The sequence below is a fragment of the Poecile atricapillus genome, chromosome 4, assembly GCF_030490865.1.
Source record: "Poecile atricapillus isolate bPoeAtr1 chromosome 4, bPoeAtr1.hap1, whole genome shotgun sequence".
Taxonomy (NCBI): domain Eukaryota; kingdom Metazoa; phylum Chordata; class Aves; order Passeriformes; family Paridae; genus Poecile; species Poecile atricapillus.
Genome location: NC_081252.1, coordinates 35,601,624 through 35,825,684, shown reverse-complemented (window position 1 = coordinate 35,825,684; position 224,061 = coordinate 35,601,624). Strand labels below are relative to the sequence as shown.

Here is a 224,061-nt window from a genome sequence, read left to right as displayed (position 1 = left end):
TGATTCCTGAAATAATTTAAATGTATATATGTGGATATGACATACACCACATTTTTCCTCACAGATATGCATGCAAATTCACATGTGGTGATTTGGCTGTATTTAACATTGTTGTGTTTATAGCATAGTAGTTTTAGAAACCCAGAATAGGCTAGGATTTTGATTTATTTAGGGCTGTATGAAAAAATACTAGCATTTCTTTTTCTTAAACAAGCTTTTTCAACAAGGTATAAAGGTTAAGGTGCTCTTACAAAATGTTGCAGCGTGTCTACATTGAACACCATATATTCATCCAGGTATACCCTTCTTAAAACACCAAAAATAGTAGAAGTATATAAGTTATTCATGGGTTTTTCCTGTTATACACCATGTTGAAAACAGATATAATTCATTAAGTGGACACAGTGAGGGGAAGTGAAATTTGCTCTCTTGGGAGCAAATGAGCCTGCTTGGCAGGGAGGAGGCTTCCCAAGGACAGAGCTGGAAGACTGCTAGGAAAAGAAAGCAGAAATAAGAAATCTAGGGAGCTGGAAAACTGTGGTATAATTGGATTAGAAAAATGCATGGAACAGAAGATGCACAGGTTCCTGAAGTAAAGGAAAGAAAAATAATTTTGGGGAGCTAAAGGACATTGTATAACATTTGCTGTAACCCAGGAAGTTGGTGAAACAGCAGGAGCGAAATTTGGAAGTGAGGACCCATGCCCCATGGATCAAGTAAGCACATTAAGTGTGTGTACAAACCTGTCAGAGTCTGGATTCAGCCTCAGTTTTCTGCAGTTACAAAATTTGCCTTGACTTATATCAGCTCATAGAAAACTCAGTTTTTGAGCTTAACTGGTCTTTCATGCCTCCTGAAGCCTTTGAAGGGAAGTTGTAGGGGTAAATTGACTTTGTAACTGACCAGGAGTCCCCTCAAGTAGAAAAGCCACGGGATTTTCACAGCCACAGGGTGATCAGCTCTAAACAGCTGCTCTTTTTTGGTCCTCATGGGCATCTGGTGTTCTCTTCCCAAACACACAAGAGATTATCTCCTCCCCCTATCCTTCCCAGGGGGAAGAAGAGCAAGACAGAGGGGTAGACTTCCTTATTTGATCCTTCTACTGCATGAAGAGAAGAGAGAGAAGAGAAGAGAAGAGAAGAGAAGAGAAGAGAAGAGAAGAGAAGAGAAGAGAAGAGAAGAGAAGAGAAGAGAAGAGAAGAGAAGAGAAGAGAAGAGAAGAGAAGAGAAGAGAAGAGAAGAGAAGAGAAGAGAAGAGAAGAGAAGAGAAGAGAAGAGAAGAGAAGAGAAGAGAAGAGAAGAGAAGAGAAGAGAAGAGAAGAGAAGAGAAGAGAAGAGAAGAGAAGAGAAGAGAAGAGAAGAGAGAGAAGAGAAGAGAAGAGAAGAGAGAGAAGAGAAAGAGAAGAAACTCACCCTGTTTGTTTTCCTCCTACTCACAACTACTCACAAGCAAAGGAATATATTTGGTAACAGGATAAGAAAGAGCTGCAGGTAGAAGTGTAATAAGCTGATGGAGTTAATTGACTGAGCTAACTACCACTGAAAATAAGAATCCTAACTGCAGCAGACCTCTTTGAAAGGAACTGATATCTGGTACAAAACTGATGAATGTTTAATTTCTAGGGGCTGGTCCTTTGTGACTTAATGTTATGCAGGGAGACAAAAGTCAGCAGCATTCAGACCCTCTGAAGCCTCCTTTGATCCCTCAGTATATCCATTTTGCATTCCTGCTGTATACCACCTTTGTAGGTGAAACTCTGACTCTTCATTGATAATTTCCCTGCAAAGTCTGTACAGGGAAGATGTACACCGTGCATCCTGTATTGACCAACATCTCCTGCCACTCAAGAAACATTTCCTGCTGAAATTAATCCAGTGCGAGTCCAAGTTAGGAAAACACAGATAAGGGTTCACACATATGTCTTGCACGTGTGAATAACCTCCATGAGGAAGCATATGTGTGTGCTATACCTGTACACTGTACACTGTATTTGTGATATTGCTCTTCTGAATGTAACAAAGTGCACCCAAATACTTCTTGTTCCTACCAAAACAGCAGCAGTGCAGAGTATTAAGGGGAAATTTGTACCTTGTGCAGAGCTGTGTGTAGTTAGGAAGCGGCAATCTTTCGGGAAAGAGTAGTCCAGTGTGAGTAGGTGCATCCTGAGGCACCACCATGTGCCAACACGCAGTCTGGATTTCAGCAGCAGAGGAGGGAGATGTAAGATGTCTCTCAATCAGAGGAGAAGCTGCTGCATAAAATGTATTGCCACAGCCTGACATCCTGCAGCTCTGGCCATGAGAGAGGCCAGCAACAGCTGAGCTCTGCAGAGGCGACCAGAAGCCCTCCTGCCTTGCCCCCTGCCCTCCATGCGGCAAAGGAAAGTTAAATTTAGCATACTGGTACAGGGGTTTTTCCATTATCAGCTATCTATTCATAAATAAACCCTCAGTATTCAATGGGGTTTCTTTTTACAGTCTATAGATTTTATGGCCTACTTTATACTTCCAAGTGGGCTTTTTCTAGTACTAAAATGGATCTGAACCATTTTCTTCATGTAAAATCAATAGCAGACATAGATTCCAGGTCTCTCTCTTAAATATCTAAGCATCAAGAAATTTCACTACTCTCATTTTAGATCTGCAGCTATTGCTCTCACCAGAGATTAAAATAAAAACAATTTAAGCTGCTTAGTGAAGTTAAATAGCTTTTAGAACAATTTATTAGGAAAATAAAGCTTCTAGCTCATGATTTATCATATGATCTTTAACGAATTTTAAGATAAAACACAGTGCTTATATTTACTCTACGAAATGGATATACTGTTGAGATAGTCTAACCAAGTGTGTTTAAGACACCCAGACTTAGTAGAATAATGCTTTCAAACATATTGTACAAAGTGGTAATTCTTGGCTCACAGGGCTTCTGCCAGTGTTAACACCCCCAAATTTTTGAAAGTGAAAGCAGACTGCATGCTGAACAAGGGCCTTAATGCTGTCACCATAGAGATGACACTTTGCAACCCTTATTTGTCTCCTTGATTGCACCAAACAAGTGCACTCTCTCTGCAGACAAATGCTTTTGGTTTCTTGAGTATCATTTCTCTAGATGATGCTTTAAATAATGTCTTTGTAGAGACATAAATATTATTTTGTAGTGCGGTGAAATTTACATAATAAAGAATACAGTGGCTCTTCTCATAGAAGACAGACAAGAATCAGTTTGAATAAATGCAGAGAAAATTCATTTGTTAAAACAGAGCCAGGACAGTCTCTTTGTCTGCACAATCAAGGATGAAAGAACCTGTTATTTGTGTTTGGCCAGTCGATTTGAAAACACAGGAGAGAAAATATTTTTCATAAACTAAACCAAAAATATTTTTCTAGCATCAGAAAACCAAAACCACCCGTGTTTCCTTCAAAACAGAAAAAAAAAAAGAAAAAAGACATTTTGAAATGTTTTTTTACAACACCTTTCTTTTTTCCCATCTGAAAGTTCTGCAAAATTCAACTCAAATTCATAAATAGCAGGAGCTGTTTTTCAGTAAATTTAAAAAAATACAAAAAATAATCACCCAGCATCACCCAGCCCTATTCCAAAATATCCAGAATGAAAATCAATGCAGTGCAAAAGGGCCATGCATTCCCACCTCCAAGGCTTCCATTCTATGCAATCCCACCACAAGAAGCCCTTGCCCTCACTCTCCACCATCCCCACACTGAGCAATTGTTGCAGGGAAGCAATTTCCCTGGTCAGTGAAGTGCCATCCACATTTGTGGGTCTGCCCAAGTGCTTTGCTACTGAGAGCAAAGAAAATGACAGCTGGTAGCAAAAGTCACTCTTCATTTTAATTTTAAAACAATAACAGGCATCAACACAAAGTTTGTGTGTCTGGGCTGAGTGTATTTAGGCCTGAGCAGGTTGCACAGTGAGGTCTGCTGCTCAGCAATGCCTGTGGAGTTCATCTGCTCTGTGCAACTGCAGCTGTCTTCCCCAGCCTTGCTCCTGGCAAACCCAACACTGGACCCAAGGAGGTCCTTAAGCTGCTGATTAAAAGGGATATTTTGCCTCTTTTTCTGGCTTTTACTCTGGTTTCTTCTGTCTTGAGCTTGTTTCCATGACAGCCAGGGCCATAAAACCAAAACCCCTTAAAATGCCAACTTGATTAAGCTTTTATCAAATTATAACAATCTAAATGCATTCACAGAGATAAGCCCTGTCCTGAGACAGAAAGCTCTGCACTGTGACCCATGGTTCAAATCCAACCCAGAGGACAGCCTGCCTGCCCTGCCACACCTAATGGCCACGATGAGGAGCTGAAGGCAGATAATCTGCTCTTCCCAAATACTGCCTGCCTTTGGAGGAAAGAGCTGCTGGTTCAGCTAATAGACCCTCAGCCTCAACACTGCTGCATGCCACTCAGCACTCTGTCTGGGGTGCAGGTGTTTAATAGCCACTGATTTCAGAAGCTGATTATCTAATTGCTCTGTCATGTCAGCTTTGACCTCGTGCTCGGCCCAAATCCCCCAGCCTTTGGGGTTGATGGCATTTTCTAGAAATAGTCAGGCTGCCTGTCCAGACAAGGAAAGGCAAGCATGAAGTAGGTGGTGTCAGGGACTTGAGCTTTTGACCCTGAAGGCAATATGGATTCAGCTGATTTGGAGCACTTGACTCTGTGAACTTGAGCCTGAACACACACAGCTGGTCCAGAGGGGGTAGATAAGATCACTGGAGCTGTATTTTGAGCTGCATAGGCAGAAGTGACCTGGGAGCTTAACACCCCACCCTGATCAGGAATCATCTCTCTTTACTGCAAATGGCACAGTGGAATCAAACCAAATCAAATTTTTGTCGGTATTTTGCTGTTGTTCCTTTTACTAGAGTTTGTGCAGCGAATTGCTTATGTCTGACAAATACAGAAAAACTTTGGTTTATTTCTTCTGACATGTCTGAGAAACAGAGTTGCTATAAGCTCCCCTTCTCTCAAAATGCTTTATAAAGGAAAAAAAAAAAAAAATCAGCCCACAAAAATCCACTCACCAAAAAACATAACCCCTACTGATGGCTGTGATGGACACCCCAGTGCAGGCTGCCTTGCTGTCCCCAGCTTTGTCAGCTGAGCCAGCTCAGGGGCAGCTGTGGGGAAGCCAGTCTTCAGTGCTCAGCGCAGGAAAAAGGGTCTGGGTCCCCTTCTGTGCTGTGGGTTGCTGTGACAGCCACAGAAGTTCTGGCAAGTCCTTCTCTATCTGAATGAGCATCTCCATCTGCGTTCATGAATCCAAGCACCAATGTCAACCCAGCTGTCTCCTCATGATGTTTCTAATTGGGCTATGACACCTGCAGGAGAGAAATCCAATTTTCTCTTGCAGCAGAAGGATCCCTGATGCTCAGACTTGCTAGCCCTGCACTGATCCCCAAACGGACCTTTTTCAGATTTTAACTGGGAACAGGGATGTTTATTTTTGTAATTGCATGTCTAAATACTTCAGCAGTTGAAATAGGCCACCAGACACACACAATTGTTTTAGTACCATCCTAAGGAAAATGTAGAGAAAGAGAAGTAGCAGGGATGAAGGGAAGGACAGCTGTGAATGGGCTGACAAACTGGAGGGCATGGGTCAGCTTGGAGGGTGATATTGCTTTTCTGAATGTATAAAGCTATACTTTAAGTAAATCAAAAAAAATCAGAAATTACTTGAGTTCTGTGGGACAAGGAAAAAGAAATTGCCTGAACAATTGTCAGTGTTTAATCTATGTCTGATGTGCTGTTTGATTGCACAGGACCTGAACAATTACACTGAGCAAGTAAGATGAAAAGCTGAGAACTCAGGGAGAACAATCAAGCCACCCTGTTCTGTTGAGTCTCTGATTCAGCTATTTGTAGCAATTCTTTTACCAACATATGGTCCAAGTCCTGCCTGCAGATAAGCATGACAGGAATTCAAATAAAGACTACTCAAAGTGTTGCTGACAAACACATATATTGCACTGCTGCTTCTCTCCCCAAGATAAATGTAATACATGTGGTTATCTCACTCAAGAAAGTTAAGTTTAAAATACAGTTTATTACTGAAAACTGAACCTTGACATATTTACAGTGATATTTGCTATCCTGGCTGTATTTGTATCCCATGACCTCAGCGGTACAGTCTGTCATGAACTTTGGATCTTATCCTGCTTCTGTTTTCCATTTGTGACCTTTATGCATTTCAAATAATCCCTTACTTTTTCAGCTACTCTTCCTCTGCTTAAAAACTCTGTAGGGAGGCATTTCTCTAACTGCCACTTTACTACCTCTTTAGATTTTTTTTTTTTTTTAATTTTAAAGGAGTAATCCACTGCCAAGCCCACTGCCTCTGCAACATTTGCACGATGTGGAAGCAGCTAGTGATTGTCATTTTTCACCTTCTCTAGTTTCATAGTCACAACTCTGTCTGAATCACCCAGGTGGAAATGGACCTAGTCTTCTTTCCCAGTACTATTGGAGGGTGTCACCTATTTGTTAAGGCTAACATTGTACCACATTTCTTTTTCTCTTTGGCAGAGCATGATGATCTGACAGGCTGCTGAAGATGAAGCAACACATTGGTACCAAAGTCCGTGGAAACCACTCATTAATTTTGCAATATTTGCTCTGATTAATGCCCTACAAGGAGCTACTCCGAAAATCCCTGAATAGGCAAATTATTGGCATACTTGACTTTGAAGTTCAACAGATCTAATGAAATCCTACCACTGGCACCCACTGCTACAGAAAACCATTGAGAATAAAGTATTTAGCTGATATTTTGTCATAAATCCATAGAAGTATTCCAGAGTTAAACGACAATACATTTTAAGCAGCTAGAAGAGCTCTCTAGAGAATATTTCATCCCTTTTGAAGAGAGAGCAGTCTTTTACAGAACCCCATTTCCTTTCTCAATGAGAATTAATTTTGCCAGTTATTTTGATTAATACATCTTGAAAGAAATCTCATGTTTATAAGCTAATAATCATCTGCAGCTAGGAATGTATTCCAGAAATTGGAGAGGGGCAGTAGAAAAAGGCCTTATGAGAGTGTCAGAGCTCTTCCACCAAGAGCATCCACATCTTTTGCATGTGCAAAGAACTTACACCATGCCAACAAAATATGAGTGTAAGAGTTTACCACAACCAGAAGCCTTTACTGCTGAGGCATTCATAATGTAGGTAAAACACAGAGCTGTGAAATGAACTAGGGGCATTTATAAAGAAGGACTGCCCAAGGAGTTTCACTGTATCTCCTCACCTTCCCCCAAAAATAACCACTAGGAAATACAGTGTGTTAATGTATGCAGGGCAGTGGCCTCCACTGGAAAATGAGAAATGCCCACATTTCCTAGAACTTGCCTGGGAAGCAGCAGGTGATGACTGAAGTGCCTTCACAGTCACAGCAGGTCTCCAAACATGCCCAGCTGCTCCCAGGGCTGTGGAAAGGTGTCCAGCTCTTGCTCAGCAGATGTGACCACATCTCTGCGCTGCCTCAGATGTGCTGCAGGAGAGGGCAATGCAGAGAGACACACAGCCACAGCTCTGTTAACCTCTGTATGCTGCCAGCAGGAGCTGCTGCCCTCAGGACTCTGCTTCCCTTCACAGTGATCCACAGCATCAGGAGCTCTCACAGCATATTAAGTAGTTTCATTTTTCCCCCACTGCCTGTTTGCACACCCTGGAACAGCAGAGGTGGTGCCAGAAACTCAACTGGGCACGAGAGACAGGCCCAAGAAAAAGCCTGAGCAGCTCCTCCAAGCTGAACTCCACCTTGCTGGTAGTAGCAGCAGCACCAGGAACAGATGGGCCAGCTGGCCTCCAAAAGCTATAATTGCTCTCTAAGCTGTGCCACGGGTATGCTTCCTCATGTGCTGGGAGTAGGGAGCCATTGTCAACTTACTGCTTATTTTGGTTATTATGGTAGTGTGTTGCTGAGACTCTTGCAGCCTGGTGACAAGCTACAGCATAAAAATCCCTTCCATAAAATCTGTGATCCCATTGTGTCTTCGGTCCATCGCTGGAAGGCAGCCAGCACCAACAGGCAGTGTTGCAGCTCTGTCATTTTTATAAAGCACTCATAAGACATGCACCTTATTAAGTGCTTGGAAAGTAATCCTAGTTTAAATTGATGGATGAACAAAGGAACAGCAATCTTCTGTTGGGGAATATTATATTTGCTTTTCACCACAGGAAGGTGGATAGGAAAACAAAGTCACCCAAGTTGGAAACAAATAAATGAAATGCATTCAATTAGCTAATGGAGTGTCTCACAAAAGGTTGCACTATTAGAAAATTAAATTAGGCCTTCCCAATATGCTGAGAGTCATTAACACTTTTTTTTTTTTTTTTCTTTTTAGAAAGAAACTGCCTGAAATATTCAGGGGATTATTTTTCACCATTGGCTTTTTGCTTTCCCTGACATACCTTTCAGTCCTGATTCTCTTCAGATTCTCTTCAGTGTTGGAAAGAGTGCTAATTTGTGAAAAGCCTTTTTAAGTTAAATAACTTTGGTGTAATTCATGAGTACATGGAACATATTTCAGATTTTTCTGAAGGAACATGATGTCCTCAGAGATCAGCTTCACAAGCTCTTATATGATTTAGTACCACTGGTTAGAAAAGGACTCAGCTCAAGCATGTTTACTCGTGGTTTCCTATGCCTTTTTACAGCAAAACAACTGAAAATAGAGGATAGAAGCATCTTAAATTTGCAGTCCTGCCCTTGCAATGTCATTCCAAGTGAACTACATCCATCTTATGTTAGGTTAATTAACCCCAGCATGGCATTTCTGGGACAGCACCAGAGTGGCCAGACACACTTCCCTGGTGCAGCACACCAGTGCTCTGTGTGGTGTGGTGGCAGAGACTTCTCATTCCCTTCATGCCATTCCAGCTGGAATGCTGCAGGGTCTGTGGTTAGGAAATGCAGAGCATGATTGGTCACCTCTCTGTAACTCCAGCTAGACCCTGCTGGAGAGAGGGGAAGAAGGGATGAGGACATTTCCTGGGAGTACCTACCTAACAAGCACACCTATTTTCAGAGTGTGCTCCTTCCTCTTCGTCAGTGTATCTGATCTCACCCAAAGCATGAGGTAGAGGGTCCTGAGTACCCCCAGCCAAGCTAGAGGGGAGTCTGCAGGAAGCAGCAGTGCTCAGAGCTGCCTCTTGTCCTTGGAGAAATGGAACTGATCTGTCCCATGGGAAAATCCAAAGTCTGCATTAAAGTTAGCACAGCAGCAGAAAGAGCAGGCAAAGTTCCTGGTCAAGGGGATCAAGGTTGAAAAAGAGCCAACTAGGGACATAAAGGCACTTTTCTTTTTCACAGCAAGAGTGTTTCTTTACCAGGCAAATAAAAGATTCAGGTACATATGGAGGTACATGTGCTTAAAATTGACCTCTGCATGAGATCTGGCATGCCCTTATGTAAGCAAATTATTTTTATCTGCTTCTAGTCTAATACAGACTTGACTATTTTGAGAACTCATAGGTTTCATTGCTATGGCAACTAACTCTGTATCTTTAGGTCAGTCTTGCTATCTCTGATTTGCAGAGTCCACTTCTAAGCTTTTTTTTAATTAAAAAAAAAAGCATAATTGTATTTGTTTTTCCATTCCACTGCCCATTACCCTTTGTCTCACTCCTGAGTCCAACATCCTTTACAGGAAAGAGAAATTGGGGTATTAGCAATGCAATGCCAGGTTACTGGTTTCCATGTTGATAAGAAGTGAGGGGATTTACATTGATAGTACAATCAGCATAGGACCATCAGCAAAGAAGTCAACCTCGTCCAGGGGTAAAAATCCCCATAAAGAGAACCAGCCTCACACAGCTGTCCTCTCCTTGTTTCTCTCTTGCTTGGGTGAGCGAGTTAAAACATCCACTGATGATCTGAAATGCTAAACAACTCTTTTCCAGTCCTTAGACCAATAGTGGGAGGATTTACCACTTGCATGGACCAGGAGAACTTCTGCCACAGGGACTGAGCTGCCAAAAACTCAGTAAAACAGGCTGGACTCATCTTATGTTGGAACTTCCACCTTATTATGAAATTAGGGAGTCTTTCTCACCCTCACAACTTTTCATCTACAAACTTCAGCTACTCTCATCTGACAGTATATCCAAACCTGGACCAGAGACATTGCTGGGATCATACAGGAGGTGTAAACATCCCTATAGGAAAACTGGGATTTGACACGCTGCAGTTTCTTTGTAGAACTGACAGAGCTATAAGGTGCTTACTTTTCTTGGGTTTGCTCTTTCTTGGGAGTGAAAATTTTTAGTTTTTCAGGGGTAGCACAAGGAACAATATATGTTGGTATTGCATGGCCTCAAAAAACTCTTCTGTATAATTCAACTTCACAGAGAATTCACACCCAGAATTTTTTAAAACTACTGGAATTCTCGTATGCTAGTAACAGCAGAGGTTTCTCTTTGCTTTTCTTCTAAAAAACAGTTGTCTCTTCAATGACAGAAAGGAATTACTTCAGTTGTGATGAAGTATACCGGCACTTCGGCTCAGAATTGTGACGCATTGTCAATTCTACTGTAAAAGAGTTAGTCTTTTGGCAAATCTACAAGAAGGCAATGTCTGTCAGTAAATATGAAATATTTTCCTCCAAAATACCAACACATATACCTGCTTAATATATTACACCTTATTATAGCGCATATAATCTATATATCCTAGTACAGGACAAACGTGCCTTGTCTCACTGGCCTCATCTATAGGGGGAGTTCTGTCCACATTCTTCTTTGCTGTTGTTTGTCCTCTTCAGTTTTAAGTCATTTATTGATTTTTTTTTTCTCCTTTGGAGTATGAGGCCAATATCGTCTACTGGCTCAAAGACGGATGGTTGGGTTTTCTTGTTTGTTTGTATTTGGTTTTATTTTTTTATCCCCAGAAAATTAAGGTTGTATTCCTGTTAAATTGATGCAGGTGGTTTTTTTCCTGCATTGTCCCCACCATTATGAGTGCAATCATTATCTCACTGTGCCCCCTTTTTATCCAAGCCAAGTATTAAGTGTATATGATCATAGGCAAGCACTGAAATTTTTGGACAATCAGGATTATGCAATGGCTAAAAATGAGAAGAAAGCATTTTCTAAAGGATGAAGGGCATTCAGCTTCAATAAGCAGGAAAATCCCACAAGTTTAATTCCTATAATGGATGGCAGTGACATTCTCTCTGCTTTATGGGATATTATTCCATAAAGGAATGCAACATAAACCAGTAGTTAAACTAGGACAGATGTTGCTGGAAATATTTAGATGTTTACTTTATATGATTAGTGATCAAATATGCAGTGCTCTTGGGTATGTCATCCTCATGACTTCCCACAAGACATAATATTTTCCTTGTTGGAAAAAGAAAATAACTAAGTTGTAGGCAGCTTTTAGGAACTGAGATATTTTGGACTGGTGATGCAGCTGCTTAAGCATCCATCAGCAAGACCACCCCCCAGCCCAACCATTTCCCTGGGCTTGCTCTACTTATTCCCTGCATACCTTAAGAATGCTTCCCCTGTCTCCCAGTCACCATCTCCCAGCCCAGCACTGGTACTTTTCTTGGTAGCTTTCCAATGAGGAACTTCCAATCTCAACTCCCTGGAGCAAGCTGTCTGTTCCCCCCCAGGAGTAACCTGTATCTTACTGTAGTTTACTGGGCTTGACTTAAGAAGTAAAAAAGGGATTTTTCTGATGAGAGTGTGAAATCAGCAGATGGAGGTTTCCTTCACAAAGCTCACGAAAGTTTCAGCTGTTTCAGTAAAACTGTTGCAACCTTCTCCAAGGACATGCTTGTAGTCATTTAAAGAAAAAAAGAATTAAAAAGTGCTACAGTTAATATGTTTCTGTAAAATTAAAGCTGATTTAAGACTTCCTACACTCAAAGTTGCATTAATATAATCCCCTTTAGCTAATCAGGTGAGTTGTACGTAGAACGCACCCAAATCCTCTATTGTAGACGAAAAAGGACCGAGCAGCTGCAAAGAGCTCTGCCTTCCTTTCTCTTTCAAGCTTCCCCCACCTTCAGACCCAAAGCAGATCCTATTGCTCTGAAGCAGGGACAGAACTGAAGAATCATAGAATTTTTTAAGGGAAAGACATTTAAGATCACCAAGTACAACCATAAACCTGGCACTGCCCAGTCCACCAGTAAAACATGTGCCACATCTACATGTCTTTTAAATACCTCAGTTTTGGTGACTCCATCATTTCCCTGGGCAGCCTGTTCCAGTGCTCAAGAATCCTTACTGTGAAGAAATGTTTCCTAATATCCAATCTAAACCTCACCTGGTGCAGGTTGAGGCCACTTGTTACCTGGGAGTAGAGACCAGCCCCCACCTTGCATCTCCTTCCATTGCCCCTCTCTGGACATGCTCCAGCACCTCCATGTCCTTCCTGCAGTGAGGGGCCCAGAACAGGATTTGAGGTGTGGCCTCACCAGTGCTGAGTACAGAGGGACAATCACTGCCTGCTCCTACTGGCCACAATATTGCTGATACAGGCTGTTGGTCTTCTTGGCCACCTGGGCACACTCCTGTGTCACGTTCAGCCGCTGTCAATCAGCACCCCCAGGTCCATTTCTTGCTGTGCAGCTTTCCAGCTGCTCTTTCCCCAGTCTGTAGCACTGTGCAGGGTTGTTGTGACCCAAGGGCAAGACCCAACCCTTCACCTTGCTGAGCCTCATACAATTGGCCTTGGCCCATCAATCCAGCCTGTCCAGATCCCTTTACAGAGCCTTCTCACCTTCCAGCAGATGAACACTCCGACCCAGCTTGGTGTCATCTGTGCACTGACAGAGGGTGCACTCAGTCCCCTTGTCCGGGTCATCGATGAAGACCTTACACAGGGCTGGCCCCAATACTGAGCCCTGGGGAACACCACTGGTGATCAGCTGCCAGCTGAATGGAACTCTGTTCACCACCACTCTCTGGGGCTGGCCACCCAGATGGACATCCAATTTTTTACCTAAGGAAGAGTCCACCCATCCAAGCTGTGAGCAGCCAGTTTCTCCAGTAAAATGCTGTGGAAACTGTGTCAAAGACCAGGTAGACTACATTCACAGCCCTCCTCTCACCCACCAGCGGGGTTACCTTGCCACCGAAGATCAGGCTGGTCAATTAGGACCTGTTTTTCATGGATCCATGCTGTCTGGGCCTGATGCCCTGGTTTATCCTGCACCTGCCATGTACAGCTCTTCATGATCTCCTTACTGGTCTCTGTTCCTCTGCCCTCCCTGTCCTTCACCACCAACACCAGCATCGTTCTGGCTGCCCCTACCTTCCCTGAATAAAGGCCCTGACATTGTCCCAAGGCCAGATTAATTGCCTGTTTCCTTTTTTAAGGAGTAACAGTTGATATCACTTTCTTGAAGCCAAAAAGCAACACTCTTTTCCCCATTTCATTCTTAATATATACTCTTATGTTGCTGAACTGCTGTTTGGCCTCTTACCTCCCATCTACCCTCCTTTTTTGGTTCCCTACCCACTGCTCAACAACCTCCAGCCTCTGGGATGCCAGAGCCAGCATCAGAGGGAGGATGCACAGTGGGATGTCACCACACAGGGCTGTGGCTGCAGGGAAGGGAATGTCACAGGCCAAGGCTGGACCTCGTGCTTGGAGTTTGCCATACAAAGGTGTTACCCTCTGCTACAGCAACAGGTGTGTCCCTTCAATTCCTCAGCCTCCTTCATCTTTCTCCTCTGTCTTTTGTTCTGCTTTCCAACACTAAGCATGAAGCTGGAGCAGCCAGAAAGACAACGGCTGCCTTTTTCCAAATAACTCTCCTATGCATCTATCTTTTATGGGGATTGAACATTTTTGCTTTATTATGAACCTTTTTGGCCAGTAGACGACAGCCGGTGAGGGAAGCTTGATTCTAGAAGAGCTGAAGCTCTGTGCTGTGGTGGAAAGGCAAAATATTGGGGAGACCTCTGTAAAACCAGCCAAACAGCAAGATTTCCTCAGGCTCTTACTTCTTAAATGCTCATCTGCTAAATACATTGCTTTTATTTCATTTTCAGAATCTTACCCTGCTCTGTGGCCTTTTCTGTATGTATTTGCTATGGTATGGTCATAAATAATTTTTGTCATCAGCCTGAGGGCAGAGAAATTCATACAGCTCTTACACCACTGCAATCCCATTGACTTCAGGAGAATTACTTCCCATTACAGCAAGAGAAATCAGAATGAGTAAATATGCCATTTCTTTGCTGTTCACCATTAACACTGTAATGCTCACTGGAGTAGTCAGAGAAAGCTGAAGACTGACTCTTGTTTGACTCTGCATATCTTGTGTGATGTGTGGGGCATCCTCTTTCCACTGAGAACCAGAACTTCCCTGACAAAGTAGGGAAGAGCCAATGGCAGAATAATTAGGGGCTATCTATTTTTACTATCAATTTGGAAATACTTTTTAAAATTTTGTCTATCTCTTTCTGTTGGGAATCAAATAATTCAGGTCATTCAGTAACCAAGAGAAGCCTTTCATCCTGATCTTATAGTTGGGAAAACTCTGAGACACAGACATCTTAAATAATTTGTCCTTGGCCATGGATGTGGTGGAGACAGAAAAAGTTCTGTGTTCTTTATTGACACTTGAATACATTTAACCACCAAGCTACCCTTCCCCATCACTCCATAAGTGTTTAATTTAGGCACGAACATAAGAAGGCAACAAGTGGAGTGCAGTTTCAGATCCACCTTGGATCAGACACACAAAGCTGCCAAACTGCATCCAGCCATCACATGGCTGTAGGAAAGCTTGGCAGTAATCTCCCTGTGCAGAGGGCATTTGCAATTGCATACCATGGAGATACCGCCTGACGGACTGTCAGTTATTCTGGAAGAGAAAAGATCTGTGGAAGCCAGACATGTTATGAAGGCACATCCTCATAAACAGACCCAAGAACCAGAAACCCAAGCACGTGCAAAGTGGATCTCAAGGTCACAAATGCCTTGGGGAGTACCTGCTGGATCTATCTGGCTGCCTATTTCCCTCCATGTGTAGTAAAGAATAGCCTGTCCCAAATTTTTAATCCAGAAGTCACTAATGACAGTCTTTCCCTTTCCAATTTTAATGTTTGGGGTTTTTTCCTGGCATTTTCCTTTAAGACAAAAAGGAATAATGAATTTCTCAATAATTAATCTCACTGTTCTTTGTAATTACGGGGTCATGTACTTTCTCAGCAGCTTTTCTCTCCACAGATGTAAGCAAGGCTAGTGATAAGGTCAACGGGGTATTCTTCTGGGCTCAGCTATATCTACTCAAGAGAGAAGCGGCAAAATAGCTCGGGACAAGGACACCTTCAGACATGAAGGTGGCAGCTCCAGCTCACAGCAGTCATGTCTCACTGTACACAGTGCTGTTGTCCAAATAAGTTAGTTTTCCCACCTCCACACTCTCAGCTGCACACTTGTTCAAAGCCTCAAGGTTTGCTGTTCAGGACCTGGAATGCATTTGTGTTTTAAGCAATGAACTACAAGAACGATTTTCTTGCCTATGCCCTCTGCTGATACCTTCTCAGCAATGAACATACCTTCCATTTTTGTCTAAAGTATGCAATGTCATCAACCCTTCTCAATCCTCTCCTCCAAGTTAGAAATGTCAGGAATTACAATTGCTGACACTGTGCTTGCTGCAGGACTACCAAGAACTGGGGCTTTGGTAAAAGCAGAAATTTGACCTGTTGTTTTCTCTGCCTTCAGCTGAGGTAAAGAGGATGTTGTCTCTCTCATGAAGGAGTTTCACAAGGAACCCACATAACCTGTTCTCAGCCACTGCTGGTTTGTCATTTGAGTTAAAATTGCAGCTAAATGAGTAGGGATTTACTTGGCTTAACTAAATTCTTCTACTTAAAAAAAAAAAAGAAATCATTAAAACATTGCAGCTCAAGTTTCTCGCATTTCTCCCGTCACTAGCTCATGACTTACAGGCTGCCCCGTAGCAAAACCGCAGAAGTTGAGATTTAATATTTGCAGCAACTGATTTGCACAGGCTACAAGAAATGCATTTGCAGATTTGTAGAAGAGAATAAGGAGTCAAAACCAGGTCAGTCCCTTTGTTCCTACTGCAGTTTTCGCTGTTGCAAAAGGCAGTTCAATTTTGTATAATCACAACAGCAAGCAGCTATAACAGAATACATTAAAAACACATTTGTTCAATAAAAGAATGCCATTTCACAAAAGGTCATGCTTTCAGTTTTGAGGAGACTGCTAGTCATTTGCTTAAATGCCAATATATCATATCACAAACCTTTGACTTCTCTATTCCCTAGCTGCCTTAGCTACAAAATGAGGCAAACAGTATTTACCTACATTCTCAGTAGGTAATATTTCAGATGCTGAAATATTTTGCTATAAATAAAAAAAACATAGTACTGAATATTTAAAATGAGGCACATATGAAATAAGACATACAGTCCCATGAAGAGGATAACATATGGGAAATGCACTCTTAGGAGTCTCCTTGGGAAAAACAAAAATCTTTGTAATTATGAGTTTTAGCAGTTTACCTAACTGTGCACAACATTCCATGGGATTTAGCTGCAAGCCAGCTAGTTCATACTAAACTTCAAGTATTTAAAGACAACCTGGCATTTTAGGGAGCTTCTCCTCTTCGCCTGAATGACTGCAGCCCCTGCAGCCTGTTTCCAGTGACAGAGTGAAAAACATCACCACTTCTGCATGATATTACCCATAGCTCTTAGGAGCTACTCCCCATCATTTTATCCTATGCCCTGTAAAGATTACAACGTATTCCAATGTAAAAGGTGACTTTTATGCTAGAAGAAAATTTGCTTCTAGCCCAGGGGTAAATTTATTGCATCATTTAATCTGCAACCTCCCCTTGAATACAGGAACCTACCTTTTTGTCCATTTGTCTCTTGGGCACTTAGTTAATGAAGGAGAGGATTTTGCTGATTGTATTGGCTGAATTTTTTGTCTTTTTAAAATGTTGTCCAAGCGAAAAAATGAATTCTCATCAGTCCAGGTAGATGGGAAGAAATATACCACTGCCTGTAATAATAATTCTTCTTGTTTTGTCCTGCATGGTATTTAAAATAAGCCAGGTTTTTGTATGTCAATATTACTACTAAGAAGCACCTGTAATTATGATTACTTTTTAAGGAACTATTCTTTAAAAATTTATATCTTTTCCAAAGAAATAATTACATTTGATGGTGCATGGGTAGATTTGTTTTTAAAAGAATCCCTCTAATGGATCACTTTTATATCAGAAATTTGTAGAAGTACTTTTCCTTCCCTATATTACAAAAAACAAGTAGAAGGAATGGGATTTGCTAGCTGTCACACCTAGTAACTCCATAAAGGACACCTGAAATGCCTCGAGTATGCCGTCATGAGGAGGTTGTGCTTCTGGAGTTTCCACCTGACCAAGCCCTTCAGCTTGGGACAAGTGGTCCATCATTCTCAGAAACAATCTGTAAGAATTTGTCACCTAAGTTCAGTGAATATGCCCAGTTCTGCATCTGCTCCTTTGAACAGGCAAAGGACAGAACAGGTCTAAGGATGAGAAGGTGTGAAAACAATACTAAAGTGAGAGAAGGTGACCTCATAGAAAAAGATGAGAGTAGAAGAGCCTAAAACCAAAAGCAGGAGAAGAGCATGGAGAAAAAGGCTGCAAGGCAGAAGCTGGAGAGGTAGAGGTGAGAACTGAAGAGGTTTTTAATCAGTCCTCTCTCACACTTGTTTCAGAATTCGGCAGTGAAGAGACCTCTCTTGAGCCTCAACATGCCTCTGCTGTCTAGTTAACAGCTTACAAAGCCCAATAGGGAAAAATATTTTTTCTCCTTCCCCTCATATTCTGCCTTTAAACACTGCTTTCTGAAAACTTAATTTGAATTTAATTTTGTTTTTCAATGTAATAAAAAATCCCTACTGTAGCAGGATTTAAAGACAATCAGATTTGAGTGCTGAGCAAAGTACAGAGGAGGGCAAATAATCAACAGAGTTGACAACCTAGAAGTTCTGGGCCCCTTACAGAGTAACTGCTGTGTGGATATAAAATTTTCATCCTATCAGTTACACACAAGCTTTTTTTGCTTTTTTTTTCTTCTTATGAACATCTTAAACATCAATTATTCATGGAACTTGGGGAAAAAAATCATAATAGATGCTCTCTTTTTCAGGGCAAATTTTGAGAGAAAGGAAGTACTCTAAGAGGCAAAATATTCAAACAAAAGCACTGATTTTATCTCTGTTATTGATATGAGCTTTTAAATGGCATATGATACAACCAGATTGGTTCAGTAAGAAAACAGGTTTAGAGTTGGATGGTAGCTGAGATTTTTCTGTTGTTTTTTATGGCTAAGGATAGCCAGATGGATAAGGATTTTATTATAGGTATTGGCAACTTAATGCTGCTGAAAGCCTGACACATGACGCATTGACTCAAAGTTGGAACATTAGATTTTCATCAACATTAAATTCAAGCGAATTTTTCTGAAACTGCAGCCTGAATGTGCCACCATGGTTTGCATATTACCTACCTCAAATGAAGAAAACCCACAAACATTGGTAATTATTCCTTCTGAAGTGAAAAAGGCAAGCGAAGAGCATTCTCCCCAGGGGAAGAGCCAGAATTCTTGAAAACTCGTGCATGCAAACACGCATGCTGAGCTCAGCTCCCCTGCACACCCTGTTGCAGCCAGGTCACAAAGCACACTGCTCTCCTCACATCAAGCAGCCTGAAAAACAAGGTTTCACCATCAGCCTTCTGCTGCCTTCCAGTCCAGTCCCCAGACCAGGAAGAAGCACTCCAGTAATCCCCAAACCTTGCACTGCAGATGAACCTCTAACACACATATGATTTGTTGACAGTACATGCATGTATTCATCAGTTAAATCCTTCATTTCCTAATTCAGGTATGAAAACATTGTTGGCTTGCAATGCATGAACCAAAGTGACAGTGCTGGACATGAAAAGTCTCCAAAGGAGCCTCCCATGGGTGACATTTATCTATGTATCTTCATTTGTAGCATAGACAAAGGAGTCATTTACATTCCTGAACAGTCTTGTCTCAGCAGTTTCCCTTCTGAGCTGGTAAATGGAAATAGGTAGCTGATCCGTGGCCTTCCAAAAACTTCACAAGCATGGCCAGGTACCTGCCTGGGAAAGCTGGCTGCATAATATCGGATATACCAAAATGAACGTGAGGAAAAAAATACCATAAACAGAGTAGGGTTAGCAAAGAAAGAATTCTGGCCACTAAGAGGACAGAGTAACTTGATCAGCGCACTTTGCACATTATGACATATCACTGTTAACACAAAGGATAAAAAACTTTACCGTTCACATCACTCAAGCTGCAGTGATTAAACATCTCCCTGGGGTTTCTCCTCTCATCAGAACAAGAATACTTCCTAAATTTGGTCCCCATCTCTTAGCCAGAGTCACATCAGACCTTCTCCAGTAACTTCAACTGCACAATAGTGAGCACCAACTATTATCTGAGTCCCTAAAGAAAGTCTACCCGAGCTGAGCCAACTGCAGCAGTCAGCTCAGAAAAATGACCAGGAGGCTGCTGTGCTTGAGGTACAGCAGACAAGGTCGACATTTTCCTGACTAATAATGGATTTGGGACAGGAGGCATTAGAAATGAGGTAGGTTTTGGACGCCGCTTCCACCAAACCCAGGACCTGCCTGGCTTGTGGTATTCCCAGCACTCAGCAGCCCAGCTGGAAGCCATAAGCACCACTGGCTCAGACTTGTGACATCACTGTGGCACCAAGCACATTTGTCACAGAGTAAGACAGCACAAATACAGCCTGTTAGCCAAGGGAGCTTATGGAACAGCCAAAGTGCTGGCTGCAGGTTCAGCTTTTCTGCAGGTTAAGCTTTTCTGCAGGTTAAGCTTTCTTGTTTTGTTGGAGTGGTCACATTTTTCAGCCACAAAGAGTTTATTTGAAAAGAAGAGTCACTGTCATTATCATTGGTTACACTTGCATGTCAGAACACCTAAAAATTAATTTTTGAAACACATGTAATTTCTTACTGCTCTTCTTTGGTTTTCTAAATGGCCTGAGGTTTCTGGCTGTAAATTTTACTCACCAGTAACTCAACCCTCTTGTGAAACGCGCAGAAATTGCAGAAAGCAGTTTGGTAAAGGAAGGCACGTATTTAACCTCAGCGAGACCAGCCCCAGGGAATAACACAGTTTTGTACCACAGCACGGGCAGTCTTGTGAAAGAGAAATGAATCAGGCACGTACTCTGCCCCGTAGCCTCATGGAAGCTGTACTGAACCAGTGGCTGAGGGGCCAGCTTTTCACCTTATTATACCTTTGGGGAAGAGAAATTACTATAGTTGAGGCATTTTGCAGTGTGCTAAGAGGTTTCACAATCCCTGGGCAGACAGAGATGGTGAAAGAGCCTAGACCTGTCAAGTTAAAGGAGTAAATCATTCTCTGCTCACGTGTCCCTGGCAGCCACCACCCGCTGGCCTGCCCTTGGGCTGCCTTTCCCTGTGCCAAGAGAGAGCAGTGCTGCCCATGCAAGAAAGGGGGATTTATCTGGGGGGAAGGGAAAAATGCTGTAGCACAGGTATTAGATCTGAGGCAGAAAGCCCAAACCTAAGCCTAGAGCTCTGCTTCAGCCCTGCAGACACCAACACAACTCATGGGAGAAAACCGTACCCTACCTGACACACAGGCTGTGGCTGGCTCCGCAGATGAGCTGGTTTAAAAGACACCCATCTCTGGATTTCAGAGCCTGAGGACTCATATTCTGCTCATGACCTCAAATGAGAAATGCACAAAGAATTAGTCTTAAAGCTCTACTTAAGTCTACTTTATGTTGACCAGATAGAAGTCAGCTGCTCAGCAAAACAGACTTCTGCCAAGTTCTTTAAGCCGTATCTGAGATGGCATAGTGTCAGACCTATGCTAAAAATTGTTTTTAATTCAAAGTCATAGTGTTTCAAAGTTCATCAGTGGAGCTGGTCTACAGGTAATTTAAATTTAATTCTTATTGCACCAGAAAGCATTGGGTGCCAGCAGAAATGAAAGGCAGAAGGCAACTCCATTCCTTCTGCTGGTTAAAAGGCACAGTTTTAATAGATTCCAGTTCCCTTGGGTGAGGGAAGCTAGCTGCAAAGTAAATCACAGAAACTAAAGGTTTGCTACATATCATGTGTAACTGAAGTAACACACTGCAAAAGGTATAAACAGTCACAAGCCCTCAACTGCAGAAACATGTGACCAAAATAACAGAGAACAAGTCACACTGAAGTAGAAGTTTGAAAAACAAATTTGGGGTTGATATCATTACTGTAATTTTTTTCTAAATCAACAAGATGACCAAGTACCAGTGGCACTTCAATGTGCCAAATACAACACAGCTCAAGTGGTTACTACTACTTCAGTGTTCCCTACTGACTTATTGTTTTATAGGATAACTAGTGTGAAATCTCAATCTCATGAGAGCAGAAAAAAGCTTTGAAGGAAGAAGACAGCATTTTCTTGCTCTCTGTTGGTGGCACACAGCCACATTTCCATGCACAAGACAGCAGTTTAAAAAGACATGTGGACTCTTGTCTTCTACCCAGTCATGATCATTAGGGTCTGATTTAAGACGTCTGAACTCCTGGTGTACTCAGCTATTAAGGCACAATTTGACCTTGATTTCCAAGCAGTCATTGCTCTAAGCCTCTGCATTCTTCTTTGAATTGTTCCACCTCTTTATAGATTTTTCCAACTGACCCTTTTGATCCTATTTGAGGAAGCTGTGTGGGGGCAGTTCGTTGCATGAAGGAATATTAGGCCTGAAGAACAACAGCTGTAGCTGCAGCAGAAGTTAGAAAAACTTCTATATGGCAGTGTTTTCCTTTTAATTCCTATGGAATTGCCTTCTGAGTGCAAAATATGCTTAGCAGTTCATCTTAATTCTCTGATGACTTTGCCTTTCCCCAGCCAGCAGGACAGCGATTTTGCAGCTGCTGCTACTGCACCCCATTTATCAGCAGCTTCCCTCGCTGGTGCTGGGAGCACTGACAATTGTGCTCATAATTCACACAGAACAGGGACTCCACTCTGGAAGGAAACAGGAGCTACACAATGCCCTTCTGCAGCTTTCACAGCTGTGGGAGATACTTGGATGAAGTGGTTCCTGCTGGTGCCCACTGCCAGCCCCACATCCCTGACGATACTCTGTAATGGCCAGGGAGCAGAGTGAAAATAATGGAAACAGAATGAATATATTCTGCAATTTTCCAGGACTTACTCCTCTTCTTAGCATGGTATTAAGGTCAGAAATAATGACAGCTACCCTCACAGGATGCTTCTGTTGTGAGGAAGAGAGAAATTAGGATATTTTTCTATAGGTTACCTTAGACAATCTGGCAGAATAACAAGCAGATCTGATAAAAACATCATGAATAGCAAATAGAGTTTGCAAAACTGAGCTATTTGATGCCAACCTAGAGCTAGGCAAGCAATCTGAAACCAGCTTTTACACTAACTGCAGCTGGGGAAATGGAGCAGGATTGGCACCGGTCCCACAAAACACGTTTTGGTATTATAGCCAGCTGTAGCTCTGGTACTTCACCAGCCCTTCAGGGGGCAGTTTTCCTGTTACAGCTACACTGGAGTAATGGGGAGCCAATGCTGGAAGGGGCAGTCGTGCTTCTTCTCATCCTGGCAATGAATCCTCAAGGTGACACAGCAGCAACTCTCATCTGACCCTTACTGCAAGCAGGTGGGTAAGGGTGTATTTCCACCAGGAAACACAAGGGATCAGCGGCACACAGGCATAGCTAAGGTGAAATTCACTGGCCCAGATTCTGGTTTCATCACTGCTTTAAGCAGACTTCAGTGAAAGGGGCACACCTGTTGTCCTCTTCCCTGCTGCAGTCCCTTCCCTTGTGCTGGCAGGAGCACCTGCACTGGGTGAGAGCTGAGTGACCCAACCTCATCCTCATCATGAGCACAAAGATCAAATACTGTTTATACTCTGAGCAATCTGATCTAGCTGAAGATATCTCTGCCCATTGCAGGGAGGCGTTGAACTAAAAGACCTTTTACAGGCCCTTCCAACCCAAACTACTCTTGGTTCTATATATAAATACTATTCCTATAGCAGGCACTCAGCCTTCTCTTTCTCTTGCTGTCAAACATTGCATTTCTTCCCCTTGACATGGGGGAAAAATTCAGGCTCCAACTGGGCTTGGCATTTACTATCCTTCAGAAACTGCTGGTGCCTCTCAGGCATTCACTTTTACAAATGACATTACTTAATCTCAAGCAGCAGGAAGAAATCATTTAATGGCCTTTGTTTTGAGACAGTTTGCACGCTTGTCTAATTATCCAAAAGGCACCTTATCCCCAAGGGGAGTCACCATCTCCAGCTACCCAGCAGCTGGCCAAAATCAGCCATCTCCCCAACAGCAACGGCCAGGATTGCCATGGCAATTTATCCCCTTAGAGAATGACAGTCACATCTTGTCCGGTCATGGTTGCTTTTCATCTTTGGTTTCCCACCACATGGATTAAAACAAGCAGCACCAAGACTGAATCAGGAACTCAGACAGTGGTACAGAGTCAAATGGCATTTATAACCCATATTTTTACTTTTTTGCTCATTTTTATATTGCCTCCTATCCTTTCACATAGTTTAACGCCATAACACTGGCTGCAATATTTAAGCCCATATGCCTAATGCCAAGAAAAAAATACATAATAACACTGTTCTCATTATTAAAATGGAGATATATTAACCTGTTGCATTGCCACAGCACAGCATCATCACAGATACCTGCAGGCCCATGTGTAAAAACTAGCTGTTTCTGTGAAGCACTAAGTTAACATCTTGTATGATCCACATGCTTGCCTGTAACACCTTCCCACTGCCTCAAACAAGAAACTCACTCAGAGACTTTGATCTCTTGCTTCTGCCTTTATTTTTCTGAAAACTAGCACTTCCCTTTGGTGATTACTGACTCCTGTTACGTCTCCTTAAGTGTTGCTCAGCTGCTTGTCATGAGTTCCTTTTTCCCACATAAGTCATACATCTACAGCAAAAAAAAAAGATGCATAACAGCAAAGAAGCAGGTGCTCACAAAAGCAAAATACATTTATTTGGCAGCATCCATGTGGCAGATACTTTAGCTAAACCAGCCTTATAGGCAAAATTGTAATTGTCCACAGTATATAAGAATGAGCACATATTTTCTCTTTTTAAATTTCACAAAAGATATGTCTGAATGCCAGATATGATGTCTCTGACTCTTTAAAGCAATTGCCAGGAAGGGAAAAGGGAGGTGTATGCATCCCCCCAAGCCAAGCTTGGCCAGTAGGCCTGTTTGATGATGAAGTCATTATTTGAGGACTCAGAAGATGAGGCATTAACCTTTGACACAGTATCCCTGTGTACCTTTGGCCAATCTCCCCATCTTTCTGTAATGAACAGGGGTAATTACCAGAACGCTGAGAAAACAAGCAGGAGCTGATTTTACAATGAGCCACAGACACAGGGTGAAAATTCCCAACTTGCCACCAGTCAAGCTTAGTCAAGAATTAGGAATGGTTAATCAGTGTGGTTAACCCAGCATGGCACCGAGATGAAGCTGTGTTACAGAGTGAGTGGAAACAGGTTTAGCGAATCCAGAGATGATCTCACTACTGCTGCAAAGCACTGCGCTATGCTGACAAGCTGTGCTATCAGGATGCTCTGTGCTACACATCACCACAGAGTATGTGAAACTGCATTCAACTTGAGCAACTCCAGCACACTGTAAAGTTCCCATTTTAACCTCGGCTACAATGCGACCCAGCTCTGCGTCACGGCTCGAAGAAGGGCAGCACTTTGTGTGCACTTTGGCAGCCAACCATCATCAAACTATTGGAACTGTCACACGGCAAAGGGCAGACTGGTGCTGCAGTGACTTCACCCCAGACCATTAACATCTTTGTTCTTTTCAGCACAGTCCCCAATTGTTAAGAAAATAATGGCACTTAGCAACACTCAGCAAGATGAACTGCAGGTGCAGGTTGCTGCCTGGATTCAGTGGGACAACAATTCTGAGGGAGATCTCCTTCAAGAGCTTTGCCTCCTGGGTGGGACCATTCAGCTCTTAGCCCTCCAACCAGATCAAGATCTAAAATCTCAGCACTAATCGCTAAGCCCATACCAACTTTTTTTAGGTCTGGCAGAGCAGTTGCTGGCCACAAAAATAGACAAGCCAAAAAAGCTTTGTATATTTAGAAGAAAAGAGAGAATACTAATTTGAAGTGAAGCAAGGCAGGGTGGAGGAAAGCCAGCTTCCCTTTAAAGTTTAGCATGATCCCAGGGATGAACTAGTTATATTAGGTCTTTTGCAGCAATATACTCTAAACATCACAAGGCTCAGGACAGGAAGCCTTGTGAAGACAAGAACAGCATTCTTTAATTATCAGCATGCCCATATATCAAGAGCATCAGCACTTGCACTTGGGAAGCCACCAGAGCTTATTTAATTCAAACATATAATAACGCACTGCTACTCCTGCAGCCACTCCCAGCAGCCAACAAATTACCTGCGAGACTCAGAATTTATTTAGCAACATTACAAATGGGCTTTGCATCTTTTCCTTGTGGTGTTTACCCACTCCTGAGCAACAGGAGAGACTGCTGCATTCTTGTGGGAAGAAAATAGCACACGGCAAACCAGAGGCAGCTGTCTATCTTTGGGGTGCAGCCATGGCTCGGTGTAACACAAATGGTTTAAATACCAGAGGCCTGACAAACTCACCTGGAATACTGGTGGTTATGTCCCAGCTGTACTGGCACTGCTCAGTCCATGGCTTTGGCAACAGCAGTAGGTCGGCATCCAGAGGACCCTGCTCAACAAGCCTTGGGATTCAGCCACCCTTTCCACGTTAGGGACATCAGACTGTGACAGGAGACTGCCAGAAGTGTAATTGCAGTAGCAAAAGGGCAAAGGAAAAAAGTTAGGTTTCTCTCAGTGCTAATTCCATTTTTATTTCCCCCCCAGCAACTGCACTATGACTGCAGTGTCCTTATATGAGTCAGTCCCTTAAAGAGGGCAGGAGATGGTATGGTTTGGAAATGTGATTTTTAATTTCACATTGCTTTCAGAGCAATTGTGTTTCAAGGTTAAAAAAGTTCCATTTGTACACAAGGACATAACTAGTTCAACAAACTATATTCCCCTATATTTTTCAAAGCTGAAGTGAACAGTTTTAGATTTGACCATTTTGAGGTTTACAGGGCTTGTGCAGACCTTAAAACGAAAAAAAAAAAGTGATTAATACTGTAGAAAATGAAAAATTAAAACATTTATCTGACACACAGAAAAGAAAACTTCTCAGGCTCATTTTGCCTGGGGAAAAAGAGATGAGGTAGCAAAAGAGAGCTAAAATGGTAACATTACAAACATATTTGAAACAGTTTTGTTATATGCAGGGTTGGAATTCAATCCAAGAGAAGGCAAAACATTTTTGTGAGCAAAAATACCCCAGCACCTGACACTATGGAACTTTTATCAGAACACACCAACCCATCCTGGGAAGATCTCAAGCAAACCTAAGTATCACTTCATATTTCCACATCCACGACCATTTCTCTTTCCATGGGAGAGGGAGCTTTATTCCTTGGTGAGAAACTCATTCCTCTGGGAAGTCTGCTCTCTCTCAAACACCATTTTGTCAGATCACAGTGGAATCTCTTTTGTAGCTCCAAATGAAATAAAATCCAGTTTATGAGATTATATTTGAGTACTTGACTGTCACTCCTAAGCTCTTCAGACATGTGTTGACCTTTAGGATTTTGAGACAAAGTGCTACTCGTACTGCTTAAACTGTTTTAGCTTTGGGATTGTGCCAGACAGACAACTGACTGCAACTATTATAAGAGTAATTTTCCAGCATGTGGATTACAAGCATGTGTCCACTTAAGCTAATTTTATATGGGATCAGAAGCCTTACAGGTCACAGTCTCATGGTTTGTCACTTGGCTTTGCGTCCTTTATATTCAAAATCCTGTTTTGTATGTTTAGTCCTGGTTGATCTCTTCAAAGATGTAAGTACAGAAAACCAAAGGCTATGGTGCACAGATGATCAGCACAAAGCTTTGCTATATAACTTTTTCAAATAGAGAGAAAAGTAGGAAAAAAGACTGGCAGAATTTCAGTACAAGACTTAGTTACTTTGGAATATAGTTCATGTTTACTGTTTTAGCCTTGAAAACAATTTTTACATATGAGAAGAACTCCTGCATCAGATCTGTTATCCTCCACTTACATAAGCAGGAAAACAGTTCAGTTGTTTGTTCACTATTAACACTTGTATTATTTCTATTCACATCTTCTGAACAAATCACAGAATCCGACTATAGTTTGAAGATTTTTCAAATCTAGGTATTATTTTTTTCTTTGCAGCTCTCAGTTTTAAAAGCTTTTTGGCCACCCTCTCAGCCACACCATGTAAGTATCCATTAACGCAGGCCTCCACCCTTTCCCAGTGCTTGGCTACTTTATGTCTGCTAGCCTCCACATCTCCCTCCTCCTAACCTGCCACCATCCCGAAGATTTGGATTCTGAGAGACCGGCTAAGTGCCCTTTAAAAAGAAATTCAACCAGCTGATACGATCAACAGCTTAACTACAATTTTTTTAAAGTAGTGAAATCAGAGCAGAGGAGTTTCACGGAGTCTTACAAGGCCTGGATGGAAAAACAGTTCACCTGGATGGTGAACTGCACAAATCACCAAGACAGTCCAACAGTTCACAAGTATCAAAAAGGTCAGGGACTAGAGCAGTCTCACTACGTTTCTGTTCCTAGCTGAGGTGTCCCATCTCTTCACTAGCCCCTTTGAGCCAAAGTAAGCATATTAACCCAGCAGCATTTTGGTTTTTTAGCCAACACACTTCATCTGCCTGTAAGGGACTCAATGAGCAAGGCAGAGAATAAGCAGCTTGCAGATGCAGCTGGTATGACAGGAGGAAAAAACAGACAGGTAATTGGGTTTTCTCCTCGCTATCATGTCCTCAAAGCCAAAGTTTCTGGGCTTTTTGTCTTACTTCCAATCCTTGGTAGCCTGAACAACAAGCATTTTAGTCTATGAGTAAAAATGCTTAGACCCTACAAATCAGACTAACTCAGACCTGCTCAAAGAAGCGCAAATACACTTGATCATCTCATTTTATTTCTCTTTTTATTTCTAAATAAGGATTTTCCAATAAGCTTCAGAATACTAAATGGAAAGTCAGGTCATGGAAGATCTGAGAAAAATCAAAGACCACTTTATTTGAAACTAAATCAGATCAAATGCACTAACCATTTCATAATCTAGGAGACATGAGGGGTCACTCACTCCGGTTCAGTTGAGCAATTTTAAAAACTGTATTTATTATCTAACAGCAACATGTTTTTCAGGTAGCTCAAATGCTTGTGGCAAGAACTAAGTACAAGCAACACAAGCATGTAGAACCTCTGCATCACCTATTCCAGCAGTCAGTCTTCATTTTCCATTATTTTTTGTCCATATTTTTCACACTGTAAGAGCTCTTGTTTACATGTAAATGGGGTAAAACTTCCAAGGATGACAACACTGTTCAACAAAGTTCCAAATTTTGTGCAGCCTTCCTGTTAGACACTTCTTGTCAATTACTTTGCTAGTGGGTTATCTAATAATCTGTGCCCTGTGAGACCTCAGCTACAACAAAAACAGCAATTTCAGAAGCTTTAAAAATGAAGATACCAAATACCACTTCTGTTGATTTCAGAAAGTTTATTGCACCAAATGCCGCAAAGAAATTGACCAAAATGATAGCGTACATAAACAACTATAAGAAAAAACCATGTAGTTTGACATTGGTATTCAGTCATTCCTAAAAAAGCCTATGTTCTCCAAACATGCAATAGCAACACACATTTTTCTACTATGAAAAACTTGCCATGTATGTCAAATTACCTCATTTGACCTCAACACCCCCTCCCCCTCCCAAAAAAAAAATTAAAAAAAAAAAAAGAAAAAATAAAGGAAAATGTCTAGACTATATTCAGTAGTTCAGACCTAATTTTTATTTGGGTCCTTTTAACTGAAATAGATGTTATAGTTGAAGGGTAAGTGATCATTTTGTGTAAACCTTATATACAGGAGTTTGATGCATCTGAAAAGAGGTTTTGAATTTACAAGTAAAGATGCTTATAATACAGAGTGGGGAAAATCCATCTATAATTCTGGAGGATGCCATCAGAAATGTGAATTACAGGATCAGTGTCTGTTAGTTTTTTGGGGGCAAAAGTAAGTTCTGTAAATTAGTTCAGAGCGTACCAACTTAAATTAAAATGTTTAAATCTTGGTATTGTTTGGGATTAAAGAAGTAATTTCGATTAGATTTTAAAATTTAGCAGTTCATTCCTCCCCTATGTTTAGTCTTGCCTGAAAATAGCATACATTCTTTAAATTTCAGTGTGTAAACTGCATTTATGTGGGATTTTGGACAGACTGTGCACTCCCACCTAACCAAGAAAGTATGTATTTAAGTTTACAAAAAACCTACATAATACTGATAAAAACAACTTTGGAATATTTGAAAATTAAGCTACATTATCAATTTTCAACACAGCTGTACATTCATATCACTTTTCATCCTATTAAAATAAAACAAGAAACATGCCCTAAAAGTGTCTAAAAAACACATCTGTAAATACTTACTGCCCTGTCATGCCACACCAATTTACATAAACATCAAGATGCTACTGAAAACAAGTTAAAGACTTAGAGTCAAAAAAAAAAAAAAAGCCCTAGAAAGTGGAATCCTGTCAACTGAGGTAGTACATTTGGTGTAGGAGGAAATATGTAATTAGCTTTCATTAGTCTAAAGCCTTTTAAAGGTAATAAAGGGCTTTCATTTTGAATTTTCTTTCCCCCAAAACTAAAACTGTGAGAATAAAATAGTTCAATGTGTAATTTCTGAAGAGCAGCAAAATGTTAGAGAAAGCAGCAAGAACTATAAAGTTTTAGCCTGGGCTGAAGAAAATACAAGTGCTTTTGACCATCAGCTCACATGCCACCATGAAGTTAACTTATGCCTTGCCCAAAGGCAGATTTTTTTTTTTTTTTCAAACAGTTGATGTGGTAAAATCAGGTCTATTATCGATTATGGTATTAATCTTGAAATCACTGAATGTCTGCAGATCTCTGTCCTCTTTAGTAAACTCTGTGATAACAAAAGCACATCTTTATGTTAGCATATATTTCTTTGAATAACTTTCAGAGTCTGTTCAGATAAAAACCCCACTTTAAAAGAACTGGACTGACTTTTAATGATCTCAGCTACTATTTAAGAGTGACATGAAATAGAGAAAGTACATGAGGATTTCTATATACACTCAGAGAAGCAGTTTCATAGTCTTACACATGCACACACACATTCTCCATCAAGAGGGTAGTTTAGGAATATGTGACTTGCTCTATGGTTCTTACTTTGTTTTAACCTTGTGAAATAGAAAGTGGTATCTGCTAAAAGCCATATGCAGAGGTAACTTTACTTTCCAGCAGATAGGATTCACAGACCAGAGATATGAAAAGTTTGCTTTGCTATAAAGCAGGAGGAAAAAACCTGAACCATAGAAAGATTTTATCCTTTTTAGGCAGAATAGTAAGGAGAAGTATGAAAATGCAATAAAAGAAACATTTGGAATGTCAGGTCAGAAAACCAGCATAGAAGGAACAGCTTTAGAAGTGTTGTATCAGAATATTAAGTGGAAACAACCTCTTTTCACAGTAGGCCAGTCTACCTATTTCCCTCAAAAAGCAACACAAGGTTAATCAAGACCCCCATCACATTTAAACAATTCACAATAAGCACATTTCATTATTTCAAATCATTGAAAGTTTACTGTAGAAAAGTCCAAACATCAAGGTAGTAGGAAATAAAAACACTTCCAATAAAAGTGTGTCCCTTCAGTGTTAAAAATCTGTAACCACCAACAAGGAGAACTCACAACTGGTGACCAGGAGTTTCTTATTAGAATTCACTATTTTCAAGCAATTGTGTTGCCAAGAATTTGCTTGCAAGATGACAATTTCAGACACCATATTCAAGGTGGCTCACAACAGAACAGTCCAACATTGAGTTTTCCATTTAAGAATGTTTTGATCCTTTGTTCTCTCCTCAGTCTGGTCCATAGTTTCATATCCAGCTTAACAGTGCTTTATGCAAAAAAAAGTATTTTTTACATTCATTTTAATCAACCACATGAAAACGGTGAAGTACAAAATTTTATTTTGCTTTCTAGAAACACCAAAGGCCAGTATCAGCTTGTGGAGAAGTAGTTTCTGGTGTCAGAGTAGTTAACCTAGTAAGGAAAGGCACCTGGATGATAGTTCAAGATTTCTGTAGAATCAAAAAAGGGTAATTGCAAACATTCAGAATAATATCAAATATTGGGGTTTGCCCCCTACATTTCATTTTCCTTCAAACAACGTTCTTCTTTTATTCCTACTCAGAGTGACAACTTGTAGCTGGAAAAAAGCAATACTTTTGACTAAAGGTTTGGTAGGGGTTATTTGTTGTCTTGTATTTCCCCAATATGATTGTCTTCAGTTTGTGCCAATTGTTTGGTGTATGTGCACATGGACACGTGCTCACAGCACTGGCATCGTTCAGAAGTTTTTCAAATTCATACTCCTTGGAAGATAGCAATACTTGATGACACCAAACAAGTTTAGTTCCCAGGACCACAGTCATACAGCAAATCAACAGTTACTCAAGTTGCATCAGCAACAAATGTAAACTTGTAGCAGAAGTTCCATAAGGCTTTCCCACAAAATCCCTCCCTTGGATGTCCATTCCATTCCACTTGTAGCCATAGGCCCATTTGAATGCCTTCTCATTAAAACAAAAGCAGCCACAGCTCTCAACCTCTTGTCCTTAAAAGGAAAAGTCACATCAACCTCACGCACACCTCCATTCCCATGACATTTGGCTGCTGAATTCAGGTTTCCTTGTTCTGAGCCCATCACTTCTACTATACAAAATCATGTAAGCTCTGCAAGAAAATCATGTCCCACCTAATACACTTTTGTATAGGAATGCTATATACAGAGTTTACAGCTCCTCCTCCTCCTCCCCAGCAAAGAAACATACACCACACCACACTCACAAGCATAGTTTTATAAAATCCATTCTAACCCACTTGTTCTTTTAACTGGTACTTCATGGTTTTGAGCAGCGTTTTGGATGGCAGCACCTGGTCTGCCACATAGTGTTAACTTTTGTCCTTTGAATAAAAATAAAATGCAAGGATGCAGTCTCTTGATTTATGTCAGAAGTGACTTTGTAAGAAAAACCTGAATGCCTTTTTTGTTATGTAAACTGAAGTCCTCCGATAAAACATCCGGCTGAAATCAGAATCGGAAGGTGGTAGAATGTACAGTCATCACCTGCTTTCATCAGTGCTCCCCTTTACCAGTGTTTGGCACCTCTGTTCTTCCTTCAACATTCCCATTTTCATAACTGTACTTTAAGGGAATGACTATCCTGAGAATTTAGTTTATAAGAGTATTTGAGCAACATATGGGGAATGAGTACTTGCTATAGCAGCCAACAAAGGCAAGTCATTGGATTCAATCCTAGAAATTAAAAAAAAAGAGACAGACTTTAAAATAATATACAGTCACTTTTTGCAAGAGAAATACAAGATGATACTTTTCATCCATTTTAAAGAAACTTAAAGTGTCTTGCTATTACCAAGTTCATTGTTTAATTATTATTTGCTGTCAATAATCATATAATACCAGTAAAGGTAGGTAAATAATGCTTAAAACCTGTAAGTATGCTAGCAGTTAAATCAAAAGATAGCAGTATTACATTCTGTGCTATATAATCTTTTGTAGTTTAAATAAAAGATTTTATTTATTTGCTAAACCATAAGCCTTAGCTTATAGTCTTACCAGTGAGTAGGCACCAATAAGCCCAGTTTAACGAAGTACTAAATATCAGCTTATGGAAGATTACGCATTTCAAGTTTTGAATACAACTCGGTTCACTACATAGGAGCACTTTCTTACCAAAAATGACCAAAAGCTGAAATTATTGTTATGCAATAACTGTTCAAGGAATGTCTCTCAAGTGCAATGGTCAGTTTCCAACTATTTCTAAATGTGAAGCTGCTCAGAGGCCAGGATGTATGCCATATTTATACATATTTAACATGAACACACAGAGAAAAGTGCTTATTTTAGGGTTTCACTATTTACAGCTACATTTCTGAATATGAAATCTTGAACAGTCTGGAAAAAGATAAATCAGATTTAATCTACAGTGCTAAAAAACATTTTGAGAAAGTGTATCTTCCTCCTTTTGTGCTGTCAGCAGGCAGATCCCTAAAGGTTATATGCCAATCAATACTATTATTAGAAGACAGCTGCTGAACAGGACACCTGTTTATTTTTGAGACCATCTCATCCCTCAAGACACAAATGCACCCTTTTCATTCCAAAAATTCTGAAGTATTTGTTGGGATGAAGTTTCCATTAAGGACATCACAACAGAAAAGAGTATATATGAATGCATGGAAAACTTCCTAATGACCAAAATCCAAACTTTCTTAATTCTGAAGACATAAAAATGACAAGTATTTTGTTGTTGCTGTATAAATGTCTCCTCCTGATTTTGAGATAGCTCAGTAGAACCCTAGTAAGTTTTTGCAACTTATTAGGCACATGAAAGAGGAGTGTTAAATATGAAGCAAATCCTCATGGAGAGCAAGACGTCAGATGAAAAGGAAAAATAACTGCCCCAGCTTTTGCCATTGCTTAAGACTGATACCTGCAATACTCACCCCAATACAATTCCTAGTTCTTTTACATGTACTCTTGTATGTCCTCGCAGATATTCTGAAAGCATTTTGCTTTTGAGATACATCTCTTGCAGTCTATCCTCAAGATGCATTATGCACTGAAAATACAGACCAAAAACCTCAGAACAACTTTTGCAATTGCATGCAAATATTATAGAAATGTAAGCACATCACTTTACCTGCTATCTTAGAAGATAAACTAAGTCTCCACTCCAAAATCTAGAAGAGGCAGTTGGATTTATTACAATTGTGCTATAAATATTAAAAGGTTACACTACCCCACAAAGAGGAAACCCCTCAGAGAACTGGGGCATTCCAGCTCTCTTGGGCAGCAAGTTTGTTGCACAAACTGCACCCCTATTTCCACTCAAGTCACTGCATTTCTGCTGACTTAAAGTTTTAATGACATTCAAAATGACTCAAGATATCTTAGTAAGAGTTAAGGCAGAATTCTTGGATCAAGATGTCTTTGTTATAAGTCAGTCCTATTTTTCTGAAAGACTTGGTTTAGACAACAGTTTCTAAAATTATCATTCTAGCTCTAAGGTTCTAGTGCTGTTCAAGAAACTAAGACTCAAGATGTGGAAGACACCAGTACCTTATTCATCACAGAATTCTAACTCCTTTGCTGACTGCTTTCCTGTAGCAGCTAAGTTCCAAATCCACTTTAGGCATTTGTTGTCGTAATTCCTAAATACTTCTAGTTTAAAATTGCTTAAACACTTGATGCTGATTGCCAAAATGCAATAGTTCAAGTCGAAAGCTCAATCATTCCACTTTTCTTCCAGTAGTGGAATGCTAGAAATGCATATTATTTTTAAGTACAGCCATGTGATTCATGGCAATTTCTCATATACCAGCTACAAGAGAGCAGATGAACCTTGGCTTCAAGGAGAGAGAGAGGCTAGCTATTCTGGCAAGACAAGGTCAGCAGGCAGCATGTCTTCACATTCTGAGTAGATAGGAAGTCTTATAAGGTATTTTGTTCTAGGACAAAGGTACATTCAATTTGATATATTCCTTCTTTTCACAGGGATGACCACTTCAAAAAATTTAAATTAGTTCAGCTCTCTGAAATCAGGAAGCACATGCAGAACCTCATATTATCAAACATATAATCATCCAGCAGGCACAGACAGCAATTTGAAACAGTAGCAGCAAATATCTTCAGGCCAACATTCCATGTACTGGAGTTAAATGAAAGCCCTAAGCATTAGAAGTCAGACCAGGTTTAATTAAAAAGCTAATGAGAAACAAAAGACTCAGGCTTGTAGGTAGCCTAATATGTATTTTTCTGATCATCTGGAGCAAGATGAAGATGTTTAATTATTCTTTCAATGAGCTAATATTGAGTCTTAACAATGGAAAATAAAGAAGCATTTTAAAAAACGTGCTACATGGTAGTAGAGGAAAGTCATTGCCACCAGTAGAGGAAAGGCAGAAGGTTTTTGACAATAGTTTGATCAATTTGCTTCAAGCAAATTTTCACTCAACTAATTATGATCATAACACTTATGATTCTGGCCAAAAGGGAAGCAAGCGCTCCAATCTTTTCCATAACAGGTAACCCTCATGCAAAAAGCCTATGAGCACGTTCTCAGCTGTTCAGGAGGGCATGCAGCTGATTGACAAAGCAGCAGTTCAATTCAATTCCAGTATTTGTGTTAAAGACTATGGATTTTTTTTTTTTAAGTTATGAGGGAAGAAGTAAGAAAGAATCCCACATTATTTTAAAAGAAGGGTTGTTTACATCATATGATCTATTCCTTCTGAATACCAGCAAAGAATCAAAAGACATTTCTCTCCACAGCTTGCTACATTAACCCATCTTGTTCAGTGTTTGCAAGTCTTTTTTATATATTAGCTTCCCCTGCAGTTTCTCATTGACCAAGTGGAAAGAAAGTAAAGTAACTTCCAAAAATAGAAGAGTAGCTTAAACTAAGTTTAAAGGTGCAGGTAAAACTTTTGACATTTTGCTGAAATGCAGCAGTTGCAATCAGCACTTTCCTCTCACCAGGACATACTGCAAAGCTCTCTGCAGCACAACTACCAGTCTGAAGTGGTACAACCAAGATATCACCACTTGCCTTTCATCTGGACTCAAATTGGGTTCTTTTTTGTTAGTACCACAAAACCCCAAAAATACTTATTCATCTGAACAGTAACTGCATGTAAAGAGACATGCACTCCTAAAGGAGACTTCAAACATATGGCACTGTGGTCCCCTGGGATTGATATGAGTACATCAATAAATATGTTTCTATTCAAATTTAAATCAATAGAAATACTACTGTGAAAAAGTCACACATCTCCTAGAGTTTAGGAACACTTTGCTTCCATGCACTGACATTGTTTCAGCAGAGTTGCAAAATTCCCTGACAGAGGGATCAAAAGGTCTCTAACACAAATTATGAAAAATTTACAAACTACTAGCACTATCATTTTTGTAAGAAAAAGGAAATAAAAACCCATGAAAATCATTCTGCCTCCAGACACCTCCCAAACCACACAAACCATATAGAAACAGCATATACAAATCTGAAGGTAACAATGGAAAAAACACTTCAGTTGCAAAATCAACTACTCAGTTTAAAAATGCCAGGATTTAAGGTGTGTTTGTGCTAGTGTTAGGATACAATTTCAACCAAAGTTGCATATTTTTCAGTGCCTAGAAGAATCCAGAGAAAACACTCAAAAATGTACCCACATATTTTGCCTAGCACTTGACTTGAAGAACTTAGTGCAATCAATACCACCAATTTAAACCAAAGCAGTGCCAACCAATACTATTTAGAGCTGTTGGTGTTTAGCTCTATCTTCCTCTTCCATCTGCTGGTGCAGTCATTACACGGGATTCCTAGAGAATTTCTCAAGGCATCTGCTGAAGGACAAATCAATTCTGTTTATTAGAAAAGGGGCAACTACTGAAAAAACACTCCATCTCCCCTCACCAACAATCATGTGCTAAAAATGGAATTACAGTTATTGCAGTCAGACTTGTGGGTAATTTTGTTGTAATCAGCAAAACCAGCATTACTGATTTGCTCTGATGAACTCCACTACAAATGAGGACAGGAAAGGATGCTGTGGGATAGGGAGTATGCAATGTGACAAAGTAACATTCCCTGCTGCAACCCACCCATTTCCAGGTGTCTCATCCCATCAATCCTGTGGAGCCATCAGCAAAGCTACCCAATACTGCACATGCTAACAAATATATAAAACAGAAGGGTCAAGTAAATAAACAGAGGCACAGTTAGCTGGGAGAGAGAAGAGGCATCCACTGCATGGGGTTGAACAGGAACTCCAAGAATAGCAAGTTATTTGCCAGAACCAGGATTTGGTAGATAGACACTTCAACAACTTTCAGAGTAGAGCAGTGTGGAACTTACACAAAAAATATAAAAAACAAATGTAAGAGTCTTAAACACATGAGGACCATGCTAAAATTGCCTAAACAACTTAAGTTCTGGCACATGTATTTTGGAGTTGTTAACTTTAATCTGATCTATTTAATGTAAATTACAGTCAAACCAGTATCCATTACTAGACTGTAGCATGGATTCTTTTCAATATGTTGTAACAGCTCTGCATTTTATCAGGCATTAGTTCATTGATATTGCAACACAGTGTACAGAATTCTGTTTGCTATTTGAGCTAAAACGATTTCCATTAGCTTCAGCCTTCAATAAAGTAATACTTACGAAGTCAGCTGGGACGTTGAGTTTGTAAAGCTGCAAAATAGACTGCAACAGACTGGATACTTGACTCGAAACCAGAACATCCTTGCCTAACTTCACACTGTCCATCATCTTTCTCTGGCTTGTAGCTACTTGTACATTCCATTTATCTGTGTCTGCAATAATGCAGACAGCTTCTGCTATGGGCTCATCTAGCACTGGATGCTGCAACAGAAACAAGATACAGTTATGTCATACTTTCATATACATTTCCACAGTTCAGTTTGAGGTTCTACTTTTATTCACACTGATGTGGCAAATAAAGTGATTCAATGCATGTTTTTGTCCATTAGAGAACGAAATGACAAGGAAAATGACAAGGAATACCAACTTCAGTGACAAGATTTACATTCAGCAGCACTGGATCTGCCAATTTGATCAAGACATTTAATTTTCATTAGTGCCTGAAAGTCACTACTCCATTTTATTTTTCTTCATGTATTCCCCCTACCCTGAAGAGATTAATTTCTTTCAAAATGAAAAGTGTAATAATTACACTGATCCAGTGATAGTGAAAGTACATTCAATGTTTCAGAGATACGTGAGGGAATTTACTCTGTACAGTCAGGCAGGGTATAACAGAATAACTAGGGTTGGAAGGGACCTCTGGGGATCCTCTAATCCGACCCCTTGCCAAGGCAGTGTCCCCTAGAGCAGGTGACAGAGGAACTAGTCCAGGCAGATTTTGAATGTCTCTAGAGAGGGAGACTCCACAACCTCCCTGGGCAGCTGGTTCCAGTGCTCTGTCACCCTCAACATAAACAAGTTCTTCCTCAGATGCTGAGGTGGAACTTCTTGTGTTTTAGTGTATGGCCATTGCTCCTTGTCCTGTTGCTGAGCACCACTCTCTTTACACCTGCCTTTAGAATATTTATATGCATGAATGAGATCCCATCTCATTCTAGTCTCCTCTGAGAAGAGAGATGTTCCGAATCCCTAATGATCTTTGGGGCTCTCCACTGGACTCTCTCCAGTAGCTCCTCATCCTTCTTGACCTTCTTGACCTGTAGAGCTCAGGACTGGACACAGCACTCCAGATGTGGCCTCACCAGGGCTGAGGTGCGGGTTCACCTCCCTTGACCTGCTCTTGCTATGCACCCCAGGAGAGTATTGGCCTTCCTGGTAGCAAGAGCTTTGCAGGCTCATGGTCCACTTCTCATCCATCAAAGAAGAGCCAGCATCACATTAAACCAATCTGCTGTTGCTTAAAGAATATACAAACACACACATCACTTTCTGGATAGCACATGCAGTCATGCCAGCAGGATGACTCTTAATTGCTACAGAAAGAAGCTGCTGACAATTACTAGATAAGCATTTTAAATTGCATACTGAGGTCACACAGTTATTCCAGTGAAAGGTTAGTTATAAATTTTATAATTTAGGAGTACTTACAGTAGAGAAAGAACAGAGCAAAGTTCTCAGCTATATACAAGTACCTTCTGTAGTCAGTCATTTCTGCTACAGACTAGTACCACACAGGCCTCAACAAGACTTTACCTCACCTGCAACACATGCCACTAAGTGGCAAAATTAGATGTTTCAACTTGCATATAATTTTTCTGAAATACAGGTAATTCTATCTGCTATTGTGATGGAAAAGAGAAGCAGCTCAAGGGGTTTTTTCCTTGTTTGTAACTTGAAGTTGCAAACAATCTTCCTTGTGTTAATCTTTGAAGAGAAACCTTAAAAGTAATAAAGGAAAGCACATGATTCTTGCATGAACAGGTTTGCATATAGTGAATTAAGAGGCTACACCTTTCAAAAAGGAAGACAAGACAGGTGTGGCTGTTCAGAACAGGTAAGTAAAGAAAGTAACCTTCTGAAATAAACTGCTTCTGCAGATTTCAGTAACATCACAACTCCTACTCTGACTCGGTACTTTAACTCACATGCATTGCATGAAGTAGATCCGCTAGTAGACACTGCTTGAGTTTTTCATCATTATTTATTCCATGCAGTACTAGATCAGGTATATACGTATGACAGTAACCACCCAGAAGTGATCTTCCAAAGTTTTTCACACATTGACTGCTGATGGTATTTGACCTGAAATACAGAAACACAAAGCAGGTAAGACTCTTGCTTGACAAAATGCATGCAGATATTACATGAATGCAAAGTCATGCTTGCTTCTACTGCAAATATTAATCAATAGTTGTCCTCCAAGTACACATAAATGTTAACACTGGTAAACATCTACTGGTGCTCTTTGAAACAAGAATTTTAAAAGCTGAAATTTAACAATTTATTGATTCCTTCAAACTTGTAAATAAGAAAATTTATACGCACTAGACTTTGTGGGATGTATAAGCTCCATATTCAGCAGCTTACAATTCTGCTAAATTTGAGTTTTCCTCAATTCTCATGCTTAATGTAAGTCTAGAAACTGACCTTAAGCACCATCAAACTCCATGTGCACCTGTAATGCTCAGTTTTCAAATAGCATGCCCATGTTTATTCCAAATCTGTATTTGAAATAACAATTATGTTCAATCTAAACAGCTATCCTTTTAAGCAAAGTTTTGCTTGTCCTCAGATGTTTTATCTACATGTCTACATTAAATGTTTGTCAGTTTACATAAAAAGTTTGATCACCCTTTGTTAAGCATTTGAAGTATACTTTTGTCATAAAACTTTATTAAACCTGCTCTGTCTCTACTTTCTTTTTGCAAAATCTGCTTACAGGAATTCTAACCACATCACTGTCTGCTACCAATTTGTTTGCAAGGAACTTAGTCAAGGTCCCAGAAGATTTCAGATTTGGAACTTTAAACAGCTCCAAAGTAGCTACAGCTTTTGACTCTGTTTAGTTCTAAATTAATCAGATTTCTTTACCTTGGCAAAGGAAGTTCCACTTCTGCAAATTCTTCAAGTCGTTTGTTGATGTTATCATGATGTACTTCATCAGGGATACAACAATCACCTTCTTCATCACTAGCCCCAAGAGCACTGTCTGAACTCTCATTCCTTGGAATGTCCCCTTCAACTCTGAAGGAGGTTTTCCTTCTAGAATCCCCATAGGGGACATCTTTAGCACCTACTTTAGGGGAATCCTGTTTGACAGCAGAATCTGCTTCTACACAGTCAGAAGAATAGTTCTCCAGATTGCCAGAGCATAAAGTTCTATTTTCTTTAATGTTTGGCAATTTTACAGTCTCTGTGTTATCCATGGGCAAAAGCAGTTCACTAGATATTGAGTTAATTAGATTCACTTCAGTTCCTTTACTTTCCATATGTTGGTTAAGTATATTTTCCTTCTCCTCACACGGTGGGATTTGTGCATAACAAACATTATGTTTACTGATGGGTATAAAGGCAGCTTCACAACTGTCTTCTTGATTCTGAGCAGCATCCACAGTCAGATTTGTGGAACTTGAGGCACAATGTATCACCTCTGGATTTTTAATTAATGCCTTCAGATTTTCTTCCATTTCTCTTCTATGAGTTTCTAAGTCTGACTCTGGTGATGCTGAACTTCCAATCTGAAAAGTGACCTTTTCTAACTGTGAACTCCTGTGGCCAGACCTTTCAGGACAAGGCAGGGCAGATGACCTACTAGAAAACTGCTTTTCCACTTTTCTCTCATTCTGGTTCTTTTTCTTCTTTACATCCATTACATCCTCTAATTTAGATGATTCTTCAGAGTGGTAGGTTACGATTCCTGTATCAGTGACAGCTCTTTTCCTACCATCAGCAACTCCTTTACAGAAACTGCTAGTTAGACAGTCAACAGATGTTTCAGAGGTCTGACTGGCCTTTCCTACTGCTTCCCTCTTTTCTTTTGAGGTGACTGGGACAGCCTGAGTGCTTTCTGGTTCATGCACCCACTCTGCAGTACTGTTGTTCTTACTTCCATCATTCTTTGGAGGTAGGACTGGAGGCACAAGAGCAGGTTCATTTTTAACAGTGACAACCACATAATCAGATTCCTCTACCTCTCCCTTTTCTAGTGCAGTTGTGATCTTGCTTCCATTTAGCACCTGCTCTCCTTCCCCAGCCTTCTCACTCCATGTCAGCTGATTTTCCTGCAGCTCAGAGCACCGGATGAAGTAAGTTAGAACATAGAGCAAGCGCTGCACCAACTCCTTGCGCTTCCCAACAATAACAGTTCGAGTCAACCTAACTGGAGAGCCTATGGCACCATAGAGATCACCTACACAGGAAAGGAAAAATTTCACAGGTTTATGTTGCATTGTAATATAACCTATACTGTTCAAATTAAACACATTTTGAAACAGCATTTACTATGGACACAATTAGACAGTTAATTTCTTTCACAGTAAATTCATAAAAGTCTTAAAAAAAATAACAAAGGAAGTCCCCTAATGCTTCTTCTTACACCTGGCTTTTGTCCAGAAAGGTTTTTGTGAGGAATGAGTTGTTATTACTCATTTTTCTTTCTGTTAACAGACACTAAGATTTAATTTACACAATGCTTACAAGACATTATCACCTAGAAACTGACACAAGAGCGGACAAAGAAGAATGTAGATCAAACAAAACTCTGAAGCCAGCTATACTATTTTCTGTTTTTCTACTAATTTTGTTTCACACCAAAGTCTTTCTGTTTCAGTGCAGTGACCTTTCTGTTAAACACAGGTATTTTTACATAGATAAAATCTTAATTACATTTTTCAGGACTAAGATATCCAAAAAAGAAAAAAAGGAATAAATATTAGCTTCATAAACGAGGTTCAGAAAAAAGAGTCATGTAACTACCTTATTTAGCAAGGCACGTACTGTGTCTGTGGGAGCCAACCTCACTCATGTGAGCATTTAACTTTGGCAAGGGGCAGTGGAGAAGTAGGAAATCAAAATACAACTGCAATATGAAAGGTAGGCACTACTATATCATCATCTGAGTCCACCCAAGAATGACTTATTTGCTATTTAAACTGAAGAACTGCTTTTTGAACAGAACTAAGGTCTTACGTATCCTACTTTCCACATATTTCTTTGGGACAGTGGCAATTATCTTCCATTATAATCATCTATCAGCTAAAGGGCTCCTACTCCAGAGTTCTGGGAGAAGTAAACATAGCTAGCCAGTAAGGGAATGTTCACATGTCCTATTGGTCAAAGATCAGCTAGCTCAAGAAATAGGTATTCCTAGGATGAGTTAACCCAGTTGTCTTCATATGACACCCATCAGAGAACACTCACTAAATTGTCTTTGCTTAACCAAACTATGGCTGATTTCACCAGCACATGGGAGACAGCCAGCCAGCAAAAGCTCAATTTTCTTCAGCTACTTTCTCTACCTTGAGGCTTGATCAACTACCTGCTAATCTACCAGACTACTTTCAAGTGCTAAATCCTCCTTCTGAGCTGCTCAAATTCTGTTCTGGACAGAGCCTGCCATCAGGATTTTGAACTAGACTTCAAGAAGCAACACTATATTAAGAGTTATAAACAGAGCTTCTGAAAGGTTTCTTCTGAGGGCAAGGGGGCCTCTGGCTTCAACACTAAGACAGCAAAAAAAAAAAAACAACCCAAAAACCCACAAACCCACATTTACAAACAACCTCCTCCTTATTATACAGAACATAAAAGGAATAAGGATCCCAACTCCACTACTACAAGGATCTACTACAACTCCATTAAAACAAGGATCAGTGTGACAGTAATTCCATGGTTCTCTTACTGTCTCCACTGCTAAGATCTGCCATTTCACATGATGCCAGTGATGCACTGGAGGGGCTCCTGGGTGGTGGCATCAATGATGCCAGCTTCCCTCAGTTAGGGCCACCCTTGCAACCAACCCCAGAGCCTAACAAGCCAGCAAATTCATTCCTCAGGATCCAAAAATGGGCTTTAGACTCCTCAGTAATTCTCAAAGGCTGGTAGGCCACAAGGACAAGCAATTTGGAAATGAAATTAGAATATATTGCTTTACTTCTAAGTTGAGCACAGTTGCTATGGAAATCAGATTCAGGAGTCGTGTTCATTTGCACAATTGGCTTTTATATAAATACTAATACGACAGTACAACAAGTCAAAGTTGTGATCTTTAAAACATACTTGTTAATACCAATAGATTGAAGCTGATGTTTAAGAGACAGTATGTCCTCATGACAAAGTGACTTAAAATTGTATCAGTATGTAATTGCAATTGATATGTAATATGTAATGAAAACACAGGTCTGAAGGTGGAAAGACAGGTATAACAAAATCCTGTTTTCCCAACTTTTGTTTTTAAAGCACCAAGACTTGATTTTTTTTTTCCTCCCGTTTCCTAAAGAAGATGACCAGCAGAGGGCAACATCTCACTTTCATGATCAGTTTTTGCAACCACAACAGTAACAGCTTTTTGGGCTTTATAAGAATGAAACAAAATGAGGGAACATTATGAGTTCGGGCACTGAGAACTTGGCAATACAAAAAGAGAAACAGACTCCTGACTAGTCACCAGTGGTGACTCCTGAGAGCGACCACAAGAGCTACTACCGAGCTTATGCCTCCAGTCCAGCTGGTTTTTGTAACTCCAGGCCTGGCTCTGTCCTCAACACCACGAACACACTCCTAATTTCCGTTTCAGTCTAACTTCTGCTATGTTTAAAAGACATCTTTAACCAGGAAACAATTCAGCTACATGGCCAAAGTAGTGAATAGTTTGTAGAGGTTACTGAGAATAAGAAGCCTGAGACAATTAGGAAGAAACAGCACCAGCATCACAGAGTAAGTCACATCATTGCCTCAGTGTGCAGAATGTCATTTTACATGGCAAGATAGTATATCAGCTAAAGTGAAGGGCAGTCTGATGTCAGATTTTCATCTGCTGCCAAGAAGAGGAGGAATTTTCAAATATTTACTACTGACAGAATTACTTCCTTAGCTTTCATTCACCTACTCATTTGACATCAGCTATCTAGTCCCTTCTATCAAGGTAATTTACAAGCTATAAAATATTTGTCAGAGACCAGCCTGAGGCACAGAGCATAGAAAAAAAGTCTTGCCCCAAGCCCATTCCTGTAACAATAAGTGAATGGAGGTACTGCCAGCTGCCAGACTTTAATCTATTGCTCTGCTCTCTATCCTAGCTATGTGAAAAAGAGACAAAGGGAGGTAGCTAATTTCAATTACAAAGGGCCTCCAAGGCCCAGGTAACTCCTTTCAATCCAGTCAATTACGTCTTCTTTCCCAAACTGCTCAGATCATTCACAGCACTTGCACTGTCTTAATACTTCTATAACAAGTTAGCCAGACAGTGTAACAGAGGAAGTCAAGAACTAGAATAAAAAGCTGGATATGCAAAGAGGCCTCCAAATGCTCTGATTAATCATGCAAAAGACAGCTATTGGTAGCAGGAAATGTGACCTGGATCACAAATAGCCCTTATCTAAAAGGAGTAGATACACAAAGGTGCTTGTTATAGAAAAATCTGAAGCTTTCCAAATCATACTGACCCAGCTGTGCCCAGAGAGGGTTATAGGGATGGGATTTTGCCAGCATGTTCACAGACTGGGATGTGCGCTTCTCAGAGAAGGCCTTGATGGGAGGATGGTCAACTGGCATCACTGTTGGGACCCAAGCCAGGTGATATGTCAGTACTGCAGTCAACAAAGCAGCAAAGAACCTAGGAAAAAAAAAGTAAAGAAAGCATGTCGAAAGTAACAGCAGCAAAAGAACACCCCATTAAGTGCTTTAACGTATTCACATGCACTGGGAAGCACACAAGGTTTTTCTTAAGAAAAAGGGAGTGGGGGAAACTTACTGATTTTTGTTGATCTGTTCTATCAGAAATGTAAATTCTTTAAGAAAACGCTGGCATAGCTGATTCTTTTCTAGGGTGCTGGACATCATATTAAGCCACACAGGCTCTGCAATCCTTGGAACAGAATACAGATTCCAGATGGTAACTCTGCTCAAAGAAATTTCCAAGAAGTAAGTGTTAAAATGCATGTTTCAATTCTGCCAATAAATATATAAGTAGTCCCTTTCCACTTCTGTTGTCCAGATTTTAATTTGTTTTTGTAAGATCTAGAAGACTAAACAAACTGGAAGGGTTTTATTACTGGAAGAGTTACTCTTCCAGTAATTACTAGTGTCCAGAACACTAGTCTGTTTAATTCACATCATCAGTAATTCAGTGTCTTCATATGAGTTACACATTTGGCTTCCCTTTTTTGCATTCCAATGTGAAATTTATTCAGAGAAACCATTAACAAATAAGTTTGAGGGGAAGAAGAACCCATACTATTCATTGCACAGATTTGATTCTACATTCCAGATATTAGAGACTCCATTCCATTAAAGCTTTCTCTCTCTCCTGGGCTGACTTTCTTAGCCTTTGACCATTCCTTCCTTTCTCAAGTACAGAAGAGAGCTTTTGACTGCAACTTCCTTGTCAGTTACATTGTTCAGCATCTCTGGCTAGGAGTAGACACATCTATCTGCCTGAGTACATCAATCCACCTGACTGTACAGGCATCAGCAGAAGCCAGCTCTTGATGAGATGTTTAGACTTTAGCTGACAACCCCAGGAACACGTGAGTGCAACAGAACTTTCATTCTCATTTGGTAAATGGCTGAGCTGGTTTTGCTGAAGTTTTCTGAAAACAGTTACGCAATAACCAATGCAGAAAACTCATTCACACCGACTTCGAGACTATCTAAAATACAAGACCTTACATTCAGTTGCTTATAACTGAAAGTGACAAATATCTTTCATGGGGCATGAAAAGTGCTCTCCTTGTAATTCAGAATTCCATCAACTCACCTGAATTCTCCCAGGGCATCCATGACACGGCTGATATAAACCTGCACTCTCTGGCTGGATTCTGCTATTTTTCTACATGAGATCATGGCCTTGATTAAGAGTTAAAGACACAAAACAGCTGCTTAAAGGATTCACATTCTTCATCTTTTTCAACTTCATTAACATGTCAAAATAACTAAGATCTAGCCCCAGTCCTATACAGCCACTCAGGACAGCAACAAATGCCAACCTCCCTCCACCTCATAGGAGACCAATCCCTAATACTGGACAAGGGGAGAGAACATTTCTGAGAGTGAGGAAGACAGAAACAAATATTTTGTGTCTCTCTTTTAGGCACTGCATGAAAGGACAGAGTACCATCATTTCCACACTCTCTAGGGAGTCAAGAAAACCTCAGAGTGAAATATTGTAAGAAGGAAAGAAAAACCACCCATAGCATAAAACTCTCCATTCTAATTCTGTCTAGAAAAGCAACTGCACCTCTTTCAGCAAATGCTGAGTTCCTACACTGGGCTCAAGCTCAAGACTGCATGTGTAAGGAGGGAGGCAAGCTTGAAACCACGCACCTTCTCCCACTCTTCATCTATCAGATTCTAGAATACTTCATTCTGATTGACACTTTTCTAAATTATGCCAAATTAGTATTCTGTACCTTTTCTATTGCATATTTCAGCTTGTTCATGTGAGACTCAAAAAGAGGAAAGTGAGAGAAAAAGAAATCCTGGAAGTTTCTCTGTGCTTCTTCTTTTTCAGGCAGAGAAAAGATTATGCTGATTGCAATTTTTTTCCTCCGAACCATTGCAGGATTGGAACTGCAGCTTTCATCAGCCATACTAAACATTTCTTCAGTGGACCTGTAAGACAGATTTGTTAGGACAGTTACCTGTGTACTGAGAGATAATCTGGCTTCTATCCATAGCTCTCTATATAGTGGAAGGTAATTTGTAGGACTCCCTTCACTGACTTCTGACATAAGGCTTTGCTGTCACATGCTTCTGAACAAAGGATACCTGACATTTTGATGGATAAGTCCTATGCTAGTTCAAATAGGAAGAAGACAATCCCCAGAGAGGACTGGTGTGAACACTTTCCTCTGAAACAGGACTATTAGATTCCCTCCTGGATTTATCTTTGAGGAAGATGAAGAAAAGGGGACAGAGATAAATCACACAAAATCATAACCAAAAATGGTTAAAGGTAACTTTGGAGCTGTGAACTGCATCTAGCACTCGAGCTCCTCACTGGGTGCTCAGGAGCATATCTATGATGCTCTTGGGTCTGAGCGCATGAGGGAAGTTGGGAAACATAACCTATATTACCTATATTCTTCTGCTATCTTAGGATGGATGTTTGCATTAACCATACAAAATAAAACTTTCTACTTTAACTGAAAACAAAATGTCACCACTTAGTAATTACTGTGCAAACACAAACTTAGTGCCTACAAGTACATGTTTGCCCAACTCAAAGTTGTGTAAACTTCAGCTTAGAAAGATCTGTTTTCTTCTTAAAACTATTAAAAAAATATGAGAAAGAAAAAAACTGCCCACCCAGTGGCTATTTTACAACCATTATTATTTGCACAAGTTCTATTTATTCCCTTGATAGTTCTGCCACATTTCTTTCAACAGTTGTTTCTTCTCAGTATTACACATGGGCTGCTACTACGATCAATACTGCTCAATGTTTTGATTATCAGCCTAGCCTGTAGATCAAATCACACCTTCAGTGAGTTTGCAGATAATGTCAAATGAGGAAAAAGTAGTCAGTCAAGGGGATAGTAGTGTCCAAAGAGGCTGCGGAATCTCCATCCTTGGAGATTTTCAAGATTCAATCAAGAGTCAAGTTCTACAGCCACCTGATGTAAATTCCAAGCTACTGCTTTGCACAGGCAACTGATTTGGATGAGATCCATCAGTCTCAGCCCAGCCTAAGTTTTACTGTGATTAAAGAAAAGGGTGGCAATTCCCTCACCCTGCTCTTCTATAACTACTAGCCTTGCAGCGCTAGATATTGATACTGCTGGATTTACAAAATTATTTTTTTTTCTTGCTTAAAGAGTCTTGATCAATTTCACCAAAAAAACTCCTTTTATATATATAATATATACATTATATACTACTCCTTTTAGATATATATATAATGTATACACATGTATATATATACACATATGTATATACACATATATATGAATATACATATGTGTATGCATTATAATGTATAAGTAAAACAGTATGGACAAGATGTCTGTTGGAAGGAACTTCAACTGAATAATGGGTTTTAATCCACTGAGAAACTATAGGAGAAGATGCTAAAATAGACAAAAAAGCCATGGAGACATTCTGAGCTGCAGCTCATCTGGAAATAGCTCGGTTTTACAAGTTTCTTTTAAGTTAAGACTCCAATACCAGTGAGTGGAAATGAAAAGTTTGAAGTCTTTTCATATCAGAATTATCCTGAAATGGAGTCTGTAGTATTTATAGAACACTATGAAGAAATTAACAAAAGGAAAAACTCAGGGCTAAGCTTAAGTGGTTTACAGTTTAATTGGTCTGACAAAGTTAAATATACAAAAAATTCTCATCACAGAGGTATGAGTCCATGAACACAGGATAAAACACACAATTAAACCCCAGCAAAAAACAGCTTGTGGGAAAACAGAGCTCAAGACAAAAACATAACCTCATCTGAACTTCAGGAACTTGCATACAGAGACAAAAATTCCCAAGGAAGTCAGGAAAGGATGGTCAGTCAGCATCTAAGAAACATTACAAGCTTTTGTACTGCTTCCCAGGAACAGAAATTGAGGAATTTAGGTCTGAGAGAGAAGCCTTTTCAGCAAAACTGCTAATCTAGCTTGCTTGCCAATCGACTATATGGAGTTCCAACTAGACATTCCAATTTCTTTGAGCTATTGGCCTAAAACATCAGTCACAGGGACTGTAGAATCTTGGCTGTAACAGCCTAGGCTGCAAACTCTGTGGCAGAGAAGTATTCAGCCAGAAGCCTATTGTTTCTCTAGCAAGTAACCAGAAAACAAGTATCTGAAGAGGCTTTTTGGCTTAGAAAGAAACCCAGTTCAAGAATAGTTCTAGACAGTGAACATAATAATGCGCTGTTTCCAGTATCTTCCCCCAGCACAGGTTCTCCAGCATGGAAAAAAAAAAAAAAAAACCAAAACCCTGCTCCTGACAGCAAATAAGCAGCCCAAAGAGGCTACTTTCCTCTAAACAATATGTAACTTTCAGAACACTTCAGAGAAATTTATGTATGTGAAAATTTGGCTACTTAAACTGGGCTGAAATGATCTTATTTGTCCTAGATGTTTTAACCTTTTTTAAATAGACTGCCCTCAATCTTATTTCTTTAGGAAACTGAACTAAAAAGTACTTCAGTTTACTCAAAGCAACCAGTTTATTCTCAGCTACAAGTGTGATTTAGAAACCATGACTGCTACATTAGTACCATGGCACAATTCTTCATGTTAAAAATTATTTATTAAGAATATCTAAAAAAAGCTGGAAGTGTTGGTTGACAGTAGGGAAAGAAGTCTTTTCAAATTAGGTTTAATTTTTATTTTTTACTGACTACATATTTTAACTGGCAGTTTTTATGCTTCTCTTAACTGAAAAGGGAGAGAAGTCAAATACCATGAATTTCTTGTAGGTCTCCACTAATTCCATTCTGTTTCTGGGTACAGGTGAATGAGTAGAGAGGATAATCAAGAGCCATTTGCTATTTTGCAAATGACAAGGGAAGAATTTGCTTATTAGCTATGAAAAGTCTGCTGCATTCCATGCTTTGTTATGCCACTGAGCTACAAAAGCTAATAAAATTCCAAAACAGAAGCCAAGCTTTTTGATCACAGCTTTTCTTTCTTCCTGTTTTGGCAGAAGTCACATCAGGAACATCCTGTACCAGCCAAGAGAGTTGTTATGGGCTATTACTCCAAAATTTCACTAACTGCTCACTAGTCAGACTTCATCATAGTATAAAGTTATTATGGCAGCAGTGCTGTTACAGTCCCTTTCATCTCAACAGGATGCTCTGCTCCTTCAGAAACAGATTAATTTATTTTTCAGCATATGGCTTCATACACAGCCTATACATTCACACCATATCAATACATAGCCTGTGTATTCAATAATAGTAATTACATACCAAACCAGGCTTCGAAGTTCACAATCAGCCAAAACTTAATTTTTTTATATTGGCAATCTTATGTAACACACACAGAAGATAGACTGAGTTGAGAACATTTAATAAAAGGATCTGTACTTTTAGAGAGAAGAGGCTTATGCTCTGTTTAGCTTAAATTATTGCCAGACAGTTGTTGTATGAAGAAAGGTGCTACACTCACCACCTTGGAATAATTCCATTCTCTAAACTGGTTGTCTGACTTCGGAGCCAGCGACGTTGGTAGCTGCTAGAAGATGATGATGAAGAGCTTGGAGATGGAAAAGGAGTAACCAGAAGACTGCTCAGAGATGCTATGAAGAAAGAAAGAAACCCCACACATAATGAATCACAAAGAGTGCTGGTTAAATATTTTTCTTCATACCCTAACAATAATTTCTCACAAATATTACTCTTGCTTGCTGATCTTTTTCACACAACTCACTTTGCAACAGGAGAGACAATTTTAAATAAATCTTGCTGCTTGAGGACATTCATTCCTTATAAAGTAGGAGATTGTCCCTACTAATATACACTAAAATGTATTCTCATTAAAAGTGTTCTCTCCCAAGAGTTGTTGCACTCCCTTTACAGAAGACAGGATGACTTCTGGTCTTCATTTTCCTATTCAATGTAAAAAACAATTTCTCTTCATTTGTTCTACTAAAGGCTCCAACCAGTTCTTCCTCCAAATTATAAATTGGTTAAGAACCCAGAACATGGTGTCTGTAAACAAAGAATATATTTACAAATATTTTTGCATGAAGGCTTGGGGCAAATACAGAAAGCAAACCACCTAGCAGATAAAAACAATTGTGGATTTACAGGTCATGAGGTGTCTATATTTCAGGTGAATCACTGCAGCAAAGAACTGTAACAATTACAAAAGCAGGGAAACAAGACAGACAGCAGATACCTGACCGAGCAATGCCACTGTCTCTGTCCTCATTTTGTCCTCTGCTAGGCATATCAACAGGTGTGCTGTGTGCTAAAACAAACAAAGAAGATCAATAGAAAATATTACATAATTCATCACACTATCTGTCAGCATTTAAAAAAATGTTTAAGTTTAAAGGTCATACACCTAAAAAAATCACATCCCATACTGTTGCCCAAGATCAGTATGGAGTGAAGAGAGGTGGCAGCAAACAGTAGCCTATGCTGAATATCATGTTACAAGAGGAAGGTTATTTGCCCCAGTGTAAATGTAAAAATATCTTTAAGGAGCTTAAGAATATGAATACAGTCTGCATTATCAGAAATCAGATATACTTTGAAAGTGAGGGCTGGTGGTACCCTCATCTGTCACTCTTGAAAAACTCTGAGAGTGCAAGATTGTCCTTTAACACAGGTTAAGATCATTATGAAATAGTCTAGCACAAAGTCCACTAAAAGCTGCTATTTCACTTCCTGATTTACTGCCCATAAAGTCTCACAGTAAGAAACATTGAGCCTATGTGACATTACATCAAAGTGTTAGTAGTGCAGAGTTACTCAAATTGTAGAGCATGCAAGATTTGCAAAGGCTATGAAGAAACTGCATTGGTATTTCGGTTCACATTTTTGCAATTAACAGAAGTAATTAGGCCTGAGATGTACCCACCTGCATGGATCATCATTCTGCCTGTAAAAGGAGACTTTATGCAGCTAAAAGTTCTGAGAATTAAATAAATTTATATTGCTTAAGGAAAAAAAAAAACTTAAAGCCTCCCAAACTTAGCTCAAGAATTTTGAATGTCTGCAATCAAATTTAAAAAGTACTAAGAGGTAAGAGAAGAAAAAGCTGTACACCAGCAAGACACCTGCATGTTAGCAAGAAACCAGCAATAAGCCAGGAAACATAAGTTCTCTAAGAAACATAAGGGCTATTTCATCTTTTAAAACACTGCATAAAAATATCTTTAAAATTGAACACAGTAATTTAGCTATTTTTTCAAAGACATATTTCTAAGCATATGCCAGATACACCTGTTGTCACTATTTTAGCCCTCTGTTTCTAGAGACTAATTATGCATGTCCTGCAAAGATTCAGAAGGAGCTGGATTTGTGTGTGCATATGGGTGGGTCACACTGTGGCTGGCATTCCACACAAACCTGCAAAGAAAGAAGCACTGCGGATGAGCCGGAGGGGACCTCCTTCAGACACACCCTGCAGCAGTTTGCTGCTACACAGCTGTAACACACCTAGGAAACAAAAGCAACGTAGAGAAAATGGAAAAAAAATGAAAAAAAAAAAAAAACAGTGGGGAAAAAAAAACCAAACCAACACAAAAAACCCAAGGTGGTGATGTACTGGGAAAAAAAGCCAAAACTGAATGAACAGATGGCCTTGTGTTGTCAGAAAGACATAGAACCTGGAAATATTTACCTAAATTACTTCCACTGCGACAGGTTCCCAAACCATTCTGATTGGAGCTCAGCTTTCCCAGGCTGGGATCTTGGTTGATGTATTCAAAGCTATCTTGCAAGCTAAAATAGGGGGAAAAGCCAGTGCTCCTTGAGAATGTGATCAATAGTCACTGATATTAGCTTAAGAATTAGGTTCATTTTTTAAAAAAGAAAACTGAACATTAACTTTGCAACCAAATTCAAAGACAAGTAGGTTTCTGAAACTGGGAAGGAAACAGGCATTTATTTTTCATATTTTAATTATTGGAAGCTTCTTTGTATGACATTTGGGATTCAGTTTATTTATTTTTGCCCATTTTGGGGAGGAGGTACAACAGAACAGTATTTTGGTTGAAGGAAACAGAAGTGGGATGCGGGGACAGAGCATTCTCAACGTATCCCTTCCTCACCCTTCTGACAGGAGGAAGAGATGAAGGTTTTGATTGCCCAAAGCACCTAACCTCTGAACTTTATTGCACGTCCTGGACAAATTAAGAATTAGAAACTTGTATTATTTTTTTGTCCTACTTAAAAACTTGGCTGGATTAACTAGTATCTATTAAGAGAATTCTTCTCCACAGCTGCCTTCCCAATTTTCTACCAGAACTACAAAAAGAAAAAGACAGACAGACAACTGTACCAGCTGGGAAAGGAAAAAAAATATATATTAAAAAAAGATGTTCTTACTTATTGTTGCTTCCACTGAAGCTTCCTACCCTGGCTGAGAAGACTTTACTTATCATCAGCTGTGGGGGAGAGCTGAAAGGATAAACAGTCATTTCAGTGAGTCATCAATTCCAAGTGCCTGACAAGACAGTGCATCACAAAAAAGGACACTCACCGTATGTAGTGGATTTTCAAGGTGGAGCCTTTGTAACTCATTGCCACTGAGCCAAACATCATTTCTCCCAGCATATTGACATCAGAGGCTGGTCTGGTGTACTACACAGACAAGATGGAAACAGCAAAGTCAAAAATAACTTGGCATACTATTTCAACTTAACACAGTGCCACAGCGATGCACTCGGAATGGAGAACACAAAGAAGTTCATCCTTTCCACGCAGAGTAAGATCAGTGTACACTCAGTGTGCGTTTAATGTTGTGGGTTTAGTGAGTACAGCAGGAAGAAATCCTGCATTTTGCTCACTAGATGAGCAGGGGGACCTCCAAAGACAAGAAAGAAAAAAAGCTCTACTACATTTCCAAAGAAATAGCTGTGTCTAGCAACATTCCTATATAACCAAGTGTTTGATAAAAACTGTAAATGTTAAGAGGACTTGGATTCTGTGGTCTGGATCCCCAAAAAATAAACTGCCTTCCTTATTCAAATGAGTAAATTCACATTCCCTGTCCTTGTAGAAAGCTTCTTGGAAATGTTTTTTAGTGGAAAATTATTTGTGATTATACTTAGAAATGCAGTCTTCAGATCAGTAGTTTATTTTATTTCAAAGGCTGATCATCAACAGTAAATATGAAGCTTGTTAATTCTGAAAAAAATCACCTTCCAGCTAAATAGAATTATTTTCTTTTCCCACCTTAACCTATACGTGCTTCAAATTTAATTTTTCTATGTGAAATGCTAACACTTTTACAAGAGCCAGAGCACCTAAAATTTAATGTTACAGTAAGACAGACTAAAGGGACTCCTAATATACCATGTTCAACAGCTTCTTCAGATCTGACCTGAACCATAGGCAGATATGAACAGAAAACAGTATGGTGCTTCTTACAATCTTCTTACAACAAAATGCTATTAGATATATTTCTCAACCCCTTGAAAGATAAGACCAAGATAGACCAAAAGGATAAGATGCACCCATACACATTTTTATTCTACAACAGTTTAAGGACAGAGTAGATACCTCAAGGTTCAGATTAAGCTGTAATGTAATAGAAGCCAAAGTCATTCAATGCATCTAAGTGAAGGCTTTAATAAACTCACGTCTTCAGTAATGGAAAAGCAAAAGCAACAAAATAACAAATATTACCTGATACTTCGGTATCTGTTCTTTGATACTTTGCATGCAGCTTATAGAGGGACTATGGGAAGAAACATTGTTGTTCCCATTGCTTGCTTGGCAGTTCTTAGCAGAAGCCCTTACAGAAGCCTCGTCTGCCATTTTCTATGTCAAAACAGAACAATGCGATAAAAACTATTAAAGTAAATCTAAGAACTCCCATCTCTAAACATATTATGGCAAGAATCTTCTTACAACTACAGAAAAGCAACAGGAATAAAGAATACTCTTATTTGGTTAAAAAAATATGTATCAGTTTTGAAAGTTTTTTTTTTAAATGCCAGCATCACAGCAAGTGGAGAACTGCTCTCACATTCACACTGTCAGACAGGTTTTCACAGTATCACATATAATTGGAGTAATCAGTCAGTTTCATGGGAAGATTGTTCCCAATTGTTATGAATTACTCTTCGTAATATTTGCTGAAAATTATGTAAACAAAATCTCAGTTTATAGGTTTCTTACAAACAAATTCCTATAATAATTTGAACAACTAAACACTCAAATTGCATGTAACTTTTGCACCCCAAATTATTAATGGGTTTCTAAAATAGAAGAACAGCCAGGAAAACCAAGGTATGAATAATCCATCATTTGGTAGAATTAACAGGTTAAAGACAAACAATGTATTTAAATATTGTATGTGAAAAAGCCTTACTGTATTCCAGAAAAACACACAGTATATACACATATGCTTCCTTTAATTTAAACAGGACTGAGTTTGAAAATAATTTTGCCTTAATTTTAAATTAATCAAGTTTTAATTTTGCTGTTTGATAACAACCAAACATTCAAAATAATTTTTAACATCCATGTGTTTGCATGGCATTCAAAGGACTTTGGCTGTTTTGAAAGGATACCTAGATTACTGTCTGGCTAGAAAACAGATTATAGCCTCTATCATGTGTTATGAGGGAGGTTATAATCTGTTTAAGTCAGTGTTGCGTAGAGAGTTTCTGATAGGACATTTTGTAGTTACCTTTTAGCTAGAGTATTCAAGCAAGTGGAATAATTTAAGTATTTAAATGAAGCCAGAAATGTATTTTTTGCTAAGATGCTGTTTGTTTTAAAACAACTTTAAGATATAAAGTAACAACCTTGATTTTGGGAGGGGGATGGGGGAAGAGGGGAAGCAAGATTAACAACCAGTCTGACCCATTTACTCTCTTAAGTAGATGATCAGACATCAGCTGATGATGCTCATCAGTCTTACTGATTCAGCACAATGGCATTATTTACAGTGTGACTGAAATAGAGACTGTTGCCTTTTAAGCAAGTTCTTTAAGTAAGTTCTACAAGTTGTGACTGTTATATGGCTTATACAGGTGTATATATGTGTGTAAATATATATATAAAAATATATATATATATAGCTCTGCAATAAACCATGCTAGTCTAATAAGCTGAAGCTGCTGGTTCAAAAAAGAGCTTCAAAACAAACAAAAAATTGAAATAATTCAATGTAGAAGAGAAACATAGAGGCAATAGAAAAAAACCAAGCAAAACTACCACAAACCACTATTGTTTTACTGATCTTAAAATTACCTAAGTTTGCTGAATGCTTTACTTCACAATTTGTGCGCTCAGAGAGAAGCAAAAAGAACTTGCATCTTGACAGCATCTGCTCTTGCTTCTATGTGTCACCAAAACTTGCATGTTACACAAACCATGTGTCATGCTTACACAATACAATGTGGTTAGCCAGTGAAGTTGTTTTAATTCACATAAGGACAACGGCTTTACTAATCCAAACACCAAAGGAAAAAAAGCACCTTTAGACACATGGTGGGCATCACTGAAATGGATTGCACAGCCAGGGCTAACAACAAAAAGCAAACCCAGTCAACATTAGAAAGGCTGAAAAAATACTCAGTTTAAAGGGAAATATATTTCTTTGCCTGAAAACAAATCTGGATTAAGTTGTTACGTTTGAATACCATATTTATACTACAATATCAAAGATGTTCATAGGTTTGTTGTAATCTAACACATACTTGTTGCAGCTATCACAGTGAAAGATCACAAGATTAAGAAGTTGACACTGTCCTATTAAAATAACTGCTTTTGGAAAGGAAAACAAAAGAGCAGTAGGACAACAGCAAAATTAACATTTCATACCTGAACCACACCTTCATCAATTTTGCGGATTGCTTTGGAATCAAATAAGACCTGTCTGCCTCTCCTCTCACAGTCTTGGTAAACTATCAGGCGGATTTCATTCAAGTCAAACTCCGATGAGGACCAGCTATAGATTAGAAACAGGAGATATTAAAAAACCACACATGTTTACTTTGCAGGTTCATTTAAGTGAAGAAACAGGTATTAGGCATATTTTACTTAGCATTTACAGAATCCAGGGTGTAAATCACATAGCTCCAAGCAAAAAGGATCTCCAAAGGAGTGTCTAAGCTCAGTGTCACTGACAATGGCAGGCACAACCAGACCAATTTTCATCCCATCTTTTTTCTGAAATTTTCCAGAAAGAGAACATAAAACTCAGTCTCAGCAATCAGCTCCAGGCCTTAACTATTATTATTCTCTTCTCTGTACACAGCCTGGATCATCCTTATTTTAAGGTAAGCATGCTCTTTTATGCAATGCTCCCAGTGGCAATAAAACACAATTGATTGCTATCCTTCTCTACTGCAGCCTTTCAAAAGCGCATGGCTTACACCCTCTCTCTTCCTTCTCTAAACAACACAAACCTAATTCCTTTTTGACCTATTCCTGACAATGTAAATTAAGATTTTCCCAAAGTTTAAGTCTTGCAACTAATAGGCAAGGTTTATGTTGTTCCATTCTTTTTCTTCATTTTCTGAGACATTTCAGGGGTTACAAAGCAGTCATCGGTCACTGAGACTTGATCCCCAGCTACAATGAAAATAATTTAGTATATGAAACCAAGATACCTGAACTTCAACCTGAAGCAAAACAATTCTCTCAAGCCAGAATCTGCCCCTTCTCCAGATACAGCATGGCACACAGCCTGCCTCACTGCACTACCACAGGGGCTGAGGAGCCAAACTGATCATTGTGGCAATGACAAGAAACCTCAATTCCTAGTTCCAAAAGGAGTCAGTCTGCACATCAGAGCATGAAGATTTGCTTGGCCGCAGCTTCAGCTACAGAAAACATTTCTTAGATTATGTATCTGACAAGCTGAAATCAAGAGGATTTTCAAGCAGTGCCACAGAGCACTGATGCTCAGTCACAGTGTGCCAGCCCTGACCTGGATGGACTGCACCTGGGGAGTGAGAGTACAACTTATTAATAGTTGTTGGTTTAACAAACTGCATAAACAGACTTCAGTCAAGGCCACACTGATCTTCCACCCAGAAGGAGGTTTCATTTAGGAATTTCTCCAAATTGTGCTTTACAGAAATGGAAGGTAAATAATTGAGAGAAGAGCATAAAGACCCATACAGATGAAAGACTAGAATTTATGAAGCTGTTTCTTTTATTCCATGCTCTGTCAACATCCATAAATCAATACTGAGGCAAACACTATCAATTCATGCTAGAGTCAGGATAACTGCTTTAGAAGTATACTTGCAGACTTGTGATTTAAAAATAATTTTAAGTAAAGCCAGTCTAATTTCTTCTTTGTGCTTTCTATGTAGCTAAAAAAAAAAAATAAGCCGAAATAGGCATCTTTTTCAAACCTGAAAGATCTCAATCTGGAGGTCTATTTTTAAATATCTTGGGACAGAGTAAGCCAGATACCCATCTCCACTGTAAGGTACTCTGATACAAGTATGCTGTATGTACATAATATGCAAGGTTTCCCATCCTGGAACAATGCTAAAGGCTACTTTGCCATCCACAGTGAGGAAGCTTCTTGATGTGTATGTAACATGTTGCCTCTAGAACTGCCCAGAGTGCCAGGCAGATTTCTTTTCAAGCCTTTCCTTTCAAAGGCAGTCACAGCATTACGTTAACCTGCATGAGGACCAGACCTGATACCACTGTTGATAGTTGCCCAACAAAGATCCTACACACCTAGCTTACACAGAGAGCTGCAACTACACCATCTGTTTAAGAAGTCTGTTACTAGTTTCTCAGCCCACAGCCTGTGCAATACCATTACAAAATCCAGTTATACTGAATGCATGAGAAGTCAGAGTCATCAATCCACTCCATCCTAGTCTGCCACATGAATCTGATACTCTTCAGTATCAGATACCCCAATATCTCTTCAGTTACATCGCTATCTATTTACTTGCTTGCTGCAACAGACAACCTGAAGTAACTACATTGTTTTCTCAAAAAGGCTGCAGGTCTTTCCTTCCTTTAACAAAAAAGAAGAGGCACATCTCTATGGCTTTAGCTTAAATTCTATGCAAGAGCAAAGCCTTATTTATCTCCATGACTGGCAAAGCAGCATACATACTTCAGACCAGACTTGCAAGTCTAAACTGAGAAAGCTGCATTTCAGACACAGATTGAGCCAATCTGGCCCTGCATCTGCCCACTGATGCAGGGTCGCATGCAGGCTGGGTTGCATGAATTCAGGTTTCCTTATGAACAAAATTATCTCCTTCATTATGCACTAAAGCAAACATCATGTTGTTCATGCAGTTCTGACTTCTGTATAAGACATGAACTGGATTTTATGTTAAAGTAGAAGCCAATTTAACAGCCTTTTACACAAAGCATGCTAGAACTAAAGATTGCTGCAATCTGTCAGAACTACAAACACATTCTCTAGTACCAGATAGCAATGAGCTAAGAAATTACATCAAACCTATCATACAAAGCTTTATTTGAGTAGCAAACCAAATCTAGGGAAGTAATTTCAGGTAATGGTTCTCTTATAGTTCTAACCAAATATCAAACTTATGTTTTAATGACGCTATTGCTTACAGATGTAGTTCCTGCAGCAGACCTACCCATTACAGAAGAGATCCTCATTTGATAACATCAAGCATATCTATAGGCAATTTACACAGGCATACAAGTCCATGTAGTCTCATTACTTCCACCCGGAATCCAGCAGCAGGCCCAAGACTAGTCAGATGACTGGGATGTTTATGCCCATCACAAAAGCTGATGAGCACTGCTTACAGTACTTCCACCCTTTATTGTTTAAGCGAGGTTATGTAACACAGATCCCCCAAAAACAGGGACAGTGGGAGTAATCAATCATCTCCTAAAAGCAGAGTATTGTAGAATACAGACAGTATGCAGACTCATTGGTCAGCTCTGTTTTCACAGGTCTTTTGTTTAAAAAACAAAACTCTAAAATGTTAAGTCCTTATCTCTATATCAGCTTCTTGTTTACTTAGCAATGTCAGCTACTGCATATTCTTAAAAATCAGATTAATTAACTAAACTAATATGATCTTGCGAATATGTTCACATTTCAGGTTAAATGTAGCTATTCTGACTGAACTTGTTTTCTTATTTGACCACAAAAGTAAAAGCCCCACATACCCTTTCACACCCTTTTGCAACTATGTGACCCTTCCTGTTACTTGTGTCTCATCTGGCAATTGTTGGGCCCTTCAGTAAACTGAATTCTCTGCAGTAACAGAAGTCTGTCCAAGCACATGAAAGTGGATCAGAAACATGGTTGGAGAAAGGAAGAAGTAGAAGGCAGTGGAAGCTGCACCTCTTGGTGGCAGCATGACTTACACTAACTCACTTCGTCCATGGAACTGTATACCTTTAGGAAAGGGCACAAAGAAAACACTCCCTGTACACTCCAAGTAAGTATTGAGGCCAGTTGGGATGTTAATTGAGTTTTCTTGTTCCCAAGTCAGTTCTCTGTCTCTGCTTAGTGAGCTAACTCCCTAAGGGGAGCCAGTTACAAAAGGACACGAAATGCCAAGGCCAGAACAAGGGGAAAAAGGTTAAGAGCATGATGCCAAAAATCACAGGAAGAAGTGGCTCCTTCAACACCATCAGTCTGTTTCAGCAGGTCAGCTTACCTAGCCTCACCTTCAGACTGTGTCTTTACTATCTGTGAACGATGCTAGAACTAAGAAAATATCTTCAAGTCAGAATAAATAAACCAAATCAACCTGTGTTCACATGACAGTAGAACCAGGTCTACTAAAGATACTAAAATGCTATGGATTTTTTTTTTAATTATTTTTTGAAAGAAAGCCATAAGTTTGGAACAGCTTACAGATATCCTGAAAAGTTTTGTCCCCAGAGAAGCTTAAGCTTGCTTTATTTTCTCCTACACATGCATATAAGCTTCTTTCCTTTGGGTTGTTCAACATTTCTTCAATTACAGTTATGAGACGTGGAGGCAAGATCTCTCTTAGGGGAAAGCAGACTTGTTTGTTTCTGGAAAAAAGTCACAAATAATGTGCCTCATTCTTCCCCCTAAATACTTTCAGTTAATATAGATATCCAAACTCTGATCCTCACAAAGAAAGCTTGTGCTTCACCTTTATAATTATCAGCATGCATGCAATAACTGAAGAGTGACCTATTAATTTATATTTAAAAAACTACTTCAGTTGACCTTAAACTGTTTTTGAAAGTGACTAACACCTCACTCCTTCAACATCTACAGGCTAGAGAACCAAACAGCATGAAACATCTCTGTATATTTATCTACATTTTTCAGTTTCTTAGACCAGCAATCCTGAATGTAGAATACTAATTCTAACACCCTTGGGTGCTAGAATTTGGAAAAAGCCACCCTGAACTGTATTTTCAACACAGCTACATAGCTATAGAGTCAGACATTGGAGACATGCTGGCACATGTCTGAAAAGGACAACACAAAAGTTAAATAAACACTATTCCCACTTCGGATTACCCTAATGTAATGCTCGAATTAGAGGTAATTTACAAGTAAAGCAGAGGGTTCCCCTCTCTCTTCTTCCCCCACTTCACAGCCTTCTCTCCTGTCAGCTCCACACACTGTTAGAATTTGACCCACTAACACAGGAGGTGGCAAAAAAAGTAAAAGAGGGGAAACTAATTAGGAAACTAGAAAGAGAAGGTAAGATTATTTAACCTTAATTGAAAAGAAAGGCAATTACCCTTTATGCCTCAGTTTGCATATACATAAATCTTACACATCAGAGTCAAGAATGTCAGTTCAGTTTCAAACAGGAAAGGCTTTCTGGAGTTTCAGTCAGTATCATCATCAAAAATAACCTTCTAACAGAACTTTTTCAATTATTTACAAAACAGCCTTTCAGGCACATGATTATAAATCTATTGTTACATAAAAATGTCCTTTATCAAAAATCACATCCATCAAAAAAGTTACATGCATACCTGTTTTGCAGTAGTCTAGTCACTTTGTTCGCACAGCTGACACTTTCATCTCTCAAAGACTTCCTAATTCTTTCATCCAATTTGGTACAAGAGAGATTATTTCCAAGTGGCACTTCGTTGTTTCTTGCTCTTTCTATTTGTCCCCAGGTGCCATTTGCAGTTTTTGGTGTACCTCCACACATTTTCTTAGCTACAAATCCTCTTGTAAAGCTCCCTCAAAGAAACTAAATACCTGCTGAAGAGAAACAGCCTCAAGCAGGTTTCTTCACTATCGATCAACCATTAACAATGGTAATTTACCATCAGCTTTCTTCCCTATAAGGGAATTCAATCTGCTGAATTTCCTACTGGGGGAAAAAAAGGCAAAGTGATCTTCATATATTCTATAAGCCATTAATACAAAAAGACAGCTGTAGCTAATGTACTCCTGCAATTATTCCAGGCAGAACAGATATGCCTTTCAGGTTTCAGAAGCCATCCTGGACTTGCTCTTGCTGCTGTCAGAGGTTTTCCTACTAAGCCTGGTGCAAAGTTGTAGCAGATACAACAGCTAATATTGACTTTAGCTATGTTTGTTTCCTGGTATGTGATTTAGGTAGCTGGCAATTATGTAGTCACAAGACTGAACCATATGGCCTCTTTAAAAAAAAAAAAAAAAAAAAGCATAGTTGCTTTTGCAGTGACTCGCCCTTAGTTGCAAGGTTGTTCTAACACTGGCTACAACACCCTGTTAATGGCTCTCATGTGAGCAAGTGTCATCTGACAACCCTTAGCAACCTCATATAGCTTAGGAGCAAGTAAGAATCTGTCATCATTGCCATATGGTGATCAGTTTAAAAACCCCAACTACCAGCACCAAGAAACAGTCTAGATATTCTGCACTGTAATGCTTTTATTTCTAAGGACAAATACTAATTATACTTGGACAAGAACTTGGCACTAGTACTTTGAAAAGCTTTTTTAAAAAAGCATGAAGGAGAACAATGAGAAAAGGTTTGTTGCAGACTTCAAGTTGATGAGAATTTATAGTCATGTGCCTCTTAAAATAATTCAATGGCAATGCTGATGACAAAAATATCAAGTAAAATACTCCTTCTGACCAGGTAAATTTAAGTTTTTGAACAGAACAAAGGAATCAATCACAGAAGACAGAATATCATCATGTCCAACTCCTGGGCCTGCACAGGAACACTCCTAAGAGTCACATTTGTGCCCCAATGTGTTGTCCAAACACTTCTTGAACTCTGTCAGGATTGCTGCTGTGACCACTTCCCTGAGGAGCCTGTTGAAGTGTCCAAACACCCTCTAGGTGAGTAACTTTTTTCTGATATGCCAGCTATACCTCCCTGGCACATCTTCAGGCCCTTCCCTTGGGTCTTGTCTCTGGTCACCACAGGGAAGAGATCAGTGTCTGCCCCTCCTCTTCCCCTCACACAGAACTTGTAACTGCAGTGAGGTCTGCTCTCAGTGTCCTCTTCTCCAGGCTCTCCAAACTGAGTGGCCCCAGCCATTCTTCATTCGGCTCCTCCCCAAGGCCCGTCACCATCTTTGCTGTCCTCCTTTGGGCACTCTGATAGCTTAAATATCTTTCTTGTATTGCAGTGACCAAAGCTGCACACAGGATGTTCTGCTAGGCTCTGGCAATTCTACTGCAGAACAAAGTACTCTTCCCCATCTTCACTTTAAAAAAAGTTATCCAGATATATCTGCTCATAATTCACATCTCTAATTATGATGGGCTTTCTCCCCATCAGTAAAATTTTAGACATTTTATAAAATAACAGCCCTACTGTGATTTCCCTTCCAGGTTAAAAAGGGAAAACAACTTTGTTAATGGTCAACCAGGCCAGCAGTAGAATTAGAAGCAAGATTTCAAAACCCAGTGCTACGTGCTACCTGCTAAATAGCACAGCACCCTTAAAATGATTTTGTAATCACAGTTAACCCCAACGTCTAAAAACTGGACAGAAGTGAAGCAAAAAACTAGAGCAAAGTTAGGTTGAACATCTTGCTCTGTTGCTGAGGGAAACCTATAGCAATAAAAAAAAGCCAACTCCACTTCAACCCCCAGAGAAGCAACAAATACCGGATCACAATCACTCCTCCCCTCAAGTGTGGCAAACAAGTTAAATTTTTGGCCTGTTCTCAAGTGATTTAAATGATCTAGGAGAGGACAATTCTAGCCCTCACTTCATTGAGGAAGACTACTTTCAACACTAGTGTTACCAGTCATCTTTGAAGTGCAAATAAAATAAATGAAATAATACACTTCAAGTAAGATCAGGAAATCATAGCCTACACTTCTGTACTACCTTTTTCCCAAACCAACCAAAATTCTGGAACATCCATCAATCTATCAAATTCACATAAGACATTACAACAAGGAACTCTTGTAAGCTCACTAAATAGATGTGCTTTACAACACTACCTCATCTGTAAATGCAATCATCTGTAGAATAATGTAAATCCTAATGTACCTGGGGAATTAACACTGCAAATCCACGGAACAGTTTCTAAACAACAACAAAATACATAAATCCACACATGGAAAACACACAGAGTCCATAAAGTAGATAACACCGAAAATGGGATAAAGTGTCCCGCTCTGCAGATGTAATCCACTGCAAAGCAGAGTTTAATCACTCTCTTTCTAGGCTATGTGACAGCATGTCACCTGCTCTGTTTGTAGGTCATTTCCTGTCCTTCATCTTCACTGCGAGACAATTGCCTAAATGATTTCATCTCAAGGTAACACTTTAGCAAGAAAATTCAGGGTGGGGGAAGAAGAAATAAATACATGTGATGTAGTTAAGAATAATTTTCTATATAAGTTACAGCTGTCCACTAAAATTTAAGCACTGTTTTCATATCTAAGAGAATATTTTCAGAGACCCCTGCAAGGTTTTATTTTCCAAACAGCTTTTAGAAGGTGGCTAGAGGAGCTTAGGGAAAAAAGTTTGAATCATACCTGCTGTTTCAGTGAACATTAGTTTATGCAGAACATACGCTTAGGACAATTGACACACAAAAAAATGCCAAGACCCAGACATTCAGGATTAGTGCTAAAACACGTTTAAAGATGAAGTGGAATCTCTTTTGGATTGCTTAATGATGATTTTCCCTCTTTTAGTCTGTTGAATAGCTTATGTAGAAGACACAGGTTCCCATCCTCCCTCCTAATTTGAATCATTTACCCTGCATTGTTTCTTCTCTTTCTAAAACCTCAGATATGGAAGAGCTGCGCTGATGCCACACCACATTCCTTTTCCACAATGACTTAAAGTAGTCCTAATATGGCAAAGCTCTACTAACCTCAGATGAACTACCTTGTTCAAGCATGATACATAGTTACCAGTTTCACACAAGTCAGGCGGGATACATTGCAGATTAGTCACGCAACAAGTGAAGGAAGGTATTATTTGGAGCACTGCTCGCTCTCAGGACAGATTTTCCTGAAGAGTTCAGGTAGAGAAAAATAAAGTTCTCAGTATCAAATCACTGTACAGAAGGGTCACTTTCATTTTTAGGATCATTCTACATGTTCCTCTGTGAAGTCCAAAACAATATAGGATATATTTGTTCATTGAAAACCTAGAATTCCACAGACTCCCTGCTTAGGAAAGGACAACATACTGGATTTTTGTAAGGCTGGAAGCATTTTTTCATCATCTTTGTTGCTACAAAGCAATATCATCACAGGCATGCACAGAAAAGACACACATGGTGCTGACAGAGGTTAACAAACAGATCTACGCAAGTTGGAGTCACCATAAAGTGCACACATCAGCCTTCCAGAAACATAAAGAGCAGCCCATTAAACCAGTGTGTCACAACTCAGCTTCTCTAAGTTATCAGGAATCGCTGTTCATTACCTTATCTACAAGTCTGAAGTTTGGGAGCTAGCTTTCATAGAGCATCTCAGTCATAATGTAGAAATAAAAAATAAAACCCACAATAAAACAAAACCCTAATCAAAGAAAACACCCAGCAAGTACATTGTTTGAAGTAGGACCACAAATAGCACAGACAGTGCTCTCAGCTCCAGAAGTGGAATTCCTCATTAGCAGAGAAAAGAGCTAAAGGCTTGTAATTGCATGGAAAAGGGCATGCATTTAATTGTGTTTCACCATTAAGAAAAGTGTGGTTTTTGTTAAACTGGGTCTTTAAACAAAGAAAGGTAAAGTTTGCAGTAAGGTTAGCACTCTAGGTCCACCACCTAGCTCTCTCCTCCACACAGAAAGCCATGCTTAGTTTTAAACACCTTTCCCCTTTCTATCCCACTTTCTGCCATCATCTCCATAGCTTCTAACAGGCAGGAGAGCCCAGCAGACCCGAAGTCAGTTTTCTTGCAGAAGCTGTTTCATAGTGATGATCATCATTTCAAAGAACTGAAAATTTGCTTGTAATTTAACACTCCCTAGGATTTAACTCCGCTTCTTTCCCTGTTTATTTTTTCAAGGCACCTGCAATAACCAGCTCCCAGCTACAGCCGGAGCCAAACAGCAGCGGCCATCCGGGAGCAAGCAGTGCTGTGTCCAGCGTCTCTGCCGCACGGCCAGGCCACCCCACCTTCTCCGGCACGCAGCGTTGGGTCTCAGCTAATGCATCATTCCCGTGTCACTTGTTCCAGCGGCACCATGTGACTGGGCCAGCGGCCAGGAACACAGCTACTAAATACAGACACTGCCAAGGCACGTCTGGGAACTGCTTCTGCCAGAAAATGCGATTAAGAGAAATCTTTTATCTTGCCTCTGCCTTTCCCCACCTTCTCTTGAACACAAGGAAGAACTACACGTTGTACATCTGAAGGAGAATTTTGAGCAACAATGCAAAGCAGAATCTGGTATTTATAACACTGTGCTAGCTCATACTCTGTTGCAATGCTGTATAAAAGTACTGACAGATCTCAGACCTTAGTATCTCCTACATAAGTGAGCAGGCCAAGACAGACATCACCACACCTTAGGGCTGGTATCCTAAGGCATGGGTTTGGTTGCCTGCTCTTTGCTGTTTCTTCTCCCTCCTCTATAAAGCCCTATATTCTATATTTTATTATTTTTATTTAAGAAAGAGTCTGTATACAGCTTTCAAACCTCTTTTCAAAGGATTCATTTTAGAATATGAAGAAAATAATTACTAACAAAAAATGTTATTTATTGGACATAAGAAAATACACAAATACAGAGAGATGAACAATGCCTGGTCTTTAACATTCCTGCCCATTTTTTTCTAGCTAAATGAAAAATATCTTTTCTGCTATAACACACACAAACACCTTCACTTAAAGTAGCTAAAAACACCTGCATGTTAACAGCAACCATTTCTTCACAAATTTCCTCCACTTCTACTATGAAAAGGCTACATTCACAAGAGGGCTTTGTGAACTGCAGAGGATGTGGCACTTCCTCAAGCTTTACAGACAGAAGTTTAGGGTGCTCTCTCCAGAGGTGCAGAAAGATTGCAAATCCCCATTTGTCATCATTGTTCTGAATACACACTCCCACTGTGCAAAAGAACACTCTCCATGAGGTCTAGAGGCAAGTGCTATCCAGGGACCTTCTGTCCCTCTTCCAAGGGAAACTGCTTTAGGAGGGGTCAGCTTCATCTAACCCAAAAGCACAAACTCAGCAGTATCACTTCACTTAAAAAAACCCTAAAATTTACCTCCTAAATTCCTTTTCTACGAAAAGATATCAGATGTGGCCCTCTAACAATGCTGGGAGCTGAGGCAGCCCAGATTTTTTGACCAGCTAACATAATATTGGTAAGACCTCTGTAAATGGTTATGTTAAGCTATTGTAAGAACAAGATGTGTTTTGATCCTTCTAAAACAGAGACTGCAACTGAAAAGTTAGTCTGCAAAAACCAGGAAGGGAAGGAAGAAAAACTACGCTGAATATTTATGAGAAAGTACTGATTTACCAAACTGGCAAGAATATGGGAAAGAACACATACACAAGAAGCCATACTTGATCACCCAAAAGTTGCTATAGCATGAACAGCAAGTCCATTGCCTCAGTCTAGATGAATGCCAGGAAATCCTGACTTAAATTGAATGAAGTGATAACATGGACGGATGTAACGTCAGCTCCGGCATTTTTCACTAGCTATAGCCAAAAACACATTTTGCTCCTCTTGTTGTTGTTATGATAATTTGTCTATTCCATCCAAAACACTTTCTTTAACTCTCTCTTGTAGACAGCACAGAAAGTAGCTTTCTAACAACTACAACTTAATCTTGAAGGCTTAGACAGATTTATTTTCAAGTTTCACTGGAAAGGGAAGGAGGAAACATGTCTTGGGACTGTGTGTAGAAGATCAGGGTAATTAAATCACTCATACCATAATACCTTCTCAATGAAAAAGACTACACACAAAACCAACTAAACAAACCACAGTCCTGCAGCTGACTGGCATGGGCAAACCTACCCTTGCTGCAAGCCACTATGCTAAAGACTTACATTCTGTTTACCGCCAATTGCGTAGGACTTTGAGCGCATAAATAGTCATTAAGTTATGAAACAGTCTCCCCTCCTTAAAGCAGGCCAATCACTCTAAACTACTCACATAGGATCCCAAACATTTTCTCAAAAACACTGGTATTTATAGTAGACTCAGAAGTTTATCCAGTCAGGTTTGTACATAATTACAGCTGACCACACCCAGTAGCATGCTAACAATTGCCTGCCAAGTATCAGTCCATCAATCCAGAAATACTTGAGCAAAAAAATAAAAATCACACAGAAAATCCAGTTGCATCCTTGTTGTGCAAAAAGAATGATTTGCACATTGATGGATGCAAACAAATTTCAGTCAGCAAGCTTATGTCGCAATTATTTAGACAAATTTAGAAACCTTTTTTCTCATGACAAAGTAAAAAATTTGTAAAGCTCCTTTAACATTCCCCAGAAAAACATTGTACAAGAAAACCCTTTATAACAGACCTGATTTACTCATGAGATAAAGTCTACCAGAGCAGACTCACTAGAAGCCATCCTAACAACTACAGACTCAGGATAACTTCATTTAAATACAAACAAAACTCTCTTCACTTTCTGTCAAAACAGGGACTGAGGCTACAACTCTAATGAAGACTACAGTCAACTTTTAGTGCTTCAGTAAGGCAAGCAAAAGGCCAAAATCAAATTAAATTTCAAACAAATTTCTAGTTCATATGTTAACACATTTCAATAAAAATACAGAATTATTTCTTCAAGCAGTAAACAAAGTTTAATTCAGAGGTTCAAGTCCACACAGACGTGTTTTGCTTAAAAACAATCGATGTGCACATGGGTTCACTGAGTTGATGGACTGTTTTAAAAAACCCACATTCACGGCAAAACACATTGTTCTGTTTGCATTTTTGTCTTCTCTGCATACCTATCCCTGCACCTATTATCCCATCCAGTTATACATATGCATTTTACAGCATTTCCACCAAATGACACCATAAAGCGACAAACGGAAACAACTGTTTTCAAATACACATTATTTCCCTAGTTCCATTCAAAAGCATTCCCAAATACATCCCTGTCTGTAAGACTGCTTACAGGAACTTCTGAATATGAGAAATTTTGTACCTGAACTTTTTGGAACTCAACTGTACTGTGATCTAGTCTACAGGAGATGACTGACATATGTCCTCAAGTCTCCTAAGTACCAAAGTCATTAGGTAACCATGATTTATTTACATGCACAGGCAAATCTCATAAATACCTTTATAAAGAGAGAGGGTTAATTTTTCCAGGTCTTTAACTTGATGTGATCTAGAAACACTTTTAACAGTGGGGAGGACAGAAGTTGCATTCCTGAAGCTATTTCAAGTGGCCAACACAGGAGAGCAACCTTCCTCCAGGCTAAAAGCCAAGACCAAGTAGGAGCTAAGATGCATGTCACTATGGCTGACTGCTAAGTGAACTGAAGTGGCCACCAAATCCCTGCTCTTTATTCCAGCCTTCTGAACACAGCTGAGGATTAGCCCTCTGTAACCATTCCTCCAGGGTGTCACAGCTTAACACAGACTACTGTAAGAAGAGCTAGTTCCATCACTGACCTTTACACAGGCACCACTGAGAGGGCTTCAACACTCTAATGTGGAAGTGACAAATGTCCAGCCAATACCCAATTCCAGCACAGAAGAGGAAAATGCAGTAGCATCTTGTAACATAGGAGCCACTCACCAAGACCAAGCCTTCACAAGCATGGACTAACCCTGCTGCTCCACAGCTGAGCTAAATGGTTTCTGCACCAAATTTCTTCTTCCTTGCAACTGCACCTTCTTTTGCAGCAACCTCATAGGTCTCCCACCCACCTTGTTCAACCCAAGCTGTTAAACAAGACAGGACACTTCAGAAACAAAAGGCTCATGACCTTTCCTATTGGACAATTTGTCCCAAAAAAGTACAACCCATTTTAGAGTGCAAGTTAGAGAGCAAAGTGTTAAATGCCAAGATTTTAAAAGGTTATTTCGGGGAAATTTGAAAGGAATGGCAAGTAAATGTGACAGACACAAGCACTCAACTGTTCAGCAATAGTTGGACAAGCTCATGTGCCCCCGCCCTCACAGAAAAAAGAAGATAAAGCAAAAATTTGTCTGAAGATAAACTAATTTCTGTGAATTGCAGATTTCAAAAAGTTCCAATAACTGTCTTTTCCAGACCACAGAGGGTTTTAACATTACAACATTATGACATTCTGTATAATTATCCACATTCAGTGAAATAATAATAATAGTTTAAGAATAACTTGCTCAGAACTATGTATTCAACAGTTTGTACAGCCTTCTCTCTGGGGTTTCCTTCAAAAACTTTATCTAATGTACTCTGCCCAGATTTTCTGTACTCCTGGAACTGTGCATTAACAAACCCAACCCCAAGAGTTGAGCAATTTCAGGTGTTGGATAACATCCAGACTCAGAATTCAGTACAAATACTCCGCACAGAAATTCAGAGCACCGAGTTCATTCAAGCCTCTGTTTTCTTTCATAGAAGTCATTCAACCCAGTGAAAACAAAAGCTGAGTTGTTATTGTAAGAAACTTCCCAATTCCATTATAAAAAATTAATTACTATTGTGTTCAGATTTCTAATTTGAAAGTGCTAATACCAAATTCAGACTGCTAGCACCTCTATTAGAAAAATAAATAAATATTGTCAATTGTTTACTTAATACAGCTGATTTCATTAGCGCATCTAGAATTTCACTGAGCACCTTGGAGGAGAAAAGTTGAGCTGTATTGCACTGAAGTGAGAGCATCCTGCAGAGAAAGCTCCATACTGATTCAATAATTACATCACACACAGCTCAAGTTTCACTTCAGCACAGCCCATGGAAGCAGAATCATGACTCAGTTTTAACAGCAGCAAGTGTGATGTAAAGCCCTCATGCCCGTTTATCAGTACAACTCTAAGAATCCCACCAATATCCAGAAGTGCTGACTGACCAAAGACATTTCAGCTGTGGTCAGGTAAATGCACCTGCACTTGCCCTAGTTGATGTGGGGAAGACACAAGCACTGTTGCCAGAACTCCTAAGCTCATCCTCTCAGTGCCTCAGAACACTTTGCCTTGTAGCCTGCACAGGAGCTTGTCTTGTGACCTCAGCCCTGCACATTAAAACATGACATTACTAAGGTACTCAAGTGACAAACCCAGACAAACAGGGAAAATGGAGTGACTTGAGAAAGGCATTGTTAAGGTGGGGAGAAAGCAGAACAGAGAAAAACCTGAGCATGAAGATTAAGAAGCAGCACAGGCAGAGCATACACAGAGGAGCTGTTCATGACAGGCAAAGGTGAACTGCTGTGTCCATACCTGTTAATGAGATCAGCAGTAATCTGACACTATCACAGGAAGCACAGGGGAAAAGCACAGACAGACATTTGCTGCCTTCACGTGAGAACCCCATTCAAAGTCCTCCTGTTCTTGCTTATTCTCTCTAGCAAGCCTGTTAACCACCACTCTATGGAATTGCATTCCTCATCTTTTGCCTAAGAAGTGTACCCATGGAAACCTTCACACAGCAAATACTGGTAATTATGACAGCCTAAGAACATTCTTCTTACAACACTTCATCTAAGCTGCATACAAGACAACAGTGTGCTCTTAATCAAGAGTGCGCTTAGAAATAACTCTTGACAAATATATAACACAACACATGACTCCAAATCTGAATTTACTCTTCATAAGCTATATATGAACATCACTAAGGTGCAAAGTACATGACTGTTAGTGTCAGAAAGAATTCTTAAAGGAACAGGTACATCACCAAGGTTTGTAGCACATACAGTGAGTATTAATCCAAAGAATTTTCTTTGCAAAGGAAGTCCTCAGCAGCTTCAATAATACTGAAATATCAGAACAAGGAATTGTCTATATGAGAAAAATTACTCCATTTTCTGTTCTCCCTGACCCCAGCTACTTTGTCACATCTACTCTCTTAGGGCATTTCGTCTGCTGTTACTCACTGTTCAGACCACAGCAACAGCTGAAGGCCACTAACATGCACTGGAAACACCTACACCCCACAGCGTCAAAGTGGGATGACATGATGACTAATGACTAAAACATTTTTGTCAAAACTCTTCCATTTTCTTTTCCCCTAAATTTAACAAAGCTATTTTGCAACTTTAACTTAGTTTACATAAGAAAAGTTACAAAGTTTATATAAGTTTACATGAAGCCAGCCTCTACTGGCAACAAAGCTCTGCATCAGCTTTTAAAATGTTTCTCCACAAATTCAGCTTTTATGAATGCTTGTCCACATTTTTCAGCTCCACGCAGCTTTATTTTCTCATTCACATCAAGCCATTTATGTAAACAGGTATTTCCTTACAGCATTAGCATCACTGTGCTAAATTGCAGTGTTTCCTGCTTTAAGTTGTGCCATTAACAAGGAAATGTACCTCCAAGGCTTTCTGCTGTTATTATTCCCCAAATCCCTTTCCACTGAGCATAGTATGTGGCACAGCACTCACCCAATTTTGGACATGTCAACTGCAAAAGTGGCCTAAGAATAAGGAATCAAGCGCCTACTATCCAACTGCACGCCAATTTAAGAATTAGTGCATGGAACCCCATGGATAAGTTACTTGTAAATCAGAAACAAGATAACCTACAGGAAAAACCCATTTGACTGCTAGGCAATAATGCATCTTTTCATGGAATTAAATAACCAAGGTACATCCATCCCTCTCCGAATGTCAGTAGCTTGTGCATTTCCACATATTTTTTTGTCATTTGTGGCAAAGGAAAAAACCAAAACAAAACATAGGGTGTCTTCTTGCAACTTTAAGAGATGGAGCTAGACTCAAAGCAAAGCTAGAGGAAGCCAAGAGGTCATTCAGTGACAGCAGTGTTTAGGGGAGGGGAAATCCAAACAACTGAAGAAGAAGAATGGCCTTACTTCCTGCAAAGCTGGAAACCAGAGGACTTGGGGCTTGTTTTCCTTAAAAAGAGCCCCAGGCTGGAAGTGTGGTTTCCATGTCAAAAGACCATACTTTCAATTACTTCCTCTCTAAGCTGTTTTTTTGAGTGAGACTGTAATAAATCTCTTTCCGCAGAAATTATTCTTCAGCTCACTTTACTGATGAAAGACTAACACTGGTGCAAAGGTATAATACTGTAGCCTAAGGCTCACTTTCAGCTGTCTGTGAAACAGTGTACGGTTTAGATCTGCTCTTTGACCTTTCCTGGCCCCATGCTCAGACCTGGCCCTGGGCTGAATTGCCCTTTTACAGCATAAAAAACTGATTTTCTTTCAAATACATTTTGAAGGGTTTACAGCCAGATGTTTACGGCTATTTCCATGTATGAGGATGTACATGTGTGCTCAGTAGGGTTATTGCTGTGTGGATCTCTACAAAACTGCAGGAAGCTCAAGAAAAAAACCAAATAGGTCACAAGAGCATTCCGAGGAGTGTTTCATTCGAACAAACTGACATCCAAGCAGACTCCAAGCTCGCTACTGCTTTCTTTCCTTTTTCAGAAGATGGAACATTGCCAGGCTGGTAATAAATGCTGTGAAATAATGCTTAGCAAGTAGGATCTCACCAAGCATTTCAGCACTATGACCAAAGGAATCACTAGTACCAGCTGCCAAACAAATGATCTCATATACCAAAGCTAACAAACTGTTACCAGATAGATATCGTGCAGCTACAACATGACATCCGTTCCATTATAGACACCAGAAGGAGCAGCTGATACTTAAAGCTGAAGAAACAGACTGCATGGAAGTTCAGACACAGCTGAAATAATACAACCTTTTTAAATAAAGAACACATAAAATGAAGATATTCCCTACTTTACAACAGTCCTTCACTACAAATACCAGTATGAAAGAAATTTAATCATGGGTTGCAATGCAGAAAATATAGAGTCAGCAGTGAAAGCAGTCTTCCAAAAACTCCAAGACATTTATTTTCATTAAAAAAAAAACAAAACCACACCAAAGACTGAAATTAAGGTGAACACTGAACCCACAGCTTAAGGATAACCTCAGACTTTATGTTGTAAAGTACAGAAAAGCACTGATGTGAAATTTCTTCTAGAATCAGGTAAACACAATTACAGAAAAACCACTATCGATTTAAGTAAAATCAAACTATCTGCAACCCATACCAATTTCCTTAAGGCCACCCCCCAATATCTTACTCAAATATATGCTTAGCACTTGAGATATTCTAGTCCTGAGATACTACGTGCTTACACTCTATGTAATCCATAAAACTTAATGGACTGTTCAGTGGGTAAGGACTTCGTTGGATGGCCACATTCAGAGGGCAGTAGTTAATGGCTCAGAGTCCTGATAGACATCAGCGACAAGTGGTGTCACTCAGGGAATACTGATGATGGAACTGTGTGCGCCCTCAGCAAATCTGCACATGACACCAAGCTGTGCTTGTCTGCTCACCTGATGGATGAGATGCCAGCCCAAGGAACCTGGACAAGCTCAAGAAGTGGGCCCATGGGAATCTCATGGGTTTTAACAAGACCAGGTGCAAGGTGCTGCAGCTGGGTCAGGGAAAGCCCTGGTATCAGCACAGGCTGGGGATGAACAGATTCAGAGCAGTCCTGCCCAGAAGGACTTGGGGATCCTAGTGGGCTGGACATGACCCAATAATGTGCACTTGCTGCCCAGGAAGCCAAAAGTGTCCTGGGCTGCATTAAAAGCAGCGTGGCCAGCAGGGTCAGGGAGACTATTCTGCCCTTCTACTCTGCCCTCATGAGACCCCAGCTGCAGTGCTGCATCCAGCTCTGGTGTCCCCAGCACAGGAAGGACATTGATGTGTTGGAGCGAGTCCAGAGGAGGGACACATGATTAGAGGGATGGAGCATCTCTCCTATGAGGAAAGGCTAAAAGAATTGAGGCTGTTCAGTCTGGAAAAGGAAAGACTTTGGGATGACCTAATTGCTGCTTTCCACTACCTGAAGGGAGTCTACAAAAAATGTGGAGAGAGAATATTTTAAAATGCATGTAGTGACAGGACAAGGGGGAATGGCTTCAAACAAGGAGAATAGGTTTAGACTAGATATTGAGAAAAATTCTTTACTGTGAAGGTGGTGAGACACTGGAAGAGTTTGCCCAGGAAAGTGGCGAATCCCTGAAAATGTTGAAGGCCAGGCTGGATGGAGCTCTGATCAGTCTGGTCTAGTGGAAGGTGTCCCTGTCTAAAGCAGCAGTGGTTGGAACTAGAGGATCTCTAAGGTCTCTTCCAATACGAGCCAATCTATGATGCTGCTGAGTACATGACCCTGGTAGCTCTCAACAAAATTTGTACAAACTATGCTAAACCAATCTTGTAAGGGAAGTAACATTTGATAAGGAAATAAGTTTTAGGGGAATTTATCCACATAAATACGCATTGCTTGCATTGTAGTTAGGGTTTTTCCAGAGCCTCAGAGGCTAAGAAGAAATATATTCAATTACAGCCACTCAAGTACCTCTGTTGAAAGGGGTGTGTGTATACACACACATACATCTTTACACATATATTATACACAAAGATATATTTTCAAGTAAAGGGAAGCAAGAATCAGCAGTAAAAAAAGCAGCTCAAGTCTGCCTACAAAACTGTTTAGAACAAATGTAATATCCCACTAATACACATCTGTTCTCCAGCTGATTTATAATTTCTCTTTTTATAAAAAAAACAATTAAGCTATTCTATAATTCTAACTACTACCCTTCTACTACTTCATACTTCCATTATCTTGAAGGGAGGCCTGGGCTAGTAGAAAGTCCTACTATCCCAATAGCTCTATATTAGCATCTACACCTCACGTTTACATTCTCCTCACCCAGCAGGTAAGGGTTGTGCTCATGGGAACATGTAGTGCAGCCCAGACTAGCTCCACAGAGTGCATTAATTGGTGCTAAGGACCTGACACCCACACTATGTGTTCTGGAGTTTTACTATTGACCTGCTGTAGTATGGTTCCAGAGACTGAATACCCATTAGTGGTTGGAACATACTTCCTAATTTCATTAACTCCAACAGGAATCCAGTTTATGTACCAAAGCCACTTAGCTTCGTGAGCCAAAGTGCAGTTAGTGGAGACAATTTAGAGGTTTTCTTTAAAAGAGCACTCTTGACCCAAATTAATATGTTAATGTTCATGCACCCAGGAAATCATTTCCTGTGTCTCCACGTTCATCTATAGGCACCACATCTCTTGCTCTTTGAGGCTGTGCCAGCTCATCCTGGTAAGCAGCATGGACCTTGAAGCCTGATGTCTCCTTCAGAGCCAGAGCAGCATGGACCTCTGGCCAAGATTTAACTCCCATTAAAGGAGAAAGTGCAACAGACTGAGCACATGCAGTAATTGTTACAGGCAAACTGCAAGCCCGGTTAATAGCCCTTTGCAACAGAACTTTTCCTGGTGTTCCTGGGAAGACTAGAAAATCACAAAGCTTCCCAACAACGTAGTTGAAAAAAGTTGTCAAATTGCATTAATTTGAGGAGGCATTATCTACTAAAGAGATTTTTGGTGATTCCTCTGCTGTTCACAGTAAGGAGGGTATGTGAATACACTTAAGCTTTCAAGACTTTCGTAACAATTGAAAGTCCAAGGATACAGATTGTTATTGGTCTCACGGGACTCCTTAACAGAGTTAAACACTGCAAGACGTATTGAGTGTGGAGGGACCTCAGTATCTAAAACTTGGAAGGAATAAAGCAAACTAAAAACCCTTAAAAAGACAGTCTTATCATTAGAAAATTATTCTGCCACTTTGCATCTAACATTGACCAGCAGTCTATACTTAACACAGAAGCTACCTAAGGATTATGTCTCCTACTTTACTTAGATCAAATCACATCTCTCCACTCAAACAGAGATTACTGTTGAACAGCACAGCTGTTAAAAGCATTGCAGCAAAGCTTCTAAGACCCTGTAAGCACGCTCTTGCAGACCATGAGCAGATCACTGGAAAGAAAGAAAAAGCACTGCAGCATACTTAAAAGTCAAAAGGAAGAAGCTGAATATTAACAAGAAAAAAACCACCTCCATTCACATGTAAAATACTTCAAATAATTGTATTAACCTGAGGTGTGTCAAAAAAAGTCAGAAAGGGAATGAGGAAAAATAGGGGATAAAAAGAGTGAAGGGTACCTACAGTAGTATTTTCATTATAATAGCTTTTTTGTGAAGTGTCATATCATTTAAGCGTTACTCAAACTGAAAACCAGGTGTGAAATATTTCACCCAAAAACCAGGAAGTACAATCCCTAACTTCACTAAATACTCCAGATAGAATATTACTGATTTTAAGGGGAAATACACAGTGCAAGGAATCTGCCTTTGTGGAGATATTTGATAATCCAATAACAATCCAATAACTCAGAACTAACAGCACTGGGCTCTGAAACAGAATATTTTTAAGTACAATACAAAATAATAGAGTTAGTCTGGAACTAACAGTTTCAATGTGGAAAATAGTTTTCTTCCATATTAAAGGAGATATTTAACTCATAAGGTAAATAAGTGCTAAAAGAAGTAAGTAGCAGTTACAAGTACAGCATATACACTCTGTAGCTCCATAAAATTCAGATTTGCTCTCTAATACAAATGCAGCTCCAATAGTGTCCAATCACTTTCAAAGGAATCACCTTGTAACACAAATATATTGTCATTTTCATCTTACACAATTGTTCTCCATGATCTTGCAACTTTAGCCACACAAATGGCTATGTCCCTCACAGACCATCTTTGAAATGATAATGGTTCCACGACTGTGATCTTTCATACTTGGCACTGTAGCACTTTGTGGCTCAAAATATTGCCCACTGCTCTCCCTCAGCATCCTTAGTAGTTTCAGCAGTGAAAGCCCAGATTCCAATCCGACCCTGTGCACTATCTGATCACAAGACCAGCCAACTCATGCCGCACAGAAAAACAGGCACAGAGGTTACCGGGCACGCATGTGATTGTCACTGCGCTCACCGGGCCGCTCGGTCTTGTGAGCAGCACAGATGTCACACGAACAAAGCTCCAAAGCACCAGCCTGAGGAAAACGCTGTCCCCGAAGGTTCAGAAAACGCTAATAGCTCAATATTACACAGAGAACCAATATTATATAAAGGTTATACACATAAACCCTGAAGCAGCGATAGGTACTGAACCTCACCTTTCAGCATGCGCGGTATCAAAAGCAGGGGGCAGTGAAAGGTGCCTAACGCTTAGCGGGTCACCAGACTGCGCACGTGTATTTAGGTCACAACAATTAAGCCGTTTCTTAATTTTCCTGTGCTGATGAGACTCGGGCACGAGTTATCGCATCAACCGCACACAAACGCCAGACAGGGGCCCCCGCGCCTCTCCCCCACCGCTGCCGAGGGGCGAGCGCCCCAGGCTCCCGGGCGTGCCACGGCCAACTCGCGCAGAAAATGGCTGAGAGATCCAACGCGAGGGGAAGGCGCCAGAAGGGCCACCCCGGCGCGGCCGTGCCTCCCGCCGCACCCCCTTTCCTCCCGGCCGCTCCCCCGGAAACTCTGCGGCGGGGGACCCCGCGGGGGCTGCGGCACACCTGCGCCCCACGCCGGCCTCTCTGCCGCCTGGCCCGCGGGGGGAGCCCCCGGGGCCCGCCGTCGCCGCCCGCCCCGGCTCACCTGAAGGCGGGCCCCTCCCCCGGAGCCCGGCCGTGGGGGGCCGCCGCGCCGCCGCCCCTTTTGTTGAACAGCTTCTGGAGCAGGGTGGGGGCCATGCCGCCGCCCCGCCCGGCGGCGGCCCCGCCGCGCCCCTCGCAGCGGCTCAGCGGGCGGCGAGCGGCGGCGGCCGCGGCAGCATCCCCGGAGCCGCTGCGGAGCCGCCCAGCATTCCGCGGAGGCGAGGAGAGGCGAGGGGAGGCGAAAGGAGCGCCGGCCCGCTCAGCCGCGCCGCTCCCGGCGGCCAGCCGTCACCTGACCGAGGGGCCGAGCGCTCCCAGCCGGCGGCGCCGACACCGGGCAGGCAAGCGGGCAGGGCAGGGCAAGCAGCGCTCCCCGCGCCGCCGGCAGACAGAGATGGGGACGGGGCCGCGGTGGCGCCGCGCCCCTCGGGCGGTCCCCATTGGCTGCGCGGGGCCCCGCCCCGCCCCCAGCACGTGGTAAGGCGCGGAGGCGGCCTTAAAGGGACAGGGCCCGGCCGGGCCGTGCCGCGTGCGCGGCGTGCGTCAAACCGGAGAATCCGAGTGCAGGGGCTGGAAAGGGTCTTAAAGGTCATCTACAAACTGCACTCCCGTGGAGAGACACATCTCCCGCCAGACCAGATTTCTCAAGGTCTTATCCAACCTGGCTTTGAATACCTCCAGGGTTGGGGCATCCACAACCTCCCTGAACAACCTGTTCCTGCTCCTCACCACCCTCACAGTAAAGGATTTCCTTCTACTATCTAACCTAATTTTCCCCTGTTTCAGTTTGAACCCATTATTTCTTGTCCCATCACTACAGTTCCTGACAGGGAGTCCCTCTCCAGCTTCCATGTGGGCTCCTTCAGATAGCGTAAGGTTGCAATGAGGTCTCCACACAATCTTCTCCAGGCCAAGCAGCCCCAACTCTCTCAGCCTGTCGCTGTATGGGAGGTAGGCATCCAGTCCTCTTAACCTTGTGGTGCTCCTCTGGACTTGCTCCAACAGTGCCAGCTCCTTATGTTGGGGACACCAGAACTGCACGTAGTTCTCCAAGTATGGCCTCACAAGAGCAGAGCAGAGGGGGAAAATCACCTCCCTCGACCTGCTGGCCACTCTGCTTTTGATGTAGGATTTGGATGGCTTTCTTGGCTGCAAGCACACATTGCCAGCGTATGTTGAATTTTTCATCCATGGTCACACGTGGATAACATGTCCTTTACAATATGTTTCTCTACAGATAGAACAGTGTTTGCATAGATGTGTGTGCACACATGAAAATTGTGTGTGATTTACAACACTATATTTGTGCAGTGAAGCAAGAGCAAACAAGCACTGCCTGCATCTGAAGGGGCTGTTTCCCTGCCTGGGTAGACAGCGGAATGTGGTGTCCAAGTGCCCTCTCATCCTTCTCACACCAGCCAAACCCAAAGATTGACAAAAAACCATTTGGTTTCAGGAGGCTCACATCCCATGTTTATCTCCATGCACCAATATGTCACTGGTCCAGGAAAATTTTCATCTGATTTTTCTCCCTAGTCAGGACTAGAATATCTGTAATGGAGAGATCTCTGGCATAAAATTGTAGAAGTACTGTGATTCCCTTGGAGAATCTGAACTTTTACCTTAGTTTGACCAGGCAAGCAGCAATATTTTTGCAGGAAGGTAGGTCTGCTGTAATGGTGCCTATTTTCACACAGATCTGTTCTATTCACAAATAATTAGATGTGGCTACAGTATTTAGGGTATCACTTGGGGCTTTATGTTTGTTTAATTTGAGGGAAAGGATTGTTGGTGTGGTTTTGCCCGGCAGCAGGATGACACCTCAGTGCACCTACCAAGAGAACATGACTATAAATGCTCCTTTTCAGCCAGCTAAGTCACCACATATTGTGGTGGAATAAGAAACAAACAAACAAATTCCCCCCAAAACCCCGAGAAAAGCAGGATCATAGTAACTTCCTGCTCATTTTAGGAAACCGGAAGATGAGACATGGAGAATAGTGGTTATTATAATAGTTGTAAAGAATCATTACCACAGTGGTCTGCAAACTCAGCATCCAGTAGCAGTAGACAAGGTGGTGAATGTATTTCAGAGTCAGGCTTTCACTGTCTGGAGAAGCTGATTTCTCTTTAAAATACGAGGTGACTGTCAACTGGCCTGATAATCTGATCAGCTGCACCCTTGATAGCACCAGACTAAATCTTGTAATGCTCAACTGATCCTGTATGGAGGTCTGTTCTCAGAAGGGCTTTAATCACTTCTTCTGTGAAAGGAAAACCCAATGTAAATCTTTCAGCCTGGATGTTGTTCCTGCTCCCAGTCATTAGAGTCAATCCACTCGAACAGAGCTGAAGGACAGAAGAGAGAGGGTACAATGATGACGGCACACAGAAAGGTGAATAGCAGGGTGTGGCTGAACAAGATGAAAGACGTAATTGACACAGTAATTAACACAAATGAGAATCTGGGCATCCAGCTCCAAAAGTAATCATTGGACTGCATTTCTCAAGGAACAGTCCTGAGAAACTTATAAGTTGCAAACACTGTGGCTGCCCCTCCAACGTCCATCAGTGTTAGCAAGGAGTGCTGACCTGTGGGAGCAGAATCAGAGGCTAACAACCAGCCATCTCCCAGTGTCCACACCACAAACATTTTACATTCTACACAAGTGTTTTACCAGTCCATTTCTTTTGGACTGGTTGCCGTCTGATCCTGTCAGCAGAATGCACGTCAGTGCAAGAACACTGAATGTATTTCTGAAAAATATGTGGTTTAATTTCATCTGAAAATGATCCACTTGTATGCCCAGATGCCACTCCAAAACATGAAGCAAGACAAAGTCAGTGAAGACAATTGGGATACTCTCTTCGCAAATAGCAGTGTAAATGCACCCTACATGTTGGCTGATGCTCAGTGCAAAATTCTCAATGTGTTCTGTTAATATGTGTGTTTCAGGATCACTGCTGAAATTGATAACCACACATTAAGACACTAGTGTTCTGAAGACTATTTCTGGAATGAAAAAAAAAAAAAAAAGAAAGGAGAACAGCAGAATCAAGAAAAGACTACAAAATAATTTTCACAATCACAATCAGAATGCACTGTCATGCCCCAAGCAGAGTTGGGCTATAAAGAACCTCTGGCAAAGCCAATGCAGTGATTGCATTGCATTGCACCCAAGAGTGCAAAATAAGAGCAGATGTAAAGTAAAAAACCATACCAGCTGTCAAGCAAAGATAATTTATAGCAAGATAGTGTGTCTACAGCCCTCAATTTTCTAGGAAATACAGGAAATAAAAAATAAAAATGGCATTTAAAAATCAAAAACTGATATTCTGCCTGAGAGTCAGACTCTTTATGTGCAGAGAAAGAGATTTTAGTTGTTTAAACTTCAGTCAGAAAAGGAGACAGATTCTCAATGCAGAAATAGATGGGACTTTGTTAGGAAACTGACAATACTTAAAAAGGATCATTCAAATCCTGGCATAGCTGAATGCTTGGAAAAGCATATCAATGTTTCATGGTGCATAAATCGCTCTAAATATTCTCCCCTGAAAATGTTGCCAGGTTTAATAGCCAGGACAGGCAGGATTAAAAGCCAAGTCTCCTAAGTCACACTTTGCCTCCCCATCACTTACACCTGGACAAAATGTTGAGTTCCTTTATGGATACTTTCATTCCACTCTGCTCAGTCCTGAAAGCTCAAATCCAAATTGCTCCTAAACCTCTGTTGTCAGAACTAGGCTTTGGAGGTACTGCAAAGAGAAGCCAGAGGCCAGAACAGGTAAACTCTGAAGATTTAACAGAAAGTTTGGTAATCCAAGGTGTTTGGTAATGATTTAACACTGCTTAGTGTGGTAATTCATGCTGCTTAGGTTACAAGAACACAGGTAAGTCTTGCTAAACTGTGCAATGCATCAGCAACATTTTTGATTCTGTAAAATAAATAAAATCCAGTATTTAATGCCAATCCAAACATGCCAGGTAAAATGTGGTATTAATAAATACCCAGAATTATTCTCTCTCCATATTATTATTAGTACTATTTAGCACATTAAATCTAAATTACTCTCCACAGAGGATTTGAAAACCTGTTGTAAAATGTATTTCACTTCCCAAGCAGAGACAGAAACTGACAGAAGAGAAAAGCTTGGGATTGCAGCCCCCTGCAAGCCAGCTTACTCATCCTTCAGTGAAGCATTACATAACTTGAGCTGTTGCTGCAGCAACTTTCCCTAGTCCCTGAACAGAGCCACAATGGTGCTGCCATAATACAGATAAGCAGTTTCACTGTCTTTTTACATGGAGCACACATTCAAAACCAAAGACAGTTTGAAATGAAGTATTAATTTAATTGAGTCAAAATTACTAGGAAATAGTGATGTATGCTGTGAAACATTTAATTTTCAGTAGACTTTGGTGTTAAAAGCAAAGAGAATGGCCAGATAAGGAATGTCTTCTTTTAGTCACCAAAATATAATTATCAAGTAATATGGAGAGAATTGAATTTTGTGAAGGTGATAGGTACAGTCCTCTGAAATCACTACTGTACATAAGTATTCTGTCAAATTTCCTAAAGCAAGGGTGCACTACTTTTTTCTCCAGAACAGCCTGAAAGCATACATACCTGTGAATGTTCAAACACTTGTTTAGAACCTCTGCACTTTGGTTCCTCAACAAAGCTCTTAGCATTGGTAAATTGTATTTGTAAGTCTCCTGCCCAGGACTCCATCTAAAGTCTATCTGGAAATCCTTGTGTCCCAGATTTTCAATGGTGAAATCTACCATGGCCTTCCTATTTGCTGGCTGCAGTCGTGACTTCAACTCTATTGAAGGAGTTCACCTTGAGCTCCATCCTATCCACATAAGGTGCAGACTAAAAACATTTTCTATGTAAGAAATACTGAAGTCATCATAATTGATACTTCAGTACCTTTTGGTGGTAACTGCGATAAACATGCATTTACATGAAATTGCAATAATATCAGGACATACATTTGTATCAAAACCAGGGGCAGGAATTTAGTGATAAAACTGCAATGTTCAACTAGTGCAAACTAATGTTTGCACTAGTGTGCAACTAGATATCCTGCAATGCTGCAGCATGACACTTTGGGCCTCTCCTTGCAGGTCATGACTTCTACTGTTATCAAGAAGTCACACGCACTCTTTTCCACACCTCCTCACATGCTGAGGTCCTAAGCACTACCCTGAATAGTTGTGTCTAAAACATGTTTTAAGCAAACCTAAAATACATAGCAAAAAGGTTGGCTTAGTCTTGCTTGGTTCTTAAGCATTTCTTCAGGAATCAGCATATCTGAAAGTTAGTGACAAGTAAATGCATGACTTTATTTTCAGTTTCTGTCATGTCAGCTCTGTGTGGAAAATTTTCTTTTTAAAACATCCTCACACAAGAACATGTGGTTCTTCCATTGTCTAACATTGCATTTTAACTCAGCTTAGAGGAATCTCTAAGCACAGAGTTAGTAACTGCTCAGTATGAGCTTAACCTGGGCCCTCTTTATTCAGTTTTATGTAGAAAGAGACTTGGTGCAGGTGGATAACAATAAACCTGATGGTGAAAAAACAGGTTTATTTTTCCATTCTCATGTGTCTCTCATGAAGGTGACATGCCTGATGTGCCAGGTCTCATGGGAATAGCACATGATGCGCCCTGTGTGTCACACGGCACAGGGAAGGCTGAGTGGCTGCCCTATTTCACAGCCAGCAGTGAAAGCATCCTTTACAAGAATGTTTGCATGTTGGGAGCTCCTTGATAGCTGTTCTGAACAGCTGATGAGGTATGTGTCAGATGGATCCCATCAGTACTGCAGCATACTAGGAAGCTGCAGTTCAGTCCAATGAAAACCTCACGTATGATTACTTCTGTACAAAGCAAAATAGCTTTTAATATCCTTAGACAAGGCAGTCCCACACTGAGCCAAAGCACTCACTTTTCAGTGGAATTAGCATACTTAAGCCTCTATTTTCTTTACAGTGTCAAATACAGATTTAAAGGTAAAAAAAAAAGCAAGAAAAAAAGGAGAAAAAACCTAGTCTGTGTGTATACATATTCAACATCTTAACACAATCTGCAACAACTATAAATAAGCTTTATTTTGCAATTTATTCTTTTGTGAATGCAAATTGACAGGCTAGAATAATTATGAAATAAATTTTGTTATTGTACATTCCATCAGAGTAGCAATTTTAGAATGACATATACATTTCTATGCATTTATCAGTGATTGCTTGCTTATTTAGTCAGGGAAGGAAGAAGAGGTAAAACCAAAGCTTTTATAACAGGCTGATCTTTGAGTTTAATTAGGCTGGAGGGTCTTATTCCAGCAAGTAGGATGTACTTTGTGGGAGACCTGTACTTGAAGCCATTTGCTTCAGAATTTTAGCACTCACAACACATTTATCTATTGATAATACTCAAACTACTTTACTTGGTAGCCAAACCTGTATGTGTGGAAAAATAAATAGGTGAATTAAAAAATTAACAGATAATTCAGTTAAAGTGAGTATTTTCAATGTACTGTTTTACAGGCATTCACTACATAAACTATTGGATGTGTCAAAAGACAAGAGGTATTTTTGTGATAGGAAATATTTTTAAATTACAATATCACAAAGGATTAGAGGACCAGAGGGGTGATTTTACTGCTTGAAAATTTTCGAGGACTTTATAATGGAAGCTGGACTTTGTAAGAGGTTATTTGTATATGAATTCAGTGTATAATTTAATATATGAATTTGAACATGAAATCATTTGGTAGATTCTTGACAGAAGTTACATTATGCTTGTTTTTTACAATATGCCAATGACTATAAATTAATATGAAACTAATTATGCTACTGCAGTGCTTGGGAGATATTAATTCAGCTCACATATTTTCCAGAATCTCCTACTGTCATTGAGAAAATCACTTGATTTCTCTCTTGTTCAGCTCACATCTCCAAATAATCATGGAGATGCCTCTTTCTTTGTACCTCTAAAGAACCTTGCACACAGGGACTTCCAAGCAACTAGTGTAAAAACATTACTCATCTAGAATCTAGACTATTCTAACTTCACCAGCAAAAAAACCTGCAGGGACTGAATAAGTCTACTCCTGGAAGAATGAATCACTGTTTCTTCCTGAGAGGAAGCTGCCAACAGCTCTTGCGGGGGACACACCAACAACACACACTTTACTCTGATGTCTGCTACAGAAATCTCTTCTAGACTCTACTCACTTGGCTAGCAACTGACTCACTGAGATCATAGAATATTTTAGATTGGGAGGGACTTTAAAAGGTTTTCTAGTCCCACCTTCCTGAAATGAGCAAGGACATTTTCAATTAGACTAGGTAGTGCAGACCCCTGCCCATCCTGCCCTTGTTTCCAGGGATGATTCATCTGCCACCCCTTGGGGCAACCTGTTCCAACGTTTCACCACCCTCATTGTAACACCTTTCTTTATTTGATCTAATCTAAACTGACCCTTCCTCTGTTTAAAACCATTAGCCCTCGCCATATCACAACAGGCCCTACTAAAAAGTTTGCCCCTGTCTTTCTTATGGGCCCCCCGAAGCACTGAAAGGCTGCATTAAGTTCTCCCCCAGAGCCTTTTCTTCTCCAGGCTGAATAATCCCAGCTCTCTCACCCTTTCCTCATAGAAGAAATCCTGTAATCATCCCTCACATGATCTTGGTGTCCTTCCTCTGGACTCGCTCTAACAGGCTGCCATCCTTCCTGTGCTGGAGACCCCCAGAGCTGGATGCAGCACTGCAGGTGGGGTCTCACAAGGGCAGAGTAGAAGGGCAGAATAGTCTCCCTGGCCCTGCTGGCCACACTGCTTTTAATGCAGCCCAAGATACGGGTGGCTTCCTGGGCAGCAAGTGCACATTGCTGGTGTGAGACCGCTTCTCCTACTCCACTGCACATCATCTATGCTAAGTGTAATGATAAAAATATCTCAGCCAGTGACTGTGGCCAAATGCCTTGTGAATTACAGATGACTCAAAGTTTTGGTGGCCTCTGACATCGTGGAGCATGTGAAATCCCTGACACAGCTGCATGACCTGGCTCAGAGAGAGAAATGCCTTAGTGTGGTTCCACTGATTTCTCACTAAGTGTTCCCAGATGGGAGCAGATGGCTTTTCCTTCTGTTAAGGGTTCCCAGATGCAATGCACAACAGCACTCTGTACTGATCACCTCTCCTACCCAACATCTGTGCAGATGTGTGGGAATGATTACAATGCAGTGTATGGACTGCAGTCATTAATATCAATGCTACTTTATCTTTTCTTTCAATATGGGAATTACAACTGCCCTCTGACACATCCAATATTGAGAACATACTGAGAGAGAGATGAAAACCAGCTTGATGAAGCTCAAGTCCAAACATATAGACATGTATTACAGGAGAAAGCCTTTGGAGAGCTCAGTGAATCAAAGATTGAATGTAGAGGTTTCTGGGAAGGATTAGAGGAGTCCAAGAATTAAAGAGGCTCATTTTGATCAGCTGCATTCCCAGAAGGACTATAAGTTTGCAGGAGTCAGACCCCAGCACTCTTCTGCCCTTTCTATTTTTGCCACATGTACCTTGCCTCCATGATGCCATTGAGTACAGGATGTGGCCATGTTCAACCATTCACCTGCCTGGGAATCCTACACCGTGAGGAGTCCCAACCAAGTGTATTGATAGTAATGTCCATTGGTCAACACAAATGTCCCTTGCTTGCCTTGGAGCAATTATCGTGATAGTCATGCTTTGGGATGAAACGTATTTTGTTTTCAGACCTCAGGGAAGCTGGAGTTATTCTGTATTTCTAAACCTTTATGGGACAGTAGTAATTTTTGACAATTTTCCCATTTTACCACGGACCACTTTTCACACAGTCCGCCATTTCTCTCATAAAATATAAACCCAGGCAAATCCTAAAATCTCTCTCCTTCCCCATATGTCCAGGCCTTGCGTGTGTGCATAACCTCGAGTAAGCACTGCTCCTCCTCGGCGGATTAGCCCCGAGTCACTGAAGGCCGCTCAGAGGCAGGGCCAGGGGCGGACCAGGGCTCCCGGCTGCAGGGGGCCCGGCCGCCCGCCCGCTCGCGCCGGTGGGAGGAGCGCCGAGCGGCCCCGACCCGCGGGCTCCGGGAGTCACCGCGCCGGCGGGCTGCTGCGGCATGTCGCACCCGTCCCCTGTCTCCCGGCCCAGCAAGGCCAGCAACCCCCGCGCCTTCTTCGATGTGGACATCGGGGGCGAGCGAGGTGGGGAGGGGGCGCGACGAAACCCGGGCGGGCGCCCCGGGCCGGGGCGCTGTGCGGACCGCGAGGGGCCTGGGCCGGGCCGCAGCGTTCAGGACGTGGGGGGAAAACCCGGGCCGGGCCGGGCGCTGCCCTGCGGGCTGCGAGCGCACAGCTCCGGCAGCGAGAACAGGAGGAGAAGGGCTGCCCGCCGCGAACGGGGCTCCCTGCCAGAGCAAACAGGCCCGAGGAACATGGAGAGAAAGGCAACATGGCAGCACAGGCACCCGGCCGGGGCTGACGCCGGGGCTGATGGCGGGGGTCGGGGTACGCCCGCCGTCGCTGCCCCCGTGCCGCCGTTCCCGAGGCAGCCGGCGCTGCCCATGCCGGGCTCCCGGAGCTGCCCACGTGTGCGGCCGCCCCACGTGCTGCCGTGCCGAGCGCGGCCTCGCTCGGAGCCGCCCCCCGAGTCCCGGGCCTGGGCCCCGCCGAGGCCGGGGGCCTGCCGCAGCACGGCGAGCCTCGCCTGGCTGCCGCGGGGGGGGCTGCGCGGTGAAAGCTCGGGAAACTGGCAGCCCTGGTGCTCTTGGCAGCGCCAGTGCTGCCAGAGGTCATTCAAAAATCTGGGTAAACGGTCGAAATGGAAATAAGGAGACAACAAGTTAGCTAGGAAACTACTTGAATCTGCTTGAACCTTGGGGAATTACTTTTTAAGCCTACTTGAAATTCTAGATTTAAAAAATTTACATGGATAAAGATAGAGACTGCCTAAATCTTGTCAGGATATTGCTTTTCACTTACTCATTCTGTTACTCAGAAGAATAAAGGAAGAAAGTCTGTGAGATGATTTGCCTTTTATTGACTTTCAGTTGTCTAATTTGTTTTCATTCCTGTATTAATTAGAATCAATATATTTACATTTAGCTTCCGGTAGAGTGAAGTTATGTTAATTAATTGACTGTGAGGCTGATGAGAAAACAGGAGCATCAACTGATGGCGGCTGCTAGGAGTGAGAAATAGCTGTGTGAGAAGCCTGTTTGTGAAGGAACAACAATTTGGCACAGAATCCATTTATCAACTATTACAGGATCTGTTAGCTGCTCAGGTTTAATGTCCTACAGTTACAACATGTACAGCTTTGGATTTAGCAATTGCTTGTGGTGTCTCTAATTGTAAATAGCCAGTATTCATATGCATATTAAGTACCACTGTGTCTTAGTAAAATTCCGACTTAAGAGAGGAGTAAGGGATGTGTTTGGCATAAGCTTTTTTATGGATTGAAAGTCTCCACAAAAAGTCTTTTTGTATCTACTTTTGATGGTACAAAGTACATATATACTAAAATAGACATAAATGTGCATATTAAAATTTATAAATTGGCTTTAATATATGTGTGTGTGATTTCCCACACACCTTTTTTTGGCAGAAAATGCGTTTGGCGTTTTCATTAGTTTTTGGCAGAATCTGTCTTTATTCCCCCTACATTATTCTTGACGGGGGAATTCACTGTTGGTAATAACCTTGCTAAAAACCCAGTGTAACTCTGCCAGCAATTACCATGGAGCAATCCCAAGATGGAAATTGAATAGTAATCTAAATAATAATAAAGATTGAAACATTAGTTTCTTTTGACATAATAATGCTCAAAACATTGCCATGCCAAGGACAAGAATTAAAAATGTCTCTTTCTCTCTTTGTCATTTCAGTTGGACGCATTGTCTTTGAATTATTTGCTGACGTTGTACCTAAAACTGCTGAGAATTTCCGTGCGTTATGTACGGGAGAAAAAGGAACAGGGCCTACCACTGGAAAACCTCTCCATTATAAAGGATGTCCTTTCCACAGAAGTAAGTTTTGTGAAATCCTCCATTTTTCTATTGGTAACAAGAGTTGTCTACCATGAATATTAGAAGTAATATTAAATGGTATTGCAAGTTGTAAAAGCAAGAACTTTACTGATGGAAGTTTTTCACTTTTTGATCCTCCTGATGACTATGTGTTCTTACCATGCACTGACAGTAGAAAATTATAAATTTACTAGTAATTTTGCAAAACTAGTTTATTCTGAGTTGTAAGCAGGTTGAAATGAATTTCATGTAAAGGTTTAAGTATCAAGTGATATCCACATAAGTGAGGAGGAGTACTTAGATGATACTTGGTAAGTAAAAGATGGATTTTGGTTCCATTTAGGTGCCGGTGACAAGGATTGTTAATGTCCTGGGGTGACTTTACTAAACTACTACACTTTTCATCTTAGAATTGGTTTGGTTTTGTTGGTTTTTTTTTTCCTTGTGCCTTTTGTGCCTTGCTGATACATTTTATAACTATTTTATTTTACAGTTATTAAGCAGTTTATGATTCAGGGTGGAGATTTCTCAAACCAAAATGGCACAGGTGGAGAAAGTATATATGGTGAAAAATTTGAAGATGAAAACTTTCATTATCAGGTACTCTATTGAAAATGCTAATTCTGTTCAGTTTGTGACGTTTCAGTGATATGACTCCTGCTGCAGTAATAACAATTGTCAGCACTGGCATTAACCATTTTCATATCGTGTTACATGTGGTAGCATGTTAAGGGCTCTCAACAACACTGACTAAAAAACTTACAGACATCCCTGTCCCATGGTTAAAGGGAAGGCCTGACTGCAGGTGTACTTGCCCCCAAACAGTATTTTAAGAAAAGAAAATACAGCAATCCTCCACTAATCAGATATCAAAATCTTGTATCAGGCTCACAGAATCACGGAGTCTGTTGGGTCGGAAAACACTTTTGGCATCAACGAGTCCAAGCCTTGACCAAATGCCACCTTGTCAACTAGAGTATAGCACTAAGTACCACCACATACAGTCAGGTCTTGAACACTCCAGGAATGGTGACTCCACCACTTCTCTGGGCAGCCCATCCCCTTCTGTCAAGAAATTCCTCACAATGTCCAACCTTAACCTCCCCTTGTGCAACTTGAGGCCATCTTCTCTTATCCTGTTGCTGATTGCCTGGGACAACAGACTGACCTCCCCACCTTGCGTTCACATAGTTGTAGAGAGTGATAAGGTCACCCCTGAACCTTCTCCAGACTAAAAATCCTCAGCTCCCTCAGCCACTCCGTACAGGACTTAAAGGACTTAAGTTTGGAGCAATAGATGGATTTTACTGGGAGTTTAAATGTCTGTATTACATAGTTCACTGGCTCTTGCACTTAATCCTGCGTCCCTGCAGTGTTCTCACCCACTGTCTCAGAAAACAAAGAGCTGTTTTTGTTGATGATTGAGGACAGTGGAACTGTTTGTTCTTGTGCTGGTTGCAAGGACTGTTGCAAATTGCAGTAAACTGCAAAACTTTTGTCAGTAGTCAGCATATCATCTCAGATCAACCCCACTAGGCTTTTCTTGATGCCACTTCTCTAGCTAATGGCTCTGCTGTTGTGGAACACCCAACTTACACAACCCCAAGCACTGTTATTATGGCATAGTTTTGCAAGCCTTGAATCTGCCAGAGAATCTGATTTTGTCCAGATTTTTTTGCTTGCCTTATAAACTTACAAAATGACAGCAGAAACCATAATTGGAAAGACACTCTATCTATCTGCAGTGTTTCTCAAAACACAGCAAGAAAATTAATGAGTGACAACAGTTTTCTTTATAAATAGAATCTCATAATGGGGGACTAATATTGATACTTGGTCCCAGATGAAATGGGGTTGTGTGTAAGTGGGGAGACAGAAGGCACCAGACTGCTCTGTATAATTTCCAACTTGTCCCCCCACATCTTTACAGACAAAAGGTAAACCTGCAGGTATGAGGCAACACCAGAACTTACTGTTGCTTGGTTTTTTGTCTACAAACCATTGCTGTCTAGTGTTGGCTGTAACTGGGGGGGTGGGAAAAGGTAAGATTTATAGGTCTTGGGCAGTGAAGCAGTGACCAGCCTCAAAAGGTATTTGCAAAAATCTGCTATGGGGCAACCCTTCTGTTTAATTCGTTTGCCAGAAACTACAATGCTAAGTGTCAGAGTCTTGTTTTGGAGATCCTACCTGCTTCCTTCTCTTCCTCTGGAACACAGGCTCCTCTGTCATTTGCCATCTCTGACTCCTCAACATGACACTGAGGGTGAGCTTCAAACTTAGACAAAGCTGAGACTGCAGTAGCTTTCTGTTGGCTGAGCGTGATTCTGGCTCTCAGTTGTAGAATCTTTTTGCAGAGTTCTTAAGCCAAATCCTGACTGAAAAGATTCAGACTTACTGTGGCAGATGGACAGTTTAGGCAAGGAGGTCTCCCTGCCACCATGGAAATCCAAACAGTATGTGGGAAAACAATTTTCAAAACAACAGGTTCTTTGAACTGGTAGAGAATGTAGGGAAAAAACAGATGCTTAAATACACCAGGCTCAGACTGTTATCTCGAAGTAATCAACCTCCCATTGAGCTCTTAAATGTGTTTCTATGTCGTCTGTGCTATCACCTTTTTTTTGCCCCTCCTTCCCACACTATCAAGTTTCTTAGCAGTACCACAGCATGAATGCTTTAGATGTGTACCAGTGTCTTACTAAGACATCCTCACTTACATTAAATGGAGCTCTTTGCACTTAATAATGAGACCAGCCTGGGGAGAAGAACGCCTCCATGGCTGGGTTTTGCCAGTTAAACAAGACATTCACAACACATATGAAAAACACATTTTTGCAGTATAGGTGAAAACTAAATAATCTAAGTGATGGGACAAGAAAAGTCTTAGTTCACAAAAGGGAAAAAGTATTTGCAGAAAACAAGATAAGCAGTATCTTCTTACATTGGGCTGTTTAACAATTTTCTTCTAGTTTGAGGCTTAGCAGCTTAAGTGGCAAAACAATGAGATGGTTAAAAATCCCAACAGACTAAAAACTGTGTTTCTAGGAAAGGGAAGGCAAAAAAAAATCCCCAAACAAAATCACCAACCCATAAATTTTAAAGACCACAGTCCTCTAAACTCCACAGTTCTACACCATACTTGGTGTGAGTAGTCCTTATAAAATTCACATTACATACCCATTTTAGCACTGTAACATTAAAGTTGGTTTCAGTGGTGTTTAGCCTCACTTCTTAAGGCCAGTGGTCTTAAATAATTCAGTGAGGAACTTCACGCATGTAACTTTTGACAAAGATATGTCAAAATATGTAAAAAGTTGGCTGTAAATATAACAATGACACTTTATAGATAATGCTCATCATAGAAACCTATAAATTTACATTATACAATGAATATGTCATCAGTAAGTGTCTGAAGAAATCAAGATAATATTTTTAAAACATTCATGTCTTAATGACTAAAAATGAAATAAGGTAAAAAACTTCTAAATTTTTTGTAAATAACATAACAATCACTATTCTTTTGTGTTACCTATAGAAAATAAAAACTGCAGAGATCATAACAACAATAAAACTTCCAATGAAATCAAGGGTGTCACAAATTGCACTCAACTCTGTCCCTAAGCAGGTGTTCACCAGTGTTCTATCACAGCTGTTTCAGTTGTAGTTATCTTCATTTCTCCAGGAAAATAACTATACTTTGCAGTTTAAACAAATGTCTTCAATAAAACATGAAGCAATTTAAATTTAAACAATATTTAAACCTGTTAAAAATTAATTATGATAAAAGGAAGTAACAAAACATCAAAAAAATATCAAAGTTATAACTTAACTTAAAAACACTCAAACTTAAATATAGTGAAATTTAACTTTGATTAATTCTACTAACACTTAAATCTATATCAGATGAAAACATGACTCAAACTAAAAATTTGGTATATACTTTTTGAACACAATGTAACAGGAATATTGATTCACTATAGAGATTATAAGAATGCAACAAATATATCACAATTCCATGTTATTATCTGGCTTTGAGGATAACTCACAATAACTGCAGATGTTATTAAAAATACCCATTCGTAACAAGAATTTGCTTGGCATATGCTTAAATTTGTTAGGATTTTTAGAGTACAGTTTTACTAGAAAAGAAAAAATACAACAACACAGATTTGGCAAGTTGCTATTCAGCTTTTTTAGTACTTTTGAGAAACATTAAATCTAACTTTCTAACTAAAATCCAAAATCCAAATTGGTATATATACTGTTATACATGTTTTTTATAACAAAAGGACTCACATTAAAATTACCTTATTAAAATTGTAAAAAAACCCAAGCAAATGGGAAATATATGGTTAACATAACTTTGAGATTACTGAAAACTGTATTGAACTAAATCCACAGTACAATTATTCAAATGAAAGGTTAAAAATGAAAGAAACCTGTCATTCAATCCTTTTTCTGTAGGGTTAATCATATGATCTTTCAATTCAATTTTAAAGAACTGCATCCTGCAGAAATTGACTGTAACTACAGTTATAATACTTGATGATCACTCCATATCATACAGTATTACATTATCAGTAGATGCACAGAGAAGATAACATTTTCAAAACCTTCATGTATTAGGAATACTGAAACAGAACAAAAATATTTTAAATTTTTTGGGATGCATAAGTATCATCATTTTCCATGTTATTTTGTAAAAACAAAACCAGCAGATATTAGAAATACAACATCTATATATATTTCACTATAAAATTTCTATCAACTTTTTGATCTATGTTTGAAGGCACTTCATTCAATAGAGACTTCTTTTTAAATCTCAATCATGATTACAACAATTTGCTGATTTACCAACAATACAATTTACAAAGCTTCTAATTTTTGAATTGTCCAATTAAAACTCTCTCTTTGTATCCCTCTCCGAGATGTCCAGCTTTCTGTTTTTTCTCTTTTGTTGTTTGCTTTCGGCGGTTTCACCGAAGTTGCTTTAGTTGTTTCACCCGTGGTTGTTACGGTGACAGCATTTCTGGCTGCTGTGTGCTGCCAGACCCGTCCACGCCGGGCTGGTTTTGCATCTGAGAAAAAACTCTAAAAACTTATATTTAGGGAGAAACTCCTTTTCAGGAGATAAATCCCTTTTTGGGTGACTGTTGCTTGTGCCAGAAAACGGGCCTACGACCCTGAGATTAAGAGTCTCAGGCTCTACCGACAGTTAGCCCGGCCGACTTGCCGAACTTCAGCACCGAAACGCGCATGCGCGGCTCGACAGGGGTACCCCGCCAATCTCCCCTCCGGAGGGCCGGGTCCTCCTCGTCATGGATCGCGGCACTGCTATCCCTGCGGGCCGTGCCTTTGGAGCCTTGGCCAGCCCCTTTTCTTTCGCTGTCTATGGCAGCGTCCTAATATTTTTTTCTAATCTCTCTCCCCTCTGCTCGGGGTCACCCTGCGGCGCGGCCATCCCGCCGTCTCCCGCCGCTCCTTGAAGCCTCTCCTCTTGGGCAGCCTCAGACTCCGCCTGATGGGCGGGTATTTTCAGGGTCGCCTGCTGAGCGAATACCTCTCCCCCTGTGTCCCATCTTGGGCGGACACACCTTTACCAGCCTTTTCTAACATTATCTCTGTGTTATTAAATTCATCAGAGGGCGGGGTAAGCTCCCTCACTCGCTTTGGCTCCTCTGACATGCATGGAGGGTGCAGGGTAGGGGGCTGTTCTAAAGGTGTGGTTTCAGAAACAGCCTGGACCTTTTCTAACTTTTTTTTTTCCATCCCCCCGCCACGATTTCTTCTGACTGCAATAATTCCAGAAAGACTCTGTATAAACCATCATGTCTCTCCATGCAATTTTTTAACCTCCAACAATATGACAAACTGCTCACTCTGCTTTCTGAAGTAAGGCAAGCTTCCCGGTGTTCAGTTTTCCCTCGCATTCCTCCCTCCTCACCTCACGTTTTCTGAAGGGATGGGGGCAGGGGTGACCACGCCGCTGGGGAATTATCTGGGTTTCCCGCGCTTTCAGAAAGGGCAGTTCATCTCCCCACATTCCCGGGGTTCCTAACTTTTTAAGCCTCATATTTATCTTTTCCCCCATATCCTGGGTTTAAACAATCTCTCTTTAGAAATACTCAGTCCCATTATATAGACTGTATACAGCTTACCAGACCTGGCTATCTTCAGATTACTGACCAGCAGAATCCAATGTTCTGAGTCCAGGGCCCTTGGAACTTCAGAATGTGATAGCAGATGTTTTTCTCCAGACGGATTTCTTTCAGGAACTGGTTGCTGTGATCTTGCAGGTGTTGACTGAAGCTTCTGTGAGTTTTTGTAGCATAAACACGGGGCACCGTTTGTAACTTTTCTCTAAAAAATCCTTTTTCTGTTTCTTTGCTTCTGCTGCATCTCTTCTGTATTTTTCTTTTTATTCTTGGATTTCTCAGCCTCCTTTGGACTGAATTCTTTTGGGATCCTCCCTCGTGGGGAGCCCTGCTTATCTCAGTTCTTATGATTCAAAGAAAACTCCCCAGCTCGTTAGAATCTTGTTTCTTGTGTTTATTAAAAGGTCATCACAAAACTTAACAGGTCTTAACTCTCCAGGCTGGCTACACAAGGTTAATCTTTGCGATCTGGTACATTTCTTTCTTCTGATGGTACAAAAAAGGCCTTGTGGCACACTTCATGTCTGATGCACAAAATGGCCCCGAACTACGCAGTTCTTTTAATCTTTATACCTATTTTTACCCAACTAACAATAGACACGTCTATTATTTTTCTTAATGACCCAATGACCCATCACCTCTGTGATGCACTGCGGCATTCTCTGTCCAATCACTTACTATTACCCAAAAACCCTTGGAGAAGAACATGAAGAAGAAAGAAGAAGGGACAAGAGACAACACCCTAAATCCTCCATCTTGTCTCCTGTTCTCTAGACTTTTTCACCCAGTGATTTAAAAAAACTTTCTAATCTACACACTTACACTTTTAGCTTTTTCCATCTAACTTTAACATTTGTTTTCATGTATCACCATGAAAACATACTCATGAATTTCATATTATATGAAATTCAGTGTTTTTCTGGATCTTATAACTAAGTATCAGAAACAAAGGCACACACTCTGTATTCCAGACTCCAACAACTCATTTCTCAGGTATCTGCCTAAATTCAGCAGCTGTGCAGGGGATGGAGTGTAGAAGCAGTATACAGGTGTTACAGCATTAAGTCACACATGTGACTATGCTTGCTAAATTGGTAGGGGGCAGGTAAAGACCCAGAGCTGAGCATTTGCCCTCTTCAGTCATGGTAGGTAAAATTAGTTGCCACCTGTATGTAACTGTCTGGTTTACCAAGTTGTTATGGTTGTCCTGGCTATTTAAGCCTTACAGAATCGTATGTATGGTTTTATAATATAATTAAAATGTTGATGGTGAATTTTTTTTTCTCCCCACCAATGCAGCATGATAAACCAGGTCTGCTGAGCATGGCAAATGCAGGACCTGGTACTAATGGCTCTCAGTTCTTTATTACAACGGTGCCTACTCCTCACCTGGATGGGAAACATGTGGTGTTTGGCCAAGTGATCAAAGGAATGGGTGTAGTTAAAATACTAGAAAACGTTGAAGTAAAAGGAGAAAATCCTGCTAAGGTAAGTAAAATGCAAACCACTTAGAGATAGTGTTTATTATTTTGTTATATGATATTTAATAATTTCTTCTAAATGCTTGCTGTAATGTTTAGAACTATTAAATGTTAGTTATTTTAACTAATTGGTAATTTCCATTTTACTGTGCTTGTTAAGAGGCCTTTGTTCTTGCACTGTACATTTCCCTTGCACAAACCATTTATTGTTAAACACAGCTGTGAGGGTGGAAGCCTTTGCTAGAAGTGTAGGATGGGCGATGAAATTAAAAAGTGGAATTCACAGTCCCACCTAAATGATATGTAATTCTTGTAATTTTTATGTCAGAAGTCATGTTTCTGAAAAATTGCTGTGTTGGTCATAGCAGTTTGTGGGTGTTTGATGAATTAATACCTCTAACTTTAGAAGACTTGGCAGTTGAAGAAAGAACCATCTTCTGTAATGTAGTAGAACTTCCATGTCTTGTGTTTTGCTGCACTTCAGCTTGCTGCCAGGTCCTCTTCCAGCCTCTGTGAAGCGTGGGTATGGTGTTTTTGGAATGCTGATCCTCTGAACGTAATAAAAGTGTGTGATAAAAGCCTTTTGATGAGGATAGGCTAATGATATGATGGGTTTCTGAAATAAATGCACCCAAACAACAGATGAAAAAGCCTTTTTCTGTAATTTCAAAAATTTCAAAGAGCACTTGGAAGTTACTGCTTTTTAAGAAATTGTCTTAATAAGCAATACTACTATTTCCACTTCATTTTTTTCAGTCGTGTGTCATAGCTGAATGTGGAGAGCTAAAGGAAGGAGATGATTGGGGAATTACTCCCCAGGATGGATCTGGAGATGCTCATCCAGATTTTCCTGAAGATTCAGATATAGACTTAAAAGATGTAAGTATTTTTCTTCTTGGATATTTTACAGATTGCAGGACTTGTAGGTAATCTGAATTGCATGGTGTCTGTGATGATGTTCATTGAACTCTTTATCTTAGGAATGGATTGAGGTCCTGATTGAATGGTGACATTCCATTTTAAGGAAGAGAAGGCTCTGTGAGAAGGGATTGTTATCTCTTTTTTTCAGTATTAATTTCAGCCCATTTTTTTCGCCGCTAACTAAAACCTCACTTAAAATTGTCACATTTATTTTCTGTTCTTGATTTTTTACTTTTGTTTGTGCTGTAATGTCAAATTGCAATTATCAGAACTCCATCCTGCAAATGATTTAACTTAATGTTGTTACCTACACACTTTTTAAAATACTCTTTAACAGACTCTGCTGTGCTTTTTAGAAATAAAGGATCAGCCTTTTTAATAGGTTTTTACTACATCAGAGCTAATTGTTCTTAATTCCCAGTAGTAGTTTACTTTTTAGATTATTCAAACTGAAGGAAGGTCTGTTGTTGCGAGTTAGGGAGCAGACTGATGAAAGCAGCTCTTCTGCAGGTTTTTATTTTCTCATGAAGGGGAACTAGACAAACTGTGTAAGTCAAACAGTGATTTGTGAGAGGGAGAAGAAAATGAGGCTGCATGTGTAGATTCCAAGTAGAGAATCAGAATAGCAAAAATCCATTTGAGCTAGAAAACAAACTCCTTGGCTATTAAGAAGCAGCACTTCAACTTACAAAAAGGTTTTTGGATAGCATTTTTGGTGCAGAATTGAAGTTGGGAGGTGCCTGTGCCCTTTAACTTAAGACTTGTTCATATAAACTAACTACAGAAACCATGGTGACACTGGTCTCACACTGATTAGTTTTTGCCAAGGTTGCTGATTCTAGTGGGGTAGAATAGACAGCAGTAATTTCTAAACTATTTATTGCCACTGGAGAAGTAACTTGAAGTGTATACGCTTTTGGCAATAGAAGTGATTGGTTTGATAAAAACAGGCAGTTTTTATTTTCTCCTTTGTGATACTAAGTGTTCAGAGAGAAGGATTGTATTGATATGACTTCCAGTTTGAGAGTGTGCAGAGTTCACATGAGTGATACTGTTTTGAGAAGCAGAAGACAACATTTCATCAGGAATAAGACACTCTTGGTTGAATAATTGTTAACATATCTTCTTTTCTTTGAATAATGGTCAACACCTTTATATATAGCTGTGTGTGGGTAGCAGCATTTAGGGAAAAGAGTTGGACTGCTATGTCTTCTGTAGTATTTTCTCACCATTTATACTATAGAAAACCCACTAGGGATTTCATTTTTCAGAAATTTGTGTTACGTAGAGAACATTACAAAAGTGGTTTGAAGGTAGTGTTTTGTCTAAAATCAGAGTATTTCTATTCTGAGATTCTATAAACCTTGAAAGAGGATGGGCCTGGGATCATACTGTTAAGCATTAGTTAATTCACAACTTCTTTCATAAATACATTCATAGTTTATATTTCCCATCTATTTTATTAGGTTGACAAGATTGTGGCCATAGCAGAAGACACAAAGAATATAGGAAATACTTTCTTCAAATCGCAAAACTGGGCGATGGCAGCTAAAAAGTATAGTAAAAGTTTACGGTAAGGCTCTCATCACTCAAGCAGATCATTCCTGTAACCCAAATTAATGCTGCTATTAAGCAATGATTTGTGCATTTAAAAGGTGTCTGGTGCAGTGCTCTTCTCTTTTCTAAACAAAGAGCCCTCTGAATCTTGAAAACATCTGGTTGATTTTTAGCTGTGTAATCAAGTAGGTCTTCTACTCATTGCTAGGTAAGAGCTGTAGGGCAGGAAGTATTGCTTCAAACTGACTAAATACTCTTTATAATACTCTTGCTGTGCTGGGACATACCCGGGCAGAAAAGCACAGTAGTATTCAGGGTAGTTAATGAGAAATAGTTTTTCTATGATTTGAAAAAAGCAAAAGGTTTAGGAAATTGGTAAGTTCAAAAGACAAATATGGCCCTTACTTACTCATTACTATTTTTTTTGAGGGTCCATACCATCATCCTAACTCTGTGTATAATTCAGCCTTGCCTTCTAACCTATTGTCTTTCTGCTTTTGTTTCCATACTGCTCCTTTCATATTTTCATGCTTTTGCTTTAAGTATATGATCATCTCCTAAAAATAAAATTAGACTTACTGACCTTTATCCCAGCCTTCTTAATGATCACTGGTTAAGCAACAGTAACAATAATGAAAGTAAAAAAATCAGGCATATTTAATGCTTCAGCTGAGGTTTTAGCGGACTGGGTTTCAAATAAATGTCATCTTTCTGAAACATAAAATGAATCCTTTAATTGCAGATTTTAACCCAAGAAGCAGTGCCTTGACCTGCCCTCAAAAAGTCCATCACAGAAACCCAAAGTAAAAAGGATTTCTATGCAAACCTTTTGGAAGTCATACAATACATAAAAGGCTGGAATGGATCTTTAAGACTCTTTGTGTTGTATCTGTCCACTGCCAGGTATAATTGCACCATCCCTTCCAATGAAGTGTCTTGCTCACTTTTAAGTGCACCCAGTGAAGGCTCTTCCTCTCTGAGCTGCTTTGGTGCTTATTTGTTCTTGTAGGTGGAAATCATAGTAATTTTTCTAGACTAAACAAATCTGATCTTTCCAGCTCTTCCTTGTAGGCCATACTTTTTTGGACATGCCCTGTTACTGTATCTTAGAATCTAATAATTAATGTAGGATTGTGACCTTTAGCTGGCACTTCAAAGAACTGATAGGAATAGGATAGCTCTTACCAGGGTATTCCATGGCTTAGGTACAATTCACATGGCACACCATCTGACAATGCTTTTTTTTTTTTTTTCACCTACAGTAACCATTATAATCTTCAGTTATTTTTCTTGTTTTATTGCTTCTCAGCATTTTTTAAAATATATATTTTGTATGTTAGAATTGAGACTTTTTTTGGTAAAAAAAGTATTACTTCCTATTATCTCCCTTGATACTCCACTGATTTCTTTGACTTCGAAGCTCTAATCTTATTTCCAGAATGCTTGCAGTCTTTCATGTCTTGGTGTGATTTATAAGTATTATACATGTGTTGCATTTGTTTTGAACATAATACAGATTAGTGTTATAACTTCCATTACCTTTTTGCTGTTTCCTCTTTCTTCTGGTTCTTACCTTTTGGATGATGCTCAGCAAGTGGAACAAGCACTGGGACTGTATCTAATTTACTTTTTAAGTATTGCTAATTTCTGTGATCCAAAGGTTGTATAGGAATGACAGAAAAGGGCATACAAAAAGTGAACTTACATGGACACTGATACGCAGAGACTGCATTAATTCATGGCATGCTTAAAATGTGAATGTATGCAAGCACAATTTTTGTTTTTTACCTAAAACTCACAGAGGTTCTATCAAATAGACCATTAAGGAGTTAAAACTTTTGTATCCGCAGCAGACCTTTGCCACTGGAAATAAAAACCAGACAGCATTAGCACATAGTAAATTAAGAAATTTGCTTTTGAAACACATGTAATAACTGCTGTGGCTCTGTTCTGAACCAGTGTCAGTTTTGAAGTTCAGAAACGTCATGAAGGAAGACAGTGGGAAGAAGGTGGTGTTACTAATGCTCATTAACCACACTCCTTTACATAGTAAAGTTATCTCCAGATTTTAGCCACAAATGCCTAAGCTAATTAAAAGATTATTGAGGGAACTCAAGAAGAGATGAAGCTTCTTGTGAACAGGGAAGGTTCAGCAGCAGTGTTAATTTTTTGGCACTGATGAGCAACATGTTGAGAATAAACTGAGATAAATCCTAATGTTTTCCTGCAGTAGAACAGTGATTTTGTCTTAGAAAAAGAACGTGCTAATACAGTGGAGGACTAAGTGTTACAGGAAAACATTTCTCAGTGAGTTGATTATTTTTTGTTAGGGTGGGTTTTATCTATTTGGTTTAATAAAGATTTGTAATAGTTGAATTGAAACTGCTTTAGAAGTAGTGGGGATAGGCCACTTCATACATTATCTGTGGAGAGATACCTAAGGGCAGGACAAAATGGAAGTTGCAACACTAATAAATATGTGTGAATCTGTTTTTTTTGCAGGTATGTGGAAGCTTCTGAAGCAGTGGCAGAGGAGGCAGACAAACCCAAGTTAAAGACTATTGCTTTGACCTGTGTTCTAAACATCGGTGCTTGCAAACTAAAACTCTCAGACTGGCAGGGAGCCATTGAGAGCTGTTCAGAGGTAAATGTAATGTTCAGTATCTTGGTCAAGAATTAGCCTGTACAGACACAAGACTACAAAGCTTTTTTAAAGAGTCTACTGACAAGCTTATGATTTGAAAGTAAACAAGTAGAAGCTCATGGTGAAGTTAGTACTGACCTTCTAATATGTGGCTTTTTAAAAAGATTTTGAAATTGAAATGAATCATTAGAAACAAACAAAAGTGAGCTATTGCTTACTGCCAGGAAAAGTGCACATCACTGTCAGTTTGGTTAGCAGAGCTACTTCTTAAATTACAAAGAATTAAACTGTTTAATGAGAGGAATATTTTTCTCTGGAAGACAAGTATGAGCAAAGTGTTTTACTTGCCTCTAGATTTGATAGCCTTGTGTTTTATTCATGGCAGGGGCTTTCTAACTAAGTAACTAACATTTCAGGTAGGCTTAGCAGTGAAATAAAACGACTGAATAGGAAGAAAGAAACAAGGTAAACCTTCATAAACCTGTATTCAGAATGGAAAAATGGAGAATGAGCAAAGAAGAAAATAGGAAAACTGTGTAATGTGATATCTGTCACCTAGATACTGAATGATAAAACTGAAATGAAAGTGTTAAAGGTAGAAATTACTACAACTAGTAATACTTGCCATTGTGGGAAGAAAATTGCACTTCCTTTTTTTAAGATAAAACAATTGTTACATAAAGGTAACTCCATAGCTATAATAGACTTCTGTAAGGTATTTAGCTTATGTCTCATAACTGTCAATGCTTTAATCAGAACATCAGTTTCCTAAAATTAGCTAATAAAGTGCTAGGTAATTGTTAGAGAGAAATGGCACACTCCCATGATTTCACAAGGTCAAAAGCAATTTAAATTAACAACCTGGAATACATGCATTGTTTTGTGTAAATAATGAATTATGAACAGCTTGAACCTGTTCAAACAAAACTTGCATTGAAATAGCTGTAAGCGCAATGGTCAAGGTAAAACCAAAGAATGCAGCCTCTGTGTATACAATCCTGACAACTAATTCTTAGCACAGAAGAGGCTGAAGGCTTTGTAGTAGATGGATTGAGAAGCACCCACAGTAATACTTCCTTTGTATTAACAGCCAATACCCAAATGATTTAAAAAAAATCAGATGTGTTGTCTATTAATGATTTAAAGTTAATAAATTAAATTAATAAAACAACACATTGCTCTGAACACATTTCCTCTGAACACTGAGAAACTATATTCTTACAAATAATAAAGACACTATAGAACTAGCTGCAATAAAAATGTGATCTTCACAGGCAAGATAAGGTAACAGGTAGCTGACCAAATTATCTGAGGTATTCTGAAAAATAATCAAAGTAATCAAATAGCGGAACAATCTCTTTGCCCAGCCACTGTATTTCCTATTTTGATATTGTCATATTAGAGCTGGCCTATACACATGATTGAAAACATTCAGCTCAAAAAGGGCGTAATGACTAGAACTTGGCAAAGTTTCTGAAGCATGATGAGATGGATTGCTTGCATGTATCTATCTAGCCCACAGAGAAAAAAATCTTTACAGGAAATCTCTGTGTTTTATTTATGATGCCATTTGAGGAGGTTTTGGTGCGAGGGAAGGAGCTGCAATAGAGTTGCCCTGTGAGACTCAAGGTTAGGATAATTTGAACTGAAGCAACTCCTCAGCCTTGACAGCTATCTATATATACACACACACACAGCTGTCCCATTTGGGCCTCATGTATGCTTATCCTTCACAAAAGACCACTTTTGGTGCAGTGGTACTGAAGCTGATTACTTGCTATTCAGTGTGCTGCATTACAGCATTCCTTTTTACACAGTTAATGTTTTGACAGCTTACCCTCAAACCAATTGCGAAGATTGTCTGCTGGTGTGAATTGTGCCATTTGTGGAGATGGGAGGCTGTGAAGTTTAAGAAATGTTAATGTGACAATTTTATTAAATTTACAGGCTCTTAAAATAGATCCAGCAAATACTAAAGCTCTCTACAGACGGGCTCAAGGATGGCAGGGAATAAAAGATCTTGATCAAGCACTGGTAATGATCACTTCTTCTTTTCTTTTTATATTTAAAATTCTGTCAGATCATTAATTTATATTTTCCTTTTATTTAAGGCTGATCTTAAAAAGGCTCATGAAATAGCCCCTGAAGACAAAGGTAAAATAAACTATTTCTTTTAAAATTCCCTTAAGAATTTAACAAAGTATCCAGGACAGTATTCAGTTGGAATTCATACCAGTGTGATGTCTAAAATGCTAGCTTCTTAAACACTGATATTCTGAGCACAGAACCCACTGAAGTGGAAAACCTGATTTTATACAGCAGTGATGCTTCTGTTGCACTGGAAAACCTGCTTATGTAGGTCAGCAGCATTCCCCTTGAACTATGTCTGTATCTCACAGGGCTCTTACTAGCTTAATTCCCTGCTCTAATTGTGTGAGGTTTTTAGCTCCTAAGTTCTGTGTTGGCACCAATACCATGCTTGCTACACACTCCTCTATGTGGTTACCTTAGCAGTTGAGACAAAGCAAGGGCCAAGGCTTTTGCTGCTAGTATCTGACCTAATCAAAGATCAAATGCAAGTTTATGAAATAACAGAGGTAAGTTCCAGTGGTGACCTAGTGTTAACCTATAAGGAGACCTAATGTAACGAGATTACAGTAACTCTGTCATTTTCTTTTTGAGCAGCTATCCAGACCGAGACACTCAAAATCAAGCAGAAGATAAAAGCCCAAAAGGAGAAAGAGAAAGCAGCTTATGCTAAAATGTTTGCTTGATTTCTTTCCTAAACATTTAAATCTATGCACTAACTCATGCAAAAGGATAAATGGAACTGCTTCTTTCATTTGCTCTCTGCTGCAGTTTTCAGTGTTTACAACACAGAAGTCTAATAATAAAGACAAACTGTTCAAAGGTGATGAAGTTTTCTCTTTTTTTTTTTTACAATGTAGTAACTCGTGTTTTGCAACTTGTGTATTTTTCTAATGTGTAAAAGCAATGGTGGTTGTTTTTACAGCTTAACAGTGCTTCCAGAGCAGCTTGGTTTCACACAAAGAGAATTTAGGCATTTTCATAGTTCCTATCCATAAAAATGCTGGTAGACACAGAATGAAGATGCAAGTGTTATTTTGTGTTGGAACCACTTTACAAAACGTATTCCCTACTATTACCATCAGGGAAAAAATCCAACAGAACTGTAAATTTGATGTAAAATGTAACACTTCAAAGCAGTGACGGTTTTCTAGACCAATTTATTTCCCTGACTGCCAGGTATGATTACATGTAAATCACTCCATCTAGAGAGAGAAAATATTTTTTTAAAGGTGGGTATTAAATTATTCCACCATATGTGCAATTCTGGATATGGCTCCTGCTATCACTGAACTTTAGCAGTAAATCCAAGAGCCGAAGCTCCTTTGTCAGTCCTGATACGAACTTCTGCCTGCCATACAGCTCCTGTAAAGAAGTCCTACTTAAATAAGGCTAGGGTTTAACCAGAAGGCACCAACTTTCCATTTAATGCAACAGTCATGTAAAATTCAGAATGGCACATTAGTCTCAAACTCTTTTAACATTCAAATCAGTGCTGTACATTAATTACGCTGCAGCATAAAATAACTCCAACATCTTTGTTGGTGATCAGAAGTCACTGAATAGATCTGCTAGTTTACATTCCATTATAAGCTGGTCCTCCTCCACCTTCAGGTACTACCCAGTTAATGTTCTGACTTGGGTCTTTAATATCACATGTTTTGCAGTGGACACAGTTCTGAGCATTTATCTGCAGCCTTGATCCTTCTCCCGTTTCCAGAGGAACATACTCATAGACTCCTGCAAAGACAAGAAGGGAGCTGTCACTTTGCTGAACGGCTTCCCCGTGCATGTATACTCTACTTACCAGCAAGTGTAATGAGGGAAGTATATTACTAATGTGATTTAATTTTCTTCTAATATGTTTAGCAGTTATTTCATCACAGAAGTACTGCTAACATATTTTAAGACCTGCAACTGAACCCCTTTCTGGGAGGAAAATTGGGATAGAATGCTTGGAGTAAGTAGTAGGCCAGAAGGTAGACCCTTCCTGAAGTACTCAGTCTTTGATCTTGCAGAAACAGCTGACACACACATTTTTGTTACGTACCTGCTGGACAAAATCTTTGCTCCGGTCCATCGAATAGAGCCAGATTCCTGCTCACAGGGACACTGTCATCTTTGAGAGTTAAATGAGCGGGCTGGTCATGTTCATGGTTGGTACCACTTAAAGCCACAGATGACAAGAGATCAAAACTGATTTTTCCATCAGGCTTTGGGTATTCAATAGGAGTGCAGTCTTTGGCTGGCTTGAGCTGAGCAAAATCTGGTCCTAAATATATTTTTAATAAATTTCAGTAGAGAATTACTGTAATTTGCAATTACTCAAGAACAATTTAATGAAGCTGTTTTAACTTCCCTTATCATCAGAATGAAGTACTTCATAAAAGTAGCCTTTTTCACAAGACAAAAATCTATACCATGTTATACAATGTTTTAATGTCTTCATTTACATTGTGGTAAGCTAATACAACATCTGGTTCAATGCTTTATCATCCATTTCTTTTGTACACTTCAAGGCCTCACCACTGGAGCAGATGTGCACTAGCTGAAACTAAGCAGAAAAGACTGACATAAAAATTTAGTGTCTTCTTCAGGAGACAATGAAATTACCTGGATGTTTTAATGTCCATGGTTCCATTCCTCTCAGTAGCCAATAAAATATGCCTGTATATATCATTCCTCCATACACACCAAGTACGCTATGGCAGGATGGTCGGATGTTTCTCACCGCATACAGCTCTTTCCAGACCCAAGACTTTTTCAGGTTCTCTTCATATTCTTGCACATCAAGTCCTAAGGCAGTACATTACTTGTTAGGTACCTACAGTACATCAAGACTATCCTTGAAATAAAAAATAAATGCTGAATAAAAGCAATTGCTAGCAATAAAATCAGCAAAATGAGAATTTCAGAACTGTAAGCTAGGAATATACCAGACAACACATTTCAGCCTCTTGAATCAAGAGACCTATTTTGTTGGCAGATTGGCACTGCTCCTTTGTAGCCTCTATTAAATGAGCCACAAGCAGCATTAAATTGTCTCAAACCTCAGCAAAATATAATCTGACAGGTGGCTACATTGGCATCTCTATGGGAAAACAGCTACTCACTCACAGAATCTGAGCGCTGACCAAGACAGTCTACCCGTGATCCAAAGCCAGATTTGCAATTCTAATGTCAGGTTCAAAAGCTTTTTCCAAAGAAGTTTTGCAACCAAAGTCCCATTTCAGTAACCATGGATGTGGCCCAATGGATAATGCCAGTGCTAGGTAATTTCTCCCTTTGTAATCAGCACATTCATGAGACTGCAAAGTTTGGATTTAAACTCTTTGATTGTATTCTTTACAAATACTACAAAGACATTTCACACTTAACACAGTGTAGTTAAAGTCAAGTAATTATCTAAAAAAATAATGTTTCTTCAAATGAAAATTATTTGAGAGCTTTCCCTTCACCATTCTCCATTACTACTTTATAGGAATAAATGTTCTAAATAATCAGTTTTAAGTGATGTCTACATATGAAAAGCATGCTTCAGTCCATATTTGCCATAAAGCAAATTCCCGCAAAGAGAAGAAAGCGGGCTGTAGGAGTCCAGTCTTGACAAGACTGAAAAACATCATATAAAACAAATCAAACAAGAATGGCACACTACCCACCAACAATGTTTATAGCTTCAGATGGATTCTAAGCATTTTAGCATGCCTAGCTGAAGTTTTAATTGTTCAGCACGCCGTCTGTGTATATGGTGCATTTCAGCTGAATAAGAACTCATTAGGCCTGAATCCACCAGTACAGAGGGGAGATTTCCAAAATAATCATCATGTGGCACCTGACTATAGTGTCTCATCTCCAGAGTGACTGAAATTCTAATTCTCTCTCTCTTCAGACTTTATTAACAGATTTAAGGGGACAACTAGGGCTTAAACAAATCACTACAAGGTGGTCAGGACCAGGGAATTACTACAATGTGCTTGTGTTATGTATAAAATAAAATATATGTAGTCTCAAACTGAGATAACTAAAAGGACTGAATGAAAACAGGATCCCAATAACAGTAAGAGAAAATTTGAAAAATCTCACGCTGTTTTACTTACATTTAATCTATTCCTTTTGTTTTGCCTGTTTCAGCAGGCTTTCAGTAACACTTTCTGAATCATAAAGCACTACTTTTTATTGTGTTTGTAGGAACCCAACTATTCTTGTTTCCTTATTCAGGAAGCATAAGCTTATTTTTCAGATGGTCATTACAGCTTCTAGCAGCAGGATCAATACTTATGAATTACTGAGCAAATATTAATTTCTTTCTTAAATAATTTAACATTATTGATAGTAAATAAACAATAAAATATATTTTAAACATACCCATTTCATTATTTATTCACATTTCCAACTAATTCATTCAGCCAGATTAATCAGTGCTGTTAGTTGGTGGTGGTTCTAATTGAACACAAGATAATTACAACTCGAAGTACAGTGATCTTACCTATTGTCTTTGATTGGAGATTTTCATTGATTAATTGACTAAAAATGGCTTCTGAAGCCAACATGCCACTTTTCATTGCAGTATGTGTTCCTTTGATTTTGGGAACATTCATGAGTCCAGGACTGCAGCCAATTAATAATCCACCTGGGAAGGTGAGTTTGGGTATTGACTGAAGAAAAAACAGAAAGAAAGGGGATTGTTTTGTTCTTCTTTGTTAAAGTGAAAATAACATTCTGGAAATTAAATTCCGGCATAAGGCTTGAGTGTCCTTTCCATTTGCAGACTTGACATGTGCACTCTCTAAAGAGACACCAGTTACTCCACTTATAGAATTTGATATATAGGAAGATATAAGAATACAGACACTGTACTTGTGCTGAGTATGTATGAAAGTGACATTTTCCTTATATCCTCTCTCTAGCTGCCTCATCTGCAGCAAAACTCCAGTAGTGTCACCCACTGATGTGGTTTTCCTCCTTCAACCTTAAGTGAATTCTTTAAAATAAAAACCCCAAACCCCCATTTGTTTCCCTGATTTACCCACAGTAAGTTGTTCTCACTTCACAGTGCTTTTCTCCACAAATCTTTTTCTGTGAAATTGCACCATGTTACCATGCCTGTCTCCCTCCTCCTTATTTTAGAATTTGCTCACAGCCAACCAAGACATTTGGGTGCAAAATCACCATCTTACTCCCATTCTGTAAGCATAATGTCATTGAGTATGGTCCACTCACAAATGTAACATAGCCAAGGTTAATTCCAAATATCAGGTCAATAGTATTAATATACTACGTTATACACCTATATTAACTAAGGAATACCTCAGCTACCAAGGTGATTGAGATTTGAGACTGGGAACAGCTTCAAAATGCAGAATACTGCAGAACTTTGAGCAGAAAACTCTCATCAAATCACTGAAATACCAAGTCACAAACACAAATCATAGTTTTGAACATACCCTTCTCCTCCAGAAGTCTTTAGTACTGAGCAACACCTCTTAATCTAGCACCCTGCTTTTATTAAAACTGTCTGAAAGAATTAATTTTTCAGTAACCTAAATACTAAACAAACAGTTGAATTTCATGAAAAATGTCAAAAAAATATATCCCTTGGAATTTAAGATAACCCAAACCAAAAGCTTTGTTTCTTCTGCTTGTTCAAATATTACCTCTTTACTAGTCACCCAGGACTGCTTACTTTTGTATAGTCATATAGCAATCACTAAAAAACTTATATTACACAGCATTTCCTCTGTTTTTTGTGCAATTTGTTTAATCAGAGACATAGTGATTTGGTTCATAGGGAAGGTAATTCGGGCTGAAAACACAACTACAACTTACTTTTCTGGGACAAGAAGTTTTAAGTTCAGCTACATAACACTATTTCAAAGGGATTAAGTATGTAGGATGTTCTTTCTTTTCACAGAAAACAGCCATTCTGTTATCTACTAGGATTCAATGGTGCCGCACTGACATAAGCATAGAAAGACTTCTTGACTGACTCTCTGAATTGCACAGAAAGATGGTGATCGAATACTTTTCTTCTGCAAGCACTGTTTCACGTAATATGCACATAGTTACCCAACATACTGCCAAAGAATAAATGAGATTAAAGATGAATCATGTAACACAAAAGGTAGCACATACTGCAGCTTTGGTAGTAATTCTCATTATTATGAGTACTATGGCACTTGGTGCCTGCTTTCCCAGTCAGTGGAAGAAACACATCATGCTCCTGAGATACAAACACAAAACAAGACTGCTTTAGAGAAGGGGAGACACCTGCTCCCTGCAAAGGGTTTCCTGCTGGCAGACAAGAAACCTCATGTTGTTCCTCCCCTTAGCTCAGATCAGATAACTAAAATCTGTTAAGTGAGCCTAATATTTGACACTTAAATGGGTTGTCAGTGTAAAGGTTTTCCCCCTAATATTCACAGCATACACTGCTCAACAACTGCAACACCTTTTTTTCCACAAAACTCTTAAGCCTTTCTTAAACCTGATAAAAATAGAGGGTGCATGGGAATTTAAGTGCTTTGTTTTGCAATTTTAATAAACATATGAAATAGCAGCTACAGAGACTAAATTACTAAACTCCTATCCTTCCTTCCACATACATTAAAAAACATGTGCACTCTGTCTCAACCTTCACTCTGTGCTACAGACTGAAGATCATGGTCATAAGGTTATCTATAACAAAAAAGCTGAGGTTGATGGTAACTCTATACACCTCTTTGATGCAATTCTGTTACCAAAAATCAAAAACTGGAGTTATAGAATGACTTACATAAGAAAATATTCCTGGACTACAGTGATACAAATGAGTCAGACTGCTACAGTTATTAATCAAAGAAACACGTGCAAAAGAAGAGCTAATCTTAAAACTCTTCCTAAGTGAATCATCAATAAAGCTTTTTTTTACTGAAGCCATGTATTAAAAAAAGTCTTTTAAAGAGTGACTTCATGATCACCTAGACAAATCTATTTACAGGAAATAAAAAAAAAACAACAAACAACCCACCAAAAAACCAAAAAAGCAAAGCATGCTTTTATATAAGGAACAATGCAAATTAAGGGACATATTGGTTTAAATCCAGCAAAGATGTCCAAAGATGAGGCAGAGATGTGCAAGATCTGTAGTTCTACTGTGTAACTTAGCACAATGTCTGTAAGTGACTTAAAAAAATACTGTGTTCTTTCAGCTATAGGTTTTGAATATAAGGAGGGTGCAACTAAAGGCACAATCTGGCTACTTCACCAAAGCCAGAAATTCCATGACTATGTGTGATAGAGAAACCAGTGCACAGGGTGGAAAAGAAACCCCTCTTGCATAAAAGTCTAGATTAAACCATCTTGGTATTTTGCATCATATCTGTGTTAATAATGGAGTGGCATTGGTTTTTGAAGTAAGTCAGTAACACAGTTGTGTTGCAATGTGATATGACATATTTCCACTGCAGAGTGGACAAAATCAACACTCAGATTGATTAAATGTGCAGCATGGGTGTAATCAAGAAGTTGCTTCCTGAATCCACGTGACTCACTGCCAGGAATGCACACTGGGGTCAAAGCCTAACTCCACATGACTGTGACAAGAGTGTCGCTGTGATGAAATTCTGCTTGTACTGCAAAAACTGTGTGAAGCCACATTTATACTAAGAAGAGATTCACAAAGGAAAGGCAAAGTAGTCAGAGGGCAGAGTGGCATGGCCCCACACACATGACAGGATGCAGGTCATGAACACCCAGGCTAGTTTTAAGGTCCAAACTGAAAGGACCATCTGGAAGATGGATCTGGGAGTACAGAACATACTGCCATGCCCTGTGCTTCAAGATGAGAAGCTAACAGGTTGGAAGTACTTCAAAATTGTTAAATATTAACTCCAGACCATTTTTTTTTTCCAGCCCTTTCAATTCACCTTAAGACTTGATGAATACACATTCAAAATTTTACCTTTTGCACTACTTAAGTTAACAAAATGAACTAAGTATTCTACCTCCCAAGAAAGCAGAAATTCAAAGGTGTGCATGAAAGAAACTCAAGGTATTTGTACTTGAAGAGGTAAAGATTTACCTGCCAAACTACATTACAATTTCAGCACCATCAGTGACTTAAGGCTCAAGCACTGAAAAGGAGCTTCTTTTGCTGGGATAAACAAGTAATTTGGATGGCCCCACAGGAACAGATCAGTGGTACTACCCTGCCTTCCCCAAGATTCCAGGTAAAACAAAAGATTGTCTGTGGCATCTTTGCTGCTGAACATACTTGACTGCAACATCAGTTCCACTTCACTGGCTGCTCATGGCTTGGACAAATACTCTGCTGGGTAAAAAAAACTCTGTGGATGTCTGGGCTCAGAGAATGCTGGTGAATGGAATTATATCTGGTTGGCAGCCAGTCCCTAGTGGGGTTCCCCAGGGCTCAGTACTGGGGCCAGACCTGGTTAACATCGTTATCAATGACCTTGACAAGGGGACTGAGTGCACCCTCAGTCAGTTTTTGCAGACTGCATAAAGCTGGGTGGGAATGTTGATCTGCTGCAGAGGGATTTGGAAAGGACTGATCCATGGACCAAGACTGATTATACTGACATCCAGAAGGCAAAGTGCTGTGTCCTGTCCTTGGGTTACAACAGCCCCATGCAGTACCTTCGGCTTGGGGCAGTGACTGCAAAACTGCCCAGCAAAAGGGACATGGGAAGTCCTGCCAGCTGAACGTGAGCCAGCATGCACCCAGGTGGCCAAGAAGGCAAATGGCATCCTAGCTTGGATCACAAATAGTGTGGCCAGCAGGACCAGGGCAGTGATTATTCCCCTGTAGCTGGCACTGGTGATGCTCTGTCTTGAATCCTTTGTCCAGTTTTGGGCCCCTCACAAGCATTGGATTGCTGGAGTGTGTCCAGGGCAGGGCAACAGAGTTCCCCAAGGGCCTGGAGCTCAGGTCATGTGAGGAGCAGCTGAGGGAGCTGGGGGTGTTTAGCCTGGAGCAAAGGAGGCTCAGGGGGGACGTTATGGCTCTCTACAATCACCTGGAAGAAGGACACACTGAGGTAAGTGTCTCCCAAGTAAGAAGTGACAGGAAGAGAGGAAAGGGGCTCAAGTTGTGCCACAGGATGTTTAGATTGGATATTAGGAAAAATATCTTCACAGGAAGGGTTGTCAAACACTTGCACAAGCTGCCCAGGAAAGTGGCTGAGTTGCCATCCCTGGGTAAGATATATAGATGTGGCACTTAGGGACATGGTTCAGTGGTGGACTAGTTACTGGACTCAATTATGTTAATGGTCTTTTCCAATCTAAATGTTTCGATGATTCTGTATTTCATTTAGAAAGTAAAGTGAATATGTCAGAAGATTTTCAGTATGACAGAGCCTAAGTATAGCAAATCTCAGCAGCCAGTACCCACCAAGACAACAAGGTTTTTCTGTCCAGCAAAACATTTGGTATATCATGCAACCCAAATCTACTGCACTAAATATATGGCCACAGAAACTCAAAGATAAAAACTTAGTGAAAAAAATTACCTGGATACCGCCCTCATTTAATGCTCTGGCACCGTAGGCAATCCTTGTCCCACCCTCCAAAGTAGGCTGTACACTAGGATGGTGCTTCCACCTCTGAAATTCCCTAAATGGATTCAAATAGGGATTCTGATAGTCTAAACCAACCTTAAAAAAAAGAAAAAGTGCACATTAATAAAAGATAAGGTATGACGTTTCAACAAAATTTTGAAATTAAAACAATTGCATATTGCCACATCAAGTCTTTAAATCTATTTTATTCTAAAGCAACCTCAGGATATTTCTACTTAAAGTACTGCCAAAAATACATTCTATAAATGGTACAGCAGAAGCAAATCTGAAAATTTGCTGCTACAAATCTTCTCCCATCCCCACCTGAAATATGGAAAATATTTAATTGCATTGTAACTTAATTTTATCTGTCTTTAGTATAAAAGGGATTAAATTAAACCTGATTCAGTGGGATAAGCAGCAAAAGTTGTTTTAAATTTGTATTTCATACCTCTGCCCTAAAAAAGCTGAAAAAAGAGGTAAACAATTATTTTTTGATTGTTATGTCCTTGTGCTCTCATACTTTAAACAGTTCTTAAAATTGTTTAGTAATCAATTATAATTTCCAATTAGGTGAGCCATTGTAATAAAGCACAGGGGAGCAATGATGAAAGCAGAAAATTGGGAAAAAAGATTGCCAGTGGGCTGGATGCCCAGGATTCTCATGCATTTGAGAATTTGCCCAAATATATACTCTGCATTTGCCATCTTTAAGATACTCTTCAAAAGAATTCTCTTGCTGATTTTTTCTCTTTTGAGAAAGGGATTATTTCTGGTTCCTGTGAGCTTTATTGGAGAAAAGTAACAAAATACATCATGAGTCAGCAGCAATCAAGACTTTGGTATCTGTGGCAGCTTACTGCTTTTACAGCAGTGCTCGCATCTGTGCTGCTGACAAGACAAAATTAATGAACAAATTTCAAAATAAGGATAAAACCACCCTACTACAAGAATAATCTCAGTCTGAAATAGGTATAAAATTCAAAGACAAAAAAAGTGATTGTTAGTTCACACAGAGGCTGATTTTTTTCCTCTCTGGAGAGAATATGGACATTACCGATTACCTACCATTCTCTGTGAGAATCAGAGCTCTCAGCCCTTCTAAATCAAACAGAATTTGAGTATCTACTGTATGTACTTATTAATTCCAATGCTGGAAATCTGTACAGGACAAGTGTGTGTGTCTGAGAAAGCTAACAAGTATTTTTCAATGCTTCTTACAGAACAGATAGACAAACATGGAATTTTTCAACACACTCTGTAATCCTTCTGAAATCTAGGAGACAGAAGTGTCAGTCCCATGCTGCTGAAAGTCCAATTTGTATGCTTGACTCTTACAACATCTGTGTTCAAGCACGTGCACAGGGTAAACAGTGAATTTTTCGTTTTGACTGTAGGTGATAAGAGAATACTTCCAATTCTTGCTCTTTGTATCACCTGGCTGCCAGAATGACACCAGACTACCTCTAGTGATCTCACTGCTTCTGATAAAGTGGCAATAAGCAGGAAGAACCTACCTGCCCAATTCAGGCAGGCAGTTGCTAGAGAGAGCAATTCCAACAGGGGTAGAGAATACCAAAAACAAAGTGAAGAGCTCAGAAATTAAAGGGGCAATGCTTGTAGCACTGCAGTGCTTCCACTGTATGTGCTTCTCTCAAAAAGTGGAATTACACACAAGGCTGACACATGAATTAGGAAATGGAACTGTAGAAACTGCATGTGATTTCGATTTCCTAATTTACAAGATTTTTTTCAGCACAGTTTTGATTAGTCATTTGGTTTTCCCATTACCAAAATTGGCTTGGTTTGCAAAGAAATTACTCATAAGTTTTCTAGTTGGTCTCAATAAAAGACACTAGATTAAAGACAGATCAATATAACAAATTAGCCTTCCCTAATGGGGAATCATGCCCCTATGGGGGGCATAAGCACACTCAAGATTGAGAAAGGACTAAATTTGGTCTGTTCCTATTCTTGTATTTACATTTTCTCATTAAAACAGAGAAAAGAAACTGCATAAAATGAAGATCAAACAACAAGCAAGAATGAAAAAACTAACTTCACTTACCACAAATCCAAGAGCAACTAAAGGCTCACGCTCATTTAAGTGATAAAGAAAGGATCCTCCATATGTATGTCTGTCTAAAGGCCAGCCTACAGTATGTTCCACTCTTCCTGGTTTCCATTTCTTTTCATCAATAGTCCATAACTGAAATGAAAATAACCAAAAAAATACTTCAGATTGCAAAGTAATGATCTTTCAATATGTATTGAAGGACAAACACAGAATTACATATAGGAGAAACTTAATTTACTCTTATGAGCAATGCAAGAATACCAACTGTTCAGCATAGTTTTTTGGATTACCATTTAAGATTTTCCCAATACCCTTTTTTCTTTAAATGCTGTGTATCAGAAAATGTGACAGACTCCAGTACTACACCCAAAATTTTCATACAACCACAAGACTCCTAATATTACTGACTTTGACAGATACTTCTGCCACAGAATGCAATGCTTATATTGACTTTTTTGTTTGACAGTATTATTTTTTCATATGATTGTATGAATTACCTTGTGAGCTTTTGAAGGTCAGGACAAAGCAATATACCCGAGTTGATCTAAATATTTTCTGTCAAACGTCTCTGCTGTCTCCTACACATTTCCAGTGCTACAATGACCCATGGTGAACTCAGAGAAGCATTTTCATGTTTTCAGGAGTCCATTTTCTGCTCACTTCACAAAACATCTTTGCACCATGGAGGTATGTGCCATGCACTGTCTAATGACAGGAGGGCAGTTGAGTGCTATAAGATCAGCTCAAGCATGGGGGCCGATCAGTAATGTTCCAGTCTAGATTCAAGAGAACATTTTTGAGCAGGACTTCTGATTCCTTCCACTTGCTGTGCTTTGACTCACATCAAACAGCAGCTGTGGAAGGCATGAACTGGATTCCTTCAATGTGAAACTAAAAGACAGGGTCCTAAAACTCATCTAAAGCATTCCAATCATGAAACAGCACTCAGTCTATGGGACTAGATCACAGCTAGTCCAAAGTAAAAATAAATCTGAGGCGTGCATAGTACAGATATCAGCTCATCAGCACCAACTACTTCAGATCCACTCCTACTGGACTGCACCATTCGCCAAAGCAGACATAGTCTCATCTGGAAGCAAGGGAACTCTACAGGAAAACTCTTCTTTAATGACAATTTCAGTATTAGACACTGGAACTAAGATTATGTCATATTTACAGAGTTGTTATTCTGTACAGAAGTGTAAACTAATCATGTAACAAACATTTAGTAGCTGTAAGCATATACTAAAGTAATATAGAATATGCTATAGTCAAAATTCTGAACATATTCTAAAATAATACTGCTCTTTTTCATGAGTGATATTTCCTGAGTATAGAACATTTTAAAAAGGAAACCTCATTCCTATCCCAATTTTATATTGCCCAATGGAGTTTTTTTTTTTTAAAGAAAGGCTCATCCAGAAGGTGCTTCAGAGATCACGATTCATCCATCATCTGAAACAGCTCTTCTCTCTCTTTTCCACTAACATCCAGAAAGCCCACAGAGTGCATCTTCTTCCTTCCTCATGTACTAAATCCCCCCAAAACTAGGCAGCACAAATCCCTTTCTCATTTAGTACACGTTTGGAAAACAGATTTCACAAACGACCGTAATTTGAAAATGTTAACAGAGCAGATTCACAGGTATCTCTAGTTATAACAGATACAAGGGAAGCAGCAGCTGAAATGGAACAGTCACGACATTCAGGGAGCATCTGCTCTGATCAGCTTCAGAACAGCAAAGATTCTGAAAGTGTAACTCAAATTCTTTAATTCTTTTGTCTTACACAAATCAGCTAGAAAGCAAACGGAATCTACCTTAAAGTCTTACAGTAATTTCTTTAATTGTTGAAATTATGCAAGTGATACCTCTTTTAAACCAATGCCATAGCTCTGCGGTTGACAATTCTCCCTTAGATTATATTTTTTGTACAGCTGTTTGGCTAGATGTCCATGACAACCTTCAGCAAAGACTGTGACTTTAGCATGGAGTTCCAAGCCTCTTTCAAAGGTAGCCTGCAAAAAGTACAACATTTCATCAGCAGTTAGGTCTGTGACACACCAAACTCACAGCAAGAAAATGGAGAGTAATAAAGTGATTTACACTACTTGGTAGCACAGCTCAGAACCTACAAACCGTTGCCAATTTGGTTCTAGTTCAGTTGTCCTTTCCACCTAACCACGATGCACCCCTGAGAAATCTTGGAAGGAGATTCCAGTAAAGCAGCCCCACAGTGAATGGCTATTCATCACTGAAAATCTTTCGATCAGAGGGTACTTATATCAAATCTGCTCATTCACAAGGTGCAAAGGAACCCTGACAGACACAGAATCTTTACCTGTAACCTCACACTTTAATTTTTGCTCATGAAGTCACACTACAATAAAACATTGTGTGTGTGTGCCCCAACACACGTGACATAGACTAGACAAAACTACCGTATCTGAAAAACCTGAATCACCCCAGCTCCCAAAAGGACCCACTAATTCAGAATAATGATGTTACTCCAATACAGATTATGTTTAAAAATTTTTAATAAGAAAAAAAGCTTGATTTCAGTCAGAAAGTTAAATGTTGAAAAAGACAAGGAAAACAATTTTGGATTAAGCTCTTCAGCAGTACCCAATTAAACCATCTCAAGGTAAGACAGCATAGGTTCAAAAGAAGCTTTCTGATTTTGTTTTGAATTGTCTCTCAGGTGCAATCTACTTGCAACTTACAAATGAAAATGTTTCCTCTAGTTGAGAATTGCATTTAAATAGGAGTCACAGGATTTTGTGAAATCTTTTGTACTCTTTGAATTTCATGTCAATGTGAACATGAATTAATTTTATAAAATACTAAACAAGAGTTACCACTTCAATATATAGTGTCCACTTTGAAGTAGCTTTATATAAAACAAATTAACTACAACTCCACATTGTAAATATTAGAAATTCATTCATTTGAAACATTTCAGTAATATGATAGAGTTGTATTTCATAGTTAACAACCTTCTCCAGTATCAAAACAAGAATCAATGTGCAACTTTCTACAATTCATTTTTAGCACTGTCATTTTTATTTGGTTGGTGCTGACGACAAGGTGAAAATCTACTCATTAACCACAGTCTATTTGATTAGGCCCTGTATAAACACATTGAAGGTATTCTTGCCTTGGAGGTTATACAAACTACATCTATTTACCTGTGCCTTTATGAACTGGAGATAATACCAGCTGACCTGACAGATAAAATACTTGAATTGGGTGATAGTGCACTAAACAAAATGCAGTAGAGGCATACTCATTATGTACATTAAAGAAGTTAAGAGACATATTCTCCCAGAACAAATGGGAAAAAAATGAATCTATGTTTTGAGAATCTTAAGAAATACACCTAAAATTGTTCCTTCCTGTCTTAGAACAAACCTAAACTCCCAATGAAGCTTCACTACAGCAGAAACTGCACAGGTTATTTGTGCCACCTTCTGGACAAAGCATGCACTGGAAAACAAGAGCATGTCTGTCCCCTACAGCAGATACACAATATTACACTGGAAAAATACATTACTCCTCCACTGGCTATATTCTCTCACAGCAAGAACGATTCTTTTCTTCTCACTCCCTGCCTTAAATGGGGAAAAATAGCCCACACTTCACGTGAAAGTGAATACCTCTTGGAAACTCTAGGAAACTCGAATGAAACTTTATAAAAAAGAAAGTGAATGTTAAGAAAAAACTTGTACTCCTAATTTATGTAGTCAAATAATTCTCTGTGAAAGTTGTTCCAAGTAACTCTGAGATGCTACATTCTCCCAGCATATTATACAAGGAAACAGCACACGTAGGGCAGGTTCTGGATTCCACCAAAAAACCAAAAAATCCCAAGTCTGACACTTAGGGCAGGTAGTCACCTTCTGGATGCAGAAACACGACCAACCAGCATAAAGGTATAAAGACTCAAGTGTGTACCTTGTCCCAGCAAGGTAGACAGACTGTCAGCAAGTGCAACTGCAGCTGTAAATATCAAGGAAACCAAACCAGCCAGAAGCACACTCTCTTACATGTTGCTAGTTACCAGATGGACTAAAGCTTTCTATTTCACCTTTGGACCTTTTTTCCAGGGGTTCCTGGAGTTCTTTCCCTTGTTCGCAGATTTCACATATGCCAAAACACCCTTACATAATCTCCTTCAAGATAACTTTTCTGAAAATGTTTTTTCTACTAATCTTGGAAGAATTTTACAATGTTCTGAGACCAGAACTTTCAGAGGTAATCAATCCAATTAAATAGAGAGGGAGGACAGGTATTGAATTTTACAACTCTTCTTATGCTGCAGCAAGACTACTGCTGGCAGTAGAAGCAGATGTATCACAATTTCCATAATTAGACCCCTAGTTATGGGGAAGATAGATACTTACTTTAGGTGCTCCATCCTTCTGAATGCCTACATCATTAGTTGCTATCCCTTTCACGCTACCATCTTCATGAAAAAGTACCTTTGGAAATATTGAAAAAAACAAAAAACATTGTAATGAAACTGTACTTAGAATCTATTCACTGAAAGTTCTAAAGCAGAACTTCTACACACTATGACTTATAATGGCCAAACTATGACTTCTTTAATGATCAAACATGAAGATTATGTATTTAGTCACATACTGTATAATCCATTTCCACTTTGCTAGATCTAAGCCAGGGAATTTAGACAGAGAAACACAGTTTTCACAATATGTATCAGTTAAAAGGAATGTTGCACTGGTACATCATCATGACTGCACTGAAGGGGGGTCTAAGGCCACTTTTCATAAACACACACTGATGTCATTAGTACCTCAGCTGCTGCATAGCCTGGATATATCTCAACACCCAAAGCTTCTGCTTGTTCACCCAGCCAACTCACAAGGTGGCCCAGACGTACTATGTAATTTCCATGATTAACCATTGGAAGTCCTAGGCAAAAAAACACACACACACATAAAATTACTAAGCAAAATACCCAAAGCAGATATTACAGCTATCATCTTCCAGGTACTCTCATGTGTTATTGGAGCTATCACCTACACAGAGTGTATCACTGTAACCTATTACATTCTACATATACTTGCTGCACTATACCAAATCAAATTTGTTTTGATTCATGAAGAAGTTCAAAAAGACACAGAGGAAGCTGACTCTCTTCTCCCCCACTAAACTTTACCTGGAAGAATTGGCACTGGAATTCTAGATGTCTCTGTTAAAATTCCAAATTTGTCTTCAGTTACAGGAGTATTAAGTGGAGCCTACAAAAACAGAAGTAGAGAGTTATGTTTTATTAGCCAATCGAATAGAAAGAACAAAATCAAATTATCAAACTGGCAGTCAAGTACAGATTTAGTAAAGCACTTCTATAGGAAGGTATCACAAGAGAGAAGATAAAGTACTTTATGAAGCAGTCATGAAGCAAGAGCCAACACAACCACTGAGGTTAAAAAGAAAAATATGGCTTTGCAAATAACATCTATTGTACACAGGCTTGTACTACATCAATATTCCAGACCTTTTTAAAGAAGACAGCTCAACTTGCAGATTTATCACCATAAGGCAAACCAAAGAATTGACAGCTGACTTTTCAGCTCTCAGGTGATAGCAGGCGGCTGGCTGCAAGTCAGATAGCTCCCTCCTAAAATCAGCCTAGGCCTTCGTTACACCACAGTGCTTGCACAGAAGTCAGTGTACTCTGTGCCATCTCTACAAAAAGCTATTGTACAGATCCAGTGATCTGGTAAGGATCATTGGTAAGGATCAAACATCTTCCTGCTTGTACACAGGAGCTGGATTTTGCACAAAGGCAGCAAGTGCAGGGCACCCCAGGCTGCACCAGACATATTGTGTATATGCAGTAGGACTAATACAGAAAAGAGCAAAGCATATCTGTGTGGACAGAAAACTTTTAGCATTGTTGAACTACAGGAAACAGACTAAAAAGAAGGCACCCATTTTTGTTTTGTTCCATCAATGTATTTAAAATGGTACTAATTACTAATGGTACCTGGTACTGACTCATACCAGAATGAGTCAGATATGAAGCTCACTACACTCTAATAACAAACTTTGGTGTTTACATGCTCATACATACCCCTCGCTCTTTCCAGTCTGGAAAGAGTTCTTCTAAGGACCTTGGCTCAAGACAAGCACCAGACAATGTATGTGCACCAATCTGAGAAGCCTTTTCCACCAGACAAACACGCACTTCCTTGCTGTGCTCAGCAGCCAACTGTTTGAGTCGAATGGCTGCAGAAAGGCCTGCAGGGCCTGCTCCAACAATGACAACATCAGCTTCTTCAGCAAATCTTTCCATGTTTACCCCTTCAATAGAAAAGAAATTATAACATAATCCGATCTCCAATTTCTTCCAACCTCTCTCTCACTAAACCTAAACCCTCACAGTAAGAACAACTGTAAAACCCAAGCAGATACATACTGAAGAAAACTAAATCTTCTTGTGATAATCACTAAATCAAAGCCGCTTGTACATTTTCTTTACGAAAACAAGCATAGTTTCTTCTGATAGCACCAAAGACACTTATTGTGAGATAGAAAGCAAAAATTCCTTTGAAATATTAATACTACTGTATTTAAACATAGAGAATTTCCATAAAGAGAAAAAACCAGCAACACATTTTAGTGTCTTTAAAACTCAGCAATGACAATAAGAATAAAGCAGCTTTCAAAGAATGCAATGTTTTTACCTTCCCATCGCTTGTCTTTGTCCCGAGGATGAATTGTGTAATGTGTAGTTATGCGAGGCACAGAGGCAGTAGAGGCACATCGTGAGACACACGGTGACAGAAGGCAATCTTTCTTTATCAACTTTAGAGCATGAAAGCACTGACGTGCTGCAAAAACCAGAAACAACTTTGTCAAATCAGTAGTTTTCCAAATTTCTCGAAATATCAGAGACACAAGTAGCATAATAAATATGACTGCTTCCCCCTCCCAAAGGCTACCAGGTGATATGAAGATGAGGAACAATAAACACAGATTTTTTAATTTTCAAGTTAAGAGAATGCCATGTAATTTTTTATCATGGAAAAAAAAAAAGCTTCCCCTTTAAGCATTCTTTATTCAGTACACAGGCCAGCCATGCACAGCTGACATAGGATAATATGTGTATACACAGATGAAACATACTTTAAATTCTGATTTCATTTTGAACTTCAAAAGGTGTATTTCAGACTGCATTAAAAGTGACCAAACAATGGTAGAAACAGGCCATGCAAGTTTAGCTCTGACATCTCAAAATATATTGAGACACACAGCTTGGGCTACTAAAACAATACAGTTCATCTAAAGTACATGCCATGGTCTGCAGTAAAAGCACAGACTCGAACACAAGTGTGCTTAGCCAAAGCTAGGAACAGCAGATACAAAACCTTTACCTTTGCTGCAGATAGAGTAATTGCTGGGACAACAAATCAGAATTTCTTTGTAAGCAAATGGATGAAAATAAAGTTTCAAATTATCAAACCAGGACTCTTTTCAGAGGGCTCTTACATGTCATCATTTTCCTCTTTTAGAAAGAAATAATAAATGCATGTGATTTGTAATAAAAAACCCTAGTATGGTTAGTATGAAAACTAGTTATAGTTAAAAGACCTGTGAACTCATGCACATTGACTAGTAATTTTCCTTCCCTAAAAAATTCTCTATTTTCAGGGAAGAAGAATAATAATAACATCATATTTAAAGTGGAATATTTCTGTACAACTACATAAGTAAAATCACCAGCATGCATGACTGAAATGTTTAGCTGAGAATGGCAATCAGCAAGGCCAGCACAAGCATCCTGTGCCATAACCCTGCCTAGTGACAGGACAGAGGTCTATATACACAAGGTAGCAAGTATAATCCATGTTGGTTCCTTAACAGGCATTCTGTACCTAACCAACATTATTATCATACCACCTCATAATTCCTAGTTACCTTTTACCTGCAACCAGACAGGATCTGAGTACAAGTACTCTACAAGGTCGATAACAAATACATCCATACGCATATATTACAAAACTTAACTTTTAGGATTTTTTTATTTGACCATAACTGATCGTACTAAGAATCACACAGCATACTAAAATCAAACAAACAAACAAACAAAAAAAACCCCAAAAACCAAAACAATAAAAAACCCAGTTATTTTGCACATATGCAAAACAAGTGAAACTCTGTTCTGAACACGTCTGATAATAACAGAGGTGGGTGCAAAGACTGGACGGGGAGATTCTTCCCCAGTCAGGGCAGTGCCTGAGCTCACGGACTCGGAAGGAGATGGGGCACGCCTGCAAGAACCAAGCGATCCCCAAGGAGAAACTTTGCTCTGCGGCAGCTCTTTAGTACAGCTGTCGGGATGCTGTCTCCACATCTACTTCCCAAGCAAGGACACTCATTCCACTGCTTTATTTCACTCTTCAGAGTAGGTGACACCTAGCGTCGCTCAAAAAACCCGCCCATCTTTCACGCACCCGGCTGCAGGTGACTAACCCAGGTCATTGTCACAGAGCTGGGGCGCGGGCAGCGGTCACGCACAGCGCTGTCCTCCCGCCTCCGGTCAGGGGGAGCCCCGGGCAGGGGGAGCCCCGGGGTCCCCGCTCGCCGGCCCCGCTCAGGCCCCGACACTGGCGCGACCCAGCCGCGACCTTTGCTCTGCCTCGGCACCGCGCCAGCCGCCGGCCCCACCCGCCGCGCCGAGCGGCCGCCCCAGCCCAGCCCAGCCCAGCCCAGCCCAGCCCAGCCTACCCCGGGCCCTGCAGCCAGGCCCGGCGCGTTACCTCGGCCGGCGGACGGGCAGCGGTAGAGCAGCATCGCAGCGGCCCCCGGCACTCTCCGCTCCCCGCGACCGTCCTGCGCACACCCCACCGGCCCCGGCCCCGGCCCCGGCCCCGCCGCGCCTGCGCGCCCGGCCACGGGTCCGCCCCGTCCCGGCGGCAGGACTACAGCTCCCAGAGCCGCCCTCGGGGGCGGTGACTGCGGCCGCCGCCAACCCATCCGCGGCCCGGGCGTGCCGTGGGCGGTGCTCGGGCGGGAGGCGCGCTCGGCGCGGGAGAGCCGAGCGGGACATGGCCGAGGCGGGGCCGCTGCCGCCCGCGGCGGTGCCCGAGGGATCGCCCGGCGCCGAGCCCCGGAGGGTCCGCGGCGGGAGCGAGGGGTCGGGGCCGTCGGAGCTGCCCGGCGGCGACACGCGGGAGCTGCTGGAAGAGGTGGAGATGCAGATCGGCGACGTGAGTGCGGCGCGCCGCTCTCGGGCGGGCTCCGGGGCCCCCTCGGGGACCGTGGCGGGCGCCGGCGACCCCCAACCTCTCTGCCGTCCCTCCAGGCCGCCTTCTCCCTGGCGAAGATCCTGGAGGCGACCTCGGCCGTGTCGGCCCAGGTGGAGGAGCTGGCCACCAAGTGCTCGGAGAATGCCCGGTTCCTCAGGACGTGGCGGGACCTGCTGAGGGAGGGCTACGAGTCCCTGAAGCCCAGCGGCTGACGCTGGCCCTGCCCGCTCGTCCCGCACTGCGGCGGGGCTCTTTTCATCCTGTAGGGAGCTCACGTGGAGTTTTGTTTGTCCCCGGAGTTCTTTCACAAATACTTCAGGGCTCTCGTATGAATGCTTTATGTTAGTCCACCGAATAAAAAAAAAACTTTGTTTGGGGAATCAGTTTTGACTTTTAGATTCTTCGTTGAAGCTCAAGCGATCTTAATGCTCAGTGCTCCTTTTTTTTCTCTCTCTTTCGTGCTAACGTGGTAGATACAAAGTTAGTATATGTGCTACGTTCAGAGCTCATTACTGGTGTCCTATGATAAAGAATTGTCAGCCCTCCTTCTTAAGAGCTGTCAGCAGCAGAAACCCTGCCAACCCCAGGGAAACATCAACTAACTTCAGGTTTTTTTATGCACACTTTTTCTTCATGTTGAGTATGGGATAATGTGGCAAGTTGTGGCTTATTTATGAGCTGTAAAAAAATCCTATATCCAAAATCTTACTATTTTTAGCAGTATTTCAATGTATGACTATAAAGCTGCAGGTTTATTTTTTCGCAAGCTGTTTTATTACTGCAAACAATTTTATGCTACCTTTTGTTGTAATAAAGTGCCTTATGGTTGACCATATATCTCTGCAGGGTAGAAGTTTAACAATATTGTTTGCTGATAGGATGGATTATTTTGGACTATAAGTAAAAGCTTCCATTAGTTAGAAAAGAATCTGTGACATATCCTGTCACTGGGGAAGCGCTTCAGAGATTTTTTCAGTATTTGGTCCTGTTTTTTATCTTGCCTTAAGCAGTGACTAGATTGATAGTCTAGAGCTTACTGTTACTAGAACCTTTTGGCCTGAAAGATGGCTGATGTGTAATAAATAGCTGTCCTGACACTCCTGTACCTTTACCAGGCACTGTGAAAAACAGTAATGCTGAGGTGCAATGGCAGGCTGCAGGAGAACACGACTGTCATGACTTATTAGCAGGCCTTATTTTTACTTATAGGACTTTGAGAAAAACCCACTGTAGTTTGCTTATCAAAACAATAAAGATGTTGCAAAAATTCTGAAGTATTATTGAACTATTATTGTGTTACTGATAGAAACAAAGGTGACAGTGAATATAACCATTCACATGGAGTGAAAAACAAGTAATGGCAAGGTCAGGGATCCTTGCATATCTCACCAAAGGCCCTCCTTGAGAGGACTTGGCCCCTCAGAGTAAGGAAGTTCTATTGAACTGAGTTCTAATTGTCCTAGTTAAAGGCAATCCACGAGGCAAAATTTTGCTTTTTTTTAGGTGTTTTTAACCCCCACAACTCAAAATATTGCTAAGCAACTTGGAAAAGAAGTAGTTTTGTTCAGCAGGTAATATTTTATTTCAATAGAACATACAGTAGTGGAAACAAGATGCTTTAACAATCTTCAGTTTCAAGATAATCCAAAGTTCTGTAAACAGTTGAAGTGTGAGTCACACTTTCAAAATTCTACTTCTTATACTGTTAAGAAGTCAAGTGCAAACATTGAAAGTATTTTTTAACTTAATTTTAAATAGTTTCAAATCAATACAAAAAAAAGCTTTTTTTTTTACCTTTTTGGGCTCCTAGGCCATCAGACTGAATACGGTACTGAAAGAAGAAGCGAAGTTGTAATAATTCATAATAGAAAATATTCTCTTCAGTAAGAATGTGTGAAGGAACTGCCTCTAGGGGATTTTTTATTTTACCCTTTTAATTCTGGGAAGTAAAATAATGCTTCAGAAAGTGCTGAATGGCTGTGGTCTTCAAATTACTTTAACTATAGTGCATCCATTCATGTACAAAGTGATTGAAATGTAGATGTTATGGCACCTTTTAAGACTGATAATTTTCTATTTTACCATCTCCCTTTTACATAGAGAGACATCTTAGGACTGGAATTTGTTGAAGTCTGCAAGCTGTGGTGAGCTACTTTTGGTAGCCTGCTAAGAAAAGTGAGGAAAAGAGCAGCAGCAAGATTGCTGGGATACTCAGTCCAGTCTTTTCAGAGTAAGAAGGGGGAAACTGCCACCAGTTAAAGCTGGGGGACATTCACTTGGGAAAAAAAACCAAACCCAAACATCTCCTTTTTATTTTTTTCTTCACCACAGTTCTGGTTCTGCCTGAATTAGAATCTTTAAGATCATCTAGTCCCAGCCCCTCCCTGCCATGGCCAGGGACACCTCCCAGTAGACCAGGCTGATCAAGGCCTTGTACAGCCTGGTGACTATATTAAAACTATCACTACAATTCCACTATTGCCTTTACATGAGTGAAATAGTCTGTGCATTTGTAAAAGAAATGTAATTTTCACTTGCTTGGCTTTGACAAATATAGTTAACAGATCTAATTATGAAATTTAATTGTTTTTCTTACGGCTATTGCTCCTTAAAGCTTTTAAAGTCAGAAACTTCAAGGAGAAAATATGTTTCTTAATGAGGAAACCAATTAAGTCTTAAAAAAATTATCTGTTGAAATGGGAACTTAAAAAAAGAAAAAGAAAAAAGAAAACACACACACACATACACACACACTTCCCCATAAATAAATGATTTTGAAACAATCTGCTTTCAGCGTGAGATGTTTCAAATGACAATTCATTTTTTTTTTCTCCCACACTCTTGGCTTCTGGAAGAAAAAAGCCCCAAACAACTGATTTGTCATTCTGATCTAGGATGAATTGTCACAATGTCAGGTACTGCTGTGAGATGGTAAAATGCCAGTTCTACCTGCAAACAGACACATGGCTCCCTCTTCTTCCTGCAGTGGTTCACGTGAGCCCTGGTGTCACACCTCCCTCATTTTCCTCGTGGCTGTAAAGCAGCAAGCCCACGGATGTGAAGCTAACAGTGCCGATGTCACAGTGAGGATTCAAAGTGTAATTACGTGTATGAATTTAATCTTGTTGACTGTGTAGTCACTGAAGCATCAGAAGAGTCTGTACAAAGCACAGGCTTCGTAACCTTTGGTGTGATTTCATGTATTGGCCACATCTCTACCCAAATGAATGACGGACCGTATGGTTTCTGGTTGCCTTTACCTCTTTTGGATCTTCTTTGTCTGTAGTTGTACCAAACCTGATGAATCATTTCTTTGAAAGGTCGTGTAGTCAAAGTGTATAGAAGAGGATTCAAAGCACTATTTATTGGCAGTATAAAAATCACCACCCAAGAAGTTATGGTACCTTAGGGAAGAAAAAAAGAAAGGCAGCTGTAATATGCATCCCAGTGTTTGTACTCTTTAGTTAGCATAAACACTTGATGCCAATGCAGCACAGCTTCCTGGTGAGAGGGGGAGGTCGTGCTCTTAGGCTGAGCTCCTGGCACAACAGGTGCTTTTCTTTTTCTTCTTTCTATTACACTTGCACTGCTCCTTATCTCCTTCTGTTTCCAGTACTCCCTGCAAAAGCTGACATTTATTATTCTCCCAGTAGTTCCATTTACCCCTCTTTTCTATGCCATAGCTTCCTGTTTGCCCTGACAGACCTCTTGTTCTGGCTGAGCCCCTTTTTCTTGCCCTCAAACCTTTTGTCTCTGCTTTGCTCCTTATCTCTTCCTATGATCTGTTCCCTATCCTCTTCCCAGAACTGATGACATGCACTCCTAATGATGCCCCTGATGTTCTGTCCACCTGCAAAACTATCCTCCATCCCCCATATCCCTTCAGTGCCTTCTGCACCAGGACTTCTCCATTCCTCTCCCTGAAAAAGAGCAGTGTATACATCCTCCTAATTTCCTTTTTTCTCTGTTGGTAAGAGTTTCTGTGTTCACTTTCTGTCTATGCCTATCTGTGCATCTTTACAACATCCCTTTCTCATCCTTTAGTGTTTGGGAGGTAAGTTACCTGAGAGGCAGGTGGAGAAGGGACAGGATTGAAGTGCTGAACGATGTCAGGGGGCGCCTCCGTTGCATTGTTTGACTTATAAAACTGTTACAGAACTGTTTCAAGAGGCACACAAAACTTAACTGAATCTCTCCTTCCGGGACACCCACTCCAGTTTTACAACTTTGTTGCAATATCAAGACATTCCTGTTCATGACCATCACTTTGGCTACAGTTTTAGAAACAAGCAGGTGCTTAGTTTCTAAAACTGTCACAATGTATCACTGACAAAAAGCAAATGCTATTGAACGAGTTTTATGATTTGTGTCAATTTGAACAGCTATCTGCCATTTCTTTAGTTTCATGAAATGAGTAATTACTGTTTAATCTGGTTCATCTATCAGAACATTAATTTGCTGAACCCAAGATCACCCTGTTATTCAGCAAAATTTTTTCAAGATTTCTTATAATACACCTGCTTCTGCTTTTCACAATATTTTTTTTCAACTATCATAGATAGCTTGGTAGCTTGTTGAAGAAGAATTTTAAAATATTGAAAATAACTGAATATTTGACATAATAAGCGTAACTTCTAGACATTTGAGATGCAAGCTTAAGCTTTGAAAATCTCAACTCCCAATCCTCCTAGTCAGCACATAAGGCAAAATCATCTGAGCTAAAACATTTTCTTGCCCATGTAATATTGTGACATACATCTGTACACTGAGCCTGAATCTGCTGTTGCTGATTGTTCTGCTCATGCTCACATACCCTTTCTGACAGAGTTTACAAGCCCCACATGAAGAAGCTTTTTTTTCCTGGCATCTAATGGTATCAAAAAGAGAAGGAAAAAATTAAGGTGCAATTTTAATCTTTTAGGTTACACTATCTTTACATGGGAATATATTCACAGCATGAAGAAGACAAGCAGAGCTTTATGTAACTTAATGAGTTGAACTGTAAATACCAGCTTGTAAAATAAAATTATTTCAGAATAAGATATATTATTAAATCAAGATAGAAAATACTATATGGTCCTGAGATATTTAGGCAACAGAACCAGAAAATTCCTAACATGAGAAAAGCCAATGCAACTCAGTCTTGATTTTCAAATATATTTTGCACACTTTATAGATATTATATGCAGACAGACTTGAATGATTTGAATTTTGGACTTCTGTATGTAAGTCAAAGGTGACTAATCTTTCATGATTATAGTAATATAGTTAAATTAAATAGCAAAAGTATATAGTTCTTATATTGTGTGTACATATATCTAGATATAGAACATGAAGTTAGCTGCAGCAATATAGTTCATTTCATTAAATTATTTTTCTTCTGAGGTAGAAGAAACATTTCATGCGGGCACTGTTGATGCAGACTCATAAAAGAAAGGACATACCTGGTATTTCTACTCGAAGTAAAGAAAGGAGCTTCAAAATAAAAATAGGTATCCAACATAGTGCATCAGTAAATACAATGAAGAAAAATCGTTTAGCAAGGATCATCTCTTTTTTGATATGATTCCGAATTTCAGTAGCCATAATAGCTGTCTGGTGAACACTGTAGAACATACTCCCATAGGAAAACACAATGATGATAAAAGCTGCCAAGTTGACACCTGTTTAAAAATTAAAATTAATTCTACCGTAAAAGCATAATGGCAATCTACATCACCTATTTGCAGTCTGGGTAATAAAGAAGAGTATTTCATCTAAACTGCTAGTCCCATGGAATTAAGTGGTCAGAAAATCTGAGTCTGTCCTCATCTGAAGGCTGAATTTTTGCCTCTACTCAAGTATTCATTTTATTCACTGATAACTGGCAAATGACTGCCATCTGGTTAAAACTAAATAGTTCTCTGGCCTTAACATTGCTCTATTTCCCTATTAATTCAACAACATAATGGTCAATAATTTCTTTCTGCTTTCCCAGCCCCTCATTCATTTTAAGATAAGTAGGTACACATCTTCTTCAGTAAAGTATTTATATTGGAAATAGTCTTTAAATGCTTGCTGGAGCATCTAAATCCAAGAAGGTGTGAACTTCACAGCTATCTTATTTGTTTAAAAACTTGGTTCCTTTGCAGATCTAGTAATACATAAAGAAGAAATGCAACTTACCTAAGAAAATCACAACAGAGTAAATCTGACTTCCTGAACTTTCTGATTGTTCTGAGTGAAGAGGAAAACAGACGCCATTGGTGCCATAGTAGTTCCTAAAAAATTCCTTATTGCTCAGTGGGATAAAAGCAACAGCAAACCCGATTATCCAAATAAGAACCAAAATGGAAATTGTCCTGCCTTTTCTGGGCTTCAGACACCTAAAAGGATAAACTATGCAGATGTATTTTTCCAAAGTCAGATAAGTCAACAGTAAGACTGACACCTCTGTAGACAGAATAGCCAGCGATCCAACCAATTGACAGTGAATACTGTCCATCCACAACTGAGCGTGCTTGTTGTATTCTCCACGATATTTAAGATCAAAAGCTCCAATCACAAATAAATATATTCCCATCAGACAGTCAGCACCTGTGGGCACAGTGCTTAACATCATTATTTACACATCTGAATTCCCCATTCTCTCTTTATATGTATATTGGAAAACAGACACTCACACACATAAATACATATATATAAGTATCTACTTACAAGTTAGCTAATACATAGATACAAAATCAATATCACATCTGGAATACTACTATGAATTACAATTAAAGCACTATGATTTTATATTATTTTTCCTTTTTTTGTTTTCCTTTTTTTTTTGGACTGACAGTCCATGTTTCATACTTGTTTCCATTTTTTAAAGGTCTGGAAAAAAATTGATTTGCAAATAGAAAAATATACAGCTGTATTTATAGAAATATTCTCGCAACTCTTTTTTATTAGATCTTATTTCTTTATTCATTTCTATGTTAACATTTGGTTTAAGATCATTTCCTTGGAGTAGGCCATCTCTGCTGGATTCAAAGTCTTTTTTTCCACCTTATGCTAGTTCAAAACTCATGTGCATAGGCTTCTAAGACTAGGAAGGGGTGATGACCTGTCAACACAGAACTGAAGGCTTCTTGGGCATTTTGTTAAAAATTTTACATAGTATTCAGATTATTTCTATGGGAAGAACAAAGTTTCAAAATCACTGACATGCTGCATTTAGAAGTGTTGCAATTATTTTATACAATATATACCTTTCAAAATGTATCTAATTGCATTTGTGCCATCCTTATAGACTCTCCTGTAATGAGAGACTCAGGATTGTAGTGATTGTACTGCCAAGCAGTTAATCCATAAACTTGTACTGCTTTCAGGATTAAAATTAAAAACTCCACCCCAATTCCTAATATTGGGGAGCTAGGATAGATTAATTTGCTATATTTGCATAAACAACCTTTTCTTTGTGCAAGGAATAGAATATTTGAACATAATAATTACATGCAGAAATCGCTACTTACTGAGAAATGCATAGTAAAATTAAGGTTTGTGGGCATTTGAAATACTGCAATTTTATTTCTTCTTGCTGGAGAAAGTGGGAATCTTTCAGAATTCCCACAGAATGAAAATCAAACATGAAACCTTTGGAATGTCCCAGCTGCCAAAGGCATTTAATGAGACCCCCTGGTACATACATCACAACATTTTGTGTTTTCATTTGCAACATCATAAAAGTAGAATTAATCCAATGCTAGAAATATGTCCCTATACTATAATAACAAATATCATACATACAGACAGAAAATATTCTAGATATGGAGTACTCACAGCATAGAGACATTATGGAGATGGCATGCAGCTTGTTCTCCGATCTGATGTAGGGCCTCATGCAGATAACGAAAATGTTCCCAAAGCAGGTAATGGCAGATACCACCCAGACAAACACTCTCTGTATGATGCTAGCTAAAAGATTCTCGAGGGAGGAAATCCCATCAGTGTTGGGTTTGCAGCTGCGCACGTGAGGAGCATACCCACAGTACTGGAACTTCTTAAAATATCTGGTTGTGAGAAACAGATGAGAGCTCATTCTAGATTGGTTGTCAGAATATCAAAACTATCTAGTAACTACTCAGAAAACATGTTCTGAAAGAAGAAAAATAAATCAAAAATCGTCAAAATTTGACAACTGCTCACATGCTGCTTTTCATACACCTTTGTTTTCAATTTTCCAGTATTCCATAATTGTAAAATTCAGGCCAAAGAAAACAAACTTTCTAAAATAATCTACTTACATGTGGGAAAGGTTTCTCAGAGGTCTGAACATTCTCCTCTGGATGTTTGCAATTTCAATGCCTTCCAAGCTGCTGTAAAAATATATTCTCAGTAAAAGGCCATAGAAACTCAGTAGTAAAAATCCAAATTTTAGGAGCATTTAGTTGTGATTTTATTATCATAGGAAACTAGAGAAGAACTTTGATTGCATCTAATCTGTCAACCCTTTGAAACTTGACCAAAAATTCTGTGTAAAATCTGAAGTGGAACAAAAAGGAATTGCAAGTAATACATTCAGTGGTCTTCCAGATTCATGAAGAGAACTCTTAGTGCTGCTCTCAGTCATGAGAATTCGTGTCTGATGTCTGATTAATATGTTGCCCTTTCAACGTACCATTCTATTGATATTCTTGCATCACCTCTGGCAAAATAATAACTTGTTCTAACAGTAATATTTTTACACATTCTTTTATCCCATGGAGTACTTTACTGGGCAAAAGACCCAACCCAAGAACTCAGTCTTTGTTATATCAAAACCAGCAGAAAGCTGGGACACAGAACATAGCATGTAAGAAAAAAAAAAAAAAAAGCTGACTTTTTTGTGACACACAGGTGGGATTCCTTATTTCAAATTTTATATACATATATACATTTATACATATACATATATATACATACATATATACATATATGTATATGAAAGCAGCAATATTTTTTCCCCTGCAGTGCTAGTTTAATAAGTTTAACTCTGTAATATGTTATTTTAGAACTTCAATTTCTGCATTCTTCCAGTCCATCCCATTCTCTGGTTAGGGGTGCAACTGGTTAGGAGTCTTTGCTTCTCCTTGTGGAGAGACTTATTTGGATTTATTGTTCAAAGATTTGAATGTAATATTCATGTGAGTTCTGAACACATTGAGGCAAAAATGGAGAAAAGTACAGACATAGTGATTAGTTGATGTGGATTGGTAGGCAGTTTTTCTGGCAGACATGAGAAAGCCCCAATGTGGAAGTGTGCTACTTTTATTTAAGTGCTGCAATGAATCCTAGGGAGTGCTTTCCCCAGCTATTTTAAATATTTCAAACAGATGAAGAAGTAAGTGATGTTCTACAAACAAACCAAAATACTGTTGCCTATGGATATATCTCAAGATTTAACAGGTTTTTTTTGACTAAAAAACATGGAAGACCATGATCACTGAGTTGTATGAGTTCTTCGGTATTGAATAATAGATAAAAGGATAAAATCATGCTGTAGCTTGACTGTTAAAGAGGTAATTGGTTATTATTTTCTGTGCTCAGCTGCTTCTTTTCATGACACTTCTACAGATTCAGTATTTTCAGTTCATTAGCCGTTTACCAAATTTAGCTGAATTTGGCCAGGGTGTTCTGGTCACTGTGAGGAAGCTGGTCTGATCGACAAAGGTATGTGTACTGCTGGCTACAGCTCACACATAATCATGTCAGGTCAAATCATAAACTCCTACTGCACCTCTGTCCAAGAAAACATCTGTTTTTTAAACGCCACAACCATTTTTAGTGGGGCCTGTTGCAATAGGACAAGGGCTAATGGTTTCAAACTGAAAAATTGTAGATTCAGACTAGATATTAGGAAGAAATTTCTTATGAATAGGTGGTGAAACACTGGAATAGGTGGTCTAGAGAGGTGGTAGATACTCCATCCCTGGAAACATTCCTGGTCAGTCTTGACAGAGCTCTGAGCAACCTGATCTAGTTGAAGATGTCCCTGCTCATTGCAGGGGAGTTGAGCTAGAGGACTTCGAAGGGTCACTTCCAAAACAAACTATTCTATGATTTTGAAGTGATATCTGACAAGAATCAATGCTGTGCTATACACCAAGCTGGTTACTTCAGATGTGAAGTGACCAATGAAGATGTACCTAAATCCAATGCAACACAATTTCAGATTTGCAAGATTCTTGCTGCACTATCTCAGAGTTTTAGGAGGAGCCCTGCTGGCAGAATTCAACTTAGAACTGCTGTGTTACTGCACCTACAAAAACTCCCCATAACTCTTCAGGGGCAATTTCTTACAAAATATATTCTGGATCATATCCCACTGAGGGAGATGTGCATAATCACAATGAAAATACAGCTAAAATATAAAAACTTGATACTTACAGGGATTTGAGTTTAATTAGAAAATCAAACTGGTCTATTTGTATTTTCTTGATGGGGTTATAAGAAAGGTTCCTGTAAATACAACAGAGGTAACTTTGGCCACATTCCTTACAGCTTGTCCTAAAAACAAAGTCAATCTACTTTTACAATCCTGATATCTCATTAAGCATTCCCATGAAATAATTAATTTCTCATGATGTAGCCAGCATAATTCATCTCGTATGTACTAACAAGATCTAGAAAAAGGTAGAATTTGAACATGCTGTCTTTTGGGACATGAAAATGCACATCTTTCACAAAATTATTCTGGAAAAAGTGCTATATAAAATTGCTGTTGATATGTTTTTTAGGCAGAACTTAAATGATATATACAAACAACTGTGCTCTTCTGTTTCCGGACACATGACTGAAAGCATCATATCAAATGTGAATACACAGTTATGTATAATAATAAACAAGAATCCTTACAGCTGTGAAAGCTCCTTTAGTTCCTTAAATATATATGGAGGAAGCGATTCAATCTTGTTGCTAGCCAAATCTCTGCAGAAACACACAGGTTACAGTAAGTTGTTACTAGACACAGTAATTTTACTGAATAGCTTTGCAGTTTCAATATACACAGTTTTATTTGCCAAATAGGATATTATTTATTCTATAGGTTATCAGGAATCTGGACTATAAAAGAATGATGCTAAAACAAGGTGGGAAGCTAGATCTGTCAGATCTTGTTTTGTCTCATTAGTTCAGGCATACTATTAGATACATAATTTATTGTTATTTTATTTCCATCAAAAAATAAGTAAAATACCATTAATTTGGCTTGTAGAAGATTAAAAATTAATTAAATATATTTTTTCATGATGGTAATTCTTCCACATAGGCTAAACAGCACATCTTTACTTTGATTTTTTATCTCTACCTTTCACCTTATTTTCACGATGCAGAAATCCTAATAACAGATGAAAAAAGGTCTTTGCCCAACCAAACCTGTCAAATGGTCTAAAAGACACTGAAGGCACACATGCACCTAGATTGCAGTGATACAAGAATAATTAATATTAGTCTACTCAGGGAACATAACGTGAGAAGAGCCCCAATAGGGCTGATACAGACAATGTATTTTATTGATTATTTATTTCCTGTTCAATATATATTTTTTAAAAAATACCCTAAGGAAGGATGCCATCTACAGAGCATGTTGTATGAAACGGAATTCATGATGAATGGTATTTCTAATATAAATCACAAAACTGTGTGACTTGTACAAATAAGAGAAGAAATCTACTTACAATTCATCTAACATCTGGAGAGAAGAAAAGCTGTTTTCATTTAGGGAGCTGATTTTATTTCGTCTCATCACCCTGAAAGAATAAAACAAATTTATGTTGCCTCTTCTTGGTCCCTATTTGATTTTGGAGATAAGGTTTTATAAAGTTTGAAACTCTGTTCTCTGCATCGACAAATATTTGCCCAATTCAGTTAAAAAGCTAATTTCACCTAGAAATTTGCCATTTTATCATTTGGTAATTAACTTTTTTTTTTGCCTATACATCCCATACATACAGGTGCTTCTGCATATATATAAATATATACACACATATACACAGACACCCGTGGAAGGCTGGTGCAAATTGACTGAGGGGAGGAGGAAGATTAAGTGGGCTGGAAGGCTTTGTGATCTAATCATGTCTCAGACACAGGCACATTGTTGTGCAACTTTTCATTCTCCCTCACTTTATCTGCCACCCAGTTTATTCCTTAAATGAACTATCTGTATTTTAAAAACAATGAAAAAGCCAAGAGCACAGGTAATGCAGAAGAGTTAAAAATTGAAAGTGACACACTGATGGACCCTACTGATCTACCAAAAAGTAGAAGGGATTTTCTGAAGATGGTTACATCATCATTGAAGAAACTCTGGAGAAAATTCTAAGTTTAACTAGCCAGACAACCCACCAGCCAATCAAAATAAGTAACAAGCTATGTATTTTGTATGTTTTCTGGTTCTCATTATGAGATCTTTATAATAAATCTCATAAAAAAGTTGTAACGAAAATTTTTAAATCTTAGTATCCGCTAAAGTCTCTTCAGTAAAGTCTAGTTACACATTTAATGCTGAACTTTAATGTAAAATATAAACTTCTGTGTGGTGCTCACCTCAAACCAAACATTTTAATTTAATATCCTCAAGAGATAAATAGCCATAATACTCAGGAAACTTTTATATTTGCTGTAATGAATCACTTGTTTGGTGTTAGCAGATCTCACACTGGCTAGCTAGCATATCCAATTACTTACAGTACAGTTAGAGTGCTGCAGGAGATGAAAGTGGCATTTCCCACATGATGGATATGGTTGCCTTCAAGGTCTCTGAGATATAAAAGAACCCCATCAATCATTGAAAATAAACTCAGGCACTTATTCTAAGGTAACTGAAGAAAAACACTACCAGAACTTGACTACACAGAAGAGAGTGGGAGGCAGACATGTAATACTTCTGCACACTTAACTGATGACTTCAGGCCAGTGACCCAGCAGGCACAACAAAATAATATTTCTCCAGTGAAATAAGGTAGACTTACAGCCAGTTTAATCTTGGCATATATTGGCACAGAGGTTTATCAGGCAAACGAGCAAGAGAATTATTCATCATCTCTCTAAAAAAAAAAAAAAGAGGAATAATACAGCTGAGTTTGTTTGAACAGTTACATTATAGAAAAAAAAAATTCATATCATGTACTTCTGAAAAAAAAAACCTATTCCAATCTTGAACAGTTTTGATAGTAGTATTATTTTCTTCAACTTCCACATATTTCCCCTATGGCATTCTGTGCAGCAGTATTTTATCCTTAGCTTGCTAATGGCCAGGTAAAGGAAAGATGTTCACTCCACTTCATTGCTATTAAAATGCAATGTAGCAATCCAATACAAATCTACTGTTCAGTCAGAACATGGAACTTGTATGGGTGCTGGAGGAAGTGGGATGTGGAGGGAGGTTTCCCTCTGGGATGCAGGTGAAAAGGATCCCTCATCTTTGAGGCTGGAGAGGGCAGTGGCAGATCGTAGACAGGGTCTTGGGGAGGGGGGTCAGGCTGCTGGTGGGGGCAGAGACTATGGGACCCCTCCTGTCACACCTGGAACCCAGTGCTGCAGCTGCCTCGACCTTCTCAGTGACACCTTTTATCATTTCTCCACCCTCCTCCCTATACTTTTCCAGACACTGCGTGTCCACTGCTGCCAAAATCCTCTTACTCCAGCACAGAAAGCTGCAGGCGTACTGCCAGCACTCGGGTGAGCAAGCACAGTCTGTGTAAAAAGGTTTTTATATGCGTATGCCCTTCCTATTGTGTTCTTTTAAACAGCACTTTTTAAATCCTGTTTCATACTTACAGAAGAATAAGGGATTTGAGTCCATAGAATGTTAAGGGATAGATCCGATTTATCCTGTTGTTTTCAATTATCCTATAAATTACACCAAAATATGTATCAGACTGGTAATTGACCTCAGTCTTAAATTGAAGAGATAATAAAAGGTAGCAAGCTTTGTAGTGAATTTTTTCAATAGTCCAGTCAAACTACTTAAAAAAAATTAACACACAATTCCTTGATAAGTTAAGATATTAATTGAATTAATTTCCTTCAAAAAAAATTTAATAAAAAAAAGTAACTTAGAGAAGAAAATTTCTTTCAACTTTGAAAAGTGCTTTCCTTTGAGGCATTTGAATCCTTTCATCAAGACACTTTGAATGGACTTTCCATAAAAACAAAGTAGCACAACCTAACAGTACTCTGTGGCAATCCAACAATCTCAAACATGCAGAAGAATGTAAGACATATTATTTGCTTATTTTTAATAACTTAATCAAAATCTCTCTGAGAAGCAGTAATAAGCCAGTATTTCAGGTTATGACAGTAAATTTGTCTGGACATTTTAAGCACTATTTACAGGAAAAGACCTGCTCAAAAAGTATCTGTCTACTGTTTTATGGTACTTGGGTTATTTAATATACTCATTTGAAACAAGCAATTGCTAATAAACATTGTTTACTATTGATATAAGTCATCAATCATTGAAACCATTAAGGCTCAAGAACTATTTTCTGCTCTCATCAAAGCCAATTGCAACTTTACCTTGCACAGTGTAACAGGAGTTCCTTAGTTATTAGCTAGTGTAAAGTAATGCCATGCACAAAAATGAAAGGAATCAAAATATTTCTATTTATATATATAACATTAATTATTTATTGAGTAAATAAATATACAAATTAGAAAACAACATACAGCCATTCAAGTCTGTGGAGGTCTGCAAACACAAAAGGCTCCAAATTCGTTATCTTATTGTTGCTCAGGTATCTAAAACAAGACCAGCCAAAGATGAATGAATGAAATAATTATTTAGCAGCAGGCATATGAAAATCAGTTTTAAGATTCTTTTTCCTTGATAATTTACCAGAATATTCCTATTTTGTTCATAATTTTTTTTTACTATGTTAATTTTCATGCCATTGTTTGAGAGCAATGCAGGATTCTCTCTAGTGAGGATTTTAAGAGCAATTATGTACAGCACTTTGTCTTATCTACAAGAAAGCACAGGCAGCTAAATATTTTCACTGTGTCATATTTTAGACCCTTTCCAGTTTCCTTTTGTGGAGTTATTTGTCCCATGAAAGTTTCCAGGATCCCATTCAATCTCTGTTAAGGATAATAGTAATAAATATAGATACCAGAAAAATGGAGAAAGAAAGGCTGAAAATGAATGGGGAGAGGTAGAATAAATGGTCTGGGAAGATAATAACAGCAGCTGTAATAACAGATAATTAGCCACACTTGTGTGATGGAAAGAACAAGAGGTACAGCTTTGTAAAACTTTCCTTCTGAAAACATTGCAGTAAAAGTTCTGAACCAATCAGTGCAATTTATGTGTTGTATTTTTAATGATAATTTCCCTTAAAAGTTAGAAGCATCTTTCAAAAAGTTGCTGCAAAATAAAGAAAAATGTGTTCCTTTCATCACCTATTCTGGTTACTTTGAATTGCATTTGTAAAGCAAAACACCATGTTAAAGAATTTTCATCTGTCACAAGCTCTTGGTTTCATTTTACTCCTTCTTCATTCTCTTTGGCATTCTACAGGATAACTACCATCCTGTCTACTTCTTCCATTCTGAGGATTTGGGGAATAGGATTGAAGTATGGACCCAGCTTTTCTTTTCAAACTACTGTCCTGCTGGATAAACTTGAGCAGAGACCTCTTATTTTGTCTTTGCTTTCTCAATTCAATCGTTGAACTAAAGTTTTGGACACTTTGCAAGCTCCTAATATGGAATCAGGTAGAGAGACTCTCAGAGCTCTGTCTGCTGCTTTTTACTTCAGTATTCTAAAAGCAATACTTACAGTTTTGTCAAGTTGTATAAACCTTTGAAAGCACGTGCAGATACAGTTCTGATTTTATTATTCTGAAGATACCTGAGAAGATACAAACCCAAAACAATTTATTCTTTAAACAAGCAAAGTTAAAGCAAGCACAAGTAACCAATTAGAATCTATCAGCTAAACTGAATGCACATTTAATACTTTAAAAAAAGCTGTTATATTTGTTACACCTTGAATCTGACAATAACCATTTCACAGCTATAGCTGCAAAGATTGCAAGGTTGTTTTTAAAGAAATTCACACAGAGAGCAAAATTACAAAAATCGTTCCCATGGATGCTTGCTTTGCCAAAGATGAACAGCAGAGTGGCTGTTTGCAACTTCCTTGATTAGATCCTAACCTTGCAGTGCTCACCTGTGTGACCTGATCTCTGTGTTTACCCAGATCTCTGCTACGATCAAAATTTTGCAGAGTAAATGCAAAAATAAAATAATTTCTGATTTTTTTGTGTGGTACCAGAGAATTCTCAAAATATTGCATTTGTAAGATAGTAGATTTAAAAACACACAGCAAATCTTATTCATCTTCTGAAAACTAAAGATACTACTTTTTTTTTAGTTCTGGATTTCTTTACCTACTTTGATGAAGTAATGAGTTGAAAAATATCAACTGCAAATGCCAAGTCTTTTTCAAATAATTTTAAGACATTATAACATTATTCTCTGAATATTTAAACATAAGTCCTTTAAATCAAATTCTAGTTAATGAAGCATCTAGATGCATTCCTGCTAGAAAGCAGTAAGATATCAGACATTGGCTTTTACAAAATGGGTTTCTGTCAAACACTGCTCAAGACCTTTTGTAAAATGCAAAATTATCTATCAGAAGGGTGTGAAGTTGATATTAGAAACAAATGTTTTCTATAGATATGTATGGATTTATTTCTTCTAGTGAAAACTTACCTTTCAGGAATTTAAGGGACATAATGGTACTTAACTTTCAGAACACAAGATGGTGCTGCAGTGTAGCACAGTTCCCATGAAAGAACACTTTGAACAGATTACACAGAAGCCATACTCTAGGCTTCAATTTTTATTTCACTACTTTTATAGAAAGAAATCTTGTTAAAGACTATGATTTTTGAACAACATGTATGTTACACACTGGAAAACATAACACAATATTTTATTGCCATAATCATTGGACTTGTTGGGCATTATCAAACCAGTATCAGGCATAATTAGGAGTAAAACCATGTGCTATGGGAATGAACTTCCCATGATAACGAGAAGTTTGAGTTTCCAAAACTCAAAAAGTTTTTTTTCCAGAACAAATCGATTAACTTAATTTTTTTTGGCATATTACTGTTTATTATAAACGTAACATCATTCAGACAAAATTAAAATTTAGTGTTTTTCTGGTATAAATCAGTCTATAAACATAAACCATTAAATATGCAGAAATTATGGTTTTGCAAAAAGACAAATGTCAAATCAAGGTACTTGAGCCAAACAGGGTACACATGAGGTACCAAAGGGTGAGACAAACCAGACTTTGTTACTTAAATGTTAAGCTCAAAACCACACTTTTGTTTCTTAAATGTTAAGCTAAAAAAAATGTGTAGGTATGGGGGAAATAAAGGATGAATATTTAAGGCACCAGATAGGTGTTTTATGTTATAGTAATCCCTTACAGATTTTTAAGATCTTGGTATCTCTTGAAAACATCAGCAGAAAGTTTCCTTAGCAGATTCCTCTGAAGAGACCTGTAGGAATGAATGCATACAGTAAAACTACTGTCCCAGGTTCCTACAGTGCTTTTGTTATTTAATAAGGGCAGCTCTTACACTGCTAAATAACAAAAGCAACATGAAACCATCTGAACATGCTACTTCTGTTTTTCTGTATGCTTATATCTATTTAAACAGTAAGAAAAATATATTATAATAAAAAATCCACGTCCCCAGGAAAAGTTGACAAATTAATAATTAGATCTAAGAATTAAAAAGATTTGAATTTAAAATACAGATTTATTTCAAACCTCAAATGCATATAGAGCTTATTTCCCAGTTCATGTGTCCCTACGTTCCATCTCCACTGGGGACAATCAAGTGTCTTGTCAAGAACAAAATTCCTTCAGGACATGGTTTGATTAGAAGAGAATTTAGCCTGAAAGCCAGCTGAAACAACTCCCTGCTTTTTCTACAGCTAGAACAGGGTCAGGATTTTTGAACTCTTTTTCAACCCTGAGCCAGAAGCCAGTTTAAATAGATGTTTGACATTCCACATCAGTTTTCATTATGAAGTGTTGCAGTATTTGAATACGGACCCAACAAGGAGAACTTCAAATCTGAACAGAGACCGGTATCAAAAGGAAAGATCCATGACCCAGATCTATGGGAGAGATCCTCAGGTAAGGACACAGGATGTTGCTCCCTGCTCACCACACCTAAAACCGACTCTCAAACAGCAACGTGCAAATCAAGTTCACATCAACCATATCCTGGTCTCTTAAACAAAAGTTTGGCTTACACATACATATCTGCATGATGACTCAGCCCACATTAAATCCTTTTAAATAACAGTGTATTCAGAGACATCAAATGAGAACTAAATAGATTTGCTCCAGGAGGGCATTCCACCAAGTTCAAATTCAAGTTATTGACTTTATAGACAGTAGCACAGACTAGGAATATTGGCAGAATCAAAGAATAAGAAACAGGTTCTAAGCATTGTATCTTAAAAGGAAGCATTTCTTTTGAAGATTTCCTTAGATATCCTGAAACTGTTTGTAGCTCAAGTCACTGTTACAAACATGAAACGATCAGTTCACTGAGTTTTTGGTTTCTTAGTTTCTTTTCTCCTCTTTTATGTAAGGAAAATCTGTACTTAAAATATTAAATTACCTGTTAACAGAGAGACACAGTGCTTCCCAAGCATCAGCTGGTCATAATTATAAGTCTGTAGTTGTAAAAAAGCTGTAGGATTGACAATAAAACCTGAACAGAGCAAGGGACCAGGTTACTTCTCTACTTACATTATGGTTATGTTTGAAGAGACTGATGGGACAGCACGTAATTTGGCAGCATCACAGAAGACCTCCAGCCCTTGGCAGGTACACTCTGCTGGCACATCCCCAGCCACTGCAGGAGAACAAGAACATGGTCGGGGCAAAAGGTGGGATGTGTGGTGTGATGGGATGTGGAAACAAGAATTATGGTAGGAAAGAACAACGAGCACAAAGACAGAAATAGCAGGCTCTGTTAAACACAATTAAGGCACATGCTTTTACAGATTTGATTTCAACCTGGGAGGACTCTAACAATAAATATAAGTATAAAGAGGCACAAAAATTGTTTTACCTCTGAAGGAGCTCTTGAACCTTAGGCATGATATACAGGAATCTGGCACGGGATTTTTTCAGCACTTCTTTAGATTATTCAGAACCCTTATTACTAGAAGGAGCACAATTCTATGGTCAAAAATGGGTCAAAAATGGGTCAAAAATGGATCAGGGAGCCTTTGCTCATAATAGACAGCAGAATCAAAAAATCTGTTCAAAGACCTGCCTAAGTGGAGGGCGTTTGCTAATTTCATTTGATGTACAAAGAAGTTAACTGGGAGCAATGCTGCCTTCATTTCACTCTGAAATATATGCCAGTTCCATGGTCTCTCCAGCAGTATCAGAATATTTAGATAAACATTTATATTGCCCTCTTAATTGGCATATGCTAATTAAAATAGGTTTGACACTTCTCTTTGAGAAAATGAATCATCCTTAATGGAACTAAAATTAGCTTCAAACTAGCATTCATTCATTTGAGATATTAATTCAGTGTTACTATAAATGAAACAACACTAAATTTCCTGCTAAACATATATTTGCTGTGTATTTCTTTCTAGGAATCATCATTAATAATCACTCAAGTAATTACTTACAGCACTCAGGTGTCTTTGTCTGAAATGCATACAGAGATTTCAGTTTATTGTATTTGTCCTTTGTATAATGTTTATCAAATTGCAGAGACCATCCATTGTTGTCCTCTAATAAAAAAAACAAAACCACACAACATAAACAGACCAGAGATAGAAGATATTAAAATAGAAATGGAAGGTAGAAATGTCTTCACTTAATTTAGTTGCATCAGTTATTGTCTAATTAACACAGGTTTTTATTCCAGAGTGTTTCATACACCATTAGATAACCTTATCTTTATACAGCTGCTTAATCATACATATCTACAAACAATATGAGCTGCATAGAAGTGACAGCTTATTATACCTTCAATAACAACGTCTGCTGTGACAGTCATGCTGAAAAAGCATAGTTGTGACTTCAGAAATTTTTATTTATGTAGGAGTCTAAAAATGAGAGGAAACCATATTTTCATGCTTCGTTAAACATGCAGGTTTGCCACTTTGTCCAGGAAAGTTGAACCATGGCTGAGACTCTGACTGGTTTGTACAGAGGGATGTCTTGCACTTTAACAGCCTATAATGTCTTCCCTAAAAATCTAGATGAAGGCCAAAGGAACACGGCTTTTTGGGAGAAGAAGGGCCTTGGTGGAACATATTCAAGTCAGAGTGTCCATGTTAAGCTCAAAATGGATCTTAAACAAGGCACGATTCCATACCAGCCGTTTGGTCACCGTGCATAGATGTACTGGAACTGAGTGGTTTATGGTTATGAGAGCAAAATTTAAGAGCAAGCCTTTTAGTTCTTTCCAAAGAATGGACATTTCAAGATACAGTGCTGCTAGAATTAACTACAGATCTGTTAGCTATTTATTTCTTGGAAATCTATTGTATATCTGAGACCCAGAAATTGACTGATCCACTTTCCAAACAGGCTGAAAAGGGGACTTGGCTTTAAAAGCTGATTGGACTTTGGTTTTCTTAATATGAGTCTGTCTTCTCTTCAGCTTCTAAAGCATCTCTTTTAATGAGCTTACAGCAGTAGCAGAAATGCTGCTTGGGATGGCACTCACTAGCTGGTGAGCCAAAACATCTGTGATAATTGAAAGCAGCACTCTTTAGGGATACTTACTGCAAAATAACATTTCTTTGAGAACTCTCAGGATGGCTCTGCTTTGCTAGCAATTACAGTCTTAGATTCACCTTTATGATGTATTGGCTATAGCCTTTACCCCTGCAATTTCACAGGTTAATAGTTTAGTTATACTTAAATACAATTCCTCATGGACATTTCTCTATAAATCTTTATATTTAACAAAGAATTATTACTATATATATATTGGCTTCAAAATAGCCAGGGAGAAATAAAAAGATATTTACTTATTACAACTTTTCCCATTCTGAAATGGTTTCTCATTTTTCACATCACATTACATCTCCATTGCTGTTTTCTCAGACAGGCAGGGAAACGACGTTGAAAGTATCTCCTGACATCTACCTAGAAATGAAGTTATTTTTGAAAGATGCTTGCCTCTTTACTGTTTAATCTGAAAAGATGTGTTATATGTTAATGATACTATGAAAGATGAAGTAACTTCAGGCAAAATAGCCTTCATCTAGTTGTTTGCTATGCATAAATTGAAAAGATGAAAGATTCAAAGCAAATATAAGTGCCTGTCTTCAGGAATTGCTCCAGTGAGAGAAAAGACAGACCTGATAAGACATTTAAGAACATTTTATTAACTTCCTCAAGAGCATCTTGCATGCTGTGATCCATTAGCAGTTTTGCCCTTCTAGATCATTAAGCTAATATCCAGAAGCAGCCTGGTGCATTTTGGACAAAATGAAAGGCATTGGCGAACCTGCTCCTGCCTGTTTTAAATAGTCAAAAGAAGCTCAGTTTTAGGACTGCCTGCAGCATGGAATCTGTAATTGATGAAGTGATGAGAACAGATCCTTTGTCAAGTGGCAAGCGCCCTAAAAGCCTACTGACCCGTTGATGGGATCATAATGAGGTTTTCTCTATCACTGTTCCTGAATATTTGATTGGAGCACATCCATTGACTGTTATTTGTATGACTGGACTCAGCAATATGTGGGAATTCAACATACACATAGAAGGTAGGATTTTTAACAGAAAATTGGAAAAATAGTCTAAAAATGAGATTATACTTGGAGTATTAATCATACCAAATGAATGCTTTGCAGGAAGGAATACAGTAGGAAAATACTCTTGGATTTTCTAATTCATAATTATGTTCACAGATTGTTTTGGACAACTAACCACTGGTTTTCAGATTGTGAATATGCAGTTAAGAGCCATACATTCTAATCCTGTAAGCCAATGAACTTCTATAAAAAAATTATATAAAAGATAATTTTTCTGCATTTCCCTGGTTCTCACACTAAGGAGTGGATATATGAGATTTTATCCCATGCTTTTGTACTTTTAAAATGTTTTGTCATGTGACAAAGCATGTACAGGTGGTGACCATCAATGCCTTTCACACCTGCAGAGAAAAAGGATGAGAAGCGCCTCCCATACAAATAGAAATAATGGAGCAGTTTGCTACAAAGGGGAGTTTCATCAGCATTTTTGAGGAAGTCTAGAGGCAGCTGTGTATTTTTGAGTGGCCATAAAAAGAAAGGGGAAAATTCACAGAGAAGATGAATTATTTTGTACTGGAATCATTCTGACTGTTTGGTGTTTCTAGTAAGTTCATTTTAAGTAATGGGTTTTTCTCATGGCATGCTCTCTACTAGAAATAAAAAGGCATATCTGAATATAATAAAACAAGTTAATAAACATCATTTGACCTCTAGAAATACACACTTTGAGCCAAACTTTGTGCCAAGCATGGGACAGTCTCTATTTTATCCAAACTGTTTTGTCAAATCCCAAAAGAATGTATTGTGAAAATAACTTTATTTAGTACGACTATTTGGTGAAATGCTCAGTGGCAGAACTGTAAATCACTTTTTGGTCATTTAGAGTTTACATGAAGGTTTGTGACCTGTTTACCTCTTTCGAGGGGAGATTCTCCAAACACTTTAAGAAATGACTGGTAATAGCACTGATCTTAAAATCTCAAATCCATCATTTGAAAGAGTACAGCTCAGATGAGAAATTATTTTGACCCTGAGCCAGTTCTAAAACACATTATGTTGGCTGTAGTTCTGTTAAAGAGAAAAAGAGATCTGAGATCATAAAATCTTCCTTTACATGGGATAAGTGAAAAAGTGATGGCAAACTGGATTTATATGACAACAAATTAATATGCTCTTTCTTGATGAAAGTTTCCAATTACCACTTCTGATAGGAATGAGAAAGAGTGTGTTAATCCTGACAAACAGCATAATTGAGTAATCATTTCAGTGACAGATCCAAGAAAGTATTATTTATTGTCAGTTAAAGACACCTCTCTCACTTGGGATGGAACTTACGAAGAGGATGCTATCTATATGATTTCTCCCTTCCCTCAGCCATGTCTTCATGGGTATCCTACAGAGAAATGCTATCAGCTAAATGCATAAACAGTCTAAAGAGGAGCTGTGGCACCCTTTGATTTTGCCTTTGCTGTTGGTGGTTATAACCTGTGGACATATTTCTTTTAGTCAGTTGTTCAAATAAACTTTCTCTTGTTGTAAGGAGTCACTTTCAGGCTTTCCTCAAAACTACCTTTTGGTACAAGGAAAACCCATGTCCTCCAGACAAGAAGCATTTCCTTTAAAAATGCTTACATATAAAGGAATATAATTTCCCTTTTCCACAGTGTTGAGGCATCCTGATACAGCCTCATAACTTACAGCAAGACCAAAACCACACGGAGATTTTACAAAACTGAGGGCTGCGGTGCCTGGAGGGAGAGAAAAGTTGGGATGGAATTTCACTGTCTCAGTTTAAATATCCAAGCAGAAAAATTTGAAAGCTTAGAGCTGGACATCTTATCAGTCAATTCAAAGGTAAGTTACCCCACACCAATCTGCATGTCACTGCACATATACTGTGTCCTGTACCTGCTGATTAATTGAAATCACACATAGCTCATCTGCTTGTATGTGACAATGCAATCATAGTAAATCAGGCAGGAAACAAATTAATTTGCATAGGGCTTACAGTTCTCTGGATGAACCAGATGACATACTTACACAAATTTTTTTATGATTTTAAAGCAACTTAAATAAGCTAGTGCAAATTTTAAGAAGACAGTTCAAATTTCCAAAAGATAAACATCTTCTCAGTGTTTCATCTTTGTTCCTGTGAAGCATGTGCATAGAGTTTTATAGTTTAATAACAACTTTTAATCTATAGAAATTATTCTGATTTCATATTGTGTTTTAAGTGAAATATATTAAATTTTTAAAATTGAAATAATCTGATAGCATGAATAGATCTATAGAACCTTTAGTTGCTTGAACGTTCCTTTGACAGTAAGCTACCACGGTGGAGACCAGAAGAGACGTAAGCCTAGTGAAATGCAAGTTCTTCATGATTAAAAACCTCAAAATTTCAGCAAAGCTCTTCTGTGTGCTGATATTTGCACATTAGAGTAAACCTTATTATTTCAGTGCCATATACTGTGGATGGATGGCAATTACAGTAAAATTTGGCCATATACAAAAAATTTCCATGGGAAGCTTGAAAATCCCTATCTTTTCCCAGGTATTGGATACATTTCAAGTACACTATTGACTCAATTATTTACTTTATGTTTCACAAACAGAATTTGCTGTTTAGGGCTCAAAACTGATTAGCACCTCATACATTGAAATCTTGTGTCTTAAGTATGATGGGAAAAATGCCATGTCAGGAAACTGTAAGATCAACTATATTATTAATATTATTCATTACTAGTATTAATTTGAAATATAAAAATGTCAAGGTCTTCTGCAATGTGCTGAGACAAAAATGAAATTTTTCATCCCTTATGAGCAATCTTGTAATATTAAAGCATATATCTTTTGTATAGATGTTTTGAAATACCCCATGGAAATTTAGATTTCAGCTATGGAATTCTAGAAGAAGATTTAATGAACGCACAGACCTGCGATAATTCTGTGTACGATTACAGACCCTCAAAGAAACACATGCAAAAACAGCATTACATTATACAGATTGTTACTCTGTTTATCCTGTCGAATTTTTATTGTCCCCTTTTAAAAAAAGAGCTGCTCTGTTGTAACTTATTTAGCAAGGCAAGCCAGTCACCTGGTGACTGTGTGGCACATGGTAACAGATGAGGTCTGTGTTTTTAGAGGCAAATAGCAGCAAGACTTCAAACAGCCACTCCCTGCCCCAGTTCTTTTGGAAACCTCTGTGTGTGATGAACGTCTTATAAGTGAATTTACAACTGGGGAGCGGAACGCTGTCCTTTGTTCAGAGAACTCTTAGGGCCGAGAGCAACACAATAGTAAATACATTTAGCCAGCAAAGAACTCCTCTGGAGTCTGAAACAAATTAAATCTGCATGCCTGTTCTTGCTTCACTAGACTGGAAAAATGTGTCTATGACACTGTGATTAAAAAACAAATGCAGACACACTGCAACCATTGCCTAGATGCCAAAAAAACACTTTTGCAGAACTATCAGCAAAATTGTCCAGAAGCCAAATTTTTAAACACTGAGGAAACTTGTGCTCTCGAAATAGCTCAGGCTACTTTGTTCCATTAACTGCTCTACATAATTAAAGATACTGCTTACAAAAAAGGATAGAATTAAACACTAGCACATTTTTTCTTCCATTCTCCCTTTTATTATTGCCTGTATGTAAAGAGTAGTCAAATGTGTAACAGTAGTTGCTGGTTTTTAATGTCCCATTCATGGTAAAAGAGTCTGCTTTACAGAGGTGCAAGGATTAGGCCAATGTGTGTGATTTTTGTTTTGAAATTAATAAGAATTCTGGTGCCTGCATTTTTTACAATTCTTATGATTAAATAATTTTTATTCTAAGTAGGACTTATACCTGTGTTACTTGCACATAAGCACTTCCTCTAGCAATTTATTAGTAATAAATGAAGAGCCTGTATAAACAAATTCTGAGATGGAGCAGAAGAGCTATTCGGTAGTGCAATATGACAGTAACCCTAATTTTAAATGAAGAATGAACTATAGTTCCTCAGCCAATTACATTTGAGATAAAAAGGACTGAGGCATTTGTTTATGAAATCTATATATCACAGACTGCATGGGAAGAGACTAGATATTATACCTGATGTTTCTGTGACAGGTTGCACAACCTAGGTTTCCTCATCTAAAGGAAAAAAAACCCCACTGCTAGCACAGTGCCTCCAGTCTTTTCCAGATCTATTGAGAAAGGCTGGTACATGAGTAACAAACACTGGGTTTTCGAAACATATGAGCTTTTTATTAGTTTCCTAACTTAGGTAAGGTATGATTCTTTGCTCACTGAAGACAACATGAGTCTCTGTTGATTTTAGTGGAGTCAGTCCAGGTCAATTCTCACTGGGCTTGGCTTTGCTTCATAAACCAGGTGGCGTGACTGAAGCTGTCACATCCATCATACTGTTTGCATTTTAAATTAAAACAGAACATAATAAATCCAATAAGTGTATAGATTTTGACTGCATGTTTGCATGCTATCAAACCCTAATGGAAGTTAGGAAAAACTTTTTAATATGAAAAACTTTTAAATAAAGGAATGAGTCCACCTCTACTTTGCATACAAGGGATTTTCAGAACCTGTAGCTACAGGATGCTGACATGTAGTATTGGTTATATAAGTGACAGAGCAATAGGGATTAATTTCAGTCTTCCAGACATATAAAATATATTTTAAAATCGACCAGGTAGAATGTAAAGTCCAGAGGAAAGCCCAGTACCCTCTGAGGTCTTATTTTGTTTCTATATTTCTCCCAAACTAAATTTGACAGTTGATGGGTGGTTTTGAAACAAGAAACTGGAAGTAAGCTTCACTGCAATTTACTGGGTGGCGTCTCCCCAAAACCTGTCATCATATTAACAGCACAGCTAATTTACAGTTCTGTTGACCAAATTGTGCTGATGATCCTGCAGAATGTATGGAATATGAAGAACAACATTGCAACAAAGGTCTTAGAAAACCAGATAGGAAAAACATCTATTTAGTCTCTCAGTGGTTCAGAATTTACCTGCATTAAGAATTTTTGCAGCATTTTTTAGTTTTTAATAGCTACAAAATGACAACTGACCCAATGTTATATCCAGCAGAGATAATTACACCAAAGTTCTTAGCCTGAGAACCTTGTCCTTGTATCACTGCATGCAATAGTAGGGTAATTTTAGTTGGGGAAAGCTGACCCTTAGCTAGGACAAAAACTTGTTCATTCAGCCCTCTAAGTAGAAGGCATATCAAAGAATTAAAAATAAAAAAAAAAAGAAGAATGTAAGATTTAAAATTTAAATATTTAATTAGGAGCACATGAAAGAACATTTTTTGTGTGTGTCTAAATCTATTCTAGATATTTTGAAAACAGATATAACCATGGATCATTACTGACAGTGTTAGTTGTCTTCTTCCAAATGCATGGAGTACATTTATATTGTGATTAACTTTTCATATTTTTTTTCCAATATTCTGTGTGTCAAGATTTGTTCATCTAAAGAAACATGCACCTTGTCGTGAGAAAACACAGGCTCAGTGCAAATCTACATCAGAAATATTGATGTTCTGTTATTTTTGTTTTGCATTAATCAATATTTTGTAGTTTTTATCAATTGTTGTCAGTTTTGTTTTTGTTCCATCATTAAACATGAAGGCAGAGATGTCAAAAGTCTTCTTTCCATGAATTTGTACTTGGGAATACATACCTGGTACGTTTAGTATGCCACTGGACATCAAAGAGCTTGCCTAGAGATTGTTTAGACTGCATTAACAGTCATATTGCAGCAGTAACGTCTTCAATGTGAGAAGTGTTTGTTACTTATTTTAGGAACAATTTCCATGTCAACACTGCCATGGCATTAGGCAAGCAGAATTTGTGATTATGCCTATTTATCCTTGCTCCGGTTTAAAAAGCAATGAAGTAAACAAAAGTTCTAACGTCCTATCTATAAATGCCAAGTAGCTACAGAATCAAATCTTACATCTGTAAATAAATGGGAAAAGCTCTTCCCTGGAAAATCAGGCTGAAACCATTATGTTTGAAATCAAACATAGTAGGATAAAACAGTATCAAACTTGCTCTGCTTTGCCAATTTGATCTTTAAACAAGCTTGGGCACAGAAGGATGCTGAAATTACTAGATCTGTATATACACATTTTGAATTTTTTAAATCGATACAAAAATAACTCCAAGTGAAACATGATAGAGACTAAATTGCCTCACAATGCCCTCAGCCTAATTAAGAATTTAGTACTTCAGCAAGGATGAGCATGGAACAGATCAGCACAGGAAAATTTACTGCTCTCCCAAGTCTAAAAATGGAAATTCCTCAAAACCATAAGTGTTATGACAAATTACAAAACGTTAATTATTTTTATTTAAAAATATTATTTTTATGACAGATTTGCAGAGATACCCAATTCTACTTGGTGGACTATGTTTTCAAGTTCAAAAGGTAAGATTGCGTTTTCCATGCACATTTAAAGTTATCTAGCCATAGTTCAAGCACAGCCTCCCAACACTGCAGGCTGCCTCCCCTTATCACATCGCCTTATTACATTGCCTCAAGCAATCCCATTAGGGTATCACACACAGAATTCTGTTGATTTTGGGAAGAAAACTACGTGGCAAAGACATGTGTTCTCAAAGATGAGTGGCTTCCCTCTACTGTGAATTATCAGCTATAATTCACTCCTTTCCAGAAGTGGAAGAAATGCTGAAGTTGAGCTGGCAAGGAAGATATCCACACCCTGAGGTTAAGCACTAGCACAGCTGAGTCTGCTCCCAACTCCACCTATGATACTAATTTGAGATCTTCAGTATTCTGGATCTCAGTTTTATGTTTATTATTTGGATGTTGAGAGGATGGTGGAAGTGAAAGAGGAAGCAGAATTGAAGAGGGCACTACAAAGTCAATCTCCACGTGCCTGGGTTGGATATGAGCAGAGATTACAGCACAATTGAAAAAATGTCTCTCAGTGAGGATTTGGTTTAGTTTTAAATATTCATAATCATGTTTTGCTGTTACCAGGGACACAGTGCCTGAGACAGCATTCATACTGCAAATAATCTCAGAGACTACTACAACAATTTCTTTCAACAATAATTTCTTACAAATACAATATTACAAAGATTGCAGCTATAATTTCCTTATAAAAATGAAGTGAGGAATGACAGATTTGTTCATTAAAAGAAGAAAAGAATCACTACAAGATAGTTGGAGTGAAACTCTAATGACATATTTTCCTTTGTGTTTCCATACTATACAGATATTTTTACTGTAGACCTAAGACAGTGTTTTATTATCACTGTTAGTGAAACAGTTGGTTTACCTAGCTTTGTTTGAAATACATGCACTAAAAAGAAATAAAATAAAAAAGATATTTTTTAGCTGCTTTGAGGTCTATATGGACTTTTTTCCCCTCCCACACTTGTTGGGTTGAATCCTATGGACTGGTCATCTCAAAGTTCCTCAAATTAATGCAAAAGTGCTCAGGAATTGAAAAGTTGGGCTATTTAATTAGAATACCTTGTGGACAAGATTGAAATTTCCAATGGCACTGAATGCAACAATTATTACACTGGAATAATTTAATTTTTAATTTGTTTTCTGTAACCAAAAGCAATTACTTCAACTGAAAACTAGTTGTAAATTTAAAAAAAATGGGGAGAAGGAGCCAGATATCACTGCTGTCATGAGGCAGGCATACTGGAGTGATCCTGGGAATGGCATGGGAAATAGAAAAAAGACAGATGGTTTCTCTGTCTCAGGAACTGATCACTGAGACCTCTTTTCTTGTATTTTAAGTGAGAGGAATAATCACAAAACAGTTACCCCACAAAGTTCTCCCCACTTACTACATGTGGAGTCACTGCAGAAAAATCTCATCAGTATATTCCATATACTCAGACAAGGAAGTGACTCTAACTGTACAACAAAGTTTGACTGCAATACCAATTTTTAAGAATACATTACTGCTGAATATTACATTAATGCATTTCAGAATGAGAAGAGGGGGTCAAGGTATGAGAAAAACATCAGAGCATAGTTTTTCCCAGTAGGTCCATACAATGACTCATCTTCTTTTGTAATTTAGGTTTTCAAAAATCAAGGCTAACTCATTCTGGAGTTACTATACACAGAAGAGGATTCAACATCCCAGCTGAATTGTCTTGTATGTGCATTTCTATAGAAGAACACTGAGGCATTACAAAGGACTTCGTTATTCATTGCTTAAGGGCTCAGTATTCAATCACTCCTTGCTGCACTCTCCCTGCTCACTGACAACCCATGTTACTTCTGATTGAATTTTTGAAATTGGTTATTCATAATCCAAGAATACCTCAGTTCTCTGTCAGTAATAAGATGAGATGCAAAGAGCTCTTTGATTAATGGTCTCAATGATCTTAAATTTCTCTTCCTACCTAAACAATTCTATGATCCTATACTGTCTTGTACCGCCCATTACAAAACTGTGTATATCCTAATTAGCATCCTGTTAAGCTGTATCTTTCAGCAAGTCCTTGTATGATGGACTTTGTGGTATTATGGAGAAATGAAATATGAATAAAGCAAATGTTTATTGTCCTTGGACTTCTTAAACATGAAAGGGCATCATCACTGGCAATTTCTGCTACTGTAGGTTGAGATGTCTACAGAAAAATAGAGGAAGCTGGTTTTTTCAGGTTTTTGATTATTTACAACAGAAAGTAGGTTTATAGCACCAGGTATAAACCTGCAAGTTGTATAAAACTAAAAAATGGTGCAGGTTCATTATATGGGATTAGAATTTAAAATCACTTTCATATGGGGTTAGACACTGAAATTGCATAGGTGTAATAAAAAGATACTTCACATAGGTACACAAATCATCTTCACATACAATGAGAACAATTACTTTGAAAACATCATTGACTTTGCCAAGAGTGCTGGTGAAAAATACTTTTACCATATTTTGTTCTCATTTTGAGACTCATTTCAGAAAATTTCTTTGTATACGTTGCTTGGAATTTCCACCTAGTACTTTAATTCTTTGCACTCCTCCTCCCACCCAGATCTGATGGTGATGTGCCTGTCTGGGACAGACAATTCAGCTGTTTGGCTCTGGGGAGCTGGAGGCAGCGTGTGAGGCAGGGCATGGTGCACCTGCTTGTCCTCCATGGCTACAGGAAAACTACTAAGGAACAGGAAGCCTACTTCCCCCATCTGCCATGGATCAGCAGCTCTGGAGAACACCTCTGAAAATATCCAGGCTCAAAGTAAGGTGACAATAACAGTAAATAAAATGTGTTAGGGTCGATTTTCTCTCCCTGTGGTCTTAGCTCACAACCAAATGGTGAAGCTCTCTCCTCACAGAATATAGGGGATCCTTTCCAGACTATCCCAGGTCTGTGCCATCTCTGAGCTGTGTCCAAACACTGCATGAGAGATGCTACTCAGCATAGAAAAAAGCTGTGCCAGGGCCATGCTCACAAGCAGCAGCACGGACAGGAAAGTGACCATACAAAGCCCTGGCCCTACCTGCTTTGCAGTGGAAGTAAAGCCAAAGCCTACAAGCCAAGTCAAGGTCACAGCTACCATCCAGAGGGGCTAGGAGTGACAAGGATCAAAACAGCATGCACAAGTGACCTGACTATGTGTATGCCCTGGGATTTTTATGTTTTCAACCACCAAAGCCTGCTGGTAGCGCAGCTTGCACAGTACATTCACAGATGTACATGTGTCTCCCAAATTAGGGCATAAATAATTTCTGAGAAACCTTGAAAATTCTTCTAAATTATGTTTCCTGCTTTAAACCACATCAAGCTTTTCATAAACTTTGTTGGAGAACACATCTACCTCTCCTCAGCAACAGTCTTTGATAGATCACATACATCCATTTGTAGACATCAAAATGACATGTCTGAAGAAGTTCAAAGCAGGGAAAAAATTGGATACTGATAACTGATACCATACACAAAGAAAAATGTGGCTCACTCTTCTTTCTCTAGCAAATGGTTTGCTGGGTGGCTTTATTAGCTAAAGCAGACCTGCTGCATCCTCTGCAAAACATGCAACTTTCCTACTCCTGACACTCCACAGTTCAGTGTGAGCACTGCCTGAGTTTCAGTGACTACAGGTGCTAGACACAAAGAAAAGTCACAGCCACGTACCACAGTTGTCTTCGTCAGCCCGATTCCCGCAGTCATCCTCACCATTGCAGTGCAGCTGTTGGGGCAAGCACTTGGTGATATTGCCACATGGAAAGTAGCCCAGGGGGCACCTGGTGCCAGCTCCAGAAACATGATCTTCCAAAGTGTCACAGATGACTAAACAGGAGCAGAAGAAATATGTTTATTTTATGATGTGTTTAAAGGTCTTTGATATTATGCCGTTGCAAGTACTCATTTACATTTGACTGTGAATACTGAGCAACAAAAATGCATTAATTCATTGGACATGAAACTACAAATAGTATATGAAGTACTTGTTAAACTTGGCAAAAATATTTTATATTGTTAGCTAATTAAAATTTCCTTTGATATAAAACGAACAGGTAATTCCTCCCTATTCATTCTCAGAATAAGGGCAAAATGTTCATTATACAAGACAAAGCACCTAAGGCCACTATTTTAAAGGATTGTTTTGCTATTTATGATAGCAATATACCTATAAGCTATAGGTATTCCTGCCCAAGGAAGCATGCTTAGAGTTAGAAGATCTTTAGTGTTCTTTCCAACCCAAACCATTCTATGACATTAATTTGTGCTGAAATTTTAAACCTAGATAGATAAGTCCCTTTACACAAAGTCAGATCTAGATATGTTTGATTATATTATATTTTTAAAGAAATTTTGTGGTGTAAATGGATCAAGGATCAAAGAACAAGGCAACTAAGATCAAATCTGTGACACAGTTTCGCTGGAAATTTAAAAAGACATCATGAAGCGGCCAGTTATGAATCCTTCAGAAGAGTTGTCAGTCTGATTCAAACACTGTGGAAATATTGGTCAGAATATGTCAGTGTGAAGTTTAGATACACAGGTGCTGTTCTGCTGAGCCCACGCTTTGTAGGAAGGAACTTCAGAGAACACAGGACTTCATGCAGGCACTGCTGAGGGGAAAGGTAGAGGGATGCTGACTGGGGACAGCCAGGACAGCTGGAGGACTCTGCCTGTCCTCTGTCCTTCCATTCTCTGTGCTGCATCTTCCCACATTTGCAGATGCATGATGCCTTACCAGTCCCCTCAGGGACAAATGGACCTGAGGGACAAATTCTGTCATCACTATTTTTTTCCAAAAAAGCATGACTGATCTACTGCTTCTGTAATGGATTGCAGGATGCCAAGTCAGATTTCTTGTCCTACAAGATCAACTGCTTCCCAAGAGCACACTATGGAAAGGGTTTAAAATTACTCTAGAATTAAATTTGTTCAGTTCACAATATGTTCGAAATGGAGGTAAGCATCATAAAGACAGAACACCATCCAGTGTTCTGCACTTCCAGATCTTCCCTAAACCTACAAGGTTTCTGCAAGGGTCTGTTAATTTAATTTTTGAAGCACTTCCAAAAAGGAGCATCACTTTCTTATTACAGCTACCATTTGACTTAATGCATACTGTTACAAAAAACCCTCAAAATCAAATACAAATTCTATTTTAAATTTCATTGCTGTCTTAGAACACTTCAAATACTCTCTACAAACTTTATTAACTGTGATGTGATACTTGTTCAGATAGTAAACTGCTAATTCTGAAACATGCATCTAATTTTCGAGGCTATTTCCTAAAACAAAGTATAAACCTTTCACAACAGTCTCCCAGATTAACTAGGAATGTTCTTGGACAACATCTGATTTTTTGCACTTATTTTTCTCTTGGACTAAGATAAATCACCTGAAATTCAATCAAGTACTTCAGATTCATAAAAAATCTCTTTCGGAAGAACTTTCTTCCAGTTAAGCCCTTGCAAATGTTTACAATTCTGAAAAATTGAAATGCAAGAGCTGTAGCTGCAGAAAATGGAGATAAATATTCTCTATATGTACAGAATTATCCTTGCTGTCAAAAGCATCCTGCATAGAAAGTCATATATTCCAGCTAACCACCACTGAATAATTTTAAAAGGTTGATTTGCTTCTATCCACAAGTATATAACCTATGCAGTTACTCAAAGAGCCTTAGTTCCTTAAGACTTATGTATACGTAGCAAGAATAAAACTACATCCTAATCACAGGGTGAATTCACACTTGCATATAGTTCATAAATTGCTCTGCTGCTCTGTGCTAGTATTCTGAACATTATGATTAACTTGTTCCACCCAAAAAGCAGCAAAAAAATCTTATTATGTAGGGTGTTAGCAAACAGCGTATGTGTAGTACTTAATGTCTTAAGTCTCTTTCTTGGCAAAAAGCTGAGCAGATAACTGAGGCTCCCTAAAGTGCAGTTGCCTGTTACAATCTAAGTACCTACCAAACCAGCTGGTAAGGGACACCAGTATGGAAAAAACCACCATAAATAAAAACATCCCAAACAGACCATTAAAAAACCTCTCACATTTTGTCAAGCTTTTTATCCTATGCATTAGAGACATATTTAGACTGATCTGAACCTTGTGCTTAAAGGGGCTGATCTCCATACAGTTTAGATTTCAAATAAAAGCATTTGTTTTCTCACAGTACCATTCAGTGGAATTTCACAGAATGTTCAAAAAATTATTAATTATTCAAGTAGTATTAATCCCTGAACTAATTAATGGATCTGCTGTTGCATGTCGATTTAGAAATCTGTACTTTGCCACAAAGAATAAGTCTGTCATGATGTTCAGTGTTTTGAATTCTCTGTACATTTATAGCCTTGATGATATCTATCCTGAATCTCTGCATTACTCATTTTGTGCTATGTTGGATTACCCTGGCATGTAAATATCTGCCTGGGAAAGGAGATAACACAGTTCAGAACTCAACAACTTCATCCCAGTAATAAAATCAGTGAAAGCACTGGTCTTTGTCCACTGACTTGTTAACATCACTTTGTTTATGCAAAAAAAGACAGAAGCTTGGACTCTGCTGATTGAAGGAGATTTATGTATGGAAAAGCCCCCAACTCTCTGAGGAAATATTTGGTAAAGCTGACAAAGGTAAACACGAGATAAGACAGTAATAACAGTTGTAAAATGCTAGATAATAGTCAAACAATTACCTTTTGGATTGAGGAAATTAAATTTTGGTCTTTTATGTGAGGAAAATAGATAAAGATAGCACTGCAACAACAGCAATTAAAAATTATGGTTATTGTTTTGCAAATACAAACTTTACTGACACTGGAGTTCACCATGGCAAGATAATGATCTATCACTTCGTCTTTGCAATGTGGTATTAAAGTTGCTGGCTTTTCTACATTTGATTGATTTTCCACTATGAAAAATTGAACCACTCTTGTATCTTGTTTTTCCCTTTTTTTAGCGGCTGAAAGAAGATGAAAAATGATAAATCCATGATGGACTTGCTTATCAGAAAGTTTGCTTTTACAGATACCAAGTAAAAGAGCCTCTTTGTATACCTCATCGAGAAAATAAACTCCTGCCTTCCTGTGACAAAGAGATAATTGCATACATTTCAGATATTCTGTACCAGAAAATTTCTTTTTCATAATGTTCAGCATAAATATTAAAATATTTGCAATGTTTCAAGAACAAAGAAAAATAAATAGGTGAATTGGTATCAGTACAAACAACAAAACCACAAACAAACCTCTTTCTGACACTTGTTGTGTCAATACAGAAAAATGTTCTACTTAGCAGCATGTTCGTGATACTGCAAATTAAATATTTCTGACTGTCCTGTATTTAGGGTTCCCTACAATCCCTCAAATTAATCTCAAATTTTCAAAAATACAGAAGAATTCCTGTCATTCCTCTTTTTAGCTTGTCCAGACTAAGGCTGCTTAGAGATGCTTATTGCTATAAGACACGTGTGGTGAAGAAGAAAGTGAATGACTTTCCCTGCTTGCCTTTAAATGTAAGACTAAGTTAACCCTGCTTTCCTTATTCTTTCTTGCTTATTCTTATTATTTCTTGCTAAAGAAATAAACATGAATTGGGCCGTCATCTAGTATAGATGGTAACACTTTCTCCTTTCTTGCATAGATGTGGAATCACTGGGGAAAGAACATGACAGCCCCTCTTTAAACAGTCATAAAATGAAATAGAAAGAAGGAACTCATTTGGGAAAGCCAAGAACAAGATGTTCCCAGGACAACATGGCTTGGCTTCCAACTAAACTGATTCATTAGGCTTGCTGGTTTTGTGCATTCTTTGAAATACAACGATTGGGTCACAAGTGCTCTTTGAGAAACCATATAAGGCACATGTGCACTATAAGAACATAGACTTAACACAGTTAGTTGTAGGTTCTGTAAAAGGAGTATGACCCTGTAAAGGGAATACTGCTGGGCTGATGGGGCTGAGTCATGAGCACTTACACTATCCAAAGGCATTACTCATTGCTTGGTACCTACTAGTCACACCAGTCTCAACTGTGTCACATACAGGTTCAAATAAAGGCATACCAGAATATCAGGAAAATATTTTTGTGTTTTCAAGAATTTGAACAACACGAAGTCCACTGTCATGAATCCACAATGACTCATGAATTCCATCAGCCAAATATGCTAACTTGTTTTTCCTCACTTTAAGTGATTATAAGGTAAGATAAGGAATGATCTTATGGTACTCCACGCTGTATTTTTCTGATGGAAAATTATTTTACCTACAAAAGCCCAAATTCTTCAGAGACTCATGAAAAACTGGTGGTATTTAACTTTTTCAGTTGCTGTACTTCTAGACACAGTGGGAGACAGGCTGGAGAAACAGAAGACTGAAAATATTCTCGCACTGATACAGAATGTTTTGTTCAAATAAAACAGAATCAACTCAGAAAGTATTGAAGTAAAAATCGATTTCACCTGTAATTTTTCTGCCAGCTCGAATACTTCAAGATGACAGTTGATTAAAAAATATCTCCTTCTGCTGAGAGGTATATTAAGGGCATGTGAAACGGATTTGAAAAACCTTTAGCATAACATAGAACAGGTCTCATGGGCCTATTACATTAATTTGTAAAGATGAATCATCAGAACAAGGTTATAAAAGTTTACAACTATGAATTACTTTAACTTACAAGATGTGTAATAAATTATTAACAAAGAATAGAAGTGACTAGTGACTGACCAATTTTGATCAGATGCATTTGAATCACCAAATAACAGAGAAAAAGATGATACAACAACTTAAACAGGTATTTTTAAAAAAATAATTTGTTGTCTGAATTTGAGCATTACAACAATATGTAGAAGTGAATGCAGAAGTTCATTCTTAGATTAATTTTCCTGGTTTTGTTCAGAATTTTCAGCTTTTTCCCACTAAACAGGAGATTTTTGAGTAATGTATGACTGAGACAAGGATGAAGTTAATCCACTCTATATTTTAGGATAGAAATAAAAAGTTAACTTCTGCATAATTTCATTTTACTTATTATAACTTTATCAATGAGAAAGTATTTTTTTTCCCATCATGGAATTTTATAAAGACCCTTCTAAAATTTTCTTTTAGGAGAAGCTATCTAGTGATATTTCAGAAAACGTGACAGGAATCTCATATTGTTAAACATCAATAAAACGAAATTTTAAACTGTCCATAAATAGCATATTGAAAATAGATTCCAGTTTCATACAAGAACAAAACAGAGTATATACACTTGTACTTTAGTGCTCTTAATGTACACACACTTGGAGTAACACCCTGGGCAAAATTTGTATATCAAAATAGACCTTGGTCTAGTGGCAATAGGTTCTTTGGCATTAATCCTTGAGACAAAGTGTCTGTGGCTTAAGGGATTTAAATATCTGTATGGTGTACTCACAGAAGTGTAATTAAACTCTTATCACCAAACTGCTTTTTCTGTTATTTGCTCCTCTGCTTTGGTAGTTGTCCATCCCTGAAGTCTATAACATTTTCTAAATATGTACTACATATGCATTGCATATTGCATATGCATTGTGGCTTTAATTTTAGGTTTGATGGGGTGAAGTGACACAGTGTCATTTATTCAGAATGACAGAGTCATTTCTAAAACACTAGCAATTTTTTATATTTAGTGGTTATTTTTGGAACCAGAAATGCACTTTCAGTTTATTGAATTACATTTATTTTTAGCAAACTATATTAGATGTCACTCTAGGAATATGTATTGCTTGAACTGCACACCTAAGTTTATGTTTTGTTTCCATTAGACACAGTACAGTGCAATGGATTTTAGCAAAAATAGTGCATACATTATGACTGTTGCACACCAATCTGGTAATTATCTTGGATTTTGATTTCATAAAGTGCCTTTATACTTAGCTGTGGATTACACCATGCTTTCATTTCAGAAGCATTTTCCAAAGCAGAAAATTTGTACTATCTTTATGAAGATAGTACATTACAACAGCATCACTAGTTATCAGTTATTCCACAGATAATTCAGCCTAATGCATCCAGTTATAGGGTTGGAAGATCCTTGCTAAGTGCCAGATAAATCCACTCCAGGGCCAGAAACTGCCAGTAGAACAACTCAGACTGGTTACATGGCACTTTGCCAGAGGATTCAGCTTTTATACCTTTCATTAATTTGTCACTTTGTTCTGCTTGCACAGAACTTAAAATAAAAAGATCCTGATGCTCATAAAGAACTGAAAGAGATAATACCTCTAAGAGTTCCAATATGAAGTAAAATAACTTCCATCTGCATCAAATTTTGCAGGGCATTCCCAGAGGATAAGGGTTCAGCACAGTATCTAACAAAGACACAAATTAATGAACCAAACTTTTCTATTGTTCCACTTCCCTTTTTCTTCGTCTCCCCAAATCAACAGAATTTAAATGATATTAGACTATTATTTCTGTTTAGAAACAAGTTCTAACTCCATATTCTGTCATGATTTCCAATAGGAAATACACCAAGGTAAGTTTTTTTTAGCCTCTGGGTTTTTTGCATCATTGTAACTCCTCAGCTTCACTGAGCTTTTTTTCACAGTAGAGAAACATCAAGCTGAAAGCTGGCCATATAAAACATTAGGGTTTTGTTCAAGTGGTGTTAGATATTGAACAGAAATGAAGGCATCAATACAAATGTGTTAAACACACTGTGCTAGTCAGTACCATCCTACCTGGAAGGCCTGGAAAGGGAAACCAAAAGAAACTCCTCTCCCAGGAGTTGATTCTTTCTCACAGCCACTATTGAGTGTGTTTGGCCTGGTTCTTTGAGCCCCAAAGAGAAAAGAAATTTGTTGCAAGTAATGCTTTTCCCCCTTATTTGAAACACAGCATTTATAAGCTAATGATTTAAACACATGTAATAAAAAGTAATGAAAAAAGACCTCTGAAGCTTCATACCTGGAATTTTTTAAGTTTTGTAATCCTAGGGTAAAAGGTTTATTCTATTGCAGTAATTGCCAGGTATCTTAAATTTATTTTTGTATCTTACACTCAGTAGCAAGGTAATGAATGTTTTGGTTTTTTTTATTTTCTAAATCTGAGTAATCCAATAGTTGAAAACTTACTTTAGCCAAAAAGATTAAGGACAGATGTTTATCAATAAATTAGTGTCCCCCAAGCAACAATCATTCACCTCATCTAGACAGTATTTTGAATTTCAATACATAAGGAAAGCAGTTAGAGATTACTGTAAAGAAGTTCATTTCAGGCTGGCTGCTTTCAGCAAGTTAATCCAGTCAGCCATGCATAAAGTAAGCAAAAGTGAAACACTGACTAGTGAAAACTAAATTATTTAAATGAACAAACAACAGACATTTGTAATATTTCCCTTAAGTTTCCATAAACAAAAGTCAGATTTTAAGTGACTTCATGACACAATATCATATACAGGAGGAAGTTTGTGTACGTGTGCATTTATGCATAGAAGTAAAAAGAGATCCAGCAGATGAAACAAAGTGCTTGTAGGAAAGCCTTAAGAGAAAGCTGCAATGAGAAAGGGGAATGAAATTAGAAAGGCAATGAACACAGAAATTAATTGCTGACATTCAGATTGTAGGCTGTTCTGAGAACACATTTTTAGTAAAACAGCAGAACAGCAAAGTTCTGAGAGTGATACCTGTGTATCACTGGGTATCCTCGAGGCAGAAACAACCTAAAAGATCATAACTGATTGCCAAACTTTTCTTCTCTCAGAAAGCCTGTCATCCATTTTTTCTTGTTGAGTATGTACACTTTCACCCCCACCCCAGAAGTTATAGCTAAGTTATGCAAATTATTACAACTTTGGTATGCTCTTCTGACGGGGAAACAAACCCCACAAAAATCCAAACAAAGTGGTAGAATGAGCATCTTGCAGTGCTGATGATAGAAAATTAGGTTTGAGAGCAGCCAGCCCAAACAGTCTGAGGAAAAGAACCTGGAGGGTGGCAGTGGGAGATTCTATTATCTCTTTCTCCTTCTTCTTTTGCTCTCTAGTCTCTTACTTTGCTACAGAATCTCCAGAACTAAGCAAGCTGCACATCAGCCACAATTTCAGATTCCACTATTTTTCCTCTTCTTCCAGGTAGCTCAATCTCAAGTAAATCTTTGAAAATCATCTCAGCCATGCTTTTTCTAAGACTCCAGACAGAGAAAAAAGTGTTTTGGGAACTCTAACTCTGTATTTGAAATATGAAACAGAATCTGGGTTTCTTTCTCTTTTTCTTTTTTCTCCCTTTATTGTGGTTTTAGTAAATACTAAAAGGATTGCAATAATAGTTCTTACAATGGAACTAAGCCAGCATAATTTGTAGTGAAGCTCTGAAGCACACTCAAGATTAATCTTGTAACAATGAAAATATATTATTTCTTGGTGAGCTGGAGACAGGATTATCTAATAATTTTATTTATTCCTATACCTTTGTTACTAAGAATCATTTATAACTATTAAGAATTTAAATTTAATATAGAACTACAAGTTCAGATGTGGGAGGTGGCTGTGCCCTATGAGATTCCACTCTCCTGAAGTATTATAAAATACGGAACCCTTTTTTGTTCTGTTTTGAAGTAAAGTAATTTAAAAGTATTTTAGCAAATCTGTTTTCTAAGAGCTCACAGAACTGTTTTGTGAAAAATCAATTTGCAGAATGTGCTTAAAGGCATTATTTTTTGACTCTGACTCATTAATCTTTTGTTCAATTTAAAAATCACAGGTTTTACAATCTCTGCTGTATTCTGCTATGAGAACACATAACTCACCAATAAAAGTTGTGACACTCCAGTTAAGTGCATAAAATAGAAATTATCTCAAGTTAATAGGATTTCTGACTTTCTTGAAGTGAATAATGTTAGCTGGTCAAACCACAGAACCACGGAATCATTTAGGTTGGAAAAAACTTCTGAGATCATGAAGTCCAGCTGTTTGAACCACGTGACCAGAGACATCTGACTTATTTCTTCTTTTGCAGGGGATATAAAAATGTGCATACAGATTAAGAGCAATAGATCTTTATTATAATTTGTAGGTTTTATGCATTTATTAATGTACATAAAGGAATGTCACATTAGCAGCACATATTTGGAAGTTTGGATATCCAAATTAGAAAATATAACAGGAAACAGCATTCAGAAGTGTGGCTCCATTTTGGATGCACTTTGGCTAAGCAATATTTTTGCGTGGATGGCTGTGGTTTAACCTCCACATAGTCTATAGTTCCTCCTTCTCTTCCTTTCATGCCACTTCATCTAATCTAAGAGAGGATGGTGTCTGTTCCTGATGCTGTTTTCTCACTGCCAGCAGTGAGAGCCTGCTCTGTGGGACCAATCTAGAAACCAATATAGTTAAATGATGATGTGAGAGCAGTGAATATGTAAATGAAAGATTTAAGAGGAAAAAAAATGAAAATCTAATCAAATAGTGATAGACCAGAAAGATGTTTTATTTTTGCTAAACCATATAAAGAAAATGAAAAACCTCATGTGACATCTAAGTCTTAGGGATATAGAAAAAACAACTATTCAATACCTGCTTCTGAGATGTTTTAGGAAAAGCAGAAAGTGGCAATACTCTTTCTGCCTAGTGCTGAGAATCCATACTGAAGAAAAAACCAGAAATTATAAATGCATGTTTGCAGTGTTACTTGATTGCTAGAAAAGATCTCATGTCTGAAAACCAGTTGTCTATAATTTCTAGGTAAGACTCCGTAACAGTTGATTCACATGTTTTAACATGGAATAGGAGTGCAGAATATGAAGTCAAGAGGGGTATTTTTATGGCAGAGGGTCCCTCTTGAATAAAACTTCTAAAAATGCAGATCATATTTTTTAACTGTATTGCTATTAATCAAAGCATTCAATCATGTGGCTTTTAAATTAATTTAGTCCTTTTCTTCTCCATACACACAAATTTTGACTTTAACTATGAAGTGGGCAGTTTCATTAAGGGATGCTGCTCTTAATTTATTCCAAAGAAGAGCTGATCCTTTTTTTTTAAAGAAAAAATGGAGCAAAAATATACTTTTAAGTTTAAAAATACCACTTCCACCCTTCCAAGCACTATGCTTTTCTCCCTACATTGAGCATAATACTGACAATCACATCTGTGATGGGAAAAGTCTCTTCTCCCAGGTAAAGCCAGTGATTTCTTCTGCAGAACACAGGAGAAAGAGGTAATGTTCACCTGCCTTGACAGGTCTGCATGTCTTTGAGCCTCAGTGACTGTGCAGCCTCTCCCACTCCTAGTGCCGTATTGACACTTGCTCATCTCTGGAGGAAACGATTACTTGACTGAGGCAAAACATTTTGACCAAATAAAGCCTTAGGGTTGGTTCAGAACAGCCCACGCGTTGTGTGGGTGGAACACAACGAGCTGTGCTATGGGGGACTGGGTGATTTCACATCCTCTCTGGATAGACTCTGCTAAGTGATCTCCCAGGCACAGATCCCTCAGGATCAGTGTCACCGATGCTGCTGGGCTCTTCCTCCCACTGCCTGCCCACCCTCTCCCCGCAACATGAATTCAGCCTGTCCTCCCAGGGCTGCATCTCCCCCCATCAGGCCACAGCTTGTGGCTCCTTAAACTCATTCAAACCCCTGTTTTCCCATCAGTCTTTCTCCCTGGTGTATTTGTCTTGCCCTGGCACACCAGTCAGCTGCATGCTGGATCCCTCGTGAGCACTGGGGGAGACACAGCAGTCAGTGAGCACAATACTCTGCATTACTGCTGTGCTTATTCACAGCCACTTTGTGTAAAACATTGGTTATTAGCACCATATAATCCACATCTGAATTCAAACTCTAAGTCTTTAAATTTCATACATTTCTGAAAACACACCTCCATATATTAATAAAGGCATTTTATCTATGCTTTGATTAGTCTTCTTGTGTATTACTGGCATCTTGCTCTTTAGTCTACAGTTTAACCACTTAGAAGCTACAATATTAAATTTCTAATTAGTTCCTCATATAGCTACAATAATTAGACTTCCCACTTTTAAGTCTTCAGAGATTACTTAGATTACAGTTTAGAATATGACATTATTGCCCAGATGGGGAGCTGAGACATTAACATATGTATGGCAAGGGTTTCTACTAATTTGAGGTTTATACTTTCAGAATCAGTCATTTTCACAGACTACTCAAAGCACAGCTTTTACAGATGTCAGTGGCAGCCATGTAATGAACACTGCCACATCAGGATGATCAAGCCAAAACCCCTGGAAATCTGCTATATAATTATTATCCATTTGTAAGGCTTTTAGAGCAAGAAACAGGAAGAGAAATGTTTTCAACAGCAGAGTTCAGTTGCCTTCATGAAATGGATTTCATCCTGTAATCCCCAGCCTCATCCACATTTTACCTTAATCTTCTACAGCAAATGAAGCAGGGGTCACACAGGCAGCGCAATTCACCATAATTTTTGATTCATCCTTTTAATGCAGGACACAAATCATGTGTTTTTGAGGAGTTACAACATGAAGAAAATTCAGTATGGGCACACAGCACAAATTAAGATTGTGTCCTTTGCCTAAATTCCTAAGCACAGAGTTTACAAAATTCATAAACTTCTCTTGCATAGGTAACATTAATTATTAGAAGAGGAACTCAGGCTCTCCCCAGCATTTTATAACAGGACACCATGCTGCATCACCAGTGCAGATCCTTTAACTCTCCAGACCTTTGTTTTCTGAGAGGGTAGAGTGATCTGTCAGTGCTGATTACCAGCCTCTGAGCAGAGGTGTTACTCAGGAGGAGACATTTTGAAAGAAGTCAGTAAGTCATAGGACAGTCTTGGGCTTTGTTCTGGCTTTGTAGCACAGTGCTCACCCCACCAAGCACAGCTCCTTTTTCTGCTCAGGCTCATCTTTTCCTCACCCCAACTGCTTCACTCCAATCCTTTCTTGTCTGATCAGTACCTGCTTCCCATCATCTCATCCCCTTCTTTCTGCACAGAATCCTAGTTCTGATCTCACCATTCTCTGACTTCATTCTTCAGATGCTCATTCCCTTCTCTCAGAACTCCCTGTCTTTCTCCTTTAGTTAATTTACTTTTCCCTGCTGGCTCCCTCTCTCACACCCCTTTCCTCTGTCTCTACTGTCCCAGACTAATAGTCCTCCTAATTTCCATTTTCCCTTTCTATTTAGCATTACTCTTTTCCCTCAGCTCTCTGTTCCATTACCCCATCTACCTGTCCCTTTCGTCTCTGCTTTCCTTTTTCAGTACTTCCCAATACATTTTCACCTCCACTGTCTTTCAGACACAACAATTATGACTTCCTGATCCTTTCAGCTTCCTGTGCCTCCCAGCCTTGCACCAGCCATTTCGAAGTCTGATTTGATGGCTTCAAAGTGGCACTCAACAGAAAACACATGCTGAGATGACTGGTGACAGATCCTCTGAGTGTCACACAGGTCTCCAGCAACAAGTAACATCTATTAGAAAAGGTTATTTTTACTGCAACCCCAGGCTGGAGCAGCCTCACCAGCTCTAGTGGGATGACCCATCAGAGGTTTGTCTCACTGTGATATTGTAGAGGGATACTTCAAAAGTACTGTTTAAGAAAATGCTTTGCTTAATACAAGACTACCTAAATTGATCAGTGAAGACAAAATACCAATTCCTCATACTCAGAAAAAAATTTGTTAAAGTTCTGCTTGTCTTCTTGCTCAAGGTCCACAGATTGCACCTAAAATTTCTGGGCAAATGGTTCAAGTCTGGTAGAGTTGCTATAAACTGTCAATACAGGTTTTCAACTTGGGTAGCTCCTGGTGCTGTTAGTGAAGAGGTGAAAACATTCCTGCCTAAGCAGCAATAGCAGCATCTAACTCTCAGAGCTTCAGTTTACCACTGTGTAGATTTTTCACTACCCTATAACTGTTAATAGAGTAAATTTTCCTCAGGAAATCTAGCCTGCATCCCTGATTTTCTGTAAATATACTGATTTTCATGTTATGCATATATGTATTCACAGAATAATACACACAAGAATACACAGGTTCTTCTAACTACACGAAAGCCAGACAGATTAATGTCCAAGTTAAATGAAAGAAATAACCAAATAGTATTTTTATACAATGATTATTTGAGCTTGTGCAAAGGCTGAAGTAATTTCACTTTCCTACTTACAAATCTGGAAGGAATCTTAAAACATGTTATAAAATATGTAAACAGGACCACAGTCATAAACTTGCAATTTTCTGAAGGATTCAGGATTGTCTCTTTCCCACATTTGACAGAAAACATTTGGTATAAAAGATCTTGGCCTTGAAAACAGCTGTCACCTGCATGAAGTACCAGAACAAGTAATGAAATTCAGATGGTTTAAAGAAAGTTGTCCTTGGCATTTTAAAGTGAGGATAAAGGAAGGAAAAAAAAAAAAAAAAAAGAGGGATGAATAGAAAGAGGAGGCTAAAGGAACTGGAGGTACAAGCAGAAATAGGATTGAAAACATCAGGCAGAGGCACAGAGCATAAAGGGTTAAAATTGTAAGGATTGTAATTTTTTTTTTTTTTAAAGGAGCCTGCCAAATCCCTTTTGGAACTCATTTTGAATATTTTTCAATACTAACGTTCTTCTGTTTTGCTTAATGATTGATAAATGAATTGTTTGAGATCCTGTCACTTAGCCAAGGTCCAGGAGGATAAACCAGCTTTTGTCCCCAGCAAGCCAATCAAGGGGACATTAAAGGCATGGCCGTGCACTCCAGTGGTTGCAGCAATTACAGCTGATTATTTTGGTAAGAGAAGAGATGCAGCAGCAGCCACTGCAATGCCAGCCATACACCTGAAGTGACCTGCTGGCTTGGCAAGGGGGGTGGCCCACCCAGGCAGAAGTTCATCCTGGATACACATCCAGTGCTGCCAGCTCCACAGCTGGAGTCTGAATTTACTTATCTCCATCTTATTATCACTGCTGTTGTGCTGACAAAAATCATGATACAGATGCTGCTTTGTTTTCATAGAAACCTCTACCTGGGATAGTGTATTCCACTTGGGAAGTCAGGTGGTTGCCAGTACATACAAAGCTTGATTGCTTGAATTAGTTTGATTGTTTAGATTTTGGAGGGAAAGGTTTTTCATACATAAAAAGAAGATTTAATGAAGAATCTCAAGGAAGAGAGTAAAAAGAATGATTGAACTTTAGCTATCGAATGGAGCTTTTGTACAATACATACTCCATATTTTACTTTTTAAAGAATTAGAAGGATCTGAAACCTTATAGAAATTAAAAAAATACCAGCACACAAAAATCCCCAAACATAAAAACCTCCACAGCAAAATGCAGCTGAAGTCTCAACAGTCCACCAAAAAAAAAAAAAAATTCTAATGACAGTTATTCTTAATACTCCTGGAAAGTTTAATATCAGCTAGCCTAAAGGCTTCAGCAGAGCTGAAGTCTATTGAACACATGAAATCAGTCAGCCTGTAGGTGTGGTTATAATTTGCATCGCTGGCTAAAACTCCAAAAGGCAATGAAGCTGTGAACTGTGCACTGAGCAAGGTGAGGAGATGTGACACTAAACAGGAGCTAATTTTGGTGCAAAGCAGAGCACTAACAGGTGCCAGAGACTCCAAGCATGAATGTGCTTTAATCTGTGAATTCACTGCATCTCACTTTAAAAAATCTAGATGAGCTGTGTGGTTTTCTTGTAAGTATAATACACTATATATGATGTATATACCTAAAAAGGTAATGGCCATCATAACTAGGAGGCCTGTAGTCATTCACAGTCCTCATCTGCTATCCTATTTTGCATTGTGCTTTGATATATTTCAATATGTTTGATAAACTCCATAGCAGAGATTTATTTAACAGCAGAAATTATAGCAACAATTTGCAGGCTTTTATGAATGTTTCTATGTTTTAATGTTTTGGCATTGAAAACAGTAATGTGAAAGGCTTAATTTGTTGAAAACACTTGGCTTTTATTCTGCATAACTGGAAGTACTACTTTAAATATTGAATTATAGCTCACAGAAAATGCAGGTGCATATGAAACCAGACCTTGCTCACAGGTTTGATACTATGTCATTATTGCTGCTTTCTTAATTCCAAATACAGTAATATCACTGTTTTTCTAATGCGTGCAGCTCAAAATATCTATTCCTCTAAAACATACAGGAACTGCTTAGAGTTTTTCCTCTGATTTACCTGAGTTTAGCAGCTAGAAAAATAGCTGTGTATGGAGCTCTATTTCCCAAATTCCCAGTGGGAGCAATACCCCTTACAAATCTTATCTTAGGCAGCATCCTATGAACACATGAGCCCAAAATGATTTCATTTAAAAGCAGGAAAGAGAACAAGCTGTTGCACCATACAGAGGAGGATGACAGAATTCAACATTTTGCTCCTATTATTTTAGCAAAACTGTTCATATTATAAAGAGTAGCTATTTTCATCTACACAATTAATGAAACACTATTGACGCTGTGCAATAGAAAGCAATTTGTAATAATTAAAACTAAAGAAAATGATAAACATTAGGAATGTTCAATAAATAGATCAGCAGCAGCAGCTTCACAGGGACAGCTTTACCAAGTCATATGAAGCACTTACAAACAGGGTACTCAAATGAAATGAAGAAAACATTACTAAAGTAAACAGTATGTTTGGTGTAGCTCCCACCACACTGAAGTGATTTGCATCTGAAGGAAGACTGAAATTTAATTCAGTCTCCCTTTTGCATATTACACTGCCTATCATGCTAAAAATTCCTATTACCTGAACACATTCTGCTCTTTGAGAGCTACCTATTCTAGTAGCACTTGCACAGTATCACTTCAAACTACTGAACTGAGTCTAAAATGTGGATTTCCTGGCATCTGAGTTAAGTCAGCTCTGTAGGTACCTTCAATAAATATTTATAGCAAGTATTTATGCAATGTTTAAGCTGTTTCTCATTTTTAAATTTCAGCTCATAACTATTACTAATAACTCTCAGGGCATTAAGTGCAAAAACATCTGATCCTGAAATGTAGCTAGTAACCTTGAGAGACTGCGTTACACTTAAATTCTATTGAAAAATAATTGACATGCAGAAATGTAAAATAACACTGAGATATCATGGTTTTGAAAAGAAATCTGCTCCTGAAGTTTATCAGCAATGTTCAAAACGAGAAAGGAAGCCAGGGACACTTACCCTTGGTCCCAATAAGCAAGAACACATAGAAGCAGCAGTTGGGTGTCATATCTGTCCTTCAGCGATTCAGTGAATAATGTCAATGAATGTTGTCCTTTGAATTGCACACCAGCCAGAGTGCTGCACGTTCAGTCTGCCTCTGAGAGCCTTCAGCTGTGTGTGAAGCAAGCTCTCTTCTCTCCCTGCCTTGCTCCCTACTCGCCTTTGCTCTGGGTCTCCCTCTCTCCCCCCTCTCTGGCACACAGGCACATGAAAGTTTCCAGGATCACACCGTCTCGGGCTCTGCCTTGCAGGCTGGGATCTGCTCTGTGGCAAGCAAAGGCTCTGCCCCAAGGAAAGCTGCTGCTGCACAAAACACAGCCAGGTCCCAAGAACTCTCATCAATAGTCCTGTCGTTTTCCCTACTCTTTTTCTCTCTTCCTAAAATTGCAATGCTGCAAGAGGTCTGAGAAGCACAGTTTTATTTAGTCAAATCTGCTTGCAACCAAATGTTTTCTGTAGTTTAGATAAAAACTGGAGGTTTTTCAACTAAGGGGAAGTGAAATTTATAAATAAAGTCCCTTTGTAGCAATCCAGACGCCCACTGAAATATAGAAAAATGCACAATGTAATTTATTTCCAGTATCAGTATGTCACTAGTTTTACACAGTAACCACTCTTCATGACTAATGCTAAGGAAAACAATCTGAAAGAACAAAGAGGAATGTTCAAAATCATATTCTTTATGAGGAAAACTTTTTCACAGATTTTTGTATTACTTGAATACTTTGAGACATTCCTATCTGGCCCTTGATTTTACTGTCATCAGTAGATGATGGTATTCCCCATTATATAAACAGTCACACGATTAAAATCTGTTTTATGATGTGAAGGCTAACATTTAGCAGCATAGCAAGACATGCTTCAAAACAAGTCAGTCAGTTGAGATGAGCTCAAGAGAAGAGTTAAATTTTATTTGGGCTCAGTTTCAGACTTTTAATTTATTTTTTTAAAATTTTTTAAAAAAAATCTTTCTAGACTCAACAGCTTGTCAGGATGCCAATGGTCAGAAAGCTCTGGTAACCTGTGAGCAGCTGTGTCAGGTATTGAAGGAAAAGAGCACCTCCAACTAAGGAAATACGTGCATATGTGAACACATCTACAAAATGGTGAATTTAGAAAATGAGAAAAATCCTTATCACAGTTGAAATCTAACTTCACATTGTTGCTATGGCAAAGTTTTCTACAAAACAGACATTATGAACTGCCAGTCTCTTGATTTCTGATATAAAAGAATACAAAACAGAGAGGTTGACAAAAAGGTTGTTGTCAGTGGAAACCCCAAGAAATACTTTGACAACTACTACAACAGAACCAGTAATAGGCAACGTACAAGCAAAAATGGATCAAAAGGATTAGACAGACATAAAATATTTCTTTTATAAGGTAGGGACTAGCTTTTGAGCATATCAAGTAAGATCACACTTGCTTCAAACAACTGTTTAAGAGTTAATCTAACTTCTACATACTCTAGGGTTAATGCCTGAGCTGAAAAGCTCTTCCAAAGTGAGGAAATAGAAGACGACACTGAACCAAGAAAGTGAATAATAAGTGGAATATTCTTTCAAGGAAAAATAAAATTAAAGCTTTACCTCTTCAGTGCAGGGTGAGACAGAACTTACATTCTAAATAAAGGGTTTTCTTTCTTGTATAGTCTCCTCTGTGGCTTTCTGCTTCTCATCTAGTCATAACTACTTGAGATGTGTAGGAACCATATGTGTTTGGAATAGATCCTTTCACCTGATAGTATAATAAATCAAGCAAGCTGCTTCTTTAAAAAGCAGTCTGACCCACTACAGAAGTTGAAGATATTCTACCTCAGAGTAAACAGGGAAAACCCCTGAATGTAGTACATACCACTCTCACATATTTTCTGTAGCTCAGCCCCAGGGGGAGTTGTCACTTTTCAGCCTTCCTCTTTTTCAAGGACCTTTAGCAAGGATACTCATTAAAGTTAATTTTGCAGCAAATAAACACTTGCCCTATGGAAAATCCACTGAGATTTTCCCTCTTCTAAACTTCTTACATGTTCATAATATCACAAAAAGAAGCAGCAGCAGTTTTCAGCCCATTCTCTCAGTATAATTATATTTAAATCAAGGAGCTAGAGTTACAAACACATGCATTACTGAACTGTGGAATGCAGAGCAGAAAAAGGAGGAGACACCAGCTTTTGAAAATTGTTTTGGCTTACCTTACTGTCCTGGGGTTACTGGGGAAACCAGGACACTTACTTGAATGCATTTTTCTTCTTATTAGAAGAAACATGTCTGTATATTAGAAAGGCAATAAGTGTTTCCCTCCTGACTAAAATGTAAAAAGTTATAGCATGTTGGTGTTTAAGAGCTCTTTCCAAGAAAACAATAGGCTTTATAGACTAATTCCTTATACAGCAAAGAAATAACTCATCAGAATTGCATGTTTTTCAAAGAGCTTCGAGAAGATATTGGACTTCATTGGGGTGGTCAATATTTTATTTTATTTCTACTTACAGCAGTTCTATAATTAAAACTCAGTCTAAAGAGTATCTAAACTGAAGGAACTTAATTGTCAGATCTGTGGGGGACAATCTCCTCCAAACATTGAAGAAACATTGTGCCACCAAACCACAAAATAACAGAATACATTAATGTTTCATTAAATCCAAATAATTACCATTTGCTATTGAGAAGAGTCACCTCATGTGTCTATGGCAAAGTGTTCAGAATAAAATTGTGAACTAAGAATTAAATAACTGCAATTACTAGACACTTTCAAATAAATTGCTAGTGAAATTCCAGTACCTTGTAGTCTTTTTTCTATTGTTCACATTAGGTGCTAGGTAGAAGGAACCTCAGAGAAGCAAAGAAATCATAGCTGCATGCATAACCATTGTTATTTTCATTATTAAAAATAAAAATACACTAAGCTGTAAATCTGCTACAAAGGCAATAAGTTAGAATTCCTTTTCAACTTGAAGAAAAAAGGTTTACTTATCTGCAGGTTGCAGCTACTACTTTGAAGGTTAACAAACATTGCACACCAAAAGTGGCCCAATGCTACAACTGATAAGCTTCAGGCAGATGTGGTATAGAGGGAAGTTGTATCTCTAAGTTTTAGCCTACGTGAGGCAGATAGATTCAAAGTCTACCTGTTGCCATGCTTCTCCAAGCAGTGAGTAGTATGGGTCTCAGATATACTTCTGCTCTTTCCTAATGCTGGGATTTCCCTTGGTTTAATTAGGAATGCTTTCAAGGATGCTTTATGTTACGCACCAAAATCAAAGACCCACAAGACAATTGCTATGCCAATGGTGGTTTTATTGCCAATAGTTCCTCATTAGGTGAAGCAAATTTCCAGCTGAAAATGCTGAGTGGAGTGTCAGCTGTTTTGCTGTTTCTAGTAAAACACAAAAAAGTGCAGGATGAAGCACTGAAAGTAAAACTGGGCCCATGTTGCCATCTGCAGTCATGAAGATTATGCAGTTCACACTTAGAAGTGACCCTCTTGTTTCCTCAGCCATTTGATGACCAAAATCTAGGTTTTATATTATAGCAATGTGAATAACTAATGTACAGACAAGGCTTCAGAACACAGCATTTAAAATCTAAATCCTTCATTATGTACATCAATCCTACAACCCAAAAGATTTAGCTGTGCAAATGCACATAATTGGCTTAATTATATTTAATTTGCGCTGCATTCAAAGCTCTGTCAGTGTACTTAACAGACAGTATAACTGAGAGTAAGACATGCATATCTTGCAGGGCAACTCTTACCTTTAGAGGGTATATTCCTCATCTAGGACCTACATCCAGGTTCCCTAAGTTCAGAGCAAAGCAAACTAAAGGATCTCTTAAGAGAAGCACAAGAATGCCTAAGCACAGAAAGACAGAGAAAAGACCTCATTTACAGCAGCTCTTTCCAATATTAAGCTGTACTACACTACCTTTATCTGTCTCTCTATCTCATATACTTGTGCCTCAAGCAGTACTGTAAAAATGGGCCATTTTCTGATAAAGATTACGCTTCCCATTTCACAGTTACAGAGATTTAATAGGGTCTACCTCGCAAAACCTGAAGAGCCTGGGACACCTGACCTAATGGGCCAAGCTAACTGCACAGGCACTTCTGCTGTAGGACCTCCTGACTTCTCACTTCCCTCTCCAGACCCTTTTAATCAGCACAGCTGCAGCTAAACTGGGATTACTGGCACTTGCATTGCAGAAAGGGGAGAGATAGTCCTCTGTTGGAAAAACTGAGCTAGATATTCTCACCTGGAGGGCTTTACTACAGGAATAGCACAAAAGCCTTTTTTTCCAGTGGAAATGTATATCCACCAAGAGTCTTAAAACAGAAATCAGTTCTGCCAAGTTATTTTAAGCTGAAGATATTGTACAAAATTTGGCTCTAGTAACAGCTCCCAGCTGCAGGGTGATCATAACTCCCCTGCTAGTTCTCAGGCTGTAACTATGGAGGGCAACACAGACAATGAGTTTCACTTTTCCACAAGAAAAAGGCAGCCAGAAGAGGAGGGATTAATGGATGATTATTTTTCCCTTACAGGTCTTTATAGATGGGACAGTTGACTGGCTGAAGACAATGATGTACAAGCAGCAGTAATTTACCTCTGAGCTCAGTGAAATACTTTCTTCTGCAAATGTACCCTCTGTCACTGGGTGCTTTGGTGACCCTGCCCAGCTGTCCTTCTACAGCTGGTGTGGAGGAAGGCCACAGTCAGAGCAAACTTGCTCATTGCCTTCCTCATTTTCTCCAGTTTTCTCCAGCTGTTTGTTCCAGCTGGGTGTTTTGACTAAATCAAATAAAACCTCACCAGTGTGCCTGACTCAAATCTGCCGCAGGAATGTTAAAAGTATGTTTCTAACAACAACCAAACATATAAGCTTTGCTAATGATATCTCTTTCTAACCAGGCATTTCTAGTCTTTTGACTGATTAAAGATTATAACAGTATTTTTATGGCTGTGTATGATTACAGGTATGATGTTAATGGCTTTGGTAAATTATTATATCAGTTTGGAACATTATAGGAACTGTATATGACTGAAGGATACAAGATGAGCTGTACCTTGATTTTTCAATATGACTCTTTCCAAGCTACCTCTGGAAACTTACATTATATTTGAGGCAGTGCAATTTTTGTTTTACAGCACCTAAGATTCTAGAAGAAAAGGTAAACCTCCCAAGTATGAACAGCTGTATATCAAAAGTGCAACATTCATGAAGTGTTTACTTGGAATTTATTTACACATTTGAACATGAAATGGTACCAAACATATAAAGATTGGTAATTAAGTCCTACTTTAATAGAATGTACTCTAAAAAGATATAGTATATAAATTTTGAGAATGGAAGGTGTTTCAGTAACTCAGCTATGAAAATTTGTGTTAGAGAATTATCAAAGTCAACTTTAAAGAGAGAAATTGATGTGTGGTAGCAGAATGGCAATACATTTGGGCTATCACCCATATTAAGAAATTATCCTCAGTGTATACTAAGAGCCTTCTGAACTGTTTACAGTTTGCTTACTCATCAATGCCTTTACATGTGAACCCACAATAGTCCCTTAAAGGAAAAAGCTGAATGAGGAAATATTTAATCTAAAATCAAGAAAAGGAACAATTAGACATGTGGGATAAACACATGTTAAAGTGAACACTCACTCCCTCCAAATAAATCCAAAACAATCACATCTCCCAAAACTCATAAGAAGTGAGGAGGAAGAGGAGGAGAGTTACAGTATGAAGAAGCAGGGCTTATTAGAGGGCAAATATATAATATAAGAAGACACTATCAAAAGTGGGAACCACTGAAATGAAGAATGCATTTGAGACATTATTTGTAAGACTATCCATATCGAGAGTTTGCCACTGCACTCTTGTGAAGAAAATAAAGTCTCTAATATGAACCTACATTTTGTGAAGTAGGTATGGTTTCCAAACCAGTGCCTTTACGTAATGCCTTAATTTGCAATTCTAATCTTGTATTTCTGAAACAGTCTGTGAAAACAGAGACAGCAGAAGGGAACTATGAAATTCAGAAGTCCCAAGGTCATTGCTATATAGTTACAAGTGATAAGTATCATAACGTTCGCCTAATGTTGGTAAATATTTGGGATTTATATTCACTGAGGCTTTGAATTCATTGTCTGGGGTACTATTTAAATTGTTCTTTTACACAGATACACATTGGATGCAATCAGCAGCTAAGTATAGCACTTATCTGTATCTAATACTGCAGCTTTTGAGAAGTATGAAATGAAAATTGCTTGACAGAGATGTTGGGTTTGGGGGCAGCTGATAGCCTGCCGTGAAGGAGCTTATATTAGCAAAATTTTTTTATTTAGGTGAGCTTTTCTTCCTTTCCTCCAACTAAATTGTGCACGAAAAAAAATCCATATTTCTATGAGCAGCTTGAACCAAAATGAGAAATTGATTTCAATATTAAGCATACAGTTCTAAATCCCTGGGAGTAATATCAATGGAGAAAACCTTTTCAAAGTAACCATGCAGAATATGGTTAAACCATAGGAAGCTATGACCTACAGCCCAGGGGTTTTTTTTTTCCCCTTGTTTTGTTTTCTGATTTTGTTTTGAAACACAGCTGAAATGTACAGGCTTGCAAGACTCAGTAACAGTTTTACATTTCAAGTAAAAATATTTGATATTTCCCCAAGTGTCTGTCTGATTAACACTATAAAAATAATTTTTCCCCCTTGATGGTATTTATTTCCAGTATTCTTGAATTTTCTAATATCATTGTGAATATAAAGCATAACCTTAATGAAGAGTAAGATAACATCGAAGAATGCATTTAGCCTGGCTTTGCATTTTATCCCAGGATGTAAATTATAAGAAATATTTTTGTGATAGGGATAATAAAACAAAAATTCTAGACAAGTGCTTGAGCAGCTAGAATTTTAGTGGCATACTGTGTTTTGTGCTCTCTTTCTGGCTGAGTCTGGGATTATTTTTTTGTTCAGGAACGTAGCTTTGTTAAAAGAAACAGCTCATTCTGTTACCCTTGATCCCTTGTGTACTCCTCCCAGACACGAGAGCATTGAATGAAATTTTTCTCACCTGGCTCAAAAGCCTTAAACTCTGTGCTCTGACATGAAAGGAGGCAACACAATCAGTACTGCTTGGTGCTGACACACACTCATATTAAAGGAAACAGCAGGGGCCATCATTATATTTTCTATGGAGTCTGACTCCATTTTGTCCTACAGGTGTGCTCTGAAATTAAGTCTTCAGAGGGCTCATGCAGAGGAATACCTAGTTTCTGCATTCTGTTAAAGTGAAATAAAACTTGCAGATAATGAACCGTATCTCCAGTGGCCTGAAAACAGTGATTTAGCAATGTATTTTACTTGTATAAATGCTCTGTGATTTCAAAAAGCTGATACAGTTTTTACCTTCAGCCTTTGATTGCTTGCTTAAAAGATGTTGTGTGTATCTAAAGGTTTTGATCTCACATAATTTAATGTATGTGTTTTGATTATCATAATTTTTTGATTAGCATCATTTAAATGTCCCGTAGTGTTGTCTTCCTCTAGGTCTGTATTTCTCTATAAATATATAAAGCCTTTGAATTTTCTGTTAAAAAAGATGAATCAATAACAGTGCACTGAAGTAGTTTTAGCCTAAATGGTTGCATTCCAATAACATAAAATATAATCCAAAACCCCAAAGCAGAAGGCATTCTGCATACAGACCATCCACACTGAGCACAGCTGGAGGCACTCTGGTGCCCCTGCAGAACAAGGTAGGAAATTTGTACCTTTTTAAAGAAGTATTTGTAACCTGCAGTCTAAACCCATGGTAGGAATCCATGCAAACGTCTGCCTGGTTTTAAAATCAGATAGCCAGATTTTAATACTGCTGCAATCAGCAGGAGCTACACTTTGAGCTATCTGCTCATTCTTTTTCTGTGGAATCCTCTTCATTGACAAATGTTGCAGGTCAAATCCTTCTTAGGACACCTCACCATCAAGCAAGATATAAGTCTGGGTAATTTTTACTAAAATTCACAAGAGTTTAAGTAAGTCACAGGATTTTTCTCAGATGTTTTATTCATGGCTGGATAATGGAAAGTCATGGAAAATCAAAGTGAGGCAGACAATTCTTGAATTGAATTTTTTGAATTTTTGAAATACTTTTTTGTTTTGCTTTAAATTAATTTGTTGCTTCTTTTGGCATAAGATTCACATTTTGGTCATGTGGTTTTAGCTGTGTGTATTACTGCATATGCTTTAAAAATTTAAAAATGTTGTATGTTGGCTGCAATGATGCACAAATTTTTCCTTTGGGGCAAGATTTCCTCTTCTGTTTATTTCCTCATGAGATGAAATAAAAATATCACAAAATCCTTTGACAAGCTGCCACCTTTAGGCAGTCATTATTCCCTGCATGCTTGTTGCATGTACATGATTTTTATTTCTCCTTTATAGTATCCGTATGTAGTTTAACAAAGTCCAAACTGGTCTGAAACTTTTGACGTGTTTGGACAAAATACAGCTGTGGGAAAGCTTTGGCTGGAAAAGTTGGTGCAGTACAAAAAAATAAAAATAGCAGGCTTCAAAAAGCAGACTTCATAAATCAGAGGTTTCATAGGTGAAGTCTTCTGGGATACTGATCTAAAAAAACCCTGAGGAAATCTGGCAGCTCCTTAGCGATGCAATATTTAGAATTAAAGTCTAAACAATACTATTCTGGGGGGAGGAAAGACAGAGTAGTGAAAAATCAGATAGGTTTAACTAGTAATTTTTAATTCTTTAGTGCAGGAAAGAACTGTATTGGAAATTTAAATTAAATCAGGTTGTTGAGGATGATGTGTACTTACAAAATTATAGATCAGGCATGCTGGCCAAAATCAAATAATCAAAAGACAAAACCAAGGTGCAAAACCAAAGTGTGCCTTAGCAAGGGACATCAAGAGGAGCAAGAAATTTTTGGACACATAACTTAAAAGAAAGAACAAAACTGGGGCTGTGCTTACCTTTAAATATCTTGTGAAGGCTCTGTAGTGTAATAACATTTAAGAGTTTTTAATGCTCTTTATCTGGATGTTTTCACTGAAAAGTTCGAGGTGATCAGCTGGCCAACATAAGAGCAACAAATAGAGGCAAGTAGGTAAAGAACATTTTGGGATACATGTAAACAAGTCTGACATCTTTCTACTGCTTTAGCCCAATGATTTTCACCCTGGAGTGCCTCAAACATCTGGCTAAGTCAATTACAGAGTTTAATGATTATCTTTGTACAGAGTCCGGCTCATGAATACTTGACCTACTTTTCTGACAGTTTCAATAATTTAAATTAGTGAAAAGAGAAGTTAAAAACTAGGAAAAGATGCTGAGAAGATGCTAAAAAAATACATCTTCAGTGAGTTGCTTGCTCTACTTTCTCAAAATAGAGTTCAAAAGGTAACTTGATTATAGGTTGTAAGCAATTTCCTGCAGAATTACTTCTGCTGAGTACTAGTGGGATATTTAGTATAGAGGAGAAAGATGTAATATGAAAGAGCAGTGAAGAGCTGAAAGCTCTGCAGATAAGTGCAAACAAGAAATAATGCATGGCTTTCTAATTATGGGGATTGATGGTCAATAGAATAAATGACCAGAGGAAACACTATATAAACTATGTTTTACACATATATAGTTTGGGCTCGTTTGGGGGAAATTTTTTTAGAATTGTGGGTGCTATATTCCTTCCCTCTTCCCTTCAGCTATTGTTTGCAGTTTTAAAACTTGTAAAATTCTTCTCATTTATCCCCATGGCAAAAAAAAAGGAAGCAAGTAGACTTTCCATTCGGAATCATGATGGTACACAGAAGCCTTAGGCTACATTTCAGAACAGAGAATATATATTTATTACTTATTATCTGATCAGAATTTGAGTACTTTACAGCTAAGACATGCATACTTTATTTGGATTATAACAAGTTTATAAAAGCCAGAAATATCATTTGTCATGTAAACATATACAGTTTGTGGCATGGCAAACACTGAATTGCTGACCGTGTCCATTCACAGATGCTGTGTAGATGCCACTGAGAATTTGAGAAAACTCTGCTCCTTTATTCTAAAGACTGAAAACATCATAATACTCCCACAAAAACATCATGTTTTTTCAGTGTGGAATTTAAGTCCTTTTCAGCAAAAGTCCAACTCAGTACATGAAATTGTGAGCTAAAGTTTAGCACAGTCCACATAACAACTTTGTGGGTATTGCTACTCAATAGTTCAAAAAATTGTCAATTAAAAGTGTGAACAAGAGATGAAGAAAAGATAGGGGCATCTTCAGGTGTCAATGTGTAATATATTTGGAACCAGCAGGCAAGGCTGGTGTAAAAATAGAACAAACAAGTTTAATCAAGTCACAAGAGCCATTGAAAGTTAACTTTGAAGCAGAATTTACCACAATAAGAGCTCTGATAATGCCTATTAACCAGACCATTGAGGCAACAAAAAGTCTTTTTTCCCTTGTATATACCACAAAGACTTAAATATAAAAGTTGTGTTATGACAGCATGATTAAGGGGTTACTGAGCACTAGCAGAGGCAAAACTTGTGACTTCATGGGAGTGGTCTTTTCCCTTGGAAACAGTCAACAAACGCTGTTTGTTTCAGTGAAGTTGCTGCGTATTGCAGCTTTTTCTAAGATGAACTAAGTGGCAATAGTCAGATCAATCAGGTTTTGTTTTTCTTCTTCATCCAAAGTTTTGAAAATGACACCAAAGGAAGTCCAAGTCCAGCAGTACTTATTTAATTTATTTTATGTTTGGGTTTCTTTTTCTCCCCACTTTTACAGGTGCTATATTTAATTCCTTCATGAGCTGGCAAGGCTATTTTTAAATAGAGGAACTAATTTACTTGTCTTTGGTGCTGTAAAATACCTTTAAAAATGCTCAGCTACCTATAAGGGATATTGCAGATTTCCATTCTAGCAGTGCTGCACTACACTTATCCCTGTTCAAAACCATTAGTATTTCCTTGGGACACAGATTAAGAACTACATATAGAAGAAACAGCAATGTTTTACTGTCAGCCTGCACATTTTAATTTTGTTGAGATTTCACTTTCATATATAGTCAGAGAAACCTCAGCAAATCCTGGGGGTTACAGATGTGCTTTTTATAAATTGATATATTGGTAAACAGAAAATTTGAATACAATTGCCAGTAGCAACCTCTCTTTCCATTTATGTGAAGGCTACAGTTTTGTCAAAACACCGCATTAAACTAATAAGCAGTTTCAAACGATCAATGCAAGCCAATTAAATGTGACTCCACATTTCTAGACAACAAGCAGAGAGTTACATTTAAACTGAAATTTTATTCAGCAAGGACATATGTCCCTCCTTCACGTGGCCTATAAAATTAACTAGGTACAATATACCCCATGCAGATTGGCAGTTCCCTCTCTGTAGGGGCACAAAAAAATACAATGAGCAGGCACTCTGGAAGCTCCAAAGTGTGTTAGAACAATGTACTTTGCCATATTTCAAGATCGGCAAAATTGCACGTGACATAGGAGTTGATCATTCAAAATCTCCCCATGTGGCGTGGCCACTGGTTATGTGCTGCACATCCCATTTCCTTTGCCACCCTGAGGCTCACTCATGGCTAGAACAAGGACACTGGAAGATGCAGCATGCCACAGGCACGGAGGAAACGTTTGCCATTACTCGTGTGCTTTGTTTCCTCACGCTCCTGCTGTGGTGTGCTGTCCAGTGGTTTTCATAAGAGCTCATGGACTTTCCATGGCATCTGCATGAAGCACTGCCAAATTCAGCCACTGTATTTGTTGGTCCTGTTAGGAGGGGCGTGGAGTCAGCTGATGTGTGCCACCTCCCACAGACCCAGGCCTGCCCCTCGCAGCAGGGGCGTAAATATGAGCGCAGCAGCGCAAGAGACCTGCGCACAGTTCTGAGGCTGCTAAGCCTCATGTGGTTTCCTAACTGGGGCTGTGCTGTGGGCCACAGAGGGTGGGTAAGTATTCCTGATTTGTGAGATGACAGGACAGCCATTAGGCTTGCCCTGACAAAGAACTGCTAGTTTATACACGGAGTTAATGCAGAAATCCCTATGTTCAGTGTTCCTTTGTACATTTGATGTCAGCACCCTTGCCCTCTCTTTGGCTGGTAAATTCTCCAAACAAGTTATAAAAAGCTGGGCTGCTCTCACATGACACCTCTAAGGAGATCTCAGCCTTTGTCATAAAAACCCTGCACCCCAGCAATGCCTATGAAGCTCATATGTGACCCTCCCATAGCTTCTTGACTAAGGCCATCAAGGGATGCTCATTTGCTATGTAATGGTTCAGAGAGCAATACCTAGAGGGGTTCATATCACTACTGCAGAGACTAGAGGTGAAACTGAGTCACATAATCCTCACTGGGCTCTAAATCCATTTTTCTTTTGAGAGTAAAGGTACTGGATCAATTTAGATGTCTCATCCAGGCAATTTGATTAGACATCAAACACAGCTGAGCCAAAAATTGTGGGTATCAGGCTTCCTAGTGTCCCTGATTACTCACATACAGAAACAATGAAAAGACTGTTTCTTTGTACTGCCTTGTATCACCAGCTCCTTCTCTCTCTAACAAAAAAAAAAAAAAAAAAAAAAAAAAAAGCAGGCAAATTAATGGAACAGAAAAATCTAATTCATATATTCTAGACTTAGGCACCTAATCTAGATGTCTGTAATAGGAAGCTCATGCTCCTGTGTTTCCAGTGAAACTCATAAGGATTATTCTAAATTTCAGGGCTCTATTGTAAAGCTCAACTGCTTAGCTGTGATAGGCAGCTAGGAGTTGTGATAGGGTAGCTGGAGTTAGTTTCTACATATGTACTTCTATATATGCACACATATGTTTAGAAGTTCTAAACAGCTATTATAAAATGCTGGAGACTGCTGAAGATTGGTGTTTACATTTTTACTGATAGTTACCAAATATTCTTACTAGCATCCTATTTTAAGTCTGCCAGACTGCTTTCAGTTTGGCTCTAGATGATCTGTTTGATGAAAACAACCATCTCAGCATTCCTGTGATGTTTCTTCTTTTTTGTTTCTCTCCAATTATGGCCTCCTTTATTACATGCCACATGTATTTTCCTAGAGAAAGAATTGCTGTTCAGCAAGCATTGCAGTCTTCTTGTATTGGAAACTATACAAGCTCTTGTCCAGAACTACCTTTAAAACAAGTATATTGCTTGAAAAGATCAACTGAGTGAACTTTGAAGTTCTTTTTAAAAATATACGTTGAGTAGTATAACTTATTCAAGTTTAGGTTTTAAAATATTTGGGTGCACAGGATTATTTTAATGGCAAATAATAAAAGGATGTAAGGATAAAAATGCATGCAATGCATTATTTTATATTTTCTTTTTAAGAATAATTGGTTTCTGGGGACATTCAGAGCAGGTGCAGGTGTCTTATACTAGTTTGTTGTTCAGTTCCTTGTTGGGTCCCTCTGTGAAAATTAAGAGCAGGAAATAGCAGGGAAAAAAAGGAGTGACTCTCGCTGGTGGTAATTGCTTCCCTAAGGACCCACCACAGCAACAGTATTAGGGTTTTCTTGAAATTATATTGGGGTCTGCAAGTGAAGAATGCCATGAGCTGCTCTGAATTAGCTGAAGAAATTTTTGAGTTTCAGTGAGTTCCCTGGAGATTTGATTTTTTTTTAATTTTATTTTTCTTTCTTTTGTAGAACACACAATTCAGTACAAGGGATCAATGAATGAAGAAGATTACATCTTGTGCAATACTTTTCCTGCGGGGAAAGTTATATAATTATAACTTTGATGCTACAATCAGATTTGGCAGCATGAAATTCTAGCTAGCACACAGATGGGCAACAATAAAAAAGTGTAGAAGTGGAAAATAGATTTGTTTTGGAAGCACAGCACTCTCCTGCACAGATATTTTCATCAGCCAATTCATCCTAAGGCTGAAGAAAAGCCATCAAGAAAAGTCACAATGTTGTCTTTCTTTCAGTATGCTGGACAGTCAACACTGGTAGAGATAGACCATCAGTGTTTATTGATCAGATTTAATGGATCAAAATTCACACAGCTAAATATATTTTGGTTCTGCAAGAGGTGTGAAATACTTTGATTTTGTTTTGCTTCCTTTCTAGAATATACCTTTCCAATATTAAAAGGAGTTAATGGAATTGCCTTTTGTTTAATATTCTTGTAGAATATGACATAATATAAATTATCCTAAGGAAGCAAAAAATGTCCCCTTAGTGCAGGAATTTCAGGGACCAATTTTATGAACTCAAGGAACATTGATTTTTATTGCATTATTTCAACAGTAAGATAGCAAGTATGTTGTCCTGATGTACAAGACTAACTGAAAATAGTGTCCACACTTCTCTTATAACCATTTCAAGAAAGAGATAGTGCTGTAATCCCTTTTTTCTTTCTTTTGTTGCTACTTACATGTCTTTTCCACAGAATTTTTTTTTCCTTGCATTTACAAATTCTACAGGTTTTCTTAGTGATCAAAAAACCACTCACCACTCATTGAATGACTCAATCTTGATGTCTTTGATTCAAATCCTTTACTGTGATCCAGCTGCTGAGTTTAGTGGTTGAAATTTCAACTGGAGCCCATGACTACTTTGTCACCTTAAAAGAAGTGAAAGGGGAAAATAAGAAAGCACTTTAAGATTGTTTCAGGATTTTAGCATTTGTCTGCTTAAAGTCTTCCTGTATTTGTGCTGTTTTTAATAGGGAATCACAAAATATTTAGTTGTTTCATAAATGCAGAATACCATGTGTCTCAGCCTGTTATTACAACAAAACTGCCTACAGTATGGTTTATGAGAAACTGTACTGAATTACTAACAGTAAAAAGATTCAGCATCCATGCTGAATACAAATCACTTTTAAAATGTAAGCAATTTTATTTTCACAGGACAGCCGATATAAATATTTCTCTAACACTAATTAACAAATCTTCTGAGGAAAATATAATTTACTGCAATTTATCTTCCAAATGAGTACAGAGCATTTTACTTGAATTTCAGAGATAATCCTATTCCTTTTTCATTCTCAAAATTTTCAATACTTGTGTTAAGATAGAATGGTTATTAAAAAATATCTTATCTTTATTATAATTTTGAGTAATAGTGCATATCATTAGCCAGACTTAGCATTTCTTTAGTCTGGGCAGTGAGGTAAACACCTGGAAAGAAGACACATACATTAAGAGTTATTTACATATTTTTACTATTACTGAAATCTAAAATAAAGACAGTTTTCTTGTGTTTAGTTAAAAGTGAAAGCTAAATAGCACCAACTTGACATGCAAGTGATGAAAATTATCTCAGACCACAGAGGAAACATGAAACAAAGGGTACAAAATCCCAGATCCATGTGGGTCTTCAGTTCAAAGTTAAAGGGCCAATAAAAAGCAAAGCTTTTTAAAACCACTTGCTGCACAAATTTTGTTTACATTAACATGTAAAACCATTGAAGAAGAATAATTATATTTGCAACTCTTACAGGAAAAGGTCTGAAGGAAACTATTTTCTGATTAGTATTTCTTTCAGTGCTGTCCTGGCACACCCTGGCACAAGATTTCCCTTGTGTTTTCTGGATAATTGGTGCTTCAAATCACTGACAGCTCATATGATTTAGTGGCTATCTCACAGTTATAGATCGGTAATAACTGTTTAACGGACAGCGTCTAACTTCAGAATGTACTTTAAACTGAGTAACTTCCAGTAACATGGATAATTAAAATGAAAGATCATGAACCAGGAATATTTAGCATTTGATAATTGCACACTGAATACTGTAAAATCTAAAGAAGTTATGTTAATTTTGATTAACTTTCCTTTGACTGATATGCAAATGAAGGCTGTTGCTTTGAAAAGTGCTTTATTTCACCTGTAGTAGGTAGCTTCTGATATCACCTAACGTTTTAGGGAGTAATGCAAGTACTGCCTCAAGCAGTCTGTTCCTGTGACATTACTCATCCACAACAGGCTGAAGAATGGGGAATATTAACATGGGTCCTTAATCAAACTGTGTTTGTTGCTCTCATGGTGGAAAGTAGCAGTTATTTCTGAAGTTAAAATCACTCTCTCATTCTACTCCCTAAAACCTTTCATGATCTGCTCAGAGGGAAATCAGGAGCTAACATGTATTTTGTAGAACAGCCACATGGATCAATGAAAAAAATACCAGCTTCAAAGCCTTGTGCTTGTGGTTGATGGCCACAGTAACTGTTTTTCTACCATCTGTTTAGGGAAACAGAAATGCAAGCTCTGTGTCAGAAGCCTGTTCAAACTTACTCATAAATTTACATTTTGCTGCACTAATTTAGATAGGGTAGAACTTAAATGCTTAAATGCCTAATAATGTAATACAGCTTTGTCAGTATTTAAAATAAAAGTAGCAGACATTTTGCAGAGGAATAAATTTTCACACACACCTACACAATTGTACAAAAGGATGTTTGTGATATTCCCAAAGTAGCTATCAAATCCACATTTATTATTTAGCTAAGGTGCTGCAGTTTCCTTCAGTTTACTGGTGAATAGCAATGATGACTACCTCTTCCAGAAGATAGCACCTTTGCCTATTGAAAGAATGGTCAGAATTATCACAAATTAGTTGTTTGTATGGCAAGAATATGTATATTTTATGTATGTAGTCTGATACATTTTGTTTGCAATCAACTTAACTTAGTAGTGTATGAAACATTGGTAATTGGAAAGGGTTCATAATTCAGTAAATGCGGCTTCAAAGGGAAAGAAGAAGTTGATTTCCTATATTCTGACTCAGGCATGGGCAAATATGCATACAGAGAATATATGATTAAAGCTTGTTTTCATAACTGATGAACAGAAAGAATTCTAGTTTGAATATGTGAACTACCCATCTCTATGTTAGCCGTGTTTGGCTTGCCAGATTTCACTTACAATTTCACTTATATAAAGGCATGGAAGGTGAAGGTCAGTAATTTACACAGGAATTTTAATTTCAGATTCTCCCTTAAAGCATTTAATTGAAGTAGTGTATGGAAAATATACACAGTGCTATAGAATGTGTCTATACATTATAAAAAGCAAAGTGAACAAAAACATAGTTCAATGATTTGACAAGTCAGACTTGCAGAGCTCTTCTTGAATTGGTATTTCTTTTCCTTCCCATCATAACTTTTCCATTAAACCATTAATAGAGTTTCAGTTTCCAAAGTTTATCTTATAATTAACATAAAGTTTTACCAGGAGCAATAGCGCTCTTTTCTCTTGCTCATCCAAGAAATTCTGTTTACAGTCTCTGAAATTTTTCTGACTAAGTCAGGGGACTGAAATCAGAGAAGATAAAACCTTTGTGCTTCCCATTTTCCTCTGAATTTCTAGCTACCTGCTGAAAGTTTCTTGCACTTCTGTTTTTTCCTTCTGGGACACACCGTCATTTTCAGTGCATATTAACATCTCTTAATTACCTCAAACTTCCCCTTAGAAAATTAGACCCCTTCTTCAATTACTATAAGCATACCTAATAAGATTAGCTTACAAAGATGCCTTTTTTTTATTCTTTGCAGCTTACTCCACCTTTCTATAGTATTTAATTTTATAACAGGCTTATTTTCTGTTTCCTTGTCACCTGCACAAGCAGAGTAAGATATTGCCAGTCCTTAGCTGAGCAGGACTCATCTTTGATTTCAGTGATATCTCAGTCTACCACACCAGCCATGTAAGAAAGCGCCTTTCAGGCAAGAATGTTTTTCTACCTACACTAAGCCTCAAAACTTTTAAATTTTCAAACCTTGTTTCCCCTTCTTTGTTCATAGAGCCAGAGAAAAAAAAGCAAACCAGAAAGTCCTTTAAAGGTGGTATGATGCAGTTCATAGTCCTGAGACTGAAAAAGGCAAAAAATGTATTAAAAAAAGGCTTGTGCACTAAAATGGCAGAGAGTCTCGGCTTTGGTAATTTACTATAATGATGGTCAGGTGTCTGTATGAGTCTGTGAAGTGAACAAAGAAATCTTAGTGTGTTATTAATCCTATTGTCTCTGCAAGGTGTGTTGATAATAATTCAAATGTCATTTAGCAATTACAGCTCTTTCATCTTAAAATAAAATAGAGGTAGTGGTTGTAGGTGATGAAAACTTCTGGTATATACAGATAGTTGTGATTTATTCTTTATTTTGGTGCAAGAGTGAACAGAATAGCAAGAACCTCAGGTAGAAATATTCAGGCACATTCAAAGCATTCTTAGAATAAAAGATTCATCTGAATGAGCTCATCTGACTCCAGGGAAAACGTATAATCATATTTTGTAGAATTAAATTATAACCTCACTGATTGCTATCTTATGGTTAGGACTTAAAAGATATAACATTTTTCTCTCCTAGTATTCTATTTCTTTCAGACTCTGAATCTAGCCTGACTGCACTTAACAGCACATCTCTGCTAACAAAGATGAAGAGTTGCAACAAAGATTTATCTGTAAATATTTTTACATCATTCATATTCTAATGTTTACTTGGTTCCTTATGTTCCGAGTTCTTCAACCAACATTGAACTGTCCACGTGTTTCAAGGCAGACATATACTGCAAAGCTGTGCATAAATCTATGGTTTGAGGTCATACAACAATGCTATGAAAATGCACTTACTGCACCATCTGCACATCTACATACCCCATGCTAGTATAATATTCTTTATTTACATATATTTAAGTTTATAATTCATTAAACTTAACTATAAGAAATAATATAAGCAACTCTCACCCTTTTTATTTATCTACTTCCCCAAAGCAGGCTTCAGGTCCCATATTGGCCCTATGCAAGGTGGGCTTTGAAGATAACTATTTAATTTTCTCTTCCTTTTCTCTTAACCCCATTGAAATATGGAAAAGCTTAGCATTAAAAGCTGTGTAGCTCAGCAGCTGCATGTTAACACGTTTTGAAATATGGTGTAACACCAGAACAGTAAGAAGAAATGTATTTAGAGTCCACACTTTTTGACACTCCTGCCCTGCCCCGCTCCCCGCCCCCCCCCCCCCCCCCATGGAATGTTAAATGTGAGATTTATGCATGTAAAAACAATGATTCACTCCAAAATACATCCTAGTTCTCAAGGTGAAATAAAAAGCACTCTCTAGCAAACTGTCTAGCTGTTTGTTGGATGTCTAGGGGTACAGGACACTTAGCAGAGGGGCCAGAATATTATTGAACTATTCTCAGAAGATATTGATCTTCTGCAACACCTCCTGAATATTCTCAGAGGGAATGGAAACTAATGAGGAGGTATAAAACTGTGGTCTCCATAAATAAATCCTTCTGCTGTGCCTATTTTCTGTGCAATTGCTGGCCTTAAAAAGCATGGGGAGAAGGGAGGGAGAAAGCAAAAAGAGCAGGCATAGGTGTCATTTGGTCAGCTTGCAATTTATAAACAGCTTTGCACAGACCATTGGCACCGACACGGTACATGAGACTTGTCTCCGATTCCCTTCTTAATGTTACCTCTCAGAGTCCAACAGTCAAAAGTTAATAATAGGTTAACAAAATGGTTTATATATAAAGATTTGTGTCTGCCCTTCATGCACAAGGTATCTAGTGACCAATGTGACTATTTATTGTAATCCAATGCTTTGAATAAAGTATTTGTTTTTCATGAGTGATTAATTTTCCTTTTATTCGGTGCTGACTCCCAAACACCAGATCACAGACTGTTCCTTTTACCTCTCTCATAGTTCTCAGAGTATTTATAGCAGTTGTACACTTTACCACTGAAACCTGAAAACCTGTTTTTCCTTCCCATTTCTCTTTTTCTCATTCTACTCCTACACTTTAATCCCTTTTTCTCTTTCCCTCCGATTTTTACCAGTGCCTCAGCACTCTCCTCTGTTTCCCCTTTTTCCATGCTGTCTTGCTTTTATGCCACTGCCTTTCTTATATTTTTTCCCCTTGTATCCTTTTACTTTCTGTGGAGAGGGTGGTATTATCACAGAGGAAATAAAGCTGCCAGAGCCCTCCCCAGATATACAAAGCTCTTGGGCTTTGAGCTTTCTGTCCCAGAAAGCTTCAGGGCCTGTGTTGTCCCCTTCTCTGGGACATATCCCAGAGTTATATGAGATGAATAGCTGATTTATAAGTGGATAAAAGCTGCATGTTAAATTTTAACATGATTTGAAGATGAAGGTAAAAAACTAACTAAATAAATAAAATATCTGAAAGTTCCTGAAAGCAACTTTAGCTTTGAGTTTTAAAAGTAAATCAACTACGAACAAATTAGTAGTTCTAATTTCCACTATGAAACTCTCATGTTTTATGTTACTTTTATGAAAGGCTCTCCTGTCAGAAAACAAGATTACATAGCATCACTAATTATTGGTTGGTTTTTTTTTTTTGAATAGCACTGCTAACTTATTTCAGACCAAGGCTTTGTATTAAAAAAGTCACAGCAGAGAGTAGCTCCCATCAGCTTCAGATCTCTCCTGTCATTTTTTTTTTTTTTTTCCCAGGTCTTTCCTCGTAAGTTTTTTTTCTGACCTCTGGTATTATAGCAGTATTTAAAAGGAAAATTCATAAAAACCCACTGCTTTACACAAGTCATAGGGCTTCAGGGGACATGGAATTTTGTGCAGTTGATTTTTTTGGTTGTTACCACTTTACAGTGCCCTCTTTGCATTGCTTATATAGGATGAAAATATATAATGGAGTAGTTAATAGAGAGAGATGGTATGCATATGCAAACAACATTACAAAAACAAATGCAGGAGCAGTAGCCACTTGGCAATAGACTCATCCAAACATTAAGTACTACAGGCTGCTTCTTAGCATTGCCAGAAGTAATACAATAGCATGATATTAAAAAACATTATAAAAAGCCAATGATTTTCCTAAAGTTGTTCCTGCAGAACAGGATTCTTTTCTTCCTTTAGTGTCTCAGTGGAAGGGGTTGATCCTTAATGTCCTTTCCAAGTCAAACCATTCTATAATTCTATGATACTCTTGAGTTTCATGAGATTTTGAGATCATGAACAGAGGATGACTGAATTAAATCTTCTTTTGGTAATCCTCATCTATGAATTAAAGTATTCACCCAAGAATCTTCTCCTGAAATTTCACCAAAATCTGAAAGTGAAGGGGAGGCTGCCCTCATGACTCAGTGTCTAATGTAGCTGTATCCTTCCAGACACTATTGAAATAGACATTAGCTAATAATTCTGTAGATGTGAAGTCTTTGGGAGCAGGTCTATTCAGAACAGGAAAGTATTATTCTGTCTGAAAGAGAAGACATACCATTTGGCCTCTGACTGCAAAATGAAAAGGCATTGAATATGACAAAATAGAAAGCAGAGTGTTGGTGACAGCAAAAATAAGCTATTAGTCCCTTATTACATCAAAGTTCTTGAAAGGGACTTGTGATAAATGGATGATTTTTTATTCTCAGGTTTTCTATAAGATGTATCTCAGGTATAGATGACTTCATTTTTTTAAAGTAGCACTTAGGTGCAAAGAATGATTCTTTACATTACTGCAATGCAGATGCAATTGTAGGATTGCCAGGACACTGCAGGTCTAGTCTTAGAAGGAATTCTGACTGATTCAGGTCAGCTAGCATCTTTGTGACATCTCAGAATAAACTGAATTTGAAAAGTTGAGGTGAGTGTCACAGAGGGGTCTCTTATATGTATTTTTAATGTGTAACCTGAATATTCAGATATAATCAAGATCATACATAATTTATTGCATGAAGTTCTAACAAAGATATTCCAAGCGTGCTTTTCTGGATGAGCATATGGAAATAAAGGGTGCTTATCTTCTCTTTTTGAAGTCAAATATTCACCTATATGTTGCAAAAGCGCCCATAGATGTAAAGAGAAACAAAGTGAGTTCCCCCACACCCACTAAATCATGCTGCTAACATTGTTAAGAGTGCTGTGTTAAAGTTGAGTTATTCAGGTACTGAATGTAGATATTCTCTACTAATAGATGTGCCACAATATTTCATGATAATAGCCCAGAGCTGAATCCATTTTCCTTATGCATATTTAAGCCTGTTAACGAATGTAAATTCATATACATAGACTAACAGAATATTTGAAAGAGATTTTTATCTAGACCTTATGAACCTCTGCTACTTGATGTGCTTGTGCTTTGATGGACTTGGAGCTATACTGATTAGCACATTTATATCTACCCATTAAAGACTGTAGACATGATTTTAATATCTTTTCTCATTTTCTTCTGCAGGGACTTAGAATTGCTGATTGTCTCTTCTAAGATAACTCACTGTAAAATCAGGTTAAACCTGGAAGAAAATCAAATTACACATTTTTTTTTTCTTTTCCTCATGATAACAAACTACTGTTTAAAAAAATGACTGAAAAAGTAACATACAGGGGTTGTCATCTAGAAAAGAATCACCTGTGTGCACCTTATTAGTTCTGGTGGAGAGTATTAAACTGTTAGATTATTGAATACATTATTTATTAATGCAATCGAGCAAAGCCTTGGTTGTCACATCTATTTCACTATTGGAAACCAAGCAAAGAGAAAGGTCACCAAAACTTTGGCACTTGTCAGAATGAACAATGAATGATTTGTATGAACAATGGAATGGTAGGGATTAGGGAAAACTGTCCAGCCTACTCCAGCTTTAGAAAATGGTGGTATTTCCTTGGAAGGAGAACAAAGGGGATGCCTGCCAAATCAGGACTTCAAGAATTCCTATTTCAAGGCTCTCAAGGTTTGAGACAGTTGGGAAGGTGTCTTTACTGCTTAGGGAGAGAATGAAAGGGCGAGGTGTAAGTTCGATAACTGAAGTCTGTTATACCAGGCAAGGGACTGTGACACAACTGCAGAGAGAGACAGTTGTCAGAGCTTCTGTGGGCTCACAGAGGGGAGAGGAGGGAAGATGACTGACCTGCCTGAAATGATCAGAACAGATAAGGGAAATTACATGGGGACCATACAAAGATATTTTGAATTTTTTTAGGGATTTTTCCTTTAGAGAGAGGCATGATTATTTCAAGATTTAATAATATAATTCTCAGATATAAAAAAAATAATTAAATTATCCTCTAAGCATTGAATTATTTGCTTCACTTGATTTACCCTATAGAATTGATTTATAAACCCCAAGTGACCATAAGGTGTAGCAGTGAAAAATGCTGCACTCGTGATACTGTCAGCAGTGAACCTTAGGAGTACAGGAACAGGGTAACTAAACCACAGTTTTGGGAAGCTGTAATGTCCAGAAATAGAAGGAAATTTATGTTGTGAATACATGCCTAAATAAAAAAAAGTCATGGTGAGGGAGCTCAACTTAGATTTGTAGCAGTGTTATTACTTATTTTTAAAGCCAGTGGCAAACTGACCTTAAAAAGTAGCTTGATTTTTCTTTTGGTTTAATTTCAAGTTTCTGTGATCTAAAATCATCCTCACTTTATATTTCATACCTCTCACTCAATGCTTACAAGATTCATAGTAAAAGGCAAGGCAGGCAACAAAAGTTATCAACAAAAGAGTTGATGTGCCTTAGTTGAAAATAATTGCAGTGACAGAATGGCTGAGAGAAAAAAACTTTTATGGACCATAAAAGATTTGAGCTTTGGTAGTGTTTGTTTTAGGACAGGTTGGAACTGAAAAGAGGGGAAAACATCATATTCTTGTGATACACAGGTAAAAGAAAAATTAATTTTGGTCAAAAAGAAAATAAGAAAGAAGGATGATGGCTGTATTTCCCTCATGGCCACCCACAGAGAAAGCAAACAGCACTCAGAAACAGGCTGGTGTCTTCCAAAAAACAGAGCAACTTGTGGAACCTCATAATTATATTTTTTCTTGAGATAATTCTCAAGAAACACATGATATTTTAGATGCAGATTCCTCGCTTTCCCCTCCTCCCAACAAAAAAAATTCCTTGGGAACTCTTCCGTCACAATATGGAAAAAATTGGCTAGCAGGCAAAAAAGCAAAAAAAATTCAGCACAATTATATTCAGAGTTGTGATCTTCAAATTAATCTGAGATTTTTGTAAAAAAAAATTCTTCAAGATTAAATGGTATGATAAGGGAAGGCATTCCCACTGTGCAGCAGCACAATGTTTTCTTGGTGAGAGTACACGGCATGTGAAATGCATTCACATTTCTCATCAGAATTGCTTAGTATGATTTCCAGCTGAGTTGAACCCCATGTCTGGAGAAAGCAATTCAGATTATTCCTGCTGAGAAAAAAGAAGATGGGTTAAGCACTGGCAAAAAAAAAATAAAAAATAAAAATATATATATATATAATTAGAAGGAAGAGAAAAAGAAAGCAAACACATTAAACCCAAGAGTTTTGTGTAGATTATTGAAAAAGGAGAAGCTGAAGAGACAAATTTGAGCAAAAACTTTTCCAAGACTTCTTGTTCTACAGTATCTCTTCCATTACTTTCAACTTGGCAGTAACTAGATGATCTGCAGTAACAAATTACAACATTATGATTCTCCAACAGAAACTTAAGAGAGATCTCCAGTAAATATTCCTTTACTTAGGACTGGCCTTACTCTTTGGGTATTAATTTGGGGATGTCATGTTTAAAACAGAAAAGACTTGAGATAAATGGCTAAAACGCATAGATTAGTGTTTGCATATGAAGAGGTTAACACCAGATAGCAAGCCCATAACTGGACAGGGAGTCATTTGTCACTGTGCCTGATGAACAGGATGGCTTTATTCTATTGGAGGTGCTGGCCATCCTTGATGCTGCAGAAATATCCCTTTTAACACTGGCACATGCTTGTCTGGCTGATTTTGAACAGAACCATCCCTATAGTCTCTAGCTATTAACTATTTTTATTAGTTTTATTGTAAAGACATGGCCCTCCTGTTCAGCTTGAGATCAAGCTGTCTCCTTGAGCCATACCGTGTGGTGAGGAATTGCTTGAGAAGGTTTTCATCTTCTAACAACATCCTCATTTCAGTTGTCTACACAAAGGCATGACAAAACAAGCTGGGCAGACTTGCTAGGAAGAGCAAATCCTTCAGAAGATTTTTTCCAGTGAACTCTTTAAGATCCTTGAATAATTACTGAAATAAAGAAAAATGGCATCATATTTCCTCCATTTCAAGCATAAAACAGAGCTATAAAAATGGAATTACACAGCATACTGGTTTTGCAGAAGCTGCTAAGGCGAGTACTGTATTGTTTAAGAGTGCATGATATTCTGTAGAAACTCTGTTGCTACCAATTAATCCCCGTAGAATGAAACTCATTGTTTTATTTCATGAAGCAGGATAGGGAATTGAAGAACTACATTCTCACTCTTGAAGAAGTGAGCTATGTAATATGTGGAAGTGAAGTAAAATTCTGAAGATCATTTACAGAAGTGGGATCAAGATTCTGTCAGAGGTAATAGAACACCATCACCATTAACCATAATGTAGTTCAAACTGGACTTTGACATTCACAGGGCAAACCAAGCTAAAACTGCATATTCATTTTCCCAGGAAATTGTCCTCTGTGCTAAAACCCCATAAAATGATGTTGATACAAAGCAGATGACAGCACTTTCATGGTTTAAGATTCTTGAAATTGTAGTGGTGTTGCTCTGAGATGTTTGACAAAGTACAAGAAAACACACAGCCCTATTAGTCCATAAAAAATGGAAAGTTTTCAAGCTAGGACATTAAGTGCAAGAATTCTGATGGGGTTATTTTAGTTTTTAAATCCCTAACAACACAGAATTAATTAAGAACGTTAAATTGCCTGGATATAATTCATTATCAGATTCAACATACTGAGTGTGAAACTTACAGTTAAGGATCTTGAGAAAAAAATTACTCCTACGTGACTGACGATTAGCAAACAAGTTGAGCTAAGAACTCTTGTTTATTAGTTCAGCCAAGGGAGGAATACAATTTCCAGAAAGATGGAAACGTCATTATCCTTAGAGTAGAAATAGAGGTGAAGTTTAAAGCATTTCTTCCTTTTTAAATAAAAACTAGATTAGGTAAAAATTACACCAGTTTTTGTTTGAAGGACTTTGAGCAGTTGAGAGTGAGTATTTGGAATTGAGTAACTGTAGTTTTGTATGCCAATAAAATTCAACATGATCATTCACACTTTGGTGAAATGTAAGTTTCAGCTTTTGATTTCAGTCACAATCACTCCAGAAAGATGGAATCAAAATTACATTTTCCCCTCAACTAGACTCTCAAAAAATTGTATCTGATCTAGTACAAACTCCTATAGAAAAATAATAAAAAATTTAAAAATAGGAGACTTACAGAGGGTTATCTTAACCCAATTCATCACTGCAGTGAATATTGTTAATGTCAATTATTGAGGGACCAGATCAAAACAGCCTTTGATGCATAGCTGAGGTCTCCATTATAAACTCAATAAAGTCCCCTCAATTACTAATATCCCCAAAGTAGCAGGAATCTGTTCAGGTGAGAATTCTCAGTAAACCACTGTAGAATTGCTTTTCATATGTCTAACCAAACAATAAGTGTAATGTCTAGGAGAAATTCCTTGAAAAGTGATTCCTGTACAGAGAAGAAGAAGCATTGCTTGTTGAAATCTCTCTGTTGCAAACATGTCCTTATGTACTATCATTATTCACAGACTTTACAGGCAAATCTAGAAAAAACAGGAGATATGTAATATTGAAGAAATAACAGCTTTGCACAGAGAGTTACAAAGAGCAAGTTATCCACAATAATCAGATTTTCTTTCATGATTTCTTTATTACTTTTAACATCTTCATTACTTGAAACATCACATATCCTAACTCTTAAAGAAACCCCAACCAACCAACCAAAAGCCACAACAAAGAAAAGCAGCTGCCAAGAGAAAGTTTGATTGAATATTGATACCCCCACACTGCGCCTCTGGTTAACTGCTATCAGAGTTTATTTCTGTAATTTTTTTGTCTTAATGAACTGTCATACCTCCTCCTGTAAAGGATCTATCTCAAACTCAGAACGATCAGTGCAACTTCAGCTATACCAGCTATACCCTGTGTATGCAGAGACTTTATAACAATGTCATGGAGAACTGTATAAACTAGTAGAAAGATTTGCACAAAATCACTGTATGTGTTTCATCCTAAAGGACAACAAACATCCCTTAGATGTTCCATGGGAGCAAGACAGGTTCCCATGTGTACCGTTATTAAATACTTCAAATAATGAAAGAGATGCACATATAGAGAACAAACGGGCAAGGTTTGTGTAATAGCTTTAAAGATGTTCAACATGGTGCTAGCATCTAGGACAAATACTGGTGTTATAATGAACCAAAAGCTTCAAAGCAAAAACCCCCAAATCTCAATGTGAAACTGATGCATATTAACAAGCATAAAAAGGAGTTTCCTTTTATTCCAGTTGATACTGGTGAGATATTACTGGGCCAAGACTGGGTGTGTTTTAAACATGTTCTCAAAGGAAATGACCAGTGGAAAGTCCAGAAGAAAAAGAGTGAGAATGATGAAAGATTCATAATATAAGAAGACAGCTTATTTTATTTGGAAGAAAGAAGACAGATTCTTGGAAAAGAAGTATTTAGATGAGAGAAGAAGCATTTGTTGTTAGCTCTTCAGAAATGAAAAGCAAAAAAGGTCAAAATATTTGGGCTGTTAGAGCTCTGAGATCCCAAACAGTGGTGTGCACAGAGAAGAATCAGCAGCCAACATTATCCCAAAGGTAAGCGTCAGAAAATAATGCCTGATACCTACTGCACAGCAACTGTATGAACAGACTGTAGCAGATTTTTAGTTGGTGGTTTGTTTTCTTCTACTTTTATAGCAACTGGAGCTGGGGCTGTCAGGCACACTCTGTGTCCAGTGCTGTCAGAGGAGGAGCTGGCATTCCACAGACGGCTGCGTGGCTCACGGGCAGGTCCAGCACTGACAGAATTCAGCCAAAACAACGCCTGAGCTACACTTTCATTCTGTTTCTTCCCTGGCTTACAGACATTACACTGCTGCAATTTGCTTTTAAACTCTCAGACAGCTTGTAACTAATTTCATACCATATCTATCTAGAACACCTTCGCAGAACTCCGAGCTGCACCTTCAGTTGTGGTGCCAGGAAATTCTGAATCTGAGGATCTTCTGTCAGGGGAGGGGGAACTGACTGGAGGAGAGAAAGAAGCAAAGAAGAGAAACTTATTTCCTGATATTTGTCACAATTATCTCTTGTGAGGACTAAAAATTTACCTCCATGAATTCCTTGTAGGTTACAATTATTTTTTTTTGCTCCAGATAAAAAAAGTCCCTCAGAGTAACTTAGAAGAGCTAAGTTAAGATGAAGGCCCAACTATGTCAGTTGCCTTATAAAAAGCCAGGAAAGTTCAGTATAATTTCCATGAATGGAGAGCTGTTAATGATGGATTCAGGTCAGTACACCCAGTTTTTGCTTCTTTTTATTTCAAGACTTACAATAATTCTGTCTCCTATTAGGCTATCTTGAATAAAAACACATATACACAAAGCTGGATTTTGTGTCTGTTAGAACTCTAGATCTCATTTGAAGCAGTCAAGATTCAATGTACAAGCAGCAGCTCTCACAATTAAGAGAGCTAGTTGCTTCTACTACAAATGCTATATGGCATTATTTTCAGAGTAATTCATAAGGAAAGTATTTGCAACATATTTTGGCCTCTTAAAAGAGATGACCAAATAACTATTTATATTTAGTTTAAGTTCCCTTCCCCACCAGGCATCCTCCAAGATAAGTAATTTTTTTTCAGGATCACAGTTTAAGAAAAAGTTCTACTGTCCTTGTTGAGTTACAGCCTTACAAAAGCAAAGTGCCTTAAAACACTTCCCTTACTCAGCTTCTAGAGAGCTGCTCTGTCCCCTGCTCAATCTCTCTCAGGTCTGACCAGAGTAATGAGTCTGCTTTAGGATTGCTCTTCCTTTGCAGCCCACTTCTCAGTTCACACACCCCACCAAAAATCCACTTACATTGTGAACACAAAATTAAAATATTAACCAGAAACTTCATCTTTCTGTGCAACAGTTTTTAAAGCAATGTCAGTTCAAACTGGCTGCTATGACTCCCGTCAGAAGGGATCCACTGTTTGTATGATAGGCAGAAAAGACAGTGCTATATTTCAACATAGAAATAATGAAGGCCAAGGGAAATAAATTTAATCCCTCTAGGTATGTCTGCTGGATTAACACTAATGAAGGGAAAGAGCTATAAACCAGTATTGCCTTGAGAATAAATGAACATATGGTGGTCATGTGCAAGACTGGGACAGGTATAAGGAGAAATTTTCTATCATGATGGGAAAAAGAAATGGAACCCTCTATCTTTTAGAAATGGCAGAGGGGAAAAAACTAATTATGGTCAAGATGTAAGATGTACTTGTTATTTCTCTGGATGTGCTAATATGACATTATTCCATGTGACAAGAGGACAGTGGAAAATGCCTGTCCAAACCTACAAAGCTGCTTTATTATTACTAACAGTGCTCAAAAGAGAAATGGAGTCTGTTGTGAAGTGCATCTCACAAACCATATCCAAAAGGTATTCAATGCTCTAAAAATGTGGATACCCTATGCATCTTTGACAAACTGAATCAAAATTATTTTTTCCTGTCATAAATCTCTGCAGCACATTTAAATTGTTGCACCAAAAAGATTGCACCCTTTGGTCTAAAGAAATTAATAATTTTTTTGTATGTGTATGTGGAGATTTGTAACATTTTCCTTACAATAAAACTTAGAAATATTATGCATATCTTCAAAGCAAGAAGTACTATTTGCTGGTTTAAAAAGAAAGCTATTTGGGTATTCTTCATAAGATGGTCTTAACACTCAAGGACATGGCTTTCAGTGAGATTTAAACAGGCAGTTTTCATTGAAGAAATTCTAGAGACTGTATTTGTACTGCTTCAAAAACCTCATGGTCCTCATTGTAGAACCCACGCCTCAAATTTCTTGACCAACTTGTTTGAAGTCAGTTGCCTAGAATCCATTTTACTTGGCCATAGGAGAATGAAAGTAATCATCTCCATGCCTAGTTTCTTATCTGTACAGAAACAAAGTTGTCTGATAAACTTTTACAGCCAGAATAGGTGTAAGCATATTCATAGCAAGATGCCATTAAAATTGATGGTAAGAGAAGACACTATTCTAGACAAGAAAGGTGCAAGAAGGATATATATAAGAATATAATGAACAAAACATAATTTCACAGGTGCTAGATAAGGTGAATAAAGAAAAATTTACACCATTAGTTTATGCATTTTCTGCCATGCGGATAAGTAGACTATCATCTCCAGCTGTGCCCATATGAAACATTTTAAATGCATTTTAATTTTTAACAGGAATAAATTACTGAGAAGTGCCCATATCTGCTCTGAAAGCAAAACACATGCCGTAGGAGGATGAATAACATTTGATGAAAACACCAGCCAAAAAGTCACAGAACTTCAAAGCTTAAAATGGTTCTAATAAGTTTAATAAAAAACCAGCTACACAGCATAGAGAAAAAATAACTTTTAGTTAGTGTAGTTAATTTCCTTGGGAGATAGGATTGGCCTCAGTGCTGTTGTTACATTACACAGCATGTATGCATTTTAATTAACTCTGGCTCTGATACATCTAAAATGTAGGCCAGATCATTTAGTGTACCCACAGAACATGGTGCCCTGGGAGAAACAATCCTTCACAAAATTAACAAAATTGTGCCCAACTGTGAAAAAGGTCGGGTCATTTAAGCAATAGATCTGTTTCAGTCAAAAAGTGTATTATGTGAAAACACTTTCTGTTTAAATGCCTTCATCATCACCCAAAGAGGAGCATGCAATCAAAGTCTCATTCTCTTTCTGCCTGTTTAGGGACTGCCTTGGATTGCAGCAACAGCATTGGCTTCTCTGTAGGGACCAAGTGAATGAAAGCAGGATGCAACCTGCAGCAGGAACACGCCTTATGAAGACTGCAGTGTATAATCAGAACATGATTTGGAAAAGCGTTTCAGTAAAATTGTATTTACCACTAAGGCAATCTCTTCCAATCACTTAAATGCACATTATAAAGTGATAAAAGTTAGCAGGAGAATGCAGAGGTCCAATTTACAATTCTACAAACCAGCTTCTACAAATTTGCATGCATTTTGGGAGTCATGAAGACACAGAGCAACACAAAACAAATTAGCAGAAAGAAAATAGTTAAAAGGCTAGATCTAAAAAAAATTTAATAATCTCCAGACTTTTCAATAGCAAAAGCACCATATTGCAAATCAGGGGGCTTGACACTAAACACTATTTTTTTTTTTTTTTCTACAGGAATTAGAGAATCATCTTTCTGAAATAGTCATTCAGGTTTAAAACACTGCTCCATTCTTGAGCCCTAAATCCAAAATGTGTAAAATACATACTGATTCTCTGACTCCAGCACTAGGACAAGCTTAAGCAACTACAGTAATCTACTGAAAAGGGTAGAAAATAGAAAAACTATCAGGAATTTTACAGACCTTGACAAATTCTTCATTTGCCCCTTGCCCCTAAGTTACAGGTGAAACATTACATCTTGAATGTCTCTAGCTGAACACTTGCACTGCTCAGATGCAAACTCATCTCAGAAATAGGGATTTCGGAGCAAGTTTTGAAAACCACTCCTTTTAATGTCTTGAGAAAGACCCAGGAAAACCTGCTATGGAGAAAACCTATATTTTTTAACAATGGATTTCTATGTGCAATGATCTAGTTATTTTTCCTTGGTAAAATGATTAGGAAAGGGGCGGTAGAACACTCTTTGAATGCATTCTGACTTTCTGAGTGTCTTTTCCTACAGAACCTATTCTCACAGCTTGGCAGCACCGAAAAGAATTCAGCTGGTGCTTGCCTGTTGCTGGGCATGCATGGGAGTGTGCTTTCAAACAGAAGAGCAGTTTCCTGCCTGCTGTACTGATTCAGTAAAAAGGTCAATACTGGTCACAGTCTTTCACCACTTCCAAACTGATTTTCTTTTTCTTTGAGTCCATCTACAATTCCCCTTATGCAGAAGGTAATGTTTTATTTAAAATAATATCCTTCCTTGAGTTCAAAAAATCACAATAGCCAGTGATTTGAAAAACACCAAAATATTTGCTTTATCCCCAGGCATCTGGCATTTTTAGCTGTTATTACTTAGATATTCTTCACATCCTTATTTTCCAGCAAGTGTTTAACCTTTCAGAGCTCTAGAGAATAAATTGTTTGCTTCTGCTTAGAAGGAAGGGAATAAATAAAAAATAACCTACAGAAATCTATTTCTCACTGCTTTATTCCTTTCTTCTTGTCTTATTTCTCAAGAGATGAATATATTGTCAAAATTTTAGGCTACTTTTCTTTCAAACTGTTCTGCCATAGCTGTTCAAAACAGCATATTTGTTTGCATATCTATGCCCAGATCACATTCTGCCAAGCAGTAGTGTTTTAATTGAGGACTGAAACATTTTCTATAGATTGTCCCTTCCCTGCATCACAAAACCTTTCTGTGGAAGCATTCAATGGTTTTTGATTTGTGGAATGCTAACTAATTAAGTTGTAAGTAATGTACAGAAAATTTAAGCCTACTGCCAAGCAGTTACCTTTCACTTTTGTGTTTGAAGAAGTCTGTAGACTGAAAGCTTTTCTCCACATCATATATTTCAGATCACAAACCACTATTTTTTTTCTTCTCCTAAAATTAATTCTTTATATATTGGCAGGTGGAAAACAGAAGATTTTTATTCTGTTTGCTGAGTTTTTCCATGGTTTAGAAGACTAATAAAGAAGCTGGCAATCAGCACACTTGGTGCTATGCCTCAGTCTTTCAGTTTTGGCTTGTGGAGATGCTCTGAAGTGACTGTATCACTGAATTGTAGCTGTCCTAGCTTTTAGAGCAGCCTTTCTGAGGCTTGTCACTGAGTAAAGTAACTGGAAAGGGATCAGAGCAGCCTTAAGCCAGCCTTCATATCAAAGCAATGAAAATAAAATTTGTAATTTCTGTCCTGTGTGAATCTGTGGCTATTTATCTACCAAAAAATGAAAATTCACTTGCAAAGAATAAAATTATATAGTCCCATAAACATCATGCTATTTTCTAGGTACTGCAAGGCTCCCTTCAGGAGATAGGCATTTTACTGATGTGTTTGCAAAAAATAATTTGTCCTCTGCAGCCAAGCCCTTGAAATCAATAATACTGCATAATTTTTTGTTGACATCCACAGAATTTGGTAATCAAAGCCTAGCACAGTTTATTTTATATTTCTCATCAGATTAAAAAGCAATAAAAATCCCTTGCAGAAGGATCTCTTGTAATTTTGATGCCTTTTCCTCCTTTACTTATGTAGGTGAAACATGTCCTAGGAATCTCAGCCTAAGAAAATCACTGTGTTTTCCTTTCATTAAACGGTACATATTAAAAGTTGTTTAAAGCAGTTTTAGCACATTCTGGAAACTCTGGCCCAACAGGAGCCAAAGTTTACTCTCAACCCACTTTTTAGATTTCATACTATGAGGTGAGCTGTACTAGTCCAGCAGTAGTGGATAATGCAGATACCACAGAATCATAGAATATCCTGAATTGTGAGGGACCCACACAAGGATCACTAAGTCCAACTCTTAGGAGGACAGGACAGCCCAAAAAACAGATCATGTGTGAGAGTATTGTGCAAACCCATCTGGAACTCTGTCAGGCTTGACAGTGCTGTGACCACTTCCCTGGGGAGCTGTTCCAGTGCCCAAACACCCTCTGGATGAAGAACCTTCTCCTGAAATCCAACCTAAATTTCTCCTGACCCAGCTTCAGACCATTCCCTCAGGTCCTGTCTGGTCCCCACAGAGCAGAGATCAGTGCCTGGCCTTCCCCTCACAAGGAAGTTGTAACTGCAGTGATGTCTCCCCTCAGTCTCTTCTCCAGGCTGAACAGACCAAGTGACCTCAGCTGCTCCTCACATGGCTTCTCCCCATTTCCTTCACCACAGAGCCCTGAGGAGCCTCACTGGTGACCACTCACAGCCTGACGTTAGCCCTGTTAGCAATCACAAAGGATTAACATTCCCTACTTCATAAAAACTATGAAAGAGCAATCTGCTAAAAAAGATATTGCATGACATTCAGTACAAATAGAAAGCATCTTTGATAACTCCTGTTTAATTCATTCTTCTCAAAGACTGTCCTCTTTGAGACAAGTTTTTTTTCCATTATATCTTTCTCAGGATTTAAATTCAGCAGAATCATAAGATTCAAGATTTAAAGTGGCTCTATAATTAATGATTATAAGGATTATAAGCTGACTTCTCTTTTACTAAAGTATGAGGGTTTTTTTGTTTTGTTTCTGTTTTTAAGGAAACATCATACCTGTCTGATAGCATTTCATTTCCCAACTTAAGTAGCTTTCATGCTAAAAGCATTCTCAGCTTGTACCCTGACATATCTGACTTTTTCTTGAAGAAGCAGTAGAAAGCCAATAATAGCATTCAATATTTTTTTTTGTTTATTGTAGGTGCACATCAAATGGTTTTCAAGCTCTTTGCACTATGTATGTAAAATATAGGAGGCTCCTAGCTGAATTTTAGACATGATGTAACAACTGAAATATCTCAGTCTTCCAACTAAGCAAAAGCAGCCATACACTATAACCCAAATCATTAATATGCTACTCTAAATAATACTTACCAATCATCAGATGGCTCATGAAACCTCCAAGAGCTGAACCTAAACAACCTGTTTGAAGGGGCATTTGTGAAAAATAACCTTCCTAAGTACAGCATTAGTCTACAAGAAGTGTCTTGGCAGGGCACAGGTGAGGAGGAGAAACCTGTGTCTGTCAGGGGCCTTATTTATAGCTATTAGCCTAATTGTCTCAACATGCAGATGAGAATCTAATTAACTATTTTCCAGCTGACAATGGAGACAAAGTCTTTTCCATATGTTAAAGGAACAGCTGTGTTGAGAAATAATCAATTTAAATAATTCCATGTCTCCTCAGAGTGAACATATCTTCCACCAACATCGTACATTTGTACTACAATGCCTATTAAAGGAAAACTTGCACACAGAAAAAAAATTCAATAGACTATTTATATAAAGAAAACATGCTTAGCTATTACTTCATTTTGCTTGTTAGGCTTTTCTTGTTCATAGTATCTTCCAGTGCTCATAATTCAACAGCAATTACATCATAGCATCTTGCTATGGAAAATGTTATGAGATTATTTCACCAAAATGCAGAATACTTGAAGGCTGACTTTTTATAAAGGAGGAGGTCACCAACCTCAAAGTTGAAAATTCCTGTTATTGAGTTAAAAGTGTCAGAGAAAATTGTTACACTGGAAAAAAAAACACGGCAAAGTGAAAGAAAGTACTTTGTAAGTGACATTTTAGAACAGAGACAGACTGAACCAAATTCAGAGTCCAGAAATTGCTTCTTTTAGAAATAATATACTGACAGCATCTCTTTAAAATAGTTGAAAAACCATAAGAAGCAACAAAAGAGCAAGCATTAGTAGAAATGTCCCTGTTTAGAGCAAATGAATTTAGTTAATGGGTCTATTTGTAATGGACATCAAATTGAATGTACTTTGCTAAAGGGAACTGAAAAGACATATCTAATTTGAAAGTTTTCAAAGTTCCTTGTAAAGGTTTCTGTGCAAATTTTCAAAAAATTTCCAAGTTATTAGTTCTGGCATCCCAGGCAAAGGCAGCACACATTATCCTGCCTACGTGTCTTGCCCCTCTGCTATTAGTTTGATCTTTGGCCCCACTACCCAGGTAAATTGGGTAAATTGTGGCCCTCGGTGGTAATTACTGCACAGAGCCTTGTCAGCTGGGTGTGAACTGTAACCAGCAGCTCAGTATAGCTGATGCAGAGCAGCTGTCAAGTAATAATCATGCTCAGCAACACTGATCTGAGACAAACCCAGTCACCTGGAGGTTCAGCATTGTGGATTCCAGACTATATCCTTTTAATGTAGTTTTGATTAAAATTCCTACTTCTCAAATGTTACATGTTGTTCATTTCACCTTTTATTGAAAAGTAATGTCTCACGTACTTAATGCTTGAGCTATGCTGAAATGCATAGGATGTGTGATTAAAATTCATTTGAAGATTCATTAACTTTCTTTGAGGAATCAAATTGTGATTTAACAGTCTACAGCATTATCTTTAGTACAGTGATAAGACTTTTCAAAGGCAACTTTCTTTCAAAGGACCAAGAAAAAGAAGCATTCCTTCTGTCCTTATCCTTCTGTTGATAAAAATCTCTTTCACAGGCATCTCCTTTAGAGAAGCAAATTTTTCTTAAAAAATATAAATATCAACAAGTCCAATGATAATAGTGTTGGAAGGGAACAAATCACAAATAAAAAAGCTAAGCCGAGGATAGCAAATAGAAATAGCAAAAATATATGGGGAAACATGCCTCTTGCTTAAATGGCTCGTGATGGAACGTATTGTTCTGCCTGCACGGGGGTTTTTAAGGTTGAGAAATAGTATGCATTTGTATTCTTAAACGTTTTCAATTCAGTTGTGCTTTACCATGCCAGCATAGTCAGGTATGGAAGAAGCAAAACACTCTTGCTATAAATGAGGGTGTATTAAAGAGATCACGCTGTACCAATGTGGTAAATGAGTTACGTGAGCTCTGCTGAGAAAAATGCAGTTTCGCTGGTACAGCTTTTCAATTTTAAGGACTTCTGCTGATGTAATTCAATTGAACAAGCACCACAATATTTTGAACCCCACAGTAGTCTAATGCTGCTGTATTAGCTGTCAGTAAAGGAGAGGTATTAAACTAATGCAGGTTGCAGAGTCTTGGACAAGCACCTCTGCCAACATTTGCTTTTTTCCTCTATTTTGCATTATAAAAATTTGCAAATGGACCCATTATGATTCTGAGTTTTGAATTTCCTTGTATTCTGGAAAAGTAATCCAAAGTTGTTTGATAATATTTTTTTTTTTTTTTTTGGTTCTTGCTTTCTGTATTCCGTTGCACAATTAAATTAAAATGTTAATGGAATATTTATTTCTTCTCTTTAATTTTAAAAAAAACAAAAACAAAGGAAAGAGATGAAACTAATACAATGTGAATAATTGGGATCAATAACAAGTCACTTCTTTCCTTAGCAAGCCACAACAAAACAATGATGTCACTGTGGTAACCACACAGAAACATTGAAACTGCCCATCAGGAAACACAGGGCCCACAGAGGCTTGACCTTTTCTCAATGGAATTCTCTGAGAAGTGTTCAAAGCTGCCCATTCCAGGCCAGTGTCTCTTTCTGTCCCCATCCACAGAAATAATCTTGTCCTAATTAAATTATGTGAGACCTGCAGAGACAGGCTTCTGATCTGTTTCTTTTGCATTTTTCTGCTTGCTTTTTTTTTTTTTTTTTTTTTTTTTTCCCTTGCATAGATTGCTGCAGAGAGTAAAAGGTCTAAAAGGTTTTGGATCTCACACAAGGGGAATGGCTGGCAGCACTGGATGGTACCAGGGCTGGCCAGGGCTTACCTGGCTCTTCTAACACTTGCATCCAGAACTCTGCATATGGTTTCCCATGTAGTCTAACTTACTCCTCTCATCTGGAAAACCTCCAAGATCCTTAAGCAGCTCAACTCTGCAAGAAAAATGTGTATCAGTTACTTAATTTTATCCTTGTTGTTATAGAACTCCTGCATACGTGCACCGTTCTACTGCAGTTTGACCAAACTGAGCAAATCCATTCTGAATTCATGACAGCTTCATACTCTCAGTTTGCTGGTGACTGCAGCAGAAAGCTCACTGATCAGTTTTAGGGTAATCTAGGTTGGATCTAGAGGGTTTAAAAAACATGATAACATACGAAAATTGCACAAGGAATTTAGTTTAAAAGAGGAAAGTCAGGAGAATGGTTTGAGAACAATGTAGGATTTGACAAGAAAGAAACTAGAAACAGGGCTGGTCAAGATGCCGAAACATTTTATTTTAATATGAGAAGAAAAAAAATCCATGAACATGCAGATTTTCCTACACCTGGCAAAATGCAGCAGTAGTCTACTAATGTTATGAACTATTTCTGAATTTAATGCAAAACCACGATTTTGTTAATTCCCATTTTTAACAACTGAAGAGATTATCACAAATAAAATACAAAAGTATTTTACAAAGGTATGTGGTCATACTCCTCTCTGAGAAGGCTTTAAAGAAGAAGATCAGTAAAATGATATTTGAAGGACGTTGGAGCATAGGTTCAAGTTAAATCACCTGTTTGTTTAGGATCTTCCTGTCATCCCTCTGTTATATTTAGATTTATTCAGCTTGTTCGGCACTTTATGTCCACATTAAAGGTATCTGTTCACTGTCTCTAGTTTTGTTTCTCTTGTCCTGCATGGTCCCAACATGTCTGCTAGATAGAAGCATAGCTTCTGGTCCTGTTCTGCTTATTCATTACTTATAGAAATATGCATTAACTTATAGAAATAAATCAGTAATGAATAGACACATAATCAACATACAGAATTTATATGAAGTTTTCTCTGAAAAATCTACAATCTCTATCTGTAGACTCAAGCATTATATTTTCACAGAACTGCAGTAAAGTCTTTAATATCTCTTGCAGGTTTACCTTCCCAACAGGCTACACCTTCTGGTGCAGTGATTAAATAAAGTACTTTTCTCTCACACAGAGTTAAAAAATATTCTGTGTTCTTTAGTCTAGTAAGTAGCACAAACATTTTATTAAACTGCCAATTCTACCAGCAGCATTTGCAACTAAATCATGCATCCTTCCTAACTGCAATGTATTTATAACAACAGTGGAAAATATCTTTTTTTTTTATGTTTGAAAGGGTAGGATGGGCCTATTTAGTTTCCTGAAAATTCACCATGTGACTACGTAGTGGAAGAAGAGATTCCTAAAGTCATCAATTTAGGAATTACCTACTATGGCAATTTGGGCTCAATTCCCATCATTTCAGTATGAGATTCTTTGTGGAAGGATACATCAAAAAGGGTAAAAGAAGAATTATTTTGAGAAGACTGACTATAGCTTCCTGCACATAAAAGTTGTAGTTACATAGAGAGAACAACTTTTAGTACCTATAATATTCACTGAGTGAAGTAACATTTACAGGCACAGGTTTTGCCAGTAGAAATAAGCAAGTCCATAATGTGCTGAAGAAGGAAAGTTCTCAAGAATGAGTGAAATAACCTGCTGAGAAAATTTTTTCCATTGCTGGCTCCTGACAGATGAAGCACAGGGCCCCCTTACATCTCTCTCCAGAGATGGAAGAGTTTAGAGCCCACCACGCTGTCCTTTGTACATCCTAATGCAGCACCATAAATAACCTTGTCTGCAAATCACTTTGTGTGACACAATATGGAATTTAAACAGATAGGAATCAGACTTTAAATTTACAATTAAAAACCTAGGCTTGAATTATTTTCCACATTAATTTTTGTAAAGAATTTGTATTCCTTTATTATGAGGGAGTAGCTGCCCTATTTTTTTAAATTAGAAATTATTTTAGAGACCTGGGGGAAAAAATAGAAAGACATTTGAGTAATTCCAGTTTATGAATTTCTTAATATAACTTCATCTTAGCATTTAACAGTTTTATCAGCATACCTTTTAATAGGTAGAGACTAGGATCTAAGAAAGACTAAAATCTAAGTAGTTGCATCTATTAGAAAGGGAGTTTTCTAAAATTCTCAAAACCAATTAAGAAAATTCTACTTTACTTATGATGCAAACATATTAAAAGCAGGATTTTTTTTTTTTTAACTGAAATAAACAATCTAAACTAGTAATAGATATACCATCTTCCATCTTAGGAAATCTCTATTTTTTTTTTTTTTTATTTTCAATTTTCTGGTGATCCAAGGTACATCCAGAGAAATATTTGTAAAACAGGTGCAAACATGTTGTGAGACAGACACATATAATGGTCTGGGAGAACAAGATTATTGGTTCATTATTTACCTAGCATAATGGAGACAAAATTTCCCAGTTACCTTCCTAATGATATCAACCCTTTTTTAAAATATATTAAATTGCATAAGCATATGAGCACTTCTAATTATTAATGAATTCAAATAAATGCCTCCAAACCTCAGCTCTCTGTGTTTGTACTGAAGTGACATTCAAGTTTCAAGTTTCAAATTGTAATTATCTCAGCAGTTCTACTTACTGCAAGGCACACTTTAACAATATGGAGCTTTCCCAAAAGTAACTATGATTCGTAGCTTGTAATGAATCACTCTGTAGATCAACAAACAAATATTGTTCAGATGTTAATTTGCCTGAGCACAAGGTGTAACAGAATCCCACTTTGTGAGCTGAATTCAAACAGCCACAAACAAAAACTCATGTAATCCATTCTGAAATAAGTGTCTGAATAAAGTGCAGTTCAGAGACTGATGCATTGTGACAGGTGCTGGGGTATAATGCTAAAGGTTATGCAGCTGAAAGACCTTAGAGGATATTCAAAGGACAATGTAGTAATGATGTCTGTGAATTAATTTTTAAATTTGAAGCCAAAGCCAGTAATAACAATAACAATAACATTAACAATAACAATACCAATACCAATAATAATAATATCTAGCTGTATAAATAACTTCGGCCATTTAAGCACAGCAATCAAACACCGTTAAATGTCACATTAGAAAAGAACGTGATGTGCCAGGAATTTCTTCTTTGTGCTGGGTATAAGTAATCCTCCCCCCGTCATTCCACCTTAATAAACAACTGGTACAAAATATTTTGGAATTACTCATCCCTTCAAAGCAAACCCTTGCAAAGTATGAAACTGCATAAAAGCAATAAAATACCTGGCTACCTGATTTTCTGTGTCACTTCTATCTTTCTAGCCCATAGGCATGGTAGAATTGCATTAATATAAAATATTAGAGTTCTATTATGAATTCTATTTACCTCAGAGGAGCTGTAACATTTTACTTTAGAAGGGTGGTGGGTGGTAAAATTAAAAAAAAATTATATTAGATCTTGAATGAGACTAAAATGTGCACAAAGAACATATGTTTATTTTTTTGTTGTTGTTTTATATTGCAGATGATGTCTTATTTACTCTTTTTTGGTAGTTTTGGTGACAACAAAATCAAGGACTATTCCTCAGTGTGCCCTCATTATCATGTTTAAGAGCATGATGTTCAGCCATGAACAGGGAGAAGGTACTTTTAAAAGTGTATTCAACACCACTAAGTTGTCTTCCCTTTTCTTTTACTTGAAATGTTACTTTTACCATTATTTGCTAATACACAGATCCAGGTGTTATAGAGGGAGTTGTTGTTTAGATTCACTGTTTTGACTTTATCAATTAAATGAAAGAGGGATTAGGTAAGAAGTTTGATTCTTAGATGTATTTGTCCCTGATTTGCAAAAATTTAGACTTTAAATCTATATATGCAATTCCATACTTTTTTCAAACCTTATAGCATAGCTGTTCTATACCACAGCTAAAAATTCAAGCATTCCTTTAAAAATAAATGAGTGAGACAAATAATGTACTTAACTTTGTAATAATCATTAGATAAATTATTCTAAGCAAATGATATTAGGGATTCTGATCTTTATTCTCTTACCATAAAGAGGCAAGTAATTGTATATTTTGCAATTAAGGAACTTTTCATGTAAGAAACATCTCAAAAGTATAGAGCAAAAAGAAACTTTTGAATTTCGAGTGTGTATAGATATGATATGTATATATTCTCTATGATATGATAGTATATATACTCCATGATAGTCTAAAAATGGAACTTCATGTACTGTGTAAATGAGAAAGTGAGGTAGGGCCAGAAGTAAAATAGAAGGTGAGGAGAGTGTCATCTAAACAGGACGATTTATTTGAAGCCTCTGAAAGAGGATATGCCCATTCGTTTTATATCCTGTCATTTAATTGATTTAAACTATGAGAGGAAAGTCACCTCTTCTCAAAGATTACATCCCAAATTTCCTTGGCCTCTGAGTCTGCAACACTTTGTATTTCCTCAGGAAATGTCTCCTTTCTCCTGAATCATATAAGAAGGATTATTTCACACATTTTCCTCTTTGTTAATATTTGCATTATGAGCTTCCATCTTTAAAATGCTGTTTCCTCAACAGGTGATTTTGCAATGCTTTCCCATCAAACAGTTAGAAGCTCAACAAACAACACTGTGTTTTAAAAGCCCTATTTGTACCTAAGTTAAATAAACCCCATACACTTCTCCAGCACATTTTTTTTTGTCCTCCTAAACTCCTACATCTTCTTAAATGACCTTAATCCAAACTCTGTGCCTAGAAACGAAACCAAGCAAACAAAAATATTAGCTCATGATATAAGTGAATTTTGAGTGAAGATGAATGGAGTAGAAAATCAGAAATACGGATGTTTAAGGCAGACTCTCAGCAAGAATGCTGTTGTTCTGATAAATGGTCATGTTCCAGTCATGAGAATATGCTGAAGTTTGTGAATTATGTGAATGTTTTTCACTGTAAGAACACTTTTAATTTACACATATTTAAAATTCATGTTTTATATGGAACTAAACAATTTGAAAGTTATTGAACTGGAAAATTCTGCAGAGGAACACATCTGGAAATCTATGACTTGAAAAAGGTTACAAGCAAGAGCCAGCATCTTAACGTATACAGATGTTTTTTGGGTGAGAAAGGGCATGTTAAAGCTTAATAGTTAGACATCCTTCTTCTGATGGCATTTTGAGTTTTAGCTCATATTTTACCTGGGAATGCCTTTTCTTTTGCAGGTGGCTCTCTTTGCTAAAGTAAAAATTTGAAGAGTGTTCTCTTTCATGTGTTAGCTTTCATTTGTTTCAGTTTCTTAGTTAGCCAACAGCAGCAATAACAATTTTTTCTATTGCTTTCAAATATGTTCTGTATAAAAAAAATGTTTTCTTTCCTTCTTTTTTTTTTACCCCTGTGCTTCCTAGAAGAAAAATCAGTCAAAATCTTAAGATCCACTCTCAGTACTGCCCAGGTAGTATGGACAATCACCTTACCAAGCCAACATTGTGGATTTCCTAGACTCCAAGGTGAATGGCAACGAACAGTCCTTCTGAGATACAGCTTTTTTTCCCCACTAAGTCTTGTCAAGATTTACCTAAAGTACATCATGGCATACTGCTCAGCTTTCATAATTTCAGACCTATTCCTGTGTGTTCTGACACTTGACCCTTTTGCAGTGCTGTGAACCAGTTTTCCTTCAGGAAAAACATCCAAGAAGCGGAATTACCAGCCAGTGGTGTGAGTCCTACATAACTAAAATAATAAATACATATTATTTATAAAACTATTAGAATATGAAAATATTGTACTCATCTACAGCATCTGCTATGCTTTAATGTAAGAATAATATTTGAGACTTCTACAGAAACATTTTTTCTCCTATCACCATGACACTTTCCTAGTTGCAGCAGTATTTTGGAATGAGTTAAGCACAAAAATTTTTGTATCTCAAGAAACATTTTTTTTTTTTTTGACATATAATAAAAACAACTCTCTATACTTGCATTGAAGTTTAGGCACTTTAGGAGTTTTAGCAAATCATTGCAGCATGTGAGTTTCCTCCCTACTTCTTCCTTTATTTTGATTCTTTGCTGTAAGGAGATATTCTTGTATAAAAAATAAAATATGAAAATGATATATAAATAACTTAAATTGGGAATTTCTTTATAGGCTAGAAGAGGTTTTATTCATATACACACACCCACCTCCCCACTACATCAAATGCAAAAAAACCCCAACCCAAACCTTTACTATTGCATTCAAACTGAAGTTTCATAGCATGTTTGTATTTCTTTCCTAATTTTTTGCAGATGTCACAAAACCATTACAAGGCAGTGATACCTTGATTCAACCTGACTGAAAAGCAAAACCATCCGTGAGCAACACTCTTTTCTCTATTTGTTTGACTTGCTTATTGATCACACTGCTGAAGAGGAGAAGTTCAGATTAAACACGTCTTCTGGTGGGGTACATAACCCTCTTCTGCAGAAGCATTTTAAAAATGCATTCCTACATACATTGCTTTGGACAGTGCCCAAAGCTTTCCTCTTCCTAGCACTGAACAGTCCAAGCATAACTTCCTTAGGTTGGTTTTCTATCTTACTAGAAAAGCCAGAATAATCTTTCTTCCTCAGTGTGATAAGGCAACCCAGGATGTCAATCTGCAATGGTTGTTTGCCATAAGATGTCTTTGATTTTACTTTTATTTTTGAGAAAATTGCATTAGAAATCTCTGCTCATGACAACTGACAGTCCTGAATTTGTACAGCATGTTTTCACTGCTGTGAATTTTAAGGTAGCAAAATAAGTTCACCTTCTTTATATATGTATATTTATGCTTCAAGTCTGCATACACATCTATATTTTTTTCTCAGATTTTATTCCATAGGAAGATAAATAAAAATGGGAAATGTAAAAAAATGAAAAAAAAAAAAAAAACAAAACAAAGAAACCCTGCTGATGTTTTGGATCATTCTTATTAAACAATTTGACAGCTCAGCTCAGGTGATGACAATTTCTCTGAATCTTCAGTATTTGAAATTGCTAGGAAAATTTTTATACTAAAAATATAGAATAAGTGTTTCAGGAGATAACCACATTTACTTGATCTTGCAAAATTCAGAAGTATAGAAGAATTAAAAGGGAGTTTAAAAAAGCAATGATGATGACAGTATTGCTATGTAATCAGTGGGGTTTTTTTCTATCCATCTTTAAAAGGGAAAAACTGGTTTATTCTGATACCTGCTGCAATATGATAAAAAAAAAATCTTTTTAATATTTCTCAGAATATGTGATCCTAAGAATAGCTCAGATTTTCTTTCTTCTGTACAAGTCATTGCTGCACAGGGGTGTGGTTACAGAGAGAGACACATCAGTCACTCCTTCTGCCCTGCAGCTGCGCATGTTTACAGACACCAGTATGGCCAAAATAAGAACATTTTACTGAATAGTTCAAAGCATCCTGGCTACTAAGAGACTTTTTTTTTATCATTTCCTGACCAAAGCACATTGTTACTCCTTAAAATTACCTTTCCCTTGCGTCTTGTCAGTGAAGATGCTTTTGAGAATATCCTTTCTTAAGAAATTGTTTTTCTTCCCCTTGCACTTCAATCCACAATGCAGGAACAGGTTGGGCATGCATATTTTGTCCACCTGACTCACTCTCCTGTCAAGACTGGCACATCATAGCTACTCTTATTAAAGGCTCTGTGGGCACACCATTGGACAGCTGCAATTCCACCCACTGCTGAGCTCGTTACACTGCTCACTCAGATCCTCCTGTGAAACTTCTCCAGCTGAAGGACATGCTCTCAAACCTCATTTCAAAGTGGATTCTGGAAAATAATCCCTCCAAAATGGCATCAATACAGTATACAGATGCATACTTCCTGTTTCCAAGTACTGGCTCTGGGCCTAGGCTTAAATATTTAAAGATACGAAAGCCAGATTTTACATCACAACAATACCAGCAGAAGTATTTTCTTCCCTGAAGCTATTTTTTTAAAATGATAATGTTAGGGGAACTAAATGAGACACTGCCTTATCAGTAAAATGATAGCAGGATGCTCAGCTCAATACGATTTGTTAGGAACTATACTTTAAACTGAAAGACTATTTTCCTGGTAAAGTAGTAGAGCATTTATCTCCCTTATGAAACTGACAGAAATATGACCTAACTATGGACTCATGTTTTTAGTTGCATACAAAGAAACGTTTTCTAAATGAATTTGCTTCTAACAGTCATTCCAGTAGTCATAAGGGGACTAAACCATTATTTTTCTTTTCTACTATGTTCTTTCTCTAATAGGTTCAAACATTATTAGCCAGCTTTAGTGCCTACAGATTTCCAAATACAGACATAATGGAAACTTTTGCAAAGTCGTGTTTATTTTGAGAAAAATCACACAGAGAAATAATGGAATTATTACTTGAGGAACTAGGAAAATAAGTTATGCTGCTGACATATTGCAGTGGTTGGGGAGAAATACTGAAAGCATTCTCAGATAAAAATGAACAACGACTGCTCCTTTCAGCCTCTGGTACTACACTGTCTATGGCGGGAAGGGACAGATTCCAAGTTGTTATCTGAACAAAGTTATGCTAAAACATGCCACAGACGCTATATTAGAAGTATAATTGGCTCAATATGCCAAAGTGAGTTGCTGAAAGTCCCCTTAACTCACATAATCAGAAACTGTTATTGTAACTTCATTGCTCCTTAATTTTATTACTCACTGGAAAGACAATCTTCTTGGTTTGATCCGTCATCTGTACTTCTGGAATTTCTGTCTGTCTGCCACATCTTAATTAAAAGCTCATAGTCCTTCTAGTGGAAGTCCTACATAAATGTTCTGATTCTATTTCTCATCACATGAATTTCTACTAGCTTGTTCCTTCTGCTTTCCTAAATCATCTCTTCTTAACATTTTCCATTTTACTATCTTCGGGAGTTTTGCCTTTTAACTTCCTCTTCCTTGTGTTTGTTGTCACAATGAATATAACCCATGGTGACATATCTGGAGAGAAGTTGAAGAAAAAATACAATTGCCCCTAATCAAAAGTAGTCCCCACCTGTAGTGAAATCACATGATTCCATGGAGGAATTGCTGTGCAGCAGGACAGCAAGGACAGCAGATACAAAGCAAACAAACAGTGTAACCTTTCATAGGCCCAGTACAGTCTGAATGATACTCACCTGTTGGAAACAGCCTCTGCTTTGGGCAAAGTTCTGTGTTAGAAGGAGTATTTCAGAGTTTTTACTAAAGTTTTGACTTGTAGTTTAAAGCTCTTGGTCAGCGTAAACAGATTTTAAATGATAAAAGTTTAGGTTCTAGTTTAAGCATTGGATGTCAGTATTACCCACGACATTTGCACTGTTAGGAAATATCCTAATAATGAGAGTTGTTGAAAAATTACACTGAAAAGGTGCTTATGTGTTTAGCCTGGCCATGGAATTTATATGACCATCTTCATGAAATTAATATCATATGCTCTTAATACACAGAAGAATAGCTTAAGTCTGCAAATACTTGTTTTTGAATGGTTATGTCTGGAACTAAAGTTTCTGTCATGAAATAGGTCTTTCTGGAAATCAGGTGGCTTAAAGGCTGGAGCCAGAGGTCCCACTCAGATCAGCTGTAGTGACTGATAGTCAGAAATGCCCTTATCTTTCACTAATTGTCTCAGAACCCATTTATAATACTAATGGGTACTAAATCTGAGAATGTTTCAAAACACTGGTTATGCCTTCTTTGAAAAAGTTAGTCTTTTGTCTTTCAAATCTCATTTCTAATAACTTTATTGAGTGTTCAGTTTTTCTTGCATAACCCATCGTGACTAATCAATCCCTATTAACATGTTTCTTCTTATTAGTGTATGGACATGTTGTTATGACATTTTGGTTCTATAATTCAGGCTGGGTCTTGCCAAGTAGGAATTATTCTGCAAAAGGGAAGATTGTATTGTTTCTGCATGACTTTTAAAAATCCATTAAACATGCATTTCAACGATCAGTGAATTGAAACTGTACACTGGCATAGTGATATTTCCCCACTTAGTGTTTAATAATTTCAAACATGCTAGCTGCTGTTAATCACTGAATTGACATTTTCAGGTAGCTACCTGCAAAAACTCCCAGATCTTTTTTTAACTGAAAGGACCTAATTTAATGTGTATCTCTACATGTCTACACACATATATTGATATTTAAACCTTTAGGTATTTGCAGATACACATAACTTGGTTGCTTGAATCTGTGATATTCCTTGCCATGTTTTGATGGTAGCCCTAAAATTTGATATATTGATATAATTGATATATAATCTGATATATTGATATAATTTTCCATCAGAAAGTTGCCATTAATCTAAAAGCCAATGTTTCTAGCAACAGGTACATAGACATAACAAATTAATGTAAGAGGGGAACAGTTTTGCTGAAGTGCTTTATTCTTTTAAATTTTCAGAAGCAATTCCATGGCATGGCAGCTCTTTGTGCCTTCCAGTCACACAGAAATCCATTTGCTGGAGTCTAATTGTGCTCCTTTCGATCTTCCTCATGAAAAAAATGCAAGAGGTCTCCAAATCCTGGTCAGGGAATATTTCATGGAGGCCCAGTAAACAAGATACTTTCTTGTGTTAAAAGTTGCAGTTATCACAATGACACTTTGTGAATGCTTAAAACTGAAAGAGACTATGAAACTTTATGCATCTCGTCCTTAAACAGTCCCAGCCATAAACAGCAGACAACATTTTATATGCAATGTGTAAGGCATAGCTGATAAAAAACAAATCATATGCAAAACTGCGTTTACAGCAGCCAGGATTCTGAATATCTAGTAAAATCAAGATGTTATCTATAAAGGTATGGAAATTATACTAAATAGGACAAGCAGCAGATAAATTTGCAAGCCTAGCAGGGCACAGTAAATTTACAGATGTTTGCAAAGTGCTTAGCTTCAGGTAAAAAAAAAATTAAGCTAAATCTTCTCACCAAAGTAAAACAAAAAGGAAAATAAAAAGTTTTAGGAAAGAACAATTCTGTTCCAACAATCAGATAAAAAGTAGCAGGGACATAATATGCTAGGTTAAAGTGCTATTCCCCACCCCTCAGAATTTCCTCAGGTGATCTCTTCACAGTGAAGGAAGTTAATGTAGCTGATTTTTTGCCTATAAGTTCACAAACTCCCTCACAATCCTATTATCCATTGGTTTCATTGCAAGGTGTCTGTTAGTAGCAAACAGCTGGGTACTGGGATAATCTTTAATCAACTTGACCCACATAATGAGAACAATGAGTGAAATCCAGATTCAGTAGCAGAAGTTTATTAATTGGATCAGTCTAACTGGATTACCACTATTTCCTGTAAAAAAAGGAAATGCCAGGGATGTGACAATTACCAAATAAAAGCATGAAAAGGTGTGATCTGCTAAAGAACAGTGTGGTGTGATATCACCAATCCAATAGAGGAATACATCTACATAGTTCAGGTTATCCTTTTTGTGAAATTCTCTGTTGCTTTATTGAATCAACTGTTGCCCACTAAGTTAAGAAAAAGAATACATCTGGCTCTTAACTACAATCAATGTAATCAATGAAGAAGAAAAAAAGACAAGCATTTTACTTCAATGTCTGCAAAATTGGAATAGTACAAGCAGAAACTTTGTGGTGATTAGCACAGTCCAGAAAATACAATGTACGTTGCAAGTCACAAGTTGCAAGTGCTTAATTTATTTGTAATAAATACCTCGTTGTTCACATTACCAACATCACATAATGTGTTATGCTGCCAACTTCTAGAAACATCCAAACAAGGCCATTTTTTAATCACATAAAGCTTTAGTTAGATAGAAATGTTATTTAGATTTATGGGCTAAATTTCAACTACTTCACTCAAAAATGCTAGACACAAACATCTGAAACAGAAACTGATGATGAGGTCATGCATGCTCACTGCAAGTACATCTGGAAGTAAGACAAGCCAACAGTCTAAACCATTTCCTTTGAACTTGACAAGCATGGTATGCTTCAAGGAATACAAGCTATGATATGCTTTTATACAAGTTCCAACCTTTCAATTGCGCAC

The 224,061-nt window shown here is 38.4% G+C and overlaps 5 protein-coding genes across 9 annotated transcripts; 2 read left to right on the top strand and 3 right to left on the bottom strand.

Moving 5' to 3' along the window:
- Positions 1-30,900: 30,900 nt before the first annotated feature.
- Positions 30,901-79,640, bottom strand: FNIP2 (folliculin interacting protein 2). Of its 5 annotated transcripts, none has more exons than XM_058837385.1 (18): positions 79,234-79,640; positions 57,001-57,127; positions 54,853-54,987; positions 53,705-53,805; positions 53,551-53,622; positions 52,844-52,944; positions 52,570-52,659; positions 51,392-51,463; positions 50,660-50,789; positions 46,952-47,153; positions 46,300-46,388; positions 45,295-45,441; positions 44,987-45,156; positions 40,416-41,733; positions 39,470-39,626; positions 37,542-37,742; positions 33,820-33,935; positions 30,901-32,608 (listed from the first exon to the last, which is right to left on the bottom strand). In XM_058837385.1, the coding sequence occupies exons 1-18, from the start codon at positions 79,326-79,328 to the stop codon at positions 32,530-32,532; spliced, it is 3,402 nt and encodes a 1,133-aa protein (XP_058693368.1). In that variant the 5' UTR covers positions 79,329-79,640; the 3' UTR covers positions 30,901-32,529. The 5 variants fall into 5 exon arrangements, with proteins under 5 accessions (XP_058693368.1, XP_058693367.1, XP_058693366.1 ...); XM_058837384.1 differs by lacking the exon at positions 79,234-79,640 and adding an exon at positions 62,125-62,692 and having other exon boundaries at positions 50,663-50,789; XM_058837383.1 differs by lacking the exon at positions 79,234-79,640 and adding an exon at positions 62,125-62,691.
- Positions 79,641-88,333: 8,693 nt separating this feature from the next.
- Positions 88,334-105,990, top strand: PPID (peptidylprolyl isomerase D). Its single transcript, XM_058837109.1, has 10 exons — positions 88,334-88,494; positions 90,177-90,317; positions 90,811-90,917; positions 97,772-97,960; positions 98,710-98,832; positions 100,341-100,447; positions 102,934-103,075; positions 105,023-105,109; positions 105,187-105,229; positions 105,761-105,990. The coding sequence occupies exons 1-10, from the start codon at positions 88,410-88,412 to the stop codon at positions 105,847-105,849; spliced, it is 1,113 nt and encodes a 370-aa protein (XP_058693092.1). The 5' UTR covers positions 88,334-88,409; the 3' UTR covers positions 105,850-105,990.
- A 313-nt stretch (positions 105,991-106,303) lies between these two features.
- On the bottom strand, positions 106,304-125,759 carry ETFDH (electron transfer flavoprotein dehydrogenase). The gene is made up of 13 exons (XM_058837108.1): positions 125,588-125,759; positions 123,512-123,658; positions 122,899-123,128; positions 121,981-122,062; positions 121,615-121,733; positions 121,202-121,279; positions 118,670-118,816; positions 116,792-116,932; positions 114,676-114,819; positions 109,653-109,821; positions 107,777-107,959; positions 107,214-107,435; positions 106,304-106,903 (listed from the first exon to the last, which is right to left on the bottom strand). Exons 1-13 carry the CDS (start codon positions 125,619-125,621, stop codon positions 106,740-106,742), a joined length of 1,860 nt encoding a protein of 619 aa, XP_058693091.1. The 5' UTR covers positions 125,622-125,759; the 3' UTR covers positions 106,304-106,739.
- Positions 125,760-125,813: 54 nt separating this feature from the next.
- Positions 125,814-127,339, top strand: C4H4orf46 (chromosome 4 C4orf46 homolog). Its single transcript, XM_058837111.1, has 2 exons — positions 125,814-126,037; positions 126,133-127,339. The coding sequence occupies exons 1-2, from the start codon at positions 125,876-125,878 to the stop codon at positions 126,286-126,288; spliced, it is 318 nt and encodes a 105-aa protein (XP_058693094.1). The 5' UTR covers positions 125,814-125,875; the 3' UTR covers positions 126,289-127,339.
- Positions 127,340-127,649: 310 nt separating this feature from the next.
- Positions 127,650-174,618, bottom strand: RXFP1 (relaxin family peptide receptor 1). The gene is made up of 18 exons (XM_058838029.1): positions 174,490-174,618; positions 158,009-158,164; positions 145,778-145,882; positions 144,876-144,981; positions 143,533-143,604; positions 141,861-141,932; positions 140,750-140,821; positions 139,859-139,930; positions 139,051-139,125; positions 138,767-138,838; positions 137,758-137,829; positions 136,937-137,008; positions 136,469-136,540; positions 134,347-134,418; positions 133,883-134,112; positions 132,242-132,652; positions 131,521-131,739; positions 127,650-129,480 (listed from the first exon to the last, which is right to left on the bottom strand). The coding sequence occupies exons 1-18, from the start codon at positions 174,536-174,538 to the stop codon at positions 129,179-129,181; spliced, it is 2,301 nt and encodes a 766-aa protein (XP_058694012.1). The 5' UTR covers positions 174,539-174,618; the 3' UTR covers positions 127,650-129,178.
- Positions 174,619-224,061: the final 49,443 nt, after the last annotated feature.

What these genes read in the sequence shown, in the direction of transcription:
- FNIP2 (XM_058837383.1), bottom strand. Translation starts at nt 62,306, where the DNA reads ATGTGTGGAGGTACACCAAAAACTGCAAATGGCACCTGGGGACAAATA. An exon ending in GAACAGATCAACAAAAATCA is followed by an intron (nt 45,157 to 45,294) that starts GTAAGTTTCCCC and finishes TTTTTTTCCTAG; the next exon opens with GTTCTTTGCTGCTTTGTTGA. An exon ending in ATCTACTTCATGCAATGCAT is followed by an intron (nt 37,743 to 39,469) that starts GTGAGTTAAAGT and finishes TTTCTGTTGCAG; the next exon opens with CATCCAGTGCTAGATGAGCC.
- PPID (XM_058837109.1), top strand. Translation starts at nt 88,410, where the DNA reads ATGTCGCACCCGTCCCCTGTCTCCCGGCCCAGCAAGGCCAGCAACCCC. An exon ending in AAGTATAGTAAAAGTTTACG is followed by an intron (nt 100,448 to 102,933) that starts GTAAGGCTCTCA and finishes TTTTTTTTGCAG; the next exon opens with GTATGTGGAAGCTTCTGAAG. An exon ending in AAGATCTTGATCAAGCACTG is followed by an intron (nt 105,110 to 105,186) that starts GTAATGATCACT and finishes CTTTTATTTAAG; the next exon opens with GCTGATCTTAAAAAGGCTCA.
- ETFDH (XM_058837108.1), bottom strand. Translation starts at nt 125,621, where the DNA reads ATGCTGCTCTACCGCTGCCCGTCCGCCGGCCGAG. An exon ending in CTGCCCGTCCGCCGGCCGAG is followed by an intron (nt 123,659 to 125,587) that starts GTAACGCGCCGG and finishes TGGTTTTTGCAG; the next exon opens with CACGTCAGTGCTTTCATGCT. An exon ending in AGAAGGATGGAGCACCTAAA is followed by an intron (nt 118,817 to 121,201) that starts GTAAGTATCTAT and finishes TACTTTTTGCAG; the next exon opens with GCTACCTTTGAAAGAGGCTT.
- C4H4orf46 (XM_058837111.1), top strand. Translation starts at nt 125,876, where the DNA reads ATGGCCGAGGCGGGGCCGCTGCCGCCCGCGGCGGTGCCCGAGGGATCG. An exon ending in TGGAGATGCAGATCGGCGAC is followed by an intron (nt 126,038 to 126,132) that starts GTGAGTGCGGCG and finishes CCGTCCCTCCAG; the next exon opens with GCCGCCTTCTCCCTGGCGAA.
- RXFP1 (XM_058838029.1), bottom strand. Translation starts at nt 174,538, where the DNA reads ATGACACCCAACTGCTGCTTCTATGTGTTCTTGCTTATTGGGACCAAG. An exon ending in CTTGCTTATTGGGACCAAGG is followed by an intron (nt 158,165 to 174,489) that starts GTAAGTGTCCCT and finishes GCTCCTGTTTAG; the next exon opens with TCATCTGTGACACTTTGGAA. An exon ending in TTATACAACTTGACAAAACT is followed by an intron (nt 140,822 to 141,860) that starts GTAAGTATTGCT and finishes GTCTTGTTTTAG; the next exon opens with ATACCTGAGCAACAATAAGA.